Source organism: Numenius arquata, chromosome 8, assembly GCF_964106895.1.
Source record: "Numenius arquata chromosome 8, bNumArq3.hap1.1, whole genome shotgun sequence".
NCBI lineage: Eukaryota > Metazoa > Chordata > Aves > Charadriiformes > Scolopacidae > Numenius > Numenius arquata.
In genome coordinates, this window is record NC_133583.1 from 38,153,514 (window position 1) to 38,416,452 (window position 262,939).

At 38.0% G+C, this 262,939-nt stretch overlaps 9 protein-coding genes across 13 annotated transcripts; 6 read left to right on the forward strand and 3 right to left on the reverse strand.

The window, feature by feature from the left end:
- The first annotated feature begins 3,113 nt into the window (after positions 1–3,113).
- On the forward strand, positions 3,114–94,632 carry CAMSAP2 (calmodulin regulated spectrin associated protein family member 2). Of its 2 annotated transcripts, XM_074152740.1 has the most exons (19): positions 3,114–3,471; positions 15,540–15,799; positions 49,441–49,602; positions 50,288–50,371; positions 56,986–57,018; positions 60,839–60,980; positions 64,011–64,150; positions 73,219–73,312; positions 74,374–74,470; positions 77,115–77,124; positions 78,052–78,073; positions 78,570–78,639; positions 79,476–81,687; positions 82,748–82,884; positions 83,420–83,640; positions 84,708–84,780; positions 85,663–85,778; positions 87,548–87,666; positions 89,220–94,632. In XM_074152740.1, exons 1-19 carry the CDS (start codon positions 3,333–3,335, stop codon positions 89,523–89,525), a joined length of 4,437 nt encoding a protein of 1,478 aa, XP_074008841.1. In that variant the 5' UTR covers positions 3,114–3,332; the 3' UTR covers positions 89,526–94,632. The 2 variants fall into 2 exon arrangements, with proteins under 2 accessions (XP_074008841.1, XP_074008842.1); XM_074152741.1 differs by lacking the exon at positions 56,986–57,018.
- Positions 94,633–99,144: 4,512 nt separating this feature from the next.
- Positions 99,145–125,199, forward strand: WDR47 (WD repeat domain 47). 3 transcript variants are annotated; one of them, XM_074151878.1, is made up of 15 exons: positions 99,145–99,255; positions 103,936–104,102; positions 105,678–105,761; positions 106,299–106,383; positions 108,005–108,807; positions 111,375–111,498; positions 114,134–114,312; positions 114,420–114,677; positions 115,373–115,448; positions 116,689–116,846; positions 120,297–120,466; positions 121,428–121,598; positions 121,996–122,127; positions 122,911–123,129; positions 123,787–125,199. In XM_074151878.1, the coding sequence occupies exons 2-15, from the start codon at positions 103,945–103,947 to the stop codon at positions 123,927–123,929; spliced, it is 2,760 nt and encodes a 919-aa protein (XP_074007979.1). In that variant the 5' UTR covers positions 99,145–99,255; positions 103,936–103,944; the 3' UTR covers positions 123,930–125,199. The 3 variants fall into 3 exon arrangements, with proteins under 3 accessions (XP_074007979.1, XP_074007978.1, XP_074007977.1); XM_074151877.1 differs by lacking the exon at positions 99,145–99,255 and having other exon boundaries at positions 103,942–104,102; XM_074151876.1 differs by lacking the exon at positions 99,145–99,255 and having other exon boundaries at positions 103,945–104,102; positions 106,299–106,388; positions 107,989–108,807.
- Positions 125,200–126,513: 1,314 nt separating this feature from the next.
- CLCC1 (chloride channel CLIC like 1) lies at positions 126,514–141,394 on the forward strand. Of its 2 annotated transcripts, none has more exons than XM_074152668.1 (12): positions 126,514–126,670; positions 127,455–127,595; positions 129,290–129,385; positions 130,251–130,358; positions 131,621–131,842; positions 132,936–133,076; positions 133,947–134,040; positions 135,157–135,254; positions 135,337–135,483; positions 136,004–136,237; positions 136,804–137,049; positions 140,011–141,394. In XM_074152668.1, the coding sequence occupies exons 2-12, from the start codon at positions 127,464–127,466 to the stop codon at positions 140,017–140,019; spliced, it is 1,527 nt and encodes a 508-aa protein (XP_074008769.1). In that variant the 5' UTR covers positions 126,514–126,670; positions 127,455–127,463; the 3' UTR covers positions 140,020–141,394. The 2 variants fall into 2 exon arrangements, with proteins under 2 accessions (XP_074008769.1, XP_074008768.1); XM_074152667.1 differs by having other exon boundaries at positions 126,519–126,670; positions 136,004–136,297.
- Positions 137,852–169,074, reverse strand: GPSM2 (G protein signaling modulator 2). Its single transcript, XM_074152666.1, has 15 exons — positions 168,957–169,074; positions 156,475–156,794; positions 149,941–150,162; positions 148,748–148,883; positions 148,212–148,354; positions 147,543–147,666; positions 147,158–147,273; positions 145,381–145,536; positions 144,462–144,570; positions 143,911–144,040; positions 143,221–143,291; positions 140,951–141,127; positions 139,993–140,155; positions 139,640–139,857; positions 137,852–138,490 (listed from the first exon to the last, which is right to left on the reverse strand). Exons 2-15 carry the CDS (start codon positions 156,534–156,536, stop codon positions 138,326–138,328), a joined length of 1,992 nt encoding a protein of 663 aa, XP_074008767.1. The 5' UTR covers positions 156,537–156,794; positions 168,957–169,074; the 3' UTR covers positions 137,852–138,325.
- Positions 169,075–170,195: 1,121 nt separating this feature from the next.
- AKNAD1 (AKNA domain containing 1) lies at positions 170,196–183,198 on the forward strand. The gene is made up of 15 exons (XM_074152367.1): positions 170,196–171,272; positions 172,365–172,494; positions 172,593–172,744; positions 172,840–172,899; positions 173,390–173,523; positions 173,866–174,001; positions 174,693–174,853; positions 175,393–175,486; positions 176,084–176,187; positions 178,298–178,383; positions 179,927–180,046; positions 180,136–180,246; positions 181,165–181,246; positions 182,085–182,232; positions 182,866–183,198. The coding sequence occupies exons 1-15, from the start codon at positions 170,196–170,198 to the stop codon at positions 182,983–182,985; spliced, it is 2,715 nt and encodes a 904-aa protein (XP_074008468.1). The 3' UTR covers positions 182,986–183,198.
- A 1,929-nt stretch (positions 183,199–185,127) lies between these two features.
- Positions 185,128–210,770, reverse strand: STXBP3 (syntaxin binding protein 3). The gene is made up of 19 exons (XM_074152719.1): positions 210,707–210,770; positions 204,790–204,839; positions 203,961–204,042; positions 201,646–201,722; positions 200,952–201,030; positions 199,453–199,553; positions 197,312–197,466; positions 196,333–196,423; positions 195,600–195,724; positions 194,442–194,546; positions 193,836–193,893; positions 193,567–193,632; positions 193,112–193,192; positions 192,358–192,496; positions 191,649–191,755; positions 191,083–191,181; positions 190,127–190,212; positions 188,392–188,540; positions 185,128–186,277 (listed from the first exon to the last, which is right to left on the reverse strand). The coding sequence occupies exons 1-19, from the start codon at positions 210,747–210,749 to the stop codon at positions 186,186–186,188; spliced, it is 1,785 nt and encodes a 594-aa protein (XP_074008820.1). The 5' UTR covers positions 210,750–210,770; the 3' UTR covers positions 185,128–186,185.
- A 1,111-nt stretch (positions 210,771–211,881) lies between these two features.
- Positions 211,882–223,609, forward strand: FNDC7 (fibronectin type III domain containing 7). The gene is made up of 12 exons (XM_074152514.1): positions 211,882–211,944; positions 212,378–212,396; positions 213,479–213,736; positions 215,127–215,381; positions 216,110–216,370; positions 216,880–217,137; positions 218,576–218,830; positions 219,989–220,246; positions 220,661–220,915; positions 221,804–222,058; positions 222,637–222,897; positions 223,515–223,609. The coding sequence occupies exons 1-12, from the start codon at positions 211,882–211,884 to the stop codon at positions 223,607–223,609; spliced, it is 2,493 nt and encodes an 830-aa protein (XP_074008615.1).
- Positions 223,610–230,514: 6,905 nt separating this feature from the next.
- Positions 230,515–240,080, reverse strand: PRPF38B (pre-mRNA processing factor 38B). Its single transcript, XM_074152602.1, has 6 exons — positions 239,686–240,080; positions 236,076–236,144; positions 235,631–235,782; positions 235,486–235,546; positions 232,856–233,079; positions 230,515–232,593 (listed from the first exon to the last, which is right to left on the reverse strand). The coding sequence occupies exons 1-6, from the start codon at positions 239,968–239,970 to the stop codon at positions 231,741–231,743; spliced, it is 1,644 nt and encodes a 547-aa protein (XP_074008703.1). The 5' UTR covers positions 239,971–240,080; the 3' UTR covers positions 230,515–231,740.
- A 9,641-nt stretch (positions 240,081–249,721) lies between these two features.
- HENMT1 (HEN methyltransferase 1) lies at positions 249,722–257,386 on the forward strand. Its single transcript, XM_074152560.1, has 6 exons — positions 249,722–249,838; positions 251,329–251,441; positions 252,555–252,689; positions 253,067–253,249; positions 254,899–255,076; positions 256,976–257,386. Exons 1-6 carry the CDS (start codon positions 249,722–249,724, stop codon positions 257,384–257,386), a joined length of 1,137 nt encoding a protein of 378 aa, XP_074008661.1.
- The last annotated feature ends 5,553 nt before the right edge of the window (positions 257,387–262,939 follow it).

The following is a 262,939-nucleotide window of genomic DNA, read 5'->3' on the forward strand; positions in this document are numbered from 1 at the left end:
CAGCTTTTTTAGATTTTGTTCTGTGACTCTGCACAGGTTTCATCAGCACAAAGGCTGCACCCACAATAACTTCTGCATCTTAAATTAAAATGGTAGCAAGGCTCAAATATGTACCTATCCATAATTGCATCTATTGCCATTTTTTGAGACACATTCAATATTTACTTTTTTTTTTAAGTAAAGGACTCAGATTGCAATAATTTTGGAAAATCAGGCCACATTTTTATTTGCTCCAGGTACGCATCACTAGTCTCAGTGTATAGTACAGTACATAGGTATATGTGATGTTTTGCAAATGCATAGGAACAGATGATAAATACAGTAGTACCTTAAAAATATATACATTTATATATAAATATATATGATATCTTTATTTGGAATTCTTTAAGAAAGTGTTTTCTGAAAGTTTCATATTATTTTATAGGGACTAGTTTGTAATCTTTTGACCTTTCAAGGTGGAACCTATATCCATCACACCTAAATAATGGTCTTACTGTTTTCCTAAAGATGTTTTCCTGTAGTCTGATCTAATTTTTAGGTATTTCCTTAGCCATACAAGAAATAAATTAGTTGAGCTCTGTTTTGGTTTGTTTTTTTTTTTTTCTAGCTTTAATAATTTGAGGTTTTAAAGCTTGCGAATTCCAGGTGTTTGTTTTTAAATATGCAGGAAGAATTAAACTATTTTTCTTATAGGAATTAAAAAAAAAATCAGTTAACATTAACTGTCTAATATAACTTATTTCCAAATTAGATATTAAAAAATAATTCAGGAAAACGTGCAAACATAAGTTTTACTTTAGTTGTTGAAAACTAAGCATATACTCTTCCTGAATAGAGAAGATTTTCCCAAGTCATACATGTATGTTAATTTGTATTATTTCTCCTATTTCTGCTGTAGAGGATCTGTGAATTTCAGTCATAAGCGTGCTAAAGCAAGGATTTCTACACTTTGCTCCTCCCCTCCCTTCTGCTGACTACTACCAACAGCAGCTCCTAGTTTTGTAGCCAGCTATGCACCACGTATGTGTGAGTGGTATGCGTGACAGTTTGGGAATCCCATCCCCGAGAGCACATAGGGAGATAGTCAGATAGTCAGCAATAATCTCTTCAAATTTTGACCTCCAAACCCCTTTCATTTCTTCATTACTAGTAACTATAGATTCAGGACAGTACACTATGGCCTCCTAATATTTGTATTGTTGTGCATGTGAGGTGCTAGAAGCATACACAGCCACGTAACAACGGAAAAATCTCTGTCCAGCTCAATTCACAGTCCACCTTAAACATAAAGAAAAAACAGTTTAGATAAAATATTATTTGAAACCTTACAGTGTTATGCTCAGACTGCATCTAAATATTCTTTTCCAGATTCAGTGGGGCCAAAAAAAAAAAAAACAACCCCAAACCCGACTCCACCTCAGACCACCATCCTCCACTGCAACAGTTTGGGAAGGCACTCACAAAGGAAAAAAAAAAAAAAAAAAGAAAAAAAAAAAGGCAGGTTAGCTAATAATTACTCTAAGTCAGGGGTGGTCCTTTAGTGACCAAAAAAAGCTCAGACAGATAAAAAACTAACTACAAAAAGAAACCATTAATTTTTAGCCAGATCAACTTCTGCAATTGCCTCACCACACAGCTGCTAGAGCACCCAGGCTGGCAGGGAAGGGCACGCTTCTACCTTACACCAACCTAATGACTATTTGTTGCTAAAAAGCACAAATTTAGTACCCCCTGGCGCTGCTGGTCACCCAATTGCCCAGTGCTCATGCAAAGGAGAGGCCAGGCCTTCCCATGGGCAGCAGCCGGCCACCAGCGCAGCCGCACCCTCAGACCTGCACTTCAAGGATAACTCATCCAATTCTCTTTGAATGCAAGTCATTAATCACCCAGTTACTAGTTCCTACTGTGACTAATACTTCTTTCCACACAGGCCACTTTTAAAGTGATTTTATATCTTTCCAAAAAGACCCCAGATATTTGTCAGTAAGATAGCAAATGGTCTCTAGGGTAAATTACTACTATTGCCTGTTATTACAGTTATTCCGTGAACAGGCCCTGAACCTCTGTCTTTTCTACCCTACCATTCGAGAACTTATATAGAGGCGCAATTTAAAACAAGAGGGACGCATACACGCGAGAGGGATGAGGAGCCCGCCTCCTTCGGCGGCGCTCCCGGCTCCCGTCAGCGCGGCCCCGGCCCACCAGGCTCCCTCGCAGGGAGGCGGCGGCCGCCGGCTCCTCCACCCGCCCTTCCACGCCAGGCACGCCACAGCCCCGACACTGGGGCTGATCCCGACCTTCGCAGGAGGCCGAGAGCTACGGGCGGCGAGGCCCGTACAGCTCCACTGTGAAAACCGGTGGGTGGGCCCCGCGACCCAGGGACACCGCCCTTCTCCCCCACAACCGGGCACCATCAGGCGACCCCTTACCGGCGGGAAACGCTCCGCCCCTCTCTCCCACTGGGTCGAGCTCCCTCAGCCCCCCCAGCCCGACCCCGCCTGAGGCGAGGGGCCGGCCCACTACCAAGAGCCCCCCCTCTCTTTGAGGGCGCGGGCGGCCACGTGACCCCCCCCGGCGGCAGAGGGCGGCCCCGCCCCGCCCCGCCCGAGCGGGGAGGTGGTGGTGGCGGCGGCGGCGTTTGCGCATGCGCAGCCGCGTTTCTCCCATCCAGTGCGGCAGCCGCGGGTGGAAAAGCCGCAGCGGCGGCAGCTGAGGGGAGCTAGGAGCCTGTCGCTGTGCTGAGGGGGCGGCTGGGGTAGCGGGGACAGTGGTGGGGTAGCCGGCAGTTCTCCCGGCTGGCTGCTAAGGCCGCCGCTGAGGTGAGGTGGGGCGGGGCGCTGAGGCGCGGCGGGTCTGCGCAGCGTTTTGGGGCCGGTTCCCCAGCGTTTCTGACATCTCGGCGCCTCTACCGGGGCCGGGAAGGGCTGCGTCCCGGCCTGCTGCGGTTGTGGGGGCCTTGGCGGCGGCGGCGACTCCCGCCCTAGGCCGGAGGGCTGGCGGGCGCGGCGGCCTGGGGCGTTCAGCCCTGGCCGGAGGGTCTCCCCGGGGAAGGGGGGCCCGGGGCCGGCGGGGGCCGTTTTTCGGGGTGTAGGAGGTGGCGGCGTGAGTGAATTGAGACAAAGAGCGAGGAGGAGGAGGAAGAAGAGGACACTCGGGCTCTGCCACATTCCTGTGCAGAGGAAGGCGGGAGGCGGCGTTAGCCCTTTACGGACAGCTGGGTTCAGCGCTGCCCTCAGCTGCTGTCGGCGTATTTACAGCCGTCTCTCCCGGCCGCGGGAGGAGGAGGAAAAACAACCATGTAAGTTCCGAATTGCCAGGGGTCCTGTGCGAAGATGGGGGATGCCGCAGACGCCAAGGAGATGAGGAAGACTTTCATTGTCCCTGCTATCAAACCCTTCGACCATTATGATTTCTCCCGAGCGAAAATCGCCTGTAATCTCGCCTGGCTGGTGGCCAAAGCCTTTGGGACAGGTAGGTGGCGTCTTCTTTTTCCCTTTCTTTGATGCTTGGTTCCTGCTTGGTTGCTTCGCTCCCGAGGACGTGCGAGCCCTTCCCTGAGGAGCTGGGAAGGGAGGGGTAGGAGGTGCGTAGGAAATGGTTTTGGTCTGTTCCCTCATCTTTGGGGCCCTTACACCTTGTGATTTTGGTGGGGATTTTTTTACTTTGTTTTTCTTTAATTACCTATAATCTTTTTGGAGGAATACCGGCGTTTCTATTACTGAGTAATTTTTGTGTATTGAAGCTAATACAGTTTTATTTGAGGAATTGAACTCTGCAAGTTGTGTTTTATTTATTCCCCGGTTCACACTTCTAGAATGCCAAATAACACCAGCAATCCATGTTTGTCTGTTCTCCTGAAAATTTTCCTAACATTAAGAGCTGAATTGAGGCCTAGCAATGAAAATGGATGTGCGCTGTTAGTTTTGATATGTGTGACAGCCAGTAGCCTGTAGCCATTTGAGAGGTTAAGCAGTAAGAAGGGTTTCAGGAAAAAGAGCGTTTAATGCCAGCCAGGCTTTGGCCTGCACAATACGGAAGGCTGTCCTTGTCTGTAAGCGTAAATGGAATTGATTGTAATGCCTCTGAAAGGCATTACTGCTCTGTCTTTGAAACCTGGGCCTTGAGGAATACCAGACCTGTTATTCTGCGCCAGGGATATTATTGGGCCTTGAGGAATACCAGACTTGCAGAGGTCTTCTGAGGGAAGCATTTTGAAAATTTACCAAGCTAATGTATGGGGGTTTTTTATATAGCTGTAGTATATTAATCATTTCATTTTCTGTGGATTAAAAATAGGGGTTTTCTTTGAAAAGTGAGTTAGATATTAACAGTCAATGTTTTTATCCCAATTCTTTGTAGAATAACAGGAAAAGGTTTCTTCTTGTGGAATTTTGTACCTTTTACATTTAGGGCCAGAGCATAGTTCTGTATTTGAACAGGATTAAAGCTGTACCTTTATTATGACTCTGGGAACTGATGATATTTGGTGCTTCCAAAAATTGACTTTCAAAAGGCTGAACCTATTGAGATTTCAGTAAGGTCAGTAGCTACTGAAATAAAGTGTATGTTCATTACCTTAGAAAGAAAAAAGATCAAAATACTGTTTCCATATAAAGATTTGTCAATAAACTCTGCTTACTTTCCTCTGTGAAATCTGGAAAGGTATATAATATTTTTCTATGCAGCTTTATTAGCTCTGCAGACAGGAGAGGTAAAATAGCAGTGGTAAAAATTCTCACAAGTACCTGATTCAACATTTTCAGAGATCATTATTTTTTTAGCTAGCTTCATTCTATAGGCTTTACTCATGGGATTCTAGATATACAGTGCTTGCGCAATTATATAACCCAGAATTCTAACCTGAAAACCTTTTTCTACTGGAGTTTGGCAAATTCTCAGCCTGTGGTTGGAATGTCTTGATTTGTATTCTATTGGATGTGTAAAGTAACTTGCAGAGTATTTTTCTGCTACTTTCTATAGAAAGTGTGATCCAAAACAAATTCCTTTATCTTTTTCCTTATTACTGTGGTTGTTCCGAGATGCACAAATGAAACATGATTAGAGGAGATAATCGCTCCATCTGCCCTAAATGCATCTAAATACTGCTCTAATGTAATAGTAGGAAGAGAGGTAAACGTACACAGTTGTAGTATTTCTGATCTCGTAGTTCTTCCACTAGGTTTATAGCACTAGTAGCCTCAAAGATTTTATGGCTGAAGTAGGGAAAAACAGTATATAGACTTGCATGTCTGCAATACAACGGCTTCCTTTATACTTGGAGTGAAACAGAAGAACTGACCTTCACCTTTTCCAAGAAGGAAGGAAGTTTGGGTTTATTAAATTATTTTACTTCTTTGGAGTAGATCACAACCTCAACGGAGTCTTCTACCTATTGCTATATGCTTTTGTAAAGAGGAAATACAAAGGATGATTAGTGTGTTTATGGATGCCACATTTCTTTTTTTAATCCCTGAAATGTTGAAATTCCTTAAGTGGGCAGGGGAAGTGAAGGATTTTTCCCCACCCTCTCTGAAATAATGTCATTCATTTTGATTAATGAAAGGCATAAGTTGTTGCAATCATGTATCTATTGAAGAAATCTAAATCTTTATACATTAAATAGGCACATCATTCAGTGGATGTATTTCATATTTTTCAAAGCATATTTTAATAAAATGAAAATTGTGGATACAGCTTGGCTAGGTGTTGTGAAGAGAATGCTCTCTTGAAAAAAGACTTTGAAATAGGTACTGTTCATTAACATTTAGTAGTGACTTCTGATTGATATCTGCATCCAAAAACTGAGACATGAGTTGCATGTTGCTGTTGTCCTCAGTGAAATTACAGGAATAGTCTGGCCCACAACACAGGCAACTCAAAGTAAATTGTATCATTCTTATGAGAGTTAGAGTATACTAACAGTCGTGTTGAAGGCATCTTGTATGAAGAATTTTTTAAGAAAAAACTTCTTTAATTTAAAGACAGCATTCGTATTTAAGTGCTGAGGGAGCATAGAATTTTGTGCCTTGACATTTTGCTGCAAGAAAATGTGTCAGTGTTAGGACAGGTCAGGTTAAATGTTTTGTAATAAGCAAATAATTTAAGTGGCACAACTTAGAGTAACTGAAAGGGGGGAAAATGAACAAAAAGTGTGAAGTATGAAAGTGGGATTGTTTGACCTTAGAAATTAAATCTGCAAATGTTAAATTTCAGCATTAACTCTCATTGCTGTGATTTAACCATTTCAGTATAGAAAAACTGCTTTTCAAAGAAGAGTTTGAACTGTATTGATGTTATATGCTTCAACTTAAAAGTGTAGCGGGACCTACTTCATAGGAATAATTTTAAGAAGGTCTTGATGTTGTGTTACTCTGTATCTTTTCTATTTCTAAAACAAAAGAAGTGGATTTCATTATTTTGGAGTGTGAAGTTTTTGTCTTCTCTACTATAGTCATAGAAAATGTGGCTGGAAAATTTGTTATCCATCTACCATCCGAAAGACAGGCTGAGCTAAATATACATCATTCCTAACAGATGTTTGTTTAGCCTGTTTTTTTGAAAATCTGTAATTATAGAGATTCCACGGTATGTCTGCCAGTCAGTTTGAATCCTTATTTGTCTCTAGATGTTAGAAAAGCATCTTGATGTCTTTTGCTACACTGTAAACCCATTCCGTCTATTCCTGGTGGATCTGAGAACGGTGGGCACCTCACCTCTTTACAGCACCTTCTACATAATGAAAGCAGTGTCTCCTCTCTGTTCTGGTGTTTAGACAAAACAGACTTTTTCCAACTTCATTTTTTGTAAGTCAAGCTTTTTTGGACTCTATGGTTGTGTTTTTTTGTTGTGTGGGGTTTTTTTATTGTTGTTGCTTTTTTTCCTATGGTCAGTTTTGCATGAATTCTGTACTTAAATCTACATCTCGTGGTCCAGATGAGCCCTTACCAGTACAGGGTAGATTTGAAAAACTGCTTCATCTTTCCAACCTGTAATATTGTCATTTATTCACTAGAATATGATGTTTGTCACTTTTGCATGAGCCTAGAATTGTTGACTCATTTAGTCAGTGATTCACTGTAGCTCCATATCTTTCTCTGCAGAACTGCTGCCTACTCAGTTGTTCCCATCTTGTAATTGTACAGTTGTAGGTTCCTGCTTTGCAGCTATACTTATATAACTGCATCCCATTTTCAAACCACTTCTTCCACTTATCACAATCTTCTTGAATTATAATTTTGTCCTTCAAAATGCCTTCAGTCCCTCTGTAGCTTGAAATCGCTTCTCTAGAACCTCAGCTAGTATGAATGAAAGTACTAATTCTTGAACCTTGAAGTACATATTCTTCCCATTTGATAGGGGACCTCTGAGTACTTTTGGAAAATCGAATGAGAAGCTGTCTGAAAAACGATTTGTAGTTCCTAAGTTTCTCTGACATGTATAATTCTTGGAAAGTTATAAGAACAATTTTGAAGTCTAGTTAAATTAGTTGCCTTTCTACTATCGATACAACGTATTGTCCTGCTACAGTAATAAATTTCACTGGTTTAACATGAGGGGTTTTTTTGACAGGAATAAACAAAAATCCTAATAAAAGCTGCACAAATCTGAGTACTTGTCCTAAACACTGTTGTGTTTTTTGCAGTCAAAATAAAATTGTCCATCCATCTTTTAACATTACATTTATTCTTTATAGGTTGAAGCAATAGACTACAAATTGCGTCATCTGCAGCTAAACGTTACCCAAGAAACTTAAAAATAGCTTTCTCTTGATGATTAATATTTTCAAAATTTGTAAGCAGCTACTTAACTGCTGTTTGCAGATGCTGCCAGTAGAACCATGAAGGGAGGAAACGAATGTTGTGTATCTGACAAACAACTTTTAACTAAATACTCTCGTCTGTTTAGTGTTGCAGGCCAGAACATCCTTTAATCTTTTCCTAGCAGACCTAATTTCTTTACTTTTACTTAGTATGGCAGCTAGAAAAAGCTTGCACAAGAGTTTGGAGTATAAAAGAGAGTTTGAGATTCTTGTGAGGAATTTTTTTTTAATAGATTCCTTTCCATCACCTCTCTAAAATAGTTGCTGACAAATTGGTACTTTGGTCAATGCTACTATAATCCATTGATCGCCTACAGAGATGGTATACTTAGAAGTTGTTCCTATCACTTTTTTCTCTAGAACACATTTAAAACGCGGTTTGACTGTAGATCACTTATTAAAGTAATTAAATAAAATTGTATGCAATTCTGGATCTATTAGGTTTGGCAGAGTCATCTGAGGTTGTAGTCTGCACATACAAAAGTGCGGGAAGGTGAATTAGTTAAGTTGTCAGGATTCTCACTACATGATAGACCTCAGGTTGGGTAGTTTATTATCTGTTCTTTCAATGACTTCATGTCATTGAACCTATTCCGAGCCTATTTGTCTTTATAACTGAAGTGCCCTGTCTGCAGAATGTAATAGAAGTGATGAAGAGACTGTAGCCAAATGCTCACCTGTATCCGATGATGAGATGAAAGAAATTTTTTTCTTCTACCTATATCTGGTTTCTCTTCTGTATTTTTTGATCATCATTGCAGTCGCTACTGCAGGTGTATGTTAGCTCCCCCCCAGGTTTAGGGTAATCGGTTGAGTTACTTTAGTGACTCTATGTTGAAAGGTGGCTGTCATCCAAACTTGAAGAGTGTTTATATATTGTTAATCAGGAACTTCTCACCTTTTGATATGAGATGTTATGTAATTTCTTTTCTATAGCTAGCTGGTGGATTTTAATGAGCAACACTGGATACATTTTCACTCCTGAAACTAACAACTTGTAACTACTTGCTTTGGTAAACCCGGGGCTCTGAATGAGTATTTTTGCTCATCATTCTGGTAAACAGGGCTGGGGGTCGAAAACCTGCAAGATTTTGCAAGAAAAGTAGAGTAAGTTCTTATTCCCCCCCCCCCGTCCCCTTTTCTTTCCCCTTGGACAATACATTGTTACTGGATCATGTGGTAGTAATAAACCTTTTTGCTACAGAGTTGAAATGTAGTGTTTGAAATTTATTTGCCTAGTGCAACAGTTGTAGTTTCCTATGTGGTTTGGTTTCATTGTGTTGTTTTTTTTTTTTTCCCAATTAGAAGCAGTCTTAAACTAAGAGAACCTGCAAGTCAGACACCGAAGCAGATGTGTCAGCTCGTGTCTACCTAGTTATGGCTGGCAAAAAGTTTTCTTTGGTTTAATAAAGTCTTATAATAATTCAAAAAATAAATGTATATCTCTAAATTTCTGAAAACAAGCCTTTTCCCTATTTCATAGTCTGTTGAAATCATATCTTGACTATTACAGTCACCATGGTGCTAGCAGTGTGAGATGGAATTATAACTACACTACTGTCTTTTTATTTCTCATACCTTACCTTTCCCAAAAAAAAGTTCTGAAGGCATTTATGCTAATAAGAATTGATACCTTTATTCTGAAGGCATTTATGCTAATAAGAATTGATACCTTTATTGCCATGGTTAATTATAAGTTGTTCTTTTGTTTATCAAAGCCTGAATCAATATGCAGGTTTTAGTAAAGTAGATGTTAAACTTTCCCATTTTAATGGGAAATGCCCCTACCAAACAAATGCTGTATGCTTTGGGAGTAGTGTTTTCTGTTGTGCTACTGAAGACAGAATATTGGAAGGGAGAGATAATTAGTGTCACCCAGCATAGCATTTCTTATGTGATTCTCAGTACTCAAAAAGTAACTGAAGTCTGGGTGGGCTATGAAGGTAGAGCTTGTGCATGTTTTTCCTTTGAAGCTTTTGTGTTTTGGCTTTTGGTTGTTTTTTTGCTTTTTTTTTTTAATTAAGAAATCCCTTCTAAGTGCAGAACTGCTGTCAAAGCAGTGTATAGTGGTCTAATTTTGTGGCATCTAGAAGCAGGAGGGTCGGTTCTGTTCATTCTTAGTACTTCCGTGATGGTAAATCCAAGAATCTGCCAAGTTCAGTTTAGTTACGTAGACAAAAGTAAGAATTGTGATACTGAAGTTCAGTCTGCCATAAATTTATAAAGGTTGACCTTTTAGATACTTGCCCCTAGGCAGAAGTACGTCTACTGCCTGCTAGCCAAGAGCAATGTAAGTGACGGACTGATTCAACAAACCAAAAAGTAAAAATTCTTTTTCAATATCAACTGTCTAATTTTGTTTTCCGCTTCCTGATTAAAAGTCTTGTTTTGTGATTTTTCTTTTTTCAGTAGCATCAGTTTGATCCATGGATTACTAAACTGCTATAAATCTTAAAACTGGAGTACTCCTCAGAGCCCTTGAAGACGTCTCCAAAATAAAGCAGCAAATTGAAATGTCTCTCTTCTACTTAGGCAACTACAAAAAAAAAATATCAAAAGCAAAATAATACAAATCATGTTTCTCTGACCTGTTCTCAGTCCTCAGACTCTTTACTTCCATGCAAGCTCTGCTGTCTTGTGCCCAAATGGCAAATGTGGCAACAGAACCCTTGTTGGCAAGTGGGAGTCTGAATTAAGTAACTTAACGCTGTTAACCTTATGGCAAAAGCACACCTTTGCTGTTCTGCAGAAAAACTGTCAAGTAATTGAGTCCATTAAGATTTGGCATAAATTTATCGACTGTTTCGCACTAGGAAATGGTTAAGGTATTAGTCAGAATTCTTATGAGATGATTCTGTATTAAATCTCAAAGTCTTATAGTTTTTTTTTTAATGTCAGTTGATATCAGTAACCTGTAGAGATAGAAGTTTTCTAGGCTGGGGCTTAATGTGGACTTGTGGCTCCCAAGAAATGATGTATATTTTAATTAGAAAGCCCCTGTTGAAATATTGTTTGTTATCCTCAGAAATAAATAAAAAAAAAAAAAAGAGACCTTGTTGACAAAGACTTTTAAGGTTTTGAACTTCCTTAATGCAAACATTCATAAATCTGGAATTGTTCACTCTTATAAACATGAAAAACTCAATAATAGTGTAGCTCAAAGGATTACATTCATCTGTGTGGAAGTCTGGAAACCTTACAAAAAACCATTTTGTTCTTAAAGAAAGTGTAGACTTTTTACATTAATACAAGTAAGGTTTTCCAAAGGAGGAATTCATACTGTCCTCTAAGGAATAATTCACGCTTACCAGAGCAGAGAATTTTGTTTATAAAACAGCTTTTAAAGGTAGCTTCAGAGGTGGGACCCATGAATTATTTTTAGATGATTCCTTTCCTTTAAAATGGTCTGTTTAAATGGGAAGTTAAGTTGCAATTCTATCTCATGGCCAGGAGAAAAAATTTTTGCCTTGTTTGCTTTAAAGCTTGAAATAAGTCCTTTCATTCTTATTTTTTTTTCTTCTCTAGAGAGAACATGTACAGGCAGGACTTTTGAGTCCATTATAATTTATGGAAAAATTACCTGAAGATATGTTGAATCCTGTTTTAAAGTTAGCCCGATTCTTAAATTACATTATTGTTTTGGGCTAATGTTGTATTTGCTTTTTGTTCTTTTCCCTGTGTGTTGAACTTGTGCATTAGCTTCATTTATTCTCTTCACAGTTAAATGTTTACACAATTCTAAATGTCAATTATTATTTTTTTTAAACCCATATCAAGGAAAGATTTCCGGAATTGAAATCTGGGGTCCTGTTGACAATTTTAGGAAAAAAAAAAAAAATAGTGAAAGCTGTCTCTAGAGATCATCTAGTTTAATGTCCTGCTTCAAAAAGAGCTGGCTTCAAAGTTACAAGAAGTTTCTCAGGGCCTTGTCCATATGAGTTTTGAAAGTCCCCGTGGGATGGTGGTTTCGCAGCTGGGTCCCCAGGCAACCTGTGTGCTGCTGCTCTCCCTGTGAAGAATTTTTTTACTTATATTGAGTTGAAATTTCCCTTGCGGCAGCTCGTAACCACTGCCATGTGTCACTTCACTGCACAGTCCAAGTCCATGTTTCTGAAACCTGCCTACTGGGTGCTGGAAGAGTGTGTTTAGATCTTTCCACTGCCTCTCCAGCAGAAATACACCCGCTTCCCTTGGTCTTATCCATATTTCATGTGCTCAACTCCCTGAACTCAGTGTGCCTGATAGATCTCTCTACCATAACTGCTGAAATTTGCAACAGATTTCAAGGTCAAATGGTGCTTTCTGGAAGCATGTGCGACAAGGTATTTATTTTAAAAATGTTTGTTTACTTCAGAGTATCATCTTCAAAGACTCTTGTCAGCTGGGCAAAGGAAAGGGACTGGTAAAATGCACATATTGGGAATTAGTCTTAAGATTTTTCTCTAACGGAGCCGTTTAACAATCTCCAGTCCTGCCAGAATTGTTAATAAAGGCTTTGGCCCTGTTGGCGGTTCTGGTAGTCTGCTGAGAACTGGATATAGCCCGGAAATTCTCCTCCACAGGACTGCAGGGGCAATGCTTGCTGATTCTGGAAGGGCTGTTACTTTCACATAAGTAACAGGAGGAGTTTCCTCTATGTCTAGCTGCTGTGCCTTTTTTTTTATTGTTTTAAACTATAACAAAAATGAGAACAGTTTGAATCTTCTATGGAGATCTATTTACTCTGATATCTGACAGTTTGGTAGACATTATAAATGGGGAAAAGTGCATGTGTTTCTGTCTGTGCAAAGGAAACTGATGGGAATTTTTGTGAAGACTTCTGATCTTGTTACAGCAGGGATTCCTTATTTGTATGCTTTCACATGGTTTGTTGGTTTTGTTTTTATAAATTCAGGTTATGTCTGTAGTCACAGTTTATCTTCCTAGCCCCTTGTTTCTATATTCTATTTCTCTAATAAATTCCTTTTTCCATTTTTTGATGAATGCAGTAAGTTTCTATTCCAGATTTATTTTTGTGAACACCAATGAAGTAAAAGAAATGGCACACATCTCATTTTGTCTTTTGCTGTATTTTTCAGAAGCAGAAACATCCTTTATAAATAATTCTATTTGCCTTTGACAGTTATCATCTTGATTAATTTTTTTTTAGTGTATTGAGTTATTTTATTATTAAACTCCAGTAGTGGATATAATTCTTTCATGATAAATGCATTTATTGCATCTTATCTCGTCACTTTAGGGTCTGTTTCAGTAGTACAGATGATCAGAAATTACTCATTAACAGGCGATGGTCCTGTCTTTGGATTGCTCTTCTGGCTCAAATTTTCAGACTTGTAATCTGTCATTTTCTTCAGTGAGTCTAAAACACAAAGTATGTGACTTCTGTTTGTGTGTAAGCTAACTACTCCTGCCTTGAGAGGTGTTTTCTCATATGTGAATGAGGATTTTTTACGTCTTCTCAGAAATTACAAATGGCTTTATCTCTTCCTCCTTGTTGCCCCTGCCCCATCTAACTTACCATGTGATTCAAAAAGGGGGGTGTGGTGGATTGGGGTGTTTTGCGTTCTGTTGATGGGGTCTCTTTTTGTTTTTCCTCCTGCAAAAAAGGCAAAATCTGCTGCCTGTGAATTATGAGATATTTACAAAAAAATTTTTTCTAATCCTCTCTACCTTGAGGAAATAGCATGAAGATGCTTTCAAAGTTGGCTTTTGGAATTAGACAGGATAAAGTCATGATGAGGATTGAGCTCCTGATAGCGAGGTGGAAATGGTTCCTGAGAGACTTCAGAAATAATGAGCTTAATATTTAAATAGTCAGCATATGGACAAGCAGGGAAAAGAAAGAAGGACAGGTAGAATTGAGATAAATGGAAATAATACCTAGGGAAGCAGGTACCTAGCAGTTTACAGTGTTCTTAATTATCAGTGCTTTTTATAGTCGTGGGTGTCTGTAGGTCCTATAGAGTCAGTAAGTGAGGCTCGGAAGTGGCAAGAGAAGTTTGCAATATTGCTGCCTGACACTGGTAGATTTTTTTTTTTAGTAGTAGTTTTATTATTATCTTCTAAAAAAGTAATGTTGTTGGGCATTAGGCTTGTATTTTAAAGGGCAAATTAATTTTACTGACAGTATATTTTGATCTGTATTCTCAAACAGAGCTGTCAGCATTTCTAGCCAAATTTCAGCTTCTGGTTTAAGCACATTATAAATTATACCTCTCTTCCCCTTGGTAGTCTGAGGTGGCAAATAAGAAGCCATATCTTATCCTTTTTTACCATCCTTATGACATTTAAGAAAGCATGTGTTAGTATTTCTTTCCCTTTTTGCACCCTATAAAACGTATCCTCTCCTTTCACAGCTAGAGGCAGCTACCTCTTCTTCCAAAGCCTATAATGGAAGCACATGAACTGCAGTAGAATATGTATGAGGAAGAAGATAATCTGTCAGTATCTTGTGATGGCATGTTCTGTTTTTTCTCCCTCTCCTACTCCACCCTTATTGGGCTGTTTGCTCCACCCTGTGCTTCAAACCTTGTCTGTTTGGCCGTTTATCCAGCTGAAGGCAAAGGGAATAGGAACCTAGAGTTGCATCACTGTTTTCCTACGTGCTTTTTTCCTTGTAGCAATTAAATAGGCTTTTTCATTTGGGCTCAGGAAAAGAATGACATGCTCTTTATCCCATAAATGCTGTTGGCTTAATTAATTTTACACCAATGGAGAGTGAAATTCTTACATGGGGAAAATGGAGCATTTTGCAGTGCATATGTATAGAAATGTGAAGTCTGAAACCATGTCGAAGTTATTTTCCACTTCACTGATGATTTAATTTAATTTGACCTAGTACCATATTTTATTAATATATAACTATTGCTTTTGTGGTAGACAACTGTAATCTGTCTGTATTGTGTTGTGTAAAGTATTTGGAAAAACTGTTAGGTTGTCTTGGAATGCCAATTTTGGGGTTAAAAGCTCAGCTTGATCAGAGCTTGAATCTCGACAGAATTTTGCATAGTTATCTGTGGGTACTAAGCAAGTTCATTGAAAAAGGAGGAAAGCCACTAACACAAATAGGCAAATAAGAATTCAACATTTTGTCAGAAGGAAACTGATAATTTTTTTCCTCTTTTTCCATTCTTTTTAATTGCAGTAAAACATCTGCGTATTTATGCTTAACTGTTGGATTGTCATCATTCTGTGATGCATGACCTTTTAAATACATAGAAGAGTAATCAAATTTTTCTTGCATATATGAAACCTAGAAGGCTGCTGAGTGGAAGCTTCCCTTTTTGTCTTGAATTATTCTGTGCTAAAATATAATGTTCCATTTTATTATTGTAACAGAGAAAGAGTTTTGTGTTCAAATGGGTGTTGTTCTGCCTTTGTATGTCTGACCTATATAATGTTATGCCAAAGGAAATGAGAATGTTTGGGCATGTATTTGGAGAAGCCAAGAAATTTTAAAGTAATGATGCTGTAAACCGCAAGTTGGCCTTCTGGTGTGGCCTTTGCAGTGTGGAACTCTCTTTGAATTTTTCTTAAGTTTCTGTTCATAGTTCAAATGTTACATTTGTATGCAATTTTCCCGGGTGTTTTATATCGTGACTGGTAAAGACTCTGGTGTTCCCTTGAATATGCTTTCTTTAACATAATTTAGAGTTAATACATATGAAAAAACCCTAATACTATATCTATCTTACTAATGCTTTTTTTTCTGTCTTTGTAGAAAATGTTCCAGAAGAACTACGAGAACCGTTTTACACAGACCAGTATGACCAGGAGCACATTAAACCACCTGTTGTTAACTTGCTGCTGTCTGCAGAACTCTACTGTCGTGCTGGGAGCCTTATTCTCAAGAGTGATGCTGCAAAACCGCTTCTAGGTCATGATGCTGTTATACAAGCCCTGGCACAAAAAGGCCTTTATGTCACTGACCAAGAAAAGTTGGTGACTGAACGAGATCTTCACAAAAAACCAATTCAGATGGTGAGTGTTTAAAGCTTGTATGTTACGCTTTTTCTATTCTTCTGTGTACTCCCAGTAACTACATATCTGTCTCATTACATGCATATTTTCCTCAAGAGTTAAATGTGCTTCATTACTGGAGGCTTATGATTGTTTTGTTTTATTTTTTTCAGTCTCCTCGTAGCTGCCGGTGCAGGTGTATTTCCTCTGCACTAATGCTTGTAAACACCTATCATTCCACTCAGTCCAAGTGTTACATTTTTAAATACAGCAGTGATAATATGATTGCTTTGATTTCAGTTTTACAGCACTGACTGTCAGTAAATATTTCTGTGTTGGAAAAGTGGTTTGAAAATAAGTTTGGGGTTTTTCCCCCTTTATAGAAATCTTTGGCTAAAAGCTTTAAAAAAAAAAAAAAAGGTTGGAATGACATAGGCAATTCAACCTAATAATGCTCAGTAGTCACAAGTTAAGTATTAAGTCAATGTCACAGAACAATGGTATATTATTTCATGGAGGCTTTTAATAATATGTCTTTCCTTTATACAACTGCTAATTAAATAATTAGTTCAACAGACAAATGATTCTATTACTAAGCTCCTAAGTCATGGATTTTCTTCCTTGATTGGAGCAGAGTTTTTTAAAAAAATAATAAAATTGTCTGGCTACATGTGGCCAGTCCTTTCCTCCAGGTTGGTTAAAAAATGACAATATGATAAAATAAAATTCAACTATATTTAAAGTGAAGTGTTTAAAATTACGTTCAGCTTTTTATTGCTTAATATTTGATGCAGAAAATAATTTAAGTAAACAGTAAGTATGAGACTATGAAGGTTGAGTTGACAACTTCTATTCTAATACATAACTTAAGCTTGCTCATTTGAAACAATGAGCAAATTTTATTGTGATACCAATGGAACTAATGTTCCTACTATACTTGGAGATATTTATGCCACAATCTGGTCTTTTCAGGTTAGGATACACTGGAGACAGGGAATAAAATGTCTAATAGAGAAAGGAATTCTGAAAGTTTTCTGTTATCCATTAGCCTGAATCTGGACTTTGCAGTCTAGTTTTCCTGGGATCTTTTTAATTTGAATCTACCCTCTGGAGTTGGCCGACTGCTCTGTTTTAAGTCCTTTAATGCTTTTACAGTCAGTGACGTGTAGCTGCCTTTAGAATGGAGGTGTGTGAATATTAATACAGCTATGTTTTTATTGTCAGCTTATTAGCAACTTGTATTTACTAACATGTAAGACAACTAACAAATATTGGCAGAATATGACTAGAGAGTCTCTCTTATTTGTTCTCTTGGTATCAGCTGATAAGTTGCAGAAGCTTTACAGGTGCAACATCAAAGCTAATAATTAGTAATTAATGATTTATTCTATACAGTATTGCCAAGAAGTATTAGGCCTCTTAGTTTGCAGAAATGTGTTTTTTTTGAAGTGGCAGTAGTTAGTTGCTGTGATATAAAGACTAAATTCTTTACATTCATTTTGGTTTTATTTTTAGTTGAGAATTATTTCCTGCTCATAGAATGCTTAAGATCTGAAGATGCAAGTATTTCAACAATAGAAATAAAACTAGTCAAGACACTTTTTCCTTATGATTGAGCTGTGATCAGTGAATGCAGATAACTTGGCATTTTGCCAGGAGAGTTCAGCAAAGAACAAGTGGCATTTTAATAAAAGAAGCTGTGGATAGCAAATAAGACATACTGAAGTGCTACAAAATTTGTAGGACACTTGCAACAATCATGGGTGGTTTATAATGTTCATAGCAGTCAAAGCGTTTAAAAGGTTAAGAAAGAAATTTTCTAACTGTCCTTGTTTTTACAGAACTTAGTTCCATGCTTGTCTCAGAAGGAAGATAAGGTTACTTACTGGCATTTAGGAGCCTATGGTTTTCCTATTTGATATTTTTTTTCATTTGATCCCTTTCTAGAGTAGTTTTAGGAGGCATCTCTTTTCAGAGGTGTCAGTTGAGGAAAATGTGTCAGTATTCTCTAGTTTGGTTTGCTGATCTTTAATTCAGTAATTAATGTTGCTTAAAATGCATTTCCAGTAGTAATTCTCTGTTTCCCCTGTGCTTGAGGGGGTGTTTGTGTCTTTTTCCTGTGGTGTTTACGTATAGGCCAGTAAGTAGTTATTCAAACATCAGTGTCACAACAGTTGACATCCCCAGATTCCTACTCTGCCCATGTCACTTGTCCCCAGTCCAGTACCAGCAACAAATGAGTGTCCTGATGCTGTTGTGTTAGTTCACAAACAGCTGGGCTGTGACAATCAGAGGGAACACCGGCGTGAAAACACAACTGGCTTAGGCAGAAGGGCAGCTGTGTTTAAAACAATTGCTACCAAAGAAATGGCTGTGAAATTGTAGTCTCAATATTAATATTCTGAGCTGAGGAGTTTTAATTTGTAGTGCCATGCTCATATCTCTGTGCGAGTTCCTAGCAGCAATGCTACATTTTAATTGGGAAGTCTCGGCCTTTTTCCATATTATACAATTAGCAAAGTTGGCAGAGAATTTCAAATCTGGCTGTTTCAGTATTGACAGTCTTAAAATTATCCCCTTGATGTCTCCCAGTGCCTTCTCCTAGTGTTCCATATGTCACAATTTCTACAAGTCTTGGAAAGATGTATATCCTGTTTCAAAGCATGGAATGATTTTTCTTTTTCAATTCTATAGACCAGAAAGTTTGCATATATAATTAACTCATATGTTCCTCTGGTAGACCAGATTGTGTTAAACTTATGTTCAATTTAATAGAATTTAATAGAAAATAATATGGTAGTCTTTTTCTTTGCTAGCCTGTCTTCCCCATAAATAGAGGAAAGAAGTTGATGTTTTTTAGAGGACGTTTATCATTATCTGCTCAGATGTACTGCATTTCTATAGCTGAAAAGGGATGAGTTATGAAACGAAACTATGGGAAGAGATTTGAGTATAGAATGTTTTAATTTTGCTTGCACTTTATAATGTGTGTAGCTGTGGCCAACAGACTTGGAGTTCCTTTTACTGTATGTTTGTAGCCCTGATGGCTGTGGTGATTAATAGTTGATTCACTTCATGTGTGACTACTTACTAAAGCAGGCATGTCAAATTTTGGCCTTCTCTGTTTCTTAGATAGCTATAACTGAACCTTTTTCTAGGAAGCACCTTATATATTAAAGTCTTTGAAAAGTCTAGAGAGTGAATGTGTTTCTTTGTGCACTGGGGTCAGGATAGATGGCAGTTTCCTTGTGAGTCATGACTGACTTAGCTGCATTAGTGTCTAATTTGAGAAGCTGCAAATTTGTGTGTGTGTGTATATCTGTATATACATACATATGTGTGTGTATATATAAAAATTAGTTTTCTCCAGTGGAATGGGGTTAAGAAAGAGGCGCTTAGGACATTAACAGAAGCGTTTGCCCCTGTTACTGTGTGTTAAAGCCTCCCCTGTGCAGGGCTAGGGAAGACCATATGGAATCTGGTTTGTTTTAGTCTTTCTTATGTTTGGTTTGTTCATGTGTCTTGTATTTGGTTTTCTGGTAAAATTGAAAGCTAGGTTATTCTTTAGCCTTGTTCTGATTTAAAAACTCGTAATTGAAGCTGTCTGTTCCTGAGAGATTGCATCTTGTGATAACACTATAGAACTATTCAGTGGCCCCTGCATTTCTGTTCTCCATGTGTTGCAAGCTATTAAAACATAATTCTATGTTTGTTTTCACTAAATTTTATTTGATAGGATCATCCTGTTGCATTTTTTGGGGTAGGGGTACAAAAGATCCAAATCCCATGTTATTACTCTCCAGGTAGAAATTCGTATGGTCTTGGTTCTGCTACGTTAGACTCTAAAAAGTGCATAAATAGTCTAGATCTTGTAATTGAAACAGTGTTGAAGCAAGAATCAGAGTATTTTTCTCCTGAAAATTATATTTCAGATCAGGAGTACAAAAGGAATTACCTGATGCTTAAAAAGTTTATGAAAGCTAAGTTGCGAAAATATGAACAAAGCTACTTATTTCAGTTGGCAAGTTCTAATTACATTTAAAAAAATAATTAAGCATGCACTTCCATATGGAAATCATATGTGAGACTTTGACAGGCTATAGAAATCAGAAATAGCTTAAGAATGCAGCATGGTTCTGGTAATTATGCAATAATTTTGTTTTAATGCTTCCAGATATAATATGCATAGATCACTGTTCAAGTCAAGATTAACTTTTATATTTCCATGTTGAATCATATCTTCTAAAACTTCACATTTATTTCATGAGCCAAAATGACTTAAATGTTCAAATATCAGGTACACAAGAAGATGACAATTTGGATTTTTTCATATTTTTTCTCATATGCATATTTGATCTCTTTATGGTTAAAAACCATATATATATTTGTTCTTACAGGATGAATCAGAAGAGACTTTTAGACAAGTTTCTGCGTTTTGCCAATAATTTTATATCAACTGAAAGTATTTGACCAGTCCAATTCTTTTACGAGAATTGTGATATTTAATCAGGCTGGCCATTGGGTATTCATATGCTGGTGATCTCTTTCAATTTGCCTCAAGTGGAGGGAAGAATAAAGAGATTCAGTGAGGAATTAAGAATTGGGTTTCCCTCCCGCAGGTCCCTGCAATGCATTTGTGCCATTTGGGGAAAAGAATAAAGAATCAACATCTTGGTTCCCTGCTGCCTGATGCTCTGCAGGGAAACTGAAGTTGCCTCATTACCCAAGCTGTGGACTTCTGTACCGCCCAGTCTCTGTCCCTGATGTGGCAGGGCCAAGACCAGCTAAATTTCAAGCTTGAGGGGTAATAATATCAAATCTTAAATACCGGTTTGAAACTTCTATGTATTGGGAGGTGTACTGTGTACGCACAATAATGTTACAGGCTGCTACCAGATCTGTGCCAAAAATTTATTTTCCTACCCTTATCATTGTATATCGATAGAGCACTTTCAGCTGACGAAGTTACTATCTTGCAAGATTTCTGGTAGAAAAAAAGGTAGTCTTAGATATTTAATTCCTAAATAAAATCTAGTCACTAGGAAAAGGTTAGTGAATATCCTTTATATAAATACTGTCTCTGGGAAAATATGCCATAATTTCAAATATTTCTTTGTATCATCTTCTCAATATGGAAAACATAAAAACTGTAGTAAGCATAATGCAATCAAAAAATGTAACTTTTGTGTAAATTTGAACTCTAATTTGGAAAAATACTGTTGCAGAAAAATGTCTACCAGCTGAGCAGCTACCTTAAACTTACACCCATGTATAATTATTTTTGAAAAGTGCTATCATTAATCAAGAAACACTTAAATACTCCATACACTTCCACAATTGTCAGCCAAGATGCAAAGGAAATGAGAGGCTCTTGCAAAAGCCCAGCAAAAAATCTGTAATAGCTGGCAGGGTTAAAAATTGTTACCTCCCTAATTCCAAGATGTAATTCACGTGTATGTTTTTTTAATAGAAAAAGTAGTGTGCTATCATCCAAATTGTTTATCCATTTAGCTGCAAATTACTTTTTTCCTTGAAGATGACTTCTGTGGGGAAGTCTGGCAATAATTCTCTCTGTAGCAGCTTGTGAATCTGGACTATAACTGAGGTGTAATTAGGTGTGCCTGTATTAGCTTTTTCATACTGATCGGAAGCATGCTTTTGAGGCAAACCTACATATTTCTCCCAGTTACTGCACTTCTGGTTTGAGTTATGGAGTCATCTAAGGGAACTCAATTTCTTTCAGCAGCTAAACCAGAAGATGGGCTCTAGGGTTGCACCTACAGTTGCCCACCTGCCAAAGGGTGCTCATTTCACAGGACTAGGACTGAGCTGATTGAAGTGAATCCCCTGGGAAGGGAATAGAGACGATTCCTGGGACCTTTGCACCAGTTTTGCTTTTCTGTTGTGCTGTACTAATTGCTAACTTAATCATAGCTGGTGAAAATTAATGTGGAAGAGTGGGGGACTGATAGTGGTGGTTTTGTACCCACAGCCAAGAATCTGGCTCTTTCTGGATAAGACAGCAGACAGTAAGTGGTTAACTCATCCTGCAATCCATAGTTTTGGTCTCTCTGGCAGACTGTGTTCATTTGAAATGACAGTCCCTCTCATCAGTGGAGTATTTATCCTTGATGAAGGGCTCCGGCAGCTCACCCTGTTAGCTTGCAGCTACATGCTGCAGCCTCTGCATTTTCATGATGTAGAATTCCTTTAACTCTGTAAGGCAACAAAAAGTGTACTAAACACTTCATAGAACAAAGCAATAACATGTGGCTTCTGCCCTGAAGAATTTTTTTCTGGTTTTAGGCATGATGTAACAAGTTTCCATTCCTGTGCTATTATGAATTACTTGTTAGATGAGGACATGTAAAATGAATTTGCAGTTACTTGACTTTGGCCCATAGATACCATAATTTGTTAGTTAAAACATCAGATTCTAATATTAACTGACTTGTGATATTTAAGCATCTTGCATAGTACTATGTTTCACAGAAGATTAAAATAATAAGCAAATATAGTGGTGAAATAGAACCTGAGTTTAGTCTAATGAGTCTCATGTGCCGCACAGAACCAGTCAGTCGGTTGTGGTTTTCGGCTGGGATAATGTAATCTTTAGATGTTCCATACTTCTTTTTGCGTGCGATTTCTGCTGTAGACACTGGGTTTTAGACTCACCTCTTCAACACGCATTCCTTGTAAGGTTCTCATCTGCTTGAAAACAGCGATCCAGTATTTTTGCTGGTTTTCTTGTGTCAGATACTCTATCTTACTTCAGTCACCATTGCACAAACATCTGTTTGACATCATAAATGTGACTACCAAGCCCCCTCAAGCACAAAGTGCCAGTTCGCACTGTGGTAGTGGTAACCGCTGTAACTCTTCATGAAGTTTATTCTGCTCTTACCATTTTAACATCTAACTTGGTTAGCTGTTTTATTCAGCTAATGTTGACGGATAGCCTAGGGATTTCGTGTTGCCAGCTGCTTGTTGTTAATTATGTTTGTCTTGTATGTAGAAAATCCTTTTTTCTGCTCCATGTAAATAGCAGCAGTGACTTGAGATGTGTTCTACAGTATGTTTGTCTAGAATTTAGCATGTAAAAAACAAATACAGGTTATCAGTGCGAGTCATACAAAGGTTTGTTTTATTTCTGTAATTTTCTGGGAGTGAATAGTGTATTTAATCTAGGCCTGCTCCTTTGCTGAAACTGAGTTCTAAGACTGCTTATTTGCTACTAATGCCATTCTTTTGCACTGTAAAATATTAGCTTGGCTGCAGTCAAACTGAGTCACTTCTGCACTTCTCCGAGCCAGTTGAAAGAAGCTGCAGATGAAATAAAATTACATAATTAGATTGTTCTAGGCTTACTTTTATTCATATGTATCTTAGTCTACAAATAGCTGAAAAGAAAAATTGCAGTAAAGGACCACTACTTGTTAGAAAAATCTCTTGTGGGAGAAAATAGACATTTATTTTTAGAGCATCCGTTTTGAAATTTGTTTAACAAGGATTGTCTGCAAGTAAAGGTAGGCATTAACTGCAAAAGGTAATGTAGATATCTGTATCAGAAATTTGTGGGAAACTTGGGTAACCACAGAGTCCTCCACAATATCCTTTGGGTTTTCATGGAATGTCTGCTCAACTTGTGCACCAAGTGCAGCAACTAATGCAGAAGGTAGCAGAGCTACTGACACTAAAGTTATGTCTGTAAAGAATACAAAGTAAGGAATTCTTTGCTGGTCCTTTCCAGCAACTCTAGTGCTAAAAACTGATCCCGTCCACTTGCTTTCATGTTTACAACTCTCCCTACAAAAGAGAACTGAAAGCCTTCCATATTTCTCCCATTTTAACTTTTGGTTTTGTGAATTTTTTTTCTTCCTATGTCCTTAATTTCCCTACAAAAATCTGTGTAGGATTTTGGTCTTATTCAGGGTTCCAGCAATGTAGCTGGCATTTCAAATTTGTATCATTAAGAATCCTTGCATGGAAAATAGCAAAATCTAATTGTTCCTTTTAACAACTCCTGTAGGATTCATTTCAGTTGTGCAGAGCTATTGAATAGACTGTGCTGCTTGTATTGTATTGAAAGCGTGTTCTCAGAACTGCTTTGAAATCCCTGCTCTATACAGAACTGGCCTTACATTTGCTTTTGCTGGGTGAATGTAGTAGGCAATGTTCAGAAATAGCAGCACAATATCTATGTTTATCTTAATGTAAAATTGTGCCAATCACATTTAGTCTTTTATTAAAATGAGAAGATAATATTGCAGTACACCTTCCAATTGAGATACCTAATATACTAAATAAACCAAACTGCTGCTCTTGGAATGATGATGGGAAATAAAGTGAACGTATACCTAAAGAGAAGGTAGTACCTCCCAAAGTCAGGTCTCATGCCTTTCATGGGAAAAGAAAGCAGTGCATCATTATTGATTTTTTGTCTGTCTTATTCACACCCTCGCTAATTAGGGAACACGGAGTGCTGTGAGGGCTGAAAAAAATAGTTGGTATTCTTCTGCCTTGAGCAAACTAAAGTTTTGAACCAAAGAGCTTCTGACTGTACTCTTAGTTAGTGTTCCTTTTTATGCTGCTGTTAACCTAGGGGGTAAGGAGGGAGGAGGGAAAAAGGGGTGGTGTTTTAATAAAAAAAATTAAAATAAAAAAGAACAACTGAAAACAGACCAAAAAAACCTACTCCTGAAGCCCAACAAGGAAAAGCCATTAAAAGGACGTACAAATTATGAAAGAAAGTTGGTATGAATTAAAGTCTGTGAAGAATGCCAGATACCGTGTAGAAAATGCTTTTTAAATAGGTCAGGAAGTATTTTCAGTAACCTTGAAAGAAATACTTTTTTCTTAGACACAGTTTAAGTTTTCTTTCTGTTTCAACAGCACTGTTAGGTAGTGTGGTTCAGCTTTTGGCTGTTGGTTTGCTGCTGTGAACTTTCTTTGTATCTCTTTAAATATGTGAAAAGGATGTTTAAGTAAACGTTTAGGAACTGCTAGGTTAAGAATGTTTTTGAAGTATAGTAACTAAGCTGTTTAGAAAAAGAAGGATCTATGAATTATTTTATATACTACCTAGAAGGTATTTCTTCATCAGTCAGTTTGTTTAAATTATGCTAAGAGAAATCTTTCTTAATACCCTTCTACTGGATAGGGGAAAGCTAAAAATCTTGCATGGTCGTAGCAGGCAGTGACTTGGTTAGGAGCACTGCTTTCTTCCTATTATGGAAAATAGTGAGTCGCTTTTAGCAGGAGGTGTGGGTCTGTCATGTAAACTTAAGGAGACCTTCTCTACCAGCTCCGTGTAGTACATACACACAGCAACAAGGGCAAAACCACACTGGCTGTTGAAGGAATACAGCTTGTTCTCCCCATAATGCAGCAGCTGCTTCCATATAGTACAAAAGAACACTGCTAATCTGCATTTGTTAATCTGCACGCATGAACCTGGCAATCTGCCTGCATTTATCAGCAAACAGCAACTCACTGTCATCACAGTAGATGTATCAGAACATTAAAATCTTTGTTCTTAGAAACTCTGTGGGATTATGGGATTATTTTTTTTCATGAAGTTGAATGAACAAAAAGTTGTAAGATCTCCATAGTAGGTCTAGTCTTTTTGATGCTTAGGGAAATGTAGTGAATAGCAGTGCACTTCAGTCATTTATATGAACTCGTAGATTTTCTAGGATTCTAGAACTACTGGATTTATATGAACAGGTAGGAAATTTTATTACCTTGCAGAAATACATCTCCAAATTACCCAAAGTAAAATCCAACAGAATTGGTCCTATGTAAATAAAGCAATGTAAGACTTGTATTAAAACATTATCTGGTAACTTGTTAAACTTTTTAAGTTTTATAAATTGGCTGTAGTAGTACTCTTTAACTAAGTGACTCTCTACTATAAATATGGAAGATTTTCAGCTTTCCCCTGTCCATCAGAAGGTCATTAGGAAGAGTATCTTCCAATATAATATATTTCTTTGCCTTCCCAAACCGTGAATCTAAGACCAGTGGGTAAATAGCGAAGTATATGTCAGAGTTTATACAACTCAATAACTTTTAAAAGATTGGAAAAAGCTATCTATATAACAATTTATGTAATCATCTAGCAGTAGCTAGAGATCCAAATCAGTCAGTTGTCAAGACTGATGACATCTCGCAAAAGTTGAAATGGCAAGAGCTCTTTATAAGCTTTAATTTGGGTGTTTGGAACACAGTTTAGAATACCTAGCAGTCAATATTTATGAAATAAGTCTGTCCAATGTGAAGTGTGCATTGAATATTTTTTTTAACTGGCTTGATGAAGTAGCGGGTTAAAAATTATTACGAGCTTTAAAAGAAGAAAAATTATAAGAAAAGCAGAGTGAATATGTAGATATTGTGTAAGCATGTAATGGTGGATCAGATGAATTTTATATTACATGATTATTAAATGCATATAGTATGTAATATGAAATCTCATATAGGGACACTTATGTTTCTTAAATATGAAATTGAGGCATCTGTTATATTATTAAAGGTTACAAATATATTTTGAAGTAAATTGTACAGTGGAATTAAGGCAGCAAACGTACTGCAGTAGGTAGTAATTAACTGCTGTTGCAAACAGCTAGACGCCATCTGTATTATCAACAGCATTTGTTGAGAGGTTACAGAAGTTGAACCACCTTACCCCCTTTTTACTGGTACTGGCCTGCTGACCTACAGTTAAAAAATAAATCTCTGTGGTTTGGGGGCTTTATTTTGCGATGTCGGCAGTTGGAAGAACCCAACTGTCAGAAAGTCTTTGTCTTAAATTTCTTTCTTAAATCTTTTCTGCTGTATCAGCCCCTTATTTTGTGCTGTGTCTACTATGAACATGAAGAAGGGTTTATTCCCTTCCTTTTTGTAGCAGCCTTTTATGTGTGGGCACCTTTTTTTTTTTTTTTTTTTGTCCCAAACCTTATCTTTATTTCAAATGTCCTCCATTTGGTGCCAGTCTTCGTGACCGGTAGTGCTGAAAACTGGACCCAGGATTCAACATAAACTGGGACCTTATAAAGGCTTGTAGGGCAATATGGGTACTGGTACATTTTTTGCGAACTAGAGTCTGCATTGATACCCCCCTGTGTGTCTGCTGGCTCTTTTGTGGCAGCATGACGGTCCTTGTTTGCTCCCATTCAGGTGGTTACACTCTCTAACCTCAGATTGTGTCCATTCATCAGCGATTTACTGAAGTGTTTCCCACCCTGATGCAAAAGGCTAATACAGGTTTTTTTCCTGACTCTTTTCTCTATCACATTTACATTATTTTGAAACTGAATATACCATTTATTGTTGACATAGGCTTTGGTGGAGAATACCTTGTGCTTGATTTCTCTTAAGGGTGTGCTGTGAGGGAATAAACATTTATAAATGCTTCCTGGTCTGTTACATTAGAAAGAATTCTGTAAACCTGGGTGGTGTGTTTCTGTGGTATTGTTTTATGAAGGCAGCCAGCTTTTGTAAGGAGCTCAATTAACGTGTAAGTGTTATTGTACATCACCTTCTTTCATGCTCTGTGAAAAAAAAAAAAGTTAGTGAAATACGGGACTATGTGGGATTACATCCTAATACATAAAAGGGAAACAATGGAATGGACACCGTGTTGAGGGAAATAAAATTCAGTTCATAACGTTGAACAGGTTTTACTGTTTGTATTTTTCCTTTCCCTTACCCCTCTCCTTAACTACCCCACTCCCAAAAGCAAACCCAAACCTGTCTAATGATATTTAGAAGTTCCCTGTAAAGACATGTTTGTGTATGTGAGGTTAAAAAAAGTAAAATGGTGTGACTGCCCATAAAAAGACTGTAAATTAATGTAATTCAGTATATCATTTTGTCAAGGAAGCCTCGTAATTTCTGGGTTGCTGAATTCCTTATGTTAAAATGTATCTAATAGGTAGATACCTGCAACGAACGAGATTCAAACTCTTGGGTTTAGGGGTTGTTTTTTTCCAGCAACAGGAAGAAATACAACAAAAACTTATCTTACATGGTTGGGAAGTAAAATAGTGTGGTAAATATGTATAGACACTGGCAAAGTACTGCTAGAGAGAAAAAAATCCTGATGCTAGAAGTCCTACTCAATTTACTGAACTGTACTTGCTATCAGCTTTAGTACAGTAATTAGACAGTAATGGCATCAGTGAAATTACTCCAGTGTCTTCTAAGGTGTTGTGGTGTTCCCAGGTACTCTCCATTAATTATTTTTTTCTTTATTGTTAGTTAGCATAATTAATTGTATTTTCTCTAAGTCAGTGTACACACATGCCTGAAAATTCTTAGTTTTCCAGGCCAAAGCTTTGAGGGGAAAAAAACCAATCCTGCTAAAGTACTATGTACTTTCAACAGGAAAAAAAAAAAAGTAAAATAATACCCATATGCCTCTAGGCATTGAGGGATAATTTGTCTGGTTTTCCCAAATCATGGGAAAACTGAGAACTTATGTAACAGGCTACATGTGGCTTGGTATTATTGGCTTGTACTGATTATGGGGAAGGGAGAAGGATAATACAGCCTTGCCTGTTCTGACAAGATCTGATGTCTTAACAACTTAAACACAATTACGCTCTTATCATACATATGGCTGTAGTGTCAATTATTTTAGGTTCCTTTTCTGAAACTTTAAACCTTTCCCTTACTTGAGAAGATAGTACCTTTCTGATTAGTATAGCCTGCAGTTTTTTTCAGCTAAAATGGGACCTTCCATTTCAGTGTGGCTTATTTGATTCTCATACCCTCCCAAATTTAGAGGGAGAACTGACCGCTCTACTCCTCTGATTCATCATCTTCCTTAGCTACCTTTCCCACAAATTTTGCGTTCCTTTCAAACCTGATCAGTGATGAGGTTTTTCTTCCAGGCCGTGGGTAAAAATAGTAAGAGGTGGTGAGCTGATAACTCATCCCTGAGGTGTTTCTTGGAAAATGCACTTATTTGTTGTTGATTCTGTGCTCAGAGTTGCATTTTTCAGCTTAATTGACCAGATTATAAATCAGTTCAATGTATCCAGCACTAAAAATTCTATTTAATCATAATGTATCATGCTAGATGCCTTGCACTCATAATGAGTCTTACACTTTTCAGTTGCATTTATAAGTGGATTTTAAGTGACTTATGTTCGATAGGTTAATGTTTTAATTAGCATTATCTTTTTTTTTTCTTTTATAAATCAAGCTGCTTGTTGATTCTGAAATTGTTTTGCATGTGATCAGAAGGAGGATGTGGGGCCTTAAGATTATTTGTATTGCCTTTTGACTTCAAAAAAAAAATTAAATTCATTGTTTCATTTCTTTTAGTCTTTTGGAATGTCCTCAGTGTTCTTAGCGTTACGGAGAGAATAGCTCAATATGCACAGAGCTCCTCTTTAAATACTTTATATAATCTTTAAAATATAATGTTTTTTCTTCCCTTATTCACTCTAGGCTCTGAGATGAAGATGTAGGTTATACATGAAATTAGCAAGACTCTCAGATAATCCAAAGGCTATCAATAATTAATATACTTTTTAGAAGACAGAATTAGAACTCTTGGGAAAAAGTGAAAGATACTAGTACCAGCTTGCAGGTCACTATGTACAGTCATAATAGAATTGAGGTCTCTTTCTTATCCTTAAACACAAGGAGTGTCTTCAGTCATCAAAGCAATGAGGTAGTAGCCATCTTTCTAAGGCTGAGACCTTGGAGAGCAGCACAACGGGCCAACTTGGTTCGTAGTTACTTTTAGATAATATTCATCTTAGCTACCATCTTGATGAATAAATTAAAGTTTAAAATCATGCAAGACTGTTTTCATATTATTGTAACTTTTTTTTTAACCATATCATCCCTTTTGTTGTCTTATCCAAACTGTAATCTTCTAGATGTTTTTTGGTTCCTGCTAGTTATTTTATCTGGAAAAATACCGTTCTTCCAGTATAATCACTGATGAAATTTGCCTTTAAGTTTTCCTGAAGACATACACTGCTGACTTCTTGTTCTTTGCATCGCTTCTCTACCTTTCCCAACCTTCCTTTGAAAAGAATTTAAAACAAGATCTGAATTTGCAAGTTTAATCCTAGTCAAATGATAATTTGTTTTTGTCTGTTGTTCCACTTGTGGATGGTCTATATCTATTTTCTGCTGGTTATTTAATTTACAAATTCTTTCTTGTATGAGTTCTTACAAGCATATTGGAGATAGCCGCTGGACTAGAGGAGAGTGAGCCAAATTCAGTCCTTTGCCAAAGGAAAAGCTGAAGTGCAGGCTAAATGGCAATGGGCTCTGATGAGCTTCCTTCCTGAGCCAGTACATATTGTGAATAGTTCAAGAGGGCCCTCAGGATGTAGGTCTGAGGAAAAACAGGAGAGATTAGAGAGCTTAGGATGGGGACTGGATCTTTTGGGAGACAGACAGTGATGGCTGGGTGGGAGGAGAAATGAAGTTACTCCTGAGACCAGAGCATGCAGTCTATCAATCCACAAAGCTTCATTGTCATAGAGCAACTTAACTTCTTTCCACTTTCCTCCTTTTAATTACCAAAAGATAACCAGAGCCAAGTGCTTGGAGATGCCTCCTGAAAGTGCTTCAGTTATATTATCCAAAGGGCATCATCAATCTGTGACAACCCCAATAAAGCAAAGACCTCCAGATCTGTGTGTAGGCATGCTGTGATAAAGCCTATTGCCAGGAATATCTTTTTCCAGAAGGATGACAATTTTTTTTTCTCCCACGGCATAACTCCTACCTCTCCTCCTCTGCTTCTTGCAATGGCATCAGTGTACATGGTACTTTACAGATTAAAATAATACATTGCTAATCTGTGGCAACTAGACATGCCATTATCTCTTACCTTATTGTCATAATTCCTGGGGGCAAAATAATGGATTGTGATTAAATCAGGAAAATACTATACTAAAGAAAATTATGGATTATAATAATTGACCTTTTAAAAATTTATTGTTTAATGTTAGTCTAGTTATACATTAAACTAATAACTGGTATCAGTTATTAGTATTACACTAAACTCAAATACAATTCAGTGTTAAAATGTTTAAGCAATGGTTAGCTTTGAGAAGTAACAAGATGAAAATGAAGTTCTGTGGTGCACAGCTCAGGGAAATGCCTTCCTTTGAAAAGTGTTGGGTTGCTGTGCAGTATATGAGGGGGAGAAAACCTTTTCTTCATTCTTCTTTTTTGATGGGCAAAATACAGGACTTTTTACTGTACAGGACAGAACAAGGAAATTGCATTTCTTTACAAATTTGGCAGTAAAGTATCTTCAGGACTTGCTTTCATTGCACTGTCAGCAGCATTGTAACTAAAACAGAAGCAGTTGGGGTCACAATTTGCTCTTTTTTAAGCCCTCTTCATTAGAATAGCAGGTCCATATGCAGGAAAAATTGATTGGAAGTCTTCTGTTTACAGAATAATTGGCACTTCTAAATGGGAATATTTGTTGAGAGTATCAGAGGCTTTCAGAGAATTTAAAATATTGCTTAAGTATGAGATAAAAAAAAAAATCTTCAAGTGGGGAGTGAGCTGTTTCTTTCGCTAAACATTGTATGAAGCCTGCAAATACTGTCTTAGAGTGTACATTTTTCTTGGGAAAAAATAATGTTATATAAGCCCCTATTAAGATATTTAAATTACTATTAAATATAAATGAGTATTTTAGCTATATTTGACATGAAATGGATATTACTAAACTTCTCAAACAAGCTCTTAGAAGAACTAATCTAAAAATAATAACAGAATTTACGTTGGCATTTTAATGTGACAAATATTTTAACAATTGTGCGAAGTTGTACAATGCACCTAGACTTTTAAAACTGCCACTCAATTTTCAGTTGAAAAGACTGAATGTAGATAGTATTTATGGAAATAACACACCAAGTTATTTCATTTTATGAACTTGTCCGATTTTATTCCAACTGAAACTGACAATTAAGTTTTAGTTCTTGTTTAAAATGTATTTACAAACACTGTGACTACATGCTAATCGCTTTTCTACAGTATTGTTAGCGGAAGAAATTTCAAAGAAATTCAGCTACAATTTTTAAATGTTGAGGCTATTCTTCCTTTATAACATATGTCCCACAGTTTCGCTTGTTTTCTCTTCTTTTTATCCCAAACTGTGATATTTTTCTTTGAAAGAACTATTTCACTCATAGGTGAATTTAGGTTATTTATTTATCTAAAATGGATTAAAATTTAATACAATATATAGTTAAAAAAAATACCATCTAGTCAATCTACTCTGCTGCTTTTGTCTCAGTCTTAGCATGTGAGCTGTATGGGTCAGGATGGGTTTCTTTGCGAAGTCATGATAGTGCTGAGCATGTGATAGAAGCTATTGGATATTATTTACTGATTTGCCAAATATTTTAAGTAGGTTTCTCTTAGTTTTTAGAATTTTTCAAAATGTTAGTTTTGTAACAGCATTGGAATGACTGTTCCTGAACGTAATGAGGGGAAAGGAGGAAAAATGACTTAGACTTTTATATGGAATTGATGTCACAAATTAATTATACAAACAAGTTCTCTGCCTTGTATCCTTCATTCTCCCATCTAAAAATCTCACCTTTTCCCTATACGTTGAAAGTAATCTAACTCGTTGGAGCCATTGAGGTATATGCACTTTGAGTGGAAGTTTTATTTTATTCCTGTATCTTTAAATGGTAGTTTCTGTTATGAATTTTTAACTTCAAGTCGGGTATTCAGTCTCAAAGGTTAACTTCTGTACTTGCTGCTGTGAAAAAGCATGTCACAATAGACTGTTACATATTTACAGAAACTGTTTTTGCAGTCTTTTATGTATTTCAGATGCCTTTTTAGAGGATGTAATTAGCTGCATTTGCATAAGTAATTTAAAAGTGAATATATATTGAAAGCTAAATCATATTTTGAGGTGAAATTTGAAAGCTTGGTAGGTCACTTAGTTTTCCCTGCACTAGATTGATGTAAATTTCAATATGCAGTAGATAGTGCTTAAGGTAGGGCTGCTTACTATTTCAGTGAAATGTTTATTTAATTAATCAACTACAGAATAAAATCTGGAGACTGAGTGAGAAGACTATAAACTCCAGCCTATATATGTATATTTATCTAGATTACTTGGTTTTGTGAAAGAATTGTTTGTCTCTATCTCATCAAGCAGCGTGTTTTACTGTAATTGTGTAGCAGTATATTTACAAATATGAATGTTCACTACTATATCTTGGCAGTCATTAATTATCAGTAATTAGGAGAGAGTTTAAATTATTTCATCCAGTGTCTTGTTGAAATACCAGGGTGTAGCGGCAAGTTTTCGTGTTGGATCAGGGTTAACAGTGGAATAAAAAGGTCCCAAGTCTATAAACAGCTAAACAGGACTTGTTAGGCAAATATCTGGAACAACACAGAACTGGTGTTTGTAGTGGTTGATTAGTATATAAAAATAATCTGTTTTAAAACATACATTTTAAATATAAACACCAGTATCTGTAAAATAAATTGCGAATATTACTTCTGTATATTACTCTGCACAAAAAAAATGTAAAAAACTAGTGGCAATGCCAAATACTGGAAATCTAGGAAAAGGCAGAGTGACGTTTCATTTGTAGTCTTGGGACTCTGGCAAAAGCATAATGTTAGCATCTAAATATGAGAACCTGTCTCGTTCACATCCCAAAGGGATAATACTGTTTGAATGACTGATTCATTCTCATTGTTTAAGGCCTGTTGTAACATTACTTGCTACGTGCATTCAAAGCTACATCTTATTCCTGTATATTTGTGTCTGTATGTAAATCTGTATATGTAAACAAATATAAAAGAGTGTTATTGGGCTAAGTCTACAAGTAGGGAAATAAGACATTAAGAATATAAAGAGCCTTAAGTTTTAATTCATTAGTATTAGGTATGTCCTGGTTTCAGGTGGGACAGAGTTAATTTTCTTTCCAGTGGTTATTGTGTTTCAAATTTGGTATGAAAGGAATGTCCATACTACTGTTTTAGTTGTTGCCAGGGAATGTTTATAGTTTTCAAGGACTTTTCCAGCTTCCCATAGAAGTTGCAAAGAAGCCTAGACAGAGCAATAGAATGGCCAATGGAATATTCTGTACCATAGACATCATACTCGGTATATAAATGAGGTTACCTGGGGGGTGGGCTCTCACAAACACTGCTCAGGACAGTGCCAATTCACAAGGTGATGACAGTGATATGTGTCATTATTATTTTCCCTTTCTGATATTGTTCTATTAAATTGTATGTATCTCAGCCCATGAGGTTTTTTCCTCTTCCCCTGCTTTTTCTCCCTACTCTTCTTTGGGGGGTGGAAGAGAGGGTGAGTGAGCAGCTGCGTAGTCCTGGTGTCCTGATTGCTGGTTATAGTTAAACCACAACAGGTAGAAGCCAGTTTTAGTGTATTAAAAATGCTATTGACTCCTTACTGTGGCTGCAAAATGAGGTGTCACTACTTCTGTGACAGACGTGGCCATCTGAAGACAAACATCCAGAAGTTAAAGATCACAAAATTACTGAATAGAAGAGTGAAAATGTGAGCATTCAGCTGGCTACAAGGTGACTTCTGAGAAAGTCAGGAAATATCTTTTTTTTTTTTTTTTTTTCTTGCCTTCCCATCATAATTGTAAAACGACAATAAAAACAAGGTCTGAAATCCTGTTGCATGGAATTAGATGAGTGTGCACTTCAGTCATCATCACAACTTGTAGATACACAGTGTGGACCTGTACTACTTGATTTAATGGAGTAACTGATGGTAGTAGGCTGTCATATGCAGTGTACATCACTTGATAGATGAGAAGCATTTGCAGACTGATATTTTGCATAACCTTAGTGGTGAGTCTTAAGGAACCTTGGATTTTATATCAGCTTGTTCAGATAAGTGTATTTTAGTGACTACACGCTTGCTTTGCTAGGGCCAAAACCTAATTTTTCTAGTTCATGTCCCCATCCTACACTATAACATTCTTTTCACTTTTGTTCAAAATCCAAAGAGTTAAGATAAAGACAGCATTCAAAATAACTTCTATAGTCTGTCATTGATATACATAGAATTGCCAAAAGAATTTATAGTTTATGTAAAGAGAATCCCAATGTATTCAGTTAGAAATTAATTCAAAAGCCATTGTAAAGGTCATGTTAATCACCAATAGGAGTATTTTAAATAGTGTCCAAGTAAAAAGTTTGAAGAATCCCTATTACCATGCCCCTTCTTTATTTTGAACCATTTCATAGTTACTGATCTACCAGATAGTTTTGACTGTATGGTCCGGTTGGCTGCCAGCCCGCCTGCAGCCTTTTCTGCAGTGAATCTGGGAAATGGGCATCTGAACAACAAATTCTGTTCAAAGTGCTTCCTGCGACGGCTGTAATGTCCCGGCAAACAGCCTGATGTGCTGCTCTCAAGCCTGGGTGAAGGATGGAGCTGGAAGCATATTTCCGGTTGTGTGACTGCACATCCTGGGATGGTACAGGGAAGTTGCAGGCTATAATGCGCAGAGAAGAAAGGAGTCAGGGATGTTAATGTTCCTCTTGTCAGCAGTAGCTGCTCTGGTTGTACCTCTCTGTGCCTGTTCATTGGAAGTGCAAAACTGATTCTGTTTTGTCTATTTTAGTCATACTCTACAGTGTGAGTAACTTGCATTAAACAGCTACTTTCTCATCTGCAAAACGCACAGCCAAAATAAAGTGATTTGGATTTGATAGTGAAAATTAAGTACCTGAATTATATATTCGCTGTAACACCATGTGCGTTTTGATGGTCAGTATTTATTTTGAACCCAAATGCAAAGAGGATGAACAGGAAGAGTGCCAAACACAGCAGAAATACTAGTACACAATCTGAATATTCCTATCACTTTATCTTATTTTTTTATCTTTCTGTCATTTTTGCAGCAATATGAACATTTGAAATGGTCTTTATGAAATGAAACTTAATTTATTTGAAGTGATTGCAGGTGCATGTGTGATTGATATCCATCAATAATTATATGCTTGTGAAATAGTTCTTCGGTCATCTGAGATCCCTCATTTCTGCACCTATACCTTTCATCTGTTATGGGATAATGAAAATACGCTTTAAATTAGTATATCCACTGTAGCTGCATTTTAGACACTAAGTACACATTACTGGAAGCTAAAATACCACAGGGCCCTCTGTTTAGGGAGAAACCACGTGTACATTCTCTTGCAGGCTTGGCATTTGTCTAGCCTGTGTTGTTTCTTGGGACTCTCTAGCACCTCTTTGCCTTGCTTGGTATGTATGTATTTGTAGCCAACGTATAACTTGGAAAAGACTTTTCATCATAGCTCTTTAGTAATATGTCTTAAAATAGTGACTGTTGTGTGTTTGAGAATGTTTTTCAAATCATTCCTAGTGTGGAGATACAGCTCACTGTATTCAATCACAAATGGTGTGTTTAGTCTTAATGCAGGTTAAATTTCTTAAAATCTGCTGTTTGATTTGTTTTGGCATGTTTTGATTATGCCTGGCTATAAAGAGTGGAAAGGTGGTAACGGAAGTTCTTTTGGAAATGCAAAGGTTATTCATTATCTACTGTTAAGAATGGTAGGGAAAAATCCTGTGCCAAAGAGGTGGCTGTAGATGATTGTTCACTTTGTAGTCACGTTTCCCAAAACATAGAATATAACTGATAATAACGCAAGATGTTATAATTCAAGTGGAAATTCCCTGAGAAAATTATGTTAAAGAAGCAGCTATAATGAGTAACCTTTATAATCTGGAGCAGTGAAGAGATGAGATGAAAAAATAAATTGAAAAGTATTCTGGAGAGTAACATTATCTGTTTTCTTGTTCTGCTTGGAATTAATATTTAATAGCAACTTTAAAAAAAATCTGGGTAATTTTAACACTTTCTTGTGACATTTTCTGTAATCTTGATTACCATGGAAATCCTACAAATGACAAATGCACCAAATGACTGATTAGGATCAAAATCTGTACCACTTGGCGTGCAAGTGTATGATATTTGGGAGAGCATTTCTATTTCTTAACAGCTATAATACTAACCAGTATTGCCAGCTATGGAGAAATATAGGAAATAAGCAAAAAAAAAAAAAATTGTCATTGTTGTTTATAATAGAGTAAAATATTAAGAAAAGAGAAATCAACTGAGTGACAAGGGTTCAGCTTACTGTCACACCTTCTGTGTGGCAGAGTCATTAACATTATTGAGCAAACCCCAAATTATCTAAACTATGTTTTAAAGTACACTTTAATATATTGATGGTTTTAATTTTTTATACAGATTAAGTTCTTTTTCCCAGTCTTCCATATCTATAACATTTACTGTAATAATTTTCTGTGGCAAAATTGGTTATTGATTTGGATTTATCATGTTTTGGATGGTCAGGTAGACACTGTAACGTATATTGCCTGTTACCTGTGACCAATAAATGTGATATTTCTTCTGTAGTGAAAACTATATACCAGCTTTTCTAACTGTCCATTCCACCTGGTACTGTCACAATACTGATTTTCACTTTTTGAAATACTACAGGTAGACCTGTTTATGCAGACAGCCAGCTTTAGGTTTGATAAAATTTTCCTTTTGGTATTTAGGTAACATATGTTACAGATACTGCCTTCAATTCTGATACAACATACTTGAAACCAGTGATTTTAAAATGGTTGGTAAAATGTCCAGTAATGTATCTCGCATGTAGTTCAGACAAAATTCTTAGTAATCGTTCTTTCGCATTTAAGGATTATGGGATTACAGAGTCTGGATGCTTGAAACAACAGATGTCGGTCAATTTATAATTTTAAGGAGGTGTGGGAAAAATCCCAAACATACCAGAAACAAAACACAGCGGAGGGGGATGGGGGGGGAAGACAGTAAGAAATTAAGAAAAAAAAAAAAATCAGGAAGCAACAATTTCTACTTCTCTTGGATTTATTTAATCCAATTAAAAAAAAAACAAACAAACCTAAAAATCAATGAAGTTCTTGCAGCAGCACCTCTCCAGAGATTTTGGCCTGGCTTGATGTCATTCCTTACTATTCATACCACCTTATTCTCCAGCTCTTGCAGACAAAACTGTTTTGAGTTCCTACAAATGTTCAACACCCAAACAGCCGACCAAAGACTTTTGTTCTGTGGTTGTAGCCTTTTGACTGACAAAACAGTGTAGCTAATCAAACTGCCTGACTCTTGCCTCGAGTTGTGTCCTTTTAAACACACTACGCCCCTATGTATTGTGTGCATGGGGCCTGCACTCGTCCCCCCCATGGCAGTATGTGATGCTGCTGATGGCTGTTCTCTGAAGTCATCATTTAAGGATAGCTATAAAATAACTTGCTTTCCCATTCTTTCCCTCCCTTCGTGTCCCCTGTTCTTCCCAGTTAAGAAGGTGGTTTAATAGTTGAGGTTCAGTTATGGGGATCACTCATTTTGCTGAAGCAAATGTTTCATCATTAGGCGAAGGGCTCGTGTGGTTTCTGGACGGCATGCACTGATGTATCTTGTGCTTGTAGCAGAGGTTTCATATAATACTATTGGTACTTACTGCTGTTCTTGGAAGCGCAGCAAATACTTACATTCTAGTAATCACCATCTTAAGTCACTGAAATGTATTATTTTGAAAATGAAAGGACAAGAGTTACCGTTTTTCATGTTTCTGTATTGTGTTCTTCTGTTCAGCGGTTTTCTGTTTTGTTTCATTTATTACCATGGCCTCTTACGCAGCTTGCCTTACTTGGGAGAAAAAGAGGAGTGATATTTTGCCAAAGAAAATAGTTGTTTACTATGATGTGAATAGGTTATTGCTGCAACTGACTACTGTTTTGAAAGCTACTAATTATGCAACGCCTCCTGGAGTAACATTATTAACCAAAAAGGCATGAGGAATGAGAACGTGATAGTTGGATTTATTGTTTTAATCTTTAAATAGACATATGAACTGGCAGTTATTTCATTACTAAAGGGATATGAAGGAGAGAGATTTTTCCAATTCATTTTCATGTCATAAAAAGTATCAGTTTACAAACAGATACTTGTGGAGGATGAGAACGAGCATCGTTTTACTTTGGTTACCATTTAACTGAGAAGTCCTCTCTAGTCCACAGTGACCTTCTGTTCTATCTTAATTCTTTGGAAGAGAATGTTCTCATGTTTTCTATGTGTAGGCCACAAGCTAATTACCCTTTTCATTTTTAAAAAGAAAGTTTTTTTAGAAAGAAAATGTACTTACCGAAGATGGTATCATATCTATAATTATTTTCATGGCTTTACCAAAGTAACTTCTAAGAAAAGCTTTAGTTACTAATCCATTGGCCTTCCCATCTTTGTGGCAAACTGATAGAAAGACAATCCAGTGCCTTACTACTATGCTGCTTAAATTCCAGATTATTTTCAAAGTAGAGAAGAGGTTGACAACAGGAGTCTGTATCGTAGGTATCTCATCCTCAGCACAACCCTTTTCTGTCTACCAATCTGCTCCTGTTGATGTGCAGCGTTTCCTTACGCAGACATTATATATAGGCTGAGCAGAAGCTTATCGTGATGGGGACTACAGCCAGATGTCCTGTAAAAATCTACAGCAGTGGATGAAGCGGACACCCCTGGGTGCAAGTAATCTATTAAAAAGGCTTATTGGTACATAAGAAGGCACGCAGGTTGCTCTTTACGTACCAGTTTTATCCCTGAGTACAGAGTTAGTTGGCTAGATGAAAAAACAGATAATAAAGTTTACAGTAAAATAATTGTTCTATGCCTGTGTGTGTGTACGTATGAGTCTTTCTCTGAAGAAGCCCTACTTTACTTTAGAGGTTCAAGGTCTCTCATAAAACTTGGTGTTTAGTTCAGATTAACCGAACAAATAGAAAGGCTTTTGTATATATTTATCAAAACAACCCTAATGCACCTTTCCCACTTCTGCCATAACATTGCTGTGACCATGTCCTTGTCTAGCAGCCACTGTTGTGGCTGGCTTGTCACAGTCCTTTAATAAGTAGATGAGAAAATGTTGGTCAGCTGTCTGATTTAGTAATGCTATTAGTCAGCAGCTTGTCACTTACAAGGTTTTACTACATTAACAGCCCTAGAGAAACACGTTTCTTGTGCTCAGTATAATTTTCTGTGTCTGTTTTGATTTCTTTAATACTGCTGATAGGGTTGATTTAAGTAGGAGACTAGGAAATTTATTTTGACCTTGACTGTTATTTCAGAAGTAAATGTTTGATGAGGAAATTTCCCTCTCATGTCTTACTGTGCTGTGTTATGGTCTATAAATGTGATATTCCTATAAACTTTAGAGGAAAGGACAAATAACTCCTATTCTTAACATAACTGCCATTACAATAATGAGTGTGATGATGTTATTTCTCTGCCCTTTTTATGGTTAATAAACAGCAAGGAAACTATCGGGAGCCTGTTCATGTGCAAGTGCAGGATGATTTTCATATAAAAATTGAAGCTATTTTTCCTTTTTTGAAGACAGTATGTAGAAATGACCAGACCTAATGTTTTGATTTCTTTAGCCAATGTTTTTCTAGATCAATGAAGAAAGCTAAGCCTAAGAGATTCTAGTGTTTTTGTCCTAAAACTAGATTTTTGTACATCAGCAGTTTAAAAAAAATGATCACAGGAACATTTCATGGGCTCTTGAGCAGCAGTTTTATAAAAATATGGTGATATTTGACAAGTGACAGAATGAAGTTGTCCCTACGTCTTGGATGCTTACACGTCAGGGGCATTAGTTTCAACACTAATGTTTTTGTTTTATTTAAGATGCTAAAAGATACACGATTCCGCAATGTACAAGAAAAATACAAATTTGGACCAAGAAGAATGGTCACCTTTCAAAAACAAAGATGAGATTTGCAACAAAAACCCAAATCTCTTGTTTATAATTAAAAGTTGTTCTTAAAATGCCTTTTCTGAGTAATTTAAGTCTCTATTTCCAGTATTGTATTTTGGCAAGGATCTCACAGTAGTTCACATGGGGGGACGCATTTCCTGAGGAAACTGGGTAGCATGTAGGAATTAAGATCTCGGCCTGGAAGGCCAGTCCCAGAACTCTGCAGATGCAGCCACCTCACCATAATGTTAGTAAATGAAACATTAAAATATGATGTAAGGGTATACACAGAAAAACAGAAGGAAAATTATAAGGAGCCTGTTCAGTTGAAAATGTAAGAACATTTTATATCGACTCTTCATGCGAAAATTAACACTTGTTTCCTCCTTTTGAAAGATAACATCCTGTTTGTTTTCAACTACTCACACCGTCTTGTCACAACTTAGGTTTTATGTGGCAGGCTGAATTAGGCTGGATTAAAGTCTGCATCTTTTTACACTTTATTGAAGGTGTTCTGGATTTATATTGTAATAGCAGCATGACACCTTGAAGTGTTCAGCTGGGCTTTAGGTGAGTAGCAGGTTCGTTAGCGACAATCCTGGAATTCAGTTGGAGATTTTCATTGATGATTTGGCCCTACTTTTGATTCTTTTTTGGTTTGAGAAATGAGGGAACAACACCTAACTCCGTCTCTCCTCTTGTAGGAAAGCAGTGTTCTGTGTTGTGTGTGGTTTGGGTTTTTTTGTTTGTTTTGTTTGTTTGTTTTTGTTTTTTAAAAAAAAAAAAAAGCTTGACACAAATAGTGATGTTGAGAGCTCAGTACTTGAAGCAAAAGAGAGCTACGTAGTCTTTCTCTACGTTTTAGTTTAGCCATATATTTTCCAGGAGGCTGGGATTTTGTACTGAGAAGGATACAAGGTAACACTTAACATGATGGAAGACATTAGGTGGTTGTACAAAGAGGCTGTAAATTCTCCATCCTTGTTGATACTAAAAATTTGACTGGAGAAGTCATTGAGAAACCTGAGCTAGTTGGACTTGCTTTGAGAAGCGGGTTAGTCTAAGTTTTTCTAGGTTCTAAGTTCTTTCAAATACTATTTGAGTTCCTCTCCAGCAAATTGTAGAAAATGAGAACCTGCTTACATTTGATCTCAAGCTGAGACTCATCTTAAATTGCAGTGAGTAATCAACCTTCCAATCTGTTGTGTCAAACATAGTAACTGAACAAGCCACTATATTGTACTATTCATCACTGTAATTAAAGCATCATTTTTCTCTTAATCTCATTAGTACTATGTGCAGAAGAGCTCATCATTAGAACTTGGTTCATCAGAACCCAAGGCCACTGGGCAATAGGAAGAGATGTGTTAAATGTTGAGGAGGATGTAAAATTTCATCCTCTGTATGACTTTAGGCAAAATCTTAATAAATTATTGTTATACTATCAAGTTGATGGTGTGACTTCTAACAGATGGGTCTTTTACATTCATTCAATGCTTTAAACCTTATAAAGATTGTGAGATTAAGTGAGAGGGTAGTTTCATATTAAGAAAAAGACAAACCAGAAGTGCAGATTAGTCAGAAATCGTTACATTGGTTACCTGAGCAACAAAAGCTGCCATTCAGGAATGGCTATCAACATTTAACTGTGACATGGAATAACTAGAAGTCTATGTTGCAGAGTTTGAAAACTAGTCTGCTCTGATAAGATAATGGGCAGTGGTTCTGTGCGGCTTTGTCAGTGGGACTTGTGGCATGCTGTGGCACAGGGCCCGGTGAAGTCATACACTGGAGAAGATGTGCCTTTGTTTGCTTTTCCACTCCTCTCCATGAGTAAGTGCCCCAGCCCTACGTTTATTTTTGAGACCTCGGCCTCTTTTCTCTCTTACCCTTTCTAACTTCATCTCTGATGTACTTGTAGCATATCACTCAAACCTGAACTCTTCACCCCAAATTCTGTAGCAACCCATCTTATCTCGTCACTGCTCGTGCATCTCCATGAGGAAGTGGTAGTTTTCCAGCACTCCTCAGGCTGTGTTCCGTCAGCAGGTGTTCTGAGATGAACAGGCTTGGATACTTCCTGGTGATAACTGCCTCTGGAGGTGTTTTAGCTGAGTTGCCAAAGAAGTTAAACCACTGCTTTTAATGTCATTACTATGCAGGTATGAGTGAGTCAGGAAGAAGGAACTACTTTTTATTTATATATGGATATAATCAGTTTATAACAAAGCCCTGTTTCTATTTTTCCCACTCCTGTATTCTTAAAAGATTGGTGGAGGTTGTTGTGACATAAGAAATTCAGATGGTATTTTATATAATTACTGCTTCTTCTTGGTTTAAAAGTCCAGAGCATAAGAGCAAGGAGACAGGGCATGTATGTAACAAAATACAAATTTCTTAAGGGTTTTTTGTTTCTGGTTTATCTGGACGGGATTTGACAGTGTGATCTAGGAAAATCCTTAATTAGCTACAAAACCAAAATACTCTGGGAAATTTGAGGATGGTGCTATTTATTTGTCCAAATGTGTATAATTATATTGTTATCAGATCCTACATTAATTTCTCATTTTAGTTCAACCTATCCAACTACAAATGCTTTATTTTTGAAACATGGAGTACTTGGCATAAAGGTACTGAAGTGCCTTAGTGATTTCTACCACTAGGCACTTGATTCTTCCAGTAAATAGGATACAGGCAACTTCTAGAGTAATTGTTAAGTGTATTAAATAAAATCGAAGTAGGTAGTGTCAATCTCTAAAATATGACAAAATTAAAAATAATATGATTAGCACCATTTATTGATTCTTGATTCCATTGTATGTCATGCAGGTATTTTGTTTCGCTATGACCTGGAGTGGAGTAAGGTCTCACTTGGTTATGTGATTCAGAAAGAATTTGGGAATCTCTGTTAAGTATTTAATTAGGATTTAGTCGATCAAATTATTAAATTCCCTAACAAGCCTGAGGAAACCTTAGGCAGAAGAACTTAGAAGGGCTATAAAATGCTTACTTCAGCAAGTATCTGTATTTAACAAATCCCTTTTTTAGAAGTGAATTACATTTCCCATGTCAGAGGTGTTTAGTCAGTCAAATAACGTTTTATATATATTCATGTAATCGATTACTAAATTTTAAAAGTTAACCAAATACAAAAGGTTATCATAAATATTGAAAGCTAAAACCATTCCCCCTACCTTGCAGAACCTGGTACGATGTGCTTAGCGTGACTCAGTAACGCCCGTTCTTGTTAAACAGGCATCTTATCAGTCAGGCACTTGTTCTTGATGAAAATGCAGTGAGGAGGTAATTTGACATGATTATTCTATTGCAGGACAAGAATAACTAGACAACTGTGGCTATTTTAGAACTGTGCTAGGTGTAAGTACTGCATGAGGCTAGAAAATAATTAGGTCCAAAAATAATTAAACAGGGCAGAACTGATTACTTCAGACTGCTCCGTTTTGTTGACTGAAATCTTTTAAAACTATTGTTTCCGTTGTAGTATCAGAATTGTCTTAATTTTACTTTATGAATGTTGTTGAAATGAAGCAATAGCTTTGGAAGTTCATAATAGAGTTATCACTTATTTGGTCTACTCATTAATTCCTTCCTCACCTCCTGCAGTATCGAGGCCTGTGCTTTCCCTGAGCTGGAATTCTGCAATTTTCTACTTTAGTTGAGATTTAGAATTTAGTTGGTATCTCATTATGCTAGCAGATTAGTTTGAGACTTGGATTATCTAGGGAAGGGTCTTTGGGAAAGGGTGCCTGGAGTCTTTTTCTTTCAATAAAGCACTCTTTCCGTGAGTCATTTATTTATTTATTTTAGCATGAGGATAACAATTACTTGCTCTGTTTTCTTCTGTCCTTCTGTCCCTTTCTTTAAGTGGGAAGTGTTTTTGTCAATGGTTTTCCTAAAGGGGCCGGACCAAAATATCTTTTAATGGAATATGAGAAATATCCTTAGTAGTTAGGTAATAGTGTAAGAGCTCTCTATAATAGGCAGTATTTATCCATAAGTATTTGTGTGCACAGTATCATATGCACCTTTGGCTAAGTATATTTTTTAATAAAGCTGTTTGCCACTTGGAGGTGGAGCACAGTCTGTAATCAAAGATTAGGCAGACAGAAAGTATTAGCAGTCACACTCAGAATAACTTTTCCTCTACAGTTTGGTAAGCTTCTTACTGAACTATTCAGCAGTAGAAAGTAAAGCTGTGGAACCTACATTACCGGGCAGAAACTAGCTAGTAATTACATGAGATTGTAAAGATTACTGAGTTAAAACTCTTGTGTTCAGTGCAGGGTGAAGCTGGGAAAGACAAAACCGTGTTTGTGTCTTAGAAAATAAAATACCTCTGACAATCCAGCATTTTGTATTTTTTTTAATGTTTTGTAGTGTGCCATGTAAGACTTCAGTACTTTACACCATTGTAGTGAAATGATCAAAGAATGAAAAGAGGTTTTTTTGTACTGACTTAAACAAAATCTTTGCTTAACAAAGTTTTGTTTTTGTGATAAAAGTGTTATTACTTTCTGTGTTGTTTGCTGCTGCAGTGTGGATCTTGATTTCTTCTTTTTTTTAAAAGGTATTTCTTTTATGCCTTTGTATTCTACCCTGTAATATGGTGGGTTTTTTAATTATTTCTCTAAAAAATGATATTTTTTTTTTTAATCATGTGTCTTAATCCAAATATGCCTTGCTGCAATTCAGGATGTGGGAGGTATATGACAGCATGAAATCCTGCCTGGTTTGTTTTGGGGGTTTTTGGTTTGGTTTTTGTTTTTTGTTTTTTGTTTTTTTTTTTTTTTTTTATGCTGTATGTCAGAATGCTGACATCTTGGGGGAAACAACAGCATTTAGAATACCATCTTGGTACCAGTCATCAGCAGCTCCTGAGGAGTTCCTTCAGGCATTGTATTACAGGCTTGTCCAGAGGAAGACGACAGTGCTGAGCAGCTGATTCTAGTTTCTGCCTGGCTCAGAATGGGTATCTGTATTTCCCCCCCCACCTTCAGATATGACAGGTTGCTTCCTTGTGTCATAATTGCAGATTGAACTAGTAAAAGTGTCCTCTCCCTTTTGCTTTTTTAGCTATACCTAATGTGCTGGTCAGTGAGACGTATAAAAATTTGGGCTTTATTTACTATCAGTAGAATTTCTTAAAAATTGTTCTTTTAGAGAACTTCAGCAGCTATGCTGACAAACCCTGTGTTTGGAACTGTAGGATACAATTTTTGTAGTGCAGTTTTTAATTTAGTCTGTCTTGTTGAGCATAGTGAATTAAAAGATAAGAAAGAATGCAGATTGTCTGACTTTCCAGAATAAGTGGAAGAAAATCAGTAGAGCTGTATCTGGAATTAAATAATTTTCTCTTTCTTTCTGTACCTCCTTTTTATTAAAAAATGAACAACTATTGTAGGTGTAAGTTATCTTACATGCTTATCCATAACAGTCAGTTTTAAAGATTATATTTTTGTCAGTAAAGAAATTATAAAATAAAGTTCCATTTTGCTAACTGGGAGAACAGCAATTTTGTAGTTTCTTAGGGTAATAGATGCAAGCTGACTCAAATTTTTCTTTTTACCATTTTTTAAAAAAAAATCTTGTTTTGAGCTTCCTGCCTGGATTATAAAGAAAATAATTTGGAGTCACTTCAGAGACTCCGAAGATGCTTGTATTTGATGGCTTATATAAAATGAGTTGACATGGATCCAGTCAGTGTGAATGAAAGTTTATTACACTTGGTTTTGATAGTACAGAGTATTATCTAAGGTCATCTCTTTCACTGTTCCTGCTGTTTGCTTAAGTAGTTTGCAGTTCATTAATAATTTGCTAGAAACATTGAAAATGTGACTCAGCTGACTAGTTATAAATAATTTAATTTTCTCAATGTATTTGTAATGTATTGACTGTATTGGCAGGTTTAGCCACACTTCAGTGGCTTTCTCTGTCCATTGGCAATCCACTCCATAGACATGATAAAGTTTTAGAGAGAAAATGGTGATCCAGCATGGGAGGTGACTAAATTCCCTCTGGGAGAGTTGCCAGTGATTGTTTTTCTTGCAGGCCGGTCTCAGAGCACAGGCCACAGTAGCCAGTGAACTAGTTGTGGATCTACAGCTGGGGAAGAAGATTCTGCTTCCAAACCTGCTTGGAACTTCCTTGGTTGTCAAACCTTACCAGGAAGGCTGTGTCCACCCCCAGGGCAGGAAGTCCCAGCCGTTCTGGATCAGCACAGCTGACTCTTAGCACACCTCTAGTGGTAGCACTCCATATGAGGCCACTCTGATGTCTGGCTGGGAAACACGTTTTGTGCACTACCTCCTCTTTAAAAGCAAATCCAGCATTTTCTTGTTATTTTACTAGCTCCTTTTTTTTTTCTTCTTGAGGGAGGTTCTGGAAATGGCACAAGGTTTTAACCCAGGTGCCATTCAGACTAGTCAGCAAAGATACAGCAAGGAAAGACCATTAGAGCTGTGATCCCCGGATGTCAGAGATGATCCAGGTCTTCCCTTCTGCCTTCCTGTTTTACACTTGCTAAACTACCCTTCTGCAATCTGAGCTGGAAACTCCTGCAGAGCTGCATGAATTCATATGACTGATGGGGGCTCTGTGACCCATCACAAGGTTTTGGGAGTTTGCTAGTAGTTAATGTGATACTCTATCTGAACTTCTCCTCTGCACGGCATTGCTGGGCCAACAAAGGAGTGACTCTTGTGCATCTATGCATAGAATTTCCGTATTTCACACAGGAGTGCAGGTTCCTCAGGAGGCTGGTCATGGGCAATGCTATCTTTTCCTTCTTAAATACTTTGGGTAGCAAGAATTCAGCTCCCCAGCTCTTTCCTTCCTTTGCACCTAAGAGCTTGTATCAATAGTTGCCAACTAAAGGTCTGTAAATAAATGCCTGAGGCAGATGAATATGGTGAAAAGAGTTTATTCTGAATAAGTCAATCGATGGCAGGAGTGAAGAGGGGCTGGTTCCCAGCTTATCTGCACTACTTGTGCTAGGAGCATGGATGGAGCGTGTGGCGGACAGCGGCTTCTCAGATCATATCCAGGCTCCAAAGAGAATAGGCTCATCCCAGGAAAGTTGGCTGGCAGGAACAGTTTTGTGAATGTCTTTAGCAGATAAAAGTAAGTATAGTTTGCCTTTTTTTTGTCAAAGCAAGCAACTTAACTGCCTTTTTTTAAAAAAGGTACGTGCTGCTGCCTGCTTCTAAGGCCAGCATCATCACTTTTGTCAGTGATACAAGCACTAAGGGCAGCACAAAGTCTGGATCTGTTCATCTTTTTCCTGCTGGGAATTCTGGGATAAATGATGTGCACATACTACCTTAACTGTGATGATTAGATTGCATATTGCTGTGAGTCATGGTGTTCATTGCTGTTGCCGTGATTGTTATAGCTACCTTGTGAGATGTTTATATGAGTATTTTTTACAGAATTGAAGTGATGGTGTTAACAAGTGTTTGGGATCTTTGTTTGCGTTGTGAGCTGTGTTTAAAGGCAATGTTTTAAAAAAAAAATACTGTCTGTGGAAATTGCTCTGATTCATGGGAACGTTGCTTAATACTTAAAAAGCTGTTGCTGTTCTTATCACGAAGCAGAAACAAATCTGTTTAGCTGTAGGCGCTGCATCTACAAACCACCATCATTTTCTTATTCAGTCTCAAGGATCTAATGTAAATCCTGGTTATCATCTGCTCTTTTTGTTGCTGGGTTTGGTTTGTTGGGGTTTTTTGTGGTGGTGCTTGTTTTTAATTACTACAAACTGTGAAACAGCCGTTGTCTTTCAATACATAACAATGTCAGGAGGAACATACCTCCTCTCTTAAAGTGAACTATATTCTATTTATCAATATGTTTATTTTAAGCCTAGTTGTGCATATATAGCTGCATCTGCATAAGATAATTATTTTACTAGAAGAAAAAAAAATATTTTCTGTCACGTCAGTTTTTTACTTAAGGTTAGTATAATTGTGTCCTCTTCCCAGATTATGACTTTAAAAATAGATAAACTTCCACTTATTAATGCAGCATTTTCCTGATGGTGAAGGTTGTTCACCAGGCAGGCTCAGCTTTTATTTCCAGTACAAATAACATTGATCAGGCAGGGTTTTTTGTTTTCGCTAGAGTGACAAATTTGGAAGATCTCTTTAGCTCTGTTAGAAGTGATGTAGTGTTTGAATCATAAAGACTGCTTTTTCTTTCCATTTCCAGTTCTTTATTTTTGGTGTTAGTTTTGTTACGCAAGTTATTTTAATTTTTTTATCTTTCTGTCATTTTTGCAGCAATATGAACATTTGAAATGGTCTTTATGAAATGAAACAATTTATTTGAAGTGATTGCAGGTGCATGTGTGATTGATGTCCATCAATAATTATATGCTTGTGAAATAGTTCTTCAGTCATCTGAGATCCCTCATTTCTGCACCTATACCTTTCATCTGTTATGGGATAATGAAAATACACTTTAAATTAGTATATCCACTGTAGCTGCATTTTAGACACTAAGTACACATTACTGGAAGCTAAAATACCACAGGGCCCTCTGTTTAGGGAGAAACCACATGTACATTCTCTAGTAGGCTTGGCATTTGCAATAAGCATTTTCTTAATTAATGTCCCTGTGCTTTGTATTTGTGTTCTCAAATCTGTTATGTCTGTTTGTCTTTACTTCAAAAACTGACAATCAGACAGAGAACTTGTAGCATTTACAGTTTTAGTCTTAGCATGTACTTAGTTATATTCATAAATGATACGTAAGAAAGTGATTTTTTGATTTGCAAACTAATTAGGTATTGCTGCTTCTCTCTGTAGAGTGCTCACTTGGCCATGATCGATACTCTTATGATGGCATATACTGTAGAGATGGTCAGCGTTGAGAAAGTGATTGCATGCACCCAGCAGTATTCATCCTTCTTCCAAGCTACAGATCTACCTTATGACATTGAGGATGCTGTCATGTACTGGATAAACAAGGTATGAGTACTGGAAAAGCAAGCTGGGAATGTCTTTGTATTCTGTGTGATCTGATTAGACATGAGTGGGTAGGATATGTATGTATGTAGGTATATCAAGACTGTGTCTGATAAAGGCTGTTCCTTAATCTGACGTGTTTGGATAATAAAAAGCAAAGTTTGCAGAAATAAGTTAAACATGTTATGTGAACCAAATAAATGGGAAGCCTAAATAAAATGCCATAGTGTACATTACATATGACATCTTAGCAGTCACTATCATGTTGAGATGCCATGACAGATGCTTGAGGGTCTCTTTTTGGCTTTTTAAGAGTTGTCATCTTATGTTAATTTATCATGATTTAAAACCAAGGTGTTCTGTTTGTAACTGAACACGTCTTGCTTGAACTGATTTGACTTCACTGCATAATCAAGTCAGGTAACAAGGATACACTGTTAATCAGATGTGGTCGAGCATAGTAAGGGACAAGTTACTTTGTACAGTGTAAAGCCAACAACTAGTGACCCCAAACTGCATCTGAAACTGGCGTTTGCTGGTTATGCTTCAGGGCTATAATGTAGTCTGTAATACTTGTTTAATCTTCTCAGTTAACTCAGTGGTAGGGATTTATAGACCTTTTGAAAATTTACAATTTCTATGACTTGTTTCTTAAAACATATCACTGAATAAACTATTTTGTCTCTAGGTAAATGAACATTTGAAAGATATAATGGAACAGGAACAAAAACAAAAAGACCATCACAGTGCAGAATCTGCAGGAGGTCAAAAGGTAGGTGTAGGAGTTAAATGCTTATTCTTGTTTAAAGTATTTTATCTGTAAACAAAAAATACTTGCATACCGATGTATAGGTGAATATTTGTTTGCAGACATTAAACTTTTAACTGCTTGTTAAAGAAAGCAAACTTTTAGTATTCAGTTATTTTGTTGTTAGTTTTATCATTTCCATGAAAATACCCATTTAAAATTAACATTAATAGAGTCACACTTTTTATTCCCACTTGTCCTTTTGGACAAATAAATCTTTGATAGCAGGGAAACTTCTATTATGTTAGTCTGAGAAATTGATTAAGATTAGTTAATACTTTTGAATTAATTAAAACTCTAGTTAGATCTGATATGAAAAAGACCACCATATTTCTATTCATGATTTTTACTTTTTTTTCTTGTGAATTGCATGCATCTCAAAAGAGAAATCTGTATGTGGCAACGCGGAAAGCATTGCTCTGGCTATGATCCAAAGTACTGGTTGATTACAGGTTTTATTATATATACAATAAAAACAGATTAGGTTTCATTCCATTTCCTAACAGGATTTTTTTTCCTTTTGTTTGTGGAACTCAGTTAATTAAATAGCATTATACCCATCAAAATACGCAAGGATAGCATACAGTTCCACAGTATGTAAAATTGCTTGCTTCAGAATGAGATCATTTATCCTATTGTGAAAGAATTATTATTGGGGAGTTGGTAATCAGTTTGAACACCCTTTCGTATTACCCCTGCAGTTGAATGCAGAACAGATTGTGACAGCAAGGCTGTAATCCTAGTTCCCATCCTGGTCTGTTTCCATGTAAGCAGCTATCTCTTTTTTCTCAAGGCTCCTCTGAAGGAGTTGTGGGTTACCTGGCTAGATTAAAAGTTCAGCTTTAAAAAGCATAAATGCAATGAATGTCCTTGCACTTGTGGTTTCTTTTTAACTATAAGGAATGATGAAGGTTAGTTAGTATGTATGTGACTCAGCAAAAGTAAATGGTATTTTTTAAAGTAGTAGTGTGACCCTGATGCATATATCCTGATATGGAAAATTTAGTCTGTGTTCAATAGTGATAATAGCATAGAAATCTGGAGAATAAGATGTCCTTGACAAGTTCCTTTCTCAAATTTAGATAAAGTAAACGGGGGGCGAGGAGATAACCTATGACCCTCTGTCCTCTAGTGATTTTTTTCTTTTTCCTGAAAATAATAGTATGAAGTTTTGTGTGTGTTTTAGGTCACATTGAAAGATGAGAGTAATTTTTAAAATTCAAAGCGCAGAGTCTTAATGCGGTAAACAAAGATATATCAAAGAGAACACTATTACCAGAGCAATACCATAAAATTCCGTGTATTTGTAAAAATTCAGTTTATTTTCACTTATAGTATATTTTGCATTTTGTGTTAGGAATAGCAAGATAAAATTTTTAGTTCATAATTTACCTTTAATATCAGCATTCTTGAATCAACCATTGAAAGACTTGTATAGGCTGTAACTCTGATGCCATAAATGAACTCAGTGGAATAAAATATTTACATAAAAATGGTATATGCATTTGTGGTCTTTTTCATATGAATTGTGAAGCTATAACACAATCAGAGCCCTATTCTGTTGACCAATGTACAAATGCATTTGCAGTATAGCAAAATCATGCTACAGTTGCCATACCATGGAAAAAATTGTAATTAAAGCCTTCTCTTCTACATACTGAATTTTACATACTTTTATCCCAGGTACATGTATATTATTTGCCTCAGTGTGGGATTCAGCTGCATAAATTACCTTGTCAAGTAAGGTATTCCATGCTAAGGGGTTGTATTAGCATAGCGTTATTAGCTAAAATCTCAGAATGGACAAGACCGCAGGCTCCAGTTGATCCCTAGATGTCTCTTCTGACAGTAAATTTATTGCAGATCATGGTGTGGGTTTTTTTTAAATAATAAAAAAGGCTATTAGGAAGTTAGCTGTCCTTCACGTTTAAGTACATCAGAAAAATGGGGATAAAATTGTTTGGCTAATGAGGCAGAATATCATTTGTATATTAAAGTTTAAGTGAATACAGTGATAAAATGGAATCTGCTTCTAGAAAATAAGTCTACAATATGAAATATTCAGTCAATTCTATTTTGAAGTATTTAAGGAATTTGAATTACTGAACTTTTTATTTTGCATGCAGGAAGACAGCAACATATTTTCAACTCATTCAGATTATTTAACTCCAGGTTTTCTTTGAGGGGAAAAAAAGTCTAATTTAACTTATGGCTAATATACTAGTCTGAAATCTTAGCCATTCTTTTTGTCATATGCCTCGCAGTATTTCCCAAATTTCCACTTATTTTTGCTAAAGCTAATGGTGCTTGCACATATGCGAGCATCTGGGATTTAGAAACACATTAAATGCCATAACCAAAACCTGTATTTCTTAACTGTGGATCATACTGAATGCCAGCTTTCCAAAGAAAACTATAATGCAGATCGATTGTATAGATCAATTGCATCAAATAAAGTTCGTTGAAGTTTCTAACAGGAGTTTCTGTTAAATTATGATGTGGCTCCTGTCAGGCATCTCATAGCACTTATTCCCAGATATCCAGGTGTTTTATCCTGATTATCTGTCTCCACATTTCATCAGTCCATGCATTTCTCTTTTTATAGCACAGACTCAATGATATGTCCTGTACTATATGGCATTAACCCTACATTGTATATCTCAGCAAAGCTGTGCAAAACTGTAGCTAAATTCCTATACCAGGTTTGGGTATTGCTGAAAATATAATTTTTTATCTGAATACTAATTAGCGAGATTTTTGGTCATTTCATGCTATGCCTGGGTTTAGTTATTACTATCAGTAGATTCTTTTAAATTAAAAAAAAAAAGGCGAGGGGGTACATGACTGAATTGTGCCTTAACTAAAGCAATATTATTACATGGTTTTCCATTTTTATGGAAAAATTAAATTATATATATTAAGTATAGCATTTTCCATGCTGATATTACAGATGTAGCTTAATTCTCAGTGTCTGAATTCAATTCTTTTATTTTCTTTCTTTGATGATTTTAAACTCCTGACTCCTGCTTCTATTGTATTTTTAAAATAAGCATGAAGGGGAACTGGAATGTATCATTGTGCCTCTTTTGTCTTCCACCATCCTTTTCAGGTTGGGGCTCTGTTGTATAATGTAGGTTCTCCGTGTTACCAACACAGTTAGCAGTTCAAAAGATGATGATTCCATTCTAAAATTTAAGAAATTTTGCAATCTCCCTCCAGCTTTAGCCAAACACCTTTGGCTATTTAAGTTTCAGAGTTTCTAAGGTGTGGTCAGGTTTTGAACCTGAAACTAAATTTAGATTAAGAATGGCTCTTCTGCTGATTTAGAGATGGCCAAACAAACATGCGAAGTAGATTCTAGCCATTAGGGAAAGCTTTTCTTTAGTTTTAATTTCTGTCCAAGAAGCAGTGAAGTTATGTGCCTAAAAGGTGAAACAAAGTTAATGAGTAGATTTTTCAATTATTTCATAATTTACTACTGTGATACATTTATTAATTTATCAGTTGTGAAAAATAATTTCAGCATAATCCTTAAGCCTGCCAAATCTGTGCCTTACTATTTCATTACAAATCTGCAGTGAACCTTTTTGCAATAAATAGTAAATCTCTCAATTTCTAAAAATTGTGTCATATACAGAGATTAATAAAGAATACAACTGATAAGATGTACCTATTTTCTATTTCTGGATAAAAACAGTATTAACAGATTATGAGATTGCTTTTGTTTTCCTTCACTTTCTTCTGCTGCTAGCTTCCTGTAGAAGATAAAGAGAGGAAGGAGTTTGTATGATTTTTAGTTCCAGGTAGTCCTCTGTGGATCTTGATCATCAACAAATTTGTGGTAACCTCATCTTTTTCTGGTAGAGTCTCTGCATCTTTTTTCAGAAATAGGATTTCAAGTTTTGTAGTGAATAGCTTTGGTTTTCAGCCTTCCATTGAATAATATGTAGTGAATATACAGTTGCACTGGTTAAACTACTGATTTTCAAGGTAGTCAAAGCTTTCTCAAAGACCTGTTACTTTTCCGTCTGCTTTTGTGATTTAGACTGAATCAGTCTTAACAGATTTAAGCCAAATCAATGCAAATCCTATAAGAGAAACAAAAGTAAGAGTACTCATCCAAAGACCCGAGTTCTTAAACGTTTTCTTTTTTAAATTAGTTTAAACAGTGCAACTTTTTGTGTGAAGGTAAAACACTAACGCCATAGTTCCACTTTCAGCTTAATATGTTGTAAATCCACACTGCTAGCAAAAGCTAACCTGTCAAGAAGAAAAGTTTGCAGCAGGATCAGTTTCTTGATCCAATTAATGCAATTAATGCACAGCTGCATGAACACAAATGATGGTGCAAGGAAGACAACAAACAAGTATTTAATGAAGGATGTGACTACCTTTTTTTTTTTTTTTTTTGCATCATAGGATGAATTTATACTGAGTTCAATTTTTCATAGTCGTGTCTAAACCTTTTTGTTAGCAGGGGATTAAGCAATCTTCTTGTAAAACGGTAAGGCCTCAAGCTGAGGGACTGTTTTGTTCTTTTGGGGTTTTTTATTTTGTTTTGTGGTTTTGTTGCTTTTGGGTTTTGTTTTTTTAAACACTGGGAGAAGTCCATTAGGATTCTCTGCCTGGTTTGTTTTATAGAGACTGATTTTTAAGAATTTCCAGGTGAAAAAGGTTTATTCCTGTTGATAGTGCTAATTCAACATACACTGAATTCCCATTTTGTTCCCATTTTGATTTCAGCTTTTCTTTATTTCTTTTCTGGAAATGCCTTTACAAAGTGTACATTTATAAATCTTATCTATTTCAGTTTAAACTTGATTATCTTCAGTTTTTCGGCCTCTTAAAGCACATTCAGAGTCATCTCAGCCACAGCTTCAGCCAAGTAGACAAATAAAAATATATATTAGATTGCTAGTTTTGCGTTCAATTTGTACTGCACCAGAGAGCTAGTGTTTGGATTTGAAACAGATATGAGCTTCTTTCCAAAGAGGAGTTCCTCAGCCTATCATTAAATAGATATTGATGGATCTTTTTAGTCCAAGTCTGAAATACACTTCACCTGGATAAAACAAAGAATGTTCTGTCAGGGCTAAGTAGAACAACAGGCAGCCCAGGGCTGATCTCAGTCCATTTACCTAAAACCTTGGTCCGTGATATGGTTTAGAATTCCTGATTGCAGTTGAAAATTAAGATAAATTGTTTTGAAATTCACATACTTTTCCATACATTGACTATATTTCAGTGAAGTGAAGAGAAACTGAACCCTATGGAAAGTGTGTTAGTTGGGTGTGGCTGAAATGTCTAGAGCCACACATGAACGTGCATCTTGTAGTTCATGTCTAAGTGGCTTTGGGATTCTCCTCTGTAACAGTCCAGTTAAATGGAGGAGAGGTTGAGAATAGTCATGTTACTAATGCACACCCTTTCATGTACAATAGCTTTTTTACATAAAAGCTTTTCTTCATTTTTATAGTCATTTTAAGGGGTTTATTGAAGTGCAGTATTTTAATAACTATGTAAAGTAATAAGCTTCCATAGCAGTTTTTTCCATTGTAGTTTTAAAACTGCTTCTTCACCATTTACAGAAAATATTTCTCTTCATTAAAAAAACATAAAATTCTTACCTGCACTTTGGTAATTGATTTGAATTTAAAAAAAAAAAAAATCTTCAATGAATCAGTAGCGGTGAAGTTTTCTATGTGTATTTATAGTACTGCTATGTGATTTTATTTTGTTTTTAACAGTAGAAGTATTATGCCATACTACTGTACAGAGATACGGAAAAAAATCACTGACTTCAGTGTGCTTAGGATTAAGCTTTTAGGTCAATTTTTGTATTTGTAGAACTTTTTCTTTGTAAATTGATGTCATATTTTTTGATCACGTATGAGTTTAGAATTGTGTGTATTGGCTCTGATCATTTCTCTGCCAGTAGCCAAAGCTCCCATCTACATTTCAGGTCATTGCACATCATGCAGCTGATGCTAATGTGATTTGTCATTGCAAAAATATAACTGTCTGCACCTCTTGTTGTTCTGAAAACTGTCATATGATTGTTTAAAAATATTGTTAAATGTTATAAATGTAACTGTTTGGCTTGAAGTAACTAATGCAAACTTCACTGCAATTGGTTGTACTGTACTACAGTGTGTTTATATCCCTTTTTTTTTTCATTGCTTTAATTTCCCTGCTTCCCCATATGTGCTGCTGGAGTTCATTTTGATACTTGTGATATCATGACTTCAAGTTTCAAATGAATTCTTCAGTCGGATTACATATGTAGGGTGCAATTAGATGTGTGAAAGCATTTAATAAAACTGCAGTGATCTGACAATCTTACCGGTTCATGTGGGAAAATTATAATGTTGATCTACAAAGACTGCAGACATATTTCTCCAGTGTTATTTCTGCTAATTAGCTGAATACGCAGAGGTTACAGTGCACTAATGCTTACCATTAAATTGCAATTCACTGTTATACAAAACTGAGAATGTTAATTTATGAAATCTGATAAATTGTTCCTTTTTTTCTTTGCTTCTTGCTTTTATTCTTTTTTCCTACTGCTTCCTCTGAAGTCTCCTACCAAATGGTTTTGGAAACTGGTTCCTGTAAGTTTGCCCAACTGCTTCACTTTGATCAAATAGCTTATTTTGGGAATGGCTTTGTCCATGTCATGCCGGTCTAATCATTCATTTCATTTGTCTCTACAAGATGATCTTATAAGAGATTGCTCTGAAAAGGTGTGCATAGTACAGAACCTTGTTTTGCAAGATAATTTGTGCAAAGTAAATGTAAAATATGGTGCTGGATAAGGAATTACTTTTCAAGCTGGAACAGGCTGCCGAGGGAGGTTGTGGAGTCCCCTTCTTTGGAGATTTTCAAGACCCGCCTGGATGCAGTCCTGAGTAACATGCTCTGACATGCTCTGGGCAATCCTGCTTCAGCAGGGGAGTTGGACTAGATGATCTCTATGGTCCCTTCCAACTCTAAAAAATTCAGTGAAATTCAGTGAAGCAGTCAAGTTCTCTACGGGTTTGAATAAGGCAGCGCTACCTGTTATTAACTGATGTCAAATGATCAGGTTTTTTGCAAACTGTTTTTTCACAAGCTTCTAGTAAACATATGTTATTTGATATTAAATCTCTTTTTAAAAGAGACTTGCAGAAATACTTTATGATTGTTGATGCTACATGGAATCTTAAATTCTCTGATTTAACAATATGCTATCATTTGTCTAGAATTCCCTAATTCTTCAGCTGATTTAAGACTGCTGTTAATTTCTCCCCACACAAAGTAACCCAAAGCAGTGTACTCTTAGTGAGACTATTTCACTAAAAAGCAGTGAAAAGTAACTGTTCAGGACTGCAGTAATAATAAAGCTTGTTTTCTTTGTGCTGTGTCACCTTGGGATTGTCATTGCTTTCCTCTATCATAAAGTAATTTACCCCTGAAAGGCATTCACATTGTTTATTCTACAACAGCCTTGGCTGGGAACAAAATAGTCAGATGCTTAGGTATATGCAGAATTACATACTTCTGGTCTGAATTAGAAAGAACTATTTCTGATCTATCTTTGATCTACGGATCGCTAAATAACTGATCTAGAAGTCCCTCAGATATTTGTTGTCATAACTAGTAAAAGATTGTTCATACGTTGCAAAGAGAATTAAAAATAAGAAGGCAGTTGCTTGTAGGCAACAACAGAAATTATTTGGTGTCTGGAAAACCAGTTTAAAAGTACTGTCTTGAGCAGACTACTCAGTATTCAAATTCATAACAGTTTATGCTAGATGGGCAATTTTTCTGTAATGCTATCTATTACAGTTGTGACACAAATACACTGCTCTTCACAGTGCAGTCCTTTAATTTTGTTTAAATGGAGGGAATAATACAAAAAATGCAAAAAAATCTGAAATTTAAGCACATGTTAATTTTTTTGTCTCATTTCTACAACATAAAGTGGCTACTTCAAAGCAGAATATGGTTTTGTTCTATTTTTGCCTAAGGTGTTGGTTTACTAATGGCTCTCTTGCATTGCTTGAAAATTGTATTCAAATATAAAATATTCGGTCTGTTGAAAGGCTAACTCCCATTTGCCTGCCAGTTGTCCATAAACAACTTGAACTAGTGGTATTTATGTTAATTTGAGCTTGTTAGTTTAGTAGAGGTACAGCTGAAACCCAAGTGCTACTGATAATATGGAAGGAAGACAGTGGCTCAAGCAGCTTTAACAGTTCAACCAGTCTTCTGATCTCTTTCCTTACATAGAAGAAGTGCTTCATAGTGAGATAGATATTCCTGAGCTTACAGGCAGCTGAAAACTTACTCTGAGAAGTCAATTCATAACATATTATCTACTTTATGGTAAATCCATAAGAGTGTTCATTATTAATGATTAACTCAGAATACAGATGAGCACTTGTGACAGAGTAGCTGGTGTGCTGGTGGTTCATCTTTAGCTGACTGTGTTTATATGTAAGTGTCTTCACTGTACGTAGACCTTTTTAAGTGGAGTAAGCTCAAAGATGGTAAATCAGGCTGGTTTAGGATCTCAGAAACAAGCTGCCTGTATTAGCATTTATGTTTAAATTAGCATTAAAGCTTTATAATACATCTAGGGGTTCATCTTTTGCATTATTGCATCCATATTTATCAGCAAACATCGCAACTGATGAGAAGAGTTTCTTCAAATGGAAGTTTATTAAAAATGCAGTGCAATTACCAATGTCTTATTTTTCAGTGTGATTTCTTTTATCTTTTCAACCAAATTGAAGCATGATGCCTGTTATACTCTAATGAACCTAGCATATCAGGTTATATAAATGTTTATTTTTCCTGAAGTAGCATGCCTAGCATGCTCTCTGCAATGAATTAAGTCCTCTCTCGAGGTCCACTTTAATGATATGACACAGTTTGCAGCATCTGTGGGCGCTGTTCGTAAAGCCAGTGAAGGCATCGTTAAAGTGACAGTAGACTTTCACAGGATTTACTGTGCAAGACCACTGTATTATCAATTTCAAATATTTTTGAACACTTCATTAAAAAGATGGTATTTAAAAGAATATATGTTACACAGGGCACGTTGGACCATGCTGTCAGAGTCCATCTATATCCTGTATCTTTTATCATTATTTCATAATTAAATTGTAACATTTTATATACTTAATTTCAGTCACTTTGAGGGGGAAGTATATGAACATGTTAACATGGTATTTGAAACTTAGAGATTTTCATCAGAATCATTGGATTGCCATAGAGTGGAAAAGAACAAACTTTCACTGCAAGCATAATTGGCCTGTTTCGTTAAAAATAGTAGGAAGCATTACTAACATGGGGAAAGAACATTAATAATGCATGAAACACTAACATGATTTTGTTTGGTGTTAGTGAATATTTCCCATAGCATGCAAAAATGGCATTTTTGTTTTTATACAGCATACCTGACACACACATACCAGTACATTTCAGGTATGAAATAAAGGCTAACTCTTAGGGGGTTTTAAATATTAATTGGGCCAAATACAAGCCCTTTATTTTCCTACAACTGATGTGACTGCTGCTCCCTGATTAGACTTGTACTTCTTGGGCTAGTTAGAGGACACTGACATTCACTAAAGACAATCCCATGTGATCCTTGACAGAAATCCAGTGACAGTAAGTATAGCCTTCAGGGTTAGTCTGTGGTTCTACACACTTTTTTGCCAGGAAAGCTGGCAAAAACAATTCCCACCCCACCCATAAAACCTCCAGCCGTGCCCACTCCTGCAGTGCAGAAACAGAAGAGGAGAGAGATGTTGTAGCTGGATCAATGGTCTCACCGCGCAGCCCCATCAGCAATTGCTGCAGCACAGCCAAAAGGTGGAGAGTAGGAGATAGGAACTGTCAGCTTCAGCTTTGCTGGGAAGAGTAACATCCACAGAGACTTCCAGTTTAGTGTGTATAGATGAACAAAAATAGCATAAAATTAACTCTGAAACACTCTTGGCATCCTAAGTAGTTCTGTAGTATGACTAGAAAAGTAATCCTTCAATACTGTTTTACAAATAAGTCTTAGTAAATAATATTAACAAATTAAAACCTTTATCACTTTCTTCCACCTACATTTGTTTTCCCGGGAAGAAGTGAATGGAAACTAAGAATGATGAATACCATTTTTTTCAGCATGCTATACAGAGATCATCAAAATTTGGTAGCTTTGAAGGAAAGGCTCAATATTGGCATTGTAGGTTCCTTTTCTCTTATATATTAATTATGCCATTCAAAATGGGCATAAGGTGAATAATTTTAAGAATTTTAACACAGAGAATATTCAGCTATTTATTGAACACTGCTTTTTCACTAACTGAGTGTAAAACCTACAGTATGAAACTGTTTCTTCATATGTTTCAGAGCCTTTGTCTCTCTAAATTTCTTCATTCTATATTGTAGGCTCGTTACAGGAAGGAGCAAACATTGCTTAAGCAGCTGCCCTGCATTCCATTGGTGGAGAATCTGCTGAAAGATGGTACAGATGGTTGTGCTTTGGCAGCCCTGATCCACTTCTACTGTCCAGATATCGTTAAACTGGAGGGTATGTCCGCAAAAGTTGAAATGTCCGTGTTGGATAACTATGTGAAGGAAAGTGTTTAAATATGGTATAAAACAGGCATAATTTGAGTGTGGTGGGTTTAATACTAACTTTGTGCCTATTTATTTTTACATTTAAATAAAAAGAACCTGTCACACTAATATGAACATACTAAGGTATATTATTACTGATCTGACTGTGGCAACATACTTGCCTTTTTCCTATGAAACTGGAAACCACCTGGAAAAGTCGTATTCTTGAAGCTGCATAAGTGTTTTCTGGTGAATCTGAGCAGTTACAGATACAAAACATGAAAGAGGTTAGAGTTAGTCAAGCTCTGCGTACTTGCACTGCATGGCAAATAGTTGCTCTGTGTTCTGGGCTTTTAGTTCACCTGAAGTTAACTATATCATTTATAGAGTAACCAAAAATTTATAGTGTAGAGTGTATTGGTGTCATGGTGTTCTATAATAGCAATTGTCTGTGATGAGGAGCAGCTTTATATTGTTCTTTTGGTCAGTGGCCTGGTTAAAGTCATATCTTCCTCTTGGCAATGAAGAGGCTATGTAGTTGTAAAACATCTTGGCAGCTAACACCCATCATTTTCTGCCTGTGTTCTGTCCATGATACCTTTGAAGTCGTGGGAACACTTACACAGAAGCATCCTGAGAAATCCAGGAATATGAACAAGGGTATAAAACTTACTAAAGACAGAAATCTGGAATTCATCTGCACAACCACTTTATAGGAAGCTTCCAGCACAGTAGGCGTTGAAGATGAAAGACACTAAGATGCATGGCATGCATTCACCATTCTTCTTCAGCTTGTGAATTTTGAAAAATACAACTTTCGATTTACATAAATGTTGCAGCCAAATATATACTATTTTATGCCATTAGAGAAGAGTTAAAACTTGGCTGTGTTGAATGTGGGTGACACCTGGTTCCTTCTTACTGTTTTAGCATGGCTGAAAATACAGACAGTCCAAAAGATCTTGTATACCTTGCACGACCACATATGTATTTACCAGCAGATTCCTCCAGCATCTGACTTTAAACAAGACAAGGCACATGTCATCTTTGGAACTTTAGTTTTAATGCTTGTTAGGTGTCCTGACATCATCTTCCCTAAAGATATATAAATATGCGTGTCATTGTCTCAGAAGTAAATTCAAAGGTACTCTGAAGTGACTAGAAGCACCTTAAAAGACTTTGCCCATCTTCCCTGTCTTTAAATGTAATTTTTGATGCATGTTAAATTTCACCAAGATTTAGTTCTGTATTGGAACTGAAGAAGGCAGGTAACAAAAAAGCATATGCAAAAATGCTTAAAAATGCATTAACAACAAACCCAACATTAATCTAGAGTTCTCTGTAGTCTGAAATAGATTGTTTCTTCTCATTAAGACTTCATTTAACTTTCAAATCTAGGTTTCCTTCAAGGAATACAGGACTAGAAAGTGCTCCCTATGTCAGTGAGTCAAGAAATTGGCTATTGTATGAAATTACATAATCCCTTTCATGAATTTATCATGTTCTGTTTTCAAACTGTCTAGCTCTTTAAAATCTATACTCTTCTTACGTACTGTTGCAATGCTCCATTTTTCACATGGTTTTAAATCTTATTCTTGTTTTCTACCTAAATGTGCTTGTAGCCTGTCTACGTGCCTTTGTTGTTTTTCCAGCAGTGCCCTTTGGCTTGAATAGCTTCTCCTAATCTGAAGTCTACCTTTTTGATATATTTTCTTTTTCTTGTTTTGCCTGGCTACTGAACTAAGCCTTTTCAGTCTCCTCTTCTGAAGTGGATCTCCATCCTCATTCTTATACTCAATAGTCTTCATCTGCAACTAGTCCAGTTTCAGTTCACCTGTCTTGAATATGGATGGTTGTAATTGTACACAGAAATCCAGACTGGCATCTCACTGCCGCTTCGTATAGTGCTTCTCTGTCACTACTGGAAATAAATTTTCTGATACATTTTAGCATTATGTTTGCTTTCTTTTCATAGCTGCATGATGCTGAAAGCTCAAAAACATCTTCACTTTACAATGGCTAATACACAATACCTTCCTACTCTATCACTTTAAATCAGTGAATCACATTAGAATATTATTATATCCAAATGAATGACTTGGCATTTTGCATTACTAAATTTAATCCCATTTTGGGCAGTTTAGTCAAACATTTTTATGTGGAGGTCTGTCATGTTGTTGCTTCAGGAAGAAAATCTGATGTGTGCTCGGGAAGTATATTTAATTTTCTTTTATTCAGCCCTCCTTTTTACAAGGACTGGTTGTTTTGTTTTTTTTTCTAGGAAGTTATTATTGCTACTTAATTGTCCAAGAAGCAGACATAAAAAGAGAACAGGTTAGCTGAGCGGGAATAGCATTCAGAGAACACTCTAAATACACGCTATAACTATCACTGTTACCAATTCTTTGTCTTTAAATATCACTTTCAGACAGTGATAATTCAGTGGTCAGAGGCTTCAGACCCTTGTAAAATCTCATCTCAAACATCTAAATCTACAAAAACAAATACATAAGACTAAATAGGTGCTGGGTTTTGGGGAAGATTCAGGGTTAATAGCATGAAAATGTACTCAGGTCACAATGCAAAGATAAGGAACTAGTATGTATGGAGAACCTTGTAAAAAAGCATATGTTTCCTACTGCCATTGCTGTATAGAAAATATAATGAAAAAAATCTAATTAGTGATTAAACATGGTTTTTCATTATATGGAAATAGCAGGAGTTGGAGCATTTCAACAAAAGGCAAAGCAGAAAAAAAATCCCTTATCAATACTGAAAAAACATAATTCAGGTTTAGAAAATGTCTAAAGATATAAAACTGCAAAGATAAAATATAGAGTTTTTTTTTCTTAAGTTTCTGAAATAGAAAAATAAGAGCCTCCAAAAAAAAAAATTAAGTCTGAATTTATCCAGAAAATGCTCCAGAATCCAGCAAAGCAAAAAGCACTTCTTTGTAAATCTGTAACTGTATCTAATTTTTGCTTCTATTCTTCCTTTTTAGATATTTGTTTGAAAGAGACAATGTCTTTGGCTGACAGCCTGTATAATCTACAGTTGATTCAAGAATTTTGTCAGGAATACCTTAACCAGTGTTGCCATTTCAGTCTTGAGGATATGCTCTATGCAGCTTCTTCAATAAAGGTAAAAAATAAAAATACATAAAAATGCAAGCAGCATCCTCAGGGCTGTTTTGCTAATGATATATTTAGTACTTTTTGGTCTACTGCTATATGGCTGTATGAAAAAGCATGTTCCATCTCTCATGGTATAGTATGCAACACGCAGATTTCAGCAGCACGTAACCTTCTGGCAGTTATGTTGTTCTAGTAATTTCCTTAGGCCTTAAGGCTTTTTCACTTTTGTAAAAGCATAAACTTCAGAATTAATTTCATTGAAAAATCTAATGTTTTTATGCCCGGAACACAAGCAGGAATACAATTCCAACAAACACAGTTCTTTGAATGAGAAATTAAATGTTTTCAGTCATTCTAACATTCTGCTCTTTTAGAAGGGGGAGGAGGGGAAGTTTTGCTTATTCTATCATTTTTTAAGCCTGTGTGGAAAGAATAGGAGTAATCAAATTATTTCTTGCCTAATTGTAGCTTTAATTTTTCATTCTTGTGTTTCTCTTTGACTTTCTTCTATATAAAACTTCATTTGCTTAAGATTCTTGTTGGCCTTCCTTTAGGGAATGAAATATTATTTTTATGGAGTCAGCATATCCATTGCAGATGGGATGTAATTGGGTTCTAAATATCTGGGTCATTTCACTGCTTTTATGATCTTTACAGCAGTCTCACAAGCTGAGTCAGAGAGGCCAGAGCCTGAATACAGCTTTGTTGTCTCCTGTAGGGTTGAACCCAATCCTTTTCAAATAAATAATGAGCTGCCAGGGTGAGTAAGGGCAGTAGGACTAGGCCCTGTAAGTCTAGACTATTTAGCTGTTGCTGTTTTATTTTGTGTATGCAAAGTTGCGTAGTGACTGCTTTCAATCAGCTTTTGGTGTTTTTAAATTTCAAATACAGTGATCTACCCTACCTACTTGTAAAAACACTGCTGCGTTGCAGTCTCTGTTGCCTGTAGTTTCCCAACATACGGTCCTACAACCATATTCAGTGATCTTGAGTAGGACTCCTTCACTGCATTTTGATCGTTTCTCTCTGCTTACAGATATGTGGAATAAATGGAATTAATTATTCTTTGGTTTAATTTGTGACAATACTACCATTTTTTATAGTACTGGTTTGAGTTATTTCTCAAGGCAGTATGCACTATGAAGCTTCAATTTTAAAAAAGTAACTGTATTAACTATTTTGTCAATATCCCAATGCATCAGGCTTTACACTTCTAAAACGCTAACGACTCTGTAATTTTACTGTTTCTGAACGCTGCTTTTAGAGGGGATTTAGATTTCTTTCAAAGATTTAGAGTATTTCTAGAACTGAGAAGGCCCTTTTGTGATCATGTTTTTACAAGTTGCTGTGGTGTGGATACTTATTTAGATGTAAATGCTACAAAGAAAGGCTGCCAAGTTTTTCTTCTAAAACTTGGCATGGAAACTTTGGCTAGTGCTATAAACTCTGTTTTTCCAGTGTTAAGAATTAATTTGCTTTCAAAATAAATTCACAGTTAAAGGAGCTCTTTCTTAGTCTTCCAGTGCATCTGATTAAAGTAAGTTTTAATAAATGCACATATTCTCCAAAGAATTTTATGATCACTTTGAAATAAACTTGTATTATAAATGGATATTTTAAATATTAAACATTGAATTAAACTGGTTAGTAGAAGTCACCTTTGTCGCAGTCTACAAAATTCATATAGTACCAAGTTTTAGGATTTATAGAAGCATGTTTCTTTGTTTCAGGTGTCTTTGTTAACATCAGCAGAAATTTCTCTTTGTTTTTAGGGTGACTCATACTGCACAGTAGGTGGCACTATGCTTTTGGTTAAAAGTCTGTTACATTCATAGTGGTGACGGAATAAAAAGAACCAAACTGCTGATATATTACTGGAAAAACCTCAAGAAAAAAATTACAGCTGAGTTTTTGGAATGACAATGCTGTGCCTCGTGTGGTCCTAGAAATTACACTAGGTGTCCTGACTTCTTTCCTTCTCAAGGACTAGCATGGAGCAGAGCCTTTCTTTTAAAGTGATCAAGCACAAAGTGCTTACCTTAAATTCTTTACTGGCTACACTGCACCGTCCTGTTCTGTTAAATCAAGGTAGGTTGTAGACAGTATATGATGCAGAAATTTAGTGAAGGACTTGACCAAGGGGGTTGTGCCCATTTTTGGCTTTCCCATCAAAATGCACAGAAACAAAGATATAAATTTCACTTAACAAGCATCCAGAGTACTTGATACAGGTGCTCAGATTTTGCAGCAGATGAAACTGTTGGCTTAGTTCTGTTTTAGCACAGAGGAGAAATAGGCTTTGTCTGGCTTTCTAGACAGCTTTAATGTGTCATAATCAAAAGAAGAAGAAAGTAAGTTTCGTTGCTCCTCACTTGCCCATTTCTCTTCCTCTAAGAAAAATATGTTTGTCAAGTTCTTCATGAGATGTTTACTAAGGCAGGGCTATTGATATTAAAGAAAAAAATATTTGAATACATTCCATGGATGCTTGAGGCACCACCAAGGGACCATACTGGTTCCTGGTTGTTTTCCTTTGAGACAGGCAAACACAAGTACAGAGAGATTACATAAAAATAATCACAATATTTTCTGCATCTTCCCTGCATATTTAACAAGAGGAAAGAATAGAAAATTTTGGATCTCTCTTTAGTTGCGCAGATTGCTTTTTTGCTCTGATCCTCCCACTTCCCTTCTTCTGTAAGTAGTTTTATCCTGAGACAAGATTTTCTTTTTTTAATTGTCTTTAGTGTCTTGTTCTTCACCTGTGTTTGGGAAATTACATAGAACTGAAAGATCTGCTTTATTGTGTCTTGACACACATATATTCTGTCTATCCAAAGAAATAGTCTGTAGAAACAGAAGAACTTGCATGCAGTGCTGTCACAGGAAGCACGAACCACCTTGCAGAACAGTAAAAACTTCTTTATTGCTTTGGCCCAACAGTTGGTCAGCACTGCAATGTAAGAAGAGATGTTGTAAGGGACATGTATGGTCCCTGAACAGAAAGGAAAAAAAAAAAGTGTCTTCCATGTTCCATTTATCATGTGAGATATATATTTTGAAAGTATTTCTGAAAGAGATCTTTGGTCATATTTGATTATATTCTTGATATTTTTAGATCATTTGCTGCCAGTTTATTCTAGTAGAACCATAAGGTTCAGACCTAAGAACAGGTCATTTATGAGGTTAATTGTCAAAGAGGGTGCTGACAGACAGCTTGAATCATTTGGTGTTTACCGTGATTTGAGAGCTCACGTAGGAACTCAGTATTGAATCACTTGACATGCAGTTAATTATTGTCTTTTGTATGTGTTCCTTTATCTGAGCCTCCAAAAACATGTGGGGTTTTTTTCTAAAAAAAAATAGTGATTCTAAAAGTGTGCTACTCGTTTAATCTACACGTGTTGCTGTGCGTTCCCTCCTCATTGATAGAGGGTTGAGTCAGGGTGAGACACGTATCACAACCAGTATTAGAACACCTTTTATTGATTCAACTGCTATTATTAATAGAATGAATTGTTTATTATTAAGATAATTATTCACACAATACATTCATTTGCTCACACAGTTCACACACACGCTCACTCAGTTATTTTTACTGGGTTGGAGGCCAACCCACTGGCCTCCCAGAAGTCGGGGTTCATATTGGCCCACCACTTCCCCACACTTTTGGGAAGGTGTCCAGAAAGTCTCTCAAGGGGTCACTTGTCTCTTCAGGTGTGTATATGCACATAATCATGTACTTCTTGTCTGCTCCTGTCCTCGTGGGTGTGGTTAGGGTTACACAACCTGTTGTTGACACTAGCGTGTGCTGATGGCCTTGTGCAGCTCTGGCCCAGTCCTGCTGTTCTTGAGCGTATGGGTTCTTGGGAATGCAACAGGGCCACAAGTCTCTGCAGCCTCTTGGTTCTTGGGAATCTTTCACGCGCTGCCCCTCAGCATGGATGCTTCTCCTCTTTGGCTGCTGTTTTCTGATAACTGTGGAGTCTCTTCACCCAGATGCATGCAGTAGGCACATTTATTTGGAATGATATCTTTCTGAATGTGAAATGAAGCAAATCTGAGAGATGATTGCTGTCTCTTATCTGTGAAGGGTGTTCCTCTGACCTAAATGTGGGCCAGACTCTTAACTGTGCAGAATCACAACTAAGCACATGGAATAGGTAATTTATTTTTGCACTTAATTACTAACCAGAGCAGGCAGATAAAATAACTGCTAAGTTGAACAGGAGAATACAATATCTAAAAGATTGTTTTATACTAAAAATATTTATTGCACTTAAGCAGTTTTGAATACTTGCACTTTCTGATGTAATGTTGATGGTGACTTTGCAGACAACGTAAGCAGAAGCTATAAGCAGCACCACGTCCTCTGAGGAGATGTGGAAAATAGTGTTCAAATACGCCACATAGAGAAATCCTAGAAATTAAGGGCTATGCGATGTCCACAGGTGTTGTAGAGCTTTCCCTCCAATCTCAATGAAATAAGCCAGTGCCGATCAGGCTGCTAACCCAAGCCTGAATTTGCAGTTGAAGTCCCTGCAAGCGTGCATATGGACTCCTGAGGGACCTGGGAGAGCAGCTGGCTGTGTTTGGTGAGGCACTTAGGTACGTATGGTGGGTATGTGTGGTGGGAGTCGGTCCAGGAATTTGATTCCCATCTGTCTCATTTAAAAGGATTCAGGATCAGGAGTGAAAAGGAAGATTCAACCAGGGAACAGTTAAGAGAAGATTTCTCTCCTGAGAGAGACCAAATGTTCCTGACCTTATTTAAAGGGAAGCGGCGTGGTTTGTTTTCACTGATGTTAATCAGCCAGTTTTCCCACTTCTTTGTTCTGGTCTGAAACAAGATATACTGGAGTTTTCAACTTGAGTTGTTGTGACATTTATTAACCTGTGGCAGGAGATGGGACAAACTGGTACTGCATGGATCATACACAAAAATGTAATTTGGCCTTCTCCAGAGAGTTTGAAACACTCCAATTTTGTTCAGTCTTGACACGTTTATGTTGGCACTTTCATAACATAAAAATTATGGATTTGCGTTTGAGGTAACTTACTTTCCTGGCCTACTGAACAGAGATTTTAATGTGCTTCATGATACAGTGTATTTTTATGCTCATTTTGAGAAAATTACTAAAAGCATCTATGGCAGCTTTTGCATTCAATTTTAGTGGATTCAAGCCTGTTCACAAATTGTTTGTGTATATGACCTTGTAGTTGTTATTCTATAAAGATGCAGATCTAAAACCTGTAATTATTAGAAGGATATAATTTATTTTAATTGGCAAGATTAAACATACTATTTTTGTTAGTTAATTTGATTTAAAAATTAATTGTGTTTTTACAATTGTGGAAGGGGAATAGAAATATTAAAGAAAATAAATTTTTTGTATAAAATTTTATAAAACAAGCTATCTTGTATCTCCCTTTGAAACAGAAGCAAGAAGTTACTTTACATTTTATACTCAGAATATGAGAATTTTTTTTTATTCCAAAAGGTGATCTTCCAAAAATCTGTTAAAACAGAAGGATTTTTATTGTACGGTGCCAGAAGATACGATAGGTGAAATGTAACCAGTAGTACAGCTGACTATGTACAACTAATGAACAATCTGCAAATATCAAAGTGAAAAAATGAAATCAGAGCGTTCAGCAAATAAAAGCATCTGTGAAGCTGCAAGTCTGCCATCTGCTGTTCAGTGGTTTTGAGCCAGTCTGAAGTGCTCAGAGCTTAGTTATTTTTTTAGTACTGTAAAAATGCTTGTGAATATTCTAAAATGCTTCTGAATATTTTTGTGTATTAGTGCATGTGATAATCATGTGATGGGCTACTACAACTTTTATTGGCGTAATCAAGGCAAAATCTGTGGAAATACCTACGTTCTTTCTAGCCCTGGGTAGCAGGATTATTACAGACCCACAGTTAGTTTTTTCCAAAAAGTTAAGTTACATATCATCAGTCTTCCCCTTTGATCATTATTATTAACATCCCTTTCTGACTAAAAATAACTTGTGAGAAAATGCAGTTTCCATCATGATGCATCACCATAAAACATCAAGTAGCCTCAGTTCTAAGCAAGTTGTGCAGCCAACAGTTCCATTTTTACTTCAGTAAATACTTATTTGATGATTTTTGGAAAAATAAGCTGACACAGAATTTTGGTTATCTCAATAATAAGTGAGATAATTTTTGTTGTAAAATTTTGTTTATTTAAAAAAGATGTTCTTACCCCTAATGCCTGTTTCTGTTTGTTTCTGAAATAAACTGACACTTTGTTTAGATTTTTTTGTCAAACATCTGCTCATACTCAAAAGATTTGAGGTATGCATTTTTAAGGCAACAAAATTAATGCAACAATGGAATTTCACATTTGAGGAACTGAAAACATAGTGGATCTGTCAAAAGAAGTCTTAAATGGAAGTCTCACATAGTCTGGATACATCCTTTGTGGGCATACACCAGGTGTGCTCAAATATACAGTTAAACATTGAATGTGAGCAATCTTGCCTATTTGTGTTGTTATGCAGTGGAAAGTTAATGGGTCCATCCACTTCCATTTGCTCCTGGATCACAAAAAGCTTCATCTTTCTACTTAGATTTTCCTGCTCTAGATAGTGAATTGGCAACAGAGACTTAAACTTCACAGCCACGTATGCCTGAATCAATCAGAAAAATTTTTCATTGGACAAAGAAAAAGTTAAACTAGAAAATGTGTACCACTGGTTTTACTTTCTCAGAATTTGTCTGATTTTTGTTAAGGAACTGACAGCTGAATCATCTGCTATACTCTTATAACTCTGCTAATTGTTAGCTGATATTAAATACCCCTTGCTCCTCAAAAATCCTTCAGAAAAGCAATAACATGGATGTTGATCTGTTTAGGTCTCTTTTCTACAGAGTTCTGTGAAATTGAATGAGTAAACTATTAGTAAGTTTAAGCTAATTTTTAAAGACTATATGCGTTTATTTAAGGAGCCCAAATACAATTCTTAATCTGCAGCAAGGTTTTCTTGGAGACAATGGAAGGCCTTATCGCTAACAAAGGGCTGGAAATTAGAAAAAAGTCCCATGTTCTGCTAATGAGAGTCTTTCATGTGTATAAAGATTGTTCTACTAATATCTATAATGGCAAAGTCTATACTGAAGATCATCTTCAGTCCTACACGTGATGTAGCAGCTGACTCCATTCTAGGAAACAAAGTAACAGCTGTCCTTGGTCAAACCAAAGGTCCCCCTGGCACCTTGTCCTGTGTCCCCCAACAGTTTGGCAATGGCAGAGGCCAAAGCAGGTAGAGAAGACCAGGGCAAGCCATGGGTTTTCTTGTGAATAGGTTTAAGAGTTTTGACCCATACCATGTAACGATACATACTCAACTAGCATCCTCTACTTATAAGCAGATATTTCCCCTATCTTTTTTTGAAAGGTAGAAAAAAAAAAAAAATAGGTAATCATTTACTTTTTTCTAAGTCAGCACTGATTTCTTGTGTTACCATAAACCTCAGAAGCGACATCGCTTTCCTTTTGAAACTCTTCTCTGAAGCAAATAATTAAATAAATTTGCATGTTCCCTGAGAGACTATTTTCACTTAATTTCATTATCAAAGAAAAACAAAGAGAGATAGTGTATGATATTTTAGTGTGAAAATGCTTATTTTTTTCAAGTACAGAAAGTTTTATAGGACCAAATGTTAAGAAAAATTTATTTTTAAAAAAATTCACATGGAAATATATTTCTGGGTTCCAACATTAGTTTATAAGTTGCAAATGCTCTTGATGTTGTTGTCAGTTAGTAGAAATTAAACCAATAAGTTTGTTAATTTGTGTTTTCCCATTTAAGCTCTATGAAATGTTAAATGAAAATAGCATAAAGTGGAGTTTTAATGATATGAAAAAGGTGATTAAGGGGGCAGTTGCTTTTGTAAGTGCTATTAGCTAGACATTATTGGTTTTTGTTGCAGAAAGACCTTTTTTTAAACAAACTGTTCTAAAAAGTTGTTTAATTATGGTTTCCCAATTCAGTGTGTAAGTAGAGGTTTACCTTGTTTCCATTTTCAGACTTGGTAAGACTGGTGACAGGTGACTGTGAACCTGCTTGCGCCAGCTCAGGCCTGGACGCCCACTGATCTCATGCAGTTGGTATTTCTAGATAGGGAATAGCACCGAACCATATGGACGTAGCAGCTTTGGTCCGTGGACATTTGGCCTCTGAACTCTTCGCCTTCCACAGTCAACAAAACTCCTGGTCTTTTGGCATTCCTTATTATAGACTCTTGCTGCAGAAATTGCTGCTACTGCTTCTGCCTGGTTTTTCTATTGATTTTTGTTGTTGTTGTTGTTGCAGTTTATGCCACCAGTTGTTTCTTCCTTTTCACCTGTTTTTCCCTTTGTGTTAAATCTGATGGCTGCCCCACTTCTGTTTTTCGTATCTGCGTAATGGGAAAATACAGTAGGGAGATATATCAACAACATGTTAAGTGTGCATAAACCTTTGGAGGTAAAACCTTCTCGTTCTAACCTGCATTGAACAAAGGCTGCTGCTGGTTTTTGTTTTGCATTAAAGACTTGTAAATTTGGGTAGATCTTCACAAATCTGGCAAAAAGCACATACTTGACACAAAAGCCTAAATCAGAATCAAAGTTCCTACACTGAAACTAAGGGCTACCAGAGTTCTTCATGTTAAAAAGCTCTGAAAATTGTATTGCCTAGCCTTGCAGAACAATGGGCTTTTCACTATTCTTTGTTATGGAAATAGCTAATCTATTTGACAGGCATCATTTTCCAACTATCCTGTGCCTCTCTGCCCTGCCTGCAGGACATCAGGCCTGAGCATATGCTTATTATGAAACATTTCAACCCAAACGGTTACAATCTGGTCAAGTTATGTGTGTTGGATATTGGTGCTACAGATCTGTCTTGCTGATCTCATTTTCTAAGAAATCAGTAGAGAAGAGATTGTAAACTGGATGAAATGCAGAGGCGTATCCTGAATGCTGCTTAATCTATTCATTTGCAGGCTTATGTTTTGGCATAAATTAATTTCTCTTTTTTGTTTGTTTGCTTTTTTTGTAGAGCAACTACATGGTGTTCATGGCAGAATTGTTCTGGTGGTTTGAAGTGGTGAAGCCATCATTTGTACAACCTCGTGTTGTTGTGCATCCCCAAGGTAATTATATTAAGGATTGGGTTTTTAGTACGTGTGTGTACAGATTGCCATTGTGTTCACAAATACAATGAATATTTTAGTTAACAGAATTTGGCAGTGTACAACCCCCTTAAAGAAGGAGCAAAGTACTCTTTCCTTGTGTTAATCTTCAACTGCTCTCATAAATCATAATTAGATTTTGTTGTCTATTACCAAAAACTCATTTAAATTGTTGTGGTGTAATCACTTGCAAATTTTCCTGACCTAAGCAAGCCTAGAATCCATTTATGCCCATGCAGGGATTACAAACGTAATAAGGAGCAGAGAACAGAATTTAGCCTGAAGAGCTCATATTGCTGAGAAAACACCAAGAGAAGGAACATAAATCTGGGGAAAGTGGACAGATAATAAAATGTACTCAGCATTTTGTAGCTGAGTGCAAATGCAGTGTCTTCTATCGGTAAATTCTCAAATTTAAAAACCCACCTCTCAGATAGATCTAGAGATCATTTAATGAGTACAGAGTCACGGTAACTTAAACTGTGATTATCCGTCTAAGAGCTAGGAAGAGACTTCCATTGTGTGGCTTTTATCCCTTTTTTCATTTATATGCTTTATAGTACATACAAATCGGATTTAAATCTTTTAAATATTGCTAACTAATTTAGGATATGACCAAAATACAATTTTCTAGCTGAAAAGTCATTCTAAGTGTTTGGGGGGGGAAAGGTTTTATTAGAAAAATTTCTTCCAGGAGAAAAATATTCATTTTTGCTAAAAAGATTGCTTGCTTTTGATTTCGTGGCTCTCTTTTTTTTTTTTTTTTTTTTTTTTTATTTCTTCCCTTGCCTTTTCTAGTCATTTTTGTCATTCTCCATTCCCTTAATTAGTGCCGATACGGGAACTTTGGATGATGTAAAGCTGAAAGGAAGTGACTGGGCTTTAATCTAAATAATGGAACCAATGAAAATTCTTTGAATCTTTGGAAATCATTACTTACAGATTATTTCAGACAGCTTTTGTACTATGGATTTGAACTGAATACTAAACTATAATAATTTGACCTTTGTTCTTCCTGGCAGCTGAACCTGCAAAAGATGCAGCTTCTGCTCACGGCTTGAATGCTAACAGAAGAAATTATGTGGATGGCCCATCCGGTTCTGACTTCGTAGCCAGGTAGTATCGGAGAATCACTAGTACTGTTTCACAATCTTCTCCTTTCTGTTCAAAATTAAACATGCAGGTTTTTTTATTTAGTTTTGTTGCCTTTTTGCAATGCTAAAGGATTGACATACCAAATATAATCTGTAGAATTTTGTGGAAGATCCCACTACTGACTAAGTCTGATCTGAAAGAGCTACTTTTCCAGAATTCGCAGCAAATTTTCCAAAAATGGTAAAGAAAGTAAACTAAGATAACAGCAAGAAAACTACTGAATGATGGTTTTAGTTTGGTCTGATTATGTTACTTAAGTACCATGACAGTTAAAAGGTAAAAATAAATACTTAGGCTATGATGAATTTCCCAAGCCTTATGAGCATCAAGAATGGAAAGCTAACAGTTTTATTAAATGTTTTGCATTATTTCTATTTTTTTTTTGGTAAATATATGTGAAACATTATTTTTAGTATTACTGTTACAGCTTTGGAGGCAATATAAAAACATCCTGTTTCCCTTGTGTTCTTTAGCTGATCGTACACTTGATAAGAGGAAGAAATTGCACATTAGGCCTCCTTTTTAATCTTTCTCTTGACAGGCTAAAGGCGGCTTTCCAGTGATCTGATCTGAAGGTGGTGGATGAGGGGTAGCATAGCATTGTATTTATAATTTCGGGGCAAAGGGTTTATTGGTTGTGTCTGAACTGGCAGAGAAGAAAAGGATAAAATTAGCATTTTAATTGGATGTTCAGCAAGTTGTTAGTTGCCAACCCAACTAATCCTATTTGGCCTTTTCTGTTGTTTTTGGATGGGACTTTCAAGGGTGGGAGGTGTTTGGTTGGTTTTGGGGTTTAGTTTTCTTTTTTAGTATTTAGGAATCTATGCTGACTTTAATCAGGGAGTTGTATTTCTTACTATCATTAAATGCTGTGATTCCAAATCTCTGTTTCCTGTCTGAAGTGTTTCCCTTGTAGACAATGAAGTTATTTTAGTATAAACTGAGCATATAAACCAGGAGAACAAGAAACGGTAGTTTTGCCTGTATCTTTTGGAACAGGGGTTCCCAAGGCCTTTCGCGCCTCGCAAAGCCACTGCAGGCAGTCCAACAAATGGCTTGTAACTACAACTGTCCTACAGAACAAAGAAAGGTTTGCAGTAAAACCCAATATTTGCACGTGGCTTCCAACATGATGTCCCCCTTCTAGAGCCCTTCATGAACAAAACTTCAGTGATTAAGCTTTTAGAAGTTATATGAAGATAGTAAATCATATGTCAGTTACGCTTAAAACCAAATTAAACTAAAGAAACAGAGTTCTGTGTCATACTTACTCTTGTGCTGTAGTGATCACTGTGGGGAAGATTTTCTTTAAATGTAGTTAGTGGATGAATAGTGGACAACACAAGTTTATCTGTAGCCTTTACTGTGTAAAAAATAAAAATTAAAAAGAAATTGACAGCTGAAGCTGTGCTGACAAATTCTGTCAGTAACATGGTATTTTTTTCATCCAAATAAGTCTGCTTTTTTCTAAATGCGTACACTTTGTCTGTGCACGTGGTTTTGGCTTCTAAACCGAAGAGGAAGTTTTACAATAAGCATCTGAATTAAATTCATAAACATTTAACAAAAGTTTTTATGTTTCTTAGTGCCATTACCATTGCAAATTTAACTATTAAGTTTGTAAGTGGCCACCAACGTGTTTTGTTTCCTGAGACATGTTAAGAGATATAGTAAAAATCATTGTAAATCCCTTACGGGTGGGGATTGCGTATTGTACTAGCTCATCACAACGCTGTTTTAGTGTCTGTCCAAGTGACAGATACGGTTTTGTGTCAGAGTATTATGAGAGCAATCCATGAGTAATAGAAAGAGTTATATCTTTCCTCATAAACCAGTGTATTTCATCCAACTTGATGATACTTCACTGCATTGTAGGACAAAGGAGGGGCTAAGACGTTATCTGAGATGGTAGGAATCTAACACACAGGCTGCAGGTTCCCTGGCAGAACAGACCTGACTGCAGCATGTCACGGTCCTGGCCTTCCTCCTTGTCCAGACTGCATGTTCTTGCCCCCTTTAAATCCCTTGAGGGTTTGACATTGTCATTTCAGTGCACAAAGATGGAAAAATCTAAACCGGTTAGAAAAAGTGAATGTTTTTCTGTTGGCTTAGCTTGTTGAAATGACTCAGAGGATTGGATGGAGAGACGGATCCAGCGCAGAGGAGGGAGTGGGACTGTGGCGGCGAGCAGTTATGATGTCTGAGGTTGCCATGGAACCACAGTCATGGTGCCAAAATCAGTCTTTTCTTGAGGGAAAATGCAGTGTATAGATTTTTCTTTGTGGTAGCAAATTTTCACAGGCTGCTGGATGAAATTTTGAAAGCATGCTTTTCTTTTAAGATAACTTACAGAGATTATATCTCTGTAAGTTTAAATTTTCAGAGAAATCTCAAATGCTATTTAAAACAGATATGTCATGTAGCTAGTGTGTAGTGTTATTAATACAAAAAAATCAGGAATTTGAGAACCTATTTTAAATAATTAATATATACTTATGAAAGATGCTTTTGTAGATGGTAAAAGAACAATATTTTTCTTAAATTGAGGTGAGTATCCTTTCCAGAAACATTATTTAGAAACATTTATACAGAATACTGTTTAAGAAAGCACTAAACAAGTATTTTTAATATTACTGATTGAAAAAAGGGAGTTTGGGATTGTGCTCTTCAGCTCAGTGAACAAAATTCAAAACATGAAAGGATTTTAATCCAGCATGTTTTTGAAGTCTGGTTTCTTTAGGAGTGTTTTACTTCCAAATGCATGCATCTTTGTTCTGATCATGAAGAAGCACCTTGACCAAAACATTAAATTATGTTAATGCTATTCTGAATTAACACAGCTAGTCTATTACAGACCTTTTCCATGAACCAAAAAAAAAAGTATCTGTCATAAGCAGAAGCGGAGGAAATCTTTGTAATTACTGTTTCAGTAGTGAATATATTTTTTGTGTTTATGAAATCATGTTTATCACAAAATCTCCTTTATCCAGTTCTAGTGCATATTGCAGTCCAGACACGAAGTAGAAGTTTCAGACTAAGCAACTGAAAAAAGATGCATGAAAAGTATGTGATACCAGCTGCAGTCACTCAGTTTTGAGGCAGTAGGAACTGCCTTTGTTCATGTTTGTTTGGTTCTTTTCCTAAAATCAAACCTAAAGATGAGAACCTTCTAATAATGACATTTACGTGGAAAAAAAAATTAGGAGACAAGTATGTTAACAAAACTAACACCGCTCTCTGGCCATTTGTATAGGAGAAAAACCTTTTTGAGTTTTTGACTCATTGACTCCTCTGCATTAGGTCCAGTTAAAGGTAATAAGTGTTCTCTTTTTAGTTAATAAATTAATATTTCAAGAAGATAATCACACCTCACTTTCTTCCCTGTAACAAAAAAGAAATCTGTTTTTGTGTTGGCCAAGGACATGAGGTCTGGTTGCCCTTTTGTAATGTGGCTTTTTGATGTATTACTTCTAAGTTAATGTCTCTTGCTTTGTAGATTGGAAAGTCCGACTTACAAGCCATCTCACCAACTGCATACACCCCAGCAGCCTTATTCATCTGTTCCAGGTAACAATTTACAAATGGGTGGAAGAGGCAGTGAGACAAGGTGTTGTCTTCTGAGTAAATTGCTGTCTTTCTTATATTTGTTCAAACATTATTTATGCAGAAATTACTGGGAGAGCTTTACATGAAAGCCAAAAGAATAGGTCCTGTAATTTATAAAATGTACAATTGGGAAGTTTGGTTTTGTACCTCTTATATTGTGTATATTTTTTAATTTTACTTCTCTTTCGATTCTGTGGAATATGGCTTACAGCAAATATTTGATAGTTTATTTTACTCAATAGTGAATTCTTTGAGGCATTAGGTATATAATATATATTCAGGATGAAATTGACTCAGTTGGTCTGCTTGTATTCTCAATATAAAACCACTTTTTTTTTTTTTTTGCCATTAAAGTGTTCTAAGTAGTGAAGCAAACTAATTTGTTAAAGCAACAGAAGGTGATGTTAAAATAATTTTTCATAGCAGTTACCTTGGGTTCTATTTTAATTTCACTTAGGAGTCATCAGAAGGTCCTCATCAATGTCTTATGTAGATGGCCATGTAGGGACATGGCCCAAAGAAAAAAGGTAAGTAGTCTTACCACAGGACTTGGTTAAAAAATTATTGTTTATTGGTCATAAATAGTAGTACATGCTCCATTGTAGTTTGGATTTTCAGAGTCCTGTAATAAGAATTCTTGTAAGCAACATGCAAAAGTAGAAAAAGAAAAACATATCATGGATTAAGAACTCTGAAATCAGGGAAAAAAAAATCAGAAGTAAATAATCTGGTTTTTTTACATTGAAATGAGGTATATTTTAGGTATTTGAATTGTTGGCATTAAATATGTTCACATGGATTCATTGCAATCAACTAATAGCGGTAAGAGTAAAATGGCTAATGAGCCCAGTATTTAAAATTATATTATTTTGTCAATAGTAAGAACAGTCAGGTAGAATGTCTTGGTTTTCAGTTAGACTGATTATAAACTCTTAATCTGTAGGGTGTAAACTAAAGTTAAAATGGTAAGAGTTATAGTGGTGGGTCATTCTGTAAGTATAAATTGTGTCCCTCTTCATACCTTCCTACTGATCTACTATGGCAATTCCTGTATTCCTAAAATGCACAGAATTTATTCCGAAGTAATAAAAAGTGTTGGCTGTCTGAAGAAAATGTTTTTTATATTCTCTTTTAATGTGCATTTTTCATTTATTATATCTATATCTCTTTATTAAATAGATGTATTTATATATGTATATTTATATATTATTATAGTATGTTTGAAGCTAGGCAAAATACAGTACACTTAACAATGCCTTTAATACTACAATCTTAATTTTAAAACGGAATGACTGAATGCGAATATTTCATTGTTATTAATCACAAGTTGCTCAGTTATTTTCTTTATTCTAATGTCTATTAGGTCATCATTGCACGGAGTTTCATTTGACATTTCTTTTGACAAAGAAAAAAGCATTCCGGTGTCTGCTCCAAACAGAGGAATGACTAGATCTGTGAGCAATGAAGGCCTTACAGTAAACATCAACCGTGTGCCCAAACATATTAGAAAAAATCTGTCATTCAAACCAGTAAATGGAGAAGAGGAGAATCAAGATATTGAAGAGGAAAAGGACACGATAGTTCATAAAGAGACAAAGACCAGTCAATCTCTTCGCACAAATCAAAAAAATGCCAATGAGAGCAGCCGTTACAGGTTTCCAAATGGAGCTCTGCAAAACAGGGCAGTCCTGGATGATTTTGGCAATCAGATTGAGACACCAAGCATTGAAGAGGCTTTGCAGATAATTCATGACACTGAAAGATCTCCCAGAGTTATCCAATCAGACCAAATTACAAATGGGTTCTTTCTTCACAATCAGGAAATGAGCATCTTGAATTCAAACATTAAACCAAATCAGTCTACCCCTGATATAATTACAGACACAAAAGGTGCTCTAAGTCCCGTGACTGACAATACAGAAGTAGATACCGGAATACATGTCCCTTCAGAAGATATTCCAGAGACAATGGATGAGGATTCTTCTTTGAGAGATTATACTGTAAGCATGGACTCTGACATGGAAGAACCATCTAAATTTCTCCAGGATTATGACATGCGAGCTGGCAATCACAGAGATCAATTAAGTCCCTGTCCCAGCTCAGTAAGTACTAAATCACAGGCAGGCAGCAGTGCTTCTTCAAGTTCGGGGGTTAAAATGACTAGCTTTGCAGAGCAGAAATTCAGGAAGTTAAATCACACAGATAGTAGAAGCAGTGGAAGCAGTTCTCAGAAAACCACACCAGAAGGTTCTGAGCTGAATATCCCTCATGTGGTTGCTTGGACTCATATTCCTGAGGAGGCATCTGTTCCTCAAGGAAGAGACACTACACAGTTACTGGCTTCAGAAATGGTACATCTTAGGATGAAGCTAGAGGAAAAGAGGCGAGCCATTGAAGCACAGAAGAAGAAAGTTGAAGCTGCATTCACAAAGCAGCGGCAGAAAATGGGAAGAACAGCGTTTCTTAACGTTGTGAAAAAGAAAGGTGATGGAGTATCACCTCTCCGAGAAGAGGCAGCAGGAGCTGAAGATGAGAAGGTATTCACTGACACTAATCGGTTGAAAGAAAAAGAAACTGAAAAATCAGATGAGCAAACTAGTAAGACTTCAGAATTACTAAAAGAAAACCCTGAAAATTCTCACAGCAAATGGTTAAAATCTCCTGCTACTTCTATGGATGCTGAAAAGCAATGGAATTTAGCAAGTCCCTCAGAAGAAAATTTTAGTGAAGGGGATATCTTAGAATATACAAAATCTATTGAAAAACTAAACTCTTCCCTACACTTTCTACAACAAGAAATGCAACGTCTATCCCTTCAACAAGAGATGTTGATGCAGATGAGAGAGCAACAGGCTTGGGTTATTTCTCCTCCTCAGCCTTCTCCTCAGAAGCAGATTCGGGACTTTAAGTCTTCATCAAGGCAAATGGGAGCTCCATCTCCTGTTGCACCTTTCTCTCAAGAATCTCCTCGCTCTACACATCAGTCTCCACAGTCTTCCAACAGGAAGAATGCCTCTTTTCACATTAAAATGCAAAGGACTCCTAGGCCAAATGAACTGAAAATAACACCTCTAAATCGTACCTTGACTGCCCCACGGTCTGTGGATAGTCTTCCCCGTTTGAGGAGATTTTCTCCAAGTCAGGTTCCCATTCAAACTAGGTCATTTGTTTGCTTTGGAGATGATGGTGAACATATAAGCGAACCTCAGTTAAAGGGAAATCTTTTGAAGGAAGTCAAGCCTACGGAAGAGGTAGCAAAAGAAGAAGGACCAAAATTGCTGAAACAGTGTGAACAGAAGTTGGAGGAAAAGGAGATTAAGCCTATTGAATCTAATGTTTCTGAAGTATTATCTCAGCCTATCACAGAAACTGTCTGCCTCACTCCAAACGAAGATCAGCTAAGCCAACCGATTTTACCAGCACCAGCTCCCAAAACAGCTAACTTAATTGAAGTTTCCCTATCAGATTTGAAGCCACCAGAAAAAAATGAAGTATCTGTTGAGAAATATGAAGGTGAGAGTGATAGAGAACAATTTGAGGATGACCAGAAAGTGTGTTGTGGATTCTTTTTTAAGGTAAGAGAACTAGTGGATGTGTTTGTCTGCTATTAAGCTTCCTTTGAAAGGAAACTTCTTAGTTCACATACGGATGTCAGTGATAGTTTTCCATTGAAGTCAAAGCAGATGGTTCTGCAACTCTAAATGTAGAAGCATATCTTTTGCACTTGATGATTAATTTGGCATCATGAGAGTAGTGAGATTCTACCACACTGTAGTTGTGAGCATGCCAGAGTATCCCTTTCCATTCATAGTTGTAGAAGAGTGCTTGGAGTTTTTGGTGAGGATGATGCATGCTGAATGGAGGTTTATTTTTAACATAAGCTTTGGTCACCTTAATTAAACATGCTAACATCTCACCCTTACTCCGCTAACCTGCTCCCAAATTTAACTAAAAGTTCTTAAAGTACATAACAGCCTGTGTTGGGTTTTTTTTTTTAATGTTGAATGTCTCTGAGTTGCACTTCGGAGAGCCTTTTTCCCTCTCTTGGCTGGCTAAGGAAGTACAGTCTTCCCAAGACTCCCTTTTGAAGTTGGTATTTGGGAGCACTCCCTGTTGTCTAGACACTGAAAGCCATCAAGATTTTGAATTTCCATCTTGGAATACCCCAAAATCTCGTATCACATATCTGAGATGCACCTTGTTTGGAAGCATTTCTCAGTTCTAACAAAAAACCTGGCTCGATCAGCAGAAGTTACTTTATACGCTGTACAGTTATTGCTTTTTGTGATAAATTACTTTCCTTTCCATACACATAGAATCTTCTGAAGCTGAATGCAGAAGTTTATGCAGTGTGGGATTTGACTCTAAACTAAAATATTTCACTTAGCAAGTTTTCTTATGTCAGTGTTGAATTTTATGTTTGACTTAGGAAGGAAAAATTCCTTTATGAAAAGTTTTTAATAGTCTTAAGAAAAATCTTCTTAAATAAACATTTCAAATACTGCAAAAGTATGTTAGGATATAGCAACCCAGTGTACAGAATTAAGTGTCTAATGACTTGGCAAAAATCAGTTGCTGAATTCAGAGATCTTAATATTCTTTGGGTCCTTTTCCTTCAAACACTGTTGCTGCTAGGATGATCAAAAGGCAGAAAACGATATGGCGATGAAACGAGCAGCGTTGTTGGAGAAGCGTTTGAGAAGGGAAAGAGAGACTCTGCTTCGAAAGCAGCAGCTGGAAGCAGAATTAGAGCATAAGAAGGAAGAGACAAGGTAAAACTACGTGTCTTGATCCAAATGATCAATAAAGGTGAATGTAAAAATGTCTGGTTTAGTTAAAAGTGTAACTTCTATGTCAATTGCATCTTAATGTCCATGCTATTTAATCCTAGAGCCAGATGTGCTGAGGAGCCCAGCTGAGGACACATGGCAGCTGGTCCTGCAAAATCAGCAGGTGGCATCAGTCTCTAGCTCAGATTCAACATATGAGCCCTGCTGGCCTGAGTGAAGCTCCTCAGAGCGCTACCCTACCCTGCGCTTTATGTTCTGAGGGAGAGCCTATCACTCTGGGCTTCCTTCTGCACAAATGCACAATGCTCCCTCATAAACATGGCTTTGATTTTACTAGTAACAGTATCCCAAAAAGTTTAAACTGTCTGAAAATTGTAAAAAAAGCAAGTTCCTCTTTCTGATGTCTGAGAACTCTGAAGTTCAAAAAAATCTGATGCCTGTGTTGTCCTCACTGTGCTAGCTAAAACTGTTAATTTGGAAAGGTTCTACTCCTGAATTTATTTGATAATGTTTGTAGACGCAAAACAGAAGAAGAACGTCAGAAAAAGGAGGATGAACGAGCACGGCGAGAATTTATTAAGCAGGAATATATGAGAAGGAAACAACTAAAGCTTATGGAAGATATGGATACTGTCATAAAGCCACGTTCCCTCTCAATCAAACAAAAAAAGCCACGTCCAAAATCTATTCATAGAGATCATATTGAATCACCTAAGACACCAATCAAAGGTCCACCAGGTAACAAATGTTTGTGTGGAAAAGGAGTCTGTTCATGCTAAAACACCAGCTTGTTTTTTGGTACTAACAAGCACGTGCATTTATCAGTGTCTTGTGCTAAATTGAAGCTGCACGTGACCAAACTGGAAAGCAAAATTTGCCAATAGAAATGAAAAGGTGAATGTCACTTACCTGCTATGCATGCGTGCATATATATCAACAAACAAAAAGGTTAACTGTATGAAAACCCAGTGGAAGCACCAACCTGTGTTGCAAGTTTCGTACACAGCCATGTATTCTTCACAATTCTTCTTGCACCTGTAGAGCTAAGAATGAATAGAAGTTGGGAGACAAGAGATTGATAAATAAAATGGTGATTATGAGGTGCGAGTACTTAAACTCCCGCTTAATACAGACAAAGTTAAAATAAAAAGTTACTTTTATATTTCATGGGTTTTTCTATTTTGCTCACTTACCTACTGCATGTAGAGTTGTTAACACAGCAACACTAATCATGTGGAGCAACTTAGCATTCTTTTAGATATCACAGAACTGTAGTAACGATTGGAAGAAGTACTGCCAATTTACAATTAGAAAAATTAACCAGACTGCTTAGTGATTCTTTTTGTTACAGCACCGTATATCCTTGGTATTCTGCTGCGTCTTCTCTAGCTACTTCCCTCCATCTTCCAGTGTAATTAAGGTGTTCCTTTAACACCTTCCAAGAATCCATCCCAAGCTTTAAATTAAGTCTCTTAAGCTCTCTTTCATAAGGGCGTATTAACTTTGATTACATTCTTTGATTTGCATGGTGCCGATATTCCCATGTCCGTGCTTCACATTAATGCTTAGTCTGAGGCCATCCCAGGGGGCTGCGAAAGGCTGGGTGTCAGCGAGTGTTTAGCTGAAGTGCACTGCATATGCATGCAGGTATATCATGTACGGCTCTGAGAGTCTCGTATATAAAAGCTCTTACCGACTTTCTGATGCTGGTGTTGGGTCTAATGAACAGACTCTACTACTTGCATAGGTTTATAAGCCTTAACTTTGTTTTTATCCAGGTTCACAGCTTTATCGTGTTTTTTCAGTATCTAGTCTTTCATTGGCATCGCTGAATACAGGGGACAATGAGAGTGTGCAGTCAGGCAAGAGAACACCAAGGTAAAGCTACAATAACTATTTCATTTAATAAAATTCGATAATCAGCTATGTAAAACTAGCATGAATTTTAAAGAGGTAATGTATATATATTGTGTACTCCAAGAACAGGTCTGTTTTCCCGATTTGAGACATCGATAGTTTCCACTGTCAGGCGTTAGGGAACTAAGCCATGATCATTTGTTTCACAAATCTTACTAAGTAAACGAGTTGGGCAGCTATAAATGAGGTCAAAACAAAATGCTGTTCACACAGCCTCTTTAATTCACCTGCTTGTATTTAAGTCTCAACTTGTGAATGTTTTATTAAACCTGTGTGCTACGTGCAGCTACATAGCTTCTTTTCTTTTTTAATACAGAAGCTTCTTTTCTGTTTCTTTTTTTTCCCCTTAGCAGTTATACAGGGCAGTATTAAAAGTTCACTAGGACTTCAGCCTCTTCCAAACACCAGAATTTATTTTGCATTAAAAAATCACCTGAAAATGAAATAAAAAGAAATAAAAATAACAGAAAATTCTTAGTCCTATATACAAAATCTATAGTATAATTCAGAGGAAAATTATTATTTCTGTGTAACTACTTAATTATATTCAGAGAAATACTAATTTTTTTTGTATAGAAAAGAAAAGGGAAGAATGGCAAACTAGGAAATGGGGGTTGGCAGGGAGTTCTGCATGTTACGGTATCACATGTCATGTTATCATGGTCACTCTTGACATGCCTGCAGCTGGTTTCAGTTGACTTTTCAATTTCCTTGATGTCTTGAGAACCAACTTTTTGTTTTTTACATACAAAACTTTAATGCAGTTTGCCTTCCTTTCATATTAGAATGCTTCTCTGCCGAACGCTGTAATTTTTTTTAATAGATTTTAAAATTAATGTTTAGGTCTGAGTCTGTGGAAGGATTTTTATCTCCAAGTCGCTGTGGTAGTCGTAATGGAGAAAAAGATTGGGAAAATGCATCTACAACTTCCTCAGTTGCCTCTGCTACAGAATACACAGGTCAGTGGCAACAATACTGAGAAAAGTACCTGGCTATTAGTGACTCTATGCATGAAAAGTTTGCAGTTATCTTTATTTGGTTTCCTAAAACTTGATTGAGGATGCTTTCATAGAAATGTTACTTTGACCTCCTTTGAAATACATGGTAATAAAAGAAGGTTAAAATTTTAAATCCAAAATAAAAGTACTGACTCAGTAGCATTTGTGATAACCATAACAAACTGCAGTAAGGCTCAGAATAGCAAATGGGCTCACAGATCACTGTGCACTTCAGTGTTGTCTCTAGCAAGGCGAGAGTTGAAATTTAAGTTCACTTTAGGATAGAATAACAAAAAGCAAAAACCAAATTGCAACAGGAAAAAAAAATCTGCTTAGTAATGTGAATTTAAATGTTCTGCACCCTTTGTTTCCAAACAGATCCTTTGTTGTGTATTAAAAACTTCACAATCTGACTTCTAATTCTTTATTATATTATAAATCAAACAATAATGGTATCTTCATCCCTTTTCTCCAAATATAGAGTGATACCGCAAAGACCTTGCATCATCAGGGTTATAAAAGCTCCATTTTTGCCAACCTAATATCGCTTTGTTTGGTAAAGAGTAAAATAATGTTAGGTATTTTCAGTAAGCTTTTAGGGAGATGGGGTTTGATTGCTGGACTTGCATAGCTCTGTCAGTGCTGGCAAATGTCTGTTTTGAAAAGAATCTTACCTCCTTTCCGCTGAAATGACTACAGTCTGGAAAGGCAAAGTGTTCATTCTGAGAACCAGAAAGTACTTACCTGTTTTTAAATTGTGAGACTTCAGTCAGTTTGTGCCACACGCATGTCAAATTAAATTACAGGAGGGATAGTGAGACTTTGCCTGCATGGTCTTGCAGAGTTTTCTTATGAAGAACCATAGTGCTGAAGATCTTTTTTTAATGATTATTATGTAAAACTTATTTTTAAATGAAGCAATATACAGTTCCTAGGAATTGAACAGAAGGCTTTTTTCACATTTTTAATATCTTCACTCTGTCAGTCAAATTACAGCTTTTTCGTGTTGATTCTAGGCTTTTTTTTTCCCAAAGCATAGACAAAGTGAAATTTAATCTTACATTTAATTGGTAATTGCTACTATATTGTGTTCCTTTCTGAGACTCAGAATTGGTACTTACTTGTTGGTTTTTTCAAATGGTCGTGATAGAAGTACGTGTGTATTTCAGAAATTAAAACAGAGAAGATTTATCCTTCAGCCAGATAAATCAAGTCTTTTTACAGACAGAACAACCTGACAAGTGTCAGGCCAGATCTTTTGTCCCTGGATTTGGGTAAAACATTTCTAGAGTTCCGAGGTGGACAGGCTACAGTTACTTTAGGCACGGAATTAGCTTCATTGTTTTACCTCCCACCCTTCAAATCACAGGTGTAGATGTTAAAAAAAAAAAAAAAATTGCTCCCTCCTGGACGACTGAAATTTTAGTTAGAAAATGTAAAATGTTTTGTTGTTCATAGAAAAGGCCTTCTGAGAGAAAATATATTTACGAAGACTGCCAATAATAATGATTTAATAATGAAAGACATTTGTAAGCAAATTCAATAACAGCTGAAAGAATGACATTTTACTTGTTTGTGAAATTTGTGGTCTGTAGCCTAATTCTATTTTATTCCTGGATTTGTATTTTTATGCATGCAAAGATCTATACTAGAAGTGCTTCACAGCATTTAAAGTAACTCTTTGTTGGCTTATTGATTAACTTTGCTGATTTGTCATTCCTCCTCCATAGGACCAAAGCTCTTCAAAGAACCCAGTGCTAAATCCAATAAGTATATAATTCAGAATGCGCTGGCACACTGCTGCTTGGCTGGAAAAGTAAATGAAGGTCAAAAGAAAAAGATACTGGAGGTAAGGGTATTTTTCCCCTAAAAGCATAAACACCTACGTCAAACCACAGTCAGGCACTAGAAGGACACAAGTATAAGTGCAAATATCGAAAGGAATATTCTGAGGTTATGCTGGTGCTTAGAAGAAAGGCTTGAGTGACTGGTGTGACTTGCTTCCTGTGTAGGCAGAAGGGTTCTCTAGTACTATAGAAACAATAGCTGTCGCATGGTACATGCAGCACAGGAAGCTGAATTGATTGACATGTTAATTAATAGTTACTGCTTGTTTAATGTGGGAACTTCAATATGTAGACTCTTAGAATTTGCTCACAAACTTATTTTCTCTAACATGAAAAATATCAGTCTTATACAGATCCTCAGACTGGGACCTTTAGAGCTAAAGCACAGCTCACTCATGAACAGAAAGAACTGAAATGCATCCCTCCTAGGCTTTTCTCCTAAGTAGTAGGGCAAACTCCGGACTTTCTGCTACAGAAAGGTGCCTTCCAGCCTTTTCTCTTAGGCTAGCATAAATCTTTCTGAAGGTGCACAAATATTGTAAGGGTGAAAACTCGGGCACCAGTGTGTGTCCATGCAAAAGGAATAACTCAGAGTTTGAGGGTTGAGAGTAGTGGGACTTTTCCTTTTACCAACTGTGACAAATTTGACAGATTAAATAGATCAAAGAACACAGGTACTTGGAATCTGGAATCCCTTTTCTGGAATAAATTTCACAACAGTATTTCTTGCCCTTTCTTCTCTTTGTAATTCTTCTGAATTCATGTTTAGATGCTGCCTTCTCTGTCTTTCCAGCTACTTTTTGGGAATAACAAGTAAGAAATCAAGACAGCCTCTTTCAGTTCAAGTAACTGGGAGCATAATAACCCCCAGAAATCCCAGGAAAGAACGGCTATAAAAAGGTCGTGCTTAACTCTTGGATGCAGCATACATCACTTGGTAGACGCAGTACATGTTCAGGGCTCGTGTCCCATGGAAGCTGTGTTGGGTAGAATAGGAGTCTGAAAATTTCAGCTAATAAAGAACCTTTGCTTCATACACTTCAACGGACTTTTATGGTTTGACCAAACTTGAATGGGTTTAGGGATGACTGAAAGCCCATTTGAGCACTGGAGAATCTCTCAGGCGCATCTAGACATACCTAAATTTCCTGTTCCCAAATTTATAACTATTAGACCTGCCTAATAAAATGGATCAAAAGTTTTATTTGGCCTACAAAAAAATTGTTAGGATGTCTATTCTTGCGGTACAACTAAACAACTGTAGCTGAAATTGTCTAAATAAATAAGGTTTTGCTTGAGAAACCTGAATTTTGACAAAGTAGCTAAGTGAAGCTTAGCAAATTCTAATGGTTGGAAATAAGGTCTTTTAGTGGACAGAGTTAGACATCAGTTTCAGCTCTGACAGAAAACAAATTTAAAATGACAGTCAGAATCGTAGAATTATGAAGGTTGGAAGGGACCTTTCAGATCATCTAGTCTAACCATTAGAATGTATTCTAACTCCAATGCAAAATTCATATTGTGATTCTTTTTTTTTTCTTTCTTTCTTTTAAAGGAAATGGAAAAATCTGATGCCAATAATTTCTTAATCTTGTTCCGGGATTCAGGCTGCCAGTTCAGATCTCTGTATACATACTGCCCTGATACTGAAGAAATCAATAAATTAACGGGAATAGGTCCCAAATCTATCACAAAGAAAATGATAGAGGGACTGTATAAATACAACTCTGACAGGAAGCAATTTAGCCACATACCTGCTAAAACTTTGTCTGCCAGCGTTGATGCAATTACCATTCACAGCCATTTGTGGCAAACCAAGAGACCAGTAACTCCTAAGAAACTTTTACCGACCAAGGCATAGTAGATGGGAAAAAATTTGCTTCCGACAATTATGATAAACTTGCACTTCGTCTTTACTGCCTATAGGAAATAGATTTCTAGTTGCCAACAAGACTCTTAGAACTTAAAACTGGACACCGAGTTCTATTACCATGTCCAACTGGAATGTAAACACAGTGTTTAGGAGTGCAGAAGATTATCGCTTAGGTGAACAATTACGAGTGATTACGGAAATGTTTGACTTGTGTGGAGATTTGTATGTGCTAATACAATATATAGAGTATATTTGCTCTGTATTTTGTTTAGATACACTGAAGCACTGAATGTTCCTCTTTAGTGACTCAAACTACATTTTTTTACATCTGTTGCCTTATATGTTTGTATTTGTGCTTGTCTTGGAATATTTTTTTTCTTTCACTAAAGAAATACTTAATATTCTCAATACCATTGAACTTTGCATACTGACTTTTAGCAAAGACTAAATGATAAGTTGTATGTCACTGAAGAACAGCTGAATGGGGCTGTTCTGCAAGATCCTTTTTGTGTGCTCTAACAAAATCAAGATTTGTTCCCCTGATTATTTATAATTCTTCTTCAATTAAATAATACTGATTTGCTTACAGGCTAAACAGCAAAGGAAAAACCTTTGAACTGCTTGAAGTTTCCTTCAACTGAATTATTTAACAACTCAGGGTATAGTTAGGTGGTGCAATTATTCCTGTTTCAGTAAGTCACCATTTGAGATGTAATGACTGACCGTGTGCATGTTCATAATACCATTAAAATGCAAAATTAAATGGTTTGAGAGTAAAACTCTCAAACAGTTTAAGCAAACATGCATTATTTTGCGTTGTTCCAGATAAAGAGCAAGCACACGGTCAGGTACTGCTTCTCCAAGGAAGGAACAGGAATTTGTGAAACGTTCAGAACTAGAACCCTGATGTTTGCCTGACAGAACACTAAAAATACTCAGAAGAATCACAGAATTCACTAAGTCACAGACCTTTCAGAAGTCGTGTATCTAATTCCCATAGATTTTGAGATCCAGGCCACTCCCTGTTCTTCCTGCCTTCAGACTTGCCAGCTCAGACTTAAATCAATTTTCTAGGGAATAGACATCTGATAAGAATTTTCAATGTGTCTTAGTAAATCGTTTTCTTGACACTACCTAACAGATGATGTCTTGTTACACTTAGCTATTTTAAATACACGTGGCAAAAAAGCCTAAATGACGTTTCAATAAATTTATTAAATGACCATTTATAAAACCAAACTCTAGGCGTATTCAGTATTAGTTATAAAGGGCTGCATTTTATTTCAAAGCAGTGTTTGATTATTTTATAGATCACTATTCCGTTTCAGTGTTCGTTTCTCTTATAATTTGCTTTTTACATAGCACTGTTCTGAAAAAAAAAACCACCTACTACAAACTTGAAGCCTCCCCTGAATCTGTGGCTATTTTGATAACGTACACCAGAGGATTTGCTGGGGGAAAAAAAATAATCTCATTCTCAGGAAAAGACTTGAATGATTTGTGATTCTGTTCTGTTTCAATGTTGTGACAACTACATTAACATAAGACAGTATTGTGCTATAAGTATGTAGTCCATTCTGTTTCATGGGGAGACTAACACTACGTTCATGTTTCTCTCATTAAATTGCTTTGAGGGAAACTATGCCTCACTACTACGATGTACTCATTGACTTATATAAAAGATGCACAGGAATGAGATGTCATTAAGCAGTTGAGAACAGTACTTTTTTTTTTTTTTTTTTAAATTATTATAAGGCCTTAGGCATTGATGCATCTGGGTGAAAAACATTTTCTCAAAAATGCTGTCAGTTTTACTGTAATTTATGTTCTTATATTTATGTATATTTGTTAAAACTGTAAAAAAAAAAAAGAAAAAAACACTTTAAAATACATGTTTAATATGTATGTGGCTCAAAACTATTTGTGGCTAGCTGACTCCTACTGTTTGCATGTATATCACCAGGATATGTAACTCTTATATTTCCAGTGTATACATATTGTGTATATAGGATATAAATAATATTAATAAAGGGGAAAGAGGGTTTGCACATTCTGCCTGTTAGACAGTTCCTACAAATACCATTGTAGGAACATCTTGAATAACAATATGAAACTGTGTATAATATACAGTGATTCAAGAAACCAGGAGGTTGGGATTAACTGATACACATACGGTGAATAACTTCAAAAGAAGTTTTATCCTGGGAGGCTTTTCATTTCTGAAATCTGTACTATGATTTAACTGAAGATTTGCAACACTATAAAGACACACGCATCCATCTAATCAAAGTGAGCTTAAATACGTGACAGGAATTCTTTGAGTCATTTTAAATATATCTGAATGTATTATGAAATTTACGTTTGTCAACAGGTTAAGGATTTGTGCAATGTCTAAAAGTAGAATGTGAATAATGCAGTTGAAAATTTAATTGCTCGCAGTATAAAGTTTTACTTAATACAGGAAAAGTAAAGCTAGATACGCTTTTCCTTTTTAAGCCTGCAAATTTTCTAATTACAGTGGATCTTTGGTTGGGATCATGTTTAAAAAAAGAAAAAAAAAAAAAAAAAAAGGAAGCTTTCCATAAAGGCCAGTATTTATCACTGACCTTTTCAGAACACACTGGTGCTTTCATCAGGGGTATTATTGTTGCTACGACTGAATTGCCAAACTCTCGTCTTAGTTTTTGGAGCAAAATTTCATATTCTAACAGTCATAATAGCTACTGAAATCTTTTTTTTTTTTTTTTTTTTAAATGTTAGTATGACTGTTAGTTTTTATTATTTGGCTGTTTAAAGCCAAATTCAGCTATTTAATTATGATTTAATGGGCACTGTTGAAAAATGTACAGTGTATTGTGTGCTTACTTGTCCACTTCTATGGAGCATAGCTTCCATATTTTTTCAAATGCTGTGCTGTAAAATATTGTCATTGCTACTTATGTGGTACAGTGTAGTTTTTTCCTTTCATTTAAATAAAAGCATGGCACCAAAAGTACATTTTTTGTTTCCTTGATTACATCTAAGTATAAACTGAAATGATAAAAAGTTCACGTTAACGTTTAAATCTTGTTTCTTCTTGTATTTCAGTAACAAAGAAATTATATGAAATATGCACCATTTTTATTCCTCCTTTTTTTTCTCCCCATTGTTTGTCTTACTTTCATGTTTAGTTCAGCTTTCTGGTGTTATCAGAGGGAGGTTGTTGAAGAATTAGGCTTCTCGTTTCATTCTTGAGGAGCTTCTCATTTCATTCTTAAGGACGATGTGGCCTTACCCTTTTCTCTTCAGAAGCGAGTTTCACATTTGCAAGTCAACTGATGAACTCCTGTGCCCCGGTTAGCTTCCGTTGTTCCAGAACCACAGAAACAAACCAGTCGGTCTAACACGATTCCTTCAGAAGGGAAGGCTTTCAAGATGAAGTCTTACCTTCATCAAGACAACTAATAAAGAGTATGACTTTTAGTGAAAAAACTTGTCAGTGGTGTAATCTTGAATAGAAAGAGCATCCAAAAAAATAGAATTTGTAAATTAGCTATTTTTTCCGGTCCAAATCATGCCTTTTGGGGGGTTTTGTGTTGCCCTGCTGGGCTGCAGAGCCAGAGTAAGGACTTGCTGAAAGGGGACGTGACATCACTGCCCTGTCAAGAGGCAGACTGAGTTGTTGGGCTCACATACGCAAATAAAGAATCTCTAAATTTCAGAGCTGTTCAGGGGGCAGCTTCGAGAATACAGGAAACCTGACAGTAGGGCTTTTAGTACTGAATTGAAAACTAATGTGGATGAAAATGAATAGCCTTCCCTCCTCCCCCAAAACTGGTTGTTTTTCAGACAGCTCAATCAGTTCCCTGTACGGCATCACAAACAGGCTGACACAAGCAAGGAATTATGTTGGAACACAAACACCCAGTTGCACCCAGTAAAGCTATTTTTTCAGCAGTGAGCCCAGCTCATAATTTTTATCTAAAAACAGCCTTTGTAGAGACCAGCTTTAGAACAGGTTTTATTTTCTCTGGTGTTCGGCAAGGAATACCAAACTTGAGAAACTTCAGATCACGCCCTGGTTAATGTGACAGAATATGACTGTAGTGTGTGTCTGAACCTGTACAGAATTTGTCAATCACAATTTGTACTGCTGTGGGATCCAGTGCAGAGATCTGGTATCGCCAACTGCAGAAGAGTTATCTCAGTTACACTCGGAACCTAAGCCTTTGGATCAATAACCACACAAAAGCGATGTGAAAAATAGCTTTGTTTCTCAAATCCAGCTGTACTTATCAGCTGTGGATGTCAGGTGTCTTTTTTTCCAACAATTTAAAGACACAACTTTGTAAGGGTTAAACCTTTAACACTTTTATCTTTTTCAAACAGCAAATTAGCATTTCTTTGCTGCCTTGTTACTAATTTAATGAGCTGAATGAGTAGTTTGAAGAATCACGGCTATAAAGATTATCTTGACAGCCACAGCCCTTTACAACTGCTTTTACTTTTTCTAATTAATGAAAAAAATTAAAAACAGCAGCAACAAACCCACAGAAATTATCTTATTCCAGGTCTAGGTGGCAGAAAAAAAACCTATTTTTTAACATGCACAGCATCTTTGTTCATTTATAAGCAATTTGTTTTTAAAAGCGAAGTACTCCATTTAGGAGCAAAGATGTGAAGTATGTTTGTTTGTGTATGCATACGTATAAATGCACATATACTTTCAGACTTACTTGTACTTTATTTAGACAACCACAGCAAAGAGTTAAATACAGTAATGAAGTTATTCTACCTTATTTACTTCTAGCAGGAAAGAAAAGCTGTTACCTGGTCTGCTTTACAGTCGGAACTACTGGTCTTCATAAAAGGATGGGAAGCAATATACAACATACACATTTAGAAGCTCAGTACGAATTCTTTGGGAGATGGAGTTCTTAACACCAGGCTTTTTATCAAATTTCTGAATTCAAGAATAAGTGATGGACACTAGACAGAACTGCCTGATTCAGAAAAGCTAGTAACAACTAGCGTATCAGGAAAGGACAGAAAACGGTAGAAAAGGGTTAAGCAGTCCACTGAAAAATGTTATTTAAAACTTTCTTCAGACTCTTGCTCAACATTACAAACAACTGGCTGTATAAAATACTTAGGAGTAAGTAATTCATTATCCATTGACAAGTTTGTTAAGCAAGATGATAGTGAAAATTTTTTTCATGTGGGATGTGCTTATGTTTTCAGTTAATGGTATGTGAACTTTATGGAGACATAAAAAGTATTATCTATAGACATTTTTATGTCACTGTTAATCTGTTAATGGCACTTTGCAGAAAGACTAAAAACTAATATGAAGCTTTACATCAAGGCAGCTCTGTCTTATCCTTTCTACATCATCACTGATCTGAATATCTGCATTACAAGACCTGGCAAGGCCCCACAAGCCTGCAATTATTTAAATTACTTGAAACCAGATTATACTTTGGCTCAGTATTTTTCGTGTTTAAGCTACCTGAAACTGAAGCTATGATGCTTACGTAAACAATTCTCCTATAGATTATGCAAGAATTTTGCTGAATTGTCATCCAAAGTTCTGGAAATCCTTTCTTGAGATGAGTAAACACTGTTTCCAGAAGTAAGGTTATAAACAGAATTTTTTTGGCAACTTTTTACAATATAATGTAAATATAATATAAAATGTAAAGAATTGCATGGCTCTGTTATAATGACTAAAAGCCAGGGGATCGGCCTATTTTTACGATGACCACACAAAGATGCTTTGCACGAACTGCTGGACTCCACCGGCAGATCTTATACAAGGTTAGCGCTGGGGAATAATTCCAAGAATGTATCCAGCCCTGGTGACGTTGTCTGTGGCCACCTGCAACATCTGTAAAATAGTCACACAATTACTATTTTCTTCTCTGAAGCGTTCCAAGAACAGACTGCAGGGCCCTGTCTTGTCACTAGGCAAAGCAGAACTCCTCCTCTACTAATCCTGATTTTCAAGCTCTCCAAAACTTCCACACCCAACAGCTTTGCTATTCATGGGAGTTACCTTCCTTGCAATAATGACTAGGGAGTTCAAAGCAAGCTGAGACCATCCCAAAGATGTGTTTATGCCCGAGTTAAAAGTTACAAACAACCAGAGCACAGTCTTCCATCTGCCCTCGTCCAACAGGATGCTACCAAGTCTCCTCTCCAAATACTTAAGGATAGTAATTTAAAAGTAGTATGACTGCTCTCCAAAGCATCAAGTAATGCTACCTATTCTTCCATACCTCTTCCTGAGGACAGATACTTGGTTCTTGAAATCTCTTTCCACACTATAGGAATTCATTACTTCCTTGTGAACGGCCTGACATTCTGAGCAGGAAACGGAATAATTTTAAATTCAGAATTTACTCTTCCTTTTAGGTCTATAACTGGGGAGAAGCTTTACCTTTCTTTCATCCTAAAACTCTTGCCCTCCAGAGATAGTCTCACAGATCTCGGACCTCCAGTGAAAACAAAGCTATTGCACACACAGTAACACCACTGTGAAATCAAGATAAAAGGCATATGTGTGTTTACCTAGTGTTGTGTAGATGAAACAAAGTTTAAAATGGACTTTTCTTATCCAAGCATATGTTCAGCAAAGTTATGCATACAGCTTTGTTTAGACAAATTACAGGCATCTTGTTTTTCCACACTCCCTCTGATTTTCATCTCTATTATATCGTACGTATTGGGACACAGTTTCATGTCTATAATTACATTCTATTAATCAGTGCCTCCACAGGCAACTAAGCAACAAGTGATAGTTTTGTAAGTAAATGGAAGGATTTGGTGTTTTACTAGTGAGTCGAGCTTCCTGGGATGCAATGCTGGGACTGGAATGTCACAGAAGGAACCATCAAGTTCCACATTCCTTGCTCATCCCTGGCAGAGTCACTGCTGTGCAGCCAGGCAGCACTCCTCGCTGGATGGCCTTGGGGACACTTCCCTGCATTCCTTTTCAGAAAGAAGACAGAGTAACATTATGATTCCTCTCTGCCCTTCAGCTGATGCTCAGCAAAACAGTTTGCAAGCAGACTTGAACTCGCTGAGGTTCTTAACATTTTTAACCATCAGTGTGACAGAGAATCCAGTTCAGTTAAATCCCTGACAGCCTTCCCTGGACCTCTTATACATGTCACACATGCATAATTAAAAAACAAGTAAATAAAAAAAAATGGGTCTCTGCTACATCCTTTGCCGTCGTCTCCATTTTGAGAAGGCCTGCCAAAGCGTTGCTGCATACGTGCTGGGGGTTTGTCCAAGTGCTATACCAGCATTTTAACACAGTTTTCTGTATCTCATCTCACAGCTATATTTAAACACAGAGGAAGCTTATTAACTCTTCACCGTGATAATTCTTAGATGCCACGATCTTCTGACAATTACAAAAAGGCATTAAATGTAACCAAATGTCAAATTGCATATAAACCCATCTTCATAAAATACATTCACAACATATGCCTACCTATGACTTCTGTAAAGAATGCGCTCTTTTTCGAACACTCTCAAGAAGTGGAAAACAGCAAAAACACACTAAAAAGAGATCCAAGGCCGGCCTGAAACGCGGGGGCACCTCACCCAGCGACTGCAGGTGTTGCCAACAAGCCACAAGCCCCCGCCGCAGGAGCAAAGGGGACAGGGCCCTGGCCGAGCGCGATGGCGGGCCGGCAGCCCTCTTCAGAGGGGGAAGAGAGCGCACCTGCCCTGTGATTGTGATGTGATTTTGGGGGTGCCTCGGGAAGCCTCTGAGCGGCAGGGTAACAGGGCCCGTGTCCCTCACAGCCCGGTGATACTTTTCACGCCGGCACCTGGAAGGAAGGAGGCGAGGAGAGAGCTGAGGGGCGAGCGGCTGCCCGGACCGGCCCCACGGGCCTCTTAGGGGCCGGGGAGCCCGGGGCACAGGGCCCGGCTGCCCCGCGGGGACACCCCTTTCTGTGGGGACACTGAGCCGCTCCCTGCTCGCCGCCGGGGATCCCACCGAGGCAGAGACACCCACCCCCCGCGGTTACCTCAGCCCCAGGGCGCTGCCGGTCCCCGCCGCTAACAAAGCGGACCCCGCCCCAGCGCGGCGGCGGCTGCTGCTGCCGCCACCATCTGTCCCTCCCGCCCCCGCGGCGCGGGCGACGCCCAGCCGGGCCGGCCCCGACCCGCCTCCTTTCGCTTTCCACTCAGGCAGCGGCGCGGGCACCCCGCCCCGGCGCGGCGCGGGGAGGGGAGGGTCCTGGGGCGCCGGGCAGTCAGCGGTGAGGGCGGGTGGCAGCGGCAGCGCGGAGCGGAGCGGGAGCGAGACATTCCCCCTCCCCCGCACCGACACCGGGCCCGGGCCCGCCCCGCCGCGCAGCCAGGCCTGCCGCCATCTTCCCCTCACGCCCCGCTGGTGACGGCGCTAACGGGCCGCCGGGCCCCTCAGGTAAGTGTCGGCGGGCGAGGGGCCGGGGCGGGCGGGGCTGGGGCTGCCGCCGCGCCGTGAGGCGGGCGCTGGCCGGCGGCCTCGCCGACACCGGGGCCGCCTTCGTGAGGGGCCGCCCATCTCCGCGCCCCGTCTCTGGCGTGCGGGCATGGCCGCGCTGCGCGGGGGCCGCGGCCGCCGCTTTCTGCCCCCGCCGAGGGGAGCATCGGCGCGGCGGCGACACCCGCACCGTCGCCGTCCCTTTGTTGCGGCGGCCGCGGGCGGTGCGGGCGGGCCGGGCACCGGCGCGGTGCGGTGCGGTGAGTGCCCGGGGCGGGCGTGGGGTGTGCCCTCTCTGCGGGGCCGCTTCAAAGGAGCGTCGCCTCCTCTGCGGCCCTGTCGCGCCGCTGGTGCCGAGCTGACATTCCCGAAATGCTAATTCAAGGTGCAGGCAGGGCGCCGGGTAATTCATCGGTGCGGTTGTTTTGGAGCCTGCCACCCGTGGAGGTGGGTTTCGTGTGGAGCCGCACGTGAAGAGAAAAAAAGAGAAAAAATTGGAGCAGGTGTGGTTTTGGTTTGGTTTGGGTTTGGGTTTTTTTATTCAAAATGCATTCACTCGTAGTCTCTGTAACTTGTCTGGATTTTTTTACTTTTCTGCGCTCTGTTTTCTCTCTGGTATGGAAGTACTGCATAATTTAATGTCACCTTTTTTGGCATTCAGGGTGCAGAATGCTCTGTGTAAAGAGTGTGCCTGTTGAAACAGGGATTGATGAATGCAAAGAGCTCTGCCGGTCACCTCTAAAGCATGGTGAGATAAGGATTACTGTGGTGGCTCTAAAGCAACAGCTGATCTAAGCAGGGTGAAAAAATGGATTACTAGAGGGTAAGCCAGTGAAAATATCCGTGTGAGGAAGAAAAGGCTAGTATGTAAGAGGATATTTATTTGCTGTGTGTTGGAGTAGAAAAAGGTTTCAATCACAGTATTCAAATGTACAAAAGTTTGGTGAAGGTTTTCTGTTAAGGCCTTAATATATTCAATATAGTTCATCTGAAATAACAAATCATGCAATCTCTTAGGGGTGAACGGGTGTCAGTGAGTTGTGCTAACTGTTGTGGGAATCAATCATAATAAAAAATTTGGCCCATAGATTTTTTATTTTTTTTTTGTAAGTTCTTTTGGTACAGAATAACTGGAAGGTGATTGAGGGCACATCAGAAAGGGAGCCACTAGGTACTGACCAGGCCCTGAGTCCCCTGTGGGGTCTGCGTAGGCAGAACTCTGCAGTGGCCTCTAGGCAGGCCCGAGAGTCATCTGTGACTGTGGGATGGATTAAAAGGTGAAATAACTTGATGCAAAACAGCAAGCTTTTTAAATATGTATTACTTCATGTTCAGTTTTTCTCTGACGTAGCTCACCAAGATGCTGAGGTTATGGATATGCATTGCAGCTGTCATTGAAGTCAGAGAACCAAGACTTCTAATTAGGCATCGCTTCTCCCCTTAAATGTATCACCACTTTCTCAGTATGACACTTGAGATTTGAACTATAATATTTCTTTGTTGTATTTCTGAGTCATAAGAGATTTTATATTTCTTACCTAGTTTTGTGAATGCATATTGTATACTACTGGTGAGTTATCTATTTCAGACGATAAATAACATAGTGAAATTCTAAAATAAGCATTATTCCTGTTTACTTGCCTTCCAGAATATTAAACCTTACTTTATTAGGTGAATGCATAAGCATTTTAAATTTCTTCTAAGGGAGGTAACTTAAAGAGAAATACTACTTAAATTTCACTTCTACTTTATCAATATTTTCCTAAAATACTAAAATAGTATATTTATATGCATAAGAGCGTATTTCTTCTCTTTTTTTTTCTTTTTTTTTTTTTTAAAGAATTGTTTTGTATGCTTGTAACACCATGAGAGGATTCCTGCTGTTGACATGTTCTTAGAACATGACTAAGATCAGAACAAGAGTGAAACCTCTCTCTGGAGAATTTAGGAGTAGGTAGTCTCTGTTGCAAAGATGTTTAAAGGACATCTTGTCTATTGAAGCTACAGAGAAAATATGTGCCAGGTTTGTGGCAAGAAGTTGCTTTTTTTTCTTGATGTAGATTTATTAGGAGGAAAAGAAATCTAAATTCGAGACTAGGGAAGATGATAAGGGGGAGTGAACAGGATGAAGAAGGAGGGAGGACAGGTGTGGAAAAGTGCTGTACTGAAAAGACTGGGTAAGATAAAAAGGTTGTAGCAAAAACCTGGTTGGTAGAAGGCACCTGAAATGTTGTGCTCTAATACTCATTTACTTTCATTTATAACTCAAGCTAATGCTGTGCTTCAATCATTTTTGAGTATTAGTGCTTGAGCTGATCAGATTGTGACGTTATGTGCCATATGTGCTGGCAGGAAGCAATAGGGTGGGATGGACCGAAGATGCAGCTTGAGCGCTAATCTTGAGTTTCCCTGCTGTTCTTTGCTTTTTAATTATTATTATTTTGATTTATACACATACACAGACATGCCAGTGAATGTCAGAAAAACTGATATATTTCATAGAAGATGATGTGTAAGCCTATGTATATTTATAATTTCATGATAGTGTTATAGTGCTGCTTATTATTTTGACAGCATAATGCTTGTAAGAGAAGTCTGAGCTCATCAGCCTACAAAACTATCAATTAGGTGAAAAATCTCCTCTAGTAAGTTTACTGTTCTTTTCTAGCTATTTGTGCAATGGGAGTTTTGCTCTGGGAGCAAATGCACACTAAAGATTTTCAAAATATTGTTAATGTATGAGCTTATCTGTGTACTTCAAGTCTTCTTCAGAAGTTCAGTATCCAAACTGTGTTTGGATATTATATTTTTCTTAGTAGGACCCCAAAAGTGCTGTTGCTAGTCTCATATCAAACATGGAGGGTGCCAATTGTCCTTTATACTGATTTATGTGGGCAACATAAAGTACGTGAAGTTAAGTGTTAGAATTGGCAAAGGCTTTTATGTTTAGGACAAAGCTGGTTTTTTTAAAACTACAATGGAAAATGGAAGACAACTTCTCCTTGCAGATGCTGGATTTTACTTAATGTAGTTTTACTCTTAACCGAAGTACTGAGTATTATGCTCATTTTTCCATCAATAGAATATACAAATAATTAATTTTAAGACAATCTTGAGGCTATGTAGGGGTGGTTTCCTGTTTACACTTGAGTCCAGTAGATCCAGTTGAAAAGAAAGCTGGACTTCATGTTCCTTTCTTCAAAGGTAGTCTAAATTTTTCTAGTAGTTCTCTGATGGGGAGTCTCAATATAGCTTTGCTTAAGTTTTACTTTGTCTTTTGGCAAGGGAGTCAGTTTAATTTGTATAAAACCCACAAGTGCCATAAAGCATAATAAAAGAGAAATGCAAATGCATTAGGTGAGGTTGGGAATTAAGATGTTAATACTAAACTCTGTTTAGATTTGTGCTGATTTTTTTTTTCCCTTTTGTGTATAAGGGTAGGGTTGAATTTTTCTCCAGGAGCAAAAATCCATATCCAGTTGCCAAAAGGGGAAGTTGAAATAATGCTAATGTGTAAGGAAAAAGCATCTTTGTAGAAGTCCTGAGTTTGGATTTGAGCGTCTATCTGCTTTCGTTCTGCAGCAAAGCTTTCTGCAAGCCGATTGTTTTTTTTGTCTTGGTTTGTTGGTTTTTTTTGCTTTGACTTGATTAGCTGAAAGTGGGCTCCTGGGCTCTGGGTGTGTCTGTCTTGAGACCCATCAAAGTACTTGGTGATTTGAGTTTTCTGTGACTAAAATGAGAATTAAACCCAGCCATTTTTAAAAAGAAGTTAGGCCATTTCATCTGGCACAATTAGGTCTCTTGTTCCAAAATAAACTATGCTGCTGTAATCGAATGCTTTTCTAGTCAAACATTCTGGAAAAAAACTTAGTTGGAAAAGAGTTGGCATAAAACTGTGGGGACAACAGAAGACTTGGGGATTTAGACAGTGTAGTACAAAACCCCCTCTTAAAAATGCCTGAATTTTTGTATCCTCTCAAGTTCATTTGCAGTGGTTTATGATGAACAGTAAGAAGTTTCACTACAGTGTTTGTCTCTTCCCCTCTTCTCTGGTAAATAATCAATTTCTCGTTAAGTAACTTCATGAGTGTCTTGTTTGATTATTCAAATTCTTTATATCTGTCCTTTGACTTCTTATTGCCAGTTTCTGTGTATCCCGAGACAGGTAACTGGCTTATGGACTCCAGTTTTCCAAGGCCAAGGTATCTGGAGGCTGCATCATCTCTTCAGCTTGTCTTCAGAGCTGCGTTACCCACAGTTGGTTGTCTTCTAGCATCGTAGTTGTTACATTTCCACATAAGTAAATGGTTGCCTGAGGGAATTAAGAAGTATTTTGAATTAAATTCAAAAGGGGGAGCAGCTGGGGTAACTATAACTTACTGCTGTGAACAGCTTGCTTTGTATGGTCTTTTTTCTGATCACTGTTATTCTACCATCTCTCCTTGTTCCTTGGGATATCACCGCCTGATGATGATACTGACTTCTTTGTTCTTTGGTGCACTCTCATAGTCAATTTAAATCAGGTTAAGGCTTTGCTACTGCCAGGAAGCAAAGCTCTGTCAGTTCCTTGTGTCAGCATTAGTGCCCCTCTGTCCATGGGGTGAATGAAAGTCAGAGGAGAGGTCTGGCTGACCATACAGCTCCATTGCAGGTGCCATGAAGTGACTGGGGACATGTGGATGAGTGCAGAGGTGAGAAGAGGGACCACCCCTTTCTGCAGAAACATGGGCTTAAATTGAATTTTTCCTGATGTGAAATTGTAGTCTTGTAGCTACTAGCCTTTTTTAAAGAGCTCCTGATGAGGCAGTGCTACGTGGCTTGGCTGTGTTATAGGGTTTCTCCCTGTATCCCCAGGTAGTTTTCAGCAGATCAACTTGGGAGCTACAGCAGTAAAGTCTTTTTTAAGGTTTTAAAAAAACAAAAACAAACAAAACAAAAACAAAAACCAACAACAACAAAAAAATAATAAAAAAAGTAGAACAGCTTTTACTTTAAGTCAGGCTTCAGGAAACATGCAAGACTTAGCCAGAAGCAGGATTTATTTTAAGTTTCCTAAGAGAAGTACATGCTACAACTTTGATGTCCTTGAAGGAATTGTGTTGCAGAGGAGCTTGGACGTTGTATCCATGGGAGCTTTAAACAAGCTGACTGCTGGCAGCCAGGGCCTTGGCCTGTCACTGCCCCAGCTGCATCTTCTTCCTGCTGGCTGGAGGGCTCGTTAGACCGTGTAGCCGCTTCAACACCTGAGATGCTGGAAAAGCTGACCCAGTGACACAAGTGAGGAAAGGCCAGGAACAGACAGCTGGAGGCAGGTGGGACTCTGGCAGTCAGTGGTCAAACTGGTGGAGGCTACCTTGGGTTTGCAGCTTTGAGAGGCTTCATATAGCATATAGACAGATATAGGTGTCCTTATAAAGGAAGAATGACAAAGCCTTGACTTAATTGCCATACACGACTTCAAAAATGGAGTAGGAGGAAACTGTATTTTTAGTGTGCTGTGCTTTTTATATGTGTTAGAAACGTTTAAGTTCATATGTAAGTTCTCTAGATAATGACATAGTAACTGGCTCATTTTTATGCTCTTTGAACTTCACTGTTTGCATTTCAGAAAGGAAAATTTTACATTTTGCAGACTTAGTAAGCACAATATTTTCACACTGCAGGAGGATTGATTTCTTGATAGATTTGTTTATTTGGGCCCCTATATATGCATAGGACAGAAATAAAAAAGGTGCAGATGCATTGTTAGGTCTTAATTGTGGCTTCATAATAAGCCTCTTAAAATGAGTTTCCTGATCCTGTCTAATTAATTTTTAGTAATATTATAATTTGTCTTGTAAAACTGTATTTTTAGGTTTTTTTAGTAGCCAACATTTGTTAACCAAGCATAAAATAAGATATTGATAATAGCTAAAATTCTCTCTTCCCTTTCAGGCTGCCATCATGACGGCTGAAGAAACGGTGAATGTTAAAGAAGCTGAAATAATTAAACTAATACTAGATTTTCTGAACTCAAGAAAACTTCATATCAGTATGTTGGCACTTGAGAAAGAAAGTGGGGTCATTAATGGCCTGTTTTCAGATGACATGCTTTTTCTAAGGTAGGATGTCTTTCTCTGGTGCTTAAATACCATGTGTATGAAAACATACAATTGGACTGTGATTCTGTGGGCAACCCTGTGCCACTAAACAGGAGGTGTTATGCCTTCTTTCTATTCTGCTTCTTCCTGATCCCAATTCTGTGGTCCAGCTCAGTGTTAATGACCTCCTCCTGTGAGCCGCTTGAAGTAACTGGCTAGGCATCATCAACATGGGTTTAGAGTTAGATTTTTTTGTTTGCTTCATTTATTTTAACTTGGTTATTTTTCTGGCATGCTAATGAATTGAGGTGGGAAAGAGTCTTAACGAGTGCCGGTGTGAGTGCAGGGTAGGTCGGGGAAGCACACATGCAGGAATAGGATGGAAGAGCAAGATCTTCTGTTGGCAGCAGTGATCTGTTATTATCTGCTTACCATGTCACATGGAACTGAATATGGAGTTCATTGACTTCTAAAATAAATAAAATATTTTGACAATATCCTAGTGCTAAGATCTAGGAGTGGAGTGGTTTATAAAGCTTTTCCCCAGGAAATATTACCTGCATTTCAAAGTAATAACTAGATCTCTGTTAAAGTTAACAATATGAAAGGAGTCTCTGCTATCATCAGGGTGTGAGAGTTGGTGTGATTTACCATTCATCATATTGCCCTCAAAATTATTAAAAAGAGTCGCTGTAGATGCACACCAGTTTTTTAGCGTTGCTGTTTCCTATTTCATGCCAAAGGTACTTAATAACTTTGTAGAAGCATGAGAAAATAACTTTTCCAACTGGTCTTAAAACATTAAAAAATGTATTTTATCACTGAACAAGATTTCTCACCTGGCTTCCATTTTGTCTAACATTATGGATATTGGAATAAAATGAAAGAAGAATTAGAGAAAGATTGCAGTTATTAATCCTGTTTTTTATTTTCATTCTTAGCTTAGTTGGAGTATTCCTCTAATGAGAAACTCTCTCCTTCCTTGTAGATCTGGGCCTTTTACAGAGAACTCTGTGTGATATGAGGGCATGAAGAAATTGAACTAAGGCACCTGTGCAGCCTAGCCCACTGGTCTTGGAGCTGGAGCTCTGGTGCTGGCATAGTTCCTGCCAAGCTGTTCCTTTCATGTTCTTAATAAGGGAGTTTTTCCCTTCCTCCCCTTATAAAATAGGCCCAGCAGTATTTTTACAGTTAACTCATTTTTAAGTTTGCTTTCATTCCTGAGGATGTATTCATTGAATCAATATATTTATTTGTATTCTTCCAGTAAGATTTTTTAAAATAAGAATTACTGTTAAAGCAGGAAACAAAGTACTATTTTGTCCTTTTTGATGTGTCCTTAAAAAAATTAATACTTGTCCTTGTATGCAGTTATTTCTATAAAATATTGAGAAAGAGCTTGGATTTTCAGACTTGCTTGTTACTAGTCACATCAGACAGTTATCTTGGCACCTGTGCAAAGCATTAACTTTTCAAAGCAGGCTGATCACCTGTTGTATATTTAAATGACTATTGTGTTTTTGAATGAGCTGCTTGCTTAAAAAGAAGGATGTTCTTGTCCAGTGAAATTAAAGCAGTGATTCTTCCTTTTACTAGGCAATTGATTCTTGACGGTCAGTGGGATGAGGTTCTTCAGTTTATTCAGCCTCTTGAATGTATGGAAAAATTCGACAAGAAAAGGTAAAAGGGAATGTATGTCAGAGTCCAGTTTTTTGAGCTGTGGAAAATACATGAATTTCTAAGTTGTGTATGAAAGCAGTAGTTCTAAGTTTTTTACCTTAGTTTTTGTTTTTTTCTAACCTGCATACTGTTCCTACAGTATATGCATGTGGTTTTTTTAACTTAAACTATGAAAAATATGTACACACAATCTGTAATGAGTTTTCATTTGTCATACACTTTAGGAATGTGGTGCATGTTTTTATATTTGGCTGCTCTGTCATATTTCTATTGAAGAAATTAGTATGATTGCTATACTTTTTTCGTATTGGCCTTCTAATATTTTAAATGTAATATTTCTGAAAGCAATAATGGAAAAAGACCTTTCCTGATAAAATAAGTTTTTTTGTTACCAATTTGTTAAAATTTAAGTCAGAGTTCCTTGTAATTCTGTTTTCCATGCCTAACTCAAAAATTAGCTGTAAAATAAGGTGCTTATTTTTAAAAGAACATTTAGCTCTGTATCAAGATGTATACTATTTCACTTCTCACCTGCAGGTTTCGTTACATTATAATGAAGCAGAAGTTCTTGGAAGCCTTATGTGTAAACAATGCGATGTCAGCAGAAGATGAGCCTCAGCATGTAAGAATTGCCTCTGTTTTGGGAATTTTTTTGTTGCTGAGAAGCCTATTGAGATATTCGGATTAAAGGCAACATGGAATCTCCCAGCGCTGAATACACAAATTTTGGCTATTACCAAATGGTTTCATCAGCAATGGAAAAAATAATTGGTATCTTTTGGAAATGACTGTGGCTCCCAAGTTTCAAGTAGAATTGTGTATTCAAAGGTTGCTTGAAACTTGGCAGCGTAGGTCAGTGACCGTATGCTGTTTGTGGTCCTGATCCTGAGATTTACTTTATGCCGTTGTGCTAAAGTACAGGGCTCTCTTTTTCAGGAGTTCTGAAGCAAGCCTCAGAATCACGGAAATTTATTGTCATAATTAGGAGCAGGTGAAAGATTCCGATTTGAATTTATCTTAAACTTTATCTCTGTTGCCTTTAGAGAGAAAGGATACAGTTGTTTCATTGGAGGGAACAGATGTGTTCACAAAGGACAGATTCAGTTAAATGTGCAAACAGCACATTAGGTTTTCAATATAGAAAGAGACATTAACTCAAACTGAGAAAGAAGGTGTGCGGATTATGAAATTAATTATACTTTTTCATTTATGTTGATAATACATGAATACCAAATTTCTAACATAAATGTTATGAGTTTAAGAATACCAGTAGTGTTAAGACAATTGATTTCGTTTTCCAAACTGAATTGATTTTTACTCTCTGTCCCATTACACATACATTGTACTGCAGAGTCTTCTCTTGTAAGTGTAGAGAAAGCTAAAAGTAAGTCTTCATTTATAGTTGTAAAGGGAAGGTGTACTATTCCTCCAATCACTCAATCTGTTACTAGACAGCAGTAGAGAAAAAAAATCAGATTTATGTCCTTTATTTTTTGTTTTGGATGTAACCTTATGTGTTGGCATGTTGTAGATGAAAGGCTGCTGTATTGAGCAGAAGCTAGGTAGCATGGGTAAGTGGGGGGTTTTATTATTTTTTTCAATCTTTGTAGCTAAAAATGCCAAGTTGCGTGTCTTTAACATGGTTCTTGGCTTTTAGCTGTCAACAAGCTTTGCACTTAAGCCTTCTATTTATTTGGTTTTCTCTTTTGAGAACTTTTTGAACTTTTTTTAACACTTTTGACTGAAGAACAGAAAATCTCAATATAAAAGACAACTTGAAGTTGCTAATCACTGGAAACTGGAGAAATCTACAAGGCTTTTATAACTTACGCCAATAGCTTTTCATAGACATGAAAAAAGCAAAAAAAAATTCAGTTGGGTTTGAGAATGGAAGTAGCCTTTTGTGCTCCGATACAATTGCAGCTGTTTAGCTACAATTCTAAAGTTTTAGGCCTATCAAACCTGCAGTGACATGAAAAGTTTCATAGATATGTAGAAAGTGGGACTGAGGGCGATTTCAGGAAGTCAGAGCATCCAGAAATTTGGCTCTGTTGTTAACTACATTTGCATCGGCAATTGTGGACTCTATATGGTATGCCCTTTTATTTAAAATATAAACAGTAATAGTAATAAAGGAAAGACAGCGGAGACATTCTGCTACTACCTGTTCTTCTTCAGCTAACTGTTTTATTGTGGAAACATATGTACTACAAACTGCTCTGTTAATGTTAATATTTCTGCAGCTGGAATTTACAATGCGAGAGGCTGTACAGTGCCTACATGCGCTGGAAGAATATTGTCCCTCTAAGGAAGACTACAGTAAACTCTGCTTGCTGCTGACGCTGCCTCGCTTGACCAACCACGCGGAATTCAAGGACTGGAATCCCAGCACTGCGCGGGTTCACTGCTTTGAAGAAGCCTGTGTCATGGTGGCAGAGTTTATTCCTGCCGATAGGAAACTGAGCGAGGCTGGCTTCAAAGCGAGTAACAACCGCTTATTTCAGCTTGTAATGAAGGGATTGCTTTATGAATGTTGTGTGGAATTCTGTCAGAGTAAAGCAACAGGAGAAGAAATCACAGAGAGTGAAGTATTGCTGGGCATTGATCTCTTGTGTGGGAATGGGTGTGATGACTTGGACCTTAGCTTATTATCATGGCTGCAGAATCTGCCAGCTACTGTTTTTTCTTGTGCTTTTGAACAAAAGATGCTTAATATTCATGTTGATAAACTCCTCAAGCCTACAAAAGCTGCGTATGCTGATCTTCTGACACCTCTTATCAGCAAACTTTCTCCTCATCCATCATCCCCAATGAGAAGGCCTCAGTCAGCGGATGCTTACATGACCCGCTCCTTAAACCCTGCCTTAGATGGGCTGTCATGTGGATTAACGAATCACGATAAGCGAGTCACAGACCTTGGGACCAAAACTTCTCCGATGTCGCACTCCTTTGCTAACTTCCATTACCCAGGAGTACAGAATCTCAGCCGAAGTCTCATGCTTGAGAATACCGAGTGTCACAGCATTTTTGAAGAGTCACCTGAGCGGTGAGTGCAACTGTAGCTTTATTTTTACCTTGGCTTATGTTGCACTTTATCTTACTGGGTTCTTACCTGCACTGTAACTTTGAACATAATTGTAACATGGAAACATAATTTGATTGTTTAAATTCTCTTGTAATTAAAACTCTGTATACAAGGAGTTTTCTTCCTTTCACTTCTATGATCAAAGTGAATTTTCATGTTTGTTTGGTCTTGAGCCTTATGGATTCAGTCTGGACTTTTGTAAAAGTCGAAAACCCAGTGCAGAGCACAAATATGCTCTGATTGTGTAACGGAGTCTAAGACTTACATTGAGTATTACTGAATTCTTTAATTCCAGATAAATAAACTGTGGTTGTGGAGTAGCTATAACTCCATGTTCTTTTCCCATCCCATTCTGTCCTCAGGTGTCTGTAAGTTTTGGTCCTGACACTAAATGATTAAGTATAGTTCAAAAACTTACATATAGAAATATTCCAAATGAAGTCAGTGGGAATAACTATATGCCATTGTTGTAGCATTCCTCTATCACTTAACAATAGTAGTTCAGCTTAAATATTTACTTTACCATTTTCCAAACCAAATCTGAATAAGGCTGATGAATGTATTATGTTTTTTATATTGGACATGAAGATAGTTGGGTTATGATAGTGGTGAATGCTATTAATAACTTCTTTTAATGAAATGTAGGCTGCAAAACTGACTGACTGCATTCCTTAAGAACTAAAGCCTGTATCAAAACTTTGTGCTTTTTACCTTCTGAGAGAAAAGTGCTGGTATACAGGAGGAATGGTACTTTCAATTAAGAGCTTATCATAGTGTTTTTTCTTGGCCTTTATTTTGATCAGCAGTTCTGCTCCTTTTTAAATGTTATGTGTATGTCTCTGGATAGCAGCTGCCAGCTTTTTTGGCACTTAAAGAACCGGGTGGGTAACTAGCACTGCACTTGGGTGCACTGGCCAGCAGAGGACACTTTCAGAGCTGTGGTGTTCCAAGTCCTGGCCACAGTTGGTGACATTGTCTGTTAGTTCTGCCTTACAGCAATATTTTGTATCTTCTGTTAAGATAAAGAGCAGCTGTAACTAAACTCAATAAAAGGGAAACAAATATAATCATTCTGATGTCAGTTCACCAATAATAATGGAGATTTTTGCACTGATGTGTGTCTTAATGCATTTTCTAAATCCTTATCTTGAAAGGAGTTATTTCATTTGATTCTAAATGACCCACTTTAAATCTTTGGTTTTACCAGCCTCTTCACAATTGGAGTTTGTGGATAGCTTAAGTCCTACAGAAGTATCTTTTGAGTTCCATTTTTAAAAAGTGTACTTCCTGAAGATGCTAATAAACTGTGAATCTTCTAATTTTACTTCCCTGTATGCACAAACTTTAACATTCATTTGTGTAGACTGGGGACCAACATTAAAACTGATTCTGGAAAGTTTTTTGTTTCCTTTTTCAATTTCAGTGTACTGGAATAATTCTGCACAAATAACTGTTTATCTTGTAGGCTAAATAAAGTGATAAATTGATGCAGTTTTACTTTGTGTAGGCACTTACATGTAATGCTAAGTGAAGTTGATAGATCTTAACTTTCTTTTTCGTTAAATGATATACCTCTTGAGGGTTAGAATTAAGTTAGGGCACCAGACCTGTAGTTTTCAAGAAGACATTACATATTTGAGGGGAAAAAAACCAGCTTCAGAATAAATGTTCAACTTAAATGGCAGTATTTGCAAGAGCGGAAGCTGAACTTCATGTGTATCTGGCCCTTGCTTCCTCTTGCACATGACAGAAATACAGTATTTCTTTTATAAGTTGTATTCAGCAAGCAATTACTCATCTTTTACTTAGCTAAGTTACTTATGTTGTTATACTCAAAAAGTTCAAAACAACTCCTTAAAGATCTTTGCTCCAAGTCACTGAGTAAAGAGGACTTTGTAAGTTGACAAAACTGAAGATGGGAATCCAAGGCTTTTAATGTGTTCTGCACACTTACTGAATGCTAAAGCATTTTGGAAGGAGTTTCAGGCAGAAATACTTACATGATACAAGAATAGCAAAACTGATATAAACATTTTTCTATGTAGCATTTCCAGAAATGTCCAAGCTGATGGATGTAAGTATAGTTTAAATTTACATCGATAGTGGTAGTGATTATAGAAGAAATTAGTCACACAGTAAATCTGATACGTTCCATGTGCATAATTGCTTTGAAAACAGGGGATCTTGAATAACTTGCTAGTTAAAGGGTGTGTAATTCCAGTGTAGGGATAGAAACCATGGAATTTGGATATCCCATGGTGGTAAGGTTTTTGGAAAATGTGGGGACAAAGCACTGTCTGTCTAGCACTGACTGCTATTTCTTTGTTAGGGGGTTTGTTTAGTGTAACCTATTGCAAGTGGCATTTTTTCCTAAGCAATATCTTCAGTCTTATGTGACTTAAGAAGTTTGCATACTTATGTTATCAGATTTTACACTAGAATGTTGTCTTTCTCTACTTAATAGGGGATTTTCTACTCTTAATTTTTCTCAATTAAGCTTCTCTTTTCTTCCATGTTGCTGCACGAAGTGATACTCCCGTGGAGCCACAGCATCCCATCGGCAGTGAGAATTTGTGCCAGAGTTCAGTTCCAGAGAATGAACCAGTTAATGGAGCACAGAGTCAGGGATCAGCCAAACAAGAAAAAAATGAGGTAGTGGTTGTTTGTTTAAAAATAATGAGGCTCTTTGAGCTGTATTCTGATCACTTCATAATGATTTGCCTTTGTGTTGAGAACTTAATGCATGACAATGGTGGCTTTGAATCTTGTTTTTACTGTAGTGAAAATACCACATTGCGTCTTATATAAGAAACTACTCTCTTTTTTCTGTTGTATAAAGTTCTGCTGTCATCTGAGTCTGTAATGCAGCTGATTAGTGTGCCTTCTCACATCAGCAGCGTTGCTGAACTGTTGAGTATATCTTAAAAAAAAAAAAAAAGCTTTGCAGTACTCAAAGCCAGTGTTAGATTAAACAATGCTTAAGAATCCTCTTAATGTTTTAGCAAGGAATCTGGCATGTAGCCTGCAATTTTTGGTGTTAACACCAAGTTTCATAGGTCATCTTACATAGTTTTCTATCTAGAACACAGAGAAATTAAAATTGGATAATTCCCTAGTAAATGTATCTTTGCTATTCAGAATCCAATAACATAACCTCTTTTGGATTCATCTTTGAAGGCTTGTGCCTTGACTATCTTTCCCCCCCTGCCCAATATTTTCTCCTTAACAGCAATGTGGGGAAAGTTAAATAATAGTTCAGTAGGGAACTATGAAAGCAGTTACACATTCTGTCCTCTTTCCACAGTTTTACATATCTATCTATTAATTCAGTAACGATGAATAGCCATTGAGTATGCAGCCTGTTTTGTTTGCAGACTCCAGTTTGATTTTTCTTAAGTAAACTTTGTCTGGGCTTATGACACCTATACGGCACTGAAAACCAGTCTAGCCTTGACAGGGCTACATTCTTGTAGGCTCTGGATACTTCAGTGAGGCAATGGGGCCTATTGGAGGATTAACAAAGTCCTCCAAATCTGAGGACTTCACTCCCCTGCAGGACTTTGAGTAACTTCTCTACTGCAACACTGTTATGTATGCACATGGGCAATAAGGGGAGGGAGGAAAAAGCTTAGCCAGACATATAACAGAGCAGGCTTCTAAAGGCAAAAAACCAGATGCAGTATTTACATGAGAGAATGAAGACAGTAGATACTGTGCTGTGGGTGAAGATGTTGGCCAGGCTGTTACACACAATTAGAAAAGAATGTAGTACCCAGTCACCAATTTCACCTTGGTTTTTTCCCACATCATAGTGATACATGTGTATACCTGTGCGAGTAAGAAATTCCTTTAAGTTTCTTTTCATAGCTGTATTTTTGCTTTGTTCCTGGATAGACTGAGTTAGAAGCCAGTTTATAGACTAGAGCACCTGGGAAACATATTTTAGGTTTAGGTGTTAGCTTGGATAGTAATGACACAGAATCCAATCAAATGATCAGACCCAAACAGGATCAAAGGATTGAACCCAACTGGAACAAACAAGTATCAGTCATGGAAAGAAGTATAGATAAGAATATGCCTGTTGCTTAGAAGGATTATAACACAATGACTGGGGAATAGTTCACGTATTTGAAATACAGAGAATGAATGCTTTCTAGACTTCTGAAGATAACTTCAGAGTTTTCAAATTACAGGTATTCGTCTCGGGAAACCTAGGGTGGTAGACTTTTTACAAATGCAACAGCACTAGGAAATCTGTTATAAAACAAGAAATTCTTGTGTCAGAGAACACAAAAGCATAATGGAAATAATTCTTATTTTGAAGAAATTCAAAGGCTCATAGTTAAAGATCCTCTGAACTAATGCAAAGTTATCAGAATGTCCTTATACAACTTAGAGTCACTAGATGACAAAGATGTTACTTCAAAAACAAACAGAAACCACCAGGTTTTTTTGCATTTACTATATTTTTTCCCTACTAGTTGGTAAATATGCACTTAAGGCTTTTTTTGTTAGAAAATGCATGGCACGCCAGTGTTGATATTTTGGCCTTGGACTAAAGTGCTTTCTGTTTTCTGTAGGGTGTTTTTGTTTGTTCATTTTTAATTTGTTCTCAACGGTTTTATGATGGTAGCGTTTGGAACTAGCGGCTCAGTGAGAAAGCAAGGATTGGGGAATGCAGAAGGCAGTCTGCATTCTCCCCCAGTCCTGGGGAGCTGGCAGTGTGGGAAGCTAAAGACAGTATGTAAAAGGGAGGAGACTATGAGAAAGGAAGCTCAGGTATTTGTGTTTGGACTAGAAAGTGAAGTTAGAACAAGGCACCAATTTCTAAAGTAAGATGTAACACTTGAATAGACCACTTCAAGGTTGGGAGAGGTAAATTGGCTCTGCATACTGATGGCAAGGAGGTGCCAATGTGGCAGAAAATACTAAATTTGTAGTGAAAATATGACTTGGAATTTGGCACGTAGCTTAGATTGTTTTCTAATTTCTATTTTCAGTTTCCAATCGCCTATTTGTTTTGATCTTAAGTAATACTTTGGAAGGTTTGTAGGAAAGAGGACTCTCCTTCTGAATTACAGCAGAACTACTTCAACAGTGAATAGCACAGACTGGCAGTGATTTCCTATCTGGGGAATTTAGGGAAGAACAAAAGCGTTGTTCCTCAGAGGAGAATCTGCTGGCCTTTTGATGCCTGTATTGAAATAACAAACCAGAAAGTGAATATTTAGGTTAAATACCACAATTAACTATTTAATTTTCATCAGTAATCCTCATTTCCTTTTAGCTTCGGGATTCAACTGAGCAGTTTCAAGAATATTACAGACAAAGACTACGTTACCAGCAGCACTTAGAACAGAAAGAGCAACAACGGCAGTTGTACCAGCAGATGTTGTTGGAAGGAGGTGTAAATCAGGAAGATGGAGCTGACCAGCAACAGAATCTTACTGAACAGTTTCTTAACAGGTTAGGGGGGTTCGTTGCTTCTCCCTCCACCCTCTCCTGTCCCTCCTCAAGTTCTCATAATAACCTGGTTTGTTTTTTTCTTTTTTCCTTGGGTCATTTGTTACTAGATCTATCCAGAAGCTAGGAGAATTAAATATGGGTATGGACAGTCTTGGAAATGATGTACAAACGCTTAGCCAGCAATGTAACGGGAGCAAAGGGAACGCATCTACCAATCCAGCAAGTAATGTTACATCAACACCTTCAGATGCTAGTCAGAGGATAGCAACTGATAGCCAAAATGTGAATACAAGCACTCCTCGGAAGCGTGGATCAGCTAATCAGATACCCTTTCCTGAAGAGTCACCTGTACTGGGGAATCAAATGTAAGTTATATGATACTGTTCAGCACCAGAAATGTCCTTCTCTTAGCATGTGGGAATAGCTGTTTGTATTTATTTTTTGTTATCAAATGATTTTTTTCATTGAATAGGGATATTTAGCTCATGATCAGTGTTTTCTATATATTTTTATAGGGATTATAAAAATAATTTTTTTGACAGTACGCATGAAAAATAGTGGTCATTTGTTATGGTTTACATTTTATGTTTATTTTTAATTTCAGACTTTTTATTCCTTCTTATATGTATAATTCTTGCGTATTTTGTGTTTCACTAAGTTTCTGAAAGCTTTTTCATAAAATCCAAACTAGATGGAGAGAGAGGCAGAGTAGAGTGGGAATTGGATTTCTTCTGTTACTTAAAGGTAGTGCTGAACTGAAAGCAACAGCCTTTTTTCCATGTGTATGTGTACGTATATGGGTATATGTATGTTATGGAATGAAAACAAATATATTTAACTAATTCAATGCCTGGACTTGCTGCAAAATCAGTAACCTCATGTAAAAATTACAGTTTAAGGATAAAGAATCAGACACACATAACACTTGTCCACATAAATTAGTCAGTCCTGAGTATGACTGAAACTCTAACTTTAGCCCAGAAAATACTTATAAACAAATCTGTCCCTGCTCTTGTTTTTTCTGTCCTGTGAACTTAAACTCTTCACCAAATCAAAGCAGTGTATCAGAACATGCTGTCACTCAGCCACAGTTGGAAGACTCTTCAGGGAATTTAACTAGGACAAGAAGCGATGAGGTGAGTTTTCTTATTGTCCTTTACAGCTTCTTTTTTTTTTTTTTTTTCAGAAGATTCAATATTTAATTCTGTGTACGTGGCATCCTCTCATTGTAAATAGATATTTAGAATGAATGCATGGTTGATGCAGTACCTACAGAATCACAGAATGATTGAGATTGGAAGGGATGTCTGGAGACTGAGTCCAAACCCACTGCTCAGAGAAGGGTCAATAAGAGCAGGTTGTTTAGGGCTGGGTCCAGTTGGGTTTTGAGCATCTTCAAGGATGGAGACTCCACAACCTCTGTGGACAACCTGATCCCACGTCTGACCACCCTCATAGTGTTTTTAAAACAACAAAAAAAGTTTAAATGGAATTTCCTGCATTTCAATTTGTGTCCATTGCCTCTTGTCCTTTCTCTGGATACCACTGATAAGAGTTTTGCTCAATCTTCTTTACTCCTCTTCTCAGGTATTTATATACACTGATGAGATTTACACACTCCCTGAAATGCCCTTCTGATCTCAAGGCCAAACAGTCCCAGTTCTCTCAGCTTCTCCTCGTACAACACAGCTTCCAACGGGCTGTCTTTTACAGCAATTGTTTGTGTTTTCCAGGTTGAAACTTTGATTGTTGGACTCGTCAGTATGATATGACTTTAGGGAAATAACTTTCAATGTGTATTCCAAAGTTTCTGCATCAGATAATTAAAAATAAAAATTTTAGAAAAGTGGTGATGAAGTTGTGTGGAGGATGATGTAATAAAGCTTAGTATAATTTAATGATAACTTTGTGTTATCTACAGGGTGAAAAGCTGATTTTTATGTTTAGTATTATCTTTGTGTTATAAACTGTGTTTATGATTTGCACTGTTTTCAGTAAAAATGCAGCTTTGCTCCCCTTACAAGTTTCACACAGTTCAAATGTGTTTACACAGAAATAAACTGTAACATCATGCTTTTGAGATGGGCTGTTTAGAAGAACAAAAGCTGTTGGAAGCCTGGGGGAAGAATGAGAAATGTTAATCTAATGTTAGCTGTATGAGTGAGTTGAAGAAAAGAACTTTTTGAAGTATGCTATTCCTTAACACTGGAGTAGACACTGATGTACAAACCTGTAGTTTGAATAGTTTAATCTGGTGCTGCTATTTATTAATACTTTGGTACAAAAGTTTTACATTATACTGCAAAAGTCAAGTCCATTTTAAACTGTCCAGTTTTATGATGAATAACCTAATTTGACTGTTACCCCTCTACACAGGATGACAAATCAAAAAAGCAGTTCATTTGTATTAATACTCTAGAAGACACACAAGCTGTCAGAGCTGTAGCCTTTCATCCCAGTGGGAGTTTATATGCTGTTGGCTCCAACTCCAAAACTTTGAGAGTGTGTGCCTACCCAGATGTAATTGACCCAAGGTAAGAAAGCTTGTATAATCATTTCTTTTTTCCGAATGATAGCAGTTCTTTCTCCTGTAGCTACTGATACCTGTACATTTCATACCTTTCTTTTGTTCTTGTAAATAGTGCAACGCTTTCCTTAGAAATCTGAACTGCCAAACAAAAATAAGATGATCTACTGAAGGATTTGCATATTTGTGGGCTACTTTTTTGCTCTCTTCCTTTACTGGCAAGATGCATTGTCACAATACTACACTTTTTGTTACAAAAGTGTTATTTTTGTTTCAGCAGGGGCTTTTCTGTGTTTACTGTGATGGCTTCTGGTTTTGATATTCCAGCTATAAAAGTGGGAGACAGCATGTGTCAGTTCCCAAGCCAGCAAAAGTTGGGCTTCATGAAATGCAGTTTCTGGCAGGAGGACAGACTTGACAGTAGAGAGAGCAATAAAATCTTCAACTTTTACAGCGAAATTTGCCAGAGCATGTCTGTTGGCCCGCTGTTACTATAAACATTGTTTTCCTCATACTTTGATTCCTTGACATGAAGAGCGCTATTTGTGGTTTGCTGTGCACCTAGTCTTGCTGTTTTGTTTTCACCCATTGGATGGGGCTTTGAGAAACCTGGTCTAGTGGGAAGTGTCCCTGCCAATGGCAGCAGGGATGGAACGAGATGATCTTTAAGATCCCTTCCAATTCTAATCATTCTACGATTCTATGATTTTTTTATTTTTTTTTTTATGGAAGGGGAAAAATCTGTTTTCATTTGGAAATAAATATTGCCATCTCAATAACCATTTCCTTGTCTCTGCTCCAGTTACATGATTTTCTTGGAATAGGTGGGAAGTGCAGGCATCTCAAACTCCACGGTCTCAGAAGGAGCTACAAATGTGCACAGTGACTTTATCTGGGACACCTTCCCTGTTTAGGACTCATGTTCAGCCTTCCAAAGTGTTCAAAAAGTAGTCCGACTTGGGTTTTTTTCTTCCTTAAATATCATCAGTAAGGTAGCCTTTGAAGTTTAGTTCCAAAATACTTAGTGGCAATGTGTGAAACAAACAAAGAGGTGATTTCTCTGATAGCCAATGCAAGCCGGCTTGCTGGGCTTGAAGCCCAGGCAACCTCCTCTTGATTGGTAAACAAGGCAAAGCATTTTCAGTGGAATGGACCCCTCCTTATTGACTGACTCTGTTCTCGCACAATGTGCTCTAACCATTATGAAAAGTTAGATCGACTCTGCAGCCTTAATCTCTAGTTACAGTGCACGATCTGCGACAAGTGACATAGTGCATCTGGATATGAAAGGAATACTGAGATTTCATTAATTCTAAACTTGTATTTCTTCCCCTTATTATTTTTTTACTATGCTTATAGTCTGTCAAAAACACTTCATCATGGGATTTACAAGTCAGCAGAGAGATTACAGTATCTTAAAGATATTCTAATCTTTGTAACAGCCTGAGTGTAGACACACATTCAAAATTTTTCATGTTTTTCATAAAGCTATAGTTGTGTAGAGTATCTGGTAAACAGCAGTTGTTTAATTGTACATCAAAGTTTTGTTGGGATTTTTTTAAAGTTTTTAAAATTGTTCTTCAAAGTGATGTATGATTCACAATAGCTTGGTTTTGGTGGTTTTTTTTCCCTTTTTCTAAAGGTATAATAGTGTGCTTTTTTTCACATATTTGAGATTAAACACCGATAGATACACATTACAATTCTGCGGATGTTGCTCAGATAATCACGGTGCTTCCACGCAGTTGACTGGCAGCAGGTGGTCTCTGTGCTGGGTGGGTGCTGCCATGTGGTGACGAAGTCAGTGATTCTCAGCTGCTGCCTCCAGCTCTGAATAAATGCTGTGAATCCAAACTCTTGAGTGTGATATAAGGCGTTGGGCCATTCAGGAAGCTCCGTGGTGTGTGTTGAATGGTAGTCCTGATTTAGGCTAATCTGTCATGGATTTCCTCTCTGGCAACAAAATAAAATTAGCTTCCGTGTAGATTTATTTTAGAATTCTTTACTAAAGCCATGTTTATCTCAAAAGGTTTTAAACAGATGTAGATGTTTGTCTGCTGTTTTTTCTCTCTGCCTCTTCTGTTCAAGTATTTACAGTATGGTTTCTGAATTTTTCAATAGCAGTTTAATTTGTTGCATTTCTGTTGTTGATGTTACTGGAGTGAATGTTGATGAGTTGGATACAGCAATACTTAAGTACTTGACTGCTTCCTCTTGCGGGAACAGAGAAATAACATGATATGAAATTCATCAATTGAAATAGAGTAAATGTACATCAATGGGACTGTTCCTTTTATTTCAGCCATGTGTAAAGCTGATCTGGTTTCAGAACTAAGAATGTATGGTATGTTTAGACGCTGTGAAGATTCCTGCATTAGCGTGTAATTGTGACCGTGTCTTTCTTGCACAGACTGCTGTATTAGATTTTCTAATAGATGAGTGGAGCTTTGAGAGTAACTTTATTCAACAAATAATACCTAACGCACAGCTCATAATGATGAACATGTATGAGTTTTTTATTTTGTTGTACTTCTTTGTTATTTATTTTTATTTAATGGCCAATAAGGAGATAGTACTTGACTTAAGGCAACATTTTTTCTCTGTCTTCCCAGCTGGGATTAACACAGAAGCATTTTTCTTGATCTTTTAACCACTTTAAATGCTTGATGAGTCCCACTAATTCTGACAGCAAGGATGGCATAGACAGCAACATTTTGGATAAAACAGCAGGCCTCAATTTTTATTGTTACAGTACTATGAGGCACAACAGCAACCCAAACACAAGTATATGGAGCACAGTCATACGCAGTCATACCAAACACAATCCCCAGTTAAGAATTCTGTCTAGTGGGTAGGGAACTGGAAGAGAAATGCCTTCCTGTGTGCATATGCGGAGCTTACACAGAAAGGCGGCTTTCTTCATTCAGGAATCTGGATTTTCCAATCTGCAGTGCAATAGTTTAGTCCCAGACCCAGCCTCTAGTCCTGACAGCTGCACTGGGTGCTGCCACAGACAGTGTGCGCCTTAGGAGCTTTCGTGGGCTACTGTTGCCTCAATTGAACTCAGGCCTGGTCAAAAGCAGCCACAGGATCAAGGTGTTGCAGTATGAAGGGACTAGAGAAAAACCCCACTGGTTTAGAACTCCAGGGATAAGTTCTTAATGTATGTTGCCAGTAATTGCTATTTTATCTGTATTAACCCTTTATAGTTGAAGGGAGTATGCAAGTTCTTTTTGCATGTCCAGTCACAAATACAACGGGAAGATGAGGAAAAACAGAAAATGGGCAAAGAAGCTCATTTTGTTTTGTCTTAGATCACATGTATGTTTCAATGCAAACAGTCATACATATTTAATGTTAAGTAAAATAATAGAAAAACAGTATTTTCATTTTAGAATACATTGTTTTCCTTACAAATAAAAGGAAAATGGATATTTTTCTTTTTTTTTTTTTTCAGTGCTTATAATACTCCTAAACAACCTGTAGTTCGTTTCAAAAGGAACAAGCATCATAAAGGATCAATCTACTGTGTAGCCTGGAGTCCCTGTGGACAGCTGTTAGCTACTGGTTCTAATGATAAATATGTGAAAGTACTGCCTTTTAATGCAGAAACTTGTAATGCAACAGGTAATGTGTGTGTTATTAGTTTAAAGAATTTATTTTCAATTATTTGTCTAATATTTGGCAAAACCACTCAAATCACATTGATTATGTAGTTAATAGGGTTTGTTATTTTGATTCTAATACTTTGATTAACTTAGTCTCTTTTCCTTTTCACTATCACGGTAGTTTCTGTTCAGTAAAGAGCCACTGAGGGGTTGGGGATCATCTTTAGGGTTTTGTTTGGGTTGGGTTTTTTGTTTGTTTGCATTTGGGTTTTGTTTTGCAAGACTCTCTTACTATGCTGTCTCCTGTTTTTTGGTTTGGGGTTGTTTTTATGGGTTTTGTTTGTTTTGTTGTTTTTTTTTCCCCAGATATGGTAAACCAACCCAACTCTAGTTTTTACCCAACTCTAGTTCTTGACTATCAGTAGGAATTTATTTGCAGTTCCCCTTTTTCTTGCCTAGTTCTGTCACCTTCTCTCCCATCTTAGAAGTCTATGGCTTCTTTCCCAGCAAATGCAATTTTCCATGCCCAACCCTTCTAATCAATACACTGAATATGGCTCTATATTTTCTGGTTTGAACTTAGGCTACCTTGGCCTGTGTAGTTCCGTGTTCCCAATGATCCTTCCCTCCTGGCAGAGAAAGCCTTTTTCGTTTACCATAGCTTACAGAAAAAATAAATATACTCTGTAAACCTTGGCTGGAATTGGCTGTGGAGAAGGTCCAGGTACCTTTTGGCAAAGCTTTAGGAACTGTAGGAAGCTCAAGCAACACTCAATAAAAATAGATTCTTGGAGATTTTATTTGAACTGTAGTAACCAAAATAGTGTGTTCTATGGAAAGTACACAACAATGTTGATACTTGGTGGAATACCCGCCCTTACCTAAAATATTCTGTTGCCACTGTAGCTGCTTGAAAGATTGCAGGAGTAACAGTGATAAAGTATGCCTCATTTTGTTCCTTGAATTTTAAATTATTTTAGGGCCAGATTTGGAATTCAGCATGCACGACGGGACAATCAGAGACCTTGCTTTTATGGAAGGCCCAGAAAGTGGTGGTGCTATTTTAATAAGTGCTGGAGCAGGGGACTGTAATATTTACACAACAGACTGTCAGCGAGGACAAGGCCTGCATGCTCTCAGTGGCCACACTGGTACGTGTGGTCTTGCTTCTCTCTCTCGCTTTTTAAGTCTGTATTACATTCTAATAAAGTTGTTGGTTTGGTTTTTTTTTTTTGATGTCTTTGGGTTCTTCTTTCTAGCAAGACTTTTTTTTTTTTTCCTTCTTCAAATTGCTCTTGAGGTATTTGGGCGAAGGTGTTTGTTTTTAAATACATTGGCTGTTAATTCAATGGAGAGAGTGCATGCTTCATTCCAGGGGAGATGCAAAGCTGGGTATTGCCTTACATTGCTGGCATTTTAGATCATGCGACGTGCAGTTTTTCCATAGGAACTGTTAAATCCCTGAATGCAAAAATATAATCAGAACTGTAATATTTCATTTTTTGATTAATGATAGTTATTCAAATGAAGAAATTGTCTTGTTCACAGGTCATATTTTAGCACTTTATACCTGGAGCGGCTGGATGATTGCATCTGGATCCCAAGACAAGACTGTAAGATTCTGGGATCTGAGAGTGCCAAGCTGTGTTCGAGTTGTGGGAACAACGTTTCATGGAACAGGTAAGAATGGCTCCCATGCTTCTCATCATCCTTGCATGAAAATATTTTCTGAAGATGTCTAAGTAGTATAGAGTGAATGTAAGGGGTTTTTTGAAGCACGGAATGGAGGCATACCTTAAATAAGTTGTGAGGATATCTTTACCTGTGTGTTTTGGGTTGTGGTTTTTTTTTTTTTTTAAAGTAACATTTCCTTTCAAAAGTTGGCTAGTTTTTTGTCTTATGATTTTTTTATTTTTTTTTTTCAAAGGCACTTCCAAGTACATTAAAATAAAACAATACACAAAATAACTGTTTCATAATCAAAAGACGGGGCGGAAAGGAGCAGCCATTTTTGCAAGTCATCAACAAACTCTATAGGAATCTGCAAAAGGATTCTTAAGAAGCACTTGGGTTCAGATTTGTTTCTTGAAACCTTTGGGGGGTGATAGATTAGAACTGGGAGGGGGAGAGAGGGCACAATTCCTTGCATTATTCTACATTATTTTGTAGAGTGACTTTCTTTCCTGTGTCTGAAACAGATATTTTTCTTGCACAGCTTTAACAGTGGCTTTGCTGTTATAGGTCACATTCTGGTGGGACCTATGGCTTCAGACTCTTAAGTGCTAGAACATAAAAATGTTTATTTTAAGGTAACAGTAGCTAAGTATTTTTATTAAATTTAAGGCCAGCACTTTATATTCTTACACAATGTATATTTTTGTGTTTTTTTTTAAAGTTGGCTATTTGTACAAATGTACATAAGTATAATATGTGTGTGTTGTTGAGGTGTGTTATCTCTCATAGGAAGTGCTGTAGCCTCAGTAGCTGTTGATCCTAGCGGTCGTCTCCTGGCTACAGGACAAGAGGACTCCAGCTGTATGTTGTATGATATTCGAGGAGGACGAATGGTGCAGAGCTATCATCCTCATTCCAGCGATGTCCGTTCTGTTCGCTTCTCTCCGGGGGCACACTACTTGCTCACTGGATCATATGATATGAAAATAAAAGTGACAGACTTGCAAGGTAACATGCTAAAAAGGATACTAGGTTCATTTTCAGTTTGGTGCTTTTAGTATTGAAGTTATAAGACAACTTGGTTCAAAAATCAGGTTTTAGTTTAAAAGGGGAAAAAATAGAGCTTTCAAGGGTTTGAAATATGTATAAATATGATTTTGTCTGTTCGCATTTGGCCGATTGTGTTGCTGAGAATGTAGGCTGTGAATTAATCTTGTTTGGGGAGAGGGGTCTGATTATGATAGAAGAACTAATTAACACTGTTGCCTGATAAGATGGCCATTGCTTTCAGGCAGCATTCATAAAATTTACTCTTTAAAAAAAAAGGTGTAATAATAATGCTTATTTTTATTGTGAGGAGTTAAGAGAAGATACTGTGTATATCTAATAGACTTGATTTTCTTTGGACTGTTAAATTTTAATCATGTTATTTAAAAACTGTGACTATCTGGTTTTTGAAGTTGTACTATGTCCAGTAATGCCTAAAAAGCAAAACACTGGAGCACTCTGCGTGTGAGCGAGAGAGGAGGGATCAAGTATGTTTCATAAGGCGAAATACCTGTGTAAGCTTACTAAACAAACAGAAAAAACCAAAACCACCAAAAATGCAAAGAGCTGGGATATAAATTCATGAAATGACTAAGGATTTCTCTTCCTTTGCCATAGGGGACCTCACGAAGCAGCTTCCTCTTATGGTGGTAGGAGAGCACAAGGACAAAGTTATTCAGTGCAGGTGGCATACGCAAGATCTTTCCTTCTTGTCCTCTTCTGCAGACAGAACTGTAACCCTTTGGACCTACAATGGCTAGAGTGCAAACAACGGCAACCTATGCAGCTAAAGCACAGACACCCGAGACTACGGAACTGTAAAAACAAAGTAATAATAATTAGGCATTGAGAGAGCAGCAGTTGAGCAGGAGAGTGTCATAGCAAGAGGAGGGGCACTTGTCACAGATTTTTCTGGTTTTTCGGAGGTCTTGGTGTTTTTTAGTATATTCTTTTGCAGTGCTTTCAGTCTTCCATGTGAACTCATGCTGCTGTGACCTATTGTAGTCTTGTTGCCAAAGTCTATGAGGAGAACTCTTACGTTGTCGATGTGCACTCAAAGTAACATGAATGACGTGTTTACAGTTTGGTATTAATTGCATTCCTTGGTCTTTGCCTCAAAGAGAATTTTATACAGAAACTTCAGTTAAGCACCACTTTAATCAAGCTGTATGTAACTACTTCCACACACACACACACGAAAGATAAATTACTTCCACTGTTTTTTCAGATTTATTATATTCATCGCTTCTCAACAAGAGGACAAACCTTATAACAGCTCCACAGTTTCAACTTTTTTAGTAATAAAATTTTGAACTTTAAAGGTGAGTAGGCAGTAACCACATCTTGATTATGGTCCATTATTTAGTGTGAGTACTTTTCTTTCTTTTCATCTAAACTGGGGGAAATGTTGCTGTTTTTACTATGTGACATTGTTTTGAACAAGCTAACATGTTGGAGGGGAAAAAAGTAAAATATTGGAAAAATTTTTTTTGCTGTAGAAACATGTAATATTTTACTTTTTGAATGCAACAGAATACCTCTGTGTATAATGTACTGTAGAAGAGAGTGGATTGGCAGCAGCTGTCACAGTGAGCTTAATGGCTATCAGTTTTTCAAGTAAAAGGGATACCATTAATGCTATAATAGAAACCAGCATGGCTTAAAATGCTATGTCTGCATGATAATTTAAGAATTAAATTGTTTGAATTCCCAGTTCAGAAGCTTATCTGAATTTTATTTCTTGCACTGTTTATGTATGGGGAAACTGCAGTTTTATTTCTACAAAACTTTAGATTCTAATGTTTATGTATTGTTATATTTTCATATTGTACAGTTCCTTTTACTTTTTAAAATATAAACCTTAAACACTAGGTTATTTATTTATTTGAACTGCAGTTAAGTTTGGGATCCTCTCGGTTACTAAATTATATGTGCACTGTAGCAAGCATTTCTAACTATCGTATAAAAGTGGAAAGGTAACTATAGAAGTGTATCTGTGCTATAATCTCAATAAAGACCTCCAACACCTGCAGCCATCTCACCTGTTACTTTGGATGCTCGGTTTGTAATTCCCTAGCGCAGCTCTGGTACTTAAACCGTATGTCAAAATCTGTTGTATGCCTAGAACTATAACACTTTTGATCTTTGATACCCTTTCCAGGTATCCGATTTTGCACTGTGATGAGTAATAATACTCTTTATTTTTCTATATTGGACATGTAGGTTGAAGTCCTAATGCTGCTCTGGAGGAAAATATGACTTCTAACTATTCTGTTCCTCCAGTTTGACCTCCAGTCTGTGGTCAAAGCTAGCAGACTCTTTTTAATTAGCGCTACAAGTATTAAAATACTGAATTTAATTTTAACTTACCTAGTTTTAACTGTCAGTTTATGCCTCAGCCCCTCACTGTGACTGTGGAGCTGTGCTTATGTGGGCGCTCCCGCCCCTTGCTTCTGTTTACCGAAGGAAAGCCTTTTTCCTGTATGGATTCCTGCAACTGGCAGACAATTAAACATACATCCCTGCACAGGCCCAGAAAGGGGATGGGGGTAAGTCATATGAGGAGAGGCTGAGGGAACTGGGCATGTTTAGTTTGGAGAAGAGGAGGCTGAGGGGAGACCTCATTGCCCTCTACAACTACCTGACAGGAGGTTGTAGAGAGGTGGGGGTTGGCCTCTTCTCCCAAGTGAATAATGGCAGGACCACAGGAAAGGGTCTAAAGTTGTGGCAGGGGAGGTTTAGATTAGATATCAGGAAGAATTAATTTACTGAGAGAGTGGTCAGGCACTGGAACAGCCTGCCCAGGGAGGTGGTGGAGTCGCCATCCCTTGAGGTATTTAGGAAACGTGTAGGCATGGCACATCAGGGCATGCTCTAGTGCCCGAGACTGTTGGTTTGCGTCTGTTTGTGGGTGGGTGTGGTGGTGTGGGGGTTGTGGTTTGGTTTTATAGTCGTGTGGGTTTTATGGGTTTTTGGGGTTTTTTTTTTTTTGTTGGTTGGACTCGATGATCTCAAAGGTCCCTTCCAACCAGGAAGATTCTGTAAGTGAGTGGGAATCGGTGCTGCTTCCTCCCTCGGGCGTGTGTGTGGGGTGGTTGTATCGCTGCTTCCACCCGCTACTCATTAAGCTGTTAATTACTCTCTTGACTGCCGCCCCCCGCGCCTCCCGGCCTCCCTGCTTTCCCGCTGGGGAGCGGCTGCCGCCGGCCCCTCCCGCCGGGGGCCGAGCAGCGCGGGGCGGGGCCTAGCCCGCCAGCGACCCCCCGCCGCCGGAGCGGGGCCTCCGCGGACGCTTCGCGGGTCGCCCGCCGCTCCGGACTGCGAGAGCGGCTGCGCCCGGGCCTCGGGGCGGGGCCGGGCCTGGGGAGCGAGCGGCGGCGGCGGGAACGTCGGCCTGAGGGGAGGGAGCAGCGCGACACCCCTCCCCGGCCGTCAGGGGCCTGGCGATGCGGGGTGGCCGCGGGCCGGGTAAACACCCCAAGGCTGCCCTGCGGCCCTTCAGGTACCGAGGAGGCGGCGGGCTGGGCGGTGGCGGGGCCGCTGACTGGAGCCCCCTTGCACGGGCCGGGCCTGCGCCTTGCCCGGGCCCTGTCGCGCTCCTCGCGGTGAAGGGGCGAGGCGGGGCTGCGGGAGCCAGGAGGGGGCTGGGAGGCCGTGGGTCCCCTCAGGCCGCGGGGCTGGTGTCTGAGGTAAACGAGGCGAGAGGGAAGGAGGGAGAGGAGCGTGCGGGGTGCCCGTTTTGTTGCCATTTCAGCGCTCCTAACGCACGGCCTCGGGCGGCGCCGGCCGCGGAGGCGCGGCCCTGCCCGGGGGTGGGCCTGAGCGGGGCCGGGCAGAGGGGAGCGAGCGGGTGGGCGGCCCAGCACGGAGGCGGCAGCGCCGTGGCAGCCGCCCGGGCGGGGCAGGAACATCCTCCCGGCGCTGGCGAGACTTTGGCAGGGGAATTTCTGTGGCCATAACGGTGCTTAGACCCTCGCCGGGAAGCCTGGGGGAGATCTGCGCTGTGGTGTTGTATTTAGCAGTGCTGAGCTCTGCTCTCCGCCTGCTGGTAACCGCAGCTAGTGCTGTTGATCCAGTCGTATTATGCAGTTCGATTGTTGGGTGTTCTTGCCAGTGTTTTCTTTGGGAAAAGAATTACGAAAGTGAAGTTTGACCTGCTTAATGGAGAACTGAGTTTTTAAACAACATCGGAGAATACTTTTTTCACGTTGTAAGATTGTTTCAGGGGTTTTTTTTGTACAGCGCTTGCACGTCCTGAACTAAATATCTGAATTTCTTGTATTTAGCAATACAAGATGCTGTTTCCTTTGGTGTTGTGTGCAGTTGTGCTACTGGGCAGCGGTAAAGTTCAAGATGATGAATGGATCGACCCCACGGATATGCTCAATTACGATGCAGCGTCAGGAACGATGAGGAGACCTTACAAGGTAGGAAAAGAAGAAAGGTGCAAGAACATATGTCTTTCCCAAACAGTCCTTCAGTCACGTGCTCTTGAAAGATTCCCCTTAAGTTGTGAAATTGTGGTCTTGTTGAGGTCTTATAAGGTTATATCTGAATCTGTATACAGGAAAGCGTTGTGTGTCTATTGCTAAAATTGCAAGAAAGAAAAAAAAAGGCAATCTGCATTATTGTAGATAATTAGCTCAGGACGTTTTACTGACAAGTTTCTGTTGCGCACTGATCAAGTGACAGGAACCAAGCTTTTTCTCTTTTCACAGGTGGTGGTTGACTGATTCCTGCAGGTTGTGGCTCCACAAGTCATTTGTCTGAGAAATATTGGGTTAAACAGCTCTTGCTAATTTCTGAAGCATAGCGTTAAAGATCTTGAAGATTCTTGCTGATAAACGTTGGGGCAGTTAAGCTTAACACTTATATTTTACTTGAATTATCTGTTGTGTGAGAATATTATGAAAGATAACAGTGTTTTGTTATGCTGGGCATGAGTGTTTTCAGAAGGAAGATCAGAATGGGGGGCGAGTGCTGTGTATTGTTGATAATTCATGAACGCTGAGGAGAAGATGAAATATGAACAGCTAGTTTTAACAAGGTGAATCGTACTCATGTCTCGTGTGACAGGTGGACTCTCCGTATGTATCACGAGATACATATTGTTTATCCAGTGCACGCATGACACTGTGAACTGCGGTTGGTTGTGTGGGCACCCTTGATTTTTGTCATTCTTCAGCTTTCAAGTTTGTTTTTGTAGTCTTGAATAATATCATCTTAATGCTTCAGACCGTAATTTTCTGGAGCTTAGAAAATGCAAACTGCATTATTTCTTTCCATGGAGTTCCTTCTCGGCCTCTACCTGCCCCAAGTCCACCTGGTAGTCATTAGCATCCCTACAGTTCAGCAAACTTTGCAGTCTTTAAACTTGGTGCCCAACTGCTTCAGCTTTTATAAAAAAAAGTTTTAGGACTTGTCTGCCATGAAAAGAGAACTGTATCTTAAAGGAGAAGAATGACTGCTTTGGGTTAACCAGTGTTTTCAAGATGCCTTTTCTGCTCTGCAGGTTGGCAGGCTGTGTGGGCCAGCCAGCTTCTCCAAACTTCATATCAGTGTGAATTCACCGATTTGTGTGATGTTGCGGTTCCTTTTGGGGGCTTCCCTCAAGGCACATACCTGCTTGTGTAGAAGCAGCACTCCTAAAACTAAGTCAGAGCAGCCAACAGAAAAAAATGGGATGTTGTTTCACAAAGCCAGAATGCGGGTCTGTGTTTACTCTCAGTCTGGGTGGCCGCGTGGCCAGCTGGACCGGGAATTTGGCTGGCTGGAAACTGCCCCGGTGCTTGTTGAGTCGGTTTTTAGCCAGCCCGATTATCTAATCTGATGCGCCGCGTGGCCACCGCGCTCAGAGGAGGGGAAAGGGCAGGTGGGGGAGGAAAGGGTAAGGCCTTGCCTTTTGAAGGCAGCGTGCATTTAGGGAAACTTAAAAAATTGTCTGTTTGGACCCTGAAATTACAGCAGAGGCAACTAGAGTATGGGTTGGGGAGTATTAGCAGCGAAGACCAACGCTCAGTTTTTAGGTCCTCTTAAAGTGATCTGATTATAGAAGTGTAACACAGCATATTGATCGAATTCTTTGATTCTAAAAATAGGTGTTTTTCTTACGTAATTTTAGGCAAACTACCATGACGCTGAGGATAAGGCTGTGGATACAGTCGGTACTGAAGTCTTATCAAGGTCTTCAAGGGAAGTAGATTCCTTGCAACAGAAGGTTTGTTACGGAACTTGAGAATGTTTTCCAGCTTTTCAGAGTCTGTGCTTTCTGGTGATGCTTTTCTGGGTAGCGTAGACATAATTTGTGAGGGGCCGTGGGTTGCGTGGGGGCAACCTCTTCACTGAGAGGAGAGACTGGAAGTGGTTTGAACTCCGTTCCAAATTGCCGCTCTGCTTATTGAAGTCTGTTTCCTCAAATGTTTGGTAGCGTAACGGGTTGATTGGAGCTTCCTGCTTCTGTCCAGTGTCAACAGATGAAAGGTGTGGTGTTGATTTTACACCGTGCTGCCGAAAGCTGAGACCTGGCCTTTCCAAGTTGTTCAGTTCTGTTGGATTTCCAGGGTGGGCTGTGGGCAACAGAGAACGTGTTTGTGGCTGACTGTGACGTGCAACGCTGCAGATCTCAGAAGCCGCTGTAAAGCCCCCCACGCTGCTTCTTCCTCCGAGATCAGGAGGACGGGGTGATGCTCTCACTTCCCTCAGCCATTTGAAGACCCAATGGAATACATTATTTTAATGTTGTTTTAGTCACTTAGTATTTTTTACAGTTCTCTTTATTTTTTTTTTTTCTGATGTAAACTTAAAATTTAAGGAGATAGGGATCTTTAGTTTTTTCTAGGTTTACCGAGGTTAGTACTCAAACCGTATTATCAGCAGATCTGAAATCTCCGGTACTGACCAGTCCCATGGAAAGTATTATCTTCAGCAACTGCAGTGGCTTTTTATCTGGTGTACTAATCGTGGGATTATTGCTAAACTAAAGAAATGTGCCTCTCTCCATCCTGTTGGTAGGGGTTTGGTTTTTTTCTCCTGTGAACAAGCTGCTTTGGGCAAGAAGTGAATAAAACGTCTTTATGTTGCAGATTGCAGAATGTGAGAAGAGGAATGCCAAATCACGCGAAACCCGTAGCTTTTATATTTTCAAGCGATACTTGAATAAGATTTTAAATGAAGCTGGAAAACTTGGCCTTGTGAGTATTCGAACATGCATTAAAATTAATTAAAATTCCTATGTGTTCTTCACAGTTATCAAGTATTGATTAATTATTTTGGCTTACTTTAAATTTAAATTACAATGAGGGGAACTGAATTGCAAAGGGAAAAATGATGGAAATGTGTGCATCCGTATCGCTGTTAGTTACCGGTGTTTGCTCAGGAGAGACAGTTGCCCTTTGATCTGTAAAGCATCCAGAGGACGGCTGCGGGAACTCAAGTGTGTATCTAAATGTCTGTTGCTGGGATGGGGCTACAGTAATACCCTGTTCAGGTCATGCTAATGGTTGTTAAACTTGAAAGAGCCAGATTTTGTCTGTTTGATTGTTGTAGACCATTTAGGCCTTTGTTTTAGACTCTACCACTTTAACCGTGTAGGAATATTTGAGCTTATTAGAGTTTGCATATAGGAATCACCTTATTACTTCATTATATTGTCCTTGGAGATACATTTTTTTCTATTCAGAGGTAGAGGACCAAAACCAAACAACATTATACTTAGCAATGTAAAATTTCTTATTTCATTATTTAATGATAATTAAATAGAGATAAGTAGAGACGCGGGGTCGGTCTCTTCTCCCAAGTCACAGGTGACAGGACAAGAGGAAATGGCCTCAAGTTGCACCAGGGAGGTTCAGATTGGGTATTAGGAAAAATTTTTACACTGAAAGGGTTATTAAGCATTGGAATGGGCTGCCCAGGGAAGTGGTTGAGGCACCATCCCTGGAAGTATTTAAAAGATGGGTTGACATAGTGCTTAGTGACATGGTTTAGTGATGTTTTTTTATCAGTTATGTTGATGGCTGGACTAGATGATCTTAAAGGTCCCTTCCAACCAAGACAATTCTGTGATTCTAATAGCTTCTGTCTGTATTACCCAGCCACAATTGGGGCACACACAGTTCATTAGTAAATAATACTTGTTAATGAGAAGTGACTTTAAAATTTTAGTTAACAGGTGAGATAACCAACTTCATTTTTTAGGTTTTTCCTGTAGAATTGAAAGACTACAAACCAGTTGCATTTGTGCTTTATATTGTTTAGAAGAATGAACAAAAAGGTTATAGAATCCAGGTGTCCTCCCTGTCCCACATCTTCATCCTGCAGTCTGCTTCACAGAGCTGCTGGTACATCATGAGGGTGTTCAGCAAGTGTTTGCACAGGGAAACGGGGTTCCATATGTCATTCTGTTTCCAAATAAGCAGCTTTTAACCATCATTTTGCTTTGCTTTTAATTCAGCCTGAGGGAAATGTGGGCCACGTCCATTACGATGCTGAGATCATCCTGACAAAACAGACGTATTCGGAGATCCTCAGGTTTCTCAATGAGGAGACTTGGCAGTCGGGTGCTGTGGATGATGCGCTTAGTGACATTTTGATCAATTTTAAGCACCATGATTATGAAGCTTGGCACTGGAGATTTGAAGACACTTTTGGAATTGATCTATATAATATGTTTATGGTAAGAGAAGAAGAAAGGATTTTTGTTGTTGGTTTTTAATGGCTGTTTTCTCCAGTTTCTTTGGGCAAGTCTAGCCAGTGGACATTACCATCTTAACTCCACACCTAAAGCAGTTCTTCCCATCGTACTTTCAGTGAGTCGCTCTTGGTTGCTGAAGGTAGAGGTGATGTGTTCACTTGAAGTGAGAATTGAAGTTTTCTTACTCCTCTGGTCATCTTTTCTTAGTGTAGCTTGGTATTTTTGTCTGGTATGCTTTCTTTTTCTGTCTGTTACATGTGTGTTGTGTGACTCATTAGACTCTAGTACTTTCTTATCACTCAAATTGACAACTCGTGCATTAAAAATTTTCCAGATTTGTCTCTTGTTCAACTCCTGCAGAAGCCAACAGCTTCTGCAGGAGTTGGAATATATTTGTATTGACACAGGTATATATTTGAGGCCTTAGATTTTATAGGTTAGAGGCTTTTGTGAACTTTGTGGAAAAAAAATGTGTATAGTTTTGGAGAGAAGGAGAGCATGACTGTGGGAAAACGTCATATTCTCCAAAAGGGAATTACAAAGGGCTAAGCTGAGGATCTGTAATAAGCTGAAGCTCTCTGAATAAGGCTTTACCGTTCAGAATACGCTAACATTTTATGGTGACGTGATGTTGAAAGAAGCCTGTCTAGTGTTGAGGGCGGTCCTTGGAAGCCAAATGAAAAAGCAAGCTGTCAGCAGCGTAACCTCGCTGTTAGGGGTCCTCGCCTGGAAAGAGACTGTGAAGTGCTTCTCTGAAGTCTGGCCAACCCGGCCAAAACCACCACAGTATGTAACATGATAAATATCGTAAGGAAGAAATAACTAAGTACCACAAGAAAGAAATGAGCAACTGCAAGGCAAGGCTGTGCTAGGAATGACTGCTAGTAACATCATGAAGCTTTCTGCCTTGTGCTGCTGCAGACACGCTGTGAAAGCAAGGAGAAATCCTCTCAACTGTTCCGTGCACATCACAGTAGTAAAAAAAAAAAAAGTTGGAAGTTCCTTCGTGTGTACTGGCAGTAAGCTTGGAAAATTCCAAATCTGGATCACAATTTTTTCCTGTTTTCTTTTTCAGATACTCTTGTGCTTAGTGTGCGTTGTAATTCTAATAGCTACGGAGCTCTGGACACGTGTTCATTGGTTTGTTCAGCTAAAACGTGTTTTATTAATAAGTTTTCTCATCAGTTTTGCATGGAATTGGCTTTACTTGTATAAGGTAAGTAAGTTCTGAAATCTTAATGGCTTTTAGGCTTAAAATTTTACAGTCGTAGAATCATAGAATGGTTCGGGTTGGAAGGGACCTTAAAGATCATCAAGTTCCAATCCGCCTGCCATTGATGCTTCATTGACGGTGACAAAGTAGCAAACTGTACAATGGTATTGGTTTTAATGAAGAGGAATCAGTGCTGCTGTGTCGTAGCCCAACGACAAAATCTCAGTCCTCAGACGTTGTCACCAGAATTAAACTGCAGCTTGTTGGACCCGGGAGCAGCGGAGTCCCCGAGAGGAGGCTGGCTGGTCAGCGCGAGAGGACTGCTGTGCCCAGGACTCGAGCTGAGCCAGTGAAGAACGTCAGAGTTCTTCCAACAGATGATTTGACTTAATTTTTTCTATTTGATTATCGGTTGCAAACTGTAAGGCAAAATTAGAATGAATACAGGTATTTGTTAATTAGAATTTTTTAAAAAATAAGAGAATGTCATGATGTTTTAATTAATAATTGCATGGCAGCCATCTCAGTTTTTAATCCAGAAACGTTTTGAAGCAACAAGATGTCATCAGATTACTTTTGTCCTGAACTTTTATCTTTGAATATTGAAGTTTGCTCTTTTGGTAATTTAGACTCCATTTAAGGAGTAACTGAGAGTTATTCGTCTCGGTAGTGGTTATCCATTCCCAGGAAGTACTTAGAATTGCATCTGTTAAATTGGTTAAGTAGCAAGCTTCTCTGCATATGGATTTACCCAGTTAATTATCCCAAACTGGTTAAGAGCAAACATCGTTAGCTCAGCTGCAGGGATGCAGGTTTTCTGTGCCCAGTGCCACCCCGGTTTATGTTTTACAAGAAATTCTTCTTCTCCTGCAGCTGGCCTTCGCGCAGCATCAGGCAGAGATTGCGAAGATGGGACAGTTTGATAACATCTGTGCCGAGAAGCTGGACTGGGGGGGAAGTCTTATCGGTAAATACTTCTTTCATTATTTTGTAATAGTCTTTGAGATCACAAAATACTCAGTATCCAAGGATACTCTTAATTTCTTCATGAGTAGTACATTGAATCTTCTTCAGCAATACATGATTATGTGGTTTTACCGTTTTTCCATTCCACAAGACTTTCTTTGCTAGGCCTTTGAAGGAGAGCTGATCACAAACCTGTGCTTAGAGCGCGTCAGGGTGTTACTTCTTTTCTGTGTAACTTACCCCGTGAGTGTTTCCCCAGCTCCCCTCCCCCAGTACCAGTCAGGGCCCTTTACTGAAGACAGGAGGGCAGAATTCAAGAAAAAGATACTTTTTTTCATCTTCCAGGCCTGCCAGTGCAATGGAATTCAGAAATTAGATCTGTAACTACTTACTCTATTTTGTTATTTTACAGAAAAAGCTGAATTATTTTTACTAGCCATTATTTATCATCCGGTCCTATAGCAGGTAGATTAATGATGGCAACTCTTAATGAGTGCTGGTTATGGTCTTCCCTTTCGAATTTATTGGCTGTGATTGCTCTGTTTATTTCAAACTTCACTGGTTTGTGTTCTGACCGCACTAAAATCAAACTACAGAAACACTGATGTCATAAATTACTTGCTTATAACTTAAAGTTCCCTTAAGGAGTAAGACTTTCTTCTTATAACTAAAACAGTCTCTTGAAAGCTAACAAGCAAAATCCGCATTTTAATCTACTTGCAGCCTGGCAGATGAGTAATAACACTCAGAATTGCTTCTGTTTCAGTAGCTGTGGACAAAATGTACTAGATAATAGTTCCCACCGACAAGACTGACTTCTTTTCTGAGGCTTGTAGGGATTAAGTTCATCTAATAAAGAGAACTTTATTGACTAAAGATGGGAAAACCCCAGTTTCTTCTCTTTCTTCCCAGCCTTCCCTCTCCTTCTTGCATCCCCATGACTGGATAAACTACTCTGCCAAGCTAATCTCAGATTTTTAAAAATAAATCTGAGCTTTGAACCATATCTAGAAAAGTTCTCTTCCATCCGTAATTGAAATGCTACTTTCTGTATTACTACTGAGTCATAAAATATATTTTTAAAAGTAGTAAATACGTGTCTCTGCTTTGACAACAGAATGGTTCAGAAGTAAATGGACGTTTCAGGACGATCCCTGTCAGAAGTACTATGAAACTCTGCTAGTAAATCCTGTTCTGCTGGTTCCACCCACAAAGGTACACACCGAGCCTGGAGAGACTGTTCACGTTTAGGTTTGCAATCAGTAACACCACTATTTCTCTATTTGTATTTTTCTAGGCATTGGCGATTACTTTCACCAACTTTGTAACAGAGCCTTTGAAGCACGTGGGACAGGGGATCGGTGAATTCATCAAAGCACTTATGAAGGAGATACCGTTTATTCTGCAGGTTCCAGTGCTAATTATGATGGCTCTGGCTGTCCTGGTTTGTATACATTTGTCTTACATTATCTACTGTATTATTTATTTCTTATTTGTACTACTGAACAGATGTCTTGGCGCAGGTGAAATTATTTCTACAAGGGAATTTTTTCTTTAGAAAAGCTTTATAGTACAGTTGGTTTAGCAATTAAAATAGTTTCTATTTAAATCACATCTTTCCCCCACTCCCCAAGAGGGATAGAATAGTATTAAACTGCTTAAAATCTTAGACTCTTATGATAGTTTATTGCACAAATGTAATATAATATGTAAGTATATAATGCGCATTGTGTACACAAAAGCATTGAGTTAGAGCCTTCAACATCTTTATTGTCACACCAAAGATGAACTACAGCTGCTCTGGCAGTTCTGCAGTGGGGGCAGGCTGCACAAAGCTGCACAAAGCTTGTAGCCGTTCCGATCACCTGAGCTTTTCTTTCAGTGCGTTTCAGACACCTGACTTGGAATTCTCTGTGAAAACCACGGGCTGCACACAGTTGTTTTGTTCTTTTTCCTTCCCCCAGGCTTTCTTCTATGGTGCGGGATCATCAGTGTCTATGTTAAGATATTTAACGTCTTCTCAGAGGAAGAGTCTTCCTCCGCCTGACAGTCAGCAGGAGCAGATAGACTTCGGGCAGTATGAGGGGCGTAAATCAGACGGCTGTTACGCGCAGAAGCCTCCTTACGTTTATAGAGGATCTTACGACAGAGGAGATGCCCCAGTGAGAGCAGGAACTGGCAGCAGAAGTCCTGACATGGTGCACGCAAGTGATGAGCCAGACAAGCAAGTAGAAGAGTGTCGCAAACCAGAACCTGGTGTATGTTAGTCCTGGGGCTCTTTGAGCTGGGATTAAATTGAATAGATTTCAATGATGTCACCTGCTAGAATGTGTTTAAACAACAAGCTTAAGCCAGATCTTGGGGAGAGAGGAGTTAAGGGAGTGCCTGTTCCCCTACAGAACAGGAAGAATACTGTGCAATGGCTAACTATGGCAGGAAACTACTGAATTAAAACTCTACTTTTATAGTAAAGACTTAAATAACTTCTCTTTTGAGAGATCAATAGTTATGTCAGCCTGGGCAGTAATGATTACCCACAGAGGAAAGGTGGGGAAAAGAAGCAGTGCTGACTTCTCTGTAAACTATAGAAAATTAAAATCAGACTTGCACTCTAGGTTGTGCTGATTTACATATTTCCTTAGGAAAAAGGAAGATACCAGTCATGCTTTGGGGGAGTTCTGCCCCTTGAGCTGAGATGCACCTGAAGCAATAGATGCCGTCACTTTGGATTGCTTGATTAATAGCTTATTATTAATTTTTACAGAATAGATTGCACACTGAGTCTGAAGTTTGTAGACTAGAAACTATCACAGCTGAAAACCTTACTGAAGAACACGCACTTGCGCAGCAGAAACAGGAGACAGGCAAAGCAGAGCGAGAGACTGGAGAAAACTGTGATCCTAATAAAAACCTAGAAGAGAAAAGTTCTGTAATGGAACAATGTGAAGAGAATAAAAAGAGCAGTTCCCGTGACTCATGGAAGGAGACTGAGGACACCCCAGGATCTGCTGTAAGTTTTGGCTCATCTTTAGTTGTCACATACTTCTAGTTCTCCCAGGTAGACCAGCGAGCGTCACTGAGCTGATGGGAACTCCTCTTTGGTCGGAGCGTTAGTGGGCACAGCTATAAGTGAGGTAGGGTTTTAAAAACCCAGAGACTGAGTATATGTGCTACTTCTGGAATTTGAAGTAAAAATGTTGTCAAGTAAGATAATCCAACTTTAAGTGGCCAAGAAAACAAGCTTCTGGAGTGTTGCTTCTTGTTTGAAATCAACTTTGTGTAGTAAGTTTTGCGTAGAACTAGCTCCTCGGTGGTGGGAAAGCGCTGATGCTCTGATCCAGCAGACACTGGCCTCAGCGGGTGACGGACAAACAGCCTGAAGAGAGTTGCTGATACTCATGTAATTCACGTAAGACTGATCGCAGCTCAAATAGATGTCTCAGGATTATCTTCTGGGTTATATTCTTTAAAATCAGTTTGCTGCTTGTCAGCTCAGTTTGAGGACAGCTTGATGATTTTCTTCTAGTTAAATCATTTGCAGAGGAGTGGGAAGCTGATGTTGTATCAGATATTTTTTTTTTAGGGCACTGTTAAGCTGAATGGGGAAGCAGTAAGTACAAGTACCGAAGATCAGCATGATACACTGATGGGAACACACAGGCTTTGGAAGAATATTCTGGCATTTCTGCTTAAAAGCAGAATGAGGACAGTTTTAGTTTACAGAACTAAAACTAGGGTTTGATTTTATTTTTTTTTTAATAACAATAATTGCAGAAACAGAGTTTGGAAGAAACAAAGACAGACTAAGTAATGAAGCTGTTTCTCAATTATTTTTTTTTATTTTTAAAAAAACGTATAAAAGAAAACAGGGCCTTTCTCCAGGGAGGTACAAATCAGGAAAAAAATAATCAAGTTTTCTTTGAAAAGAACATACAAATTCAGGTCTTACACTAGATGGAGACAGTGGTAGAACCCACCCATCAGCAATGAGAGTACCTTGACAGGGAAAAACTTCCTACTGCTGTTCATAGACTAGGGGCAGTTAAGAGGGAGATACAGTAATCAGTATCTCAGACGCTGCTAAAAGCAGCTGCCAGCCGCAAAGAGCAGCGACAACTCTAACTACTGCTCACAAGTGGGATGCTGCTGCTGCTATTGATATAAAAATTACTAGAAAGGGGACAAAACTACTACTTGCAGTCTCCTGTAAAAAGGCATGTATGTTTTTCCAGCACACAAAACCAGTACCTCAGGTGCTACTGTACAGTACGTGCTGGTTTCTTTCTTCAGCTAGAATTTGGTCCCTTTATAGTTGAGGGCAAATGGACTCTTTGTTCGTCCATTCTCTTAGCTTGGGATCGTAAAATCAGGCTGAAAAAATCCTCATCTGGTACAGTCGGTCCTTTTGCAGATGACGGAGGAGCACATCTTTGATCATCCAGTCTGGAACCCTACAGACAGACCAAGCAATAATGCTGCATATTCACAGGAATATACGTAATAAAACTGCTGAACGATATAAGTGAATAATTACTAAAAGCTTTTGTTTTCAGATCTAAAGCTACTACAAGGATTTAATTTGTAAGTTTGGTTTCAAGTTAAACTCCTTAAATGAAATAAGAAGTTAAAAGTGCAAGTGCAGCTAAAATGGTTCCTTCAAACCACCTGTCCGCCTGTATCTGAAAATAAACCCTCAATTTAGTTCTTGTTCATGTTGCAGAATGAAAATTAAGTGTCCTTTGTCCAGGAGAACAATTTTAGCATTAGTAGATAGTATTTCTAGTCTCACACAAAAGAAAATATTGTTGGCTTCATTTCCTCATACAGGAATTAGAAAAAAAAGCCACACCGTTGTCAGATTTGGAAAGGCAAAATTTGAAAGTTTTCCTCCAAACTCAAAAGACTGGTACATTTTAATCACAGTGTTACAGAGCGGTTCACAAACAGCTCTGTGATAGTTTTCTGTGCTTATTTCACACAACCATCCCCTCCTGGTCAGATTCTACAAGCATCAGCCTGTCACCCTAGGCCTGCCATCCACAGTAGCTCCTTTTAAAGAATTAATTAAATTCTCTTTGGTCTAACGGGTATATATACCGTGCTCTAACTGACAATCGGAAACCTCACTTGTCTATTATTTAAACTTAATATAACTGGAATGATGATCACCGTCACCACTGAAACTTTGATACTGAATTCTTCCATCTGATAAGTTAGGATTCCTGGTGTATCTGGTGCCCTCCCAACAAGCCGCATCTAAACACCTTTTCTTAAAATCATTCTACATCCTCTTTTTAATAGCCTCACTTGTTTTCCTTCACCTTTTTAGCATTTATTACTTTAAATGGTTAATGTGGTATAAACACCAACATCACACTTACTAGACAATGGAAAATTTGAGGGGAAAAAGATTTAAAAAAAAAATGTAAAAAAACGTAGACAATCTTGAAGAATTTTTTGGTTCTCCCTATCTGCCAAATCAATTTGTATCTTAAAATGCACGATAAACAAGGTGGTTTACTTGAAGAAACTAAATAGCAGGATGCACAAATCAAATCCCCAAGGACTCAGAAGCTGAAGAATTTTTGTAAAAGCCTTACCTGGCATTTTATCAGTATATCAAAGAAGTCGTCATCTAGTTCTCTGTTGTTACTCGCCATGAGGTGCCCCAGGACTGACTGACTGCTGTGCTGATTAAGACGGAGTCCAGGGAGATTACTGAAGCTCGCGCGCTGGTCGTCCAGCCGGCGGCTCTGAGAGCTGGCGAGAAGGTCTAGAAATTCATCCGTGTGGGGCGAGACTACAGAAGTAGAAAAGGCTGGGGAGGAGGAAGAAAACAAGTTAGCCTAGAAATTAGTTCCTCTCCATAGTAAGTCTTGCATGCAAGTACATTTTTAACGTAAGATTTGGCAGGAACTGAAGTCAGATACGGATTTTACTTTTAAAAAATTACATTTTCTCATTGTTTTAGGTGGAGTAGAGGATGTTGCCACTGAAGCAGCTGAGAATCTGTTCTTCTCCTGGAAATAGCATCTCTGATCGTCCATCCTGTTACTCTGGAACCGACTCAGCAGATCAAAGAACCCTTCGTCTGCCATTGTCTCTCGACTGTTTTTCTGAAGAGGAGAGAAGAGTTAGGGGTATTTTGAACTCAAGAGTACCTTAAACTAGGACAGCTGTGTCAGTTTCAGTCCAGTAATATGTTTGATATTTGCACATCTGAAATCCATTAAATGAATTTTGTTAGTCATCCATTTCTATAGACAGATTTATCCTAAGAGGAAATGCTAATAATATGGGAAGCATTTTTGGAAGGTTAAATACATTAGAAACGTTTCATTCTTGGAAACAGAAAGAAACGGTACTCTGAGCAGTACAGCTGGAGTTACTCCTCCTCTGCTGTGAATCCACAAAAAAAAAAAAGCCCGTGAAAGAAAAAAACAAGAAGAGCAATGAACAGTTTCCATTGTCCCCTCAGGTCTGTGGTGAAAAGCACTCATCTCTCAGCTGCAGCAAATTACTTCGTTCTTTTATTTTTACTTGACTCTGTCAAGAGTGCAATAACCTAAAAATGTATGTCAAAAATACCTCCCACTGCCTGAATCAGCAAAGCTAGATTTTGTGAAGTTTGGCGAAGCAGGGTCTAGAAGAGACTAGAAATAGAATATATGTGCAAGCTGAGCTGTAACATTGGAAAATCCACCGGGAAAAAAATGTTGCAATAGTAGGAAAAGCTTAAAGCTGGCACCACCCCTGAGACAGCTGTCGAATGGCAGATCCTGCATGGTGTTACAGAGCCACAGTGTTTAAATCGGGTAAAACTGAAAGGGGCAGCTGCAGGAACGTGCTCTCCATACTTCTGATCAGACAGATTAGTAAAGGCCACGATCTCCACAGCTCACCAAACCTACCCTCTGAGAGTTTGGAAGTCGATGATCAATAGAATTACTGGCATCCTGCAAAACTTTGGAAGTGGTGCCGTTTTTGTACTTTTTGCCTTTTAGTCGATTTACAAAATGCAGTTTTGCTGAAGGTTTGGCAACCAGTGGTTTCTGTTTAGCAAGAATCTCACTGTTCCAGTTCTGAACCTAAGAAAACAAGAGTCATGGAATTAAGCCTTCTGATTTTAATTACCTGTACTGTTACCTCTTATTTGCTGCTGCTTTTCCTCCCCCTACTGAAGCAGCTTTACATTATTTAGTTTATCGAACCACAAGGATGTGAAAACTTAGGTTTTGTTTCTATTATTTGACCTGGAGCTCTTGTTACCTGAAGCAGGTTAGTGCTGTTACTGGTCAGTCTTTTAATTGAACTGTAGTGCGGCACCTGATTGATTAAAAATGTGGTCAAATAGTATATTTAATCAAACATGCGGAAGTTTTCCTTGCTGACTGCAGTGCAGGAAATGTAGTTAACGTGAATACTAAAATGCAGACACAGCTGGCATTTCCCACCTGACATTTTTAAAATTGGAAAGAAAAAAATAAAAGAAAAAATCCATAGTTTTACAAAACGTTAGAGCAAACCAAACCCTTATACAAACCCAGATACTCAACCAGCCTTCTCTGAAGTCCTTTAGAGACACAAAATTCCCGGTAAAGATTGAAAAGGAAGAGGGAGAAGAATGCCAGCACAAGAGCAAAGAGGAATAACCGTCCCGTGTCACTGAAGAACAGAATAGATAGCTTTATCAACCTGACAGATTTTCCCTACGTTTCTTCTAAAATAAACAGAATTATCCACAAAATTGACTGCTTTATCCACAGCTGACAAACTCTTACAATAACTGAATAAAGCCACACCTTTGTCTTGATTCAACATCAAAAATTGTGAACGCAATCACAAATCTTTCCAGCAGCGCTGCCTACCCCAGTGGATTGCCTTCTGAAGGCTAAGTTAAGATCAGCACACAGATTCCGACTCCAAGAAGACAGCATCCTGTACAACCAAACCGTAATGCTGGTGTCATACATTGTTCTATATAGCAAAGGCATTGATGGAATACATTTTCAGGATCTACTAAATGAGTATCTTGAAAAAAGCCTTTTATAAGGGCTAAGCTGCAATACTAGGTTAATACTTTATTACAAAAATCCACATGGAATATTTTCGTATATTTAGGGCACAGACTATCATGGGCTATGTTTTTAAAAGGTATCACAGATAAATAGATTCATAGTAAGAAAAAAGAGCTGATACTGGCCAAAAGCTTAGAGGTTCCCTGCAGAGAAATCACCCTCAACCAAACGCACAGTCTTTTTAAATCGGTACACAAAGAGGCCCTTGAGCATCGGTGCTGACTTCAGCTCTACCAACTGTCGAGATGTAAGCTTTGAGATTTCATTTCCTATTTGATACAACATGATTGATAGCAGGTTTGGCATCACTTGAAGAGATGGGAATTAGAGATCCCAGTATGGAGGGAAAAGTGGCAATTTCAGTCTGCCCCTGCTGTGATTTCTGTAGAACTGCCAGCCCCGCGTTTAGAGGCAGACAGAATTTGAAGGAACTCTCTTGAAGATTGACACAAGGATTTTAGTCTGGAACTCCCAGCTCCAAGAGATTTCTCTGAGCTTGGGGGAAGTTACTTTACCTCTCTGTGACTCAGTGTCAGCATTTCTGAAATAGCATCCTTACTCAAGACGGATGCTGAAAATCCTAACAGCTTGCAAGTTGGTTGAAATCTCAAAGTGCAAAGCACAACATGTATTTTAAGTGCCTATAAAATGACCGTAATCAAAGAAAAACTGTTCAAAACAGCTGAACTAAAGCTTAGAAATGTTACTCTAAATCAGTTCCGTACTGCATCTTCAAACCACTTTTAAAGAGGAGATGAAAGGAATTCCTTTGCTGCACACTACAGGACCCCATTCTTTCATAGATGGGAGGGGAATGAAGCACGCGTTCCACGAGCCGTTACAGCCATTATGTGTGTAAGCTGCTGACCGCTACCTACACAACAGAAGTATCAGTTGTTAGAATTGTTAGAACCTGCTTTTACCTAACTCTTAAGAGCAACTAAATTAAAAAAGGGATGCAAATGACACATCGACATTCTGCTGAATTCTTTCAAAGCTGTTAAGTGTAAAACTTCTGACTATTCTTAACCGTTGAAGTTAAAAACCTTAGAAACATTTCATTGCAATCTCACTAGCAGAGCAGAAAGAAGGAAAGTGCCAACCTTTTCTGGTGTTAATTTCATAAGTTCCATGTTCTCCATACTGTGACGGCGTCCTACTCTCGGTCTGGTACCTTGAAAAGAATCAAGTTCATCTTTTTATCATTAAGATTTACGGTGTCACCTTCAAAGCTGTGGCTGTACTCATCTAAGGTCCAAGATACAGCAATTCTGAGTTCCAAAATACGGCAGTTAAATATATCGGCAGAGAATAAATAACCACTGATAAAAGCAGCCCTCAAAACCACACCGATCTAAGCTACCTAAGTTGCTTTCATGGGACATGAGAAGGACCGTGGATCTTTGAACAGAGGAACATCAAATGAAGTGGCTTCTACTGTAACTCCCAGTGTCACTAAGATGGTAGGAAGGAAAAAGGAAAGATGTAATTTGGCAGCAAGTAGATCTATCTCCCACATTAAAAAGAAAAAAAAAGTGGGGGAAGGAGGGGAACAATTAGAAAGATCATGTGAAGAAACTAAGTAGTAACCTGTGATTCACAGTGTAAATCCTCCAGGAAAGGAGGAGCTGAAGGGGTCCAATACTGCAAAACCCACCTTATTTTGCTAATGGCCGGGGAGTTGGGGGGAAGGGCAGACCTGCACACTCAACCATCTCTAGTCAGAAAACAACACAGGAACAGATTCTTTTTAAAGTTCACAGTTAGAAAGTATTGCAGAAATAGGCACGTACCATTCAGATTGTTATCTACCACCTGGCTTTCTGACATCATGGAGTTGTTTGTGCTGTAGCTTAATCCAAGAACCATTTGAAGATCTGAGAGATTAAGCCTAGCAGTGAGTTCCCCACTTCTATCTCCTACCTGCAAGCAAATTAAATAAGCAGTTCTATTACTGTAACGAAGTATACGCCTATGTACACATACAGCAAACCTTGCCCTCCAGATTTCTGAGAGAAAAAGGCTGAAAAGGTTTTCCTGGTTGAAAACTGAATCATCTTTTTAGTGACATACATAACAATTAAAAGGTAAATAACAAAGCCTAAAATAACCTCTGCTAGGCTGTTAACTTGAATTCTACAATGACATTATCAGAGGTGGTATGAGAACTAAGAAGCTGGCTGCAGGGAGACACGGCTGCAATAATTCGGAATCAACTATCTCAGAAATACTCAAAATGCGCTCCATTATTCAAAATCCCAAGCATGGACACGCCTCCATAAAATCACTGCGGAAGTGAGAGCAAAACCCAACAGCCAACATTCGGAGAGTGTGAAAATCATACCTCTCTTGAAATCTCCAAGTGCCTTTCTGCAAAATGCATAGCTTGGTCATGATTTCCCAGAGCAGTGTATGCGTTCCCTAGACTCCAGCATGCTCTTCCTTCACCAATTCTGCAGAAAATAAACACATTTTCAATTATACCTTTACTCGCTGAACACTAGGGGTCAGGTTTTCATAATACTGCCACAGTGAGATTGCTGTGCCAAGAAAAATGAAGGCTATCATGCGAAACCATTCCAACACCAACACCTTAAGTATTGTATTTAAAGAAGTGTGATCTGGGTATAACCGTAAGTATGAGCAAGTCTAATCAAAATTTTCATTTTTAAGCTCATGGCAAACATAAGGCACTTGATTTTGAAAGAATGGAACCTTTTATAATCTACTTCGCTTTTCCTCAGATTGCACGCCTTACTATTCTTCATATATGCTGCTTATGGAGTTAGAAGTACATTTAAAAGTTGTAACAAATTTTAGTTGTACCCAATGTTATAAAAAAGGCCTTAGAAATCACGTTTATAAAATAAGCATTGCTTGCTACTGTATTCTCCTTTTCCAATCCCTTCCCATATTCTTAATTTGTGGAAAAGTAGAAGACGTATTCTTATGAAGGTATGCAAATTTATTATAATGAAGTCATGAAAAAGAGACATCTGCTTTTCTTTTCCTTAATTTACAAAGAAGATGCTGACAGAAGAAGATGTAAAGGCAGTCACTCAACAATTTGTCTTTCATCTCAGACTCATTAGCTGCAATACCTTCAGGAGCAAATATTTTCCCCCATATGAAAACTGGAGCCCAGCATCGTAGGGAATTTACATTAATTCAGCTGTCATACACAGAACAATGACAGCAGAGGTAGAGGTAACTGGATTTGGTTTATGTGTCATATATACATTAAACAATCTCTTAGGGCTTACTTATCATTTAATTCCTGAGCAATCACAAGGTGTTTCAAATGATAGTCGATTGCTTTTTCATAGTCTTGAAGCAAAGTGTAGGTGTTCCCAAGGCTGTAGCAGGCCTGTGCTTCCACAGCTCTGTCCTTAAGCTGTCGAGCCAGCTGTAACGTCCTCCTGAAAAAAAGGGTTAGTCACCTCAAAAATCACTGCAAGGAAAAGTTTTTAAAAATATACTTGCACAACTAAAAATCAATTATCAAATTAAACAAATTAGGACACCAGGATGGCAAATTAGCTACTAATAAATTACTATCTTGTAAACTCTTACAATATTTTAAGTGTCTGTCTTTCTTCCACTGCAACCTATTTCCATTTACTTTATCGGAAAGCAGACTGATCCATCAAAGAGCATCTTCTAATTTTAATTTACTGCTTCATCAATAATTTATAGCATTTTTCCTGACAGTGTGCACTTGAAGCAGTTTAGTACTAGCATTACAATAAATACTGTATATTCTCCATCAACAAGAGCAAGACAGACCTATAACCACCAAGCCAGCCTGTCCCTGCTGGGTAAGATGAGTTTGAGAGCTGAACACAGCCTGAGCAGTATTCAGGGTTTTGTTTTTTTTCTTTTTTCAAAAAGAATAGGTAAGCCTGAAATCCATGTTAAGATGCTAACACCTATACTGTGTCTTTGCCGAGCTTATCTTTTCATAGAATCATAGAATGCTTTGTGTTGGAAGGGTCATCTAGCCCAACCCCCCCTGCAATGAGAAGGAACATCTTCAACTAGATCAGGTTGCACAGAGCCCCGTCCAACCTGACCTTGAATGTTTCCAGGGATGGGGCATCCACAACTTCTCTGGGCAACCTGTTCCAGTGCTTTACCACCCTTATCATAAAGAATTTCTTCCTAATGTCTAATCTAAATCTCCCCTTTTTCAGTTTAAAACCGTTACCCCTCGTCCTGTTGCTACACTCTCTGATAGAGTCCCTCTCCATCTTTCCTGTAGACCACCTTTAAGTGCTGAAAGGCCACTATAGGTTCTCCCCAGAGCCTTCTCTTCTCCAGGCTGGACAACTCCCAACTCTCTCAGCCTGTCCTCACAGGAGAGGCGCTCCAGTCCTCTGATCATCTTCGTGGCCCTTCTCTAGACCCACTCCAACAAGGCCACGTCCTTCTTACGTTGAGGGCTCCAGAGCTGGATGCAGTACTCCAGGTGAGGTCTCACCAGAGCAGAGTAGAGGGATCTCCTGGCCATGCTTACAACTTGCTGGCCAAGTTACAGCAGCAACTGCTTAGTGGTGCAGAGACCAAGAAAAATGTCTTGATTGAAAATACAGACTAAAGGTGTAAAATCACACTGAGGTGCATCACCCATCGCAGGTAGTGAGTACACCTGAGACAGCTCCCCATCTCAGGTGTAGCTCTGGTGATCTGTACTCAGATCATGCCAGAACTTGCTAAGAGCTAAGGCAGCGATGCTTGGCTCTAGAATAAAGGGGAATAAAAGCCTATCAGCAGAAAGATGTCTGCAGTGCAGACAAGAATCTATTTAAAGTAACAAAAAAGTTAAAAAAATAAAAAAGGTTAATTCTGCCCCTCCCTTAAAAGAACAAGAGCAGTTAAGCAACTAGGGAAAAAATGTTATTTTTGCTAAATAAATGCAGCTAAGTATATGTTTCTAAGTATATGTTGAAGAGATGGCTATTCTACAGTGAGTTAAATTATCAGGCACAACAGAAGTAAACTATATAAGAAGAGGTATAAATATATAAGCAGTCAACTAACTTGTAGTATTCAGAAGCAGTTTCAAATTCACCCAGGAATATGTAGGCATTTCCAAGATTGCTGTATGCTCTTCTTTCCGCTGATCTATCACCAAATTCTTTTGCAATTAGGAGACGCTTAAAAATGTGAAATAATTGTGTCATTTAATCAATTTTGTACTTTGTAACATACATTTACATACAGAAACACACGCTCAGAGTTATATCTGTTCTTTAGGCCAACAACGCTTGAAAAGAACAGCTAAACCTGAAGCTGTGCCATTAGGATTTAAAACTTGCATTAAAAAAAGCTTGCAACAAGATCCAACAGAATACACGTAGTTAAGATGAGGAGCAACTGGCGATATTTTACCAGAACAGAATTGCTTACTAGCACATTCTTGTACCTGTTCATGGGCTAAAACTGCACTCCTGAAGTTGCCCAGAAGATAGTGTGTGTTGCCCAGATTTCCAAAGGCACGTCCTTGTGCTGCTCTATCACCCAGCTCTGTTACTATTGTCAGGTTTTCCCTGTTTAGGGGGAAGTGAGAAGAGGAAGAATAGTGACTTTTTGAAGAGTTTTTTTCCTCACAGTCATTTAAATTATAACAAGAAAAAAATCTTTCTATTTAGATAAAGGAAAAGGTAGAGTTATTCTGCTTGGGCCTATTTTAATGGCCTTTATGCAACCATGAATGTTCTACTGAGTAGGAAACATTTCCTGTGAGATACTGAACTTCATTGCATTCTACTCAAGCTGGTGTGCTTGCTTCTAGTTAGAGCGCGACATCATATACAGGTATACCGAGCTCTATTGTTGTCTCAGTCTGGTATGAAGAGTACTACTGAATTCGAACGTAAGGGAAGGACCTACCAGGTAATGAGGCCCACTAAAAATGAGAGCATAACAAAAAGATAGTGAGCTCTCCGGTTTAAAAGGCAAAAAACTCCCAGGTACCACTGTTCTGAATAGAAGCGTGCCACAGGTTAGTTCATGACACCACAAATCTCCCAATATTCTCATGAACTAGATGATCATACCCTCTCAGTCATCAACATTTAAAGCTACTACTTACTCATAATAATTTGCAGCTTTTTGTAAAGCGTTTTTCACATCATCTGGAAGTTCCCCTGGATCATGAGTCCCAGCACTAGCTACATTTTTCCCTTTAGAGTGATATACATTTCCCAGATTATATAGTGCTCTTGCTTCTCCAACCTAAACCAAAAGTAAAATAAGGCATTAAAATTTTATGCTTCGAAGTTGTGCCAACACAATTGTTAGTACAATCCACAGATGGGAAAAAAAGTTTGTTAACTAGTTGGCAACACATGCTCTGCCCATTCTGAACACGTTCGTACCACCCACTGGACTCCCACCCCGTCACACCCTCAATCAAATTGTTTTGCATACTACTTCCTCTTGAGGTGCAAGACACGTAGCACATAGTAATTCTTGAGGTCAATTATCATTAACATTAAATAATAAACAAACAAACAAACAAAACCCCACAAACTAGAATAATATTAATCGGTGTCACACTCATTACCAATACAACAGGGTTCAGAAATATGAGTTAGCAGTTGACTTCAATTCCTAAGCAATTCTTACCTTATCATTAAGCTCTCTGGAAATATCCAGATGTCTTTGACAACAAACAATAGCTTCTTCAAAATTCCCAAGTACCTTTAAGGTGTTGCCCAGATTCCCACTAGCTTTAGCTTCTCCCAGTAGATCTCCAATTGTCCTAAAATTGCAGAAATAAAGCACACAGTAAATAGTGTATTATTTGAAACCAAGCACATAATCAATGTATGGCAGACAATTAGAAGATTTTATGAAAAGAGATTACAACCATGTAAATATGTATGTATTTAGTTCATTTTATACCTAAAATGCACTCACATAAAGATTGTTCAATCTGTGGTTACAGACTTTTAATTTTGTCAGTGCTGTTTGTGCAGCTGCTAGTATTCATGGTATTGATCATCTACTTAACATTAAAAAAAATAATCACTTCTTTTAGGAAGAGAATAAAGAGAAAATTCTTAATTATTATATAGAAAGACAGTCCCAGCATTAGAAAGGTTTAACTGTTTCTGCATTTTACTTGACTATCATAGTCTTGTATTATCCACAAGACATATTGGTCTCCCAGAAAGCTCAGAGGTGATACTACATTTCTAGGTTCTAAACGAGACTACGACGAAAGACTGGCATTGAACCACCCAGACTGTGATACCTGGGGAATAACACAACAAGTTCACACAAGGTTACAGCACTTGGGCAGGTTAAGGCAGCGGAAAGAATAAGTTTGTACCTAAACCGAGGTTAAGTACATTAGGTGCCTGTGGCTTTTATTGGATCTATACCATATCATTAAAAGTCAGATGCACAAATAGCACGTGAAATGCATAGGGGTTTTAGATTTCACAATATTACGAGTTTTACACAGAGAAACATGAATGAGGAAACAAGAGCGCCAGCTTAACATTCTGGAGAGCCAGAAAGACTGAGTTTTAGAAACAGGAAAGGGTAAAGAAAGGGTGGATTTAAAGAAGCCATTTTATTATCCACAAACCTGGTGAGGCCTCAGTCAGATTATGGTGCTAGACCGAGTATTAGCTCCCAGGTTAAAGGGCAATCAAGTTACCTGCCAGACCCCCCGGCCTTCTGCCATCACCACATTCATTCATTATCCAGTATTAATAGCAGGCTTTGGTAGGACAATGAACAGTCAACTGCTCATTTCTACAAGAATGGGACAAAATGGAGAACAGGGTTAAAGAAAGAGACAAGATTACCTTGCAAGAGTTAAATCATGGTGATGGTATTCCAAGGCCTTTGCATATTCATGCAAGTAGAAATAGGCATTGCCTAACTGGCTGTAAATAGCACTGAGTGTTTTTAAATCTTCAGTTCCAACCTGAACAGCTGCTTCAAAGAAAGACACACCAGCTCGGCAATCCCCTGCTTTACACAGGCGCTCACCTTCCAAAGCCAGCTCTAGGCAGGAAGCCTCCATCCTGCACAATTTAAGTAAAAAGAAAATCAGTCACTCTAAATGTAGTACTTTGTCCAATACCCTGAGTTCTGAAGAGGTTATTTTACTCAGAGTGTCTCTGTCTGTTTAGGACAGGGAGTCAGCACCACAGTACAAGCAATGAGCTGGGGACTATAATATTACAGAAACCAACGCTGAAATGGAAATTGCAACTTCAGCAGCAATGAGCAAACATAACATTAGAACAAATAGCTGCAGCTTTTTGTTTTTCTTTCTTTCTGTCTTTCTTTCTAATTCTCAAGGAGGAAATCCAAACACTGCTCTGTCCATATATAGCACCTGTAGGATTCAAAAATGCGGTTTTCACCATATAGATAATTCCAGAAAAGTGACCTAGAAATCAAGCTATTATTGGCAAACACTGATTTTGATAAATGTAAGCACTTTTATTTGTAGGCTGATCCCATAGCTACCTGCAAAAAATGTCTTATGGAAAAAAAAAATACTCAAATATTCCTGTGTATCAAAGACCATGACCATTTTTCTGAAAGCTGTTTCCTATGTAATTCAATACTCCTTGGCACTTCACCATTTCCTATAGTGGCACTGCTATGAAAATTCTTAGAGCGTAAAGATAAAAGATCTAGATTGAATTAACAACAAAAATGTATGTCAGTTCAAATTACTTAACTGAGATGCCATCATTCCAGAAGCCAATGGAATATTTGTTGTTATTATGAGCAAATAATTCTATAATTATATGGTACAAAATAGTGCAAGCAGTAAAGAAGGTATTCATGAATGAATTTATAGCAGAATTTGTAGATTACACTTTGAACAGTAAAGAAAGAAGTTGTTAGAGAACTGCAGCTGCCAAAAAAACTTTCAAATGTATTTTTGCTACTGTGAATTCAGGTATACAAAAGGTAATATTTCAGTAAGTGTTAACGACTATATAGAAACATTTCCTACTTTCCAGTTCCGAGATGCAAAGGAAGTATGGGAGAGGAGGATGAGAAGGAAGAAGTTACTGATCTTGAAGCAATACAGTTCTCTAGCTTTTCAAGGTACATGCATTTTAAAAAGCTCACAAAAACATCATCGATCTACTTTTAAGAGATTTTTTTCAAAAAGAAAACTCAGTAAAAGATATTCTGTAAGTGTTTTAAGAAGCGTGTGCTAATATTGTCAAAAAGTGAGCATAAACTTTGTAAATTCATGTATTAGTTTTTTTCTTCAAGATGGATTATACAGTAAGAACACTGGTGTAGTCAAAGATATCCTCATTATGTCATCATTTGATATTCACCTGGTTGCAAGAATAAACCATTTAGAATTCCATTCCTAAAACCGTTTCCCTTCATACACACAGATCAGTAATAGCAACAATCAAATGTCGGCTTTTCCAAAAGTTATTTTAATAGCAACACCAGAAGACAGCTGTTATACAAGACACAGTGATGAAGTATTTAACATACCTGCAATGTTTACGTTTATTCTTCTAAATCAGAAAAAAATAGGTTATACATCATTCTACTCAAATCTGAGCAAGAAAGAAATATATTTGAAAAATCCAATTACTTTCAAAAGAAATAGAAGAATTTGGATCATAAGTAAAAGAAGCTACCAACACAAAATAGTACCATACCTGCTGGTCTTTGACATTCCACAATTTAAGCACAATGATATGACAGACATATTTAACTTTTGCAATTAAAAATACTGTATGCTTGGTAGTTGGTAAAGATGCAGACAGCAAATGATAACTCAGGCACGAAGTTCTTCCCAGGCCCAACTTCTCAGGTTGGATATCCATAACACATGCAGTATTTTTAGGCTTGGAAAACTCTTCTCAGAGAAGTTAAAGCATTCCTATTTGCTAGAACTCACAACCTGGTGTTTATTACATTGTGCATGTGTTGAATGCAAGACAGAAAAAGGCAGAAATGATTAAGTCCCGTTAAGTACAGGCAGAAATGATTACACCATCAGCAACTGAAGGTTTAAGACTTAAAATACTTCATTGGGTAATCTTAATCCTATCCAAAGAGGTTCTCCCCGGGCACCTCATGTTAACTGCCATCTCCAATTAAAGTGATGGCTAGAAAATATGGTGCTCCTTAGTGTGAAGATTTAGACCATTACACAATCACATTAATTTCTTCAGATTTTTAGCTTGAATGGCTAAAAAGAGCTTTCAGCAAATTGTGTATGTGACATAATAGTCAAAATGCTACATTGGACTCCAGTTCTATAAGTGGATTTATACCACTGAAAAACCCTATCATGTTTAGATTTGCAAATATGATGCATCAGCCACCTAATGAATGAAGAGAAGGCATAGTTTAAAAAGGTACAAAGACACAGTATCAGAGAATGCTATGGACCGGTAATTTGCCTGATATACTGCATTCAATTAATTTCACACTGTGCCAAAGACTGCCAAATGCCAAGGCAGCATCACCATTTCATCAAGCAACTTTTAACTTTGCAACACAGACTTAATATAACTTAGAAAAATGGAAGATTTGGGGTTTTTCATACAGAACATAAATAACTATGAAGCTAAGGCTTATACCCAGGCTGATGCAAATCAGCTGTTATTACAGTGTTTTAATTCAACCATAATTACAGGAAGTAAATGAGAATAAGAATTAGTAATTGTTTGAGTAAAAAAGAACCCAAAATTTAACACTACTCTGGAGTGCAGCTCTAGAAAGGTTGTGTTAACAGGTTGCTAGAATCTGTAAAGCAATTGAAGTTATAATTCCATTTGGATGCATTCTTACTGACCTCCTACAATTTCAAAGTCTAAATAAGCTATATAAAAAAAGAAAAGAACAGAGAAAATGAAGTATTTATTTCCACAGTTGCCTGTACCCAATATTAATATTTTATTCACATTATACAAGAGCTATGAAATCATTCAGTTACTTTAAAAGTTTGCTAGGCCTATACATTAAGTACCACAACTGGACTCAGAAGAGGTTTGGGTTTGTTTGTTTGGTTTTTTCCTCCACTACTTGAAGAACTGTTATGAAAATTAACACAGCTGGGTTGGATCTTGGTTGGTTTGTTGGGGTTTTTTTAAAGATTTACATAGGTGTTCTCCAGTCAAAAAAACCATCACCTCTTAGGAGTTTTAACTGTCACTACTAATGGTTAAGTAGCATGTCGGCAGACTAGCCAGGGCTAGGTAGGTTATCAATATTTTAGGAAGTCATTAAATAGTTACAAGGAGAATATGAAATTACTTTCTCTGTTCCCAGGGCTGAATTGAATTACTTATCTATTCAACACCCAATGGCTAAACAAAAGATACATTGAGTCCCCAGAGACGAGAAGAGAATAAGGCCCATTCATCTGTGTACTTCTAATGAAATTTGGTTCCTGCTAAACAGGATAATGTTCTTCCAGATATCACTGTGGAAATACTCATACAGGGCTTTGTTTTGTTATTCTGTTTATAGTTGCCTGGACCTGTTTGCTGAAAGGTTGGCATCTCCTGAATAATTTCTCATTTGTAAAACTACCTCATCCTTATCTGTCCCTCTAAGCTTTTCATCTTGCATGGCTCCCTCTACTTCCTCCCTCCCCCCCCACCCCACACCCCGCCTCGCCCTTCTTTTTCTTTTTTCCCCTTGTTCTTCTCTGACCTTCTTCATATTCTCTTTTGAATCTTTATACTTACAACAATATAAACCCTATGCATATGCCTCCACCCTAGCCTGCCAGGTTTTTTCTCCCACTCTGGAGTCTCCTTTCTTTCATCCGTTCTCAAAATAAACAACGGAAAACTAGTCAGAAATAAGGCACTAAAAGAAGGCATTCTTTTAATGATCGATTACTACAATCTTTCAACACAATTAATTTAACTTTACTCTGTTCAATTGCCACTAAGGGGACTTTTTGCCATTGGGGGGGAACGGACCTCCCATGCAATTTTCCATGAAACACGGTGATACACATAACATACCTAGACACAAACAAAAAACCCCAAAAATGCTTAAAATCACTAATGCCACAGCATCCTGTAATAAAGATCACATACTGTTCCTGACTCCTGCCCTTATTCATGGTTTCTATACATCATGCAGAAGCATACCACACTGACTACTCCAAAGCAACACTGCATTTAGTCAAACTAAGTTTGACGGCAAATTTAGAAACAACATAAACACACACAAAGAAACCACACACCTGAATTTTGGGTTCTTTTGCTCTAGTCAAGATAAAAGCAGTTACAAGTTTTTGGTGTATGAATTTAGCAGGCCAATAAAAGCGAGCCCTATAAATATTTACTCTATATATCACTTATTAGTCCTATCTATTAACTTCAGCATTTTATTTTCAGTCACTAAACAATGTAAGAATAAAAAATAGTTTCCTTCCACCAGCATCTGCAATTTTATAGCTGTTAAAGTGATACTGGTCAACTACAATGGGGAGAAAGAAACAGCTTGCACAGTAAGAAACTGACCCATAGTAAAGCCTTGCCTTAGGAGTGGGCCATCAGCTTCTTTTTAAAGTCAGTCCTATTGGAATACCAGAAGGAAGGAAAAAGCAGAGCCAAACAAGTCTGGGACAATATCTGTAGGTATAAAATTTTAAACCGTGATAAATAAAACCACCACCCCAGTAATTTATGACCTATTCTTTCCCACATTACATTTTAAACTACAACCAAATAAAATCTTTCCAAATTATAGCTATTACATGAAATCATCATAAAATTCCAGTTCAACATACTGAATTAATTTGCAGTTTCTCTACATTTTAGGAAAGTTTAGTATTTTAAAAAAAAAAAAAGTTTAAAGGATTATGCCTTGATGTTTTTTAAATGTTCATCAGATTACAGTTCTTACAGAAAGGTTTCACACTGCCATTAATATTTTTATTGTTAATCAGTATCATTCAAGCCTGTACTGAAATACAGCATAAAGTAGTAAGACATTTTGCCCTGACTGTGCTTGCCAATTTTTTTGTTGGCTTGTCAATTTAAAGCAGACAATTGGCCGTGCCGCTTTCTTTCAGCCATTTACTTCTGTAATAATATCCTGAACAGCTCCTGCTCTCATTAGAGTGAGGAAGGACCTTCTATAGTTTTCTGGGGAGGACCAAGAGCATCAGCCACAGTGTGGGTAAACATGTTACAGGAATGCTGGGAGTTACATAGATTCAAGAAACACATAGCACAGAAGAAACATCACGCTCATGCAGGTAGGGATTCCTGCTGTCAAAGCCACAAAAGAAAGATTTTCGCAAAATAAAGAAAGCAGAGAGTAAATTACAGTTTATTTGCTAATTTTCTCCTTACTGACCCTGCAAAAGCTCCTCCTGCTGACTGCACTGCTAACCAGAACACTGTACTTCTATGAAACAGAAGAGAAGCCCAACCTAACAGCAATCTAACACTGTCAGAATGTTTTCAGAATTAATTTTAAGCCATAGCATGTGCTGTCTTACTAATAAGGGCAGTGCTTTGTTCCTGTTAGCTAGCAAGGAAAAGGCCTCCAAAGCAAGGATGACCAGGGTAGATGGTGGGGGGAGCACACAACAAGAATCAGGCTTTATTTGTTTTTAAAACAATCATTCCAGTGTTCCAGTGTCCCTTCCTATTGAATGAGCTGGAAGATTTACCCTTCCAAACACCAGCCATCCAAACACCATGCACTACACAATGCTTCTGTTGTTCAGGTTCATTAGAGGGAGTCTGCAATGCTAACATGTCCTCCCAGGTCTGTAAAGGGGATTCCAGAAGAAAAATGATAAAAGCTCTCAGAAGGGAAATCACATATTCTCTTGACTTACAATAACAGAACTTTTTTAGTCCAACGAATCCAAAGTAGTTTCTACCTATCAATCAAATCTCTTTATTTTAAGCAAGGCAAACACTGCTCTAGGTGGCAGCGCACCTAAAAATTCATCATTCATAGAAGCAATAATGAGACAAATACAGAGAACTTTAGCTGACAAAATTCAACAATTTGCATATGCAGCCCAAAAGCTAAAAGAGGAGAGAGCAGGCATTACCATGCAGGGATCATACTTCATATCATTCTATCAGACATACAAAGAAATACAGACAACCATGTACTATTCTGCAACCGCACACAGTTCCAATACTATACAATCATGCAATTATACTAATATAACCTACTATATAACAAAAGTGAATTTTCATAGTTCAAAAATCAAGCAAAAAAAAAAGTTATTTTAGCTTTCTGTTTCAGTAACACTAGTAACAGAGATACCAAACTATTTGTTGCAACTTGTTTAGTTTGCTATTATTAACAGCACTTATTCATCCATACTAAAATTAATACAGTCTTACCTGTATCGCACATGAAAGGAACGATCTTCACGCATGCTTATCAAAACATTACTTTCCTCCATTGAGTTGCATTATCAGTAGAGAAAATAATACTGTTCTGTAGTAGGGTAAGTACTTTACTACGGAGTAGTAGAATTGTTGTCAGAACACCATTCCAGTTAGTATATTAATAAGTTGGAGTAAAGATATCCTAAGCTCCTGTTGAAAAGCTCTTCTTTATTACTAAGGTAAGGAGGTCACTGTCAGACACATCTTAAACCTTCAGAAACGTGTTCAAGTTCTTTCATCTGTGGCCCTTTAAGCTCCATTCAGCTGCGTTTCTGCAAAGGGAACACAAGATGCTTGGCTTGAAGTCTCATAGTCAGTTAATAACTCATAACTATTTGCAGCTGATGTAAAAGCATAACACTACTCCTACTAAGCAGGAAGCATCAATCAAGAACTTAAAGCCAGAGCCAAAGCCTTCTACACACATATGGCAATTCCTGTAGGCAAGCAAGAAAGCAAAGAAGATTTAACAAAAAACAATGCTCTCTTTTCTGTTGGAAACTTTGAGTAATTTATCCTTGTTAGTGTTATTTGGCCTCATGAAGTTCCAAGCAAAAAGCTTAAAGGATGAAAGCTACAGAATGAAAGGCATAATATAAAAGATCACAAACTGCTTCACACATCAACAGTACTGCTGAAACCCTGAGAGTTAGCTGAATTCCCACAGTAGTCAGAGCTGGCTGACACAATCCCATCTGGAGATCATCCCACCCAGAACATTATGAGCACAGAAGCCAGCAGAGGTTTACGCTCTATTCCCCCTTCCCCTTGTCACTCCCAAAAGAAAAGTGGGGAGGGATGGGGGTTTGGGGTTTTGTTTTTTGGTTTTTTTACACTGGCTTCACATTCCAAAATGCTGCAACATTGTTATATGAGCTCCGATTTCTTCTTCAAAGGGATAGCAGCAGCCAGCACTTAGATGGGTTTAGGCTGGCAGGGAAAACATTAAGAAAAAAGAAACTGTATTCAAAAGTTTACCTACTTTTAAGCATATTTTTAGTAGAGGAGTTGACATTTTTATTGCTCAGTACTAATATTACCTTCCTTTGCAAGTAAACATATAGTTGTGTAATTCACAAATGAATATTTCATCAAGAGACTGCAGAGATGCCAAGAGACAAAAGCAGAGCTCAGATTTAAAGCTGTCACCAGGAGAAAATACAACCCTCTCTATTTTTAATTGTCTACGTAGGCCATGCCTTTTCCTATCATTAGTTTTATCCAGTACCAGTTGTGAAGATTCATGCTTCCCATCGTACAGCACCCCTCAAACAGACCATCCACATTCTCCCAGTCAAACAACAATTTTGCCCTTCCACACCAATCATTAGAATTATTCGACATCAACAAGTGGGTGTGGGTATATTTTTGCAGTTACAAAGCGTGACACATACACTTTGGAATACCATTGCAACCCACACACTGGGAAGACTGTGTTACAGGTATTTACTCTCCGGAAGTTTGTCTGAACCTCAAATCAGGTAACTCATACAAGCAGATAGCTGTAAGCCACCCAGTCCACGGCAACCATTCATGAACATTCCTGGTGCTCAGCAAATGCAAGGAAACTGAAAGCTCTGTTCCACAGATGGATACACTCATGCAAATTACTACATGCCACCAAATAAAAAGTGTGTAATTTGGCAACTGCCACAGATCATGAAATAACGACTGGCAATTTGTTTGTATATTTATACTGTAATTGTAATTAGCTGAATAATTTGGTTTAATAAGCTTTATTTTAAAAATAGTCAAATTTAATAAAAAAACAGTCATTTAAAGGTACATCAGAATGACTGCATTTATTCAAATATCAGTTATTTTTAGAAGTACATTTCACATTAGCTGTTTATAACTTCATTTCATCTGAGCTACACTTCTGTCTTCATATTTAACCTCATCCACTGACCGATGCCACCATCTCCCACCAGCTGGAACCACTACTCCTGCTTTCTTCCCTCCTTACTGGCCATATGGCACATTCCTGGCCTTGGGAGGGTGACACGGACACACCCGAGTTGGCCAACACATAATGGTCACAGATCCAACAAAAATTGCTGGGTCTAGTCTTCATAGCTCACTTCCTTCACCTGTAACTCATCAAGATGTCAAGTTACACCTTCATCCATGCCAACATGTAATCAGTATGCAAACTTAAAGCATATTAATTAGGCTGGTGAATTCAAAATTCAGGAGGCAGAAATTGATGAACACTTCCACAGACAGTATGTCTCAGGCGTAAATTGGCCTTGGGAGGATTACGCTATAGCAAATTAAGCCTTGCTTTTTCAACTGATACACCTCAACTATTCAGAATCTCTCTGTGAAACCAAGCCTTTCCCCAGCGAGGGATCAACATGAGATTGACTTGGAGGACACAGTACTTCAGCAGAAAAGCCTAGTGAATTTACAGAAATCAGAAGATCTACTCCATCGGCATATCTAACACTTAAAAGGGCTTCCTCCTAAACTTGCATTTTCAATTAAAACTTCATGTAGCATGAAAAAAGCACTTGGTGCTTACTAAGAAAGCAAAATCTGTATTAAAACAAATCTGCTGCTTTAAATTTATTCTCTCCACACCTTTGAACAATGCAAAATCCATATCCATGTTAAAGAGCTGCCCTTGAGGGAAGCATAAATAGAAAACTGAAGTTGTATACACAACTTCAAAATGCAGAGTTTTACTATTCCAGCTACCAAATGCAGGAAGTCCTAGCTTTTTTGCAATTTCAAAGTAGCAGAAAAAAGCACACAGAAAAGAGATTGGGCCACCTTCTGAAGTGAAAAATTAAACTGGTGTTACTAATTACACAGCAGTATGACACCAAAGCCAATACCACCACCACTCCCAAAAAAACAAATAAAGCAAGGCAGAGGTTAGCCAATCAAACGTAGCAGCCAGTTTATATCCCATAATAGACAAAACATGCACTTTATCAACTCTTATTAGGAGAAAACGGTGAGCCATAGTTAGGAAACATCCACCCTGTGTATAGACAGCTAAAGGATCTTCAATTAAACCCTCACTAAAAAGCTAACTTTGCCTCAATTCACTGCATTATCTAAAAAATGTATTTATCACTGTCAAAAAGTCACTTTTTATTCTTTTCTATTAAATTACAGATTTCTATAGAATCTATATAGAAGCTTGGGGGTTGTATGAAGTTTTAAGACTGAATTCCTTACTAAATTCTATGAAACTACTTTTAACTTGATTCTCTGAAATTGCATAAAATCTATTAACTTAATTTCTACAAATTTTACAATGAAATAATAAAAAAAATCATGGTAAAATACCAATGTTACAAACTGAAAGGAATCCCACACAACAATGCTTTAAAATGTGAAACCCCATCACGCTTGCTTCAGTATTTTTCATAAAATTATCAGTGTTCTCAGAAAGGGCCTAATGGCTGATATTCAGAGAAAGTACATCTCAACCTTCCATTAACATCACTGAACTGAATCAGTGAGAAATATAGAGAGAGATATATATGCGCTAAGACTTGAATGAGTCTTGCTCTCTCTCAAGAAAAATTACGGAAGAAACCAAGAGTCCTCCATCTTCAATTCTGATCAGTGTATTTCAAGTCACTGACAGCGATAAAACAATAGGTATAATTTCCTTCTCAAAAGCCTGTTATGCAACCTAACTGTCCTAGTTATTACACCTTCCAGACAAGCGTTTCATGTTTTAAGGCATTTCAGAAAATATTTGATTATATACTATGAATTTTACCACAATGATAGACAATCCCTTTAATAAGTTTGTAACTCTTAGTTACACTGAATGTCTATGACAGACCCCTTCAGTTTAACTTTTGATAGAATACTGTATTTCCATGAATCAGCAAGCAACAGAAAACCGACACTGCTATTTATAGCACTATATAGAACCAATAATCACAATATAGTGGAGAGGGAGATTTTTTTTTCCCCCCCTGCATCTCCTTAAAACAGTACATTTCTACAGCTTTACTGGCTCCTTCCCTCAACCCATACCTTCCTTTTTGGACTTTGTCTGATGATCAAAAATATTGCTTTGCTTATCTCCAGTTACATGGCCGACATTGGCTGACTGGTCACTTGGGGGCTGACAAACAGAGTATCTAACAGTTCAATTCTTTCTGCCTTTCCCTAAAGGAGACAATAGAGTAACGCCTTCTCTACCCATCTGCTATTTTTCACAAAGCTACAGGAAAGGAGCATCTGCCAAATGAAGTCATCACTGACTGAGAGATTCAAAAGCTACTAGAGGACAGTACAGCTAGAGGTAGACCAATTGCACAAATTGTATTTCCTTAGAAAAAACAGCTACAGAGATTTGTTGTTTCAACATTAAGGCAAATTTCCCAATGGTGAACTAAGTTTGAATTTCCTTTCAGGAAGAGGCTATAGCATGGGTGAAAAAAAGAAGGAAAAGAAGCTTGAACTGGATTATTTAAAAATAGAGCTTTGCATACTCTATGGAGAAAGAGACAGAATAAACAACAACAAAAATACACTGACAATTCTATTACCAAAATATAGAGGTTAGTTTGGCTTCAGACCTTCAAAATACAAAAGAGCATATAAACACAAATAGTACAACAAGCAACATTCGGAACTAGATAAACCATAATCTTAGTCTTCAGTGCTGTCCAAGGAGATTTTCAAAATTCACCTGAATTAACAAATAAGCAAAAAAAAAAAACCCTTAAAATTCTATATCAAGTTTATTATTATATCTACATAGTAAACAGGATCATCATTAGCATGTCTGTAGTAATAAATATTCCCCTGTAAAAGAACCGTGTGCCAGGTTGGGAAAAAGCTATTTCTTCCAAACCTTGAGCACAGTACCATACAAATGACTAGCATGAGAGTGGATCATGCAGGTAAAAGAAACACTGTATTACGACCCATATGGTTACTCTTGGAAGCTTAATTTTAAACTACTCTCTGCACCACTTTTGACAGAAGTTCAACAGCTGATTAGCTGATAAGCACATAGAAACCCCCTTCACTGACAGATTGAATTTGAGGTTTTATTCAGTGTCAAAGATAACGTGGAGCAATACCTGCTCTGAAATACTGCCTTTTTCTCCTCATGAATTTATATATGGAGCATATACCACCAGGATAAACCACAGGGCTTCTTTTAAAGGACTGGCTTAGCAGCATACAAGCGCACTTTCCAGCATACAATCCAAGTGCAGCGCACATCAGACAGTAACAGGTTGCATCTAAAGGACAACACAGGAGAGCTGAGGTTTGCAAACAGCTCCCTCAGACACTCCTCCTGCCTGTGAGCCCAATACAGCAGATTCTGCAGAGCTTGTAATCACTATGGCGCATGGGAAAGTCCCAGCCTAACACATCCTATGCCCTCTGCCAGACTCATCAGACAAGCTGCAAATAAATTAATACCACTATCTAATGTTTTTGATCCAAATGCTCCTTCCTCCACCCCAATTATATTTACCATGCTGACTTATAAATATGGGCCCACGTGAAACTAAGAGACATTACTGAATACTGCAGACAATCCTAAAATGGGTGGAAGGGGTGGGTACTGTATCTGGTTTGGGCCCCGTGATGTTCTTCCAACAAAATAGAACTCCTACCAACCCACTGCTCCACAAGCCTGGAGTTGCACTTATAGCATACTCATAGAAGAAGGTATATGAAGTTTCCTTTGGTTTCCTCAAACCATGTGGACAGAGCTTTCTTTTATATACGAAACACCAGCTCCTTGCTGGAAAGAGAATCAAAAAACGGTAGCTGACAGCATAAAGCTATACAGGCATTTATTACCAGAACTGGTGGATGCATCACTAACTACCTTTTATGAATCAAAAGAACAGAATTACTATAGTGAGGTATTGTCATGTTTTGGGCTGGACTGGCCAAGGAGATCGACAGACTCCATTACCTCTGAAATTATTTCGTTTCCCTTCTTAGCCAATTAATGCCCGACACTTGATTACTTCAAGTATAACAAACAGTCTTTTTCGACAGCCAACAGAAGCACAGAGATTATAAAAGAGTAGAAAAATAATAGGAGCTATGACACTCATGACATCTCTCCTCAAAAAATTAAAATTGCTAAATGCAAAATCACACAAATACTATTATCTGTCACAAACTCCTGAGTGACCCAACTTATTCTACTCTTCACTTCTCTCCCCAATTTGTTTCTAGTACTGTATTTACCCAAATGGAAGAAAAGGTTTTTTGCCCAAGTATTTTAATTTACTCATCAATTTACTTTAATTGACTCATCAATATGACTGCAGGAGGAGAAACCCCCTAGTGGCAAAGGAGCACAGGTATGCTCAGAACAGCCCAAAGCAGGACTGTAAAAGAATTTTATTGAAAATATCAATGCCTATGTGAAACAAAGTAATGCAAATATTGCATAAAACCCCACAACTACTTTACAAGATTAAATAATGATAAATCATACTAATATATGAAATTCTATTTATACTTTTAAAATTAGGTTTAAAAAGATCCTAGCAATGAGATCCTTCTAAATCTAGAGATGATTTAAAAAAAAAAAAAAAAACACACCAAAACCATGTTGGCTTATACAACATTCTGTTAAAGGCAAACAAAAGTCTGGGAGCATTTCTACATGCCCCATATATACCTTCCACTTATTCTGTATATTAGGAGATTTTTTCCTTTCTGTTTGTGGAGTAAGTAGTTTATAATAGAGTGTTTGGGGCTTTAAGCAATGCTAAAGGTGTGCGACATGGCAAGCCTTTTAAACTCCGTATCCTTTTTGTTCATTTCTCCCTTCTGTTGTTAAAAGGTTGTGTAAATGTCTCCTTTAACAAGTAAGCATTGCCTAGCATTATTTTCCATATTACTCACAATTATCAACCTTAAAACCCAAGCAGTCTTAATGACACAAGTTATTTCTGCCAGATCATAAAAAAAATATTCCAAACAACCATAACTGAATCCAGAAGCATCTTCCTTCTCTGAGTCAGAAAGAAGCTCGCCTGCATTCTTAAGGGTTATTTTCTTTTCATTTCATACAAAACACCTAAGCAGTAAATAAAAACTGCATACACACTATGCAGCAAGAGAAACGTATATCATACCAAAAACTAAAGAAAAATTTGAAACTTTCAGTTAAGGAACATTAAAATTTCTGGCCAGAATCTGCTACCTCTACTCACACTAAACACCCTATTTTCCCCCAGCAATCAGATTGAAATGTAAATACATTCCTTAAAATGGAATAATTAACAGCAGAAACAGATGCCAGAAACTTAATCCTCGTTGCTAGTATATTCAGAGTACTGCCATAGTTCCAGGCCAACTCTATTAACTTCAGTAAATGTGAAGGTGCCCTATCAGGCATAGTTAAGGTATAGCATAGTTTTATAAACAGAAATATTTAAGGCATCTGGCAATGATGCAGGCCATATAGTGACTTAAAGTTTTAGAATGATTGTAGACAAAAACAAGCAAACAGCTAGCACACATACTTCCACTGAGTACAAAGAAGCAACAAATGCACGTATTAGACTGATATCTGAATGTATTAAATATCAGTGTTCAGTGATGCAAATGCAGACCTCTCGGTGACTCTATCACAGAGTATCTTTCCAGAACAGAACAACCTTTTCCTAAGAGAATCAGTATTTAGCTGGAAATCAGCTTGCTACTTAATGTACGTAACAACTATCTTGTGTGCAAGTTAAGAACTGGGTGTAGCTAACACAAGTAACCACAAGCATTTTTATTATAAAGATTTTCCTGCAGATAGTTTATGTAAGCCATCTATTTAAATCCTGAAGTAAGGCAATCCCACACTACGACAAAATAAGAAAGGAAGAGAACATGAAGTGCCAGCAGAATATAACTAAGATCCCCATAATAAAACTAATAAGGCAACTGAGAATTAAATGCAACAAGATTAAGATTTTAGACACGAGAAGACAGTAAAATAACATTCTCTCTTTGCCTTAATAAAAGAGCAAAGTCAGAATAGCTGATAATTTTTCACATACTTGATACATCAAGGTATTAGAATTTCTTCATTTTCCTTTTTTATCAGAATGAGTTAAAAGTTTTTACATATTGTTATTCATAGACTGAAAACAAATACTGCACTGCCTTCTTTCCAAGCATCCCACAACTGGAGATGAGATTTGCAATTTTAAACTGGTTAAATGCCACCACAGACTTCAATGACAGTTCACAACAAAGTAATAATTTGTGATACTTTTATTCTTAGCATAAGTTTACATCATATTACCACAAAATCAGGAAGAGTTTTGTTACCGAGTTCTGAACACAAATTTGAACTTTGCTCCTTCTGCTAATTAGGGACAATCTCATCACACAAATTAACATATACTAGATCTCAGGCCTCTCCCAGCCAACAAGACATTTACACAAGTACCTTCAGTTTGGGAAATGGAGCATGTTATACAATGTGAAAGAACAACACGTGGGAAAAGTTTAGCACAAAATGTTGACTATTTGTACTTAAGCTAACAGAGCAAGTTGATCACAAATCTCTCCAATAGAATGTTCCACTTAGTTACACTCCTCCTTAGCCTATAACATCTCTTAAAAAGAGATCCTGCTAAGTAAAAGAAAGCAGACAGATTGCACAAGAATCTTGCAGAGAGAGGGGGAAAAATGAATCTTAAGATTTCATAAATTAAAAAAAAAAATTAAATCCTTGGAATTATAGGCAGTAAAACACCACAGCAATTTAAGTGAAGCAATACAGCCTCTGTATCAAATTTCCTATTTCACACTGTGATGCTCATTCAGAGATTAAGCAGGCATTGAGCACAAAGAGCTCATTACTACTCCAGCCAGTTTTCATAATGCAAGGAGCAGAGGTAGAACCTGTATTACACAACTGAAATGATCCATGATAGTTTACTGCCAGCAGCATTGCTTGGTGCATCACCTGTGCCTCTCAATTCTCAATTATTAACAGCAAGTATTAACTGTCTTCTCAATTATGAGTCTGCAGCTGAATAACATGCAGCTACAGCCCGTAAAAACTGTCAAAGTGCACAATGAACACATAATATAGTGAGAAGACAAGGTGGTGTTTTTTGTTATTGTTTCCTTCCTACAGACACAGGTACAGTTTATTTACGGCACATCACTTACACAGACTTAAGGAAAAAATTAATATTTGTTGAGGTGCCAAGTTGTAAACTGCTTTGTGTATTTATTCTAACATTTGGGATGCAGATGCAAATCTAATTCAGAAGCTAGTCAATGCATTTTTTGTACTCTGCGTGATAAATACTGAACTGGGCTCCATTTTGCCCCTATTGACCATAGATTTAGCCACTATACATACACATTATCACACAAATACTATTGATCACAACAGCGCATCCTCTCCTCTAACAAACCAATGATTGCTAGGTGAAGTACAGGCTCTGAAGTGTTGCATGCAAGGAACAAAATTCCTAACAGTATAAGAGCACAATGATGGCAGAAAAAAATGTAGTAAACAGAAATGGTGAAAAAATAAAAAAGATTTAGAGAAGCTTTTTGGAAGATTATATATGGTTTATTTTCCCTGTAACTCAGCTGCATGGAAGTTTTTCCTTCGTATTAGTAAAAGGTTTATAATACACAAAAGTTTTATTATATGAGCAAGAACCATATTCTTCAAACACTGCCGAATTTGAGTCCCAAGAGGCAGCTTGACATTAATCATCTGTTCAATACTACGTAAGTTGCAGACCATCTCTTACCAGTTTTTCCATTTCTATTTTTCCTGTATTTTATATTCCTAATGTTATGGTCTTCTACAAAATAGTACTTTATTTTTTTTATATGATCATTAGTGTAGCTGATTTGCTGTTAAATGCCCAAATAAAAGTTAAGGGTTTTTTTTTACTTCACCTGGTATCCCTCTATTCTTTCATTCACAGGAACAGTAATAGCAATAACCAGTTAATTGTTCAGAAAGTCATAAAATCAGTACTTACTTCTTAAATATAAACAATTTCATTAAGATGTTAACCTTAAAGACTACTAAAACCAAGACCATAGTTACCAGATCTGGGCAGGAATGACTAAGTTGTGGAAAGTGAAACTGACCACACAACTGCTACAAAAAAAATCAATGACAAAAAGAGGAAAGTACGAATATCTTTGCTATTAAATTTTAAAAACTGGGAAACTAGAAGAAATTAAAAATGATCCTGTTTTAAGCAAAACAGAAGAATCCAGATAAACTGTGTAAAACAAGAAAAATTTCCCTCACATTCAATAGTTAAAACTACAGACAGAATTTATTTTGGGGAAAAAACCCACCCATTTCTTCATAAAACTTTTCTTTCCTAACTATAGGGAGCCAAGTTGCTCTCCAAACCATGTTGCACATGGGGAGGTGAAGAACACTGGTTTAGAAAATTGGTCTGCTGTCATTTGCTGACAAGAAAAGGCTGAGAATTGACATCAGAAACAGCTCTAGCAAAATAAGAATAAATTCCCACCCTGACAAGGTGTAAGAGTTAAGACTCGCTTTCAAAATTGAGTTGTTCTCTTCTGCAACATGTCTAAAAGAAACAGGTTTTCTATCCTTTTTGCAATGCTTTTACTCAACGTTACTACAATAAGAGACTGGCTTTCTCCCTACCAAAAGAAAGTCTAAGGGGAGAAAGAATTGTTATTTCTAAATACCTCAGAAAAAAATCAAAAAAATTAACAACTTAAGCCAAACGTCAATGAGGGCACAAGAACAAAACAGTAAAATGCCTATCAACACCTTTTCAAAAATTACTTTAACCTAATCATCAAGTTCTGAAGTAATTCTCCAGCAAGAGTAGCGGGAATATACAATGCAAAGTAGTTTTAAGCTGCTTGAAAGAGTTACAAGAGCATTTAAATAACAAAATTTTAAATAAAGCAACAGACAAGAACCACACAGGTTTCTTCTAGTCCAATGAAGTTTCAGGTAAGTTTTGCCTCAGCTTTATACAGAACTAACTGAAAGCATAACATCCTTCCCGCCAAAGAGGGATGCGTAACCACAGTTCAGAGGTCTAGGTAACCATTAATGGAACTAGTAAGGAACACTGGTACAGGCCTACAAATCAGTTGAAACACGCAATAAAAATATATAAGCAAATAATTTAGAAGGACTGCACTGTGAGAACAACCTTTATACTGATATTTTCAGCTCTAATAAAATTACAACTTAAAAAGTATAAAGCTTTCAGACAAAATTTAAGGAGGGACTGGAATCTCTTAACTGATCTTTTTGAGACTCAAGACTCGGCATGTTCTAAATTCTGAGATGGTTGCGGAGCTCTCCATGGCAACCCAGGATGCACGCACCCTGCAGCCTCTTGGCACGAATCTAACAGGAACAGAACACTGGGCTGAAAAAGCATCTAACACAGAAGAAAGGCCACAACTTCAAGGTGGGGTACAATTTGTGTCTTTGCAAATAGGTCAATAAAGGGATAAAGAATTCCTGATGAAATAATTCCTAATTAAATATGCTCCTCTGTTCAAAAACTGAATAAGCAAAAGAAGGGGAGGAACTACACTAGCAAAAGGTACAGTCTAGTGCATAAATAAGACTAGGTGTAGCATAATTTAAGTTTAGATATGCCACAACTTAACACCTAACTCAAATTCTTTAAGGGTTTAGAGCTTGTTCCCTGTACAATTCACTCTTCATAGTAAGTTCGAAGGTCCTTTGGTTCCTGTTACATTAATAATCAGTTTCATTCACCCCCTTAAAATTTTGTTTACTATCTACCACCATTACTTATTTTGTTAAGCACAACACAACTGATTAAAGATATCTGATGTCATGCCTTGTTCTTACTAACTCAGAGGAAGAGAAAGAAGAGAAAGAAGAGAAAGAAGAGAAAGAAGAGAAAGAAGAGAAAGAAGAGAAAGAAGAGAAAGAAGAGAAAGAAGAGAAAGAAGAGAAAGAAGAGAAAGAAGAGAAAGAAGAGAAAGAAGAGAAAGAAGAGAAAGAAGAGAAAGAAGGGTGATCTCTCAATGATACACAGTCACTACAGGCTGGCTGGATAGGTATGTCTTGCTTTTGTTTCCAAAGTGAGGACGACGACTGCCAGAAGCACCGCTTAAGTCAAAACATCGGACTCCAGACGCAAAGAGCAGCTTTCCAGAGCTGACTGTAGGGTAGGTTTGTTCGCCATCACATCAGGCCGCTCCGAAGCGGCTCTGCGATAAAGGCCGCTCGCTCCAGCCTTGTGAAGCCGGGACCGGAGGACCAGGTGCTGCTGCCGCCGCAGCGGCGGGCGGCGGCGGGACCCGGCGGTTCCACCTGGGCCAGGGGGCCCGCCGCAGAGCCCTCCCCGTCCCCTTCCTGGCACCCAACGCTCACCGACGCGACCGCCGCCCCGGCTTCGCAGCGGCCGCCCGGACACCCCGCCGCCCCTTCCCGCCCCGAGGAGGCGCCTCACCTGAGCTGCCGGCGCGGCTGCGGGCTGAGGGGACCGGCGCGCGCCCCCGGTGCCGGAGCCGGTTCCCCACCGCGATCGGTCCTGGGCGGGGGCGGCGCGCGCCCCGCCCGCCCAGGCCACGCGCAGCCGCTCTTCGAACCCACCAATCCCCGCGCGCCCGGGATGGAGGCGGTGGGGGCGGAGGCGGTAGCCAACGGCTCTCTGCCGGCCGCCGCGCTATGCGCACGCTCCGCCCCGCCGCCGGAAGGCCGCATCATTTATACGGACCAATGGCGAGCGCGGGGCGGGGCAGAGGGGAGGCGCCCTGCCGCCACAGCACAAGCCGGCCGGCCAGGCCGCCTCTCCCCGCCCCGCCCGGGGCGGGAACGGGGCTTCCCACACGGTCACCGCCCTCAGGTTATCGGCCTGTAAGCGGAGAGGGCAGCAGCGCCCGCCGCACACCTGGCGGCCCCCGCATCGCCACCCCCACGGCCGGCTGACAACAGGAGCGTAACTGCAGGTGATGCCAAACCCGCCCCAGCGAAACCCAGCGCTGCGGGAGGGGAAGTCTGAGCACAAGCAGCACAGCTCCATTTCCAGCAGAGCCGGGAAAAGCCCAGCCGCGCCGCGACAGCGTCTCGTGGAGGAGACGGGGGCTGTAAGTTCACTTCTTTCTGCTTATAGCGGGGAAACAACCTATTTTCTAAAGGCGCCGAGACCGGACAATACTTCAGTACCGTAATCATTGCATTTTATCTGGCGAAGTGAGAAACGAAGAGAGCGTGGTGATTCTTCCCTGGTGCAGAAGCTGAAGAAACGCTTTCAGTGTGAGGAAGTGCACTTTATTACTTTTCTTTTTTTTTTTTTTTAAACTGAAGTTTAATTCTAGTACCACTGTTGCCTCTGATGGTTGGTTTGTTTTTTTTCTATAATACTACAGAGGGATGAGGAAGCAAGGACAGGTACCTGGCACGAAGGTCAATGCTTTTCCCAATGCTTTTGGCATTTGTGTCTCTCTCTCCCGTAGTTAATCCAGGCTTACACCAGTGTAAATACAAAAACATCCACATCAGGGGGGTGGGTCTGAAAAACCTACAGTAGGTATAAGACAAAAGTAGATCTTATTCTCAAATGTATTTAAGTATAAAATAATTATTACTCATACATTACAGATTTTGATCCATGCAATAGTAAAAGGTCTATCCAAAACTGAAACTGGAGAAGCAATGGCACTCATATTCTACATTAACTGGACACAGTATGAAAAAGTGCAAACTGTCAAACTGGATGAAAACCCAAATGAATAGTTCATTTTCAGATGAATTAGGCTGTATCACAGATGCAACTGATGAGGAACAAGATGACTTACCTTATGATGGAGACGTAGGAATAACCTGTAAATACAGTAATTCAGATAATTTGAATGACTGTCCTTGTACAAAAGTTATTTCTGGTATTTTAAACTTAGCCTGTTCTGAAGATAACAAAACCACAAAAGCAACAGCAAATTGTGAAACACATCCACAACGTGAAGAATTCTCCAGTCACCACAGAAGCACCATAGGAACAACAGGAATTTCAGTTGAAATGCCTGGAAGTGAAGCTTCCTTTAGAAAGGAATTACCTGTTGGCAGTTTTAGTAAACCAGACACCAAAGAACATCTAACTCACTCAAAAATGTCCGATATCCTTTTGCGTCATTTTTCTAATGGAGAGTTAATAAGCACATGCCAGCTAATTGAATGTGAGACAATACCAGAGATATCCTTTACTGAAAGTATCAGTGACACTGTGAACAAACCTGAGCCTTCAGAACATGTCAAAGGCCCTTCAGCGCACAAACAATGGGCAACTAACTTGGAAGAATATCATTTAGAAAAGCACAAGGAAGTAAACACTGGTGATAAAAATCAAAATTCACTAAATGAAAATAGATGTGTTTCAAAGAAACCTATTTCTTCTACTGGTAAGTGTGGGTACAGACAAGATAATTCACAACTGATTAATGAGAATGAAGATACACACCTCTTTCAAAACATGAAAGACGACAGAGACCTGTTTAAGAAAACAGCTACACATCACGATCTCAAATATAGCCAAGGTCAAGCTCACTGTTGCCTTCCTGACTTCTCCAAAGTTGCTTCAGAAGTTAAAGTACCAGAAAGAAGTGACAACATAAAATCAGTTCCTACAACTGAAAGAACAAAATCCTTCTCTATTTTCTTAAGTAAATCAGTAACTGGGAACAACATTCTAGAAAATAAGAATTATTTCAATTCTACTGAAGTAGAGAATCGAGAAGAAATGAGCATTCCAAAACTGTTGCAACAGCTAGAGGTAATTAAGATGCTTTAAGAAATTCATAACACTTCTTTGAGTGATGTTTAACATAAGATGATACTCTGCCTCCAGTAAAATCTAACGTGACTAGTTCATGCAGGCAGTCCATGGGTATCAGCAAGTAGATCACTTCAGTCAACAACTGCTTTCAGAAATAACATTTTGTGGGACTGATTTTGTATGAAACTTTCATTACCAAATACTTAATGATGCTCTGGAGTATAATTTGCAATTATAAGGCATTCTATCAAATAATTAGGAAATTCAGTATAAATTGTTATTTCTAGTATTACATGTAAATGTTCAAATTCACCAAAAGTATTAAACTGAAAGTTTTTCTTACAACTATATTTTCATACTGTGCCTGTCTTTATGGTAAAGACATTTTTGCCTTCTTTCAAATCTTAACACTCTTCAACTGTTTATACTGCTATTTATTGGCAAGTCAGTTCTTTTTAAAGGATTTGTTTGACAACAATATTTCTCTTTTTGTGGTAAATTTCTTCTAAAGTTTGTTAGTAATTAGCTAATTACTTTTCAATTTCATGCCCTGCCATGGAGTTCATTCAGAGCCATACAGATGCTGAAGTCCATTCCTAGATTTATATCTTAGTAAATTGTTTGAGATGTAACAAGTTTTAATAGTTCTCCCTATTATTTCCTTGGCTGCAAATGAGATGCAGACACAGCATGCTGACACCCAGAATCATATAGACCAGCTGAGACTGAATCCTAAGGTAAATATCCCAAAAAAGATTTTATTTTTCTTTTTTAATTCATTCTCCTTTATCCCTGGGACCATGAATATTCCCCAAAACTATTTCTTTACCTTCACATTGTACTTCCTATTTATACAAATCCTCTATTAGATTTTCCCAATGTAGAGTTGCAATATTTAAGTAGTTATACAATGAGACACTACACGTATATTAAACTATAAAAACATAAAATGATACGGTCTTGATATAATAAATGTTTCATTAATATTAACAACTTGTCCTCTGTATTTTGAGTTATTTCTGAATTTTGTGTTTATTTCCACAAGTGTTCTATACATTGTTTCTATAACCAAAGTTCTCATTTTAACAGATACTTCCTCAGTCAGATTTTCCAAATGCCAGCATTGACATTTACTCTGGAGACACTGGGACATCCTCTGAAGTCTTTACATTACAGGCTCCTATCCCTATACAATCTACATGTGGTTTGTCTAAAGCAAGTAAATAAGATTACAGTAACTATGTAACTGACTTATGTAATTTGATAGCACTTCTGATCAGAAATTCCAATTGATTGATCTTATTTTGTATTATGTAGGATTACAGTATGGAACAACAGCGTCAGCATTACCAGCAGCTGGTACAGTAGAAGCACATTGTCTAAATCCTTCTAATTTACTGCCAGAACTAACACTAGGAGAAAAGATGTCTCAAATACTAAAGGATCAGACAGATCAACTGATAAAGAAAGTAAAGAGTTCTGTTTCAATATGCTCAAGTTCTATATTCATTTAGCATATTCATTTTTAAATGCCAAATAAAAAATATAATATTTTGTCTTGAAGGTGGAAGACTTCTCTAAGCATACAACCCAAGAGACATTCCTTTTACAAGACAACTATCTGGTAAATTATGTATTTTCGGTTATCTGAAATGCACTTTAAATGGCTGTAGATGCACTACATCTTTTCTGACAAGATACTCCATGTTTGCCTCAAACAGACATCTAAAAATACTCTCTTTTTCTCCATCTCAGACAAATTATGACTTTAAGAGGCAAAAATGAAGGTGTTCAGTAGGTGGCTGAATTCTTAAATCTGTTTTAAGAATTACAACTCAAAACTATTAGTGAAAGGCGTTAAGTTGCCACATACGTTATAAATTTTGTAAGGTGTCTGTTCAGAAGTCATGGTTTAAATATTTTACTTTTGCATAGTAGAGCAGCACAGTATTAGGTGGACTTACAGGACACAGTCCTGTTCCAATTCAGAGCAGCAGCAAAATTTTACCAACAACACTGCAAATAGCATGTGGCTTACACAGCGTAAGTAGCTATCACCATGGCTCGGTAAATTATAATGACATTTGCTATTCAATTATTTCTTACTGCTGAAGGCATTAAAGCAATTGAAACGATACCTTGATGCTTTGGAAAGGAATTACTTAACAGCTAGAGAAAAGCACCGTAATTTACAGCTGCAGAACTACAAGGACAAGCCGATCAACGTTGGAGAGTTTGACCCTGAAAGGTTAGATCAGTGCTAAGTAGTACATCAGTATATTTTCCATTTTTTGAATGTCTTAGAACCATTACTTCATTTACCCGTTGGAATTTTTCTGAAGTGAAAACATTATCTTAACGTTACACGTGGTAAGCTAGAAGTGATTTGTCAAAATTCATCTTGGGCTTTACGTATCGTAATTATAATTAGGATATCCAATTGATTAATTCAAGTTCTTAAAAGGGACTCAGTGAACCCCATTTATTTCCTATGGGAATCATACTGCAGTGCCCAGTATGGTTATCATAATAAGAAAGAAAATACTGGTTTATACAGGTTTCAATAACTGTGTATTGCAATTTGGTTTAGAAAGGTGGAAGGGGAAATATTTAGGCTTGGCACGCTGCTTGAAGACATCCAAGAACAAACTGATGACAGCAAATGCAACTTGTCATCTCTGCTCACTTCCTATGAATCTGCCCATTCATCCTATTCTCTTTGTGAGGTAACTCAGAGAGTTTTACTATTTAAAGACTACATTATTTTTTATTAACGCAAGTTTCAAGAACCTTGGTGGTGTTGTACAATTGTATGTTCTCCTCTAATAAGAGCATGACACTTTTAGATACCATGTTACTTGAAAGAAAATGTTTTGGTTTTTTTTTTTTTTAACCTATGAAATATTAACTTCATAGTATTTCAATAGTTATAACAGAAACCTAAGTATAAAAGCACAGCTACACTGAATATTCTCAGTCCCAGCTTCAAAAGCATTTATTTCAGAATAAGAAAATAAGAGCAGCTACTTTGACTTTTACAAAGCTGTCTTTGTTTTGGGGAGTTAATCACTATTGTTTAGTTGGAAGAAACATTACTTGGTTTGCCCAAGGTTCTTAAGATGCAGAATTACTAGAAGACCAAACATTACTATGCTATAGAAAATTGAATTTACTGCTGAGTACGATCATACTGTGTCCTGGATCATAAATGCACCAGGACAAAAAATAAATCTTAGGGCCTTATACAAATCTACAGATAAGTACCACCAAATGTTTTCATAATCCATGTTTAAGAAAACATCTTTCTCTGAATCCCAAGTTAGAAATACTCAGAAAATGCTGGTTGGTAGAAGTCATGTACTTGCAATGCAATGATCACATACTACAAGTATCTATCCTGTGGTTACTTTTGTACAGAGCTCAGTCGTTTCAAGCATTGCTGATCCTCCAGAAAGAGGTATTGAGACTGCATTTCTTCACAAGAACAACGAGGAAGAAAAAAATCAAACGACTGATCTAATCCCACAGACAAATCAATCTTCTTTAGAAGGCAACAAGTGCAATCTTTGTCTTCATATGTAAGTGAAAACTTCGAAACAAATATTGAAGTCTTTATAAAAAAAACATTACCTAAAACTATTCGTTGACTACAAAAAATTGTGATGTCTGGAATCTCTGAAAGCAACATGAGTATTTCCAGAATAAAACTTTTACAGAATTCTATAACTACATAACGAAGAATTCCTTCCAGCCTGGTATTCTTACCTTTCCGGGTCTTATGGACCTCAAAGTACTTCCTGAAGCCTAAAACACTGCCATCAGTTTCACTAGGAGTTAAATCATACCTCTGTTTAAAATTCATTGCAGCCACACAAATTCAAGATATGAATGACTAGTCAAAGTACAGTGCCAGTAAAAAAATTATTTGCCAATATTTGTGTGGAATTTTTAATTAAAGAAGAAAAGGGAGGCATCCAGACATTTATATTTAGCCATCAAAACTTTGTGAAACAATTCTAGATACCACCCCTGCCCTCCTGGGGAGTATTTATTAGGTGTAAAATCATCTCAATGAGATTAGAAAATAAAATAAATGGTTTCTCCTTAACCAATTAAGGTTACAGAAGAGAGCTGAATCAACTTCCAGAAGAGAACCAGAATGCGTGGGAGAAGGAGGTCTGCTAACAAACAAGCATTCTTCCAACCTAATGGTATGAGATCTGTTTCCATGCTCACTTTTTTTTTTTCATTTAGATTATCTTATTCATATTTGAGATCACACAACATTTTTCTCTTCAGTCTTTGCACAGCATAATGGCTCTGCTTTTGAGATACTACAGCATATCTTAACATTGCTGAATTGGTTTCCAAAGGATAAATTCCTCAAGGAAAGACTCTCAAACATTTTTTGAAACTAGTGATGAAGTTGGCTTCTCTCAGGGAAGACTTAACTGTGTTTACTACCCTGCCTTTATTATTTGTTCAGAAAGCAAAAACCTACAGACAGTTGCTTACCTACAAAAATATTTAGTTTTAAGGCATTGAGAGAAAATAATTAATCTATGCTAATCCTTCTCTAAGTAACATGAAAACCTATCTTGAATTCCAACTTCACAGACAAAAAACTGTTCATATTTTGTCCAGTCTGCTCCACAATTAGAACTGTAAATAGATCAAATTGCAGAGTTGATGGCAACCAAAAGCAATATAGAAGTGATGTACAAATGATGCCACTGTATCATGTTTGATATGTACACAGTAATATAAACAATCATATATAAATTTGTTTTGCCTTCTGGATGCAACAGAGATTCATTTCACCTGAGGAAAAATATGCTGCTGAAGGTCTTGCATCCCATCGTCAGGGTACACTAATGCAAAAATGTAATGCTGATGAAGAAAGTATGAAAGGGTAATTGTATTGCATATTTTGGCTAGTCATAGATGTGGTTTTCTACAGCTAAGAGATACATGCATGTACACTGATACGTCTCTATACTGGACTCTGCATGAAACACTGAATAACATCTTTAATACATATAAAGTGAAAGGATGATCTGATTTCAAGTTTATCACCGGTTTCAAATTTCATCACACAAGGTATGCAATATGCCAGACCACCAGAGAAATGGGAAAACTCCCATCAATTTTATTAGAGAGGGGATTATTTCATATTACAAAGTCGCCCACCTCAAGGGACCAGTACAAGGTTTATAGTGCTTAAATGGCAGAGAATTTTTAATATCGTGATAAGAGAAGAGGCTTTCTCTTTGTTCACTATTTAGCAATACACGTCAGCATCCCAAATTGGGATGCAAAGTCTTCAGCAATAAGAAATATTTACAATTATCATTGTCGTCAGCTAATCTGGTAGGCCTGCAAGGAGACCATATTGACTTACCTGCATGTATTTCAAGTATAGGGGTCAAATTGTAAAGTTTCATTTACAGAGATGTCAGTGTGATGAAAGAATTCCACATGGGTTATTTTTGAGTTTGAAATTTTGGCAAATTAAATCTATCCAAAGCTAGATCATGTAATACATGCAGTGTAGAACACAGTAATATTCATATAAATATGCTCTCAGATTATTTTACAGAGTAGATATTATTTACCTAGTAAAACTCCCCTAGCTACCTTCCCCCCCCCCCGTCCTTTAAAGAAAGTTAGCTCAATCTTCTGATCATTGTTTTCATGAATGGGTGGAAAATTTTCCAAATAAATCTGTTGATACTGTATGCCTTAAGCTGAAAATACATATGTCAAATAAGGCAAACAACTTTGTTCTTGTTCTGCCAGAAGGTACATCTCAAACATTCTTCTAATTATCCAAAAGCAGTAAAATTAAAACCTTAATAGCTCAAAGTTCCTAAGAAACCATATCATCCTTACTATTGACAATATTTTCACAGAATCACAGAATCTTCTTAGTTGGAAGGGACCTTTGAGATCGAGTCCAACCAACAAAAAAAAAAACCCAAAAAACCAACAACAACAAAAACCAAACACCAAAACAAAACACCCACAACCACACACCACACCCACCCACAAACAGACACAGACCAACAATCTCGGGCACTAGAGCATGCCCTGAAGTGCCATGTCTACACGTTTCCTAAATACCTCCAGGGATGGCGACTCCACCACCTCCCTGGGCAGGCTGTCCCAGTGCCTGACCACTCTAGCAGTAAAGTAATTCTTCCTAATATCTAATCTAAACCTCCCCTGCTGCAACTTCAGACCATTTCCTCTGGTCCTGTCATTATTCACTTGGGAGAAGAGGCCAACACCCACCTCTCTGCAACCTCCTGTCAGGTAGTTGTAGAGGGCAATGAGGTCTCCCCTCAGCCTCCTCTTCTCCAAACTAAACATGCCCAGTTCCCTCAGCCTCTCCTCATATGACTTGTTCTCTAGACCCCTCACCAGCTTGGTGGCTCTCCTCTGGACACGCTCCAGCAGCTCAATGTCCTTCCTGTAGTGAGGGGCCCAGAACTGAACACAGCACTCGAGGTGAGGCCTCACCAGGGCCGAGTACAGAGGCACAATCACTTCCCTACTCCTGCTGGCCACGCTATTCCTGATACAGGCCAGGATGCTGTTGGCCTTCTTGGCCACCTGGGCACACTGCTGGCTCATGTTAAGCTGGCTGTCCACCAATTTTGATGGAACATATGTAAATGCATATATAAATACATACGATTTCACAAAACTTTGTTATTTAAAGATGTGATTCTCAAGACCTCTACTTTTAAGCATGTTTAACAGCTCTGGTAAGTCAGAGTCCTTTTGTCAGAATGTGTCCTTTAACTAAAGGAGTCATTATTTCGCATTGGGTTAAATTTTAATTTAAGCTTCTACCTACCACCTTTCCAGATAATTGATGCAGGTAGAGTTCTTTCTATGAGTAAATCTGCTTTTTCCTCAAATAAGAAATGTTCAAACATTAATATAATATGCTCATAAGGCTTGTCATAAAGGTATTAAGGTACAATTAAGATATCATTCTGTTTTCATGCTCAAAGAAACACAAACATCCAGGAAAAGAAAACTGGAACATGCTCATTCTTCATTCAGAGAAAACCAACTGATTTATCAGATACCAACTTGAGTAAGTAGTGATGGCATACGAAGGTCAGAACTGAGCTTACACTTACTATTGTATCCTGTTAAGAAATACATTCCTGTTGCATCTCAGCAGCGTGAAAATTGTTTTGTAGTTTTAATAGATGTTACTGCTTAGCACAAGACACTAAGAATGAAAAGGGGACTAAAGAGGACACCAAGTCAAGTTCACTTTGGAAGTCTCAGTGACAGACCAAGAGGCAACAGACAAGCTGCAACAGAATTTCCAGTTAGATATGAGCAAGAGAGTTTTAACTATGGGTCTAGTCAAACATTGAAACAGTTTTCCCTAGAGAGGCTGTAGCATCTCCATCCTCAGACGTATTAAAAACTTAGGACAGGGACCTAAGCAACTTCATTTAAGTTCGTCCTGCTTTGAGAGGGGATTGGGCCAAACGACCTCCAGAACCCCTATCCAACCTGAGTTACTCTGAAATTCTAATTCACCCTACTTAGATAAGTTTCCAACTACTACTACTACTAACATTTTCAAAAGCGTAACAATGCTGTGCACACAATGCCTTGATTTTGCTTTTTCTTCTTATCATGTGCATTTATTTCAAGTCCTAGAAGGATGCAAATTTGGTGATTGAAACATCTCGTATCAGTAATTCCACTTTTCAATTTCTTGATTCAACTTTTTTATTCTGCATGAAAACAAAGGAAAAAAGTTTTCCTACATCTTTTAACTGTTCAAGGTTGGCACGGACTGGAAATATTCTCCTTCCCTAGTCCAACCCCTAATTACATAATTTCACCAGATCCACACCAGAGCCTACACAGGCTACTGTGAGCTAATTAAGTCAGCTGTCAAGTCATCCAAGACTCAGGTCTTGGAGGTTCACTAAGTATCTGTCAGCATTTGTTTCTCTTTGGGCATCCCAATTTTATCTTTCCCCTGCAGAATACTTTGAAGCTGTTAGTACCCAGCACAGGCTGTCCTAGATTGTTTCAAGTCTGAATACGTAGGTTATTCTTACCTTTGATCTATCTTTTGTCCTTGGCTTCTCTGTGATATCCTTTCACTTTAATACCATACACGGGGGACATTATTGCTAGTACTGGTTTGTGCAATAGCTAAACCAGTGCTGTACTAGGTCCTCCCAAATTCTCTTGTCACATTCCTCTTGGGCTCCACGTTTTTTTTACCACTTCGACTTGTTGGAATGTTAACCTGCAAAACAAGAATCTAAGGACAGGGAGATGGAGAGCTGATTTTTTAAAAAAAAAAAAAAAAAAAAAAAACACACACAAAAAAAACCCAAAACAGTTCTGGGACTGAAAACAACCACCACAAAAAAAAAAAAAAAAAAAGAAAATCTACATTTGAGGCTTATAGTGAGGGCTGAAAGCCAATCTTTGAAGCTCAATGCCCACCTGTAAATGGACGAAAGTACTTCAAATTGCAGTAATGTTAATGACAGCAAAGGGCTCAGAAATTATGGTGCTGAAAGCCAAATAATTATCTAGGTACACAGGCCAAAATTTCTAGTATTTCAGGCATTTTTAACATATTTTTGGAATTTCAGGCAGTAATTCAGAAGACATCTCAGCCTATGATTCTTATGATTCACAACATGAGGAACTTGTGAATGGTGAGACTGAAAGTTACAAAACATTCAATACAAGATTATGTGGAGAGACAAAAGGTATAATGATTGCAAAAACATTAAAATCTAAACAAAAATATTCTTGTTTATAGTTTTTGTTTTTCTAAACAACATGTCTTTGTTTTCAGGACTTAGATGCAGATGTCCTAGAGGAAGCAGAGATCAATTTAAACTCAGGAATTACAAAGAGCCTGTTCAGTCTTGTGTTCTACGTAGAGATAAACATTCTGGTTCAACCTGTAAGTATGATGTGTTACTGAAATAATTACCAATCACAGGCTAGGTTTTAAGGGGCTGAAAGCCACACTGCACATATATCAGGCCAAATTTAATTTAGTATAAGCCATCAGTAGCACTGCAGCTAAACAGTGGATGGGTACAGATCTTGTAGAGCAAGATCCCCAAATGCAACTTTAACACACCTAGCCAAGCTTAATCCCCATGCATCAGAGCTTTAATCTTCTCTGGTTCTTTATGAGAGGAGTCCTTTCCATATTTCATTTATGACAAGAACATCTCATTTTGCAGAGCCACATGGAAGAACATTAAAATTGGGCATTACTGTGCCGGCTTTTTTAGTCCTAGCTGTTACCTAATGCAGCGTAAACAAGTATACTAAAGAAAATTCCAGCTCTACACTCAAATTGTGTGACATACAGCAAAATCAAGGCAACTCTAATTAAAAAAAAATAAATTATTGAACATTTAGCTTTGAAAGTTACTTATCTCAGACTCCTCTACTGTAGAAAGAAATTACATGCAGAAAAATAGGATTTTTCAACAGTGGCAAGAAAGCATAAATTATCTACTTCTCTCTCTATATATATACACACACCATAAAACTATAAATCAAAGTAGTATTCACGCAATTATTAGGACTATGAGAGTCTGATTATTCTACGCTTCCCCCTGCAGTCTTTCACTGTAAGAAAAAGAATATAAATCTGCATATCATTTGTCATAGAACTAAATTTAACAGCAAACTCAGAAAGGTCAATCTGTCCTCGTTTGCAAAAAATCTTAAATGCATAGAAGTTTTATTCAGCAGCGATAGTTACTTGATTATTTTTATTTATGCTAAATAGAGAAAAATGTTAAATACATATGAAATGACATTTTTTTGGCTTTTGTTTTAAACATGGCCTCAACAACTCCAGCTTATTCACAGAAGAGAATCTCCATTCAAAAGGCTCAAAAAAATAAGCAGCCACGTGAACTTGTAAACAGACTTTCTGAAAGGTAAACTGTACCAATAACTGTATGTAGTAAACAGAAAATGCCATTGTTGGAGATTCAGCATGGAAAAAACTCAGCAGTAGCATAAGCAGGAGGAATGTTTTCTCTTTTGTTGTGCATGCTGTATATTAGAAATTTACTCAATAATGAAATTAAAATCTTTACCCTAAAAGCAAGTGTAAATAAATCTTATAGTAGTTCTTCAGTCAAATTTAATGAAGAGTCAACCTCTTGACTTCTTTAGCTGACACATTTAGTGAAAAAAATAATTTATTTTTTTTTAAAAAATCTCACTTAATATTAAGGTGCTGTTCCCATTCACGGATTCAAAAGCAAGTCTGTATTATTTAATAAGCAATTCTGTTTGCTACCAACTATTTCTTTATTAAGTAACAGTCCTACTTTTAATTGTTGTTAACATGAAGTTACACTGGGAGTCTGAGAAGTAAAATGGATTCTTAACTATAGCACAGACTAGACTAACACTCTGACAAGTTTTGTTGCCATAGTTTTTGGCAGAATTACTCAATAGCAGTAACGGCCTGGCAGCACAGCAGCTGCCCTTGAGAATCAATGGTACCGACCACCCTGTAAGAGAAGGTTACAGCACCAAGAATTTACTATTGTAAGAGATTTCCTGATTCTGCATCCTGGAAAGTTTTGTCTTACTGCAATACAGACGTAACAAATTATGATGGACAATTAAATGAAAATTTTTCCTCACTCTAAAATTAACTTGCAACTGCGTATGCTATCAAGCTGTATATATTTAATTCATAGAGTGGAACTTCTTTTGCTAACTAAAATGGTTTGTATTTTATTCTTTATATCTTATCTTTAGGCAAAACTTTGAGGCTGCCAAAACCTGCTATTCAAGCACCTATGATAAAGTTATCCTTTCACATCAATACTTACCCAGCAAGAAGTCTGCCCGAAGCAAATCTGCAATCAACATCAGAAACAGAAATGCCAACGATTCCAATGCAAATGTAAGACTTTAGAGTGAAAAATTAAAAAGCCACGCAACTATCTCGGGGAAGTGTATGTCTCCACAGCACTGCTGAACATCCGATTCTTAGCAAGTTGATTATTACAATCTAAGCAATTCTAGTCCATTTGAGGACAAGACAGGAGGAAGTTAAAAAACCAAGTGTTTTAGCTTATAATATTAGTATATTACTTCATATGAGTACATTAAAGACTTTTTATGCAACTTAGTCTCTGTATAAATGGTGAAAGGAACAGAAAAGGAGCCCTGGATCTTACCTCTGGAATTATGTTTCATATACTGAAACAAAGAATGTCATCCTAGCCACACAAACCACTATCAAATCCAAAAGAAAGCCTCCTCAATACTACAAACATACATCACACTGGGGCTGCTACTTTAGAAAGGTGTAAATATCCCTCAGTTCAAAGGATTACACAAAGAGAGAAATAAATAACAGGTTCGTCCAACTTGAATCCTGGAACAGTGTATCACATGACTCCGAATTTTTACTTCTCAACGTGTATTCAGAGTGAAAATGCTACATAAAACCTTAAACATCACTTTCTATTCTATACCTATGTGAACATTTGCCTTCAGTATTAACAAGGCTATACTTTATTATTCCCAACAGATTTTAAGTTCTACTCTGGATCATGCCATACACACAGCGAACATTTTGAAGAAAGCTACAGAACGAATGGTACAAGCAGTTTCAGAAGATCTAGCTAAAATTAAAAGAAAACAGCTTTAATTACCCAGTTTCCTTATAACTTGATTTGCCTCTGCTTATTATCCATGTTTTTACTTTATTTAGCTTAAGACAACAGCACAGGATAGTGCAAGGCTCACGCGCCTGTGCTAGATTAATGTTTGGAATGCCCCTGTTATCACTTTGTAAATGACCTTAATAGTTGAAATAATTGCTGTAGGCTTCCTAAATCCAATAAAAAGATTAATCTCTTCCATATAAATCTTTCTATACCACCAGAACAGCTACACCTTTTGTTTATCCTGGGTCACTGTCTGAACTTGCTGTCCTGGGCCTGACAACAAATACCTAAGAAAGAACGTATTTAAGACGACAAGCATGTAGTGACATTTCCTCAGAACATTCTCTGGCGAACAAAGCTCAGAGTCCTTCCAAATCAGCACTAATATCTTCATATAAAGATTTTTCTTTATATGTCATTACTGCATGATGTCTCAGTTGCTAAAGGTCCTTTGGTTTTGAATTTGACAACTGGAAGCTTCATGTGTTAACTTGACACACTGAACAGTAAGGTGATGGGTCTGTCTCTTCAGTCTGCACACTAACATGATTTTTTTCGAGGCTTCCATCACACACTGCTCCACCAACTTCTTCCCTCCTTGATCAAGGATCCTGTTCTAGTCATTAGTAACATGGCAATTGTTCCATACCTTTGGTTTTCCTTAGTCTTCTCTGAATCTTGTCCAGATTGAACTTAAGAAATACATATCTTTATTATCTAGGGTAATCAGACCAACATCTGGGCCTGCATGTACAGGAGAGTTATCTATTTTAAGATGCATAATACGAAAACGGGAACTTTCAAAACTGTAATATACCTTGTACGTGTACTATAAAATATTAGGTTTTGGGGGGAGGCGTTTATCTTGATACAACTCTTTCCCATTCTTGATCTTTATAAAAGAATTCTTGATCGAGAAACAAATAAAGTAGCCAAGAAGATCCTTGGGGGAAAAAAAATAAACATCTTTAAAAGAATTTCCCCCCACCCGTCCTTCACAAACTCCTGAAGGGGACCAGGAGCTGGTTTGGGCTACATATTGCTGTCACGTTTATCTTAAAGCATCTCTATTAATCCACCTTTACAATAAGGTTTGGCTTAGCCTTCTGGAAAAAGCAGGTGATGGATTCCAAAACTCAGAAGTCTTAGTCTATCAAATTTTGAGCCGGTGATGGCACTTAAGCCTAAAGCAGACACTTGGAGAAAGTCTGACTGTTGAACATGCAAAAGTAATCCAACATATCAAGCTGATATTTCTTCAGCTCTATGCAACAAACAAACATCAATGCAGTGGATTTTATATACTACTGAAATAAATTATTTCAGTCCTTACGTAGGATATTTTAATATCAGGTTTTTTTCTGTATTTATTGCTTTTAAGCTTTGGGAATAGAAAAGAGTTTGCAACTACATATGCTTTTTACACCGATCTTGGGTTCTTCTTGCCAAAGTGTAAGGACTGTATGTAATTTAAGCGTACATGTTTAATACTGGTTTCAAAGCGTACATCTTTACTAAGAAAATGTTGAACAATGCATTTCTTGAATAAGTACTTCTATTCTGGATTTTTACTGTGATATTTATAGTTAGAAACTAGAATTCAGAAAAACGGTATAGATATTTCTACTGAAATGTTTTTTTTTTTATTTTTGATGCATGTGACATTTGATGAACCAGATAAATTAAAAAGGTTTTTTTCCTGTATTCCTGTTGAAAATAAAGTCAGTGTACGTTAGATGCCTAACTCAAGTAGGTGCATGTGCAAGCTACAGCCACTTACCCTCACTGTGCCCTGCAACATTTTAGAGTTCTTACATAATCATCTCCCATTTCGTTCCTCTCTGATGTAGGAGGGGAATTTGACCTTTTTCCACCTTCTAATTAACTTTGAATGAACTTACCCAACAAAGATGTTCTCTTAACCTACTAGTTAACCTGAGGGCAAAATTAAAGAAAAAGAAATAAAACCACCTTTCTGCAAAGCAAAAAATGAATACCCTCACAGCTGGGAAATACGCAAAGAAAAAGCCATGAGTAATCTATTGTTTTTCATTATGCCATTTCTCTCAGGTTCTACATATAACAAACTAACATTTCAAGGCACATCAATACAACATCCCTTTAAAAGGTTAATAAGTTACCACTTTAATTTTCTAAGACAACTCTAAACATCACCAGTATTACAGAATTAATACAATTTCTAATTTACTTGATCCCCTTCAACACAAATTTCTGTATTTCTTAGTATGTAATAAAGTAGAAGAAAACAGTAAATTCTCTTGAATGTATCAGGTTTTGGTATTTGGTTTGTTTTATCTTTTCTTTTTTAAATTAGCAAGCCATTTGAAATATTCACCTGCTTCCCTTCTTTTCCTCTCCTTTTCCCTTGCCGCCACTCCCCCAAAAAGAGAATTAATGCTTAAGATTTTGTAACATCTCTATCACAGACAATTCATGTTATAAAACAGACAGACTACATAGGCACAATCATAAGGAAGTTTGTAAGAAATTAATTTTTTTTAAAGCTTTAGTAATAATCCCTGTATATACTTAAATATAAAGTGTACTTCAGTGCACAGTTGACAGCATTTCTCCAGCTATTTATTGAAATTAGTACTTCCATGATTAACTTTCTACTTCACCCACCACCATCTAAAAAAACTTTTGATTTTTCACAATTACATATATTTAAGGAATTTTCAGTGAGTTATTTTACACAAAATGTTACAGCTTGAGACATTGCACTTGTGGGAAATATTTTTACCATAAACCCATATTTACAAATATTCTTCTGAAGCCTCTACCCAAGAACCTAGGCCTTTTTGAATTCAGTCATTTTTAGAAATAAACTCTATTATAGAAAGGTTTCACAGTTCTCAAAAGCAATTCCAGTTTATACATAATTGTGATAACTTTTAGCATAATTTGTTAGGAATGAACACGTCCTTTTGAAAAAGCACTTACAGTGTAACACTATACTAAATATAACCTAAGAAACACACGTGTTGATTTTTTCGTCTCTGCCTTTTGCTCCCCCAAAAAAGCAGCAAATTTAAATTATAAAGTGACATTCCAGTAGTCAGAACCATGTAGTGTCCTGGTACACTATTTAGAAAAGTCAATTCCCTAAAAATGTACATACTAATTGTCTTTTCCTAATGCACCATAAACATCACCATTTCTATTCATCCTTAGTGCAGACCATATCCTTCGGTTTACTAAGGCTCTTCACTTCATCCAATAGTCTTGTAGGTGTCAAAATATGAGTAGAACCTGACAAAAAAGCATAAGTATTAACTGCATCCATCTGAAATTCTGACTTTCAGACATTCTCTCTTTAAAAAAAAAAAAAGAAAAATCAGTTACATGCCAGTGTTTTTTACTGTACCTGGAAAACTGAAAATTACAACAGTTCAAAGCATTTTCATGTGTTATCATGTAAGTGTCACCATTAGGTAGGCAGTGTCCCTCTTCCACATACTGAGACATCCAGAGTAGGACTCTCACTTTGGATACAAGTTTCAAGGCCCTGCTCTGCCTGGTTTGAAACAGCCTTGACTGGGCCACTTGCACTTGATGCAACTGTCCCAGCCTGCGAGAAATCTGCCCATTCCGTTAAAGTTATTGACAAGCTTTATCCTAGAATCAAGAAACCACCTGGAATAATTATCATAGACAGTAGTTTTCCACAGAAATATCAGTTACAGAAAATTGGCTTTTAATGACTAACATTTCCTTGAAAAATTTGCAACAAATTCCAAGTCTGGAGCAGCAAAGAGAATCCTTCTTATTTTTTGGGAGTGCACAACTACCTCTCTTGTTCTCACAGAGAGTGATTATAACTTCTGCCGTGAAGGCCCACCCTACAGATATGAAGGGAACTCTTAACTGTTCAAGATTAAGGCTGTCTTGAACCTTGAGTTTTAGTAGTGTTAATCTGAATGGGCTAATATTCCTGAAATTCTCGATCAGGAATACAGAAAGGTTTTCATCTCACAGTAAGCAGCATGGAAAATTGGAAGTTATCACCTCAAAAATCAGGATTACAAACAAAACTACCGGAATCATCTCTAAACAAAAGGAAAGGGGTAGTTGACATTAGTGCCATATATTACAGTGAAAGAGTGACCTACACTAAACATGGTTTTGTAAACAAGTCTCAGATGAAGCAAAAATCTTGTTAAACTACATTCCTGTTTTCCTGGTCTTTACATTGTAACTCAAAACCAGAACCAGCATTAAACCTACCTCAACCGCCACCAACTAAACCAGCAAACAAAAAATAAGCCAATAAAACCAACAACATACACAAACATCTACAACAGGCCCCACTATTTTGAGGTAACAGACTCTAGAATCTTAGAATCAAGGTTGTCAATGCTTTAGGGAAGAGTATTTATTTATCTAAAATTATAGTAGATAGATTTAATCCCTTTTAAAACTCAAGATTAAATTTAATTTCCAGGCATAAGCATCTCAAGCAATTTACTTTACATGACCCTGCACCCAGACACCAGCCCAGCTGCTACTGCAGATGGATACAGGTCTCTGGGTAAGGTTCTATATGTAGGAGCTCTGTTTTGATGTATTGTAAATGCAAATATTTTAGAATATAAATTTAAACAGCATTGCAGGAAATGATTATTTGATGCACAGCAGCTGATGGAACAAGCATTTGCTGCCTCTGAAGTATTAACTGAGAGATTACTACCCCAGCTAGTAATTCATGCATTTACTGCTGAATCTTAAGAAGATTAGGGAGATTACTCCAGTTTTCAGGGGAAAAGCTATAAATCATGGTGTGGTTTCTGTAAAGTCTCTGAAGAAACTATAAGAAGAACTAGAAGTTGTTCCAAAGTCAGCTGAGCTACACTGAAAAAGTTCTTTTGGGTTTGTTTTGTTGGTGGTCTTCTGCGTTTGTTTTTAAGAAAAAAAAATAGTTATCTTCCCTTCCTCCCAAAGTGATTAATTTTACACTGGTCTTCCAGCTCTCCTACTACTTTCAAAAGCAATGAGAGCATTACGTGCAGCTGCAGGTAAAGCACAGGCAGATGCAAAAGTTTGAGAGGAAACTGTAATGCAAAGAAATATACAACTGCTTACATCCTTTTTGCTATACATCAGGCTAGTTTAGTGATTTATTTCTCCAACATAATTCCTGATGATTCTTCTGTATTTACTGTCCTTAGTATTTTAAGTCTAGGTAGACTACAATCTAGATAAACTGAAAAGATAACTTCTAAATGCATAGTTTTAAAAAAATACATTGGCTATAGTATTAATTTACTCAACCAAGTTAGGGCATGTAAGAAAAAAGATCCTTACATTTTTCCAGAAACACGTGTAGTAAACCCCTACACACCACCCTTTTCCCAAAACAAACTCACCAATAATAACTTCACAGGACTTGTAGGCTTGAGAAACTTCATAAGCACTGCGCATCTCAGAATACGTAATTCCTCCAATCACAAATATAATCAGTCTTGCACTGCTCTTCCGCTCCTCTCTATAACTAGCTCTGGGTTTATGGCGCGCACTGTGAGAAATTTTAGAGGATGATATTTAGATAGCTTTACTGATTAATTTTGGTAAAAATTACACACTTAAGCAGTAACAATTGCTGTCACGCAGTTCACAGTTTGATTACAATTTCAGCAGAAGAATTTAGACAAATTGATAATCAGAATAATTTCAAATGAAAACAAGAACACATATTACTCAGAAACTATTCAGTTAGCACAAGGGGGAAAATAAATACAAAGTAAAAAACTGTTTCACACACAAAAGACTTCTAGCAAGCAGTTTAGCTCTGCATGCAAGCAATTCCAGTGGCATTTTTCATTTGAAAAAGCTAGAGTCTTAGGGGTTTTTTTCAGCCTCCAAACATCAACAGAATCTCTCAAGAAAAAAAAAATATTTGGCAGATCTCAAATAAGATCTGAACAAAAAAATAAAGGTCTTAAAATATACTTTCTAATACACATATAGTAATTACAGATTCAGATTAAATCATCTGAAGTCCCAATCTCTCTTCGCCAGGGTGCCTAAAAGATTCCCAAATTTCACCAGCCTATAAGACAGAGACCCAGTTACAACATACAGGGACTTGCCCCAGTGTTTCCTTCCTTTCCACTGGTCATCATAGTGCATATCCAAGAATGTAGGGACACACCAACAGTTTGACTAGCAGTGGAATTAACAGAACTGTTTTCCTAACGCTGTCTATCTGTACTGTCTGTCTTTTATTTAGTAAGATATAAATTCCAATTCAAGTGTCCCCTCCACATTTAGGATATGTGTAACGTTTCCCCTCTCTGTAAATTCCAGCATCTGATTAACACAGTGAGCATTCCTGCAATAGGAACACTCTTATTCCTATTCAGCTGCCTCACCACTTAAATAACACTACCAAAAGTGATAAAGCTGACAAATAGGCAGCTATTGGTCATGAGGTTCAAGAGCTAGTGGTATTAAAAAGGGGGAAAGAAAGGACAGTATAAGTTAATGAGCTAAAAAATACCTCTCAGTGCTACTGAGTAAACATGCAAGTACATGGAACACACCATTTCACATTCATTAGCAGAGAATTCATTTCACAACCTCCAACTTTTCTGGACTTCTCCAAACCATCCCCTGACAACAGGCACCAAATATCTAACAGGCCCGTATTCCCTAACGAGAGAGCCTACACAAGTTTAATTTAACTTATTGAAGTCATTAACTTCAAGAATGACCCCACCACTACCACAGCAGAAACAACTTTCAGAAGAAATGAAAACATTCTTTCTGCCCAAGTCACAGTATGCTGCTAATCCATCCCTGAAACTACTTCACACTAAAAAGATCAATGGTTTAAACTTCTATCTGGGAATATGGAAATGTTAATTCTAATTTTGAAGCAAGAGGAAGATACTCCAAATAAAAAGCTATAGAAAAGTTATTAAACTAACAACAAGCTAAGCACGTTCTAGAGGAAATAAAAAACCAAGTTTTACACATTAATATTACCTTATATAAGTTATATCACTGCTTAGGAAGCGCACTTTTGTAATGCTTTAGAACGTACACGACAAGCACACTGACAAATGGGTAAACTATGTTTCAAGAAATTAAACCATTTACCTTACTGCTCCTGATCCATTCCAGGTAGGAGGACACGGGGAACAATAAGGCCACTCTTTTGAATCTAGTTTGTTTTCTATAGCATCCTGAAGGGCAAAACAAAGATCCACTTTAAACAGCCGCGTGGGCCTAAAACCCATCAAGTTTCAACTTCCAGTAAGGATGTCTAACTGGAATTTAGTGCCAGCACATGCAATTTCTTAGAATAACCCATCACAAGTAGTATCTCATGAACAATACGCATGTGTAACAAAAGGCTAGACCACATAACGCTAAAAGTTATGATAAGGCTTTTGTATATCACAAGGAATTGGCATTACATGAGCTTTCTTTATAAACAGAGTATTGATTTGACTGTTCAGATTCCACTAGCAGCTTTTTATCGGTAGCTACCCTAACATTTCATTTCTCTATAGCAACGTACAAGAGAAGTTAGGGTCCCCTGAAGACACAAATGAACGTATGAAAGTCACCAAGAATCTATGAATGACAGCACTGGGTCAGACTAAAGGTGCAGTGAACTCACTGTTCTGTCTGACATCAGTCACTAACTGATGCTTAGGAAGAGGTTTAAGAACACAGCAAGGACACTTCTGACAAGTAACATTTTCCAGCCTCCACCAATCTACAGTTTACATCTGAATTGCAGTTTAAAGACCCACTGGAGAAAAAAAATCCAGATCTTTAAACTACACTAAACACCGCCAATCACAGGACAAGCTGTTCAAAAAGACTTTTTGCTTTCACTTTCATTTGCTTCACCTTTAAAATGACCTCCAGTAAGGAGCGTTGCTAACACACAGAAATCTAGTATTCTATACTACAAACAGACTAGAAGTGATCTATTTAACTTAAGTAACTCAAGATACTATGGAATTTCAAAAGATTGGCTATGACTGCTTGCTCGAGTAAATTTCTGCACTGCACCTATGAATTAACTGGTTGGTCAAATTTACCTCCATAACATCTTTGATAACAGGCGTCCACCGAGAAAGTTGAAAAGTTTCTTCTGAAGAACGGTCCCTTCTTGGGTGTTTATGCTGCTGAGCAGCAGACTGAAAAGAATTTCAAAACATGGTTGTATTATACAGTGTATTTGGATTTTTGAAACTTATTACCAGTTAACAGCAGGTGGGGGAGGAGGAGGAAATCAGTAGGAAAATTTAAAGAAATAACAACACCACCAAAGAACAACAATTAATACCTGTAGAATTCAGCACACACTAGAAATACTCATTTCAGAGACAAGGAGTTGAGTAGTTGGCACTTTCCAAAACCAACCAGCTTAAGTGACTATCTGATGATTTGAGGGAATATTATAGGTATCTTACTCGAGAATTATTCATGTTAATCGTTTAAAGTATTTACCACTTACGCACATCATAAAAACAAGAATTACAAGTAATTGCACACTTCCCCCCAGAAAAAAAAAGACCTGGATAATACTGCTAAGAGTTGCTGAAAGAGCTGTAGGCAAGTGCTTGGGTGGTAGGAAATTACAAAATAAATAAATACTTCTTACTGAAGAGATAACAGGAACATCAAGGTATTTCCAATTTCTTATCATATCACTATCACTTTCTATTTGTACATTCTGGATCAGCTTGTCCAAGTTCTCCTGGGTAGTTCCTTTGATATAAGGAAAACACACAACTTAATTACCATGTGACTGTAAGACCAATTTTGTCTCACACATTCTGGGCTGTTATTTAGTCCAGGATTATTTTTGTTTGTTTGGCCAGTTGACTCTAAGTTTAACATAATACCACATTCTACATAAATTTTTGTTTAATGGTCCATTTTTGAGACCAAAACTTAATGCTGTTGCAGATTCCTCAGACCCACATTCTGCCAATTTCCTTTTCCTCTACTACAAATTCTTCCTCATTGACTTCATTTTCAGGAAGCAATGGACATGGAACTCCTCCTTGAACACCTTCAATACTATATGAAAAGGAGAAAATTTTAACTGCTGCACACATCCAAGCACAGGAATGATCCTAAAACACTGTACAGATCTGCACTTGTACTGCACACCGTAGCTTCTTACCAACAGTATCTTTGCTACTAATTTGGGAGAAGAAAAGCTACAGAGGATGGACAGTATTTCTTTCAAACTTGGCCATCAACTCCAGTACAGATGCTTAAGTTAACTGAAAAAACTGGATTATCCCAAAATTTGAGTTCAATTTCATAGTACTGAGAAAAAAAAAAATGGTAGCTTATCATACCATTTGTGCTAAAGATATACAGGAGAATAGCTCTAATTTTGTCATAGCTCTCATGACTTTTGTTGAGCAGAACTGGAAGGAGGACCCTCATAGAGTCTTTCACTTTTTGACCTTCTGCATCAGTTCCAAGAGCCAAGTCCTAAATTTAAAAAAAGAGTTATTTTAGTGAGTAGTCATTAAAAAAAACACATCGTTTTGTGTGGTCTGAAATTCATTCTTATGAAACCATAGGTTTCAGGAAACAAACAAGCTGCATCAATTTAAACTCAGCATGAAAAGTCTTTGACATAATTATTTCAGTAGTTATAGCATTAAATAACACTACATGACACTCAAACGTTTAAAACTGTTTGATACCTAGAATTTATATAAATATAAATTATAGTTTTTAACTTGAGATTGGTAGAACATTGTAATGCCTCACCCTAACAGGTGCTTTTCCCAGACATTTTAAAAGAGCTTCCTTCTGCAGAACATAGTAAGGCAACTTCACAGGAGATACAAATATATTCCTTATACAAATCAGCCACATTCAAAGGGAAAAAAATTAAAGCTCTAAAAGCACCTCCTTTATTGGCTGAGTAAGAGCCTCGTAGCTCCCACTTAGCTCTAACACTACTACCTCAAAAAAGCAATCACAACAAAAGAGTCAAGAAACACACTACTTTTGTCAGTTAAAAACAGGCATCCATTCCTGCAAACAAAAGTCACATTTGCAGTAAGTTGTTTAGTTTGTGGATTTTTTTAAACATACCTGTTCAGTTTTACAGAGCCTTTCTATGTTAGATTTGAACTTGTTCATGCAATCTTCTGCTATGTTAAGATGGACAACTTGCTAGAACAGAAAAGATAAAAATCACAAGCTGCCATAACTTGCCTTTTTCAAAAAAAAAAAAAAACAAAACACACACCACAAAACCACACACATCAAGCAATTATTTTTACCGTTATCTTCAATCTGCAAAGCACACAAATCATGTAAGAATTTTGGGTTTCAGTTTTGGTGGGGTTTTTTCCATACCAAGATGAAACACCTGGAAACAAGTTTTCTTCTGAAAGTTATACAGTAGGTGAACATACTAATTTGGAGAAAAGTAATATAGCATACTTAACAGGAAATGACAGAATAAAACTAGACTTCAGAACACAGAAAGTTATAGGGTACAAAACGATTTATTGTGAAGTTGCTAGTTACAGAAGACTCCTTACCCTGCTAATCTCTTTACGATAGTGTGGCATCTTTTTCATTAACTGGGACAAGGCAGATATCGATAACTGTGAAGAAATAATACAAGTTGAAAATTTCCCCCCCAATATTTGACATCCCTATTTCCCTTCCTGTTGCAGCCTTGCTCCCCCCGACAAGAAACTGCCATTGAGATAAGCCTCAAATTCTGTAATAGGTCCATGAATTACATAGATCTGGTCAGCCAAAAATAATTACATTACTAGGGAAAACAACACGTTAAACCACTTACTTTTCCTTCTGTTGCTTTTCTTTTTGACGAAATTTCTTTCAAAAGTTTTGGTATTTCCCTGAAAAAAAAAAAAAAAAACACAAGGAAAGTCATCAAATGCAACACCACCACAGTTCTCACATTTTTTAAGATCTTCACTTAAAATCTTAAAAGAACTGTGCAACAGGAACTTCTGAATGAAAGTAAAAGCTTCAAATACAGGTCTCCTTCAGAGAAGAGACTTTTTTTGACAAAGGTAACTGAAGTTAAACATGCTGTTTGTAGTACTTGCATAATGTCATTTGATGCGATAATGTGCTAGTACTTTATGCAAAGTAATCCCTTCAGATGTAAAAGATTTGAAGATACATCCCAGGAAATAATTTTATTTCCACTGTCCTCAAGTACTGTAATTAATATTAGTTAGATTGCATACCTCTATACATACTGTATTTTTGAAAGTATGTTTTCTTCGTGGCATCAATTATTTAATAGGATGCCGTCTATATTGCAAGCCACCTTCACTACTGCCTGTATTTCAATTTTCTTAGCAGCTCAAACACACTCCCCCCTCAAAGAAACTTTTAAAACTGGTCTTCTTAACTAGTTTGTTACTTATTCACATACTCTATCACATCTGCAATATGCTTGTGCCGAATCTTCACCCAGAGCTCATCATCTTCCTCCAGAATTGCCTCACGTTCCTTCCCGGCAGATCCTTCTGTTTTGTATCTTCCAAGAGAAAATTCAGACAGTTCTTTGGTTTGTGGTTTGTTTCCGCCCCAGCTCATTCTCATAACTGGTTAGAATATTAATTGTTTTAGTTTAATCAACATACACAGGTTTTAACTTATAAGCCAAACTATTGCCCTATAAAATAGAATTTACATAAGGATTCTACAGATTACATCTTTGAACATAGAAACAGCAGATGATTTTTAGAATGATTCTTTGTGGCAATAGCTTCTGGACACTCTTTTAAACCAACAGTAAAGAGAGCTTCAATCATACATTCACATGCACCTCAATTTCCCTTCAACTTCCCTTTGCCTTCAGATGCAAATAGTGTGCAAAGCAATACACATTGAGATTGCAAAGTGCAGATTTCTGTATCTACTATAAGACATTTTTGTAACTTTGAAGGAAAACAAAGTTCCATTCACCCACAAAACAGATTAAGTAGGACAAATTACTTCACATATACAAGAAACATGCTTCACAACATTACAGACCAGCTATTATTTTTCTACAAAGACAGAAAGAAACCTATAAAGCAAGATAACAATCATAGTACATAACATTCTTACATTTACAAGAACTTACACAGTGATGGCCAGAAAGCAGAAAAATAAATTTAAAAAAATTACAAGGTTAATTGTGAAAGTCAGATCATGACTACCTAGAAAACACACTCTGCTACATTTTCATACCTGGCAAATTTCAGATTCATAGAATTCTACACTTTTTACGGAAACATTCACTCAGTGTTTCTGGCAGAGGAGATACGTATTCCTGTTTGCTTAACTAAACAATAAATAATTTTTATAAAAATGCAATGTTAGACTCAAAACTTAGCAAAAATGCTAATTAAATCCTACCTAATCTCAACTAAATGAGGTTAAAAAGAGGAAGTTACAAATCCAAGAGGAAAGACTAATAATAAGCGACACAATCCTTATGCAATATAAGTAATGTTAGCTATTGCTACGGTGCAATTCAGCTAGACAATTCCATTGATTTTATAATCAAGAATAAAGCGTTTAGATTTTTTTAAGAAGTACTTGCTTGTAAGTATCATTTTCAATTGGCAGCAGATCATACGCCATCGCCTGGAAGGTGAGCTCATGAAGTACAGTTGATACTGGGTCAAAGCCACGATCAATTATTATTAGCTGGGAGTGGGTTTTAGCCTAGAAAGCCATCAAGTACACATAAAGTCAAGACATGCAGTACAAAGTTAATGTATGTTGAATCTATTTAGATTAAGTTACAGCACTGCAGACATTGTTGGGAAAATAACTGAAAAAACTAAAAGGTACAGTCCAAGTGTTTATCAACATAAATGGAAACAGATGTTTAAATTACAACCACAGCACAGTGGTTTTAAATAATAATTTTATGGCAATGCATTCAGTAATCTCACTTAAACAAAAAGTGTAAAAAAAAAAAAATAGCACCACACAAAAAAAGGCCTCCCACTGACTTTTTACAAATAAGCGTATTGTTTGTATTTCAGAATAGATTATCTATGCTGTGCTTTAATACAGAAAAAAAAATCATCTCCAACCATTTAACTACAAATTTCATTTCGGAGTTTAGCAGAGAGGCAGCAGCATCAGGTACATTTATTTCTGTAGAAAAAAGGAATGTCACCAAGTCAGAACGGTTTACCCCATAATTCTGTATTTGGGCAGCTGCCCTGACCTGCAGTGACAGATCAAAACCACTATTTATGTGAAAGATTACTTTTTCCCCAGACTTACAAAAAAAGAAGCAAACGTTTTAGTTCACTTTCTACCTTTATTTGGCTTTTCTCATCAGTTTTGTAGTAGTTTTCAAGATTTTTTTCAACAAGCTGTGCAAGTTTGCTGGCTTTATCAGATGGTCCACTGGGAAAAAAGGAAACATGCAAAAATAACTTAAATTTCTTCATCAAAACACTAAAATGCTACCTTTAAAACAGAAAGAACTCCCTAGATCGATCCTCTGGTTTCACGAGCAGTTTCTGAATTCCATTCTAAGTAGTTCCAATATATTTTCACTCTTACATTACGATTCCACTCTTTGAATGATTCAGGTATTTCACACAGTAGAGACAGCTTCAACAAAAAGACTGACATTAGCTGGCATATGGCCCAGCACCTAAATTTCTCACTCAGAGGTGGGGAGCAAGAAAGAAAAAAGAAAAAAGAAAAAAGAAAGAGAAAAAACAGTCAAGCAATTATTTCTTTGTTACCTTTGCATAGAATAAGGCACCACTTCACGTTACACCAGAGAATGCAATTCTTGAGCACAATTTCAGATGCCCACTTTGACTTCAAAAATATTACTCAGTACCTTCTATGAGAGCTCAAGAGATACCCTCCTCAATAGCTCTACTACAAAGAGATCCTGATATCAGCCTCAGCAATTTATGAATTCCTTGATGCCAAGCGGAGCTGCAAAACTACCAACAGCAGCATTTACAGGATTATGCATGCGGTATATTAGAATGCAGCATATTAGTGTTTCATGTTTGGTCAGTAGGATGACAAGCAGTTCATAAAAAAAACAGGATATACTAAGTACTGTTATATGAATACACAGAGATATAATTCCCTGCTCTGCCTACACTTCACAAATTCATATCATTCCATATTTCAGATTTTCATATTCAAAAATTCATATTCAGATTTCATATTCAAAAGAAACTGCTGCAGCTTCAAGCTATTACCAAACAATGTGGGAAGTCCTAGAAGTGAAAGCAACTGCACTATGAAACACTATTTTTGCCCCACCTTTTATATCGTACTCCTGGATTTTCATCTAGCGTGGCACATAAGGTAACAATTTGTTCAGCCATTACTTGCATTACAGCATCTTTATCTTTTGTCTTTTCCAGAGTTGGACTATAGCAGCGGTAGAATGCATCTGGGACATTGAGAGTAAATACCTATGTAAAGCACAACCAAGAAAAAAGTGGCTTAAATCGTATATTTCTAAAATACCTGATAAAAGAATTGCTAATGCTTTAAAACTACATGCTATAATAGTCATACATTATATACTTCTAAAAAACCCAACCAATCCACACGTCAGTCTCTTTCTTATCTGTCTCTTATTTTCACAGTCTTTCTCATCTTTCTCATGTCTCTTATTTTCACAGTCTTTTCCTCTATTAGTCTCCCCTGCTATATATAAATTACTGTATTTTTCAAATTGCTTACTGTCTATACAGATGGAGGGACCTGAGACAGGCAGAACTAACTACCATCCAGTGTCTCATATAGAGCCATGCATTGCAATACCAGAACCATCATAAAAGGTATCAAGTTAAACTTGTTTAAAATAGAATTTTACATATAGTATCTGTTTATTATATAAAGACTTTACCTCCAAGAGCTGAAATTCTTTAAATGCATTAAACCTTGATAAAAGATGTTGAATACTACACAGAAGAAAAGCTTTTTCAACAGTTTAATAAATGGAATGCAAACATGGAAACAATCCCATTCAATAAAAGAATTTCTGCAGCTTCAGATGGACTATGTAACTACAGAACCAAAGAAGAAGGTCCATCCGGATAAAGATATTTGTTTCATTTGAGTAGATAATCACTTGAACTTTGCCCACAGCTCAGTTTGATTATTTACTCTTATCACCACAGAAAGCAGGCCCAGGCATTTGAAATCAGGGAAATCACTTAACTTTGCTAAGGATTCAAAATGTTCTCACAACCCAAAATATCAAGAACACAAAACTAAACTAAAAATCAAGAAGAGACGAAGTGCTGCTTATTTGCAACTTCAGAAAAGTAGCTCCAATTCCTGCTTTCATTGCAAGTCCTCCAGAGAATCAAGACAACAAAATTTTTGTATGCCTTATTTGGTAGAGGAAGCTAAAAACCATTTTCTTAAGAGCACCTTTAGCAGAACTCCCAAAACCAGTCTGAAACAAAGCCTGAGAATATCACCACCACTGGAAAACAAACAAACCACCACAATAATTATACTCTGATGGCTTCTCAATTTAAATAATAAAAACCCCTTTATTATAAGGAGTGCATCTTCACACAAGAAAACTGCATCACAATAAGACATGGATAGCAGCAACCTCTCCTATATTCACCTGACACACATAAGAGTTCTAACTCTTCGTACGTTCCTAAGGTTTGAAGAATACAGGAAAGACATGGGAAACATTCATGGTTAGTTCTACAACTCCCAGTAGTGGGCAGGGTCTGTGGGCTTCAACTGTATTGGTGAGTATCAGAGCGCATTTTAGCCTCCTTTATCTCATGAAGTACATGAGCAACAAATTATTTCTCAACACCATACCCACTGTGTGGTTTCACAGGGAAACCACTCATTGGTTCCACTGGTGGTTCCAAATGTTTAACTGGGAAACCATGTATTTCCATGTTTTCCTCTCAATATTAGGTTTCCTAAGTTATTACAGGGTTTGTTTCTCTTTTTTGTGAGGCTTTTGTTTTATTCTCCTCATCCATTTGCTCCCCTTTTATGACATTCACCAAGTAGCTAGTTCTACTTATTCCTATTCCTACACACCAACCTATCTAGTCCATCAAAATAAGACCTCAGTGCAAGCAGTAACAAACTTTACTACTTAAAAGACAAACCAGAACACTTTCCTTCTTTTAAGGAATAGATTCGTTCTCTAACCTCTCTTACTCCAAGTCTTGCAAAGAGGTCAAGCGTAAACAATAGACCTTTGAGTACAAGAGCATTTGTTTTCCTCTGAAAAAATACGGGCAAGCACTAGAAATATGCCAAAAAAGCAACAGATCTCACAAACAGTTTGTCAATAAAAAAGAAAAAAAAAAGCTACATGCTATTTAGTTGTTTTCGATCAGGTCAACAACACTTAGAAATAGCCCTCCAGACTATTTTCTGCTGTTGAGATAAAGAATGAAACTAACCTGAGACTCATATGGGAAAAAGGAAATGTTGATCTCCTTCAATCTTCTTATTGATTTTGCACAGGAAGACTTAATTTTATTGAAGAGGTTGTCAGGACAAACTAGGAAGAAAAAAAAAAAAGATTCTAAGTATAAATCATTTGTGCATATTCCAGCTGTTAACTCACTTATAAGCTTACTGTATTCAGGACAGACAAGTCTAAATTAAGAACCAATTAACAGTAACATAAAAAAAAGTTGTCAAATCCTAAAGTGGAAGAGAATGTACAATCAATATTTTGTGTTTGAAATCTTTTTCAAGAAGCATCACTGGTAATTTTTTACTAGCTTTTGGCAAGCCAAGCTCATTAGCAGTCTGCAGCAGTGAAGGATGTTGATTTTATCAAAGCAAAAGTTTCTGCTATTTCTACTCCTATAGGAGAGAGAAAACATTTCCCAAGCTACAAAAAAGGTTAAAGGGAGAGATAAATTTGTACATATCAAACAGAAAAACAGAGAAATATGGAATTTAACTATAGATCTCAAATGCGTTCCACTACACTTACAGGCTACACCAGATCCCAGTCCATAAACTGAATTTAAGGAATATTTGGATGACACGAATCCTACACAGACTTGGAAGTAACAGATGTATTTCTCTAACTCCTCTCAACATTAAAAGTTTCGGCACGTGTTCAAACTGAAAGCTCACACACTTGCAACAAAGGAACGTAGAGCAAGATAACAGTATTTTTCCAGAACAAGAATTGCTGCATCAGCACAAAATGAAACAAGAAACCAACAGTTTTTAATAGTAATTTGAGAACTGCTTTGAGAACATACGGTAGCAGATATGCACCATGCACGGACATCCACAGAGACAGCCACAACTCAGTCTCTGCCTTCAGCAGCATGTTTGGGTTTCTTGTTTTCCCTTATTTACATGTTTTTTTTAGTCATGCTGACTGACTGCAGAGCAACATGCAGTCATATTAACCCCATTTGCAATAATTGTCTCTGCAACTTATATTGTGCATGCAAGGGCTAAGTAGGCATCTACTTTCAGGTGATGGAAAAAAAAAGCTAACTCACAAGTCTGAAGAAACTACCTAAAATGACCAATTACAAAACATTGTTCTTGCAGCAAATTCTCATGCATTTATATTTTTTAGTACAATTCTGTTTACATGAGACACATAGCTTTACTTGAATTATCTTCCTCTACGCTCTCCAACATAAGAGAAGACTGGAATACTTTAAAAATAAAACTAAATTACCTAAATTAAAAGCTGAGGTGGGGAAGGATCAACATTGTTTGGCAATGGTGAAATAAATGACTATTGCCACACGGCACAGTGATTACATTCTGGCAAGCCAAATATATGTAATTACTTGAGTTTCAAATCTTCCCTCAAGAAACAGGACCCAAAATTTACATGTACTAAACTACAGGAAGGGAAGTTGAGAAGCTTATTTACATATATCAAGTTATCCAAACTACAACACAAAAGCTTACTTACAGTCAGTGAAATACACATATGCTGCTTTGTATCTGCTGGATGATTTAGTGATGAAGTCATCAATAAGTCCATCTACAGACTTATGGGGATAGGGAAAATAAGGAAAAAAAGTCATTAGTGTTTTTGCCTTTCTTCACATACCAGAAAGCTTCTCCCTCCTCTCCTCCTGCCCTGTTAACTAGCCAGTCCCACTCAGGAATACTGCAAATCGACATATAAGAAAACACTGAAGTAGAAGATTTTTTATTCCAGACCAAGAATAATATAAACAATTACAGAAGGTCAGTCATGCACCAAGATCATTTTCAGAAGCAAACAAAGCAGGATATTTGCATCATTTTCCACCTCTAGCAGTGCTGAGATTTATTCTCTCAAGAATTTTTAGGCAGTAACAGTAACCTCTTATTAGAGCCATTACTCTGAATTCTATTGTTCAATGTATTGCATCATTATTTCATACAACATCTCTTTCAGTGAGGTTAGTAATAGCTAAGCAATGAAACAGTGCCTCCATTGATCAAAAGGTACACATTTGCAACATGGTGACACTGCATTGCCTTTTCATTATGGAAAATGAAGCATCACACAAAATGCAAAAAGTACTGCAGTATTTGTACACAGTAAATAAATATTTTAAAATAAGATTGTTTTTTCAGCCTGAAAGAACTTGCTACGCTTTCTTTAAAATACTAACCTTTTTGGTGGGAGTTATGAAATATATTGCTTTCATGTGTGGGACAGGTTCACGGTTTTTATATACGTTCTCCACCACTATAAAGTAAGAAATATTACATTTTTATAATTAAAAGCTTTATGCATCTTTAAGAAAAGCACCATACAAATTTCAGCATAGGTGATAAAAATAAAATAACATCAATCAAGTTGTCCGCAAATTTAGTGGCAAGAGCCTATCTTCTGCCAAGAGCGCCTTGATTTTTTATTTATTTATGATTTTAAATACAGCAAGTTACCACATGTCTTCTTCAACCCTCAGTCTAGTGTCAATTAAATTTGTAGGACTAAATGTTTTTTTCCTAGGCATTCTACACAAGCAGAGTTTTTCCCTCACACAGAAAGATATGGCAATACAAACATGCTCCAACTATGGGGGCCAGTATGAAACATCCTGCAAGAGAACTGCCTCAGCATGATTGTTCTTTTTCCAGCATATTGAAGGAGAAGGAGAATGAAACTATGCAGGGCATAATTTTGGACTATAGCCTCTTCTGTCCTCTGTTTGCCTATTTCCTGTGCACTTATTCTGTTTCAATATAATTGCAGGCACCAGTTAGACATTTTCAGCAAATTAGCTTCATTCAACTCTTGGTTTTCTCTGATTAACAAAGTCATAACCATATAGTGTTGCAGTACAGCAGCCTGAGAATGCGGAGATTCATGTTGCTCAGTAATTTTAAGGGGGAGGAAAAAAGAAAAGTAATGTTAGACATTTGGATGTAGAAAGACAGGTTCTTTTCAGTAATGTATTCACTAAAAATAAAAGGTTTCTTACTGATGAACAGGATACATGCTCACTGAAAGCTTCTCACAAAGGATAAGTAGTACTTATTATAATTAAAAATACACTCCAAAAGTTAAATATATACAGCTTTGTTATTATAATTCCAGAAGAATCGTGTTATACTCAATAGTCGGAATAAGAAAAGTCTTGCTACTTGGCAAAAAATAACTAAATTTAAATACTGCTCTCTTAAAAAAATATTTCTACAAATCTAAACCTAAAGCTAATAAAGGACTAGATCATTTACATCTCATATATTCATTTCAATTCCAAAAACAGGCAGGATGACACACTAATAAACATTGACCTTTCTGTAAACACAAAAAGCAACTTTAACAAGTGCTTTATGATAGGAAAAATATCCTTTTCTTAAGTTGTAGACAAGAAAAGCTCATAAGATTTACTAGAGAGAAAATACTTTTGAAAAATAAACATAAAAACCCAAAGTCTTACCTAAACAGGCATACTGCGTAACTGAGATCTACCACAACCCATCCATTATTCACTTTTGACAGTGGCCAACATCAAGGAACAGTAGAGACATTGCAGCAGACGAGAAATTCCACTCAACTCGAAACTACCCCCAAATTGTTTGGAAAAGTGACAATCTAATTACTATTAATATTGCTTATGGGTTTATTCTCGTTAAAGTAGTAATTGATATAATTTAGTTTCAGGTTTTTATTGTTTGGGTGGTTTTTTTCCCCCTTTTTTTTTTTTAAATTACAGAAAGCTCTCTTGGTTTGAGAAGAGGCTCAAATATATCTGAACAAAATAGAACTGAAATTTAAATACTTGCCTCTACCACATCCACTTGCTTACAAACACCTCTCATCAGTTTGTCTGTTATTGTCTCCTGTTCTAATTTTGTCCTTAGTACTTAAGTTTCTCTGCCATTGTATCCTAACACTACCGTTCAAGAGCATAAATTAATTCAAAACAGTAGATAATACCAATTTACAGAACACATTAGGAAAAAATGCAGAGAGCAATTTTCCTACTCGTGTGTGTCTTACTAACATTCAGTTAATTCTTTACTGAGCTTGTTTTCCCTTAACTTCAACTGACAGATAATATCCTTAAAATCACTCAGTGACAGATAACTTTCTCATTTACCCCATCGTGGACACTAGCACACAAACACCCACCCCCCAAAATAAACAAAAAACCCCCAACAAAAACTATTTAAAAAAAAAAACAAGCAAAAAAAAACACCGCCACCAAAAAGACTTAACAGCAATCTTTAGCAAAAAAAAATTAAAATAAGAAGAGTTTTAGCTTCTAGACAGAGAAACATTTCATTTTTCATTAAAAAAAATAAAAATCATGATTGGGTAATTACTGTACATGCCAGAAAGTCTGCTAGTCTAATATCCCATAGCTACTTGTCTTTATCAAACAAATTAAGACAACTTCTTGCAAGGGTACCATCAATTTTATTCTTCCCCTTTTTCTTATCAGGACATTGCCATATAAAGAATTATGCTTACCTGTGATACCCTCTGCCAGTAGATCGGTCATTTTGCAGCACATCGACAGTAATTTAGTAGTGTAATCATCTAAAAGAATTATCTATATATATTAAAAAAAAAAACACCAACAAATAGGTATTTAGATAAACTAATCAGCTATAGTAACCTCAGGTTATTTCCTTAACAACTTGCCACTGAAATTTGAAGCTGTAATCTATTTTATTACTCTGTATCTTTTCATCACCTGCATATAGCAACTTCGCAGTGGGAAATTAATCTCAAATAGCATCGGAAGGCAGCTCCCTACATACAGAATTTCAAAAAACAGGCTCCATCTTAAGTAAGTAGCTTGTCCCCACTACTCCTACTAGAAAGTATTCAAGAACTTTCACTTTGACACAGGTCTTTTGAATTCCTGTCTAATTTATCCCATGGCCTGCTTAAATATAACTGTACTTATTCTAAAACTGTTTTACAGCTTAAGCAGCTCTAGCAGGTATCCTACTGCTGAATCCCGCTGCACATGTATCACACAGCAGTATAATTTTTGAAATCAACGAAGTACAAGTCTTTCAAAAGAAAACTGAAGATAAACAGAAACAGTTTCTAATTTTTTTTTCAAAGCTTGAGAAAGAATTGAGACAACTAACCATTTGTTCTTAGTATTTTTCATTATGTATTATACAGAGATCTGAGTTAACAGAACTAAAATCCATTACTTGGATAGAAAACAATTTTAAGTGAAAGTGACAGCCATTAAATGATACTTATTTTTGCGTACTCAGTGAAAGAATCACTTGAACAAGCAATCCGTAACATTCTTGCAAAAATTATAAGAAAACTATACCTTCCATTCTTCCTCTTTCCTGCAGTCATCAAATACTGATGATTTTAGCTCTGTAACAAGAAGCAGAGATAGACAGTTTATCAGTTAGAGGAATCAAATTGTTACTGAAAAAATAATTAACCCGTTTAGACTCATATGTTTGGAGACCTAAAATGGAGGAACAAAAAAACCCTACCCACTGATAAATACCTCTACAGAATTATTGGCTACAAACTGTCCCTGCCTGTTTCAGAAAGACGTAGCTAAATTTTTCATTTTTGCCGATATTAAACAGCTCCATAAAAACCAGTCTGAACTATCATAGGCCTGTAAATATTTCACTTTGCTTCTATTTTTTTAGTGACCTCTTCCATTAAATGGATTGTGCACATGCAAGAAATTTAAGCTACTCTTTAAGATACGACAGCTGGACCAACACATTCACAAACAGACCTATTTTAAAATATATGCTAATTTCAGATGTCCTTGTTCATTCTCTAGAATTCCAGAATAAGCCTAAGAAAATACCAGTTCTTCCAGGAATTTAAAGTTATCTTAAATAAGCTATTCCTTATCTTTTCCTACTATGACAACCTTAGGAAAAATGTTAATTAAAAAGCTTGTACAGGATTCAGCAATAAGAGTCAACATCTAGTTACGACCCACAGGCTTTAAAGATCACCAGAACTATGAGTTGCAACTTTCAGGAGTGGTGTCATCTGACTAATGCAGATCAATCTCACAGCAGTGGTATGTATTAATTAAAAGCCAGAAGATTTCGGGAACTGTTTTAAACCTGGTATTTACAAACATAGGAACAAAGAGGTCTGATTATTCTGTTCCTTTTTCCCAGAGAACAGAATTACTGATTAAGCTGATGACTACTTCTACTAAAACTGCTGGACCTTTTTCTCCAAAAGAAAAAGTGATAGTAATAGAAACAGAAGTCTCAAATACAAATTAGCAAATTCAGCACATGTTTTGTGATGACTGCCAAGAGAAAGAACTGTAAGACGTTTCAGAATAGTAGGTGCACATACAACAAAAAGTACACCTATTTCTTCAACATTTATCGATTTTCACTTATGTGCAAGCCCCTTTGGCATGATCCTGTTGCCAGGTACTCCATCTCTACCTCCAACTTCCAGTGCCTCAAAATTCAGCAGTTACTTCAGCGGAGCAGCCCACCTGCTCACCCAGCCTTCATTTCATTTCAGCCTCACAGCTTTAATGCTGCATAGCACGCAACGCTCTCAAGTTGTCACACTTCATGCTTCTCAATAGTTACATTTTACAAAGATGTCCTACACAAACTCTTTCACACTAACACAAGTTTATTTTGAAAGATTAGTACTTTATGCTTTAGATTCCCAATATGCTCAAGTTACTTTTTGCAGCACTGACATTCTTCATAGCAACCTAAAAACCTTACACTCCATCTAATAAACTGACAAACACACTGGTCTAAAAGTTATTTAAGTAAAAAGCACGTTTCAAGAGGGATGCAATTGGTGTATTTTGTTCAAGCTGCTAAACAACAGAACTCAAGCTCACTTCTCCCAAATCCTTTTCTCCTTATACAACTCCTGAAATCCATTATCACTGCTCAAGCTTGCCCTCCAGTTTGCTTGCTATTCAACATCCTTCCTGTCATACACAATCCACAGTTTTCAACAAGTTCTGGGTCTGCTTTGCCTGGTGTAGAGACTCCTGTGACTTCTTTGGATATACTCTATATAAGATTTCAGAATGCTCATCACTCCATAGCTGCTACCAAGATGTATTTGTTGGTAATACCCGAATCCAGGACATAATACAGGCACATCTTTTCCTGTCACTTTTATACTGTGTATTTGTTACATACGTTTTTCTAGGTCTACATACAAGTTGTAAGAAGAAATCTTTAGCTTCGTGAAAATTTAATGAGCCTTCACATTTTCAGAGAACACTCTTCGCAAGGAATTAGTCCCTCCCATTATACACAGTTCTTTTTCATAAACTGAGCGCCTGAGAGCCTTGTCCAAAATCTCAAATATATTTTTTCTACAATGCCTTAACTTACCTGCCTATAAAATAAGCCACAACATACAAATGCATAACCCAGTTGTGTCTTGAACTTAATTTCTGTAATTAAAAACAGAAGTCAGCTTTTTCCCATCACAAAAAGGTATTTTATTCCAAGCTATCAGTGTACCAGATACATGTACTTGCCCCTGCAACACTCCAACTGCTATTTGTTTTGTCCTCAACCTGCAGCTGCTTTACCCAAATAACTGGCCTACACTGGTTTACCGGCTCTTGAAATCATCTCATTTGTCTCCAGTAAGCATTTCGAATGCACCAAAAACAATCATAAACCCAGGTATGAACAGAAGTGCTCCATTTTCTCTAAGCTTTCATTTCCTTCTCGGAAATTTCATACTGGTCATGCATCCTAACTACTTTATCTAATTTTGTCTTCTCTGACTACATTCAATTAGTTTAAGGCACTTAAGGTACTTTTACTTCCTGATCCAGATAAGAACTGTACACAACCCTGACAGAACAGCAGACTGCTAAACCCCTGTGTGAAAAAAAAACAAACAAGAAAAAGCAAACCACACCTTGACATAGTTAATGACACATTTATAACACGCTTCCTGAAGAAAGGACTAGAACAGCTTTCACTGTAAGAAAGTGTTCTGGAAAATAAAGTTTCAGAATTGTTGAATCATTTTTAAAAATTAACATAGATACCTATGGCTAGGCTAGAATCTTATTACACAAGTCTAGAATACATTTTAAAGTTGCAAAAAAATTGAAGACAGAATTCCTTGTGGAAATAACCTTATTTACAGATACACACACAGATGCAGTATATAGTTAATTTTATAATTTTATCCCCAGGAACTACTGCCTCTTAAGTACAGGTAGCTTCCCCCATCCCCAAAAACTGTGAACTTAACTGACAACAAACTTTGGTGAAATAACCTTTTCACACACTTCTACATCGGTTCAGCCTAAAATTGCACCTTACAGCAAGGGCTATCACAACGGAAAGAAGGGTTTTTAACAGCACCACACCAGAGCACCGGTAAAACACTCTGTACACACAACACAGGCAACTTCTTTGCCTGTTTGCAGACAGAAATAAGATACACACTGGCAACAAGCTGCTACATGAAGCATAGGCATCACTGATACGTTTTTCTCAGACAAACCAGCCTTAAAAACCCCATGTTTGCTGAAACATTAGAAGGCAGTAGCTCATGGCCTTGAATTATCCATAAACAAAGTGCCAGACAATGTCTAAAACTTCATCAATTTCCATTGTTGTTGTAGTTTTGGAAAGATAAGAGTAACTAGTTATCTAACAAAGCATTCTTTTCAGAAGCAGCTTCCTTTTTTACAGTTTGCAATAGAAACATTTTGTTATTCACACTGCTTCACCATCACTCTAATCTTTCTTCCTCATGATTTTGTTCACACTGCCAACGCTGTTTTCAAAAGTCCTTATACACTCTGGTGGCACACTAGCACTTTGATCAGGTTGCCTCCTTTTAAGGCTATCACGCTTGACCAATCTGACAGCCTTCCATGATGGCAAGACTGGCTGGGTGGATGAGGGGAGAGCAGTGGATGTTGTCTACCTCGACTTCAGCAAGGCTTTTGATGCTGTCTCCCATAACGTCCTCACAGGTAAGCTTAGGAAGTATGGATGAGCAGACAGTGAGCTGGACTGAGAACTGGCTGAATGGCAGAGCTCAGAGGGTTGTGATCAGCGGCACAGAGTCCAGTTGGAGGCCTGTAACTAGCAGTGTTCCCCAGGGGTCAGTACAGGGTCCAGTCTTGTTCAACATACTCATCAACAACCTGGATGAGACGACAGAGTGTACCCTCAGCAAGTTTGCTGATGACACAAAACTGGGATGCACGGCTGACATACCAGAAGGCTGTGCTGCCATTCAGTGAGGCCTGGACAAGCCAGAGAGCTGGGCAGAGAATAACCTAATGAAGTTCAACAACAGCAAGTGTAGGGTCCCGCACCTGGGGAGAAATAACCTCGTGTACTGGTACAGGTTAGAGGTTGACCTGCTGGAGAGCTGCTCTGCAGAGAGGGACCTGGGAGCCCTTGGTGGACAACAATAAGTTGACCGTGAGCCAGCAATGTGCCCTTGTGGCCAAGAAGGCCAATGGTCTCCCAGGGTCCATCAAAAACAGTATGGTCAAGGGGGGTTATCCTCCCCCTCTACTCTGCCCTGGTGAGGCCCCATCTGTAGTACTGTGTCCAGTTCTGGGCTCCCCCATTCAAGAAAGACAAGAAACTACTGGAGAGAGCCCAACGGAGGACTACAAAGATGATCAAGGGACTGGAGCAACTCTCTTAGGAGGAAAGGCTGAGAAGCTCAGGTCTGTTTAGCCTGGAGAAGAAAAGACTGCGAGGGGACCTCATCAATGCTTATAAATATCTAAAGGATGGGTGTCAAGAGGATGGGGCCAGACTCTTTTCAGTGATGTCCAGCAACAGGACAAGGGGCAACAAACACAAGCCGGAACACAGGAAGTTCTGTCTGAACACGCAGAAAAACTTCTTTACTTTTTGGGTGACAGAGCACTGGAACAGGCTGCCCAGAGAGACTGTGGAGTCTCCTTCTCTGGAGATATTCAAAACCCACCTGGACACAGTGCAACTTGCTCTAGATGAACCTGCTTTGGCAGGAGGGCTGGACTAGGTGACCTCCAGGGTTTCCTTCCAACCCCTACCATTCTGTCATTCTGTAAGGCCCAAGTCTTCTACAAAACACTTCAGGATAAATTAATCACTTCACTGTCAACGGCACAAATGACTTAACAGAGCAAGACAGGACAAGAAAAATAACAAAAGTAGTGATTTCTAAAGGTCAAGTTATAAACAAAGGTATCTAACTCATGTGAGCAGGGTACGGATACCAGCAATCAAGGACTGAACAGCACAGGAACAGTCTGCTTTCCTCTTTCTCCCCTTTTTCCTATTTTCTTTTCCAGCAACACAAGCAAGCAGACTGGAGCTTGCAGGTGGGAGCAGAGGAGGAAAACACAGACAAGAAGACAGCAGGACCTTCCCATTTCAGTGACAGACAGTCACTGGGCTGGCTGAGCTGCTCATGGAATCACAGCTCCAGTACAATTAAATCTGGCGTGAGGTGGCTATTAATGGCTTTCCCCAAAGGTCTCACGGTACTTAAAATACTCTCCGCCCTTCTACTCCACTAAGACATGGTGTGGTTACAACTTCATTTTCTGTACCAAACACTGGCAGAACCTGTTCCTGAACATGGCCATAAAAACCTGCAGTTCATTTATGAAAGTACCTGGAGACACCTTCAGCTTTTTCCTTCTGAAAACCCTGAAGCCCAACGCAAATCCGGCAGTGCCACTTCGTGACAGACAACCAGAGAGCCTCTTCCGAGGCCGGGAGCACCCTCCAGAACTGCCATTTCGGAAACCACAGGGAAGTCCTTGAAGAGCTGACTTCAGTTTAATCTCTTCAAGAGCTGGCACGGCAGGCCACATCCTGTAAAGCTCACCCTTACCTCGGAAAAAGGCAAAAGCGTTTCCATCCAGGTGCTGCTACTGCCGGCACCCGTGGTACTGCCGCAAGCCGGGGTGGTCGCCTCCCGCCACCCGACGAGCCAAGAGAGCTGGCGAAGAGCAACCACCTCCAGCTTGTGCCGCACACCGGGCTCCTCACAGAGCCGCCCGGGCCCAGCCCGGCTCTCCCGCCCGCCCGCCTCAGCCCCGACACGCAGCGCGGCTCCCTACCGCGCCAGGAGGAGCCCCGGCCCTACCAGGGAGCCCCGATCTCAGCACGCCGGGCTACGGGGGAGCAGCGGTGAACGCTCCCGCCCGAGCGGCCCCAGGCCGTTTCCCAGCCCCAGGGGCGGCGGGAAAGGGGCGCGGAATGAAACCCCGCACTCACTCTGCCACACCAGACTCTTCAGCCCCCTCACGGCCGGCGCCATCTTGCTCGCCAGCACCACCTCCCCACCACTCCCTTCCGCTCCCCAGCCCGGCCCTGCCGCGCCCTCTTCAGAGGCGGCGGGCGGAGCCGCGCCGAGCCGGGCGGCGGCGGTGGAGGAGGAGGAGGAGGAGGAGGAGAAAGAGAAGAAGGAGGAGTGCGCTGCCTGTTTGTGGGGCGGGCTCCCACCAGCCGTGCCAGCCGCAGGGCCGGCCCCCTTTCTCTGCCATGATGTGGTCCGAAATTCCCGCTGGGGAAGCGCCCGCTGACCAGGGCTTGTCCCATGAGGTCGGAGCGTCCTGTTGCTCAGCAGAAGGTGAACCCGCGACGGCGGGAGCCGCCTCCCGAGCTCCGAGGCGGGCTCCTTCTGCGGTGTGGGGAGCAGCCGGGGGGGCCTCCGCGAAACCTGCCGTGGTCTCGGGTTCCCTCGGGGTGTAAAACTCCCCTCGCCGCCGTGGCTCCCTCATAAAAACGGCCCCCAGGTTCACTGTTACCTTCGTGTAAGCCATCGAAGAAAGCACCATCGGTTCATAGGAAGATACCATCACTTGATGCCTAAAATCGTCTGTCAGAAGTTAACAGTTCGAAGGCATGGAGGCGTGTTGCCAAAGGCGAACCAGCGGCTGTTACGAATTGCGAAGAAATGAGAGGAAAATTTCTCTTTTCACAATACGAAGTGTGAGAAAGAGTGTTTCCCAGCCGGCACGGCAGTGTTCCATTCGAAGGGCAGTACGAGGGCATCAGTCCTGACAGAAAAAAAAGATCCTTCTAAGTGGACAAAAATGGAACTATATAGGAAGCTGAACAGCAAATTTAAAATTTAAATTGGGCTTAGTTACTTTATGAATCTCATATAAGCAATATAGAAACTGCATCCTGTAACAGAAGGGGAAAAGCCCCCACCACCTGCCTGCCTAAAAGCTGGAAGCTGTGGGACTCATTTCACCATGGCTTTGGTGACGGCTGGCAGGCTGTGGTCCAGCAGGGAGGAGGGCCTCCCTTACGTGACCTCCACCTCCCCTCGTCCCAAGGAGTAAACCTGCGGTGACAGCACCACTGCAAAATATACTGCTGGTGACAGCAGGCATCGGCCCGAGCTCATCACCCTGTGGAGGCTGGAACAAAGTTCTGGCAAGATGTGCAGTGCAAAAAGTAAATCATTAATATTTATCGGACTGCTTTTCAGCTGCCTAGAAATGGTGAGTGCACCTATATCATTTGCTTAAAAACTGTTTTCAAGAATGATATTGTACTCTTTGTAAAAGTAAACTAAAAGTTAGGGTATCTGACACCCACTTCTACATTCATATCTTGTTATTATTACACTTCTGCAGTGTTTACAGGTGACTGAAAATAAAATAGTATGTTAGGACCCAGGGTCTTTCGAAGTCTGTCAACAACTGAAAACTGGATCAATATGCAGATTCAGAGAGGAAAATGAAGAAGTAGTACAATCTGCGTATATGTACCCTATCTCATTGGTTGCATAAACTTTACATGCTAAAAGAATCTGAGCAAATACATCATATCAGTAAAATGTATTTTAAAAATGTAGCAATTTAACTTACTACTTTTTTAATTTTCTAAATATTTCACCTTGTATTTCTAATTTTTTTACATCTTCCTTTTCAGATCTTTTCAGCTAATACAGGTAAATCTTCAAAACGGTATTTTGGTTTTGCCTATTTATTTTTGAATGGGTCTGAAGAGAAAACACACGTGTGATTTCTAATAAGACATTCTGTAAGTTCTAGCAGCTTAAAATTGTTTTCAAGTTTGATTGAGCTTTTAAAAATCTATGCTGATATCTTTGTAAATTTTAAACCTCATTTTTACAAATCCCAGTTCTGTCGGACACTTGCACAAAGATTCTGACAGACTGCTTATGGCTTGACACTAGTGTGAGCCAGGGAGAACACTCAGCTGGACAAATTGTGCTGTTCATTACCTACATAATTGTGCTACAAATGGGATCCTAACTGTCCCATATTTGCACCCAATTAATTGTATCTTTTAATAGAATAAAAAAGCCAAACAAAAAAAGACCCACACCCCACCAAAAAAACCCCAAAACACACCAGAAGAAGCATGATCTCCTAAGCGCAAATATTTCCAATGTTTTACAATATTTTGTACTTTCTTCAATCTCGTATTTTCTGCTTACAGCTCCTATTGCCTTAAATTTGAATACTGTCTAGTTTAAAATATGAGGAATGCGAGATTACAAGAAATGGTCTCAGAATTCATTCTCTGGTGATAGTACACCTTCCTGCATATACTGTACTGTGTCAAGAGTCTTAAATGCTCAGTCGTTGCAGACATGTTGTTGCAGTATCTGGACACTTACTGTAGCATGTTCCTTTCATGATTTGCAAAAGAAGCATCTGATCCTATTCCTGTGTGGAATACAGCTGACACCGGTTGTATATTCACATAAGGATAATACCCAGTATTTTTTAAAATAATTAGACTACAGCATATGGGGGTTTTAAGAAAAATAGCCATCATCACAACATGATATTGTGAGAGCGAGCAGCAGTTATTACAGTAATTAATGGATTACAAGTGAACGAGGGAAATAGCACACCACATTCAGTGGAATGCCTACCATCTGAAAATTAGGTCACATAGATGCTTGATAAGGCACTGAACAATCTTCTTGTCAAGACTTGACTAAATTCAGGAATGAATGCAATGGTATTTTTTTATAATGTGGTTTTGTTTTTTTTTTAGGTTTCTCTATGTCTACATACGATGTGACATCACGAAGCATTTATCTCAGATGGCCCAAGTTTTCAGGAGCCTCTTCTTACAGAGTCACAGCTACAGCTGTGAATACTGTAGGCAATTCATTACTGGCTCATTTTAGTGATGTTACACTTAAAGGAACTCTAACTTCATTAATTCCCAATACTATTTATGCTATACAAGGAGAAGCCATTGACAAGGATGGACTTATTCTTGCAGAAACACAGATTATGCAGTCAACAGGTTAGTAAGAGAAACTTTGTGAAGTATAAATTCCATTGACTGGAAAATTACAGGGGACTGGGATTATAGTAGGACTGGGATTTTACCCTTGTTTCATTGCACCGGTAGGGAATTCCTGTTGAAGCCTTTTGCTGGTTCTCCTACTGAGTTCAGTATTAGCATGATTAGCTCATTTCCCCCTCTGATTTTTTTTAATATATTTGTTTCCCTGACCTGCCTTGCACAGCTTGCTCAGACTGCAGCTTTCCAATCACCTCCCCTTTCATTACAAATGCAGATATGAAGCCATACACATTTTTCAGTACTGATACTGATAAACAGTATTTTTGTTTCATTCTCAAAAGGACTTGTAGCATATAAGTCATTGATGAATATTGAAGAAGAATCTACATAAACATACTTGCCAGGGTCTCTGAAATTCCAAATTGGCTGCCTTGCTATAAATAAATTTGCCTCAAGGCTCATACTTTCATCCCAAATACTTTTTCATTCCTTTTCTTAATTTTAGGTGGAATATAACTTCATTTTATCTTTTTTTTTTCTCTTCTAGCGAGCCTTTTGCAGCCTTGCGATATATGGACTTACTTTACATATACTGATTCTAGTCTGAAAATCCTGATTACTGAACATAAATTACTTGTGGCTAAAAAATACACTCTCTGTAGTTACTTTTGTGACTGCAGCACACAAGAGCTCTTTCTGAATGTCCTGCAGCATAGCATAATAGAAAAGCATTTAATTGCAATATTTGATGTGTCGTGTTATTGTATATCTAAGTATATCTGGTTTGAACAGGCGGTTGGATGAGATGACTTCCCATGGTCCCTTCCAAACTAAATTATTGTATGTTACTCTGACATAGAAATGCCTAAGATTCAGCATCCTGTTTCATACTGCTTTGTATAAACATCCTCCTCTTCTTTGTATCTATTGGTTTGTATATTGCTTTCTATAAACATCCAGTGTAGTTCATTAGCTATACAGCAAGACAGAAAAAAAAGAGACCTCTCAGTGCAACCTAGGTTAAATAATGGTCATTTTCAATAGTGAGTGGTTTGGGGTTTTTTTTGTTTTGGTTTTGTTTTTTTGTGTATGGTTGGACTCGATGATCTCAAGGGTCCCTTCCAACCGTGAAGATTCTGTGATTCTGTGATTTCAAGGGTATACTATATTATTTTTATTGAAAGATGAAGGTTGGTCTAGAATATCTCAAGGCTCTGTGTATGGTGTTGATGTTCATTTAAATTTCATTTAACTTAAATTTTTAACATTCATAGAAAGTGTAAGCCATTTGTCCTACACTTTGTCTTTGTGAAATGTTTAGAGCACTTAGCGTTTCACAGGGCTGCGTTCCCCAAATTCAATAAGTTTATCGTTATTTCCGTTTTAGCTCCAGACATACCTGTTATTGACCAAGCTTATTCAAAACTTAGCAACAGTATCACAGTGGAGTGGAGAGCGGTACCTGGGGCTACTGGTTATCTGCTGACTGCACAAGATGGAGATTCCTTCACTGAAACTGTAGTTACAAATTCTCCAGGCACAGTGACGGGACTGAAACCTGCCACCTTGTACAGAATCACTATCAGATCTATAAATTCAGGAGGAAAAAGCCAGCCTTCACCTTTCAGAAAAGCAAACACAGGTGGACTTTTAAATTCTTATTTCAAATTCTGTAATGTTATTATAATATAAAGCATTCATGCAACCATCCTTTTTTTTTTTTTTTTTTTTTTAATTTGAACAGAAAACAGTGTAGCCCAGGCATGCACCAGTACTGAATTATTATATTCTCGTATTTTAAATTGTATTGGTCACATTCTCCTTTCAGTTTTTGAGAACTAGAATTCAGCCATCTGACTTAATGACCAGGACAAGAGTCTGAATTAATGGTTTACTTTATGACAGTACTGTAAGTTAAATGTTTAATAGGAAGTTTTACTAGAATTTGTATGGATATATGTATTCTATTTCAACAAAATCAAATTTTATTTTAACACAAGACATAACTTGAGGGAATGGAAGAAATTAAGAAACAGCTAAAACTATAAAATAATAAGACACCGTAAAACTTAGAGGACAGGAAATGCAGTATCCTCTTGGTGATTTTCATTCTTCTACAGGCTCAACCTTTCGTACTTTGTGTATGAGTTACTGCAGGTTTCGTAAAATGAATGTATCATAATGGATGCAGCAAATCAGTTTCCATATTTATGCTGTCAGCCTTGCATTAATGTATTTTTGGTTTTGTTGTTGCTGAATTTGTCTCCCAGAGTGTGGTGATTGTTGTTTCTGTGTGTTCATTTCAAACTTGGCCCTTTCAAACAGCATTACTGAAAAAACAAAAGCTTGCTTGGTGTTCTTTCTCAACAGTCCTGGCTGCTCCGATTCTGTCTGTCAGTTCTCTGAGTTGTGACTCCATTGCAGTGAGCTGGAAAGCTGTGTACATGGCAGCTGGATTCTCTGTGTCCCTCATGAGGTCAGATGGTTTGGGCAGAATGCTGAAGGAGAACACCACCAATACCTCCTTGATATTTACAAATCTAGATCCGGGAACTCTCTATACTATCAAGGCATATGCCTGGAATGTCAATGGGATCCCTGGAGATGATTTCACATATAACCAAAGAACAAGTAAGAAATTTTATTTTCTGAAACCAAGTAAACGTTTTAAAAAAAAAAAAAGTTATACCAGGAAGTATTTATGTGTAGGTATGATGGTGTTATGTTTTTCAAAGATACATTGGGTAGATTTTCAGATCCTATAATATTTACCCCATCTCAAAGTTCATGAAAGCTCAGAAGACAGGGCTATGTTTAATGAGTATTACTGAGGCAAAGATACATTAACTACGGCTAAAGCTGTCCCTAGGACAGGCCTCGGTAAGGATTACACAAGCTTAGACTGATTGGAGGTTTTCTCTAACTGTGAGTAGCAAATATTCAAATACAGCAAGGAGTTTCAACAGGAAGCTTTGTGATGGTGTACAATCAGAACTATTTCTTTAAGAAATTGTCACTTTAATATGAATGAGGGTAAGCTCTGCACCACAAAAATTGTATTTAGTTTGAAAGTTATGAAGAAGATGTCTGTAGGACATACGCTAAGTTGTATTTATGTGTTCCAAACTGGTATATTGTAGGTCCTAAGGCACCAGCGGATGTTCAAGTAGCTTTGAACAGTGGTGCTTTAAGAGCGATTGTTTCTTGGATGCCAACAGAAGGAGCTGTAACTTACAGTGTGACAGCCTCCAGTGGACTCTCGAAACTGAAGTGTAACACATCTTCTGCCTCCTGCATGGTGCCATCGCTCCAGTGCGGCTCTGAATATTATGTTTCTGTCACAGCATACAACGATGCTGGATCCAGTAAACCTACTGATGCAGTGAGCTTAAAAACTAGTATGTGTCATTGATCCTTATGTAGCTTATGGCATTTTAACATATATTTCTTTAATTTCAAATGTAAATTAGATACAATTCATGAGTGGTTCTCAAATAGTTCTTTCTGCCTCTAAACTTCGTGCATGAACTGTGCCATACACCTTTCTATTTTGGGGATAATAGCCTAAACTTTCTTCATATTTCTGTGAAAAAAAAAAACTTGCAAAGGTGTATATGTTGTTGGCTGAACCAGTAAGCCTCCATTTTCCTCTTACCAGAAGTAGCTGTTCTAAAGTCAGATTTCTGAGTGTAAAACTAATGTAAGGAATAACAGATCTGTCCTACCGTGTCAGGTCTGTTACAAACAGATTAGGAGAAATCTATGAGGAAGCAGCATTAAGGACTGGCCCTAGGCTGAGAACTGTTCTTGACTAGACCTAGTAGTTAGATATGAGGTCAACAAAACCACATTCAGCTAAAGTAGCACCACTAGATTAAATTAAGGTACCGTCACAGACCACTCTCAGGTAGCAGCTTTGTCAGGAAAAAAGGTTGCTTGTTTCAGCTGCTTAGCAGCGCTGACATGCCAGAGATTGTTGCTTCCTGAGCTGTTAGAAACTGCCCACGTAAGCAAAACCTAAACCATCTTTGTTATTATGTGCTACCTTAAAGACACAACATTATTGACAATTATTTGATGTAACCTGCCTCATTTTGACCTCTCATTGATATGGATTGGAGATCATCCATGTGAGCAACTCAGAGGCGGACCTAACGGGATGAGAAAGCCTTAAGGAAGAGACAACTTTTAGGCTGTGGGCTGTAATCTTCTCAGCCAACATTGCTTCAGCCAAATCATGTATATTTATTCTAATAGCAGCAAGCTAAATGTTTTGAACTGGAAAGAAAGTAAATGCTATTTAAGCAAAAGCCATGGAGTTTGCAGTTTAATGTGACATTTTGGGATGCCACTAGAAAGGAAACCTGAGCAAAGGACAGCTCGATTCAGACACAGCCAGTGAGTTTCATGCTGATATATACAGGATTTTCACATAAAGGCTTTTGTATGCCAACTGCTATTCAAGCTGGTATTCCAATTGTCATCCAAAACTACTGTTTGTGAACACAGACTGTGCCAGTTCCTTTTGAAATACTGCCTGGTGCCACTGTTTGTGTTCACAGGGGCTCTCCTTAAGCAGATCTCTTTTCTGTAAAACATGAAGGTAACATCTGTCTTGTTCTGTAAAACTCATACTCACTTTTCATCTAAATGCAAGTAGCATCCTCTGTAAAGGCAGATAAGTTGTTTTCTTGAGCAAGACAGAACAACTGTTCAAGCTGCGTAGAATAATTCAATATATTTCTGATTTTCCTTTATTCTCCAAAAGTATAACTTCAATAAAAGTATTCTGATTACAATTTTTTTTCCTTTCTTTTTTTTAAATGCTTTTTTCAGTTCCTTGTGCACCGGTAAATATATCAATTGAAGAGGATGAACCTGGCCACTTGTTGGTATCATGGTCTAGCGTCAATTTTGGTTATTATTATGTGGTTTTTGTGAAGAGTGATGATGGCCTGGAAGTGCACTGTAACACGTCCCATACTCAATGCCATTTCCAGTCGGACTGTGGCTTCACTTATTTCATTAGTGTCTTTGCATATAACAAGGCTGGGCAGAGTCCTTTAGGTGATGTATTCAATTACACTACTGGTAAGTAGCACTGTATTCTTGCAAATTCATTTTGGATCCTTTAAGTGTGTTTATGATAGAGCTGATTGGACATTTTTATTGGAAGATAATGGCTTAAACTTCTATATTTTATTAATTTTGGGGCAAAGCACACAAAGGTTGGCAGAGAAAAAGAACCACTTCACATTGCAGTTGAATTTAACTTGTGTAGTCGAATGCAACAGCAGGCTTACAAACATGAAAATAGTTTAACGGTTCACAAACATTAGGTAAGCACATATGAATGTACTCTACCTGGAATACTGCGTCCAGCTCTGGAGCCCCCAGCACAGGAAGGACATGGACCTGTTGGAATGAGTCCACATGAGCGCCAGAAAGATGATCAGAGAGCTGGAGCACCTCTCCTGTGAAGACAGGCTGAGAGAGTTGGGGCTGTTCAGCCTGGAGAAGAGAAGGCTCCAGGGAGACCTTATAGCAGCCTTCCAGACCACTTAAAGGTGGTCTACAGAAAAGGTGGAGAAGGACTCTTTATCAGGGAGTGTAGTGATAGGATGAGGGGTAATGGTTTTAAATTGGAAGAGGGGAGATTTAGATTAGATATCCGGGAGAAATTCTTTAGCATGAGGGTGGTGAGACACTGGAACAGGTTGCCCAGGGAAGTTGTGGACGCCCCATCCCTGGAAGTGTTTAAGGCCAGGCGGGATGGGGCTTTGAGCAACCTGGTCTAGTGGGAGGTGTCCCTGCCCATGGCAGGGGGGTTGGAACTAGGTGATCTTTAAGGTCCCTTCCAACCCAAACCATTCTACGATTCTAATAAGACACAGTCCTGGCATAACATTTGAATTCTAGTCCTCTGTTTTTTTCCGCTTAGGAAGGGTGTACCAAAGTCTTAAACTTCCTCATAGGGACTTTTTGTATTTGGAAAATAAAAAAAAAAAAAAAAAAGTTCAATGGAAAATTGTGGAGAACGTTGTTAGAGTTATTCAACTTCTAGACGCTTTGAAATTTTAAATCAAGGACGTATGTAATCCCTACGTTTTACCTATACATTAGAACGTCCTCTATTGATCTGGAAGGAGGGGTACCGAACGAAGGGGTGGAAAAGCGGAAGAAGGCTCTTTGTTTTCGTGCCAGTTTTCAGTTCACGTTCCCCTCTCTCTCTGCCGTGTCCGTTCCCAGCTCCCTGCTGCCCCGGCGACATCCGGGCGGCGGTGGTGTCGGGCGACACCCTGCGCGTCACCTGGGCTCCTGTCCGCGGTGCTGAAATGTACGCAACCAGGGCGGTGGGGGGGAGCGGCGAGGTGCTCTGCAACGACACCGCCGCCGCCTGCACCTTGTCGTCTCTCCGCTGCGACACACGCTACAACATCACCGTCTATTCTTTCAGCGAGGCCGGGGGCAGCAACACGTCCTGCGCGTCTAAGCGCGTGGCAACAGGTATTATGACCGTTCGTATTATCCTTCAGCAGAAGAAATAATTAGTTAGACACTGCGGCGATTCGTGGATGAAGAGCATTACTGGAGTGCTAAGTTACTGTAACTGATTAAAAAAAAATAAAAATACTGGAAGTCTTTAAAAATATACTGTAAGCAGGGATCTAAAAACAGATTTGGATTGAAAGCTTCTGAAAGCTCCAAGTTTTTGAAAATCAGATTTACAATTTGTCTCTGGTTTTGTATGCAAAATCCTTATGTTGTCAGTTCTGTCACAAGTTCTAAATTGTCACCATGAGTAAACATTTACTTTTCCAAAGTAGTTTTTCAGTTCTAACTAGCATTTAATTTTCACGTGTAACTTATACAGTATGCACAAACAATCTGATTAAATACCGTTAATGTTAAATATTGCAGCTCCATGCAGTCCTGAAATTAAAAATATCTCAAAGGAGGCTCTTTCTATAATCAGTGTGCACTGGCAATCTAACAACAAAGCAGCTACCTATATTGTCACTGCCAGAGGAGAGGCTGGATTTTGGCATTGCACAAGCTCTGGAAATTCCTGTACTCTAATTAATCTTCCCTGTGGATCAGCTTTCTCTGTTAGTGCTATAGCAAGATCACCAGCAGGACAGAGCTTACCAAGCTACAGCGTCCCTTTAGAGACAGGTATGTGGGAATTGTATATAGTGGAAAACATTTAGCAGTGTAATATTAAAATAGTTCTATGTCTATGTTTTGGGGGATGTTTTTAATTACAGTGTGTGCATATTATAGTATCTATTGCTGCTTAAACGTGTATGTGTGTGTGAGAAGTATCACTTGGCGCTTGCCTCATACTGAGAAGCCTTAGTGCAACCAATTATCATCTGGCACAGCTAACTAAAATATAATAACATAATCCACTAATGTAATGTATAACTTCCTTGTTAGCATTTTGACTTTTAATATTACTGGGAGAGGCTGTGTGGTGATGTCCATGTCAACAAATAGCGTGAAGAACAGATTAAAGTACATCCTACCCCCCATTCCTGCTATTAATTTGCTAGCAGAGTTTTGGACTGTGCCACTGACCCAGACAATCCCCAGGCACAGTTCAGAGATTAATGAACACTAGGATCTATTTTTAACAGGCAGTTTGGCTGCAGTCATTTTATGTTGTAGAGGAAGAGACTTTAAACAGGGACAGAGCTGCAGTAAGCTATATAACTTGAGGGGCAGAGGTGGACCCTGCTTAATAAAATTGCAGATGTACCCCGATATTCTGGTGACAAACTTTAATAATTTTTAGTATCTTGGTGAACAATCATCTTATAATAAGTCCAGGGTTATAACTCACTGTTACAGACAAATTGATCTTATATTGACATTTTGTTTATTAGAAGCTTGCCAGAATAGTCCAGTATTTTTCAGCATGCTAATGTTTGCCTGAAAAGTATGCACATCTTCATTCCTTTGCTCTCAATCATGTACTATTCTAGTTGCAACCCCCCAAAATACCTTCTGTTTTCCAAGTACAAAACAGAATTGACTTCTCTATTTTGTGTTCTTTTTAAGCTCCTTGTTGCCCTGATGAGCTGATGCTAACTCAAGTGACACAGTCTGTAACAAATATCAGCTGGTCTGTTGGGATGGGTGTACAGACATACGTAATGACCCTGGAGTCTCCAAAAGGACAGACAAAGTGTCACACTCTTCAAAACCACTGTCTCCTGGGATGCATCACATGTGGCACCAACTACACAGTATCTCTGAAAGCAATCAGCAAAACGGGTTTGACATCCAATTGCAGATATCAAGGATATTCTTCCAGTATGTAAATTGTAAATGCAATTGAGAAGAAAAAGAGCCAATATATAACTTACTTTGTGTAGTGTTCCTCTCATACAAATAGTATTCAATAGATAGTTAATACACTTGCAGTTCCCTCTCTTAAATAAATGCACTTTGGATTATTTGCACATATCATTTAAACCCTGTTCTTGTAACGGCCATCACATGGCCATATAAAGTAGTTCTGATAACAGTGCTCCAGAACCAGTTTTTTAATTTAAATGATGCTGTGGCATAGTTAAATTTTAGAGACCACAAAAGGATTCTGGGCACTCTAGGGCAGCCCTGGTGCCTCCGTAGTCAGGAGAGAGCAACAATATTCCAACATGTAAAACAGTGGCGGAATTCCAGCTCCAAAAGATAAGTCTAATAGAACATTTTCTTTCCTAGTTCAGTTCAAGAATTATTTTGGCTTTCTGTGAAATAATAATTTCTCATTGAAATGCTGTTATCTAGTGTGGTAGTAATCATATAATCTGGTTTAAAATGCACTGTAAGAATGTATAATCTGTTGTAGGTTCACAAAATTTGCTTATTAATGTTTCTTATTTTATTAGATGCTTGTTGCCCTTCTGGGGTGAAGCTCTATAGACTCAGCAATAATGGTATCAGGGTATACTGGCGAGCTTCTGATGAAACGATAAACTATAGTACCGATTTACACGGCTCAAAAAGCAATTTCACCTGTACCCCTAGCTCAGGTCTAAGTCACTGCGATATTACTGAGATACCTTGTGGGGATGTCTACACAGTGGTAGTATCTCCAGTTACTGACAAGGGGCCGAAGCTTACATTTTGTCCTAAAAAAATATATTCAGGTAAAATTTCAGTATCTTTGAATGGTGTATTTTTCTGCATGCATGCTAGATGGTTAAATGTAATCCAAAGTTATGCAAGTAAAGGTGGCATGGAATAGAACTTTCCTATTCTAGTGTTGACTCCAGGGTAAACTTTGTGGGTGCTATCTTGCAATATCTGTGATGGGAACTTCACAGGAGCATTTTGGGAGGGGGCATACTCATCTACACAGGTGACTGACTCTTAACGGGATCACCCATAACCTGGTGAATACAGAGAAGTTAATTTTCAGCTGGAAGGCTAGTAGTGGTTAGCATACAGAAGCAAATAAATGAGGATTTTTAATTGTTTTGTTTTCTAATTTATTTTATAGAATTATTGTTTTTGAATAAAGAAACAAATCAAGAACTTTTATGAGCCATTCCTAAGCACAGGTTTTAAGTAAAAATTGTTTAAAGGGGTAGTAATTTCCTTGAGATTCCTTTCCTAGGGCATAAATTTAATCCATTATAGTAACTACTGCTATCTGATGGGATTGCACAGTTGTATAGCATGGACTACATTCTACAGGTTACTCATGTTTTCTGGTTTACAACCTGACACTTAACATTGATACTACTGTTTCATGTCGTTTCAGTAACCTGTTCTGGAAGCTCTGTTGGAATGGGTAAGACTACACAGTACATTCATTCCAAATCCATGAAGTTTGTAAAACGTGTTAGCATCATGTAACTCCAAATAAGATGCAAATAATATTTGCAAATAATATTTGATAGTCTGGGCCTCTGTTAATGTTACGTAGGTTTGTCTCACCCCCCCCATCATATAATGTATAATTTAAAAAAAAAAAAAATCTTAAATGTATTGAGGCCTGTATACCATCATACATTCTACACTGTCACAACATTTGCTATTTGTCTGATAGCACATAGTAAAAGTCAGGTTTATCTTTTATAGCCTTGCCATATCCCATTACAAATTAATCTAGGTTGCACTTCTGATTTTTTATTTAAAAAAAAAGTAAAAAAACCCACGGCTTACCTCAACCTATGCTTATTTCTTCTGGGGTTTCAACAGGATAGACTTGTGCTTTATTTGCCCATGTAAACTGCTAGAAACAACTTTGAAAGCAGCCACTGAAATGAACATTTCTCAAGACAGTTGCTTTTCCATAACTAAAATTGCCTTAATTTCTGAATTCTGTTACAGTGATTTATAGAGGAAAGAGCAACGCAAAACAACATATCTAGGTGAAAATTCTGTTTCAGATAAGGCGGTAAGAGTCGTAATTCAGATTAGGATGTATTAATCAAACTTTTCCTGCTGCTTTGTGACTGGAGGGAGAAGCTTCACCAGTCATGTATATCCTAAATACAACTGGTTTGTTAAAATCCATCGTATTTACCTCAGAAACTTCATGTTGTCTACTCCTACTATCAATACTTTCTCCTCTCCTCCATTTACTGTAAAACCCTCTTTCACTTCATTAAGTCTTTTCTAATACTATCCTATAGTTCCCCAGAAAAGCCCTCAAAATCCAAACAGATCAAGGTACTCTTCAGCACTCACTCACTTTCCCTCTCTGCTAGCTAAAATTGCTCATTCTCCAACAAAAGTACTAGTGTTTTGGACTATTTATTGTCCTTGTCTCAAAAGGATGGCGAGAAGTCACAGCTGCCTTTCCCCCCTGCCTCAAGGTTGATCGTCTCCTTTCCTGCTGTTCTCCTACAGCTATCCTGGATGTTAAGGTTGTTGATAACACCATTCTCCCCAAATGCTCTTCTTAGTCTTTCTTTCCCTGAAGCTGGAAAGATGACATCTCTGCTTAACTGCAACAGTCACAGCTGCTTGAGGACTGGGAGGAGGGAAGCCAAACAACTAGCTCTATCTGAGATCTAATCCAAGATAGCAAATTTGAGCCCCAACTGATAATTTTTAAAATGCAGATGAACTGATAGAGATCTCCATAATCTTGAAGTGCAATTTTCTCTGTAAAGCAATCAGTTTTAAAAGCTCTTCCAACACAGTTATTAATCAGTAGGTATGTTCTAGACCTAATGTGTCAATGAAATACTAAGAGCTGAAATAAAGATTGAGTGAAATTTAACTCCTTTAAAAAAAACCAAACAACAGTAATAAAACAAACCCAGCCAGTTACACCCCCTCAATTAAAAGTAGCTTGAGGCTTAATCAAGTGTTCTGAAGTTATTTCATTTTAATTTAAATTTCAAAAAAAGTTTCTTCCTTTACAATTTTGAGAGGTGACTCGAGAGTAAACGTAGCGTCCTCTTCACATAAACTGACTGGTTTTGCTTTGTGGCTAATGAAGAGCTAACAGTTACTACTAAAATTTTTATTTCCCGTTTTTGGAAAAGGCAGAACCTTTTCTCATACTACACAGTGGTTACTTTTTCAGCAAACATAGAAAGCAAAGTTCAAGTTCCAAGGGTTCTACATACACATAAAACAATTACTCAAAGATACCTTACAAAAACAGTCTTCAGAAGCTTATGTATAAAGGTTACCCAAAGGCAACAGGGTTTTTAACACTATTTTCAGCTTACAGAAACAGACACCAGGCATTCTGAAAGTTTCCTGTCTTCACAGGACACAGTTGTACTGGGTGCCTCAGTCACTACTGCTGATCTCTTGCACAAAATAATCTCAGGGGAATCTCACTTCAGTACATTGACTGTAGATGGCCCAAGAATTACATGTTGCTTCTTAGAACGTCATCTGCCTTTATTCACTGTCAAACAAGTCTTTCTTTAGGAAATATTTAAAACTGTCCTGCGTTACTTAATAAAAACTTTGTTTTATTTCTCATTTGAAAAAAAAAAAAGTAAGAATGTAAAAATAAGTATTGTTCACAACTTTCTTCCTGAGGGTTTTATTTAAATATTTTTTCTTTGCAGTCACTATCGTCAAACACCGTCACCAAAGCCTAAGTGTTTAACAGGATGGCTATTAGCTGGATTTTCAGAGGTCTAAAGCAATCGGTTTATCTTGGAATCCAATTCAAGCCACAGCTTTCTTGTTTTCGTATAAACAATTCTGTTATTTCCATGCTCTTACATGCTGCTACAACCTTGAGAATGCTGTAGAACTATTTTCATCAGCTTGTCTTATTTTCATGATTGAAAACAATAAGTGTAATTGTAACAGAATAGAGGGAAGGGAAGGGAAGGGAAGGGAAGGGAAGGGAAGGGAAGGGAAGGGAAGGGAAGGGAAGGGAAGGGAAGGGAAGGGAAGGGAAGGGAAGGGAAGGGAAGGGAAGGGAAGGGAAGGGAAGGGAAGGGAAGGGAAGGGAAGGGAAGGGAAGGGAAGGGAAGGGAAGGGAAGGGAAGGGAAGGGAAGGGAAGGGAAGGGAAGGGAAGGGAAGGGAAGGGAAGGGAAGGGAAGGGAAGGGAAGGGAAGGGAAGGGAAGGGAAGGGAAGGGAAGGGAAGGGAAGGGAAGGGAAGGGAAGGGAAGGGAAGGGAAGGGAAGGGAAGGGAAGGGAAGGGAAGGGAAGGGAAGGGAAGGGAAGGGAAGGGAAGGGAAGGGAAGGGAAGGGAAGGGAAGGGAAGGGAAGGGAAGGGAAGGGAAGGGAAGGGAAGGGAAGGGAAGGGAAGGGAAGGGAAGGGAAGGGAAGGGAAGGGAAGGGAAGGGAAGGGAAGGGAAGGGAAGGGAAGGGAAGGGAAGGGAAGGGAAGGGAAGGGAAGGGAAGGGAAGGGAAGGGAAGGGAAGGGAAGGGAAGGGAAGGGAAGGGAAGGGAAGGGAAGGGAAGGGAAGGGAAGGGAAGGGAAGGGAAGGGAAGGGAAGGGAAGGGAAGGGAAGGGAAGGGAAGGGAAGGGAAGGGAAGGGAAGGGAAGGGAAGGGAAGGGAAGGGAAGGGAAGGGAAGGGAAGGGAAGGGAAGGGAAGGGAAGGGAAGGGAAGGGAAGGGAAGGGAAGGGAAGGGAAGGGAAGGGAAGGGAAGGGAAGGGAAGGGAAGGGAAGGGAAGGGAAGGGAAGGGAAGGGAAGGGAAGGGAAGGGAAGGGAAGGGAAGGGAAGGGAAGGGAAGGGAAGGGAAGGGAAGGGAAGGGAAGGGAAGGGAAGGGAAGGGAAGGGAAGGGAAGGGAAGGGAAGGGAAGGGAAGGGAAGGGAAGGGAAGGGAAGGGAAGGGAAGGGAAGGGAAGGGAAGGGAAGGGAAGGGAAGGGAAGGGAAGGGAAGGGAAGGGAAGGGAAGGGAAGGGAAGGGAAGGGAAGGGAAGGGAAGGGAAGGGAAGGGAAGGGAAGGGAAGGGAAGGGAAGGGAAGGGAAGGGAAGGGAAGGGAAGGGAAGGGAAGGGAAGGGAAGGGATGCTGAAGAGGAGTCAAGATTCCAAGGAAAATTACATTGATTCAGCTCAAAGAAAGTCGTTAGAAGATGGACAATTTACCAAACAGGGAGGAAAAGCAACACAACCAGAGCCAGATCCACTCCTCCTGCTATGGCTGTGTATATGTTGCAGGCATTGTTACTTACACATTAGACATTGTCTAATAATACTTAACACTGCTGATCTGTGAAACATCACTGGCACTCCCTGAGGTGATGAAAGAACTTCAGTCAGGATTAGTTTCGGGTTCTCTCCAGATTGAGGCAAATGTTTGTTTTTTTTTTTTTGAGTCACACCGACTTTAAGATCACAGGAAAGGACAATTAGATGCAGTGTTTTCATAAATGTAGTTTCTATACTATTTACTAATATGGAGCTCTGGTCTTCATGAAGCAAAAAAAGCAAGCAACCAAAAAAACCCAAATAAACCCCAAAATAACAAAACCCCCCACCAAACCCCAAAACAACCAACCTCCCCCCTCCAACCAAACCAACCCTACAAACCTCAAGAAAATTCCTGTTGAAGACCCAGAGGTAGGCAGCATATTGGTATGCCACCTAAAATGAATGCTTTCAGAACAGTATCTGTGAAATCACTTATACTACAAATTAGGTGATTAAAAACACCTTGGTTATTTCATGATGGATGCCTTCATTAATGCTTACTTAATAAAAAATGTCAATTGAAGGAATAATTTTAAAGATGTATTAGTTGCAATTACACAGATGAACACTTGCCAACAAAATCTGTACATATTGTAACAAATAAAAATTATTCGTAGTTGTAAATACACAGAAGTAATAGCTCAAAAATTAGATAGGCTCTTTTCGGTCCAGTAAACAAACTGGAAAAAATCTATCCTTCAGTTGGTTTCAGATTTGACCCCGAATTGCTGAGACTGAAGAAGTGTTCTCCCACATCCAACTATTGTTGTGGAAAATAAATAAATACTTACAATTAAAAAAAAAAAAAATCCAACAACTACATTGCAAAACCTCAAGTGGCATTTAAATGCTGGCTTACCCTGCTTAATAGCTAGTGGATGTCTCCTATGCAAAGTTACATGCACTTCACAGCAGTGCAGAAAGGGCCTGAACATCTACCAAAGCCAGTAGAAGTCATCTATTTCTTTCAGGTTCCCCTTAAGAGATCCCGTTTTTGAATCAGTACAGTAGAGTCAGTCAGCTGTGAATACTAGAAGTATGAGCTCGTTCATGTTTCTTCATCAATATATACACGAAAGTATAAAAAACCATGGGTATGGATGGTGTTCTAAGTACCCCACAATGTCATCGGATAAGTTGCCCTGCCATTCAAGTCACCTTTTCCAGTACAGATAGACAGTAAGAATACCACTCCTATTATAGCCAGATTCATACAAGTCCTTTTGTACTAATCACCTGCACAGTTATGGGACAGTAGGTAGATCTCTGGGGCCAAAGCCTTCACCCTGCCTCAAAATAAGAGTGCCAGTTTGCTACTTCTTAAGATCTGAAATATTGAAATAATCGGGTACCTTCAAAAGAAAGAGAGTGAAAACGAAGTAGAGGTGCATTTCTCAAATTAGTAGCATTATTAGTCCAAATAAGTACTTACTATTGGAGCCACAGGAAATTTCAAATACAGATTGGGCTTCAAGAGGAATGCCAGTCCCAGCTGGATAACTACAGACATGTGGCATGCCGTGGGACTTCAGGTTCCTAGTGCTTGGTTGGTGCGCTTTTACCCCAAGAACTGAAAAGTAACTACACAGGCTGTGTCAGCAGAAGCTCCGTAACCATACCTCCTGGGAAAACTCTCACAATACTGCCAATTAAAATTGGCAGAATTTTCCTTCTAATGACCACGAGCCAAACGCCCACTGCAGCTGCACTACTGGAACTGCATCAGACTCGTCCACACTGGAGACTCCACTGATCTTACCATTTCTCATCCAAACTGCTTTGTAGTTCTGTGGATCTGTTCCTTCCGATTGCAAGGAAGGTCACACGAAATAAAACATCAGGAAGACAAAAAGGAATTAAAGAGTCCCTGGATCCAAACCCAAGAGCTGCAAAATACTAAACCCCCATAACTTAAGATGGGGTGTCTTGGTCAGTCATGAATACTGTGCGATCCATTACACTGCTAGCTCAAGTACATGACACGGATCAAATTAAATCCAAAAGTCAGAAAGGACTATTTATTGAAAAATAAAAGCAAAGCCCTCAAACTACGACACTAGTAAGAGAGACTGGCACAGGCCAGTCTTTGCACAAGCAAAGTATTGAAACGTTCGCTATCGTCATTGTAGTAAGGCAGCTCTCTCCACCTTCGGGCCAAAGATTGTTTCTCAAATACCTGGATTTTGCCTGAAAATAAGCCATTCTTTTACTGTATTTCCCACAACAGCAGAGGAGGAGGAGCCCTAAAGAAACAACCGGAAATCAGTAATCCATTTTCCCTGACAGTCCACTGGCCTTGCAGCCCCTCTGCCCAAAAACCTACTTGTTTCAGAAACTCATAGGCTCAAGGTTAGAAACTAATGAGAGCAAAAGAAGCCTCCTAGTGGCAAATAAGGTAAAGTTGTCCTCGTTGTTTCAACAGAAACCATGCAATCCCCTGGCAGGCTGCAAAGGCAGTTCTAATAATCTACCAGCCAAGATATTTCTTAAATGGCCAATACAGGTTTTCTCCTCCCATACTAAAGGAGACCTCAGTGTTTCAGTTTCACACTGCAATGGAATGAACTTGTTGAAGCTCATACTTCGTTCAAAGCTCAGATTTAAAGTCAGGTTACAAAAATACAAGCAGGCAATACCTGAACAATGTCAGTATTAAAAGATTTTGAATACTAAGGATCACAGTGACAAAGGAAAGACTAACAATTCAGAAAACATTCAATAAGAGCAGGGAAGAAGAAAAAATTGAGTTTGTTATGTGTTTCTTTGAATACTATGGAATGAAGTGTATTGTTAGAAATTCAAGCACTGTTTATTTTGTCCTGGAGGTTTAAAAAAAAAACAACCTAGTATTTAAATATCATGCCTAGATGACCTGCATCACATAGAAACAAAAAAGGCACAAACTCCAATTTCTTTCTACCTTCGGGTCACCTCATGATCATGTATGAGTTACAGTTGATGTTCTTCCTATTTTTGGGCTGCTGCATTTCTTTGTTGGCTGTATCTTCCTTATAAAGTACTTAGTACATCAAATCCCGTATTCACACAAAGCATCACTTGGTCTGCAAATGAAACGTGGAGGAACCCACTCTTCAACTGGCAATGAACATGCAGGGAAAAGCTGACACCCAATACAAAGGAATTAATTGAGAGTTTATTCCAGATGGTTCTCCTCACTTAGTATACAAGTCATCAGAATAACCTATCAAATAGACTTGGACTTTAATGATACGATTTTTTTCTATAACGCATTTTGGTTTTTGCTTCTAACAACCTGTTTAAAAAAAAAATCTGCCAGATGAAATGTTCAGCACAAACTGCAATCCTTACTATTTGTAGAAAATATGACTTAAAAAAGGACACTATCAGGTAATTCTTATTTTAAATGTTTACACTTATAAAAATGCTTTGGAAGCTTGAAACTGAAATCCTTTGTAATAATTTTCTTCTTCCTACCTCCCTCTTCCCATCTTAAATGCCTTTATTAGCCCAGTATTATCATAAACGACAGAGTGCAGCTGCTGATTAAAAACATTAAAAGACCACAAATGGATAAACTGTGGTTTTACAAAAAAAATATGGAAGCTTACAGGATATTTTTTTTCAAACAAATAAAATGCATAGATGGCTACGGTACTCATCCGTCAACCTTTACAGTGTCCGCTTGAGGTAGCCTTTCTAAAGAATTACTAAACAAGCCCCAACATAATCTAAATCTTTGCATCAAAACCATTATCTCCTTGAAAGTCCACTCTCAATTTTAACACCAGTGGTGATCAACAACATTATACATTTTAAGCTTTTGAAAAAACAGCAGGTACAGTGGACATAAACGTTAGTTCTAAATCTGCAGCCCTCAATGTACATTGTACGCACATAAATATCTCAGCTATAATACACATCCAAGATCCATCCCTAAAAGCCATACTGTTATGTAAAGCACAGCCATGCTAACTTCAGGATACAAACCATAATTCCACGTCTACAAACTGAAAGTAGAATTAGTGGCAGTTTATTGCCTCATACAAATTTAACCAACATGGCAACCATGCCAAAGGAATTAAAACATTTTCAGGACATATGTACAGACTGTACATTTCAGAAACATCTGAACAATAAAAATGCAAGAACAATCTCTGCATTACGAATTAAACTAAACAAATGGTTTGAAACCGTCAATGCATTGAATGGGTTTACAAAGGCACTTCCCTACCCAAAATAGGAAATGACAATCTGCAGCCTAGAGGGAGGTTGGAGAAGAGTGCTCATCAACTACTGCACAATCTCAACTTTAAGAAAAAATAAGCAGGATTTAATCAAACATTTATAGGATTCAATGTGATCCACTTCTGAAAGAGTTCACACAGTCTCATCTTTGTTTTTCTGTTGCTTTTCTTGGCTCTCTCGTTCTGTACTTTGGCTCCTTCGACGATCGTGTTTGTCCGAATGGTCCTTGCTATCACTGTGATCGTGTTTGTGGGAACGTTCTTTGCTTCTGCTACGCTTTCTAGATTTTTCTTTGCTGGGACTCTGGTCTCTTTTTCTGGACTTCTCAACACTATCTGTTCTTCCTCTGCTTCTGCTTCTACTTCGTTTATTTGACTTCTCTTTACTTTCATTTTTATGTTTACTTGATTTCTCTTTGCTCCTGCTTCTGCTACGCTTACCTGTATTCTTGCTTCGGCTCCTACTCCTATGCTTTCTTTCCCGGCTTCGGCTTCTACTATGTTTTCTCTCTTTTTTGGAATCCCTCTTGTCATCCCGGTGTTTCTTGTCATCCTTATCATCCTTGTGTCTTCTCTCTTCTGTATCACCCTTACTTTTCCTTTCTTTTGATCTTTCTCTAGACCGATCTTTTTCCCTCTCACTGCCTCTTTCCTTATCGTAATCTCTCTCTTTTTTCCGGCTCCGTTCATTTTCTTTCTCTCGGTCTCTATCCCTGTCTCTTCTATCTGCCTTCCTGTCACGACTTCGACTACGGCTTCTGTATCTGTCCCTGCTTCTGCTTCGCCTCCGTTCTAGTGTGCGATCAGAACTCCGAGATCTCCGCCTTTCTTTTTCTCTCTCCTTAGCTTCTCGTTCTAACCTCTGCCGTTCTCTTTCTCTTTCTAGTTCTCTATCAAAACTAGATGATCCGTGGCCTTCCCGATGATGACTTCTGCTTCTGGATCTTCTGGGAGACCTCCTGGGACTGATGGATCGCCTTGGAGACCTTTTAAAAAAAAAGATATTAAATATGAAACATAACCTTTTAAAATTAAGGGACCCTCTTTACTTTCCAATTTACACTTTATGCATACAGTCTAAGTAATCTTAAATACCAGGTATCTTCGTATTATTTTAATCCATTAGTATCCATAAACTGTTTTTCCTGTTGCCTTAAAACCCATCTCAGTGAAAAGACAACGTTTCCGGCAATAAGTGGTTCAATATTGAACTTATAACATTCATTTTCAAAATAATGTGTATATGACCTGGAGCGTCTACGTTCCACATGCCGGTCTATTTCTTCCATTCCCTCCTTGCCATCTTTCTTGATTTTTCTAGGTCTGCTTTTAATTTGCTGGTCAATGGCTTTCTGGACTGGCACAGGAATTCTTGGAAACAACGTGGAAAACCATTCAAGCTTAGTAAGGAAGGAACGAAGCATCTCCCCGATGGTCATAACACAACCCCCACCTGCCTTCACATCCAGGTCCTACAAAATACAAGCAAAAAATATCCTGATGGTCAAAAATGTTCTTTACTGATTTTCAAAAAAAAAAAAAAAAAAAAAATGCTGCTACATTACTGCCCTCTTGAAGTCTCATGATTATGAAAGTTTACTTGTCTCATATTCTAATACATTTCCTTAGAAAAATTCAAACTCTGCACCCTTTGGATTTGGCAGTATGTTACAGATAGGGAATGGGACTTAATATATATGCATGCAGGCACATACTAATCCTGCAGCCATCTGGATGGTAAGGGACTGTCGATGAAGAGATTAACGTGAAATCCCCTTACACAGTCTGGTTATATGGTATGATCTTGTATTTTATTTAAATGCCACAAAGTTGAAGAGTCCTCTCAAACTACATTTAATTCTGCATTTTGTGGATGTACAACTGTGTACCATCATACCCAACCCTGTGGCCTAAATCATTTAAGAACTATATCATCACCTATCTAAAAATGATCATAGAAAAACCTCTAGTACAAAATGGCATCCTAACAGAATTGGAAGCAATAGCAAACCAACTGCCATGAAGCAGTGAGGTTTCTAATTTAGAAATATGTAAAAAAATAAATAAATGAACAAATAATTGGAAACGCATAATCCATGATGACCATTGTCTCTGAAAAGGGTCATTACCGCATGAAGGCCTTCTTGCTATGCCCTCTCACAGCTCAGGACATGTTAGTCAGCTATTGTCAGTCCCAAACCTATAGTGCAAGCACACAAGGAAAGTGAGATTTGTTATCTAAACAGGAAGAGAAAATCTAAATGTAAAACTGCTTGCACTCACACACATTTAAGTGTTCAGATATACAGTTTTTCCAAATATAATCGCTGCAGAGATCTAAAGAAGAAAAAAAGGAGTTAAACGTAGCACCTGGAGAGTACGTACAGTTAAACAAAATAAACATAAGAAGCATTTTGAAAAGTAACTCTGTATCCTGGGAAGTTTTTCACAGCAGCATGACAAAAGATGAACTGCTTCCACATATTTATGAACTGGAGGAAAAAAAAAATCCTGTAGGTTTAAATCATTCCATATATATAAATTTGCTTCATCCTACTGAGCTTGACCACGACTGGTAAGAAACTTTAAGACAAGAAGCCCCAAGCACTTTTTCCTACATAACACAAAGCTACTGAAAGCAGCTGGGAAAGAAACACTAATTCAAAAAATATATTGGGAGATTTTAAACAACAATAAACAAATATATGCTGAATAACCAATATCTGCAAGAACTGAAATGTATGAACTAAAAAACGTGCTTTCAATAATGAACCTCTTAAGACCTGCATAACGAATCGCACTTGTGATCATTTTATTGTCCTAGGAATCAAGTTGTTTGTGGGACCCTGAAAATGAAGCCACCCCGATTCTCCTCCTAAGTCACAATGCAACATTGTGGAGAAGCATTCATATTAACTAGCACCACCTGGGGGAGAAGGAGGATATCACAGCGATGCAATCAGCATTTAAATTTGGTTTGATTTTTGTTAAAAACATACAATAACACAGGTTTACCTGAAATAATAGCTGATTCCTTTGCACAGTGTTTTTGATACTTAGCATGAAAGAAGCTGTTTAAAATAAATACACTGCATTGCAGTCAGATACAGGTATAATTAACACCATTCTTAATACAAGTATTCGGACATCATTTGCAACTACAACACCTGAAATTTCTTGAAGTAGATGTCTATTGTCACGCGGATAGGTATTCTCCTATCTGACTGCATAATAAGGCAGCTGCTTTGCTAAACTTCCTTTAGCAACTCATGTTTCTTTTTTCGCCCCATTAGCAAAGACATTAAGGTTACTAAAAACACCACCTTATGCAGTAATTAGGCTGGCAGTTTCTCCTCTGAAGAAATCCTGGGTTTAGTTGTTCCAGGACATGAATAATAACCACAGAATTTTTGGTAATATTTTTCAAGGTGAATGTTGGTTTCTGCTATGTACTTCCCACTCCTCTATGTGAGCACCAATTCCCCCTGTCCTAGTAATAAGTGCAAAATATAAATTTAGCACTCTCAGGGCTTACTATACCTTGCTTAAAAATAATTCTTTTTCTAAAAACCACAGAGAAGCTGCACTGCCACAGCCTGCTGTCTGCATGCCGATTTAATAAACCTGCTTTGCATGGCTTTGTAATATTTGACACAGTAACATCCTAACCAATGGAATATTCTGTTAAATCTTTGAAATCTTAGAAAAAATGACCCAGGTCCCATATCAGACCCGCTTCTAGAACTAATTACTGAAATTACAAGAACATAACATTGCAACATTCAAACTACAGAAAAACTTATCAAACAGTGTTTAAACCTAAAATAGTAACATGAAAAGAAACAAAAGAAAACAAATTATTACCCTCGCCGACATACCTCTTCATCATCAAGAAAGGATTCAAACCAGTCCCATAGATCTGTAGGTGGTTGTGTGTACCTTTAAGTACAAAAAAGAACATAAAATTTTAATACAGGTTTCTGTATATTTAATTAGTCATTAGTTGATTATATTGATACTTACCTAATATACATAAATCCAAGAGCCCTAATATATGGAGAGTCTGTATGAGTTATAAGGCCCATCACTTGCTTACGAGTGAGTTTCAGTGTAAATAATTTGTAGAGCAGACAAAACGCAGTAGACACAATTCCTCCAGTTCCAACACCACGCACCTTTCAAAAGAAAAACCGTTAGGTGACAACGCAGGAAATCGCTCAGACGTTATCCCAAATCTACAAAAGAATATGAGAACTAACACAGGATAAACTCTAAATCTACAAACAGAGCTACGTGGGAAAAATAACACCACTTGCATCCCCAGCTCTGAAAGCAAGAGGAATATATCAACTCTTTGTAATAAATTCTTTTACATCTAGGGACTGAGCCAACATACAAGTGTTAGCTATGCTTGGGCAATTTTATCTACCAGACAGAAAAATTTAAGAAGGCACGTACTTCTACTTACCCCTCCACACATCCCTGTCTGGCCTGCTGTTTTTCTGCTCCCCTTTTCCCATGGTTCAACGTGTGTAACCTAAAGGGAGGGGGGAGAAAGAAAAAAAGAAAATTACACTTACAACCTCTGTAATGTTTCGCTGCCTATACAAATTTAACTAAACAATGGATATTCTAAATCAATCTTAAATCGCTTGTCTTCTCCTACCAAATTCAAGATCAAGTCTGCTTTATCATTAAACCAAAGCATTTGGCTCTTTTAATTACCATATTAAGGAATTAGAACCAAAACTGTGGGTAAAGCTTTTTAAAAAAAAAAAACAACAAAACAACAACAACAAAAAAAACCCACCACCAAAGCAAGCATCCATTCTATACTCCACGTACTTTTGAATACTTTATGACTAAACCCCATCATTACTGTTTTCTGACTAAACCCCATCATTACTGTTTTCTATGGTGACTAAACAATTACCTTTATTTAAACTGTCTCTTAACAAGTTTAGCGATACCTGATGATGACAGTTACGGAAGTCAAAACCTACACATATTCATAAATCTCATTTATGCAGTGAGATTAGGTAGATATTTGAGTAACACCTATAACAATCAGGACAAAAGAAAGATGCTTATGAAGTGTAGTATTTTAATCTAAGAAGGGAGTGCTTTTTCTTGTAGGTTGCAGTGATGTTCTTAGATAAAATGGTTCCCAAGTACTAACCCGTAAAGCTTGCCTAATTCAAATCTTTTGAGATGCATTTAGAGATGAGTGCACAAACATAGTTAACCAACACTATTCCTTAAATTTGACAATATGAGTCATAAACAAGGTCAGAACCATAAAAGTGCCTAAGCTACATCTGAAATTGTGAAATTCAGAGAAGTAACATCTGGCTCAATAAACAAGTATACTTCCTACACACATCAACACAAAAAAAATACATAAAAGCAAGACAAAAAAGATACAATGGTGTTACAGTGGATTGGGGGTAAGAGTCTGTGGCCAAGTTGTATTGTGGTTCACAAATTAAAATTCTTTAACAATACATGAAACAAAACTATGTACACAATCACATGAAGTCAGAGATACACCAACGGTGAAGTTGCTGAACTGTTAGTTTTTCGGTTTGTTGTTTGGTGGGTTTTGTTTTGGTTTTGTTTTTTTTCTTACAGTTGCTGTCTTAGCCAAATAGGAAACATGAGAAATGACAAACACGAGAAATGCCAGTACCATAGAATTCAAAATCCACTATGACTTCCCATATTATTAGCATCACAGGAGAAGTCCACTACGTAAATAATACTGCACATCCTTCTGATTATTTATGGTTTTGCCTGTCACAGGAAATTAAAAGTATTTTTTAGTCAAAGGATCGAGTGTGACACTATCACAACAGTGGTCTTCCTTTTTTTTTATTTTATTTCAGTTACATTTATTGGCCACAATCAATATAAACATGCTGGTTTTGACAGGCATCAATACAAAACCCCAGGGCCCTGAAAACAATAATTTCAGAAAAGAGTATTTACAGTTTTGATCCTACAAAGTCTGCTGCACGTGCTTAACTTGTTGTAAGTATACAGATTAAATGAAGTTGAGGATATGCACATGGTACTAAAATCAGGGATTAAGAAAGAAGTAGTCAACCACTTTGCAGATACAGAACTCAAACAGGAGACCAGAACTAAAAGTGAATTAATTCAAAGATCTAGACAGAATCCATATCTTCAAAGATGATCCCTGTCACTAGCTGCCTATGTAACTTAAGATCATCTTTCCTGAGAATCTAGTACCCAGCATTCTTAAATTTTTTAAATGAGCCACTTATTTTGGTTTGAAAAGACAAATACACTGGAAAATACACCTGCTATGGTGGATATCACCCTCATTAAAAAAAGCCAGCAATTTTTCAGAAATCTTAAAACATGAAGAGAATACAAATCTTCTGAATATCGATGAAGTACTTTAACCATCAGGTTATCTTCCCCCTCACATCTATTACTCATGAATAAGTAAGGTGATGACTTTTCTCTTTATTTAGCATGCAGTTTTGAGTCAGAATAACTGTGAAATGCAGTAAAGAAACTTTTTTCCATTGGATTAATATGCAGATATTTAATAGTATGTCAAAATTCTTCCCTGATTTAAGATTAAGTCACTTGTGGAATGAAACATAGGAAAAGCAAATGAGCTATTTGATCTACTGCAGCTAAGCTCTACCAATACTAAGAAGATTAATCACATCAAAAATTTTTTACTACATCTGAAAGGGTCCATGTAAAATACAGGAAGCTCTAAAGTTTCTGAAAATGTTTCTTTTATAAATTTTTCAGCTCTTGCCATCACTTGCAAAAATACACTTTGCTGCTTTTCTTTGTGATAGTCAAAATGAATTATTTCAATCTCATATACAGCAAGTGGTAAATTAACTGAAGAGAAGCTTTGACAACAATCTATGTTACTCTAAGTACTAGGAGAATTAAGTAGTCCGCTCCAAATGACAGACTGCAAGCAAGGAAGTGCTGTCGTTAAGAGGAAAAATAGCAGCACTGTCTTCATAAGTAAGTGCAAAAAAAGTAAAAAATCTCAAAATAATTCCATGGAGTAATTTTTAACAATTATAGTACCCTAAGTAACTTGACTTGCCCTGGTTAAATGAAACAAAAAAATCTACCTTATTTTTTTAATATATTTCAAAGTATATTGAAACCTGCTGACACAGTAACATTATCAAAGGGAATCAATTCACCTGAGAAAAATATCTCAATAACCACCAAAATACAGCTGTCTGAAGACAGCAGCCTGAATTACCTAAATTTTGCTCTCGTTATCAGAACAAAGAATGTGGCTGTGTTGATGAGCATTAATTATGCATACCTCTACCTGGGAGACTGGATTGATGGAAGCCTCGCTGCAAAACTGATTCAATCCTGCTAATAAAACAAGAACTGAGACATGGGCGCACTGATACAAATCGGTTATCTTCCCAGCACATCCTACCTAACGCCAAGAGAAGCACTAAAATGAATTAGTTTTTGACTGGGTGTGGAGGGGCATGTCCTAACCGCTAACTGAGAAAGAAGGCCACATGCAAACTCCTGTTGAAACCACCTACAGCCACCACCATACCTTTTGCGCAGTTACACGGCGTGCCGACAACTCCTAGGCTGCGGGGAGTGCTCGTCTTTAGAAGTGGCATGCAGATCGCGTCCCCTCCCCACTCTCTCCGACCGAGAGCGCAGTCCTTAGACGGCCATTTCATCCCCCACTGCCCTGGCTCACGCTGCCCGCTCCAAAACTAACTCACAACTCCGTAATTCCAAATCCGACGCGCTACGCACTTCTTTTGTAAGAGAGAGAAGGCAGCACCTCGGATTCCCCCAATTAATCAATTAAAAAAACCAACCAAACAAACAAACAAACAAAAAAAAAAAACCAACAGAGAGATGTGCTCCCATCCCTTACCGCAAGATAAGGGGCAGGAAGGCAAGAGAGAGAAGCCGCAGGCCGCAATCAAAGCCTTCCCCCTTCCAAAACCCCCGCCACAGGCAGGCTCGGGACGGGCGCCAGCTCAGCCCTGAGGACACCGCGGCGCCCGGGGCGCGGCCCGCCGGCTCACCTTGAAGTAGATCTCGTCCACCACTTCGTGGTAAGTCTTAAGCTCATAGAGCTGCACCTTGAAGTAGGGAGATGAGAGGATGTTGGTGAGGATCATGGGGTTCAGGTTCATGGTCTTCTCGTTCCCCCACAGCGGCAGCACGTTGCCCTGCTTGCCGGAGGCCGCCGGCTTGGGGGCTCCGCTCTGCAGCTGCTGCTGGGCCGGCGGGACGGCACCAGGCTGGTGCTGGGCCGCCTGCTGCCCCTGGCAGTTCCCGGCGCCGACAGCGGGGCTGTTGTTGGCCATGGCGGCTGAGGGCCCCGAGCGGGGCGGCGGCGCGCGGCCTGCGAGGCAGAGGAGCGGCCGCGCCACACCAGAGCGCGGGCTGCCGGGGCCGGGCGCTGCCTCCGCCAACTGCTGACAAGATGGCGGACTCTGCGGAAGTGACGCCTTCGTCTTCCGGGGCCCAGGCTCGACCAATCCCGGCGGGGGAGCGCGGCGGCGCGAGGCGGGGGTGGAAGAGAGACGGGAAGAGGCCGGGGCGCCCCCTCCCCCCGGCGCTCGGCCTCTTCGCGCCGCACGGTTCCTCCTTCCTCAACACCCAACTACCCCTCCTTATCCGCGTCCTCCTCCTCCTCAGCCGTCTGCCTCACAGAGCCGGGCAGGCGGGAACCGCCCCGTTGCTAGCTCGCCCGTCTCACCTGAGCCGCCGTGAGCCCGAGGCCGGCCGGGGGCCCTTCGGGCTTGGGGAATCCGGCCAGGGAAAGCCAGCAGCGGGCCGGGGACAGCCGCTGTCACCGTAACGGGAGATGCCGGCTAGGCCAGCGGCTTGGCGAACTTGGAAACTGGCCCCCATTGGTCACCCTCGTCGTTGGTGACGGGGCCGGGGCACCGCAGGAGCAGGGGAGCGAGCAGCAGCCGCCTGCTTCTGCCTCCGTGCTGAGGGGGAAGCCCGAAATAACGGCAAGAGTCGTTCAGTGCACAGGAGTCTCCGGTGGAGGAGCGTGTGTCAATGGCTGCACGGCCAGGGTACTCTGGAGGCTGCTCACTTGGAAGCAATGCTAATGATGAGGCCTGCGCCTCCGGCTAGGGCCTGGCAGTGGCTTAGTGCCTCCTGAGGGGCTTGTCACACACTGAGAAAACAGTAGCTATTCCCCCGTGCTAAATTCCAGCCAAACACCACGTCCTGAAATCAGTAATACTACATACAGATGCGGAACAATCAGAATTGGGTTAATGCATTTGAAAACAAACAGCTGGATTTAAGAAGGTGCCTGTCTACATTTAAATGCTAACAGGAAACAGAGAAATAGTAAAGCCCTCCAGTTTTGCCTGAAATTTATCTGCTGGATGAATTGAACTTGAATTTTGCAGTTACGTATAACTCATTATTCAAAGGTTTCCAATGGGTTTTGAATAACAGGCTTTTTTGCAAAAAGAAAAAAAAACCTAGTTACATACTTTGGTGTCAAACTTCAACCTGAAGTACAAAAGGGAAACTGAATGCACAACTTAGAGGAATTGCCAAGAGATTCTAAACATCAAATCACTGTGTAAAAAAAAAATAACTGTCCACTAGTTGCAAACTTGGCATGCTGGGACAAAATACGTTCAGCTGTATCATACAGAGAAAGGCTCCATGTTGCTCAGCATGTCAGGAAACAGGTGCAGGGAGAAGCTGGTGTGGAAGCATCCATGGAGATACCATCTCTGTATGTGTGCTATTTAAAACTAATTTAGATTTTGAATTTAAAAACGAGGAGATCAATATTGTTGAAAGTAACATCAGAGTATCTTCATTCTTCGTTACACATTGAAAACCTGAGAAACGGTAATTCATCTTCGTTACTCTGGCCCTTTAACGTACCACAGAGCTCATACTATAGCAGAAAAGTGTTCTTATCAGGGCCCTGACAGTTAACAGTTTCTCCAAACTGCCTGTTCTGCTATCTAGGCTCTTCACTCCCCTTTTCCAGGAATAACTCCAGCCTCCTTTCAGCCTCCTCTTCTCATCTCGGTTGATTTCCAAAGATAAACACAAAACCTTCATTACGTATCACAGGACTCTACTGTCTTGATGCAGTAAATATCCATTTAACAATCACAAACTTATTTCTAAGAAAGTGTCCTTATAGCAGTGAAATAATCTTGTTCTGGAGACAGCTAGAGTAGTAACTTTTTTTGAAGCTTAGTAGGGTTTTTTTTTGTTGTTGTTTAGGGTACCCTTGACTCTTTCAGCACTTCCTTAATTTTTCTTGTATAATCAAGATAGCTTGTACTTCTGTTACTATTTATATTCACCAAGTTGTATTTTCATGCATTTGTCTTTTCCTCTTGAAATATTTAGTTAGTATGTTCCAAACCTCAGTGTTTCTCCCTCTGCATAAGACGCCATTTTTGTACTTATGCAGTCCCTCTTTGGTGGTGACGCTGAAACCTTTGATATAGTTGCAACCTATAAATCCGTTTGCTCCAAACTAGATTTTCTTCCCTTAGGCATCCCAGCTGGTCTTTATACAGAATAGAGCCAAAGCAAACAAAACAAAAAAAAAAAAACCCCAAAAACCACACAAACTTGCAAAGTGCAAGGAACTATATATAATTATAAAAATATAGGGTGATCTGTAGAAGAGCCTGGCCTCACTTCTCATTCACACAGAATAATTCTTAATTTTCTCAAACAGGCCTAATCTGTTAGTTGAAGCTGAGGAGAAAGATACTAGTACATATTCACCAAACATCTTCCAAATCTGGTTTGAGAGGAAAGGTTGTTAGCTCTTGAATTATAGATCAAGCAGTATTGCTGCATGTATTTTCCTGTCAAATATTAGTGTGGACTAGTGTCTTATTTCAGCAGTATTGCATTAGACTTCTTTTGCTATCACATTTAATTATATGCACTGCAACTTTAAAGGGAAAGTACAGGAAATGCATACAGTTGTCTTTCATACCCCTTCCAACATAAATTATTCCATGATTCCTTGAGAATGTTAAGTAGATGTACCACTGCATAAGAACAAAAAAAAAAACACAAAGCTACAGACAGACTAAATCAATGGTTTTATTTTTTTTTTTCAGTGAGAGAATACTAGAAAAAAAATATTTGATGTAATGGGGAATAATCAGAAGAATTTTTCAAACCTTTTTTCTAGCAAAAAAAAGATCAGACACCCTGGAGTCAAAGTAGATTGTCCAGCTTAAAACCGCTCTCTTTCATGCTGCCGGTCTTCAAAATATTGGATCTCCAATCCAATTTCACCACCTAATATGGAACAATCAAAAAAGATACTTCTGTTATTATATTGTATGATAATGGAGAAGTAAACATCTGATAATTCCAAAGGTTTCGCTTGCAGTGGTACATTTTGGGGTGGAGTCTCACAAACTACTAGGAAATTGTATGAATTCACAATGTGTTGTGTGAATTTACTTCTACTGTAGACTATAACTTTATTACTGTTAGACCCACACTGGAGCAGTCTGTTCCTGAAGGACTGCGCCCCATGGAAGGACTCATGTTGGAAAAATTCATGGAGGACTGTCTTCTGTAGGAGGAACCCTACACTGGAGCAGGAGAAGCATGAGGAGTCCTCCCCCTGAGAAGGAAGGAGCTGCAGAAACATGTGATGAAATGACCACAACCCCTATTCCCTGTCTCCCTGCACCATTCAGAGGGAGAAGGTAGAGAAATTGGGAGTGAAGTTAAACCGAGAAAGAAGAGAGGAGTGGGGGGAAGGTGCTTTAAGATTTGGGGGTTCTCATTATCTTACTCTGATTGGATTGGTAATAAATTTTCCCCAAGTTGAGTCTGTTTTGCTAGTGATGGTAACTGCTGAGGGATCTCCCTGTCCTTATCTCAACCTATGAGCCTTTCATTATATTTTCTGTCCACCTGAGAGAGGAGTGATAGAGCAGCTTTGGTAGGCACCTGTGTCCAGCCAGGGTCAACCCACCACACCAAGATTCAAGTTTAAGCTATCACAGGTGTGCAGAAAATCCCATTGCCAGAGGTCAGTGTTCACAAAGGAGACAGAAGAGTCCTGGAATGACTTTATTCAAATAAAGGGAGAGTCCAGAGGGACATACCCCTGTGGGGTCTCTCCAATTGCCGGAGGATGCAGCCTCCGTTTTATCCTAATTCTCCAGCCACGTGTAACCCTCTTCCCCATTGGCTGGGGTACTTGGCAGGTACAGACTTCCCAATCTGCCTACTATGTATTTTCCTCTAACGTGTACCCTCCCCCCCGTCATACATATCATATGTTGCATGTATCGTCAACTCTACCTTTATGCCACCCAGAGGCAGAGAGGTTAATATTCATAAGCTTATTAAGCATGTGCACTGACTCAAAAGGTGAACAGTTCAACTTTTGCTGTTCTTCAGTTGAGTAACTTTTGCAGCTTAACTGCCCTATTTTTCAGTTATCTAACTTCTGCAATTTCAGTCAACTCCCCTATTTGTAAAGACACTCATATCCCTATCTTATCAATCCCTACTCTTTATTTTCCTATTTGTCTTTACAAAGTTTAGTCACCATTAATTGGACCTTCTTAACTTATTTTTGGTTTTGGAACTATTTGCAGAGACATCATCTTTTGTCCCCTTGTAGCTAATTCTGGGTCACTAGGCACAGCTACTACTTGCATTCTTTTGCCTACATGCTGAATGAGCTGCATAAAACAAGGTACCACACACGGTACAAAATTCAGAACTGTTACTGCACAAAGGAAAAAAACAACATGCGTTTAATCCATGGTCCACCAGGCAACCATGAGAACATGTCTAATTCCCATCCTTTTACCAGGTTTAAACTGGTACAGGAGCCAGTTTTCTTACTCCTTTTGTTACCTGTTTTACTACCTTCCTGTTATCATCGATTTGTAAACAACAAAAAGCATCTTTTAAGTAGAGCACTGAATAATAGCAGTGTGAGGAGGGAATTTGGTTCAGCATAGTATAAGGATCTGGAACCGTGGGATGCCTTGGCTTAATAATCTTATTTCTTATTCTTATCTCTTGTACCATTCTATAGGTTCTGTCCGGTTTCTTAACTGGCAGGATGGGAGTATTATAGGGAGACATACATGGCTCCAAAAAGACCTGCCTTTGGTAAGGACTCAATAATGGGTTATAGTCCCTTTCTTTTATCTCTCAAAATAGGGTATTGCTTTTTAGAGACCACTTGACCAGGCTGTTTCAAAGTAACCTGAAGAGATTCCATATCTAATTTTCCATATTTCCCTGGGATTTTAGCATAAGCTCTATCAGACAATTTGCACAAAGTTACAACAGTACTCACTTCTTCGTCACCCTTTATGATATTAATCTGCATCCCCAGTTTATCCATCAGGTCCCTCCCCAGTAGATGACAATCACAATTAGGGACGAACAGAAATTCATGCATCTTGAACTTATCTCCTATATCTATTAATAGCGGCTGGATGAAATGTACCTGTTCATCCTTTCCACTTACTTCTTGGATAATTAAAGATTCTCTTGACAACTGTCGCCCCTTTGGCACAAAGTTTAAAGTAGATCGAGATGCTCCAGTATCCACTAAAAAGTATACCTCCTCCTGCTTTGGACTCACCCGACAGGTTATCAATGGCTCCAAAGTAGTGGGTCCCTGGAATAGTGAGAGCCCCTGACACCCCTAACAATCCATTTCCATCAACTGGTGGACTTCCTCCTCATTAGGGTCCACCTGCCTTTGCAGACACTCTCTCTTCCAATGTCCTTCTTTCTTACAAATGGCACACTGATTTCTTCCCAACTAAGGTCGGGGTTGGCCCCTCCTCACCGAGGAAGATATGTTTCTGTTAAATCCTGGCAGTCACACCCTCCCCTCTGATCCTGAGGGTCCCTGCATTTTTCCCTTTGGAGGCTGTAAAACCTGTGCCATCACTCTTGCCTCCCTCTTTGCCTTTTCTTCATCCCTTCTTACATACATGCTGTGCCTTTCTAACTAATTCATCCAAAGGCCTGTTCTGCCATTCCTCATCTTTCTGTATTCTTCTCCTTATGTCAGGCCAGGATTTGGTAAGAAATTGTACCCTCAAGCGTGTGTCAAAGGCTAGTCCCTCGGGATCCAACCCTCCCTGGCTTTTTAAGGCATTTCTGGTCCTTTCCAACCAGTGAGAAGGACTCTCATCTCTCTCCTGTTCTAGGGACATAGCCTTTGACATATTGTTAGTTCTGGGAACTGCTGTCTTAATTGCTCTAATCATTATTATTGCTCTAATCACTATTATTGCTCATTATAGGCTCTATAATTTCAAAGGTGGACTAGGCTAGCCTGATTACTCGGATCCCAACTAGGGTCCACTTGGGTGATTGTGTCATCAATCATGAGCGCTTTCTGCCCTGCCTTCCCCGCTGCCTGTTGGGTGTTCATCTTCCCACAACCGACGGGCTTTTTGCCAAACCATCTGTTTTTCCCGTGGCCCAAATAAAATTCCCAGAAGAAAATCCCAGTCCTTCCAGGTATAATCTGCATTCCCTAGATATTCGTCTACCTTTTCCCCCACCCCTATGGGGTCATCCAAATATGGGGGTAATTCTTTTTTCAACCCTCTTTTTGTCCTGAGTTTTAAGCGGCACAATTATGAACCCAAATCCTCCACCTTGTCCGCCCAAAGGGACCTGGTGTAGAGGCATCTGATGAACTCCTGCTTCCTGGGTTTTAGGCACCCTTGGTGCTTCATATTGTGTCCCCCTTCTAGTTCTAGATGGCGACATAACCTCTTGCCCATCCTCCCCTTCACTGTTGTCCTCACCAAGAGGGACTGTAGGGACAGTTTCTCCTTGGTTTTCTTGATTTGGGATTTAGGGGTATAAAGGTCCAGCAGCCACTCCTGGATCCCCTGGGAGAGCTGGAGGGGCCTGGGGATAAGGCGGGGGAAGACACTGAAGAACATCCTGCATCTCCTTATCTGTTCCCTTTCTCTCCCCATTTTCTGACTCTCCCTTATTTCTTCTCCCTCTGACTACATAAATTCCTGTTGGTGGCGCCCTTAACCATATTTCCCCACATACTTTTCCAGTAAGTCCTTTCTCAGTGTCGTTCATGTATAAGCATAAAAACTAACAAAGACTAGCATCATCTGACCCAAGAGGAGACCATCTAAAACCTTTTTGCAAATTATATTCAGGCCAGATAAAATAGCATTGTATCCTTAGTTATTTCTGGGTGAATGTGTAGATCTCCCCAAGATCTTAACATTCTCCCCAAGGGACTTTGCGGGGGTGTTTCAGGATCATCACCCCAGTCATCAAGACCCTTTCTCGACTTTCCCTTACTGCCCTCCCTAGACATCCTCCCTCTTTTACTCCCTGAATTTCCCATAGTACTCACCGGTGAGATTTTCAGTGGTGTCTCCGTGCAGACCTCTTCATGGACCCCTGCGGTCTGTCGCTCGTCTGTCTCCTGAACAGTCTCAAGTACCCAATCAGTCGTCCAGCACCAGCAGCCGTTGAAGGGAACTGATCACCGAAGTTTTGGTGAGGAGCACCATCAGCTCCATTCATCACCTGCCATCCCTTGAAGGTCGAGGGATCACAGACGAGCCCCCAGGTGAGCAGAAAATCCCATTGCCAGAGGTCAGTGTTCACAAAGGAGACCGAAGAGTCCTAGAATAACTTTATGCGAATAAAGGGAGAGCCCAGAGGGACATACCCCTGTGGGGTCTCTCCAATTGCCAGAGGACGTAGCCTCTGTTTTATCTTAATTCCCCAGTTGCATGTAACCCTCTTCTTTTCCTCATTGGCTGAGGTACTTGGAAGGTACAGACTTCCCAATCCACCTACTACATATTTTCCTCTAACATGTAACCCCCCCCATCATACATCATATGTATGATGATAACGCTACCTTTATGCCACCCAGAGACAGATTAATATTCATAAGCTTATTAAGCATGCACACTGACTAAAAAGGTGAAAAGTGCAACCTTTGCAGTTCTTCATCTTAACTTTTGCAGCTTCAGTTAACTGCCCTATTTTTCAGTTATCTAACTTCTGCAATTTTAGTCAACTCCCCTACTTGTAAAGACACTCCTATCCCTATCTTATCACAGGCAAATAACAACATATAAATGTCTAGTATTTTCTGAAAACTAAACCAAAAAACATTAAATTGTGGTCTAATAAAGTTAACAAATCTCCTTTACAACTCACTGCCAGCAGAATCCTCCTCCTTTTTATTTTTTTTCTTTTTTTAGGTCCCAGACATACAAACCACACTACCCTTTTTATATATAGCAGCCCCACCCTGTCATTAGCAAAACGCTTTACATACTCGTGAACAGAGAAAGTAACAGGGAATTTGGAGCCATGTTTTCCTTTCACTGGGTATCCAAACACCTGCCTGCTCTTTGAGAGACAAACCTTGCCCCAATTTGGAAAGTACTCACTGTGATCCTGCAGAAGACATCGATTTTCTTTTCTTTTTTTTATAGTCTCTACCTCAGTCACCCTGGCAGAGCTCTTTCACTGCATGTCACGACCGCTGCAGTAGCTCAGAGCTGTACTGAGTCACGCAGAACCTAAAAGAAGTAGCACGCAGAGTAGTGGAATTTTTGGGTTTTAGTGTAAAAATTAGGGACACCCCTCCCAATCACCTTTTAATTACACCGAGGGAGGCTGCTACAGGCAGAGGAGGGAGGGCGCGGGGCTAGGCCACCTGCTCGAGCTCCCGCCTCGGGCGGAGCGCGCGCCCTTCCCGCCGTTTGCGGCGGCGCTGCGGGCCAGGGGAAGCGGTTGGTCAACGTGAGGGGGAGAAGACGAAGGGGGGGACCCGGGGGAATGGGCAGGGGGATGGCTGGGGCGGGCGACCAGCGAGAGTGAGGAAATGGCAGTCGAAATACGCCGCTCCGCCATACCCCCTCGCGGGCCCTGCGGAGAGCGCTGGGGCCGGGCTGGCGCTGCGGGACTGAGGCGGCCCAAGCCGGGGAGGCGAGGACTGAGGCCGCCCTGGGCTGCCTGGTGCGGGGCCTGGGGTGGGCCGGGAGCGTGTGGGGAGAAGGAGGTTGGTCCACGGGGGCTGGCTCCTCAGCCGGTTACTGGTGAGGTTCCCTTTGAGGAGGCAGATAACTGGCCTGAACACTGAGCCTGTTTACTGGTTTTGTACGTTATATGTATGTTTAAATATATATACTTATGTATAAAAGACCTTACGTAGGTAGTAAAGTTGCCAGCAGTCTCAGCCTGGAGCCGGTGCCTGTTAGACCTGCCCGTGAGCCCTGGGCTGTGGCTGCTGCCTGTAAGGATGGCTCTAGAAATCTGTGTGGGCACAGGACCACCTTCCTTTGCTTACGTGATTCCTGTGGAGTTCATGCATCATTCATTGGGTGCTTATTTTTAGGTTTAGTGAGGATATTTCTTGTTAAATATGTATGTGTGCTAAAATGTAGTTTTTAATAAAAGGTGGGAGAGTTGGAAATGGACTAATGGTTTTGACTCTCATGCCATGTTGAATTATGTTAGATTATTTATACAACACAGGCACTAATAAGGTTGAGCTCATAGTAAATGTAAGGCCTTGCAGAACCTCTCGCACAACAGAATAGTTATTCAGCTATTTCCTGCTAGTTGTTACATTGTAGAAATTTTATTGAGCCATACATATACAAATATAAATATTGAATCATCTAAATTGTAATGATAGATTAGAGACAAGAAAGCAGGCACCTCAGCGAGAAATTACTTGTTTTTCTGCACTTGCAGAGAAGCAAAGGAAGATTAAATATGTTGTGTCAACACTATGTAGGTGTGCTGGATAGAGAGTGACACATTATGAAACTTGCTTTCTTATGATTGTATATGATTTATAATTGTTTATAAAAAGGTTATTTACATCAGTATATGTGGAGGGAGCAGCTAGTGCCTAATTTCGCTAATTCCTGTTTTTATCATTCTCTGAATAGAACTGGGATCAGGTCTACCCCTGCTCAATTGTGAATTGAACACCACTGGAAACAGCAAACTCTGTAATTAGATGTTACAAAGTACTTCAGAAAATAAGAGTTAACTTTTTTACTTTAGCATTAGCGAAATATTATGGATGAGAACTTTGAAGAGGAACAGCTTACAGGAATTATTAAATTTACACCTCCTTTATACAAACAACGCTACCAGTTCATTAAAGATTTAGTGGGGAAATATAAACCTAAGAAGGTTGGTATGTTTTGTCTTTTTACATTATAAATTTGAAAAAAGTTAACATTAGGAATCTCAGGAAGACAGGAAATGCCTAGATAACCTGATGACCTAATTACCAAATGACAGTAGTGGAGGAGCTATTGTTAAAACTGAATTACTTTAGCAGACACTTGATAGTCATGCTTTGTTTTTTAGGGGTGCATATAATCAATGTTAATTGATGGGAAGAGGGAAAAATCTAAACAAGAAAAATGCTTAGCCTGTTTTGGAGAGTAGGTGGCATTCTGGTTTTAATTTAATGCTGAGAAATTTTCGTTCGAACTGCTTTCATTATAGTTTGGTTTTGCTTTCTAGAATTATTTGTTCATATATGGTATCAGGTTTACCTCATCATTCACATGAATGTTCTCAGATGAGAAGTGACATTAAGAGTGTGAGATTATGCAAGGCTAACTCTCCTCCACTTTCCTAAGGTCTTCACCCCCTCCTGTTTCTTCCTCCCCTCAACCCCCAAATATACCAGGGTTCTTGTTTTGATACTCATCTTGAAAAGTTAAATAATTTAAGTAATGCTGTATAGTGTTTGCTGTTTTCTAATATGCACTCCTTCCCAACACCTCCTTCAAAAATGTAAAAAGTTGAAAAATATCTCTGTCTTGTTTAATGCTGAAACTGATGTTAATGTCATAGGGACCATGCAAGAAATCAATGAGAAATGCACCTGCAGTGCGCTCATGTAATCATATTTCTGATAGTTAATAAAAATCTAATGCAGTCTATGAGGTTATGGCACTATAATCTGCTTTTAAATAGAATATATTCAGGAGTATTGTATCTGTATTTAAAGGTTTGAATTTTCTGATTTACGGTGTGAAATGGGGTGGGTGGGTACAAAGTTTCTGTTTACCCACAGGGTAGAGAGAAGCTGAATAGAAGCAATTCGTGATTTTCACGCTGAGTACTGAGCAGTGTGCTTCAACCTTGGCTTAGCCTGAGAAAGAACAGTGGGGTTTGGTTTGTGTACTCAACTACCTTTCAAGCTCACAGGAAAGAATATCTATTGTATATTTGACTTTGTGGTCTGAATATACCCAGCCTTCCTCACGTAAACATTACACTGAGCCAGTAAACACATTTTATGCGGATCCTTTCCTGCTAACCTTGCTGCTGGTGGGCCTGTTCTCAGTGTTTTGGATGGAGAGTAGGCCATTGAAAAGCAGTAGTGAATGTGAAAATTGCTACAGTTTTAATACTTAGAAATCATACCTTACAGGTTAATCCATTTAAAACATCTTGTAGGGTCTTGGTATACATTTTTAGAAAAGAATTTTCAAATCCATGTCTATCCTGCTTGCAACTGTGGATTTTAGTTATGATCGTGACATGCTTTATTTTATCATTAAAATGTTATTTTGACCTAAATATGGAATTTTTATGTTATGAAAGTCTCTGAAATTACTTGGAAATATGCAGCACTTACACATAGTTTAATATCTGATTCACAGGTGGCAGACTTAGGATGTGCTGACTGTACACTTCTCTGGATGCTGAAATTCTGCAGTTGCATTGAAGTGTTAGCTGGGCTAGATATCTGTGCAAGTGTAATGAAAGAGAAAATGTAAGCTCTTGCATTGTGTTAATTTAAGGCTTGTATTTGGCTTGACGTAGTGGCATATTACATCATTTCTTGTCAAGAATTTTAAAATGAAGGTAAACGCAGAAATACCAGCTAGGAAAATGCGGAGCTCTCCATTGTTGTTATTAAGTTATATTGCACCTGTGTCTGGGGGCTACTGGACTGCAGATGCCCTTAACATCAGCTAATGTAGCAAAGGTCCAAGTCATGGAATGGCTCTGAAGGTGTGTACATCTGAGAAATATGCTGTTTGTAAAGGTATTAACACATTGTATTAGTAACATCTGTTTATGCTCATACATGACATTACTGTGGTGTGCAAATCTGATCTTTTTGAAACGTGCTTGTAACTCTCTTTTAGTTACTGTGCTGGGGACTTCTTTCTTGTTGATCTTTTCAAAACGAGGTTAGCTCAACGTTTTGTGTCTGGCTTAGAAGGTTCTAAAAGGTGAAGTTTATGTAATCTTCGAAGCGTGGGTCAGACTGCTGAGGAACACCAAAGTTTCTCTCTTGGAAGCCGATTAATGTGGTTTCAATGAATATGTAAGATTTAGATGCTGACATTATCAGTCATTCTTTCTCAAGAATGAAAAAAAAAGTAGCCTTTTATTATATTTAATGTTTATTGTGTGTTTTGTCTGATGCAGTATTTCAGAATGAAATTTGCATGTATATTTTAGTTCTCAGTCTATTTTATTTGGGAAAAAAAGTTAATATGCTTTTCAAATAACTTCCCCAAAACCTCTGTAACATGTGTCTAAGCCAGATTTGCTGTGTGCTACTTACCGTGAGTTGAGCTGCTATCAGAATTTATAAGCAGCTTTGCAAGTGGCTTGACAGTAGAGCAGAAATTTTTGTAAACATGAAGAACAACTGCTGAATTAGCTCCTCTGCTCTTTCTGTCCTATTGTAGATAGTCATAAAAAGTGTTTATATTAGAAATTTTTTTTTTTTTTTTTTAAATCCCTGTAAAATAATTAACCTTTTTGAGATTTTCAAGGTATCTATTTAGGGTGTTAGCTAGTTGAGTTACATGCAAAATTTATCTTTGCCTAAGTTCCTTTCTATGACATCATGTTTTTAATACTTTTGTAGGCATAGATTGTCTCCTCTTCCTGGTGATTATTTGCAACCGACTGAAAGATCCCTAACTGTTACCTTGCATCATGGTTCAGTTGCCCATAAAGATCCTTGCATGCTTGGTTTTGACTTGGTAACATGTATTGAACTGTGAGTATTAGGCCATTTTTTAAAGTTCATTAGGATTCAGTTTGGAATTTTGACCATACTCTTGAGCAAATCTTTCAAGCCGAATGTGGCATCTTCTAACTTGTGCTTAAATTAACCATACTAAGAAATTCTCAGCTCTAGCTAATGCTAGCTTATGGTGGAAAAAGAATATTGATGAACAAGTACAAAAAATTGAAGTTGTCTCAGACAAAAACCTCTAAACTGCCACTCAGTCACAGTGCTAGTGCTGATATTGCAAAGCTAGGCTTAAAATTACAAGGTATATATATACAAGTTTGGGGTTTTTTTTAACTTGTTAAGAAGATTAGAAGCACCCCACTGTATTTCAAAGACATACACAAACTTATCCTTTACAGAATAGAGCACCTGGAACAATCAGAATTAAAGAAGTTTCCTGAAGTGGTGTTTGGTTTCATGTCTCCAAGCATAGTTGTGATCAGTACTCCAAATTCTGAATTTAACCCTTTGCTTCCAGGAGTGACATTATTCAGGCATTCAGACCACAAATTTGAATGGACCAGAGCGGAATTTCAAAGCTGGTAAGTTTACTGAACACCGTATGCAGACAGCTTTGAGTGTTCAGTAATGTGAGAAAGGAATAGCTATACATTTTCAGAATGGTTTGTGTATATGATTTGGTGTCAGTGGAGTTTCACAGCTACTGATTTGCTGAAACATTTCGTTGCTGTTGTAAATAGTTAAGCATGCTCTGTGGGTGTTGCATTTTATGATGGTTGTTAAGTTGGCTTGGTTTTACTGTAACTGATCTGCAAAAAAGATTTAAAACTTTTACTTTCTTTTAAATATGTCTTCATTGCAATTAATGCATTTGAAGCATAAGGTATTAATTGTTTAACATAGTAATACCCTGCTATAGAAATGCTTCATAAGAACCTAAGAAATGTGCTCACTGTGTATGGTGTATAATCAAAGCACTCAATTAGTCTAGACCTTACTGTAAGAGTACGCAAGCAGATTTATCAAATAATCACAGTAGCAGAGCATGTTGAATAAAGTTAAGGATGGTACAGTGGATCATGGCACAATGAAAGATTTTATGAAAAACGTATGTACATGACAGGGTTGCATGAGATGTATCTTACTCTAATATCAGTAGATGTAATAAAAACAAAATAAAGAGGGAGTGGGATCTATATCCTGTGGTAACGTTCAACTATCAGACAGTTGTGGAAGAAAATATATGGTACAGTAAAGGATGCCATACCTCAATAGCCAACTCTTGGTCAGAAATTGTATCTTGGAAAATATGTCCCTTAAATTAGGTTGTTTCTGCCGTAGACTTTAAAGTATGCAGTGATTTTTGAGTATATAGTTTTGCAAAGCTTCAAGCATATATTTTTCCCTAAATAACGATACTAAAACCTGTTTGCATTATTAGCTAAAGGATGAATACCTTGGAGACCATTTATATGACATAAAGTAAATTTAGATCCTACTTTTGGATATGTGTGAATTAAAAATAGTGATATCACTGAAGGAGTGCTATTTTTTAAGCTGCAAACACGAGAAAGTCTTTATAGTTGTTTTGTGAAATATAAGTATTGCATTATTCTGTAAAATACATGAGATAGTAATTTAGTTTACTACTTTTTCATGGAGAATGATGCAGGTATGTAGTGCCGTTTTAGTTCCTTGCCCCATCACTGTTTTTACACTGGCTGATGTACAGTACTACAAGAGTGGTTTTCATTTAGATGTCATGCATGTTGTTGTAACCTTGATTAGGCAGGCTTTACTCTTTATACATTTACAACAAACCTTACTTTTTTTTTACCTATTAACTGGTCTCTTGTGCCTTTGGGGTATGTATGGGTTTTTTAATGGGTTCTCAAATAATTTTGTTCTCTAAAATTGGTAGGTTTTAGCTCACTTTCAATGCGTTTAAGACAGTGAGCAAGCAACTGTGAACATGCGTATTCTATGCAGATATTTTAGAATAACAGTAATGCCTAAATTACTGATAATAAATGATTCAGACTATGGTAGGCGTATGGTTACAGCTCTGATTCAGCAAGTTTTGACAGTGCTTATCTTCAGGCATGTGAGTGTTATTAGAGAAATTATGCTCAAGCATTCACAAGCTTAGGGTCTTGCTTCTGTTAGAGAATGTATCTATCACATTAAAACATGAATATTTAGTATGATTGCAATAATTTGTCTTTTTTAGGGCTCTAGAGACTGCTAGACACTATGATTATTCAGTGGAATTTACTGGTGTAGGGCACCCACCAAAAGGAATGGAGAATGTTGGGTTTTGTACTCAAATAGGCGTGTTTGTTAGAAAATATCCTCAAGCCAGTGAATCCGCTCAGTCTGAGAAACCCCCTAAAGCAGCTTACAAAACAGTAAGTATTATTTTCTTCCTTTAGGAGGATGAATAAAGAGTAGAGTTTTCTATGACCTACCTTTGAAGGTGCTTTTAGTGTGGTCTACTATTGCTATCCAGTCTTAGCTCTGATTAACACACACTATTAGGTCAAAAGAGTCTGTGATTTGTGTTTCTAATTGTATAAAGGCCTTTAACTTTTAGGTTATTTGCTAAATAGCAATCATTTTTACTTTAACACACTGTTATCCTTGGAATGAGAATTCTCCTTTCCGCCAGGTATACCGTGACACTATTTTTATAATTGTTCCTCTAATCATAAATTTTTTCATCATGTGGTTGTTGGCACAGACACAGATACTTCAGATAGGTAAAAAATAAAAAGCATAAAAAAGCATTTCTGACAGAGTGTGTGTTTTGAAGAACTGCATAGTCTTGTCAAATATATTATCAGAAGGAAGGCATGTCCCAGAAACTGGATTGACAGGACCTGTTTTGTGTGGTTTGCCTCAGTAGCATTTAATGTTGCACCCTAATCTTGGTGTTTTCAGGTAGCCAGTTCTGGATTTTGCTACGACATGGGATCTTGCCAACTACCCTGTTTTCTGATGGTGCACATCAAACCTTTTTGGGTTTTAGCACTAAATAGCTTTCACTTTAGATAACATCAGATAATATTCTTCTAAAGTACTCTGCTGTGTGTTACAGTGTGTCACACCAACAAGGCCTAACACATCTAAGTGCCATGTGGTATAAATCAAAGGACCTTTTTTTCAGAGATAACATGAAGTAATAATGCAAAAAGAAATATATTGGTTTTTTGGCTTTTTTTCAGTCTTATGAGGCCTTAAATTATTTGTTTCAGTGAACATACTCTAATATTTCACTTCTTTGTTTAAAGATACATATGCATCTTCAAGTGACTTGTGACCTGAAGTGAAATGTAATGTGACATTATGGGAATGTCTTTTGTAGTTTCCAAGATATAAAGACATTGTATACATCTGAAATTTCACCTGTCATCTACTGCCCTTAAGAGAGTTGTGAAGTGCTCTTTAATGTTCAACAAACTTAGAAATATGTCTTGGTGACTGACAGGTACTAGGTATTGCTTTTATTATCTTCTGTTACAAGGTCATTATGGAGGGAGTTTTGACATCAGTACCTTTGGAGTTTAAACAAGAGTGTTATATTTCATGTGTTTCTTATCAAACCTGGAATATCAAATTAATTTTTATTTTATTATGTAACTAATTTACAGGAATAAATCAACATTTCAAGATGTAGTCAGAAAGTAAGAAATAGTTATAGACTGTGGAACTTCATTGGTACTGTGTTGGTATAAAGCACTTCCTAGTAAACTAGTGGGAATGACACTAGTTTCCTTAATTGCCTTGGCATATAGCTCAGTGTGGAACACACTACAAGCTCACAGATTTTGATGTCACAATTTATTTTTTACCATTCTGTGCATCTGTGAGAGCATATTTAATGTTTTACTCTGAAAACTGAATAAAAGACATAGCTGCAGGCCTGGTTTCCAGAAGTAATTTAGAATCTACATAGCTGTGGAACAGTCCCTAGAGCCTCATGATGAGTAATGTGGAAAGTGAGAGAATGATTAAAAAGAATTCAGGAATTGCAGGGCTTCACCTTGCCTGATCTACAAGTATAGCTTGCAGATAAAAGCCTGGTTTTTTTGAAGTTCTGTTGACTTATTTAATTGCCTTTGTAGCTGTAGTACATAAAATCAAGTCATATTGTCTAGTTTTTCTGTTACCTAGAAATGTTTAATAAGCAAACCAGAATTGAATCAAAAATTATGTTCACATTTTAGAAGCTCTTTTTGACAAGGAAATGTTAAAATCTGAGCCTCTGTTAGTGATAAACATTTTATGTGTTCTTTTATGTTCTAAAGGTCTTCAAAGCAGTGTATCCAAGTCTTAAAGATGAGAAGTACCTGCAGAATGCAGTGGTCAGTGAAGTTATTTTCACAGCACAAATCATTAAGCAAAGACTGCTGGACCCTTTAATGTCAGAACATGAGGAGTATAATGATGATCCTACGGAGAGAAAATCCAAATTCCAACCTTCAGTGAGCTGTTTTTCAGGAGATCTTGGAAAACTGGATGTTGAAAAAGGCATGGCGCCGTTTGTCGATGGAAATGTGGTTTATATACCTCTTAGAACAATTTTTTCTTTTCCCAAAGTGAATCAACTTTGTGGTAACTTTGAGAAGTTACACAAGCTTATTGCTGGCAAGGTCACACTGAGCAGTGATGGCTCTGCTGTGATGTTCACTATTGAACATGAAAATGAAGAGAATTAGATCACAGATTTCTCATACGAAGTTCAATTAAAGTGATGAAAGTATTTTTTTAGAGGCTGTCAAATGGTGTGTTCTGTGTGCTAACTAGAATCACAAATTCTTTTCTAAACCTTCCAGTATTTGTCCAACAGCACCTTTCTCATTTAGTGAAGATGAATGCTTCTGACAAAGATAGCAGTAACTCATCGAATATTGGGGCTAAAAGGAAAGAATTCCTGTAAAGAAAAATTTTAAGTATTTCTGTTTGTTTTCTATTACCATATTGTAGCTATCATGACTAGATTCTTTTTGGTAATCTTTTGTTAGCTCCAAGGGTAGTTGATGATAACACAGAACTATGTTGTTGTGCTAAATAATACGAGTCAGACATAGGTTTATTTTTTTCTTAATAGAATAAAATTTATAGATGCATTTTTTAAGATGAGAACATACTCAGGTTTTTGAAAACTTAATATTGTTCCAGATAAATTGGAATGTGCCACAAACATTTATAGCTAAGTAATTCAGTACTAGGGAAGAGTGCCATGATGTTGAACGTAGGGGGTGGAGGGGGATGTATATTTAGTCCTGGTTTTTATATCAAATCTCTTGATAACTGCTGCTTGGGAAATAACTTTCATCCTGTAACTTTCCAGAAGCTGAATTTAATTAATTTGAAATGGGTATCTTTGACTATTCTGTTTTTGAAAAAAAGAATAAAAAAAACTGTCATTGTGAATGTTAAACTGGTCTCGGTGTACCTGAAAATGTTCTTCTGTGTTTTCATGTGCACATGTTGCCCAAAAAGTCTTGATGACGCATTCAGCAGAATTGAAAAGCAGAGATGTTATAGATAATAGAGCTTACCGGCTTGGGAGGATGACTTTTCTTAAGTAGAGATGAATTGTATGTATAAATGCACAGTGAGCAAATATTAGATGATGGATTTAGGAAGACAGAAATTTTGAAGGATGCACAGTATTGGCTTGTTCATACAGGATTAATGAAGCAATACAGTGCAGTTCTTTTTAAGTTTATTTGTGTACCCAAATTTTTTAAACCAATTTTAATATCTCAACTGAGTATTTCTTTTAAGCAAAGAGATGGTTAATTTAAAAAATGTCATTCTGTGTATGTTTCACAATGTTGTTGGCAGCTTAGAATGAGCAGTATTATCAGAACTGCCTTTATGTTTGTGAAACTTTCATGTTTCACAACTTTCTGAAAAAATTCTGTGCGAGGGCATGACAATTTCTTAAAGAAGATGGCTGTATTCTTCTGCCTAAATTTTTGGAATTTACTTGAAATTATTAAGGTGAAAGATGAGACATAAAGGGAAAAGGCAGCTGTAATTCTCTGAATTCTTCAGAATTCTCTGAAGAAATGGTACAGAATCTATAACAGGTTGAGGGAAAGAAGGTTCAGGGAAAGAAGAATGATGTGCAGTGCTCTGTCATACTGAAAGATTAAAAAATACTTAAGCTTTGTGTTTTGTGGGAGATTTTTTTTTCTCCTACAACAAGTAGACGTGGATTATTAAATTTATCACAATATTTGTCAGTAATGTTAAGAATTAATTAAAATTAGTCTTTAACATTATATTTAGAATGGTTTTACTTTTTTGACATTGTGATACGAACTTGCCATAGTTGGTATGTCAAAATATATGTAAAATTCAAAATTGGTAAATATTCTTTGGACGTCAATAAGCATAGCTGTTTGAGAATAGCTTTCTCTTGCTATAAGAAAATACCTCTGCAGCTCACTATATGGTTTAGTATAGTTATAAGATTTTTGGACTACAGAACCTTTTTCTGTGTAATTTCTTTTTGAAACATTGTATCTTTAGTGTACTTTATAGCCCAATCTCTTTGAGGAAAAGGGAAGAAAAGGAGGGCCTGTCAGATTCAGAATGATATTTGTCTTGAATTTTGTATTCAGGTAACATCTAATTACAGGACTGTCTCGTGAACAGACAAGACTGTATACGAGTACATTCTTGTTTTTCCTTAAAACAATACACCCTTAAGGCTTTGTAGCTATATTTGGAAAATGGTTTATGTGAATATTTGGTGGACTGATGTGAAGGGGCCTAAATCATCATCCAGTTTTTAGGGGGTTCATAGATGCTTTCCCTCTTCTTTAGAACAGGGTTAAGTTTTTAGTGATAGCTTGGGCAACCATCAGTTCTTACATTCTTGCTTTTGCCTTTCTTGGGGAAAATCTGAAGTCAAGCTACAGATGTTTGGCCCTGTCTGTTCACAGTGTTCCATAGGATACGTATGTGCACTGAAACTGAAGACAACATTGCATATCATGTACAGAAGTGCTATTTGGAATATATACGTTTTAATTGAGACAGCTATCTTTTACCAAAACAAGGTATGCTATTTTGTGTGCCAGCTTTCCAGTTTCCCACTGGCTTAAATAAATTTTAATCAAGATTTCTTTAAAGAAGTACTGAATTAACTGTCTTTTCAGGAGCAGTTAAGCCCTCTCACAGGATTTACTGTGCGCAGCTCTTCATTGTCAGGTTGGTCTTTTGAGGAAATTATTTTGCATATTTGTGAATAAACACAATATTTATTGTGTCCCATTTAAACTTGCACTTTGACAAAAGGTCAAGTCCGATGTCTCAAACCAGGGCACTGAATGGAAGTTTATGATGATGAAATGTTTTAGACTCTGGCAATATCACTGACCAGGAGACGGCACACATTTCAAAACAGATCAACTTTAGGTTGTTCAAAACTGTAAAATCCAAATAAAGTAGATTAAAAAAACCCCAACAAACAAACAAAAATAAACCACCACAGAACAAAACAGTCCAGTATCCTGAATATAAGGGAAATAACTTGATAGCTATTGAGCAGTTACTAGGGATTGATTATGGTCAGAATAGCTGAACAGAATGTTTTCTGATCAATGTTTAAAATTAATAACAAAGTGAGGAAGTGGTATATATGAGTTCTAAAAATATCCCCTCACTTATGTAATAAAAAATAACTGCCTAATTGTGAGAGCCAGAGGACTTAATTGTCTGTCTCCCTAGAGATTTCTCAAACAAATAGATCTCACAGCTAATAAACTTCTAATGTGTTTCAGTCCTGTCTCCCATGGGTTTCCATGGCATTAGGCTCTATTCCATAGTTGTTATCATTATGTTGATAAATGATGTTTGGATCATTCAGTTACAGCTGGTTATGCGTAACTTATAACGGTTAGTTGGTGGGACTTTCTTGGTTTTGGTATTTAAGCTGAGTAGAAGAAACATAGGAAGGGGCTTCTGAAATGACAGAAAAATTCTTATGGAAAAGTCCTTTGCACTTTCTGCCTCATTAACAAAACCCCCACATTTTTAATGCAGGCTTGTATGCAAGCAGTTCACTTGGAACATCCCCAAAATAAAATGCACTGACACTAGCATATACTCAAATGAGGATACCGGGGAGACATTAGCAGATCATAAGGCAACTTAAAAAGAAAAAAAAAAAGAAAAAAACAAACTAAAAAACCCAAAAACTAGTGCCTTTAGAAGTATATGAACAATTTTAGTTGTGATCGGAAGGGCAGTGCATACAGCTCTGCACCTAGGCAGAGCTTTGCTAGCTTGTGCTTAGGGATTTCCCTTCACATAAATAAAGAAAATTGTTACTTAATAATTTCTAGTTTTTAACAAGGAAGCAACAAAATCAAAATAACCCTTTCCACAGGAGTATTAACAAATGTATTAAGATGTGTCTGCCTTTAACCCTTCTTGTCTGCAGATCTTGCTGAGACTCTATACAGGGAACCGAATCAACTTACCTGTCACAGAAACTTGTGGTCCAACAGGTGGGAAGAGGAAAGCAGGCAAGAACAGGGAGAAGGCAGAACTACTTATTTTGCCTCAAGAATTATAGAAGGTCATTTTTTCCCATGCTACTATGCTAATTTTTTGTCTCTGTGTTGTTGTCTTCCCATGTCAGAAGGTCCACAAAATGCACATAAGTGTTCAATGACAGCATCTGAAGTTCTGGTACTTCATATCTCTGCTTTGTTGTTTTCGTTTTTTTTTTCCCCGTAGTAGTAAAGGAAAATCTTTTCCCATACCACAATAATGGTTTTGCCTTGGTATATTACATATGTCTGTGCAACAGTGGTACATAACCTTGTTTTCATTTATGAGATGTCTTCCTCCCAGATTAAAAAAGAAATGTGTCTAAATGACACGTTTTCCTTACAACGTATGCATCACTAAAACAGTGTGAAAACACACAAGTAGAAAGAGCAAAGCATTAAAAAAAAATAATCCGTATGTGATCATATTTGCAGTTGCTGGTATTCGGTAAGGTGACTAGCATCTATGAATGTTTATGTATATACACTTACTGAGAGAACTCTGTGAGGTCCTTAACTGGAGGATTTGTTTGGTGATGAGACTTGCCTTTTATTCTATTAGGAAACTGTTGATTCATAAAACCAGAAGAGACACAAGAATCCACAAAAGAAATTCTAGGGTATTCTGCTGAAATCTTGGAAAAAATGTGGTCCTTTTTGAATTGAAAGACAGCTGAGACTGGCGGTTGTTATACATGGTACAATTACTTCTCTTAGTCCTTTCTATAAAATTAATTGATAAATGAACTGTTTTGAGTGCAAAATAGGACTATAATTAGATGCAATTTTCACCAATCTAAAAAGTACTAAAAAAAAGTACAGTACTAGAAATCTTGGTTATTTTGAATGCTTTGATGAGAAAAGAAATCCATACCACAATTATTAGAAAAATAAGAAGGTAATTCACAAAGTTATACAGATTGTATGCAAAGTTCTAATAGCAGTACGTCTTTACGCTCAACTGAGGAGGATTAGTTGTCATTTGCAAGGTGAGGAAGGGCTATACGCAGTGCCCTCACTTTCCCCAAATACTGCTAGTTGTGGAGCCTGCTTAATAATTAACCTACCAATATGCCTCACACTTTAAAATTGATTCTTCATTTGCATAAGACAGACATACTATTTTTCCCCTCCAGGAGACAGATAAATAACTATGTATTATAACTGTGCCATTAAATACTTTGTGGACTGGAGATGAAGTTTAATAAGCTGCAGAGGCAAAGTTTGAAAAGCAGTAGAAAAACTGAAACGGACACAAACTTCCAGTTAAGTTTGTAATTTTTGCATTGAAAAAGTCACAATCGTTTAGAAACAGATTCCAAGCTGAAGACATGAGTTTATTATTGAATGTCTGAGAGATCTGCATTTAAATACAGTAAAAAAACCAAACAACCAAAACCCACCAACACATCCTAAACAGTTTACTATACAAGTCTCTAGTAGTATTGTAACAGTTTACAAAAAAGAAAATACTACATCTAAATATGAAGGTTATATTCCACTTAAAATATACATAATTAGAGAATCACTTCATAAAGAATTGTAACTCAAAGAACAATAAATTACCAGGATACACGTTTAATAAGAGCTTGATTTCCCTGTAAACTTCCCTCCTATTTAAAAGATCTGCTCAAGCAAGAAAATAATTGGTTTCTAGTAAACGAAATAGCTAATCTATGGCAGTTAGCTGTGCCT

Bases quoted from the DNA above. Each gene is read 5' to 3' on its own strand.
- CAMSAP2 (XM_074152740.1), top strand. From the start codon at position 3,333: ATGGGGGATGCCGCAGACGCCAAGGAGATGAGGAAGACTTTCATTGTC. The intron at 15,800-49,440 runs GTGAGTGTTTAA...TTCTCTCTGTAG, and splicing joins ACAAAAAACCAATTCAGATG to AGTGCTCACTTGGCCATGAT. The intron at 60,981-64,010 runs GTATGTCCGCAA...CTTCCTTTTTAG, and splicing joins AGATATCGTTAAACTGGAGG to ATATTTGTTTGAAAGAGACA.
- WDR47 (XM_074151876.1), top strand. From the start codon at position 103,945: ATGACGGCTGAAGAAACGGTGAATGTTAAAGAAGCTGAAATAATTAAA. The intron at 114,678-115,372 runs GTAAGTTATATG...AAATCAAAGCAG, and splicing joins CCTGTACTGGGGAATCAAAT to TGTATCAGAACATGCTGTCA. The intron at 116,847-120,296 runs GTAAGAAAGCTT...TTTTTTTTTCAG, and splicing joins CCAGATGTAATTGACCCAAG to TGCTTATAATACTCCTAAAC.
- CLCC1 (XM_074152667.1), top strand. From the start codon at position 127,464: ATGCTGTTTCCTTTGGTGTTGTGTGCAGTTGTGCTACTGGGCAGCGGT. The intron at 133,077-133,946 runs GTAAGTAAGTTC...CTTCTCCTGCAG, and splicing joins ATTGGCTTTACTTGTATAAG to CTGGCCTTCGCGCAGCATCA. The intron at 136,298-136,803 runs GTATGTTAGTCC...TAATTTTTACAG, and splicing joins GTCGCAAACCAGAACCTGGT to AATAGATTGCACACTGAGTC.
- GPSM2 (XM_074152666.1), bottom strand. From the start codon at position 156,536: ATGGAGGAAAGTAATGTTTTGATAAGCATGCGTGAAGATCGTTCCTTT. The intron at 148,884-149,940 runs GTAATCTTGTCT...CTGCAATTTTAG, and splicing joins CATGATTTAACTCTTGCAAG to GACAATTGGAGATCTACTGG. The intron at 138,491-139,639 runs GTAAGGCTTTTA...GTCTGTCTGTAG, and splicing joins ATATACTGATAAAATGCCAG to GGTTCCAGACTGGATGATCA.
- AKNAD1 (XM_074152367.1), top strand. From the start codon at position 170,196: ATGAAAAAGTGCAAACTGTCAAACTGGATGAAAACCCAAATGAATAGT. The intron at 178,384-179,926 runs GTAAGTAGTGAT...TTGGAATTTCAG, and splicing joins TTTATCAGATACCAACTTGA to GCAGTAATTCAGAAGACATC. The intron at 180,247-181,164 runs GTAAGTATGATG...CAACAACTCCAG, and splicing joins TAAACATTCTGGTTCAACCT to CTTATTCACAGAAGAGAATC.
- STXBP3 (XM_074152719.1), bottom strand. From the start codon at position 210,749: ATGGCGCCGGCCGTGAGGGGGCTGAAGAGTCTGGTGTGGCAGA. The intron at 193,633-193,835 runs GTAAGTGGTTTA...ATTTCTTCACAG, and splicing joins GAAAAGCAACAGAAGGAAAA to TTATCGATATCTGCCTTGTC. The intron at 190,213-191,082 runs GTAAATTTGACC...TTTGCCCTTCAG, and splicing joins TTATCAAAGATGTTATGGAG to GATGCTATAGAAAACAAACT.
- FNDC7 (XM_074152514.1), top strand. From the start codon at position 211,882: ATGTGCAGTGCAAAAAGTAAATCATTAATATTTATCGGACTGCTTTTC. The intron at 222,059-222,636 runs GTATGTAAATTG...TTATTTTATTAG, and splicing joins ATATCAAGGATATTCTTCCA to ATGCTTGTTGCCCTTCTGGG. The intron at 222,898-223,514 runs GTAAAATTTCAG...ATGTCGTTTCAG, and splicing joins TCCTAAAAAAATATATTCAG to TAACCTGTTCTGGAAGCTCT.
- PRPF38B (XM_074152602.1), bottom strand. From the start codon at position 239,970: ATGGCCAACAACAGCCCCGCTGTCGGCGCCGGGAACTGCCAGGGGCAG. The intron at 235,547-235,630 runs GTAAGTATCAAT...TTGTACTTAAAG, and splicing joins CTTGGATTTATGTATATTAG to GTACACACAACCACCTACAG. The intron at 233,080-235,485 runs GTATGTCGGCGA...TGTATTTTGTAG, and splicing joins CCTTTCTTGATGATGAAGAG to GACCTGGATGTGAAGGCAGG.
- HENMT1 (XM_074152560.1), top strand. From the start codon at position 249,722: ATGGATGAGAACTTTGAAGAGGAACAGCTTACAGGAATTATTAAATTT. The intron at 252,690-253,066 runs GTGAGTATTAGG...TATCCTTTACAG, and splicing joins TTGGTAACATGTATTGAACT to AATAGAGCACCTGGAACAAT. The intron at 255,077-256,975 runs GTAAGTATTATT...TATGTTCTAAAG, and splicing joins CTAAAGCAGCTTACAAAACA to GTCTTCAAAGCAGTGTATCC.